General features: G+C 37.1%; 2 protein-coding genes, 1 long non-coding RNA gene, 1 other non-coding gene and 3 pseudogenes across 4 annotated transcripts; 3 read left to right on the top strand and 4 right to left on the bottom strand.

Annotated features, from left to right (window-relative positions):
- Positions 1–10,995: 10,995 nt before the first annotated feature.
- On the bottom strand, positions 10,996–39,082 carry LOC124989179 (coiled-coil-helix-coiled-coil-helix domain-containing protein 2-like; annotated as a pseudogene).
- Positions 19,550–19,656, bottom strand: LOC124989870 (U6 spliceosomal RNA). The gene has a single exon (XR_007109679.1). It is a non-coding gene; the product is annotated as a U6 spliceosomal RNA (small nuclear RNA).
- Positions 39,083–51,891: 12,809 nt separating the features above from the next.
- Positions 51,892–208,511, top strand: LOC124989572 (A-kinase anchor protein 7-like). Its single transcript, XM_047559445.1, is given in 9 exon segments — positions 51,892–52,197; positions 59,923–60,054; positions 68,794–68,933; positions 84,649–84,785; positions 87,420–87,503; positions 87,505–87,578; positions 129,553–129,665; positions 149,571–149,718; positions 207,384–208,511. Coding segments are annotated over 9 exon segments (1,278 nt in total). The 5' UTR covers positions 51,892–51,953; the 3' UTR covers positions 207,590–208,511.
- On the top strand, positions 171,231–207,390 carry LOC124989573 (A-kinase anchor protein 7). Its single transcript, XM_047559446.1, has 2 exons — positions 171,231–171,372; positions 206,516–207,390. The coding sequence occupies exons 1-2, from the start codon at positions 171,324–171,326 to the stop codon at positions 206,710–206,712; spliced, it is 246 nt and encodes an 81-aa protein (XP_047415402.1). The 5' UTR covers positions 171,231–171,323; the 3' UTR covers positions 206,713–207,390.
- On the bottom strand, positions 201,257–201,983 carry LOC124988418 (ribosome biogenesis protein NSA2 homolog; annotated as a pseudogene).
- Positions 208,512–219,816: 11,305 nt separating the features above from the next.
- Positions 219,817–229,842, top strand: LOC124989574 (uncharacterized). The gene is made up of 4 exons (XR_007109584.1): positions 219,817–219,968; positions 223,007–223,192; positions 226,378–226,616; positions 229,704–229,842. It is a non-coding gene; the product is annotated as an uncharacterized LOC124989574 (long non-coding RNA).
- A 40,565-nt stretch (positions 229,843–270,407) lies between these two features.
- LOC124989593 (40S ribosomal protein S2-like) lies at positions 270,408–271,279 on the bottom strand (annotated as a pseudogene).
- Positions 271,280–288,358: the final 17,079 nt, after the last annotated feature.

Below are 288,358 nucleotides of genomic sequence, written 5' to 3'. Positions count from 1 at the left end.
CTCAGCACCATGTGTAAATAAATAAATAAAATAAAGGTCCATCGACAACTAAAAAACTATTTAAAAGAAGAAATGAAGAAGAAATACTTTCTAAGACAAAAAAACAAAAAAATCTTGAGGAAATTCATCATCACTAGACCAGTTCAACCAAAAAAAAAATATTTAGAGAAATCCTTTGTTTAGAAGTAAAAAGATAGTAACTGCCATCATGAAATAATAAAACTATAAAACAAAGAATAAAATGCATGAATAAAAGTCACCACTAAAAGAAGATATACAAATGACAAAGAAAATCAAATCCAATCATTACAGAAAAACCACCAACACACACACACACACACACACACACATACACACCAAAAATATTGATGATGATGATGATAATAATAATAATAATTATGAGAGAAAAGAACAAAAATAGGCAACACAATTAGAAAACAATTAGCAAAATAGTAGAAGTAAATTTTTACTTAATAACAACCTCAAATGTAAATGAGTTAAATCCCCCTAAAGGATATAAAGAAGTTGAACTGAACAGCCACAACAACAAAGCCCATATGCTGCCTACTGAAATACTTCATTGGTAAAAACACAACATTGTCTAAAAGTTAAGGGTTGGAAAAAATAATTCCATGAAATGGAAATGGAAAAGTAAGAGGGACCAGCTATATTTATGTCAAATAATATGGACTTCAGGTAAAAAATGGCATAAAGAGACAAAGTAGCAGGATATAAATTTAACACCCATAAATCAATTATATTCCTATACACTGATAATGAATGAAAGAGAAATTAGGAAAACTATCCCATTCACAATAGCCTAAAAAAAAAAAATTCTTGGGAATCCATCTAACAAAAGAGGTGAAAGACCTCCACCATGAAAACTACAGAATACTAAAGAAAGATACTGAAGAAGACCTTGGAAGATGGAAAGATCTCCCATGTTCTTGGATAGGCAGAATTAATATTGTCAAATGGTCATACTACCAAAAGTGCTATACAGATTCAATGCAATTCCTCTTAAGGTTCTGATGATGTTCTTCACAGAAATAGTAAAAGCAATCATGAAATTCATTTGGAAAAATAGGAGACCCAGAATAGCCAAAGAAATCTTTAGTAAGAAGAGTGAAGCAGAAGGCATCACAATATCAGATCTAAAGTTATATTCCAGAGCCATAGTAACAAAAACAGCATGTTACTGGCACAAAAACAGACATGAAGACCAATGGTAGAGAATAGAAGACATAGAGACAAACCCACATAAATACTGTTATCTCATAGACAAAGGCACCATAATCATATGTTGGAGAAAAGATATCCTCTTCAACAAACGGTGCTGGGAAAACTGGAAATCCATATGTAGTATATGAAATTAGACCCATATCTCACCCCTGCACAAAAATCAACTCTACGTGGATTGAGGACCTAGGCATTAGACCAGAGACCCTGTACCTATTAGAAGAAACAGTCAGCTTAAGAACTGACTTCCTTAACAAGACTCCTAAAGTACAAGAAGTAAAATCAAGAATCAATAAATGGGATGGAATCAAACTAAAAAGCTGCATCTCAGCAAAGGAAACAATCAATAACATGAAGAGAAAAATTACAGAATGGGGAAAAAAAATCTTTACCACATGCACCTCAGAAAGAGCAATAATCTCCAGGGTATACAAAAAACTTAAAAAACTTAACACACAAAAACCAAACAACCCAATTGAAAAATGGGCTAAGGAACTGAACAGATACTTCACAGAAGAAGATATACAAATGGTCAACAAATATATGAAAAAATGTTCAATATCACTAGCAATTAGAGAAATGCAAATTGAAACTACACTGAGATTCCATCTCACTCCAAGTCAGAATGACAATTGTAACAATACTGGTTGGTGAGGTTTTGGGGGAAAAGATATACTCATACATGACTGGTGGGACTGCAAATTGGTGCAACCACTCTGGGAAACAGTACAGAGATTTCTCAGAAAATTTGGAATGGAACCACCATTTGACCCACCTATCCCACTCCTCGGTTTATACCCAAAGGACTTAAAATCAGCATATTACAGAGATACAGCCACGACAATGTTCATACTAAAGCAGCATGCTATAGCCACATCAATGTTTATAGCAGCTCAATTTACAATAGCTAATCTATGGAACCAACTAGGTGCCCTTCAACAGATGAATGGATAAAGAAACTGTGGTATATATACACAATGGAATATTACTCAGCCTTAAAGAAGAATGAAATTATGGCATTTGCTGGTATATGGATGGAACTGGAGACTACCATGGTAAGTGAAATAAGCCATTCCCAAAAAACCAAAGGTTGAATGTTATCTCCCATATGTGGATGCTAACATACAATAAGGAGTGTGGGGAAGGAAAGAATAGAAGTTCTTTGGATTAGAGAAAAGGGAGTGGGAGGAAGAGATGGGGCATGGAAATAGGAAAGACAGTAGTATGGACAAAGCTTTCCTATGTTCATACATGAATACACAATCAGTGAAACTCTACATCATGTACAAGAATGGGATCCTAATTAGAATAAGTTTTACTCCATGTACGTATAGTATGTCAAAATACACTCTTTTGTCATGTATATCTAAAAAGAACAAATTAAAAAAGAGCAACTTCATATAATAATAATCAATTCAATGAAGAAATTACAGTTAAATGTACCCAATACTGGATCACTCAATTATATAACATATTGGAAACAACAAAACTAGAATATTGAAATAATAGTAAGCAATAATAGCTACATAGATATTAAAAATGACCACTTGGCCCTCGTCACATCCCCTGTGGGAATTGGGAAATCAGGGCAAAATAATAAAGATAAAATTAGAAAACAAGCCAGGCATGGTGATGCATGCTTGTAATCCCAGCAGGTTTGGTAGACTGAGGCAGGAAGATCACAAGTTCAAAGCCAGCCTCAGCAACTTAATGAGGCCCTAAGCAAAGTAATGAAACCCTATCTCAAAATAAAATACAAAAAGAGTTGGAGATTTTGCTCAGTGGTGAAGCACCTCTGGGTTCAATCCCTGATACAAAAGGAAAAAAAAGTAGAAAATAGGATGGTAGAAATTAGTCCATTTATAACAAAAACTACAACCAATATAAGTGAATGATGGGTCTAGTTAAGAGGTAAAGACTGAAACATTAGTTATCAGTTAGCCTATCCTGAAAACAGAGCAATGCTAAACTAATTCATCCAAAAAGCAGGAAAAGAAAAAAACATGCCTGAGGTTTGTTATAACACCAGAAACACAACAAGAAAAGTACCACAGGGAAAATCTTCAGGTCAATCTCAACAATAGGCAGAATAACTTAAGCCCTAATCAAAACTGTTAGCAATATAAAAAATGGAATGATAAATTCTGATTGAGAAGCCGGAAGTGGTGCACACCTGTAATATCAGCAGCTTGGGAGACTGAGGCAGGAGTGTCACAAATTGGAGGCTTGGCAACTTAGCAAGACCTTGTCTCAAAAGAAAAAATAAGGGCTGTGGTTGTAGCTCAGCAGTAAAGCAACCACTTGATCCAATCCCCATTACCAAAAATAATCCGATTAAGAGTATCAGGGACATTTGATAAAGTGAATGACTTTAGAGAAGAATCACATAAGCAAAAGGCATTGAGGCTTTGAAAGGAATTTGAATTTAGAGTTTGTGGACAATTGGGTGTCAGGGCAGATTTCCTTAAGACTGTGAGATTATTAAATATCCATTCACTAATTATTATAAATAAACTTGCCCATAAAGTCTTTCTTAAGCAAAACCTCAAAGCACAATTCAATTCATTTAGCTCTAATTCAGTAAATTAAGCAAATATTTTGATTGCAATGTAGCATGAGCTAAGTAGTCTTATGAGCTAGCTCCCTCCCTCCACTCCCAATAAAAAAGTAGTGCTTGGCTTATAACTGTTTAATTCATTGCTCAATGATGCCTAAATAAATAGGGTTTTAGTTAACTGATTTTTACATGTAATAAACAATGCTGTCTTCATCTTAGAATTTTGTGTATCTTTGGTGAACTAACACTCACCTTGGGCTGGAAATATAGCTCAGTGGCACAGCACCCACCTATCCTGCTGGTGCAAGGCCCTGGGTTTGATTCCCAGCAAAAACTAAACAAAACAAACAAACAAACAAAACAACGTCAAAAACACCTTCTCATCTTAATGTATTGTTCAAGTTATTCTAAATGCCTGTCCCCTAATAAAATTGCCATCAACTAAAAGGATAGAACTAAATAGAACCCTCCAAAAAAGGATGGATGTTGGACCTTAAGCAGGTTTTGACTATTCATTTGAGCTCAATGCTATCAATTATAACCACCATGCCAAATTAGCCACAGTAGGCATTCCATCAACTGGAGCCAAGGATAGGTTCTAAAAGATGAAAATAGTGTCTAATATCTTATGCCACCAAAACAAAGCAAAACAATAAGGTTATCCAAAAGTTAACTTGGGTGGGGATGGGGAGTCAAACACATGGCAAAGCACTCAAATATAAAGAGAAGTCATCTATAATAAGCATTCGAACAGGAGGGAATGAAAACAATATCTTAATATGTGCCATTTTTAAATAGCAATGTAGTATAGTAATGTGTGTCATTCTGTATGACAGCTGTATTGTAAGGTTGTAATGTATGTCTCTTGTCGTAACAATGCATATGCGGTTAAAAATTTTTGGTTTTATAAGCAAGGGTTATAATAAAATTAGTAGTCTCACCCATATGTGTAGGAGTGAACCCAGGAGGGCTCTACCAGTCTTTTTTGTTTTTTTATTTTGAGACAGGATCTTGCAGAGGCTGGTCTTGAATTTGTGATCATCCTACCTCAACCTCCTGAGTTGCTGGAATTATAGGCATGTGATACTACACCTGGTGCTTTAGAATTTTTAAAATTATGTGTACACCTTAATTTAGATTTTAATAGCTGTTTTATGTTTGTTTGTTTTTTCACTACTGGGGAGTGAACCCAGGGGTTCTCACTTGCTGTGCAAGTGCCCTACTGCTAAGCTACATCTTCAGTACTTTTTAAATTTATTTGAGGCATGGTCTTGCTAAGTTGCTATAACTGACCTCAAACTTGCAATCTGCTTGCTTCAGTCCCCTAAGTAGCTGGGATCACAGCTGTGCATCACCACTCCCAGTTCGCTATCTCTTTTAAATGTTCAATCTGCTGGATAAAGAAAAGGAAAGATTTCATCAAAACCTAGGTAAGGCCGGGGATGTAGCTCAGAGCTCTATAGAGCACTTGCCTAGCATGTGCCAGGCCATGGTGTTCGATCTCCAGCACAAACAATAAAACCTAGATAATAGGATAGGAAATATAAAGTCAATTGTGTAATATAATAGAGATGGCATCTGTAGAACTTCAGGAGATTCAGAAAACCTTATCATGGCGACTGGTTTACCCAGTTGGGAGATAAACATTTTAGGTCAATGAAAGAAAATTAGGATGTTAGGGAGTCTTTCTTTGTTTCACACAAAAACCTCTTAAACTTCTAGAAAAAGATTCAATTAATTTTGTACCTAATTTTTTTTTTTTTTTTTTTTTTTTGGTACCAGGGATTGAACCCAGAGGTGCTTAAACACTGAGCATCCCTTTTTATTTTGAGACAGGGTCTCACTAAGATGCATAGGGTCTTGCTAAATTTCTGAGGTTGGCCTTGAACTTGTAATCCTCCTGCCTCAGTCTCACAGGTTACTGGGATTACAGGTATGTACCACCACAAATGGTTTACCTAATGGTTTAATTGGATAATAATTAGAAGAAAATATCATTAATCATTTAATTCAATAAACTCAGTTAAATGAATACACATGATTTTTCTAAATAATGTTTTATAGTTTTTCATGTATAGGTCATACATAACTTACATAATTTTATTTAGATGTATTCCCATTTTGTTTTTGTGGTAATGTGTATTGAACCCAGGGACACTTAACCATTGAGCTACATTGTCAGCTCCATTTACTTTTTATTTTGAGACAGGGTCTTGCTCAATTGCCAAGGATGCCCTCAAATTTATAATCCTCCTACCTCTGCCTTCCTAGTTGCTGGGATTACTGGTTTGCACCACCACACCTGGCCAGGTATTTGACTTTTTTAAAGGCTATTATAATAGCATCATTTTATAAATTCCATTTTCTACTTATTTGCTATTATTAAACAAATAAGACTGATTGTAGTATGTGTGCTTGTATCCAGTGATCTAAACAAATTCACTTTTTTTTTAAGTTTTTGTATTGTTAGTTTTGTAGCAATAATGAATCACAGCCTTCAAATAAATTTTTTTAAAAAATCACTGAAATCACAAGTTTGATACACTAATATACAATAAAATGAATATTTAACTATCAAATTCTCCAACCAATGTTAAAGAAGTAAAAAAAAAAAGAAAACTATTATTCCAGGTAAAGGAAGTGGACAAGACGATATTTAGAGAGCAGAGGAAATTTAGATAAGTTTGGAGAAACATATAGAATGTGTCTGTACAGAGATCAGCCAGGACAGGGATGCTGGGCTAACAAGGAGAGGATTATTTTACAAAGTATATTGGGGTGATAGTGAGTAAATCGGCTTGGCTAAGACACGAGTGTTTTGGCTTTGTTTCTTTGAAAAGTTCTAAGTCTGGAAAAAGTAATTTCGTTTTTTAAAAAAACCTACATGGAGGCTAATCCTTTCAGTTGAAAAGCTAAAAAAATATATAATATCCATCTCTTCTTTTGAGCAGAGACCAATGAATTTCTTTTCTTTTTATTTTTACAGACTGCATTTTGATTCATTGTACATAAATGGGTACAACTTTTCATTTCTATGGTTGTACATGATTTAGATTCACAGCACTCATGTAATCATACATGTACATAGGGTAATGAGTCTGTCTCATTCCACCATCTTTCATACCCCTGCCCCTCACCCCACTCATTTCCCTCTGTGTAATCCAAAGTTCCTCCATTCTTCTCTTACCCCCACACCCCCAACAAATGAATCATCATCCACTTATCAGAGAAAACATTCAGGCTTTGGATTTTGGGAATTGGTTTATTTCACTTAGCATGATATTCTCCAATTTCTTCCATTTACCTGCAAATGCCAATAATTTTATTCTTCTTTATAACTGAATAATATTCTATTGTGTATATATACCAGAGTTTTGTCATCCATTCATCTATTCATCCTCTGGGTTGGTTCCACAATCTAGCTATTGTGAATTGAGCTGCTATAAACATTGATGTGGCTGTGTCACTGTAGTATGCTGATTTTAAGTCCTTTGGGTATAAATGGAGGAGTGGGGAGACTGGGTCAAAAGGTGGTTCCATTCCGAATTTTCTGAGGAATCACCATACTGCTTTCCAGAGTGGTTGCATCAATTTGCAACTCCATCAGCAATGTACAAGTGTGCCTTTTCCCCACATCCACACCAACATCTATTATTGCTTGTGTTCTTGATAATAACCATTCTAATTAGAGTAAGATGAAATCTTAGGGTGCTTTTAATTTGCATTTCTCTAATTACTAGAGATATTGAACACTTTTTCATGTATTTGTTAATCACCTGTATATCTTCTTCTGTATAGAGTCTGCCCAGTTTCTTAGCCCATTTATTGATTGAGTTCTTAGTATTTTTGATGTAAAGTTTTTTAAGTTCTTTATAAATTTGTGAGATTAGTGCTCTGCTTGAAGTGTGTGTGGAAAAGATTTTCTCCCACTCTGTAGGCTTCTTTTCACATTATTGATTGTTTCCTTTGCTGAGAAAAAGCTTTTTAGTTTGAATTCAACCCATTTGTTGATTCTTCCTTTTATTTCTTGTGATATGGGGGTCTTGCTAAGGAAATCTGGTCCTAAGCCAACGTGATGGAGATTTGGGTCTACTTTTTCTTCTATTTGGTGAAGGGTCTTAGGTCTAATTCCTAGATCCTTGATCCATTTTGAGTTGACTTTTGTATAGGGTGCAATATAGGGGTTTAATTTCATTTTACTGCATACGGACTTCCAGTTTTGTCAGCACCATTTGTTGAAGAGGCTATCTTTTCTCCATTGTAAGTTTTTGGCACCTTTATCTAGTATGAGATAACTGTACTTACGTGAGTTTGTCTCTGTGTCTTCTATTCTGTACCATTGGTCTACCTGTTTATTTTGGCCATTTTTTTACTATTGCTCTATAGTAGAGTTCGAGGTCTGGTATTATAATACCTCCTGCATCACTCTTCCTGCCCAGGATTGCTTTGGCTATTCTGGGTCTTTTGTTCTTCCAGATGAATTTAATGATTGCTTTCTCTATTTCTTTGAGAAATGTCATTGGGATTTTAATTGGAATTGCATTAAATCTCTATAGCACCTTTGGAAGTATGGCCATTTTGATACTATTAATTCTGCCTATCCAAGAACATGGGAGATATTTTCATCTTCTAAGGTCTTCTTCAATTTCTTTCTTCAATGTTTTGTAGTTTTCTTTGTAGAGATACTTCACCTCTTTAATTAGATTGATTCCCTAGTGTTTTTTTTGAAGGTTATTGTGAACAGAGTTGCTTTCTTCATTTGCCTCTCAGATGTTTCATAGTTTATGAATAAAAATGCTTTAGATTTATGTGTGTCAATTTTATATCCTTCTATTTTGCTGAATTCATTTATTAGGTTTAGAAGTTTTCTGGTGGAGTTTTTTGGATCCTCTAAATATAGAATCCTGTCATCAGCAAATAGTGACAGTTTGAGTTCTTCTTTTCCTATTCGTATCCCTTTACTTTCTTCAGTCTGTCTAATTGCTCTGGCTAGCATTTCAAGGATGATGTTGAATAGAAGTGATGAAAGAGGGCATCCCTGTCTTCTTCCAGTTTTTAAAGGGAATGGTTTCAGTTTTTCTCCATTAAGAATGATGTTGGAGCTGGGGATATAGCTCAGTTGGTAGAGTGCTTGCCTTACAAGCACAAGGCCCTGGGTCCAATCCCCAGCACTGCAAAAAAATAAAAATAAAAAGAATGATGTTGGCTGTGGGCTTAGCATAAATAGCCTTCACAATGTGGAGGTATTGTCCCACTATCCCTATTTTTTCTAGTGTTTTGAGCATGAAGGGGTGCTGTATTTTGTTGAATGCTTTCTCTGCGTCAATGGAAATAACCATATGATTCTTAACCTTAAGTCTATTGATGTGATGAATTACATTTATTGATCTCTGGATGTTGAACCAACCTTGCATCCCTGGGATGAACTCCACTTGATCGTGGTGCACTATCTTCTTAATAAGTTTTTGTATGCGATTTGCCAGAATTTTGTTAAGGATTTTTGCGTCTATATTCATCAAAGATATTGGTCTAAAATTTTCTTTCCTTGATGTGTCTTGTCTGGTTTTGGTATCACAGTGATACTAGCTTCATAGAATGAGTTTGGAAAGGTTCCCTCCTTTTCTATTTCATGGAATACTTTTATGAGTATTGGAATGAGTTCTTTGAAAGTCTTGTACAACTCAGCTGAGAATCCATCTGGTCCTGGGCTTTTCTTGGTTAGTAGACTTTTGATGCCTTTTTTTATTTCATTGCTTGAAATTGTTCTATTTAAATTGTGTAAGTCCTCCTGGTTCAATTTGGGAGGATCATATGTCTCTAGAGATTTTCAATGTCTTCGATATTTTCTATTTGTGGGAGTATAGATTTTTAAAGTAGTTTCTAATTATGTTATGTATTTCAGTGGTGTCTGTTGTGATATTTTCTTTTTAATCACAAATTTTAGTAATTTGAGTTTTCTTTCTCCTTCTCTTTGTTAGTGTGGCTAAGGCTTTATCAATTTTGTTTACTTTTTCAAAGAACCAACTTTTTGTTTTGACAATTTTTAAAGTTATTTCTTTTGTTTAAATTTCATTGATTTCAACTCTGATTTTAATTATTTCCTGTCTTCTACTACATTTGGTGTTGATCTGTTCTTCTTTTTCTGGGGCTTTGAGATGTAATATTAGGTCATTTAGTTGTTGATTTTTTATTCTTTTAATGTGTAAGCTCAATACAATAAACTTTCCTCTTAGTACTGCTTTCATAGTGTCCCAGAGTTTTGATATGTTGTATCATTTTTCTGGTTTACCTCTAAGAATTTTATCTCCTCCCTCATGTCTTCCGTTATCATTGCATCATTAAATAGCATATTATTTAGTCTCCAGGTGTTGGAGTAGTTTCTGTTTTTTATTTTATCATTGATTTCTAATTTCATTCCATTATGATCTGATAGAATGCAAGGTAGTATCTCTATATTTTATCTTTACTAATGGCTGCTTTCTGACATAGCATATAGTCTATTTTACAAAAGAATCCATGAGCTGCTGAGAAGAAGGTGTATTTGCTCAATGATGGATGAAATACTCTATATACATCCATTAAGTCTAAATCATTGATTGTATCATTTATTCTATAGTTTCTTTGTTCAGATTTTATTTGGAGGATCTATCCAGTGGTGAGAGTGGTGTGTTAAGGTCACCCAGTATTATTCCATTGTAGTCTATTTGATTCCTGGAATTGAGAAGGTTTTGTTTGATGTACATGGATGCACAATTGTTTGGGACATAAATATTTAAAATCGTTATGTCTTACTGGTTTATTGTTCCCTTAAGTAGTATGAAATGCCCTTCTTTATCCCTTCTGACTAACTTAGGCCTAAAGTCCACTTTATCTGATATGAGGATGGAGACCCTGGCTTTTTTTTTTTTCCAGGAGAATATCACTTTATTCTAATAAACTCAAAGAACATCAGAACAACTGGCTTAAGGAGGGCACACAAACATTTGTCCAGTCCCAAGTTCTGAACCAACTCAGTGAACTTCCATACAAGTAGAACTCTCTTTTGCTGCCATTCAGAAACATTGAAGCTATTAGGTGAGACTTTACACTCCAGTTTTACATTTCATACTTTCACTATTGATTACATTTTTATGCTAAAATAACTTGGTCATCAGAGTCCATTTTCCATTTCTTCAATTTGATCTTCCTGTTTAGACTAATCAGTTAGCAATTCTGCTCTGCTTCAGCACCTCATTGAAACCCTCCCAGAGCTTAACATCACCCTGGTTCTGGACACATTCCAAAAATTGTTTTATCTCAAAAAAGCAAGGGCCACCAAGCTACTGCTGCTGTGCTGCTGTGCTGACTGGGTTCCCCGAGGCTCCTGGTAGGTGATATTGGGCTTTGAGGTTTCCACAACACTTCTTCCGCTGAAGCCCCCTGTGATGGCATGGCCCAGTGTGTGCCCCACCGCAGAGCCCACAGCCACACCCACCGCAGTGGTCACTATCTGGGCCATCAGACCTGGCTGAGAGGGTGCGGCAGCAGGTGAGCCCACTGCATCTGGCGGGGCTGCGACTGGTAGTTGAGCTGCTGGTGTGGGCCTGGGCACAACTCTCATCTGAGGGGGCGGCTGGCCGTGGGGGCGCCACACTTGAGGTGCAGCTCTGGCTTCCACGCAGCACGTGAAGTGCATGGTGACTCGGCGTCCAGAATGCCGAAACCTGGTTTTTTACCGAGTTCTTGTCCGTGTTATGTTTTCCCCCATCCTTTGGTTTTTAGTCTGTGGATATCTTTTTCTATGAGATGAATCTCTTGGAGGCAGCATATTGTTGGGTCTTTATTTTAATCCAATCTGCCAGACTATGTCTTTTGATTAATGAGTTTAGGCCATTAACATTCAGGGTTATTATTGAGCTATGATTTGTATTCCCAGTCATTTGGGCTTATTTTTGACTTTTAACTTGACTTAGTTTCCCTTTTGATTATCTTTTCCATTAGGGTAGTTCCTCTCTTTGCTGACTTTCATTGTTGTTTTTTATTTCCTCCTCATGGAATCTTTTGTTGAGAATGTTCTATAGTGCAGACTTTCTATTTTGAAATTCTTTTAACTTTTGTTTATCATGGAAGGGTTTTATTTCATCATCAAATCTGAAGGTTAGTTCTGCTGTGTATAAGATTCCTGGTTGGCATTCATGTTCTTTCAGAGCTTGAAATGTATTGTTCCAGGTCCTTCTTGCTTTTAGTGTCTGGGCTGAGAAATCTGTTGATATCTGTATTGGTTTCCCCTTATGTGTAATCTAATGCTTTTCTTCTTTAAAATCTTATCTTTATTTTGTTAGGCATTCTCATTATAACGTGACCTGGTGTGAATCTGTTGTAATTTCATGCACCTGGTGTTCTGTAAGGATCTTGTATTTGATTTTCCATTTCATCCTTCAGGTTTGGGAAATTTTCTGATATTATTTCATTGGACAGGTTGTTCAATCCTTTGGTTTTTATCTCTGTGCCTTCCTTAATCCCAATAATTCTTAAATTTGGTGTTTTTATGATATCCCATAATTCTTGGAGGATCTGTTCATGATTTCTTACCATCTTCTCAGTTTGTTGACTTTATTTTCAGGATTAAATATTTTGTCTTCATTGTCTGAGATTCTGTGAAAAACAAATGAAATCTTAAAACCAGGAATGAGATGCAAAGGTACACTATCATCACTTCTATTCAAAACTGACCTAATTAGTGTAATAAGTCAGAAAAAGTAATAAAAGAAAAAATTAAAAGAAATAAAGCTATTATTATTTGCAAATAAAACATGATAGTATGTATCCTATTTCTCTGTTGTTGCATAACAAGTTTCCCCAAAACTTAGCAATTTGAAGAAACAAATACTTATCATCCCATGGGTTTTGTGGGTCAGGAATTCAAGAGTAACTTAGTGGGTTGATTTTGTTTTAAGGGTTTTCATGATATAAATTAGGGTTACAATTACCCAAAACCTGGACCAGGGCTAGAAGAGCGTCTTCTAATACATCTTGCTCACACATTGGTTGGCATATGGACCTTCGTATAAGGCTGTTTGAGGATCCTTCTGATATAGCAACTGGCTTTCCAGAATAAATTATCTGACAGAGTGTGACAGGTTGACAGATTTGGTTCCATAGAAATGATCTGTTCTGTTGGTGATGCTTTCTATTGAGTTTTATATTTGGTTTATTGTTTCCTTTGTTTCAAGTATTTCTGTTTTTTTTTGTTTTGTTTTGTTTTGTTTTCAGAATCTCTATCTCTTTATTGAAATGAATTTCTGGTTACTGCATTTGTTCTTTTAACTGTTTATTGGAGTGATCATACATTGCCTGCAATTGCTCTCTTATCTCATCCTTTGCTTGGCAAATCATTTTAATTAGGTACATTCTAAACTCCTTTTCTGACATTTTTACTGCCATACTGTCAATGGATTCTATTAAAATAGAATCTTGGTTTGTTTGGGACATTTTCTTCTCCTGTTTTTTCATATTGTTCCTGTATCTTCCCCTCTAGTAGTGAGGATCTGAGGTATTGCAGTTTCCCCTATGGAGGCTTATTGTTACCCTGAAGGTTTTCAATACCTCTCCTTTAAGAGGGAGATTAATATTAGTAGCACCCAATACAAACAATATGCAGCCCTAAACCAGATAGCCCCTATGAGGATATTAACAGTAATATAAAAAAATAGGTAAGATGAGTTCAATTATTATCTACAGTATAGCCAATAGGCTTGCAATGAGATCTACAATTTCTAATGGCGGACAAAGAGAATGGGGAGAGGTGTAGGATGTAACTGTTAATGGGATAAGAAGTGAGTATATAGAGGTACTAGATCATGGGAAGAGTGAGAGCAGGATCAAAAGAAGTTGGTTGTTAGCATGAGAAAAAGGAGAAAGAGAATCCAAGGAAACAGGTAAATAAAAGAAAAATAGAGTGAGAAAAATGAAGAAATAAAAAATTAAAAATTAAAAAAAAACCCTAGAGTATAACAGTCATTTACTATTCAAACCTCTCAACAAATCCACTTTCAAATTGTGTTTTTCTGTAGATTCTTTTGAATTTTCAAAGTATACTCTAGTGACTTTAAAATCTACCCACATATTCTTTGATGCACCTGTCTTTGGTTGAGTCTAATTTTCTTCCATTACATGTGAATCACATTTAGTACCTTGCTTTTAACAAATAGAATGTGGCAGAAATGACAAGAGTATGACTTCCAAGGCAAGGTTATAAAATATGTTTTGGTTCTATGTAGTTCTCTTGTTATGGGATGCAGCTTAAGAACAGACCGATCACCGCTGAGAAGTCCAAATTTAAGAGTCTTTATTAAACTGACCAGCTGACTGTCTCACACAATGCCCCAAAAATGGCTATTGGGAGAACAGCCCCAACCATAAGGTTGCAGGGTTTCTTATACCAAAAATCACATCAATCGTAAGTGTCTGTTGCTGTGATTCTAAATTACAAACTAACATCATGAAATCATTAGCAGAGGGGCAAGTGGGTCAAAATGACCCTACCTAGGTACAAACTAAAGAATGGTTACTAACATCCATACAATCATTGTTGACATCACTGTTCACCTGGTGCATTGTTTAGGAGAAATAGGAATCAAAAGAGACAATTTTTCATCACAAAAGCATTGTCATTTTGTATTGCTAAATATGTCATGTTAAGTAACTGATGATGGGTACAGAGGCAGGGTGTTCCCATGGGAGAAGCATTTCCTACATAACATGGAGTATCAGAGCAAAATGGAGTCTGTTTAGTCATTGTCCATATAGCCTGGCCTGTAACATTGCTATGGAGCCAAATCTGTCAACCTGTCACACTCTGTCAGATAATTTATTCTGGAAAGTCAATTGCTATATCAGAAGGATCCTCAAACAGCCCTATACGAAGGTCCATATGCCAACCAATGTGTGAGCAAGATGTATTAGAAGACGCTCTTCTAGCCCTGGTCCAGGTTTTGGGTAATTGTAACCCTAATTTATATCATGAAAACCCTTAAAACAAAATCAACCCACTAAGTTACTCTTGAATTCCTGACCCACAAAACCCATGAGATGATAAGTATTTGTTTCTTCAAATTGCTAAGTTTTGGGGAAACTTGTTATGCGACAACAGATAAATAGGATACATAGTATCATGTTTTATTTGCAAATAATAATAGCTTTATTTCTTCTCAATCATTTTTTCTTTTATTACTTTTTCTGACTTATTACGCTAATTAGGTCAGTTTTGAATAGAAGTGATGATAGTGTACCTTTGCATCTCATTCCTGGTTTTAAGAAGATTTCATTTGTTTTTCATAGAACATAATGCTTTGATAGGCTTTTTGGGTAAATATCCTTTATTAAATCAAGAATGTTCCTTTCTATTCATAAATTATTAATCATGAATGGATGTTGAAATTAATCACATCTTTTCTTTTCCTCTGAATCTTAAGATCATCATATCTGATTTCTTTCCTTTATCTGGTCATAAGGTGAACTACATGCATTGATTTTTGAAGTGTTGTCAATTTTGCACTCCAATAAAAAACTGCACTCCTATAAAAAATATATATGGGCTGGAGATGTGGCTCATTGGTTAAGCAACCTGGGTTCAATTTCTGGTACCAAAAAATAAAATAAAATAAAAAGTTTCTTTTACCAAGTTTTGGAATGAAGGTAATGTTGGCTTTATGAAATAAGTTGAGAGTTTATATTTATTTTCTGCATTCTGAAAAGGTTTGCATGCAATTGGTTTTATTTTTCCTTAAGTGTATAAATAACTCACCAGTAAAGCTATCTGGGCTTAGAGTTTTCTTTGTTGGAAAGTTTTTAATTTTTATTTATTAATTTATTTACAGTATTGGGAGCTGAACAACATCCCTAGGCCCTTCTATTTTATTTTGAGACAGAGTCTCTTCAAGTTGCCAAGGTTGGTCTCAAACTTGTGATTCTCCTGTCTCAGCCACTGAGTCACTGGGATTAAAGGTGTGAGCTACTGTGTCTGACTTAATTTTATATTTTTATTTAATAAAGTTTCAATATAAGAATAAAAAAAAGTTTCAATAAGTTGCACTTTCAAGGAATTTTTAAAATTCTTTTGAATTTTCAAATTTTTAGGATAAATTGTTTATTTTATTACCTTTTTAATTCAAAAGAATGCTCTTATTATTTACTTATTTATTTATTTTGGTACTGGGGATTGAGCCCAGGGGGACTTAACCACTGTAATGGTTAATTTGAATTGTCAACTTGATTGGATTAAGACATGTAGGTAATTAAGAGGCTTCTGGGTGTGTCAGTGAGGGCGTGTCTAGGAATGATTGGATTATGGGATGGTGAACTAAAGTGGAGCCCCTCCCTAAGCATGGGCAGCACCGCTCAGTAGGATGGAATAAAAGCTGGAAGAACAAGGAAGCAGATGCAGATTCAACCTGAGTTCTTCTTGAACGGGATCTTGATGGCTGCTTCGATCATCTGAGGATATTGGACTCTCGCTGCTTCCTCTTCCAAAAAATATTCTATCAGAGATTCTCCAGGTAGTGTCCAGAAGCCTTGGTCTTGGACTAGGGTAGCACTGTTGATCTGTCTTGTTCTGGGGCTTCTGTGTCTTGGACTGCACAGTTGCTGGTTCTTCAAGCTCTCTAGCTGCAGACGGCCATTTTGGACTATCCAGCTTCTGGTCATGTAAGTAAATCTAATTAATCCCCTTTTTCTAATCACACTTCCTGATGATTCTATTCCTCTAGAGAACCCTAACTAATACAAGCACTGAGCCATATCCTCAGTCCTTTTGTACATTTTGTTTTGAGACAGGTTCTCACTAAGTTGCGTAGGGCCTTACTAAGTTGCTGAGGCTGGCTTGGAACTTGTGATCCTCCTGCCTCAGCTTCCTGAGCTGCTGGGATTACAGGTGTGCTCCATCATGGTTGGCCCCTTTATTCAGTGCTCTTCCTTTATTCACTCAATCCTAGTGATTGTGCTTTCTCTTTTTTCCTGATTGATTTTGCTAGAGGTTTATCAATTGTGATATCATTATAAATAACACCGTTTGACTTTCTTGATTTTTCTGCATTATACAAGTGTTTTCTATTTTGTATCTTTATTTTTTATTTGGTATAATTCTATAATCTTGAAAAAGTTACTTAGATTATCTATTTCCAATATTCTTTTTCTTTCCTTCCTTCCTTTATTGCTAGGATCAAACTCAGGCCTTACACAACTAGTCAAAAGTGCTCTACCACTGAGTTATATACCCAGATTTATTCTCTTTTAATTTATACATTTATGTCTACAAAATTATTTCTAAGCATTTCATACATTTTGATGTTCTATTCTTGCTTTCATTCAGTTAAAAATATTATTTTGGTTTGAAATCTAGGTGTATTTTACAGTGCTTGATATCCAGACTTATTGTAAAGCTATAGGATACATGATATTTTTGGAACAAAGGCAAATAGACCAACAGAACACAATAGAATGCCCCAAATCAGATCCATGCACATGTGTTCACTTAGTTTATGAGAAAGGTTTTGCAGGGAAATGGAGAAAGGACATTTTTGATATTGAGTCCATTGGATATCCATACAGGAAAAGAAATTAATCTTGATCCACACTTCCTTCCATATACAAAAACCAGTTGTAGCTGGATTGCAGACCTAATATAAATGATAAAACAATAAAGCTCCTATCTACAAAATAATAAAAAAAGATGGGGCAACAATTTCTTAGAATTAACACACTTATCCATACACACACTTACTCACTTATTCATACACACACCATCAAGAAATAGATGGATCAGTTATGTTCTTTAATATTAAAGCGTTTTCTCATCAGAAGACACCATGGAGAAAGTGAAAAAACAAGTTGTCAGGGAAAGTAAATGGAATTCATATATAACTCAAGGAATCCTTGTAAAAAACGTAAGAGATCAATTAAAAAAAAAAAAAAGAAAAATTTGCCGAAGACATGGAAATTTCACAAAAACAGGTACTCAAATGGTCAGCAAATGAACATTGTGAAAAGGTCCTCAAACATCATCAATCACTAGGGGAATACAACTTGCAATAACAGTGCTTTATTACTATATACCCACTAGAATGGTTAACAGTAAAAGAAAAATAATAAGTAATGTTAATTATGGCAAAACTAATTTGGAAAACTCTTTTGCAGTGTGTACAAAAACTGAACAAGTATACCTTATGGCCTAAAAATTCTACTCCAAGGGAAATATAAAGAAACGTGTACTGTGGGGCACGGTGGCACACACCTGTAATTCCAGCTACTTAGGAGGCTGATGCAGGAGAATCGCAGGTTTAAGACCAGCCAGGGTAGTTCACCAAGGCTCTGTCTCAAAATAAACAATAAAAAGGGCTGAGGATGTAGCTCAGTGGTAGAACGCTCTCGGTTTTAATCCCCAGTATAACAACAAAAAAAAGAAATGTATGTATAAATGCACCCAAAGATATGTAGGCAAATGTGCATAGCAGCCATTTTTTTAACATCCCAAATAACAAAATACCCACAAACAATAGAATTGTCACATATTCATATAATTTTTTTTTCAGTACTAGGGATTGAACCCAGGGATACTCTACCACTGAGTCACAGTCCCTGCCCTTATTTTTAATTTTGAGAAAGGGTCTCTCTAAGTTGCCCAGCCTGACCTCCAACTTGTCCTTCTGCTTCAGCACCACTAGTAGCTCAGATTACAGGTGTGTACCACCATACCCTACCCATATAATTATAGCAATGAAAATAAATTATTGCTACGAACATGGATTTGCCAAAAATAAATAAATAAATAAATAAAAACCAATGCTGAGTGAAAAACATCAGACACTCAAGAAGAATACAAATAGTGTGATTCTATTTACATACAACTAAAAAAAACATAATGATAATCTATGGTGACAGTAATTAAGGGTGATGGTTACCTTTGCTGGAGGAATAATGACTAAGGGGAGGTTCTTGGTGCTGGCAGTAATGTTTTTTTCTGATATGAATGGTGGTTGCACAAGTTTATCAACTTTGAAAAAATTCATTGGGTGATAAACTTATTATTTGAGCACTTTTCTGTATAAATGCTAATACTTTAATGCAAAATTTTAAGTAAAAAACAAATACTGAGAAAAAATATATTTGTATTATCTCTAATGGTAACTCTCTACTTTTACCTTAGACCTTCAAAATAAAAAGAATTCAGTAATCCCTCATTCTGTGACTGTATTTCAGATTGAGTTAAAAATATTAAAACCTGGATGGGGGTTGGGGCATAGCTCAGTGGCAGAAAGTGCTCACCTAGCATGAACAAGGCCCTGGGTTCAATCTTTAGTACCACAAAATAAAAATAAAAATATTTTTTTAAAAAGACAGGTAATTTTAAAATAGCATAGATACTGCCCTTGACATTTGCTTTTAGAATTGACCTGTCTCCTTCACTGCTACATGTTAATGACTGCTTTCTAAATGACTACCAGTTTTTATTTCCATTTGTGAAGTTTTTAAAAAGAAGCAAACTGGTTTTCAAAATTAAATATTATACATGAATAATTTAATATTTGTCAACAGCAGTTTTGCCTGGTGTTCAGGTAGAATTACTAACTTTAAAGTAAATATGTGCAGGTAATGTACATCTAAATTTCAAGTAAATATGTGCAGGTAATGTACATCTATCTGTAGGACTCCATTCCCAGTGTATTTTTTTCAAAGTAAATAATAAATAATTCATTAAAACACTGTATGATTAACTTTAAAAATATGAAACACTTCACGAAATTGCACATCATCCTTGCACAGGGGCTGTGCTAATCTTCTCTGTGTTGTTCCTGTTTGAGTATATGTGCTGCCAAAGGGACCACTCCCAGTATATTTTTATTTTTGAACAACATAACACTGTGAATAGGATGTGATTATTCTTGTGAGTAGCTGAGGGATAAAAGCAATAGCATAACTGTGCTTTTGTACCTATGCATGTGTGAAGAAATACATCCCTCATCATGTGTAGGTTCTAAAGCAAAAAACATTTTTAAAAATCTCAGAATATAGAATGCATATCCTTTGGAAGAACTTACCTAGGTCATGGCAAAAAATAATAGGCTGAGAAAAGTAAACAGGTTATTTTTTTCCAGTCTGGTGATACAATCCTTTTATTGAATCATGGAACAATTCTAATAAAGACAATTCCCAGAGGAAAAGCTGAAAAACAAGACCCAGGAAACAGTGTAATAAAAGCAGCTGAAAACCACTTCTGAATAAATATTAAACCAATTGTTTGGGATATAATGGGGTTAATTCTAAGCAGGTGGGATTTTCTATTGCAATAATATTTACAATTTTGGATTCCTTTAAATTTCTTTAAGCTGCACTTGAAAAGCCATTTTACTGTAAGAGGACTGACTGAAGCCTCCATTCTCAACAGTTCTTGTTGGCTTTGTGCTACCACTTAAGTCTTATAAAAGAAGTGTGTGTAGCTGGGCTCCCTGTGGTACCAGCTATTGGGAAGGCCCCCTTGAACCCAGGAGTTTGGGACAAGACAAAGTGTGTGTTCTTGTCTTTGCACCAGTTCAGATGGGAAGGATGGATGTTGAGGGCTAATAAAGAGAACACAAGCCCTGTAACAGAGCTGCATCCAAAGCCTGGGAAGAGTGGAAGTTCCCCACACACATGAAATGGCAATAGCTACCTCTGGGTGACACTCTCTTTTCTATATTACTTATTTAAAGTTCAAGCTATTTCATTTTCTGTTGTTATTTTCTGCTGCCCTTATATTGTCTATTTTTGAAACAGAAGGCAAAATTTTAAAAATTGTTTTTCATTTTTCTTTTAAGGTCAGATCCCTTTGTCTACCGATCAGATTCTTAGGATTTGGAGTGTAATCGTTGTCTCTAAGGGCCTCATTCACACTTCACGTTTTTTATAACACCCTCAGTGTTGGAGGTCAAACCCAGGACCTCATGTATCCTAGGCAAGGGTTCTACCACTGCCTCCAGCCCTCTCTACCCTTTAAAGTTGGTACCGCATTTCTCCTCACTTTACTATTCTTTGGACTATTAACAAATGGAACTTGACCATCCATGCCTCCAACAGAAAATCCCAGACTTTACTTCCTACTGCACAGATTGTCTTTCATTTTGTCCTGATCTCAAATCCAAGTAAGTTGTTTAACTCTGTTACCAGTGATCTGCAAGTTGACAATTAAGGTACTGCACTTGACCTTTTGTACTAAGGAAACTATTCTTTGATGTCAGCAGGGCTTTTCAGTATAGTGAGTTTATCAGCCCATTGGTAAACATTTAAAGGAAGAGCTATGAAGATGGGAAGTCATTCTGTCATGTCATTATTTCTTTTTCATTTCCTTTATAATCTTACAGAAAAGTCTATAATCCTGTATTTATTATGAGACTATAGCCATGTAAACTACTTTGAAGTTATGACTTCAAAACGTTTTCAACATCATGAACTCTAAGTGGGGAGAGAAGACTTATCATAAGTTCTATTTAATCAGCAAAGAACTTCAATAATTTTAGAAGTCTCCAAACAAAATTATCAAAACATCTGGAAGCTATTAAAGAACCGAGGAAGTGATGCCATAGTTAGATTTAGAAAGGCATTTTTATTATAAATTCCTCACGAAGGGAGTCTGTGAAAAACTAAATTATCATTACCATTTTTTATTTTTTGTTTCTGGGGATTGAACCCAGGAGTATTTTACCACTGAGTCATATCCACAATTCTTTTTAATTTTAATTTTGAGACAGGGTCTCACCAAGATGCTGAAGTCGGCCTCAAACTTGTGATCTTCCTGCCCCAGCTTCCCGAGTCACTGGGATTACAGGTATGTATTACCACTCCCAGCACCATTAATTTTACTCTAATTTTTCACTAATAAGGTATATTATAACTGAAATACACAATTACTCTTGGAGAGAACAGTGACTTAGTGCATGCCTTAGAAAGTAAAGTAGAAAATTAAGAATATAAGAATTGTGCAAATAGGTGTTAATTTTAATAACAATGTGAGATGTCTTATGTATTTTGCTTTAGGTTAAATATATTAAAATATTTTGAACTTGGAAGTCAGAGTTAAATTTTTTGTTATTTTTAGCAGAGTTAGCTTTAAGTTCAAGCTCCACCATGTACTAGTTGCAGGAACTTAGGCAAGATTCGTCAACTTGGAGCCATGATGTTCTGAGTGCAGAACAGAGATGCCCTTACCCTACAAGATGATAAGTGAAGTACAAGTTGAGAATTCCTTATCCAAAATGCTTGGGACCAAAAACACTTCAGATTTTGGCACATTTGCATGTACATAATGGGACATCTTGGGGATGGGACCTAAGCCTAACTAAATGTGACATTCATGTATGTTTTATATATACCTTATATGCATAGCCTGAAAGTGATTTTATATATATATATTTTATTGTGCCTGTGACTCATCACACAAGTTCAGATGTGGAATTTTCCACTTGTAACATCATGTTGGTGTTCAAAACTTTTGAGGTTTTGAAGCAATTCAATTTCAGATTTTCGGATTAGGAATGCTAAAACTATAATACTTGGACTCGCCTAACAGTGTCTAGCATTGTGTATATAATCAATAAACGTTTCCTTCCTTTTCTCTTTCTTCCATTTTGCTTCCTTCTCTCTTTCACCATTGCTGTCAATATATTATACTGGCTTTTCCCTTTGGGGTCTAAGGGGATGTACGTTAAAGTTTTTAAAAACTTTCCATACACTTTATATTTTCCCACTGTGACCAGTAGTTTAGCACACTAGAAATCCTAAAGAGGGTTATGTGTTTATTTCAGGGACAAGGGTATAGGAAAAAGCTGTGAGAGAACATTTTGTTTGGCAGTAGGAAAAAGATGAAGGAAGAAAACTCTATTATGCCCCACTCTGAGTCACATAATGCATCTGATTTCAAAATATTTGCTCATTTTAATCCTCAGACTACTCAGGTATGCCTGATGATAAAAGTTCATATTTTTTTACTCAAAAATTCTGCCACTGGCTTTTGTAGCTGTTCCTGAGGTACAAACAATTTTGTACAGTGTTAGTTGGAAAGTGTGTGCTAAGTTTTAAACCAGTGACTTAGAAATGGATGCAGAAAGCCAGGACAGATCTGGGTGGGGGGCTATTTAAAAACAAAAACTGAAAGGGGAGGCTTGAAGGCATATAAATAGATCAAGAACAGTGTTGCCTGAGAAACTGTTCACAGATTCCCTGAACTGTGGAAAAGAGATGAAAACAATAGCAAAGAATCAGAGTGAGGCCTAAAGCCAGGATGTAGAAAAAAACACGGCGAGGTGGCTTCACTTAGGCTGAGCTGTAAATGGACAGTGCTCTGAAAGGAGGTTGAAAATTTATCAAATAACTGGGTGTGTAGTGAATAAAGCAGGTGCCTCATGATTTAAACCCTTGGAATACATGAACCTCCCCAGATTAGGGACAGCTCTTTAAAGGCCATCAACCAGCTCCCAGTCAGCTTTGTCTCTTTTTTTTGGTATCAGGGATTGAACCCAGGGTGCCTCACCACTGAGCCCCATCCCCAGTCCTTTTTATATTTTATTTCGAGATTGATTTTTTATTTTATTTTGAGTTGCGTAGGGCCTCACTAAATTGCTGAGGTTGGCATCTGGAGTTGCTGGGATTATAGGCCACCATGCCTGGCCAGTTTTATCTTTTTGCTTTTAAAATTAATGAAGTAATTAGTTTTATAACTTTGAATCATAATTATTACTGTGTATTAGTTGTACAAAATAATAGGATTCATTGTGAAATTTTGAAATTTGCATTTATGCATATGACTTGGTTGATTGACTTGGTTGGTTTTGTTTTTTTTTTAATGCTGAGAATGGAACTCAGGTCATTGCACATGCTAGGCAAGTACTCTACCACTAAGCTATATCCCCAGCTCTTTTTTAAAGTTTTGAGACAGGGTCTTGCTAAGTTGCTGAGGCTAGCCTTGAACCTGCAATGCTCCTTCAGCATTGCAAATAGTTGGGATATAGGCTTTGATTATAATAGGGAGGATAGAAAAGATCACAGTTTTGTTTTCTCCAAGGATCTGCTGCCATTCAGGAAAGGCACGCTCTCCATCATTCACACTGCATTGGTTTTATGAGTGATGACAGAAACACAGAAACAGTATAACACATAACTCAGTATATGTAGCTTTCTTTCTTGCAGAGATGTACCTTTATAATGACTCCTACTACTTTTTGAAAATATTTATAGGTAGATAACAAAGTTAAAGATATTATTCTTTGATTTATCTTAAAAGTGTGTTATTGCCAAATGTGGCAATACACACCTATAATACACACTTGGGAGGCTGACACAGGTGAATTGCAAGTTTGAGGACAGAGTGGGCAACATAGCAAAATTCTGTCTCAAAATTAAAAATAAAAAGGGCCAGGGATGTAGCCCAGTGGTAGAACACCTCTGAGTTCAATCCCCAGTACCAGGAAAACAAACAAAACAGTGTGTTACTAAGTAATGATGATTCACACTTTTATTCTAACCAGCTACATCTGGACTGAGGCCTTTCTGCCTCCTCCTACACACTGAAAATTGCCTTAACTTCTCTGAATTTGAAGTTCCTCATCTGTAAATGGAGGCTTTATGATAATATCTATTAACTGGAGACTGACAAAACAAGACGTCAGTATCTTCTGGAACATTGCAATCAAACTGTGTCACCTTGACACTTCACTTTTCCACTCGCCTATTACCAGATCCATAAGCATTAGCTTATCCACTCTATCTTCCCAACATTTCCAGAAATATTTCCTTTCATTACTTCTAATGCTCCTGTCTTGGAGTAAACCACCATCATCTCTCACCTGGATTACTGCAATAACCTCCTAACTAGTTTCGATGTTTCTGCTTTTGCCCAAGCCCCCTTCAGAATTTTCTCAATGCTGAAGTCAGCACAAGCTATAAAATAAGAGTCAGATCATGTGGAACTCTCAGGATTTGCTCCGCCTGCACTCCTCTGTCCTCATGCCTCAACACTCTCCCACTCTCTCAATCTCCCACTCTCTTAATCCCCCCATCCGCACTGCTCTTTTTGTTCTTCCTGGAACACACATTCACAACTACCTCAGGTAGAACCTTTGCATATGCAGAAGCATCTGCCATAATGTTCTTCTCTCAGACATACCCAAGATTTGCTTTCTCTCTTCAGGTCTTATTCAAATGGGAATATTTGAATGCCTCCTCAGAGAGGCTTTCCCTCACTACTCTGACATTGTACAATCTCTCTCAAACCCCCCCCCCCCACCGCTCCTTCCACCTTCCTCCCTTCTCTGCTTTATTATTTTTCTTCTTGGCTTTTATTGTCATCTAGCATCCTATATATTTTACTTCTTAATTTTTTAAAAATCATTCCCATTAAAATGAGTTCTATGAGAGCAGTGATTCATATCTGCTTTTTACCTAGCCTGAAAGACAGTGCATGGCATATAGGAGTAATTCAATAAATAAATCAACGAATGATTAGGAAGTCGTAATATGGCTCAACCATTTATCTATGCCTATACTGTACCTCTAGGATACATCTCCTGGGATAACTTTGCTTCTTGTGAAAACTCATCTGATGTTCAACTCTGGAGAACAAGAGAAATCCCTACAATGTAGCCCTAGCTGTTGGGGTGATGACTCTGATATCAGTGGGGGTTCAGTTGGGGTCCAGGTTCTTGTTTTCCTGAACAAAGAATTAAGGAAGGCACGTGGAAGTAAACAGCAGAGCACAGATTCATTTAGGCAAAAATGAAAGTACACTCCATAAAGTAGAGGGGGTAGAGGGGGCAGAGCAGGGTGGCTCAAGACTCCATGTCCTGGTGAGTCTCTTGTATGCTGGACTGTGCCCCTCCCTTCCCTGAGGACCTGATAGAAGACCTTGGCCTATCTGTTCCCATTGGTTACTTTATTTTCATCTAATTAGAATACAGAACTTGTGGCAGGAGTTGCTATGGTGATAAACCCTCCCCAACAGGAGTTGTCATGGTAATGGGACTTAACATAAACAGGGACTTGATGACTCATCTCCCAGTCTCATATTCCCTGGCCTTTTTCTTGTACCATGCCTCGGCCATCTTGACATCTTTAAACTCCTACTTCAACTCCACAAGACCCAAAGGAAGCAGGGAAGGAAAGGGAAGCTCCTGGAAGTCCTCATTTAAATGAAAAGGCAGAGAGGAAAAGCAAGGTGCCAACCCCAACACACACACACACACACACACACACACATACACACACACTGGAGCTGCTACTGTAGGCAAAGAACATAAATTGGGGAAGGGGAGATCCTTGATGTGGATCAAACAAACATTTGGGGATTGGGAAATTTCTTTCTGAATGAAGACAGATATCTATTGCAAAAGTCTCTTCATTTTGAGGCAAGCTGTCTTTATGTGGGAGTGAAATATGGAAGGAAATTTCCCCACAGGAGAGCAAAAGGACTGTAGAACATTCTGGAAAAGTCTTGGTAAAGACATCTGAAGAGTTTAGATGATTTCTGTCTCCTTATTCATTCATTAAACTCTAAAATTTTATATCATGTCAAATCTCACTTGCTGTGAGAGTTTGGTAGCTGGTTTGGAGGCGATCTTCCCCTGTCCCTAAGAGAATGGTAAGAATTGCTCACATACACTTCACAGCCTTATCCCACAAATCTGGAACTGAAAAGTTGTTTGCAGAGAAAACAATGGAATGATGACTTACTCTATTTTTCATTCCATTCATTATACTTTCTCAGAATGTTACCAAGGAAAGACTTCATAGTAGAGGCCAGAAGGAGAGGTGTGTGTGTGTGTGTGTGTGTGTACATGAAAGAGACTAACTGGGTTAACAGAAAGAGAAAAGAGAGGCATTATCTACATTTGAAAGGACTAAAATTTTGCATTTGTTGACTGTCAGGCAGTTAAGATGCTGGTGTAGTTAATCTACAGGAAGGTCTTTTGACTTTGAATCCTTTCACAACATGGAATTTCATACTGACACTGAAAGAACTAATTATGTTCCATAAATCAATTGCATTCCTATACATCAGTGATGAATCAGCTAAAAGAAAAATTATAAAAACTATCCCATTCACAATAGCTTCAAAGAAAATAAAATATTTGGGAATCAGTCTAACAGAGGTGAAAGACCTCTATGATGAAAACTACAGAACACTAAAGGAAAGAAATTGAAGAAGACCTTTGAAGATGGAAAGATCTTCTATGTTTTTTGATAGGCAGAATTAATATTATCAAAATGGCCATACTACCAAAAGCATTATATAGATAATGCAATTCCTATTAAGGTTCACAGAAATAGTAAAAGCAGTCATGAAATTCATTTGGAAAAACAAGAGAACCAGAATAGCCAAATCGTCAGTAAGAAAAGTGAAGCAGGAGGAATCACAATACCAGAGCTTAAATTATACTACAGAGCCATAGTAACAAAAATGGTATAGTATTGGCACTAAAACAGACATGAAGACCAATGGTACAGAATGGAAGACACAGAGACAAACAGTACTCTCTTTGAGTCATTCCCAAAAGATAAGATTGCTTTTCAATAGAAGTATCCAAAGTCACTTTATAACTTCCTGTGGTTTGATATGTCAAAATATCACAACTACGCTCTTAAAAATTTCTTCTTGGTATTCAGCTAAATTCTTCATGCAGTAATACCAGAATATTTTTAAGGCCATTCATTCAATAAGAACATTTGACTAGGGCTGAGGATATAGCTCAGTTGGTAGAGTACTTGCCTTGCATGCAGAAGGCCCTGGGTTCAATCTCCAGCACCACAAAATAAAAAAGAAAACAAACAAACCAAACAAAAACAAAACAAAACATATTTGTCTACAAGTTTGATAGTTGAGACTTCTCACTAGCCATCTTATTCTGAGTTTGGGAGCAGTTTCTTGTAAATTTCTATATACGTAATACTTACCATCACCACTACCATTCCCAGGACTCACAATGGTGGGAATTAATAAAGTATGATAACAAGAACATTGGATTTTTGGTCTTAGTCCTCTTTGGCTGCTTTAACAAAATAAAATAGATTTGCCCAGTTTACAGCTGGTTATATATCTGGGTATTTTAAAGAAGAGAATTTTTTTTCCTTGCTGTGGTAGGCTGGGAAGTCCAAGATCAAGGCTCCAACAGATTTGGTGCTGTCTGGTTGGGACCTGTTTTTCATAGATGGTACAAAATCTCCTCCTAGAGATCCCGCATCACATTGGGGAACTGGTTTCAACATATGAATTTGGGACAGAGGAACACAAACATTCAGGCCAGAGTAGACTGGAAGTCTAAAAGTCAAGGTTTGATTCTGGCTCAATCAAGATGATGCCCACAATATAGTTACTGCTTGGTGGATATTTGTTCCGTTTTGGTTCTTTTCTCTGTGGAACTCCATGATTCACTGACTCTCTCTGAGCCTCAATTTTCTTATCTGAAATGTGAGAAGAAAATACTTTCTGGGTTGAATATGGATATCAAATGATATGCCTCTGAAAATACTCAGTAAACCTATGAAGCATTATATAATTACCAAACATTTTAAGGAAATGAGAATTTTAAAAAGGAAAAATGTCTTCAAGTAGCAATTCAAATTAAAAGACCAGTTAAAAGGTCCATGTCTTTTCATCCACTACTGGATAGAAGAAAGAGAGGATGTTGACTTTTTACTTGGTAAACACAGAACTCTGTATCTATACAGGCCAATATGGCTCTTCAGCAGTAATACTCAAAGAATTCCCAATGAGGGTCCTGATTGTGCTGAAACTTGTGCTGGAGACTTTTTAGAATGGACTAAGTCTTCTTAAAACTATGCTTTATCCCAGCATGGTGGTGTACACCTGTAATCTCAGCGATTTAGGAAGGAGGATCACAAGTTTGAGGCCAGCCATAGCAATTTAGTGAGAACTTGTCCAAGATAAAAATATAAAGGCCTGTGGTTGTAGTTCTGTAGTAAAGCGGCCCTGGATTCAATTCCTAGTACTGCAAAAATTAAAAATAAAATAATATGCTTTATTAGAAGTAAAAATTTATAGCTGAGCACTGTGGTGCATGACTGTAGTTTAAGCTACTAGTAAGAAAGAGGCAGGAGAATGGCAAGTTCAAGGGCAGCCTGGGCAACTTTGAGAACCATGTCTCAAAATTAAAAAAAAATAAAAAGAGCTGGGGTTGTAGCTCAGTGATAGAGGACCTTTGAGTTCAGTCCCCAGTACATAAAAAAAAGTAATGATTTATTAAGTCAATCACTATTAGAACTTACTTTCCCCAATGGTATAAGGAATTCACAGAGATTTTTCTAAACAGTTATATTTGATTAGTAGTTAAGAGAACGGTTCTGAGCTGGCTGTTTTATAGTAGAATATAAGACTTAGGAAAAAGCCCAATAACATTGGTGTGATAATTTCAAATTTCTGGAAAAAGTACTTGGTTTTTACCCAGTACTTTGTTTTTGTAAAGAGGTCACAATTTTGAAGTAAATTTAAGCCTTTGTTTCTGTTTATCTTTAATTTGAGGGCAATATTTTGGCTGGTCTTAAAGGTCCCCATCGCAACCACCCACTCTATTACATATGGTAAAAGCAGACACAAACTGTGTGTGAATGGGTCTGGCTATGTTCCAACAGACCTTTATTTGCAAAACAAATGGTAGCCCTGCAGCTCTAGTTTTCTGACTCCTGTTCTCTAAGGATAAATAAAGACCACCAGGAAACCCGTACTTTCCTGCAAAGTGTAAGCAGTAGGCCACAATTCTGTCTCAGACTTACACCAAATTTCTAGACCGCAGAGTCTTGGATAATCTCACCATTGCATAGGACTTCACTCTGACCCACTACATTCTGGACATCATGATGACTGGACTGAGAGCAATGCAAAATACTCTATATTTCTGAATACACGCTATATAGGGTGGGGAATAATCTCCCAACAAACTTCGGAGCCTGCCAACTTGGTAAGGTGCCTAGGAGTCCTGTGAATCAAAACAGGCCAAGAGGTTATCTGAGGGAAAGATTATTTCTGCAACTTGCCTCCCCAACCATCAAGAAACAATCCCAAACTCATATTACATTCAATATCAGAAAATTACCTGATAATTCCTGTGGGTAATGAGTCATACATCATTTGTTGGCACACAACACCATTGTCAAATGATGGATGAACAAGAACTACACTTTTCATGGTCCCTTGCCAGAAGGTTTCTAAATACAGTTTAGATTCTGCCCATGACGTGTACATGTACTTGAATTAGGAGGCAAAAGATAGAAGCATTCCTCTTTAGCCAGCCATGGTGGTGAATTTAGGATGAGACTTTTTGTAGCGATTTCTCTAGTTCCCTGCATCTTTCTCTCTAGGGCTTCAAGGCAACTATGATTATTGATTTTGGTCGATTTCATCTTCCTGACTTCTATTCAAAAGCAAGAAAATTCAGACTCTTTGGATTCATATGAGTATAAAAAATGGTTGTGAGATAAAAATTTGGGAATAGAGAGAGAACATTAAGTCTCAAGCCACAGGTATGCAAAACAACTTGTGAGCAATTTGATCCATGTTGGTGTACGCATGTCCTTACCCACAGCCAGTCAACTGGCTGATGCAAAGCAATAAAATCACAAGATCACTGCAAGGCATCTGGAGGAACTATTCTGTAAGGGAGCATGTGCATTAGTGACTTTGGTGACCAAGAAACAACCCTAGCCTTCTTAAAATAGTAAGCTGCATATCACTGGGTAGAGATTTAAGATGAATGAAACCCGCATTCTAGGAAGTAGCGTGGTTAGAATATGCAGGGGCAATGAGAAAACACAAGGAAAACTGTCGCAAAATCGTATTACCTGACCCTGACTCCATCTCTAGTTTAGATCCCTAACTACTGTCCCACTGTAAATGTGAAAACCCAACCAGGAAAATGTGACATACTCTCTCTCTGAGATTACCTCCATCCCCAATCTCGAATTTGTACTTTCCCTTTATAACATATAATAAATCTTTTGTTCTCATGTGTCCTTAAATTCCTTTCTGTGATATGGCCAAGAACCTGGAAGTTGGAAGTAGAGGTCTTTGCTATTCCTGGAGAAACCCTGTGGTGGCGGGGGGCCGGGGGGTGGGGGGAAGGGACAGTGGCAACTTCCCCTGAATTTAAACTTTTTTTTTTTTTTGGTACTGGGAGTTTAACTCAGGGTTGCTTTACCACTGAACCACATCCTCAGCTCTGACTATTTTTTGTTTTGAGACAGGTTCTCTCTAATGCCTCGAACTTGTGATCCTCCTGCCTCAGCCTCCAAAGTAGCTGGGGTTACAGGTGTATGCCACCATGGCTGGCTCAGACTTCTAAAGCATTTTAAGAGTACCACTGGGCACGGTGGGGCATGCCTGTAATCTAAGTAACTAGGGAGGCTGAGGCAGGAAGATGGAAAGTTTGAGGCAAACCTCAGCAACTTAGTGTAGACCCTCAAAATAAAATATAAGAAAGGGTTGGGGAGGTAGCTCAGTGGTAGAGCACCTCTAGGTTCAGTCCTCGGTATTGAAAAAAAAAAGTTATAAAGTTATAAATACTTAATCTCTGTATATCAGATGCCTTTATCTTAAAATATTAAGTTGATCTCCATTTTCTTGGCTTAGACTTGACTGCACTCAGGAAAGGGATCTAATTCATTTTTTGCATCTTTCTATCATAACCAACAAATTCTTGTTGGTGTAGTACTGCAGGGTGGTGACTATGTTTCATACATTGCATTACAGTCTCTGTCATGAAGCACTTCATGATACTATAATGTTTCATTTAAATTTTTCTTATTTTGTCTTCAGTTTTTTTAATTATTTATTTTTAAATTTTTTACAGACTGCATTGTCTTTATTTTAAAAATTGACATAAAAATTGTACACATTTATGGGGTACGATGTAATATTTTGATGCATGTCATTATACTTCTTTTAACAGTGCAGTGTTTGTATCTAAACCTCAAGTGAACTAGTCTTCCTAAAGGATTAGTACAGAGTATTATCACTCACAGCCATCTGGTTGTCTGTTATAAAGATATAAACAAAATATTAGTGGAGATAAATAATCCTTGTTGTTTTAATATCTTAGGCAATTTGATTCTATGTTCTGGGCTATCTGGGCATTAACTCTTAGAACTTCAAAAGCACAGATAATAGTAAAATGCTAAATTTAATTAGAAAGGGGCACGTTTTGAATACTCATTATTTTAAAAATTATTAGCTTATGGAGATATAATTAACATACTATACAATTCCTCCATGCAGTTCATATGTAACTCAATGATTTTTAATTTTTAATTTTAAGTTTTTGGTGCTGGGGATTTAACCAAGGGTGCTTTATCACTGAGCCACATCTCCAGTTTTTATTTTTTATTTTGAGAGAGGGTCTTGCTAAGTTGCTTAGGGCCTCACTAAATTGCTGAGGCTGGCCTCAAGCTTGTGATCCTCCTAGCCTCAGCTTCCCAGGCCACTGGGATTGCAGGCATGTGCCAGCATACCCAGCATGATTTCTAGTATATTCATAGAGTTGTGCAGCTATGCCACAATCTAATTTTATTTATTTATTTATTTTTTTATTTTATTTTATTTTTTTTTTAGTGATGTATGTTTTTTTTTGTTTTTTTTTAAATTTATTTATTTTTTTATTATTGTACACAAATGGGATACATGTTGTTTCTCTATTTGTACATGGCGTAAAGGCATACCATTTGTGTAATCATAAATTTACATAGGGTAATGTTTGATTCATTCTGTTATTTTTTTCCCTTCCCCCTACCCCTCCCACCCCTCTTTTCCCTCTATACAGTCCTTCTTTCCTCCATTCTTGCCCCACTCCCTAAACCTAACTCTAAACCTAACACTAACTCTTCCCACCCCACATTATGTGTCCTCATCCACTTATTAGCGATATCATTCTTCCTTTGGTTTTTTGAGATTGGCTTATCTCACTTAGCATGATATTCTCCAGTTTCATCCATTTGCCTGCAAATGCCATAATTTTATCATTCTTTATGGCAGAGTTCTAATTTATTTTATTTCATTTATTTTTGAGATGGGATCTTGGCACCCCACCCTGGGCTTGTACCACCTGGGTGGTCTAGATAACTTTTTGCCCCACCCTAATCTTGCTTGTCTTTGAGGACAAGATGCCTGAAGCTCAGAAGTTCCTCTTCAAGTGGGCTGGATGAAACTGACTGGACCTAAGACAGCTGCTAGAGTGACCACCAGACAACCTACAACTTCATAAGAGACATGATCAGTCCTTTATTTCTGATTCACAGCTCTATTCACAAGGAATAATTCTCTGATGGGAAGCCTAGCGGATCAGAGCACTTCCCATCTTGGTCACCAAATCTGTTATCAATTTTTGACCCTAAAAGGGTCCTTCCCCCTCCCCCATAATTGTGAAATCAATAACAAGATCAAGTACTGGGGCTGGGGTTGTGGCTCAGTGGTAGAGTGCTTGCCTAGCATGTGTGAAGCACTGGGTTAGATTCTCAGCACCACATGAAAATAAATAAATAAAGGTATTGTGTCCATCTACAACTAAAAAAAAAAAGACCAAGTACTGGTGGCCAGGCATGGTGGCAAACACCTGTAATTCCCAGAGGCAGTAGCCTGTTTACTTTTTTTTTTTTTAATTTTTACTTTTATTTTTATTTGTGTTTACTTTTCAGCTCTATGGATTTACGTATTTTGTACTTTCTGATTTCTCCATATCCTTGTTAGCACATGTTATTGTTCATCTTTATTACAGGCATTCTAGTGTGTGCAAAGTGGTATTTCTGTGGTTTTAAGTTTTGTTTTTCTGAAAATTAAGGATGTTGAGCATCTTTGCATTTCATTTTGGCGAAATGTCTATTCAAATGCTTTATCTACTTTTTTTTTCTAAAATTTCTTTTTGATTAGTCGTAGATAGATACAATATTTATTTTTATATGGTGCTGAGGGTTGAACCCAGTGCCTCACATGTACTGTGCCACATGTATGTGTAAGCGCTCTACCACTAACCTACAACCCCAGCCCATGTCTCCCTTATAAATTGGATTATGTGGATCTTCTTATAGTTGGTTTATAAGAGTTTAAAAATATATTCTAAATATAAGTTTATCAGATATATGATTTATTAATATCTTCTTCTACTATGTGCGTTGTATTTTCATTTTCATTCTGTCTGTCTGTGTGTGCTTACGTGTGTGTGTGTGCAAGCATGCGTGCGCAATGGGTATCGATCCCAGTGTACTGTGCATACTTGGATGTGCTCTATCACTAAGGTACTCCCTCAGACCCTCATTTTCATGATGATATTAAACAAGATAGGATAGATAACAAAACAGACAAACAGTTAAGGAAATACCCGCCTCCCCAAAAGAGGCTTCTCTGAATGAACAGACTACTCCTTGAAATTAACTTGTAGAAATATTGGAAATATTCCAAACATTCCAGCCAACTCCTTTGTCCTGGGGCAGTGGGAAAAGGGAGGCAGAACAGAGCTGAGTAAAGAATACAGATTCAGGGGAAAACCAATTAGAATGTTGCAGCTGAACCAATAGCCTTAACACTTTTCCAATGTCTGTTTAATATAGATTTGGATCAATAGCCTTGGTCCTTTTCCAATATCCATTTCGCATAGATATTGATATGCTCCTATCCAGCAGCTACATAAGCTCCTAGACTAGTACACTTAAGTGGGTTCCCCAACTGGGTCCCCTCTTGCTCTATAGGAGTTCTCTCTTTTCTTCTCACTTAAATAAATCCTACTCTTTTATGCTCAGTCTTCTTCACCATGGATTTCATTCTTCAAATTTGTGAGATAAGAACCCAGAAAGAAGTGGCAGGTGGTTGGGTTCTACTGCAACACTACAGTAGCAGAGGCTAAAAATCTAGTTTCAGTATCCACAGAAGCACAAAAGTTTGATTTTGAGAAGTTCAATGTAGCTATCTTTTTTCCTTTCTTCTCTCCTTCCTTTCTCTGCAGCATAGGGAATTGAACCCAGGGCCTCTCTCCTGCTAAGTAAGTGCTCTTCTACTGAGCTACATCCTTAACCTTTTCTTTGGTTATTGATACATTTGTTGTCATATTTAAGAAATTATTACCTAACCCATGCACAAAGATTGATTCCTACGCTGTCTTCTAAGAGCTTTATAGTTACTAGTGTTTTAAATATAATTTAATTATAATTTTACATAATTTAATTGTTAATAATAGCCAGTGTTAATAACCAGCTCTCAAAATTCCTGAAAGTTTAGCAGTTGGCACCAAGAATCTGGGTTGAGGCAGCTCCAACACACCACTGGTACTAAAGGTGTCTTTACAGAGCTAAAACTCAATGGGACTGCAAGGGAGGAGAAAGAACTACTCACTCACCTGCGGAGGCAGAATCAGCCAAGGGAATCTAGCCCCACTCTGATAAATTGTCTTCCTAAAGCGGGCTCTAAAGCAAATCTAAGCCTAATTCCATGAGGAGTCTCAGTTGTGGTTCTAGAAACTGCTCGTAAGACACACCAGTAAGATCAAAATTCCTGTGAACTCAGAAGACATACTGAAGTGGTGGTAACAGCAGTATCAGAGTGACCTTGTTCTGTGAAATTCCTTAAGTGGTTAAGTATAGGGAAGTGTATTCTAACCCAGGGAAATAAATGTAGTGGCCCCAAGTCATTATATTGAGCTCAAAGTCTCATACTCTTACCAATTTTTGCAGAGCATGTAAGTAAAGTCAGATTATATTAATGACTCTGAAATAGACATGTTTACTGATGAGGAACATTAAACTTTAAGGAAGCCATATATGTTGGTGCACAACTGTAATCCCAGCAACTCAGGAGGCTGAGGCAGGAGGATTACAAATTCAAGGTTAGCAATTTAACAAGGTCCTAAACAGTTAGTGAGACCCTGCTTCAAATAAAAAAATAAAAAAAGATTGGGAATGCAGCTCAGTGGATTCAATCTCTAGTACCAGAAACAAACAAAGAAGCAAAACAAAACTTTGAGGAGACACCAAGAATAGCAGACTGCAGAGTAAAAGGGAGTGAAGCACTGAAGATCTGGTTCAGGCAGAACAAAATTGGGGATACTGTGAATGACTCCTCTTTCAATGCTTCCTCCACACCTCCCACCAAAACAACTAAAAATAATGGATATACTATATAAAAATATTTTAAAATGATTCACATAGTTGGCAAGACAGAAAGGAATCTGTACAATAACAATAACAACATTCAAATAGCCTGGTGTGGTGGTGCATGCCTGTAATCTCAATGACTTGAGAAGCTGAGTCAGGAGGATTGCAAGTTTGAGGCCAGCCTCAGTAACTTAGTGATAACCTCAACAATTTAGGGAGACCCTGTCTTACAAAATAAAAAGGGAAATTGGGGTTGTAGCTCAGTGCTAGAGTGCTTGCCTGGCATGTGTGAGGCTCCAGGTTCGAGCCTTAGCACCACATAAAAATAAATAAATAAAGATATTGTGTCCATCTACAATAAAAAAATATTTATTTTAAAAAAGGGCCTGGGGATGTAGCTCAGTAGGTAAGCACTTTTCTTGCAGTATCAGGGATCAAACCTAGGACCTTTTACTGCTAGGCAAGCACTGTATCATTAAACTATCATTGAGACTTTTTAATTTTATTTTGGGACAGGGTTGCTAAGTTTTCTATGGTGACCTCAAACTTGTGATCCTCCTGCTTCAACCTCCCAAACAGCTTGGATTACAGATGACCACCAACGTACCAGGTTTGAATTTACTTTTGATATATTCTTTGAGAGAATGATACAAAAGGAAGGCAAGGGAAATCCACGGATATTTATAAGGCATTCTACTGGAAAGCATCCATGACCAAAATGATTAAAGTCAGGAACTGGTCAAACAAATGATGGTACATTAGCACAATGAAGCATACTTCAGTATGCATTATGCTATATGTAAAATGCGTGTTTGAAATAGCTACCTGAAAAATATTACATAAAAGTGGCATAAATAGTATTTTATGTTGTTTATATATAGAAATTATGTCTATATATACTACTACTATAAAGTGATAAGGATTGAAAGAGATCAGAGAAGCTGATCAGAGGAGTTTGGGTAGTTAATACTTATGATGAAGAGATGTTATATTCCAAGCCCTTTTTATTCTTATTTTGAGACAGGATCCAGCTAAGTTGACCAGGCTAGCCCCAACTTGGGATCCTCTTGCTTCAGCCTCCTGAGTCACTGGGATTACAGGCATGTGCCACAATGCCTAGCAGATTTCATTATGTAATTCCAGTTCATATGTAATAAAGTCCCAATTGCTTAACCTGACATTCAAGATCTTCTATACCTTTGGTTCCAACCTAAATTTCCAGTCATATCTCCCAGTCATTTGCCACCTGAATCAGCTGAACTAGGACGCCCACTCTCTTTTGCTTCTACTTTCACAGCCCTGCCTCTGCAACCCTGGAATGTGTTATCCCTGGTGCTTCAACTCTCTTAATCCACTCATTGTCAAATGTGGGCTCCAATATCACTTCCTTCTCCAAGCCTTTCCTGGCTCTTAGCCCATTGGAATCTTTACCCTTTGGGCCCATTATTTCATTTCTCTTGATCTGTATTTGGTTGATAACTGCTTGTGTTTGTTTGAAACTGAGGGATTTCTTGAGACATAGGACTGAAAGGTCCAGGACGAACTAGGACAGTTGGTCACTCTACCTGTTACAAATATGACGAGAGTCTCAGAGATAGGAAAGGAAAGTAGTGCTTTCTTGTGGATGTTTTCTGGGGAACTTGAAATGGCAGGTTGGCCACAAGAAATTCCAGGAAGGGAAAAAGAAGAGTGAGAATTTGTTGGACCTAATAATGAACCTGGTGCTGAAACCTTCAAATAAGCACACAGACCAAAAAAAAAAGAAAGAATCCTTTGGCAGTTTTTTTTTTTTAAAGGAATTAAGAAAAATGATGGGGAATAAAAATATATATTCCAAGCAAAGGAGCCTTAATAAGGATCTAAGTAGGTGGTAAAAGTACAGATCTTAAGACTGAGAAGAAAATTTAGACAGGTAAACAAGATTTTACTTTTATTGTTACCTTGGAAACAGAGTCAGAGCTATTCACTACTAGGAGGAATAAATTAAACCCAGAAGGTAAGGCTAAATTTTCTGGAGTGTTCTGATGCCAAGTTGAAATTCAAGATGAGTTTACAAAGGTTGGTAAAACAGAAGCAGATTAAATAAAGAATTGTATTAGAGATCTGCAATGTTCACTAACTATACTGTTATAGAATATACAAATTGGTTATTGAAGAAAAGATAAGGACAAATGAACTAAGATGTGTAATGCACTGATCTGTAACAAGTAAAGCATGGACATATTGAATATAGGTGCATATTAAAAGGATGGAAGGACCAAGAGATATCTAATAATCATGAGGCATTACAAATATGTGAGGACTTGTGGCCAGGTGTGTTAGTTAGTATTCCCTTGCTGTGGCAAAAACCTGATGTAATCAACTGAGGAAAGGTTTAATTTTGGTTCCGCGTTTTGAGATAGATGGGCTCTCAGAAAGAGAAAGAGACAATCACTAGGTAGAGACCCAGATCTATGAGCATGACAAGCCATGTTTGTCTTGTTAGCTAGATGAACAAAACCTCTAGCAAATGCTTGCACCAGATTAGTTAAAACAAAAGCATAATAAATTTAAATGTCGTCATATTCAATGTGTCTACAATGGATTTATGGCTGGACTGCTTAACCAGGAAGAAACACTGAATCCCAAATATCAAATGATTGACATGGGGTTCGGTTTTCACAAAAGCTTGCTGGGAACCTGCATTTTCCTTCCCAGGAAAACCCTATATTTAAAGAGAGAGCCCAACCCTGGATATGTCACTCTTCTCAGGTAGGTGAGGGGTGTGCTCACCTTCCTTTGGGATATATACACCTTTGCTTTGCTGTCCTTTGGCAAATCTTTTGCTTGTGCCTTGCTTTCAGGATGTCCTAAAATTCTTTTCAATAGTGTAAATCAAGAACCTACCTGGACCAAGTCGAGGATTCGCTCCTCTCTTGGAGGGACCCCCCCAGACCCCTGTCTGGTAACTGTTTCAGAGGTTTTAGTCCATGGGTAGCTGGCTGTGTTGCTTTGGGGCCCGTAGTGAGGCAGAGCATCACAGTGGGCAGCATGTGGAGGATTTGTCTTTAGATGAGGAAACTTCAGAGAAAACACTCTCCTGCTTTTGTTGCTCCTTGTATGTCCTGGTTTGAGGTTCGAAGTAGCAAATTTTTCAGGTATCATTTTCTGAGACCTAAAAAGTCAATATTCAGATTCATTAATAGCCAAAGAAATAGAAGCTAAAATAACTATTTTTACTTTATAAATGAAAAATGAAGGAAGAGCTTCTAAGTGGTAAAATTTTAAAATCTCTCAAAAATTGTTTATAAGCACGTAACTTTGCATGAATTTCTGGTGGATAATTTGGCAATATGTTTGAAAAACCTTAATGATTCATAATTTTTTACTTATCAAATCCCTTTCTGGGAATTCATTTTAAGGTAATAATAAAATATTTTCAAAGAATTACAGAAAGAATATTTATTGTATAGTTATTTTTAATAATGAAAAATAAACAGGCAAGGTGGTGCACACATGAAATTCCAGTGACTCGGGAGACTGGGAAAGGAGGATCGTAAATTCGAGGCCAGTCTCAGCAACTTAGTGAGGCCCTAAGCAACATAGTGAGACCCTGTCTCAAAAACAAAAAATAAGGGGCTGGGGTTGTGGCTCAGTGGTACAGCGCCTGCCTAGCACATGTGAGGTGCTGGGTTTGATCCTCAGCACCACGTAAAAAATAAATAAATTAAAGGTATTGTGTCCATGTACAACTAAAAAATCATTAAAAAAATACAAAGGGCTGCAGATATGGCTCAGTAGTAAAGCACCCATGGGTTCAATCCCCAGTACCAAATAAAACAGAAAAGAAAAGAAAAGAAAAAGATGAACAGATAAATTTAATTGAGATTACATAATTATAATCAATAGGCAGTCAATTAGTACATTTATATGAAGATTTGATATGCAGGATTGAAATAATGATGTAGAAGAATACTTAATGGGGTGAGAAACTTGTTGATATATCCTAAGAGAGAAAAGGTTACAATATCATATACAATATGATTCCATTTTTATAAAATGTATGCTAAAGGAGTATGTGCACGTATATATGTCTTCATATGTATCTATTGAGATATACTTTTGGTTTCTTCTAGTTGATATATTATTAATTTTGTGTGTGTGTGTGTGGGGGGGGGGGGGAGTGACAGGGATGAAACCCAGGGCCTTGCACATGCTAGGCAAATGCTCTATCACTGAGCTACATTCCCTGTCGAACGCAGATAACTTTTATCCATGAGTTTTTCTGAATTTAAAAATTTTATAAAACAACCAAGTTACTTACAAAAATAGAATTTTAGATTTGCAGGAAGAAATTTTTAAAATAATTTAAAATATTGAATCGTAGCTGGGCATTGCTGGTGCATGCTTGTAATCTCAGTAACTCAGGAGGCTGAGCAGAAGGATTGTATGTTTGGGGCCAACCTCATCAATTTAGGGAGACTCTGTAACACAAAATAAAAATAAATAAATAAATAAGGACTAGAGGTGTAGCTCAGTGGTAGAGCACTACTGGGTTTGGTCCCTAGTACAAAAAAAAAATTCTTTTGAAACATAATATGTAATAGTATTAAATCCTTCAACTGTGTTTGGCTGTTGAAATAAATCTATTACTAAATAGGTGTAGAGGCCAGGGGTGCAGCTTAGTTGTAGAGCAGATGTGTAGTAAGCATGAAGTCCTGAGTTTAACCCTCAGCACCTGCATACACACAAACACAAAAGGGTAATGGCTTCTTTAAAAATGTTATACTCACCATAGATGCTATGGCACAGGAATATAGTGTCTTCAGCTCTGATAATTAAAACTTTAAGATGAGTATTAAAATGCTATATTAAAACACTAGTTGAGAAGTATACATGTGTTAATGCTCCCTGGCCAACAAAATGAAGTTATCCAGAGTCACCCTGAATCACCAAGGGTCCTAGATAGCTTGGTACTGATATTTGACAATGTCTTATAAAACTGCATGACTTCACCTTCTTTTGAAACCATATGTAGCGTAGTTTAAATGAGGGACCAAGGAACCTCCTAGGACAAAAATGAAAACAAGGCCAACTGTTATGGTAGAAATTCACAGGATCAGTAATAGATCACAAAAGAGAAGTGAAGCGAGCTTACCCTACAGAAAGGAATCTGGCAGGAGAAATGAGTCAATTTTGCAAGAAGTCCTGAAGGTCAGAAATGGTCATGTTAAAGCAATGGTGCAGTAGCTGGAAGCTGAACCCTTCAGGTCCAGTTATCTTGGCAGTGTATATTGTCCTCTGGAGAGAAAAGGGCTGTGTATGTAAAGGTACTTACATATTTCAATGAACTTGTTTCAAAGAATTAGAATTCTCACAGGTCCGAATAACGTCCTGTGGTATCTCTCACCCAGCCCTGCTGATAGCAGAGTGTAAAGTATAGGGAGGAATTATTTTTTTTCACTTTCAAGAGCTTGTCCTAGTCTCCACTGTGGCCTGGTGAATCAGGAAGAAGATGATCTCTGGTGAGACAGAGGGCTTTCTGATGCCGAAATGGACCAGCGGCTGGGACTGGCAATGAGTGGCAGCTTTAAATGACTTATCAGTGATGCCAGGCACTGATTGGAACCCAGATGTATTTTAGAGGAATTTCACAGAGAGTGTGATTCTGACATGATGAGGTATCAAAATTTATCTATGAGGATTTAGATGCTAATGTCAGCTAATTTTTAGCTTCATGCTAGAGTTAAAAGCTTTAAGATGTTCAGATTATTCATGATTTCCTCTCTTCCCCACTTTCTTCTTTCCTTCCTTGAAATTTACTTAGGTTGCTTTCTTTTTGAACAACTCTTGAGTACTAAATAAACAGATCTGATTATTATAAATGTTTTATTAATTCATTAAACTACTCATTGAACAACTTCTATGCACTTAGGAATACAAAGAGTTTAAAATATAGTTTCTGCTTTCAAGGGGCATAAAGTATAATGTGGGGAACAGAAATGTGGTAGGGATAGTCAGGGTGGGCATAGGCATATGGAATCCCACAGGTGGGGCTCCTAATCCAGGCAGAAGGGTAAGGCCACTTCAATTTACTGATGTGTTGAACAAACTGCATTTTATTACTGGTAAGTAGTGCTAAGGATATGTTAAGGTTAGAGGAAATCAGTACTAATACAGAAGTTCAATAATCCTTATAAGATTTTTTTTAAAAAGAACTTGACATTTATTATTGAACGGTCTTCCGTTAAAACCAGCTTTCCCCGATCCCCAGCACCACAAAACAAAACAAAACAAAACAAAAAAAACAGCTTTCCCTTACTATCATTTTTCCTTAAAAGTCAAGTAATTGCTTAATTCTTTCCTTATGGTTATCAATTCTCAAAGTAAGGAGGCTAAGGAGTTGGTGTAATAGTCATGTACAGTGGTTGCCCATTTCCTCATTTTTTTTTTTTTTTTTTTTTTTTTTATTTATTTTTTTTTATTTATTTATTTTTTTTACGTTTACATAGGGTAATGATGTTTATTATATTTTTCCCCTCCCCCCCACCCCTCCCACCCCTCCCACCCCTCTTTTCCCTCTACACAGTCCTTCTTTCCTTCATTCTTACTGCTCTCCTTAGCCTAACTCTAAACCTAACCCTAAACCTAATGCTAGCCCCTCCCACCCCCCATTATATGTCCTCATCCGCTTATCAGCGAGATCATTTGTCCTTTAGTTTTTTGAGATTGGCTTATCTCACTTAGCATGATATTCTCCAATTTCGACCATTTGCCTACAAATGCCATAATTTTATCATTCTTCATTGCGGAGTAATATTCCATTGTATAAATATGCCACAGTTTCTTTATCCATTCATCAACTGAAGGGCATCTAGGTTGGTTCCACAATCTGGCTATGGTGAATTGAGCAGCAATGAACATTGATGTGGCTGTATCTCTGTAGTATGCTGATTTTAAGTCCTTTGGGTATAGGCCAAGGAGTGGGATAGCTGGGTCAAATGGTGTTTCCATTCCAAGCTTTCTGAGGAATCTCCACACTGCTTTCCAGAGTGGTTGCACTAATTTGCAACCCCACCAGCAATGTATGAGTGTTCCTTTTTCACCACATCCTCGCCAACACCTATTGTTGCTTGTATTCTTGATAATCGCCATTCTAATTGGGGTGAGATGAAATCTTAGGGTGGTTTTGATTTGCATTTCCCTTATTACTAGGGATGTTGAACATTTTTTCATATATCTGGTGATTACTTGTACATCTTCTTCTGTGAAGTGTCTGTTCATTTCCTTAGCCCATTTGTTGATTGGATTATTTGTATTCTTCGTGTAGAGTTTTTTGAGTTCTTTATAGATTCTGGAAATTAGCGCTCTATCTGAGGTATGGTTGGCAAAGATATTCTCCCACTCTGTAGGCTCTCTCTTCACATTTCTGATAGTTTCCTTTGCTGAGAGAAAGCTTTTTAGTTTGAATCTATCCCAGTTGTTTATTCTTGCTTTTATTTCTTGTGCTATGGGAGTCCTGTTAAGGAAATCTGATCCTGAGCCAACAAGTTGAAGATTTGGACCTACTTTTTCTTCTATAAGATGCAGGGTCTCTGGTCTGATTCCGAGGTCCTTGATCCATTTTGAGTTGAGTTTTGTGTAGGGTGAGAGATAGGGGTTTAGTTTCATTCTATTGCATATAGTTTTCCAGTTTTCCCAGCACCATTTGTTGAAGAGGCTATCTTTTCTCCATTGCATATTGTTGGAACCTTTGTCTAGTATGAGAAAATTGTATTTATTTGGGTTTGTGTCCATGTCCTCTATTCTGTACCATTGATCTACCTGTCTATTTTGGTACCAATACCATGCCGTTTTTGTTACTATTGCTTTGTAGTAGAGTTGAAGATCTGGTATTGCAATACCCCCTGCTTCGCTCTTGCTACTGAGGATTGCTTTAGCTATTCTAGGTTTTTTATTCTTCCAGATGAATTTCATAATTGCTTGCTCTATTTCTGCGAGGTACATCATTGGGATTTTAATTGGAATTGCATTGAATCTGTATAGAACTTTAGGTAGTATAGCCATTTTGACGATATTAATTCTGCCTATCCAGGAACATGGGAGATCTTTCCATCTTCTAAGGTTTTCTTGAATTTCTTTCTTTAGTGTTCTGTAGTTCTCATTGTAGAGGTCTTTCACCTCTTTTGTGAGATTGATTCCCAAGTATTTTATTTTTTTCGATGCTATTGTGAATGGAGTAGTTTTCCTAATTTCTCTTTCTGAAGATTCATCACTTATGTATAAAAATGCATTGGATTTATGAGCATTGATCTTGTAACCTGCTACTTTACTGAATTCACTTATGAGTTCTAAAAGTTTTCTGGTGGAATTTCCAGGTTCCTCTAAATATATAATCATGTCATCAGCGAACAGGGATAGTTTGAGTTCTTCTTTTCCTATTCGTATCCCTTTAATTTCTTTGGTTTGTCTGATTGCTCTGGCTAGAGTCTCAAGGACGATGTTGAATAGAAGTGGTGAAAGAGGGCATCCCTGCCTTGTTCCAGTTTTTAGGGGGAACGCTTTCAGTTTTTCACCATTTAGAATGATATTAGCCATGGGCTTAGCGTAGATGGCCTTTATAATGTTTAGGAATGTTCCCATTACCCCAATTTTTTCTAGTGTTTTGAGCATGAAGGGATGCTGTATTTTATCAAATGCTTTTTCTGCATCTATTGAAATAATCATGTGATTCTTAACTTTAAGTCTGTTGATATGGTGAATGACATTTATTGATTTCCGAATGTTGAACCAACCTTGCATCCCTGGGATAAAACCCACTTGATCGTGGTGCACTATCTTTTTAATATATATTTGTATGCGATTTGCTAAAATTTTGTTGAGAATTTTTGCATCGATATTCATTAACGATATTGGTCTGAAATTTTCTTTCCTTGATGTGTCTCTGTCTGGCTTAGGTATCAGGGTGATATTGGCTTCATAGAACGAGTTTGGTAGGGTTCCCTCCTCTTCTATTTCATGGAATAGTTTGAGGAGTATTGGAATGAGCTCTTCTTTAAAGGTTTTATAGAACTCGGCTGAGAACCCATCTGGTCCTGGACTTTTCTTTGTTGGTAGGCTTTTGATGACCTCTTCTATTTCATTGCTTGAAATTGGTTTATTTAAGTTGTGTATGTCCTCCTCGTTCAGTTTAGGTAGTTCATATGTCTCTAGAAATTTGTTGATGTCTTCAAGGTTTTCTGTTTTGTTGGAGTATAGATTTTCGAAATAGCTTCTAATTATGTTTTGTATTTCACTCGTGTCTGTTGTGATGTTTCCTTGTTCATTCCGAATTTTAGTAATTTGAGTTTTCTCCCTCTTTCTCTTTGTTAGTGTGGCTAAGGGTTTATCAATTTTATTTATTTTTTCAAAGAACCAACTATTTATTTTATTAATTTTTCCGATTGTTTCTTTTGTTTCGATTTCGTTGATTTCGGCTCTGATTTTAACTATTTCCTGTCTTCTACTACTTTTGGTATTGGTCTGCTCTTCTTTTTCTAGTGCTTTGAGCTGTAGTGTTAACTCGTTTATTTGTTCATTTCTACTTCTTTTTTTGAATGCACCCCATGAAATAAATCTTCCTCTAAGTACTGCTTTCATAGTGTCCCAGAGATTTTGATATGATGTGTCTTTGTTCTCGTTTACTTCTAAGAATTTTTTTATTTCCCTCCTGATGTCTTCTGTTATCCATTCATCATATAATAGTGTATTATTTAGTCTCCAGGTATTGGAGAAGTTTCTGTTTTTTATTCTGTCATTTATTTCTAATTTCAATCCATTATGATCTGATAGAGTACAAGGTAGTATCTCTATCTTCTTGTATTTACTAACAGTAGCTTTGTGGCATAAAATATGGTCTATTTTAGAGAAGGATCCATGTGCTGCTGAGAAGAAAGTGTATTCATTCTTTGTTGGATGGTATATTCTATATATGTCCGTTAAGTCTAAATTGCTGATTGTGTTGTTGAGATCTATAGTTTCTTTATTCAATTTTTGTTTGGACGATCTATCCAGTGGTGAGAGAGGTGTGTTAAAATCGCCTAGTATTATTGTGTTGTGGTCTATTTGATTTCTGGAATTGAGAAGGATTTGTTTGACGTACGTGGATGAGCCAATGTTCGGGGCATAGATATTTATGATTGTTATGTCTTGCTGATTTATGCTTCCCTTAAGCAGCATGTAATGTCCTTCTTTATCCCTTCTGACTAGTTTTGGTTTGAAGTCCACATTATCTGAGATGAGGATGGATACTCCAGCTTTTTTGCTGTGTCCGTGTGCATGGTATGTTTTTCCCCATCCTTTCACCTTTAGTCTATGGGTGTCTCTTTCTATGAGATGTGTCTCTTGCAGGCAGCATATTGTTGGATTTTTCTTTTTAATCCAATCTGCCAGTCTTTGTCTTTTGATTGATGAATTCAGGCCATTAACATTCAGGGTTATTATTGTGATATGATTTGTATTCCCAGTCAATTGACTCATATTTGTTTTTGACATGATTTGGTTTCTCCTTTATTTGGCTATTCCTTTAGGCTAGCGCCTCCTGTTGCTGATTTGCATCGTTGTTTTTCATCTCTTCCTCATGGAATATTTTGCTGAGAATGTTCTGTAATGCTGGCTTTCTTTTTGTAAATTCCTTTAGCTTTTGTTTATCATGGAAGGATCTTATTTCATCGTCAAATTTGAAGGTAAGTTTTGCTGGGTATAAGATTCTTGGTTGGCATCCGTTTTCTTTCAGGGCTTGGTATATGTTGTTCCAGGCCCTTCTAGCTTTTAGGGTCTGGATTGAAAAATCTGCTGATATTCTTATTGGTTTCCCTCTGAATGTAATTTGATTCTTTTCTCTCGCGGCCTTTAAAATTCTGTCTTTATTTTGTATGTTAGGTATTTTCATAATAATGTGCCTTGGTGTGGGTCTGTTGTAATTTTGTATGTTTGGAGTTCTATAAGCCTCTTGTACTTGGTTTTCCATTTCGTTCTTCAGATTTGGGAAATTTTCTGTTATTATTTCATTGAATAGATTGTTCATTCCTTTGGTTTGTTTCTCTAAGCCTTCCTCAATCCCAATAATTCTCAAATTTGGCCTTTTCATGATATCCCATAGTTCTTGGAGATTCTGTTCATGATTTCTTACCATCTTCTCTGTTTGTTCCACTTTGTTTTCAAGGTTAAATATTTTGTCTTCAATGTCTGAGGTTCTGTCTTCCAGGTGTTCTATCCTATTGGTTATGCTTTCTATGGAGTTTTTAACTTGGTTTATTGTTTCCTTCATTTCAAGGATTTCAGTTTGGTTTTTTTTTCAGTATCTCTAACTCTTTATTGAAATGATCTCTTGCTTCCCGTATTTGGTCTTTTAACTGTTGATTGGTGCGATCATTTAATGCCTGCATTTGCTCTTTCATCTCCTCCTTCAATGCCTGCATTTGCTCTTTCATCTCCTCATTAGCTTCCCTGATCGTTTTAATTACGTACATTCTGAACTCCCTTTCTGACATTTCTTCTGCTGTGCTGTCATTGGGTTTTATTGATGTAGTATCTAGGTTTGTTTGGGACATTTTCTTCCCTTGTTTTCTCATAATGGTCAGTTGTCAGTGGGACCCTGAGATATTGCAGTTTTCCACTATTGGCTTATAGTGTCCCAGTAGATTTCCAGTGTATCACCTCCCAGCCTTCAGTAGCCTGATGTCTTGGAGGAATCTGATAAAGCAGCTCATTCGAAGAATACTGCCCCTAGCCCCCTACTGGTTCCACGTTTTGGAACTGGCTCTGTGCGGAAATGCTCTCACTGTGGGCCTGCACCGTGCAGCTGGCCGTGTGGGAAGAGCCCACTGCCGGAGTGTGGAAGACTACCTTGGGAAGACTCAAGCTGCCCTGCCCGGCTCTGCTAAGCCACCTCTATCTGGGCCTGCCACCCGGGCTGAGCTTTACCCAGTGGGCAGACTCACCCGTGGCTCCACTTCAGTCCGAGTCTCTCAATGCCTCCCCTTCTTAACTCCTGGGTTCTGGAGCGACCAGGGGTGCAGTCTCCCTCTAGGCCGCCATCTTGGATCGCCCCGTGAAGAGAGCCCGCAGCCGGAGTGGGCAGAGCCGCCTGAAGAGGTCTCCGGCTGCCCTGTCCTTATCCCTGAGGCTGATTGCAGATCGAGGCTCTCCGCTGGTTCTTTGCAGGAGTACACTGCACTGCAGCAGCTCCGGGACTCGGAGCGTGCTCTGTTCAGACAGGCTCTCACTAGCGGGCCAGTTCCGTTCCGAGAACCAGGAGAAGCTGGCTGTGTGGGCGGGGCCCACCGCCGGAGTGCGCAGGACTGCCTGTGGATGACTCTAGCTGCCCTGCCCGGCTCCGATAAGCCACCTCTATCTGGGCCTGCCACCCGGGCCGAGCTTTACCCAGTGGGCAGACTCACCCGTGGCTCCACTTCAGTCCGAGTCTCTCAATGCCTCCCCTTCTTAACTCCTGGGTTCTGGAGCGACCAGGGGTGCAGTCTCCCTCTAGGCCGCCATCTTGGATCGCCCCGTGAAGAGAGCCCGCAGCCGGAGTGGGCAGTGCCGCCTGAAGAGGTCTCCTGCTGCCCTGCCCTTATCCCTGAGGCTGACTGCAGATCGAGGCTCTCCGCTGGTTCTTTGCAGGAGTACACTGCGCTGCAGCGGCTCCGGGACTCGGAGCCTGCTCTGTTCAGAAAGGCTCTCACTAGCGGGCCAGTTCCGTTCCGAGAACCTGGAGAAGCTGGCTGTGTGGGCGGGGCCCACCGCCGGAGTGCGCAGGACTGCCTGTGGATGACTCTAGCTGCCCTGCCCGGCTCCGATAAGCCACCTCTATCTGGGCCTGCCACCCGGGCCGAGCTTTACCCAGTGGGCAGACTCACCCGTGGCTCCACTTCAGTCCGAGTCTCTCAATGCCTCCCCTTCTTAACTCCTGGGTTCTGGAGCGACCGGGGGTGCAGTCTCCCTCTAGGCCGCCATCTTGGATCGCCTCCTCATTTTTTGAGTATCAAAAATGATACGAGGGCTGGGGAGATAGCTCAGCTGGTAGAGTGCTTGCCTCGCAAGCCCAGGGCCCTGAGTTTGATCCCCAGTACCGCAAAAAAAAAGTTAAAAATGATACAAGGGCTGGGGTTCTGGTTCAGTGGTAGAGCGCTTGCCTAGCATGTGTGAGGCACTGGTTCAATTCTCAGCACCACATATAAATAAATGAATAAAATAAAGGTTCATCAACAACTAAAAAATACGCATAATAAAAAAATGATACAAGTATGAACTCATAGATCTTATATACTGAATGTGTTATAATATTTACAGTTTTAATTACTTGGTACTAGGAATTGAATCCGGGGTGCTTAACTATTTTTAAAGAAAGTTTGAGACAGGGTCTCCCTAAGCTGCTTAGGGCCTTGCTAAATTGCTAATGCTGCTTTTGAAATTGAAATCCTCCTGCTTCAGCCTCCTAAGTCACTGGGATTATAGACATGTGTCACCATACCCCTGGCTCTATTCTTTTGAGTCAGATGGTCTCCCATTTGCTCACAAAGTGTTTCAAGCTATTTCCTGTGGTTTTGATAGTCTCCATTTGTCTGATTTTTGGCACCATAAAATGTTCAAGACTCACCTTTATTGTCCCTGCCCCAGTCATTTTTCAAAGAAGCTCTGTGAAAAACCTCTTTTTCAGGACTTGAGTAATTCAAATTTTCCTCCACATTAAAGGTAGTGGCTAAGACGCTACATTCATAAAACCATTGGTGGACAATGGGTAGCACTTGGGCTGATATTTCTGCTTAGGTAGAGAATGAAATTTTCATATTTCTCTTGGCATATCTTTTTAAAAAAATTTTTCTCGTTGTAGATGGAAAGCACATCTTTATTTTTATGCAGTGCTGAGGATCAAACCCAGTGCCTCACATATGCTAGGCAAGTGCTCTGCCACCGAGCTATAGCCCCAGCCCTCTTGGTATATCTTGTAGGGAAGGAAAAAGGAAAACACCCTCTCTCCTGCCCTCTTGGTTCAGTGGTTGGGACATATGGATTAAATGGACTCCAAAACAGGAGAAAAGGATTATTATCAATCCCTGTAAGGATATGCACAGGAAAGATGTAAAAAATTCCAAAAGACAGACCTGGAGCCGTAGGGTGAGAAAGTGAAGGGACTAAACAAAGGGAAAGGGGTTTGGAATTCTGGGGGGATGGGTCAATTTTGGGAAGGTGAGTGGGTAATGCATGGTAAATGAAAGTTTAGAAGGTTTGTTTTGCAGGTAAGGTGTTTTCTACTTCTTGCCATGGGAGAGCTGTGCACTTTTAAAAATGGAAATTTATGAATTTATGGCACCTTTGTAAAGGGAAATTTATGCTCTACTTTCAGGCAGAAAAAGTGAAGGCAGAGTTATTCCTATGTAGTTGCTTTTTTTTTTTTTTTTTTTTTTTTGGGTGATGGAATGGAACCCAGGCCCCACAGCAGGCTAGGTAAATTTTTCCACTGGGCTACATCCCCAGCACCTCAAGTTTCTTAACAATTCCTCCTACCTTAATAAATCCCGGATGGTCACTGGGATTAAAGGCTTGAGCCAATGAGCCTGGCTAGGTATGGACTTTAGGCCAACTATTGTGGTTGTGCAGGGGTCTTTGTTTCCATCCTCATTCCGGGGTGCACTCAGGACTAGTGAATATCGTTCCCTGTGCAGTGGCAGCCCAGGCCTGAAATCTCTGACAATTGTGGAAGCCGAAGCAGGAGGGTGCCATTAAGAGGCCAGCCTTGGCAATTCAGTGAGACCTAGTTTCCAAATGAAAAAATAAAAAGGGCGGAGTTTGTAGCTCAGTAGTACAGCGCCCCTAGATTCAATCCCCAGTATGAGAATGCGGGGGATGGAAGGGAGGGTATTGTTGGTAAACGGTTACCCTAATTTTCTTGTTCCCGGGTGGACTTCTTTGCCTTAAAAACTAAAAGAAGCCGGGCGGTGGTGCAGGCCTGTAATCCCAGAGGCTCCGGAGGCTGAGGCAGGAGGATAACTAGTTCAAAGCCAACCTCAGCAATTAGGCCAGGCACTTGGCCACTCAGCCAGACTCTGTCTCACAATGAAATATAAAAAAGGACTGGGGATGTGGCTGGGTGGTTGAGCGCCCCTGGGTTCAATCCCTAATACCAACAACAAACAAATAAAAAGAAACTCAGTAGGTCTGGCGCACTCCACAGGGTGCAGGCCTGCAATCCCAGCAACTCAGAAGATGAGGCAAAAGAATGACGAGTTCAAAGCCAGTCTCAGCAATTTAGGGACGCTAACTCGAAATTAAAACTTAAAAGAGGTCTGGGGATGTAGCTCCAGGGTAAAGTGCCCCCGAGGTCAATCCCTGGTACCCAAAACAAAACAAAACAAAACAAATCCAGTAGCACTAGTATCATTCTGTTGCAAGGGTTTTTTTTTCTTTAAGTGAATTTCCTTTTGTCCCATTTTACTCACATCAGTACCTTACTCTGCAAAAACTAGTGTGTTTCCATTTCATTTCTGGGTAAAGAAACGTTGTTGAAAAATTATGGTTTTGTCCCAATCTGGTTTTTTTAAAAAAAACAAAGCAAAGCGGATAAAACACCTACGACACACAGAGGTATAAGGTCTCGTTCTAGTACATCTCGCTCTTCCCAAATATTGTGCAATCGGTACTGTTTCCAAAGCTCTTTGCAAAACTAAACACAGGGGTTCTCAGGAGACACCCGGCCAAGGAAAGCTCGCCCCCGGCCAAGTCCCAGTCTCGCCCCTCCAAGCGTGGGACGGGGAAGGCCACGCCACAGGAAATAACTGAGGTTTGCCAGAGGCCGCCGCGGCCGCCGGGCTCGAGAGGGTGGGCCGGGACCAGCCTCGCAGCGCGGCGGGCCAGGAGCCGGTGGTGGCGCCGGGGTCGCGGCCCCGACCGGCTCCCCCGCCCTCGGCGAGCGCGGCCCCGGTGGCTCGTCCCAATCCGGGTACTACCGGCCCAGCGGTCCGGCCCCTTCCGGCTCGTCGCGCCGCCGGGGCTGGCGATGCGGCGTCTGCAGGTGCTGCTGCCGCGGGGGCTGCGGCTCGGGGGGCTTCGCGCCTCCGCAGGCCTGGCCGCCGCGGCCCGCGCCCTTGCCGTCCGCCCCCGCGCGCCGCCGGCCCGCCCCGGGCCCCGCCCCGGCCTCGGCCTCCGCCTGCCTCTCTGTCTCCGGCCGCTGCGCCTGCCCGGGGCCGCGGGTCCTGACGCGCCGCCCGCTCGCGCCTCGACCATGGAGCGCCCCGGAGCGGGTGAGAGCGGGCTGCCCAGCGGGCCGGGGTCGGCCGGAGCCGCGGGCGTGTGGGTCCGCGCCGCGCTCCGCCTGGGGGGTCCGGCCTCCGCGAGAGCGCGGCCCGGGGCCCCGCTGGCTCCGAGTGCCCGCGCCCCGCCTCCGGGAGACCCCCGTGGCACCGGGCGGGCAGTGCTGCTGGTCGCCCAGCGCCGCAGTGCACCCCGAGTCGGCGCCGCGGCAGGCGAGGGGCGGCCCGGTCCCTGAGTTTGGCTCGTGCGTCCCGCTTTCTGATCCTTTGACCCTCAGCTCCGAGTTCTTGCCAGCACACCCCGACCGTGCTGCTGTGCTGAGCAAAACCCAGAAAAGTCTTCCTTTTATTTTCTGCGACAGATATTAAACACCTGAACCACCTTCCGTTTCATTTGGGATTTTATTCCAGGTTTGGAAATGACCTTTTTAAAACTGGCGCCAGAATGAATTTCCAGTCTGGGGCAGCGTTGACCAGGAACTGAACTCTGGGTAGAACGATTTTGGGGTTGGACTTGTGGTGGAAAGAACCAACAACCAATTAGAGAAAAGGTGCCCTTCGCAGTATTTTAATATTACAAATGTGTAAAAATGTAAACATTAAAATGTGTTGTATACATAGGCGTTAACTAGGTGTACAACAGTTCACAGTTCTCTTGCGAAGGGAGTGGTTCACACCTTGTGGGTGGGTCCCCAGGTTGTGCAGTTTTATAGATACATTTAAAAGATGAGGAGTATGCATGAAAGAATGGAAGGAGTTTGTTGAGAAAACTCACCCACTTCCTTGTTTAAATGTGTGTCTTTGCAATTCAGGATGCTCATAGCATATACATTCCTTTTCCATGTGTGTATATATTCACACATATGAGCCAAGGGGTGCTTTACCACTAAGCTACATCCACAGTTCTTTTTATTTTTTCTTCTGAGATGGGGTCTAAGTTGCTGAGGCTGGCCTCCAATTTGCAGTCCTCCTCCCTCAGCCTTCCAAGTCACTAGGATTGCAGGCCTGTGCTACAGTGCCTGTCTTCCTTAGTCATATTAAAACTTTAAGATTTTAACTTGGTGGAAGGTATTACTTTCTTGCATTCTTTTAAAAATAGTAATCTTTTGTCTGTTTCTCCCAAGTAATTTGGATTTATTTGTTCCCTTTTTATGATGAGGAAACAGGAAACATGGTCCGGTGACTTGTAGACTGTCACACAGCTCTCAACATTTATCAAGACATAAGACTACTATTTTTAGTAGCTAAGCCAAGGCTAGAATGGATGGCATTAGCCCTTTCTGTTGGTGGTGGGTCACATACCTACTGTTTAACTAGTACAGTGGTTAGAATCAGCTTGCTTAATGCAGTTGTATTTTATTGTTCAAATAGGAAACACGTGTGTATCACAATGGGGAAATGGTCTTTCCTTTGATATCTCTGTTGGTGTTTGATGAAGTCCTTCCTTTAGCCTTTTCCCAAATCAGGGTAAGTCTTAAGAGCATATACAGTTTTATATCCACTTTTATTTATTTATTTTGCAGTGGTGGGGATTGATTCTAGGGCCTTGTGCATACTAGGCAAGTGCTGTACTTTTGAGTTACACCTCCAGCCCCTATATCTACTTTTTAAAGAGTATTTGTTGTAAATTTTTTCCTCTTTTTATTTTTTTTTTTTTTGGTGCATTGTAGTCGTACATAATGGTAGGATTCATTGTTAGGAATTTTTTGTACATGCACCCAAGATAACAAGATAATTTGTCCAATATCATTCCCTAGTATTTTCCCTGTCCTGCCCTATAAACTTTTTTTTTCTGTTTTTACTGTCTTCGTAACCATTGTTCATAATTGTCATTGGTGTGAATATACTTTAACTATTTTCTTTTCTTTTTTAAAGTACTGGGGATTGAACCCAGATGTGCTCTATCACTGATTTACATTCCCAGCCTATTTTATTTTTTATTTTGAGACAGTCTTGCTAAGTTTCCCAGGCTGGCTTCAAACTTGCCATCCTCCTGCCTCAGTGACTGAAATCAGATTCCAGCCCCTAATTCTTATAGTTTACTGTTGTGCAAGGTTACTTAATCAGCTATAATAGTAGCACCATCTTAATAGCATAGTAGTGAGAATTAAATCAGTTACTCTCTAAAGTTATTCTCCAGCCTGGCATGAAGTCCATGTTTGTTGGCTGATGTTGGTGGTGTTAGTTTACCAGCTTCACCTCATGTTTATGTTATTAATGAACTTTTTGTAACAATTACTTGGATTTTTACAAAAGAAAAAAATTTATTTTAACCATAGATCAAATGTTAGGAGACTTAAAAACTCTCAAAGCAATGAATTTATAGTTTAAATGCTTTATTTGAGAGTAGATTTTTTTAAAGGCCATTTCCACAAGCATAAGGTTCATACCTTCTGTAAAAGAAGGTGTAGTAAGGATGAATGTATTGAATTCAAATCTATCAAAGTTACTCAAACCATAGAGCTTAGTGAACAGGAGGAAGGTTCTTGATAATTGGTTTGAGAATGGTTGTTCTATAGAATGATCAGCAGTTCTTTTGAGACTTTTACATGTAAGTAGCATTCTTTTTTTTTTTTCCCACTTAATAAGTGGTATTTACAAAAATTCTTTCAATTCTTCCATAACAATAAAAGATAGTTTATATTTCAAGTTCTTGACTCCTGTTAATTTTGATAATATAATGTATTTGAACTTAATATGCTTTATTTAACAAGATGGTTAAAGATGTTGAGCAAGTCATATTATGCTTTTTTCTTTTGGTTTTTCTTTTCTTTTCTTTTTTTTTTTTTTTTTCTTAGCTTTTGCTTGTATGTCCTGTGGAATAATAGTACCTTTCCCCCATCCATTCTGTGAAAATGATAGAGTACATGATATGCTGAGACTGCTGTGAAATACTAGGAATTATTTTTCATGGGCATTGAGATAGCTGCTTTGCAGTGGAGCCTGAATGCTTTATTTACCACTCCCAAGTGAGTGGTTAATATGTATATTAATTATAATTATATATGCATGTTGATTATGTATAATAATTATAATATATGTATATTTAATATATATGCACACACGTATATGCAGTGTACATATATGCAGTGATTCAGTAAAAATTTATAGAGCACGTACTGTGAGCTATACTCTGCTAGGAGTAGAGGTATGGAAGGAGAATAAATCAGGGCACTTAGGAACTCAGATTAGGGGCACCACACTTACTGATAGGGTGGAATTATTAAAAGTTTCACCTTTCACTTTCCAGAGTACCCTGTTTTGGGTGATAAATTTTGTGTTCACTGTAGCTTAGATTCTAGTGGAGAAGGTGGACAAATGTACATGTATGATGTGCTGTGATTGGCGGAAGCCTAGGTATTTGAAAGGAGATTGAACTGCTTGCTCCTCCCTTAACAAAAGAACAATGTTTGCTGCTGTGGAACTTTTAAAAAATACCAGCTGCTGGACGGGGCTGATCTGCAGACATTCTGCTTTAATTGACCTTGGACGATTTTTAAAAGAGCTTAGGCAATTCTGGTAGTACTAGGAATTGAACCCTGGGCCTCATGCTTGCTAGGCAAGTGCTCTACCACTGAACTACAGCTCCAGTTCTTCCATAGATCATTCAAATGAATAGTTGTCAGCAATGTCACTGTGATTTTTCTCCTTGATATAGGCTGTGACCCAGTGGGCACTTGCTTTCTTACTGATGACTAATTGAACTCAAGATAAACTAAAAGTTAAGCTATTTCAAGAATATTTTCATTTAAAATAAAGACTTAATTTCATTTATCATTGTATTTAAAACTTCTTGCCTTCAAAATAACCCAGAGGTCAGTTTTCTTTACCTCACATTTTGCCAAGAAACTTATATAACTAGCTGCTCCTCAACTTATGATAGGGTTAACATCAACAACCCATCAGAAGTTGCAGCTACTGTAAGTGGAAAATGTATTTAATACACATAACCTTGACAGCAGGAACAATGTAGCGTGCTCAATGTTTCCTGTCAAGATGGGTGGGGGTGGGCTGGCTGTGAACCAAGGCTCACAGCCACTGCCCAGCATCAGGAGAGAGGATTATACCACCTATCACTAGCCCCCCAAAAGTTCAGAATTTGAAGTATGGTTTCAACTGAATGCATATTGCTTTTGCAACCTTTTGAAAAATCATGTAAATCTAGCCACCCAATCAGGGAGTTTCTATTTCTAAGTGGCACATGGACTTGGGAGCTAGTATTGAAATGCCAGTGGTAGAGGGGTCAGTTTCATGTCATTAAATGTTTACATTGAGAATAAAATAAAGAAAACAACAGTTGAGTTTACTCTATTTGGTTGTGGTTTCCCTTCAACCTTGTTTATTTTTTATTTTCATGTTATTTATCTTTGCAGTACTGGGAATTGAACCCAGGGGTGCTCTACCTCCTAGCTACATCCCTAGTCCTTTTTAGTTGAGGGCTATTCAAAATAACAAACAGGATAATAAACTGCTTATTAATCAAAAAGGGGCTGTGAGAAAATAAGAAGTAGGCCCAAACTTCTTAAAATCCCAGACTGTAAGAGCTGTGCTACTTTCTCAGGAGATAATTCTCTCAGGTCCTATGCTGTGTGCCTTTACTTTTTACCTGAGCTACTTGCTTGAAATCCTTTGTTCAGGATCACAGGGACTGAATGCTGCAGAACCCTGTGGTTGCTTCGGCTCCACAGGACCCTTCTATAACACATAGCCCTTTTTATCTTTATTCTGTGACAGGGTCTCACTATGTGCACAGGCTGTTCTAGAACTTGTGATTCTCCTACCTCAGCCTCCCGAGTAACTGGGATTACAGATGTGCACCACCATGCCCTGTTACAACTGATTTTTTGTTGCTGACTTTTCAAGAGTAAGGTACATGAGCAGTGATGATCCTTTAGTATAGCTGCCTGTGTCCAAAGTTTCAAGATATGTATTGAACTTTTAAGTTTAAACTGCATTTATGTTTTCAAAATGCAAGCTAAGACATACAATCTTGTTTTTATATTTTTAAAATATTTGTGAGTTTGTGGTAAGATTTTATAGTAAATCAACAATTGTCAAACACTGATGTGCCAGGCCATCATACTTCCTAATGTTTGAACTGTATTAATAGCATTTTTAAGAAAGTAATTCTTCTGGGAACAGTAGCACATGCCTGTAATCTCAGCAACTCAGAAGGATGATGTAGGAGGATTTCCTCAGCAACTTAGCAAGATCTTGTCTAAAAATAAAAAATAACAAGGACTGAGAATGTATCTTAGTAGCAAGTTGCCCCTGAGGTACCTCCCTAATACCAAAAAAAAAAGGTAATGCTACTATTATTTTTTGACATTGAGCATTTTTTTTTTTTTTTGGGGTGCTGGGGATAGAACCCAGGGCCTTGTGCTTACAAGGCAAGCACTCTACCAACTGAGCTATCTCCCCAGCCCCTGACATTGAGCATTTTTTAAAAAGTTCTTTTGTTTGCTTTTACTTTTATCCAGCAGACAGGTGTGTTGTATGAGTGTGTGTGTGTGTGAACAACAGTAAGAATGACTTTAACTGCAATAAAAATTTACATTTTTGTTAGACATATGATCTATTATCAGTCAATATATTATAAACCATATTTTTTTAATTAAAATATTTTTTATTTTTACAAACACATTTTGATTCATTGTACACAAATGGGGTACAACTTTTCATTTCTATCATTGTACACGATGTAGATACACACCATTCATGTAACCATACATATATATATAGGGTAATACTGTCTGTTTTATTCTACTGTTTTTCCATCCCCACCCCTTCCCACCCCTTTTTCCTCTCACCATTCAAAGTTTCTTCATTTTTCTCTTCCTCCCATCACCCACCCTTGTTATATATTGTCATGCACTTATCAGAGAAAACATTTGGCCTTTGGTTTTTTGGGGCTTGGTCTATTTCACTTAGCATGATATTTTCCAACTTCATCCATTTACCAGCAAATGCCATAATTTTATCATTCTTTATGACTGAGTAATATTTCATTGTGTATATATACCACAGTTGCTTTATCCATTCGTCTCTTGAAGGGCATCTAGGTTGGTTCCACAATCTAGCTATTGTGAATTGAGCTGCTATGAACATTGATGTGACTGCATCACTGTAGTATGCTGATTTTAAGTCCTTTGGGTATAAACCAAGGATTGGGATAGCTGGGTCAAATGGTGGGTTCATTCCAAGCTTTCTGAGGAATTTCCATACTGCTTTCCAAAGTGGATGCACCAGTTTGCAACTCCACCAGCAATGTATGAGTGTGCCTTTTTCCCCACATCCACATCAACACTTACTATTGCTTGTGTTCTTGATAAAAGCCATTCTATTTAGAGTTAGATGGAATCTTAGTATAAACCATATTCTTAATGGAAAGTGTCTTGCAGGTATTATATTTGAAAACAAGTTTTCTACAGAATGAAATAAATGATTTCTTTAACATCTCAAATGGTAAATCAGTCTTTAATAAATACATGGAGTATCCCAGGATTCTGTTCAATCTAGTCCAGGTAACATTTGTGTGTCAATAAAGTTGTAGAGAATAGTGGTACTGGGGAGACTACCAGCTGATGAAATTAATTAGCAATTAATTTTATCAGTTTAAACAGGTGACTTCTTTCCTTTAGTCTCCACCCCAGATATGTGATTGTTGTTTATGGAAAGAAAAAAGAATCTGAACACATAAGTGTCATTATTAAAAATAAATGTGAAAAGAGTGACTATTGTTAGCTTGTTTTCCAAAGATAGGTGGAAAATGTAACTTTAGAAATACAGAAGACCAGTAGAGTAGAAGAAGGGAAAAGAGGAAGGGAAAAGGGGTGGAAAAATGGAAGCACCGGATACTGAAATGGAGCAAATTATTATTCCATGCATATAGGATTATGCCAAAATGAATCCCACTATGATGTATAACTATAATGCTCTAAGAAAAATACAGAAAAGAAATAAGGAAGTATTGCTATAAAAGCTCTTGAGAATTATTAATGAACTCTGTCACTCTTTAGCCCTGAGTTGAATATTATACTTTAAAAAATGATTAAAGTTTTAAAAGCTTGTTGTTTAACATAAAAATACACATAAAAATATAGAACCTGGTATAAATGATGTTTATGTAAATAGTTGTAGGATATATATGAATACAAATAGTTCTTCTCTTAACAGATTATTATGGTTTAGATATTAGGTGTCTCCCCAAAGCTCATATGTGAGACAATGCAAGAACATTCAGAGGTGAAATGATTGGGTTATGAGAGCCTTAATGCAATCAGTGTGTTCCCTGATGGAGATTAACTGAGTGGTAACTGAAGGCAGGTAGGGTGTTGCTGGAAGAGGTGGGCATTGGGGGCATGCCTTTGGGTTATATATTTTGTATCTGAAAAGTGGAGTGTTTCTGCTTCCTGATGTGACAATTTCCTGGGCCCCTTTCCTCTGACACACTCTTCTGCCATGATATCCTGCCTCACCTTGAGCCCCAAGGAGTGGAACTGGCTATCTGTGGACTGAGACATCTGAAACTGTGAGCCCCCAAATAAACTTTTCCTTCACTAAAATTGTTCATGTCACATCTTTTAGTTATAGCAGTGAAAAAGTTAACTAAAACAGATGTTAATGTATATTTTATCCATTTAGCTGAATTGGTTTGTTTTAGGATATGAGTTTTAAAAGTAAGTTAAATAATGTATTTATCTTCTTGTGTTAAAGGAGGAATAAATTCCAATGAGTGTGAAAATACGTCAACAAAAAAGAAAATGTCAGAGGAATTTGAAGCCAGTACTGTGGATTGTCTGATAAACATGCCATTTGCTACTATAGATATTAAAGATGATTATGAAAGTAAGTACTTAATTAAATAAACATGTATTTAGAAGTAGTGAATAGTAAATATAGCTGTTTTTCTTAATAAATTATTTCACTTCAAATATTTGTCATGTTTTCGAGTTTTGGTTTTTGTTATGTGTTGTCAAGACTGTCACATAATATGAAGACATGTCTCACAAATTTTTAGAGTTTCTTTAGTTTATTAGTTACTTTGAAAATGAAATAGTTTATTTTGTGGTTTATAGTAACTTCCTTCAATTCTTCTGGACCTACTACCAATTTCAGCAGTACTTATTCATCTAACAAATGTTTACTGGTGCTGATATTGGCCAGGCACTATACTGTGCATTGGGAGGACCCATTGGTGAAGAAGAAGACAGGCGTTATTCTGCCCTCATGGAGTTTACCAGGCAAATATTGAAAATAGTTAAATTCTTCAAACAGAGAAACAAGATGTATCCCATTTGTTTACAATAAAAATGAATTAAAAAAATAGTTAAACTCTTAACTAAATATGCAGTTATTGCATCCATTCAGTCCTTGAAAGCTTCATCCACAAATGTTAGAAAATGAATGCTTACTTGATTAAAATACTACTGGAGCTACATACCTAAAATTGAATTTCTTCTAAAAATAATACGGTCCATGATGTTTGAGGGCTATCTCCACTGGGAACGTGACAGATTTGATTATCCAAGTTACTTGCAAATAGGAAAAGAAGGAAAGGTAAAAATGCATCCAACAGATATTTATTGATTACATACTTTCTGACCCTCACTGCTTGTATCATCAGGTAAAGTCTTGCTATGATTTGATACCTACCCATTAGTCGTTTAGTATGTTTTTTTCTTTTGTGCCAAGAATGTTTTTTTTTTTTTTGTACCAAGAATTGAACTCAGGGGTGTTTAGCCACTGAGCCACATCCCCAGCCCTTTTTACTTTTTATTTTTTATTTTGAGATAGGATCTCACCAAGTTGTTTAGGACCTCACTAAGTTGCTGAGGATTGCTGGCCTCCAACTTTCGATCCTCCTGCCTCAGTCTCCTTAGCCATTGGGATTACAGGCATGTGCTACCACACCCAGCTAGTAACTGTCTATCAAATGAGCTGTCAGGTTACCATAGAGCTTGTGTTCAAGGAACTCATAATAATCATCTAGTATGTTCAATTAAACATTGTTGTTTTATTGTTAATCTCTTACTAAGCCTAATTTATAAAGTAAACTTTATCATAGGTGTGTTTGTGTACACACCTATATGTATATAAAACATGGTATATAAGGATTTGTTATTATTTGTAGTTTCAGGTGTCCCCTGGGAGTCTTGAACTGTATCTCTTGAAAATAGGGGGGACTTCTGTGGTTTTTTTTATGACTGGGATTCTCTGCTAAGTCTACACAAAACATTAGCTAAGTTCAGTCTCTTCATTTTAAGAAGACAAAGTTGAGAGAGAAACTAAGCAAATTAACTGAATTCACAAAGATGAAAAAAATTAGTTTTAGAATCTTGGTTTTGAATTGATTAATAATTTCATTGATATGCATTTATCGCATGCCTACAAACACCCAGCATGGTGCTAGACGTTGGGGATATTGAAACACATGACAGTTTGACCCTCAGGAAGCTCACAGCTTCAGTGTGGAGCCAGTACATATGATCTCCTAAGATGAATGCCATCCAGGATGCCCTGGGAGTACATGGATTGGGGATGTGTGGAGGTAGAGGGTACCCAGGAAGGCTTCTTGGAGGTTTGGCCAGAAAAGAGGTTTGGGGATGAATATGAACTGTCCTTGAACTTGACTGATCATTGGATTTTTCTTCATCAGGTCAGATAATCTTTTTGTTGTTTTTGTTTTTTTAATATCGCATGTGGTTCTGATGTGCTAGTCTGAGAAATCATATTGCTCTCGATCACACTGTCTTCTGGGAACCGTGAACCTGGCTTGTATTTTGGGCAGATGTAAGGAAAGAGAAATACTTAAATGTATGAAATTTCTGGTATTTTATCAATCAGTTCTTTTCCATTCCTTACTTTATGGGAAAAGGAAGCGTGGAGATACATCTGCTTGGCCAATGCCTGTGTTTCCCCATCTTTTCCTTTACAGTTGGCCTATAGAGAAGAACAGCCTTGTGAGTTTCACCACTGTTAGTGAAACCTTCATTTGAAGAATTTGCATTCTTTTTAGAAGTAGAAGATAACTTTTGGAAGAAGGAGGCAAGAATAGCTAAAATTTGCTTAGTTCCCTACTTATTGAGCAAATGTAATATCTAAAAATATTCAGTCACTTCTTTCTTATTAGTTTGGTATAAAATAAAGAAATTTTTTCAAATAATCAGACCCCATGTGCCCACAGTGTGCCACCCATACTCTTCCCTCTGAACCTTATTCTAGTCTCTGGCTCCCTCCACCTGGAGTGTTGGATTGGAACAAGTGGCAACATATATTTAAAATATATGAATAAATGGTGTGTACTAGGGATGGAGTGCTACCTTCAGAATCCCAGCGAGCAAATGGTATTCTATAGCTTCTGTTTTCTTGTATCTCTACTGATGAGACCAATGACCACTGGGACTAGAAAGAGCAAAGGGAATGTGTTTGTGGCCTGCATTTCATTCCTGCTTTAAAAGGACATCTGCTTCTGTAGGTGAACATGGAGAAGGACAACCAGACCTTCATGCAAGCAGGATATTTTCTCTACAGGATCTAGTATATTTCTTACCAAAGCAGTGATGTCATTCACATATATTAGGGGCTCAGGTCAGTTCACTAAACATCATTTTTAACTATACAGTGCTATACTACTTTTTGATAGCTTAGGCTTTATGAGTTAAATGTTTTTGTGGGTTAGTTTAGATTCCAAACCATTATGTATAGGATTACTTTTGTGGGAAGATGGATTTCAAATTCCAAGTTCTAACTTACACATAGGCAGTGTTGTATATTGGGAAAAACAGAAAATTTGTATTTTAAGTTTTGCTTATTGAATTTTCTATTTGCATGACTTTGGACACTTAAACTGTATGCTCTAGGCTTCTTTAACTGTAAAATATGGATTTTAATCCCCTTTTGCTTACCTCATAGTGTTGCTGTACATATCAAAAGAGGAAATGTGTGAAAGAAAGTAGTTAAAAACAAAACATTGTACAAATGTTGTTTTATAAAACCTTTGAAACAGATCCCTTATTTGGGGACAACTTATTTTCTCATTTTTATAGTAGTTTTTAAAATAACACTAAGTAACAATTAGTAAAATTCTTTGCAAACCAGAAACGAATAACTAGTTTAAAAAATGTTTTTGCAGCACTGGGTATTTGAACCCAAGACTTTGCACATACTAGGCAAATGCTTTACCACTGAGCTACGTCGCTAGCCCTCTAACTCGTTTTTGTGAAGTGAGATTTTTATAGAAATGTACAAGAACTAGATTTGTTGTCAACCTTTAAACCTTAAAATAAATATAGTTATAGCTTTTGTGCCCCAAACACAGGATAATCAGTGTGTGGCTTGAGTGGACTTAATATGGCCTCTTCTTATGTTTAGTACCATGGTAATTGGATCCGTCTTCTAGCTCTGTAGTTGATAACAACCTCAAAATTCTCTGGTCACTGGTTGTTGCCTGTGGTTGCTTTGGTTTTCTTTGGCCTGTGGGAATTGTGAGTTATCTGCCAAGAGATTTTTGCTGATAGAAACTGGCAGAGCAGTGAGGAAAGTAATGCTAATGAGAACATTGTGGGAAGGAGAATCCTTGACAGTAAAAAAGCTCCTGAAATGATTAGTGTCTCAGTGTTGACCGTGTCATCTTCAGTGTGGGTACGGGGTCATGATCAGGTGGCGTGTGGGCTGTTTGACCAAAGAGGTCTTTGTATTTTTTTTTGTTGCACTTACTTATGAAGACACTATTTTACTAGAAATATATATTAGAATAGTAAATATTTAGAAAGTTCTGAATATTAAAACACAAGATACATTAGGATCATCTATTAGACTACAGAACTCTATTAGAGATAAATCATCCATATGTATGAGCAATAGAAAATTTTTCAGCATGGTGAGGAGCAGTGCAGTGTGCTGTGCTTTTGGCCTCAGGTTGTTTCCAGGGGAAGATCCAGCATCAGTGAGGAGCCGGCCTGGGCCTGCACAGCTCTCTTACCTCTAAGAAGCAGTGTGGGTGAATTGGTTAGAAACCCAGTGAACTATCAGAAAATGTTTGCTGTTGCTGTTTCCCTGCCTTTGAAAGTTGAATGGAGAAGGTCTGCAATGGAGAGCCACTCTTCTGCCAATGGGGTGGTTTATGCTTTTTTTTCCACACAGTGTGAACCTTGGAGAACTTTAATTTAATTACCTCTAGTCTCTTAAGAGAATCACAGTTCTTAACTATCAAGCCACATTTAAATCAAGATTCAAAGAATTAGTTGCATCTTTCCTAAATGTGGAATTCAGTTCTCCTTTTGTTGAAATGATTCTTATTTTACTTTGCCTAGAATTTTAATCTGGTAATTATTGGAGATTTTTGAGATGTGGGAAATTAATGTTTTGTTACTTACATATAAGTTGTTTGATTTTAAAAATACTTTAAATATTCAAAGATACCAATTGAAACTTTACATTTTTATAGAAAAATACTGCATCAAATATTGAATCTTAGTATGCATCTCATATAATAAATGATTATTCTGAGTCAGTTTGAAAAAGATAAATTATGTTCTGTTCTTTTCTGTAGTTAACAGGGGAGGCATATACCACGTACAGTCTTGCATTGCTTAATGACGGATAAGTCCTCAAAACTGCTTCAGTAAACAATCTTGTGCTTTGGTGAGCATCATGGAATGTACATGCACACACTAACATGGCTGTGATGTCACTGGGCATCATATATGTGGTCCATCATTGACCAAAATGTCATTGCTCAGCATATGACAATTCCAGATTTTATTATGAAAGACTTGAAACAAAAGTATTTGTCTCAAATAATACAAATAGTTGCTATCCTTTTTATTTTCTTGTTAAACAAACAAAAAACCAACAAGAAGACTAGCTGGGCTCAGTGGCATGCCTGTAATCCCAGCTATTTGGGCGACTGAAGCAGGAGGATCACAAGTTCAAGCCCAGCCTCAGCAACTTGGTGAGACCCTGTCTCAAAATAAAAGGGGCTGGAGATGTAGTACAATGGTAGAGAACATGCCTAGTATGCTGAGGGCCCTTGGTTCAATTCCCAACACTACAAAAAACAGAAGAACAACAACCCTCCTCCCCAAAGCAACCAAGAGATATATAAACAAGAAGTTCAACAGATAAATTAATTCAAAATATATTTATTGAGTTCTAAACTTTATTTTTGAGTTTAAAACTTTAAAAAGTTTTAATCACAAATATATGTGTCGGTCTCAGTGTTATTTAAATACTAAAAGTAGTAGGAAAAAACGATATCTGGATTTAGGAAATAGTTGATAAAGCTGTATTAGTGCTTCTAGGTTACATATTATACAATTATTTATAGTTATAAATAAATAATATTTCTGAAAATATACATACATACATACATACATACATACATATACATATGTAAAAAACATGATGCAAAATGAAAAACAGTCCGGCCAAAATTATATATGTTAATTATTTACAATTGCATACATACTGTATGTGATCTAGTATAAAAATTCATAGTGATTGTATTAAGGGAGTAAATTTATTAGCAATTTTTGGTTCCTTTCTGCTAATACTCAAATTTCGTGAATGGTCTTTATTCTTTTATAGAAAAATAAAATTAGAAATTTTAAATGTGGCTAAAAACTTTTTAAAAATGTTAGTCTTTTGTTATATTGTGTTTATGTATGAATATGTAACAATCCCATTATTTCATATAATTATAATGTACCATTAAATAAAAAGAAAAGAGACTTCCTTGATTCAGTTAACATAGGTGTAAATAAACTCATTTTTCTTCTTTCCTTTTTGGTACTGTTCATCAGGGAACATCTATGCTGTTACACTATAAATGAGAGCACTTGGAGTCAGATTGTCAGGTTGTAAAATTTACTCTTCAACTTTTTTTATTTTGTACTTTTTCCAGACTAAATTTCATTATCTGGCATATAGTGCATATAGTGGTATAATATTATCCTGGCATAATAATGGTAGTTAGCTCACAGGATTGTTGACAGATGTAATTTCTCAGTACATGTTAAGTCATTAAGAGTTTGTAGCACATAACTAGCCTCTAACTTTTTCTTAATTTTACCAATTTTTTTCCCAAATGTATTTTCTAAATTAAATGTTCATAAAAATTTATCTCTTAAAATACTACCAGCACATTGCAAAACACTGTTTTCTTAATCCCCACAGAAACACAAAGAGGGAAAGAATTTTTTTTTTTGAAGTTTTTGTAATTTGCCAAAAATTATTTGTAGTAAAGGAGAATCATTCTATGAAATATAGAAGATAATATTCTGAGTCTTATAACTAAGGAGTTTTAGGAATGATTACTTCCAAGATTTTAATGGCTTAAAAACAAGAAAAATAAAGACAATATCAAAATAAAATTTAATTCATTCTCAGACTTTTAATTAAGAACAAATGTGAAAACAAATCAACCCATAATAACAGATGGCCTACTTAATTAAATTAATTTCTCCTATAAATTACTCCTTTGTAGTTTTTGAGGGAATAAATAAAACCTGAAGGAAAATGAGATAGTTTAATAAAAATGACATGTGGTGCTTTATTTAAATAACCAAATGCATGGATTAGAGAGTTACAACCTTTGTCAACAAGACCAGATTCATTAGAGCACATTAAAATGGTGCTGAAATCATTATGAAAATTAACAAGTAGAATAAATTAAATTTATGAATTTACATGCCACTCTTCCACTGATGACTGTTTTACTAACCAATAAAGTCACTCTAAATAATACAGTGAAAGATCCAGGGCACACGGCCAAAGCTTTCTACCTTTTGTTTCTGTATCACTGATCTTTAATATTTTTATCAGTAAACTAGAATATTTTGAATGAATGAATGAGTATTTTGCTATTTATATTTTCATGCAAAGGTAAGTAAAACGAATACTAGCAAATTGTTCTTTAGAACCTAGATTATGATTTCAAAGTTGGAAGTAAAAGAAAGTTCAATAAAAAAAGCAGAGGACTTTTATACTTTGGCCATACAAATAAATTTTATGAATAAAAGAAAAAGACTGCAAATGAGAGAAAAGAGATATTGGGCTCAGTGTGTAGCAGGTTGACCTTAAATCAATAGACTCACTGAATTAAAAAAAAAAAGCTGTTATGAGAGCTAATAAAAGTGTACCATATCAACAAATATTCTTTATATTCTTTTCCTTTCCTCCAGATATCAGATAATTTTAAACTTTGTACAGTCATGACTAACACAAGGCAGTGGTAGGTCATCCAGTTGAAAGGAAAATTAAATAGTTATTGATAGGCTTATAGGAAGCTAAAGAAGCTTAAATGAACCCTGTACTGCTTCATTTTCACTAAGAAGGTATAGTCTGATTTGGGGTTTTATACTGTCATTCTCATGATATTAAAATTGTTGAGATTTCTGAATCCATTATAACCATTCTTTGAGAGAACATGATTTTCCTTTTCTGGATGTCTATAAAATAGATTTGTGGAATGTTTGAAATGATTAAAAATCAGTTGCTACAAACAGGAAGACAGTTGTATGTAAAGCAGATAAGATGGAAAACAATTTAAAATGCTAAAAGTGCCAGGGGTCTTTTAAATACTGTGTTAAGTCTGTTCCTTTTGAATTGTCTCTTGTTATGTGTATGTTTAATGTTGAAGAAATCAGGTTGTGTGGAAGTTCCCTTATCCTGGTCATTTTAACATATTTTTATGTCTCTTGTATTTCTAGTAAACTGACATCCTTCTATATTTATAAGATAGACATTTATATAGAGAAGAACTTTACCTTAGTTTGCTCTTTTATTTCCTGTAGTTATAAGGAAAGGTGTACATACTTGATTTTTTTCACTTTATCATCAGATTTTTAAAATAATGGTTCTCTGGAATCCTGCAAATTAACCAGCAAGTTAGTTTTTGGTTTTAATTTTTCTTTATAGTATCATTATGAAGTGATAGAGTTAATTATATTTGTTGTGCTTTACACCATTGAGTTTATTACTCAGTTTGATGCTCTAATTATCTCATCTTTGACCAGTGGGAAGATTTTCAGATTGACTGTAGAAAACTTCTGGCACAATCCCAGGTTCTATGGTTTGGATTTTGAATGTTGCACAAAGGCCCATGTGTAGAAGGCTTGATCCCCAGTCCGTGGCATTATTGGGAGGTGGTGGAACCTTTAGGATGTGGGGCTCAGTGGAAGGGAATTAGGCCATTGGGGACAGGTGGAAAAATGGTGTTTCCTATTATTAGAAAAACTGGATTGTGGGAGAGAACGGTTAACTATGCCTTAGGTAAGGGGTTAGTGCATTGGGGCCCACGGGTCAAATCTGGCATACCACCTGCTTTGTAAATAAAGTTTTATCATAAAACAGCTATACCCCTTCATTCTTGTTTTCTCAGAGTTGGATAGTCACTACAGAGACCATGACTTGCAAAGCCTGAGATAGTTACCATTATGTACTTTATACAAGTGTTTGCAAACTGCTTTAGATTTGAAAATTATGAATGATTGCTACTAATATTGCTTGTTTTCTTCTTTTTCTGACCATGTTCTCTGACTTAAATGTATTTAGACACATTGTTGTTTGACTTTTTTCCTCTAGTCACTGATGTACCTCCAAAAAATTCGAAGAGGAGTGTAGGAAATGAACAGATCACAAACGATCAAATCAAGAAGAGGAAAAAAAAGCACAAAGACTATCAACCCAACTATTTCCTATCCATTCCAATCACCGATAAAGAGGTACTATTTTTAAAAAAACTACTTTTATTCTGAAGTTTTAGTCTAAATTTATTTGAAGTATACTAAATGCTTATCAACCTAGCTGCTGTCAGCTTCTAAGAGCCTTTGTTGGTCTGTTACTAGGAGCATGCAGGGAAAATTCCTAGTTAAATAACATATATATTTAAACACATTTAAACAATAATTTTGCAAAAGTCACTTGAAAAAGATAGCATGTCAATTTCCTTTTCAAGGTTTTGTTCACTCTATTTTTTTTTTTTTTTTTTTTGTTCACTCTATTGGAGGAATCCTTCAAGAACAGACAGCAATGACCAGATAGGAAAAGAGGATTCTGAAATTTCTCAGAAGAAAGTAGACTGAAGTTTGTTGCTACTTAGTCCTTTTTGTGATACCGATTATTGATATGTAGTTTATTTAACAATTACTCATCATTAAATAGGTTGAGTATCACTTACCTTAAAGACTTTGGGATCATGATCATGATGCATTTTGGTTTTTTTTGGTATTTTGGAATGCATATATATAATAAGATGTCTTGGGGATGAGACCCAAGTCTAAACATGAAATTCATTTAAAGGACTGGGAATGTGTCTTAGAGATAGTGCACTTGCCTGGCACGTGTGAGGCCCTGGGTTCATTTCCTAGCACTGCAAATGAAGAAGAAGAAGAAAAGAAAACATTTATATTTTATATACACATTATCAGAGAGCCTGAAGGTCATTGTATACACCATTTTTAGTGCATCTGCATCTTAGCTGTGACTCATCACATGAGGTTTGGTGTGAAGTTTTTCATTTGTGGCTTCTTACTGGCCCTTGAAAAGTTCTGGATTTTGGAGGATTTCAGATTTTAGATTTTTGGATTTTAGGTTTTTGGGTTAGGGATGTGCAACCTATACCAACTTAATACTACATGACAGATTTACAGTAGAAATATACTTAAAAAATCTGAAAAATTAAAGTGGTTTGAATAATAGAAAATGGGAAGATGCCCATTAACTCATGTTGGGAAACTCTTAAGAGGGAAAACTACTGTATCTAACTGACACTACCAAATTGGTGAGGTGGTAATTAAACTGCCTCAGGAAAGAATACCTCACATGGAACACTTAACTATTTTTATATCTTGGCCCAGTTTTTGAGCCAGATTTGAATGAGTTTCATTTTTGGTCATAATCTCTTTGACTAGGAACATTTTCAGGTTGCCTTTCCCCTTGTCTGCTTCTTTAAGGCTTACTAATGAATTTCTAAAAATCAAACAAAATTGAACTCAAAGAATTAAATATAAAGTGGTTCTATTAGTGGCTAGGTATATAGCTCAGTTGGTAGAGTGCTTGCCCAAGTCTCTGGGTTCAGTTCCCAGCACCGCATAAGAAGAAGAAGGAAATACTGAGTCTTATGAGATACAGTTTAGCTGAGGGAAAAGATACATAAAAATAAAGAAATATTAGCCATTTTAGATTTTAGACTTGATGTAGTAAATGATCATATTTTGGTTTAACAGATACATATTTGATTTCTTTGGTGGGCAAATTAAAATTGTCCTTGAAAGTGTTTATGTTATATGAAATTTAGTGTAATCAGTAATTATTTATTAAAATATCTGCAAGTTGTTTGGATAGGTTTTCTTTAAATTTTGGATTGTGTATACAAATGGGAATTAGAAGAGGGCAGGAAGTGAGAGCTGCTTTACTGGGCAGCCAGCCAAGGTACTAAGGAAACTGAATGGAAGTTTGAGCAACTTGCATGAGGATATGATTTGAAGAGAATTCAGGCTCTTTGTTTTGATTTGTTGCTTAGAGATTGTTCTGCCATAGTCTCGCAGTGTTTGATAAGCACTTCTAGGTGTTGGTTTAGGTAGGCCATTCATTTATTCATTTCCCTTCACACCTCTGTGCTCTCAGTGCAGTCCAGCAGCAACTCTGCATCACTCTCTGCACCTGTTGCCATCTGCTAGACTGCTTCCAGTGGGGATTGGTGGGGTGATGTGGTAGGATAGCGCAGGTGGAGAAGGAGGCCACAGGGAAAAGGGGTGGAGAAATTCTTCTGTCAACCACTTAGTTCCATGGGTGATGGGAGGAAATGGGTGGAAAAACCTGCCTGCAGCTGTTCTCTGTTAGCTGCTGTGGCCTTACTTACTTGTCAGCTTCCATAAGGTGTGTAAATAGTGGAAAGGGTGTGGGCTTTGAGGTCCCACGGGCCTTGTTGGACTGCCAGGTGCATCACAAACTCCACTGTGGGAACTAATTTCTTTGAATTTCAATTTCTTCAGGTGATAATATTGACCTAAAATGATTTTGGTTTTAAACCCCAATCTGAACATGTTACTGACCTACTTATATTCTTCAGGGTTTCCCCATGCATACAGGATAAAGATAGACTCCTAGTATGTTCTGCAAGGTTTTGCCTGCTCTGGCCTTTCCATTTCAGCCCTTCCTCTTTCTGCTTGGGCTTCTCTGGTCTTCTTGGTCTTGCCAGGCTCCCTCTGCCTCAGGAAAAGCTGTCTCCAGCAGGGAGTTTTTCATTTGCCCTGTTGTTCTTCTTAGTGCCAATATCTTAGCTCAGCAGTCTCTACTGTGACCACACTGACTGGGTCAACTCTTCTTACTCCCCTTACCCCTTTCTCCCCAGGTAAAGGTTTTTCTGTTTGTCATTTGTCATCCTTGCAGTTTATCACTTGTCTCCCTCACAGGTGTATTAATTCATTCTCAGTACCCAGATTAGTGCTTTTCCAGGAGTGGATGCATTTAGAGACAAACACACACACACACACACACACACACACACACACACACACAATGCTGCCCTTTGAGGGATAAAAGTGTTTCTGCCATACGAAGTTATAGGCAGACTTCTTTTTTTTTAAATTTATTTTATTGTAAACAAATGGGATACATGTTGTTTCTGTTTGTACATGGAGTAACAGCATACCATTTGCATAACCATACATTTACATAAGGTAATGATGTTTGATTCATTCTGTTATTTTTTCCTTCCCCCCACCCCTCCCACTCCTTTTCCCTCTATACAGTCCCTCCTTCCGCAATTCTTGCCCCCCTCCCACCCCCCATTATGTTTCATCATCTGCTTATCAGTGAGGTCATTCGCCTTTTGGATAGCCAGACTTCTTCGTCCCTGTCTGTGGTGCTAGGGACGGAACCCAGGTCCTCACCTATCCTAGGCACGCACTTTGTCACTGAACCATACACCTGGCACGAGAACTCTCGAAAATAATACAGTGTTAAAAATACTTGTTTTCTAAGTTATGTTGAATAGCAGATAATTATTTTGAAGGAGGTTGGGTGGCATATAGTAGTGGGAAATGCAGGTTTGTGTTATTCCCTCAAGAGACTAATTTTGAGCTAACAGAAAGCTTATATACAAATAAGGAAAAGAAATGTAGGAATTGGATTAGGAGATACATTTTCTGTCTTTTGCATGAGCACTTTGTTTTGTTTTGTTTTAATGTATCTAATGTTAATTTTCTTTTTACCCTGCTTATGAGCTTTTGTGGGAAGGCCTGGGAAAGAAGTACCATTTATAACATTGTTTCAATGGAAGACTGTATTCCAAGTTCCAATTAAGTGACCTGCAAACAAGGCTTTTGGAAGCTGGTACATTCACAATGAGTTGCTCTACTTTGGCCTCTACTTGTTGGCATCTAGTTTTAAAGAAAAAAGCATTCAGAATAACACAGGCCTTTGATTTTAAACACATTCTTAGAAGTTTGGAATTCATTATTTATTGGAAAATCTTGATTTCATATTTCAAGAAATAGAAAAATGAATTAGAATGACTACATACATATCTTGAGAGTATATAAAATAGGTTTTCTTCATTAAATTGTTCTTATGCATTAGTTTAAAAGTAAAAGAAAAAAATTTGATAGGGTAATAATAAATCTTAAATGTTTCTTAAATGGCTGGAATTGTATAATTAGTAACCCAGCTGTTAACCATATGTTGGTTTTATATGCTTTGTTATGAGAGCTAATATGTTTGTCAGCTTTCTATCACTACACAAAATATCTGGAATAATTAACTTATAAAGAGAAGTTTTGTCCCCAGAAGTTTTTTTTTTTTTTTTGAGATTCCAGTTCCATGACTGAATGACTGTTACTTTTGGGGCTGTGGAAAGGAACATATCATGGCAGAAGTACAATAGTAGAGTGAAACTGCTCATCTTATAGCCAGGAAGCAAAAGAGAGGAAAGGACTGAGATCCCACAATCCCTTTCACATGTACTCCCTCAGTGACCCAAAGACCTCTCAGTAGGCCCCCCTCTTATGGGATTGGATGGATGATCCACCATCGCAGTAGTGCCACAGTAGGACCCACGCCTTTAACATGTGGGCCTTGGGATACTATAAGAGGCAATAATAGGTAATAAGAGGTAAGTCAGCATTGAAAAATGAAAGGAGTAATCAGAAACTGATGAAATTAGGAGGTGTTTTTTTTGTGTAAATATTTTACATGCTAATTAAAAAGATAATTTTCTTCAGGAGTTTAAAAAGCATTTAATTCTGCATTTCATCATTTTATAATGTGAAAGTTTCTGGTCTTATGAAAATATGGAAGTAAATTAGGATATTCAGTTCCTTTTTAAAAAATGTAAAAGAGTTTAACATAATTATATTTATTTTAAGTACTTGGTACATATAGAACATCCTATTTGAGGCTTTTTTACCCCCCTTTTTTCTTTTACTTCAGTTATTAATATAACATTAGTTTTTCAGATTCTTTTCATTATTTTGGACAGGCAAGAAAAATCAGAGTATTCAAATTTGAAGAAGAGTTAGGTAGCATATATATTCTTTTTCTGGTAATGGGTATTGAACCCAGGAACTGAGGCACGCTAGGCAAGTAAGTGCGCCCCATTGAGCCCCTGACCTTAGGTAGTATGTTGATGTGATCACTCTGGTAATTCTTAATGAGGCAACAAATTTAGAGGCAATATATGTAATAGCTTGGAAAAATTCCAGGAAGGATGTCAAAAGATGAGGGCAAAGACATTCTGCTGCTGTGTACTAGAAATGTAGTTCATCTCTCTCATGCAGAAAAGCACATTAACTTTATAACTTTATGTCCTTTTCTTTAAGTTCATGTAAGCTTCTAGTCAATTACAAAGCTTAAAAGATATAAAACTGAATTTTCTAATTGTATTTTTAGGCCTGTGGAATATGGCTTAGTGATGATGTTTAGCACATGGGCATCTTATTGTGTTAACTCAAATTACTCAACAAATTAAATATATAAGATTTAATGCAGTTTTCATTTTTATAAGTATCTTTCAATGTCATATTTAAATTTGACTTTATGGTATTAGGTTTTAGCCATGTACTTTTTGCCATACTGCCAATGACTGGGGATTATGGTGACAGATAAGCTTTAATTGCTTTGTAGAATTTTAAATAGTGACTAAAAATTAGTTTCCTCTGGCCCTTGATGACATTAGTGTTTTTTAAAATATGACCTATAGATAAGACTGAAGTATTTTTCTTTTCTTTTACTCTTTAAGAATGTAATTAAGGACAAAAAGCATTTTAAGAAAATCTTAAAATGATATCAAGGACTATATAAAGTAATCTAAAGCATCAAAGCATAGTTAGAAATATATTGCTTGATTAGACTGACTTTAACATTTTCATAGGTTTGAGGTTAATCCTGCACTATAAGTATATAAGTACTATGTGACTTCAGAGAAATAAGTCTTCAAAGTGTTTTACAGCTTTTTATTTCAATTTTACAAGCTGTTGGATAATTTAAAGACATTAATGGTCTAAACCTATTTTACCATGTAAGACATTTTACTATAAATTGAATATACAAATTAATGGAATTATGAACATTGTCTTGAATTTATATATAATTTTTTGAGTTTAGAATGAAGACTAAGTTATTATGAACATGTGAATGTTTTACTCACTAGATGCAGATAGCATCCTTACCCCATATTATGGTAACTGAAAAGATATCCAGGTATTGCCAAATGCCCTCTGGGAGGGAAGCTTGCTCTGGTAGAGAACCAGACTTTCATAATATTGGCAGTGTTTTATGCCATACATTAGCCAATGGTGTAGTGCTTTCAAAGTCCTTTCAGAGATTTTTTAATATGATCTTTAATATAGTCTTGTAAATATAGCAATGAAGATTTTACTATTCCTGTTTTACAGTTGAAAAGACCAAGATTTAGTAAGACTGCCTAGTCTTAGACTACCTACTTATATGGGTCACACCTTTGGTGGACCTGCAGTTAAAGTCCAGGACATCTGAGTCCAGCACCCTAAATTTTTTTTTTTGTTGTTCTAATTTGTCATAAATGACAGTAGAATGTTTTTATACATTTTGATAGGTCATATGTAAAAGCAGCACTCTTAATTTACATCAATCTGTATCATATAACAAAGTTCTTACTCTAACCCATTTTTTTTTATGATAAATCAGAGTAACTGTAGTACCAGCTAAATCTTAAGATGTAATTATATTATTTGATGGTTTGACATTTCAGAGGATCTGTGATGTGCTTGACACTGGGTTAGGCCCTTTTCATGTGTAATTGGGTCCACTTGAAGTGCTCTGTTATTCCCTTAAACCAGTCTCTGCACTTTGTTGCATCTGGAAGAAACTAAAAATTCACAGATTTAAAAAAATCATTGCAGAGTAATAATGTGAACTTAGGCTAAAGACCTTTTTAAAAGAGAGCTAATGTGTCCCACTTCATAGTGTCTTAGTCGATTTTGTACTGCTATAATGAGTACTTGAGACTGGATAATTCATTTCAAACAAATTTCTTACACTGCTGAAGGCTAGAAAATCCAGGGTTGAAGAGCTGGTGTCTGGTAAGAGCCCCTTGCTATGTCTCTCTGTCATCCCTTGACTATAGGGAGAGGGAGGGAGGGAGAGAGAGAGAAAGAGAGAGAGAGAGAGAGAGAGAAAGAAAGAGAGGGAGGGAGAGCGAGCAGGAAAGAGCCAAACTCACCCTTTTATAAAGAACCTACTCCCCCATTAATGACATTAATCCATGCATGAGGGCAGTGGCCCCATGGCCTACACACTTCTTGTCAGGCTGCACCTTCCAGCATCACCTCTTTGGGCATCAAGTTTCCAACACATAAACTTTGGGGAATGCATTCAAGCCATAGCACATGGTGTTCAGAAAGACTCTCTAAAAATCCACTTTAAATGTTCCTTTTCTCTTGATGTTTTGTTTCTTAAGTCATATCTTTGCCTTTTTCCTTGACCCCTTTCAAAAACAAAGGAGCAGGAAGGAAGAAAGGAAGAAAGAACAGACAGGAGGAGGAAGAGAGGGAGGGAGGAAGTCTTTGTGACTCCGTTGACCTTTCCCTTACTCTGTTGCTCTCTCCTGCTTCTCCTCCTCACCTCTCCTGGATCCTTTCTTCTAGGTGCCTCCCTCATCTTTTCTCATGTATTGTGTTTATCCTTCTCTGAAACTCCTTTGCTTTTTTGGTGTATAAGGTCTTGAGGAGATTTTTAAAATTGGTTATTATTCTCATATCTGCATCTGTGCATTGGCCAGTGTGGTTATGGTTTAGAATAGGAAGAATAAACATTTTATATATTTGATAAAGTAGCCTGTGCATGCCCTCACCAATATATTATGATTGATTTATTTTCCAAATATGCCCTATGTGTTGATCTATCCAATAAATAAAACTATTGTTTATGTTATATAGGGGAACTATAGAAGCATTCCATTATCTTCAAAGTTTCCATTGAACCAGTGTCTAGTTTTAGTGAGTTCTCTGATGATGTGGTTGAGGGTATCATGGTCACGTTCTGATTTTATATCTATGTCATTATATATGGGAATCTAGTCCACACAGTCTGTCAGACCACAGAGTTTGATTATAGAGAGAATCTGGAGTACTGCCTAGATTAGGCTCAGTTCCATTAAGGTTTTCTATGAATAGAGATAAGTTGCCTGTAATAAAATCAATAGTAGTTATAGAGTGTCTCTTTGATTCTCTCTTTTCTTTTTCCCAGTGTCAAATCAGTTGATCATAAATATCAGCTGACCTGCCAAGCACAGGATACCAAACCTTTTTATCAATCCAGCTTCCTGAATTCCTCACCCAAGTGTATATGGGAGCAAGTTCTGTTATTAGTTTGATTCTTTTCATTCTTATAGATGAATATATAGCCAGCAGTTGCTTTGTTTAGTGAGAGTAGCCACACTTTTGAATAGTAGATGTTCATTTAAAATTGCAAAAGTTCCTTACAAAAAAAAGTTTTAATTTTGAATGTTTTGTGTTAATGCCAAATTAAACCAAATCAGTGGATGGGTGTGGGAAGGAAAATGGAGTCTTATTCCATCATTTTGGGAAGGCTATTGACTTTTTGATATCTTCTTCTAGAGAAGGCCTAATTTTTCTTAAAAAAATTAATAAGTCTGTCTCATTCTGTCATCCTTCCCATCCCCACTGCCCCACCCCTTCCCTCACTTCCTCTGCATAATCCAGAGTTGCTTCATTCTTTCCTACCATTATGGATCAGCATCCACTTATCAGAGAAAACATTTGACATGTAGTTTTCTGGGATTTTCTTATTTCACTTAGCATGATATTATCTAGTTCCATCCATTATCTGCAAATGGGGAAGGCCTATTTTTAAGTCATTTATAGGTTGACAAACCCAAAACCTAGGGGAGCTGGTTAGTTGATAGGTATGAACTCAAGGCTCAAGATCTTCAAATTTTGCTGTGGTGTGAATACGAAGAACCTGGTATGGTTTCTTTCAATGAGGTTTGAGTGAAGTTTTTCCTCTGATGTGGTTTCCAGAGACCCAATCTATAGCTTCTAGGTCAGGGAAGATTGATCATTATCAATAGATAGTTCGTGGAAAACTTCCTTTACCTGGTAGGAATATATTGTGACACAACGCACCAAGGTCTTGCAAAATTGAGTTATATCAAAGCTAAGAAATGTAGGGGACATACAAGGAAGGTTCTACAATAATTAACTCATAATGGATCAGTTGGTGTTTTCTCATGGGAGTTGATCTGGTTACCTTTGAGGGCAGTGGTAAAATTTTGGGCAAGGTAATCCAGTTGACTTGTTAGTTTACTTTATTTCAGTTTCAAGATATCATTTGTCTCTTCATCCTTTCCAGAAGATCTAAGAACGATACGGGCAATGGTAGTGTCTTTGGGTGAATGTAAAATCTCATTTAATTGTTTGGCTACCTGTTCAGTAAGTGGGTTCTCCTTTTGCAGGAGATCTCTCCAGGGATTCCTCACAAAGGAAACACAATTTCTAATAATCTTTTTTCTATTGTTGTGGCATCAGAATTTCCACAAGGGAAAGCTTCATTCCATCCCGAGACTAGGAATCTGTCACAAGAACATATTGATGTCCTATTGTCAGTGGTAATGGAATGAAATCCATCACTACCTTTTCAAGTGGTCCAGCAGATGAGGTCTTTCTAGGCTTATGAGTTTGCCAGGAAAAATACTAGTCATAACCATTTTTCCTGCTTTAGAAAAATCACCCTGACAGTATTTTTTCACAGTTTGAAACATTTTGTCTACATTTTTTGTAGTGTGCACAGCCTTTAACATGGCAACTTTAGGGATTCAGGGAGAACCAGTGACTGGGCACCCAGTGAGTCCTTGTTTTGCATTAAATTTGTATTCTTTTTGATACCATTTTTATTGTTCCAGCTTAGGTACACAGCCATGTGTGTTGAACAAATTAGCATAAGTAATTTGATTTGGGTCAACTTTATGGAGTTCTTTCAAGTTCTAATTTTAACATTTTCAGAACTAGCAGACTGGGCAGGATAGTCTGCTAATGTGTTTCCTTGATATTCAGGCTCATTTTTATGAGTCTGAGCTTCAGTTTTAATAATAACTTATGAGGGGAGCAGAATAGCTGAAAGAAGTTCATCGACTTGGGGTCCGTTTTTGATGGGGGTACTTACTAGCACTGAGAAAACCTCTGTTTTCAAAGCTTTCTGAAGGCATTTCTATCATCTGATAGGTTGATTTGTGTGTGGCTATATAATAAGCTGTAGTAAATGCATATAATTCTACAGATTGTACTGACTTTAATTATGAAAGAATTCCCTTTTTCATTAGTTCATTTTGAGTAGTTATATCATGTCCTGCTTTGGTAGTTTTCTTCTATATTTTTGGCATAAGATTTATCAACAGAAAATACTAATTCAGGATCATCTGCCATGTTCCTGAGGCAGGACTCCCAAAGTCTGATTATCACAGTTGTGAACAATTAGTTAAAAGGTTTTGGATAATAAGGGAACCCTAAAGCCAGAGGTTATATAAGGCCCATTTTAATAGATTGAAAACCAGTGAATGATTATCTTCCCATAGCAAAGGCTCTGGAACAGAGTTTTTTCCTGAGGTCATATAAAGGAGAAACCAGCAGAGAGAAACTTGGGACAAGTCTATAGTATCTGTCAAATCCACAGAAATCTTTTTTCTTTTCTTTTCTTTTTTTTTTTTTTTTTTTTTTTTTGTGCCAGGAATTGAACCCAGAGGGGCTTTACCACTGAACCACATCCCCAGGCTTTATATTTTTTTATTTTGAGAGGATTGAAGCTTTTCCATGGACTAAACCTCTGAAACTGTGAATCCCAAGTAACCTTTTCCTCCTTTTAGTTATTTTTGTCAGGTATTTTGGGCACAGCAATGAAAAGCTGGGTAACATAGGTTTATTGGTTTTGAGGATAAAATTTGAAGGGCATAAGGTGTCTTTGTTGTTCACCAATAGTTTGTGGTTCCCTAATGATTTTGATATAGTTTACCTGTGTTTACTTAAGGGTTTTACTGGAGATAACTTACTAGAGAATCCCTTGGAGCCCCATCAGTATTGATTTTGATCTTAATAGTTAAGCCTTCAGAAGTTTTCTCTACTTTTAGCATAAAAGTCTATGCCTAAAGGAGTACATTTATTATAAGACAGATGCGAGAGTGGATGGTCTTCTCCAATGGTGGTTCTTTACAGTGGTGACAGACGTATCAAGGTACGGGGCTTCTTCGCTTAGGATCTACTTTTGGTTCTAATATGTACCAGGAGGTCCTCTTGGTTTTTGTCCCCATGGTTGTGTAGCTGTGAAGAGCCTTTGGGTTCTTTTTTTTAATATATTTTTTATTTGTTATAATTAGTCATACATGACAGTAGAATGCATTTGACACATCATACATAAATGTAGTATAACTTGTCATTCGTCTGGTTGTACATGATGTAGAGTTACACGGGTCATCTAATCATATATGCACATAGGTAATAATGTCTGATTCATTCTACTATCATTCCTACCTGCCTCATGCCTCCTCCCCTCCCTTCACTCCCCTCTGCCTAGTCCAAAATACCTCTATTCTTTTTTTTTTTTAAATTATTTATTTATTTTTTTTATTATTGTACACAAATGGGATACATGTTGTTTCTCTATTTGTACATGGTGTAAAGGCATACCATTTGTGTAATCATAAATTTACATAGGGTAATGTTTGATTCATTCTGTTATTTTTTTCCCTTCCCCCCACCCCTCCCACCCCTCTTTTCCCTCTATACAGTCCTTCCTTCCTCCATTCTTGCCCCCCTCCCTAACCCTAACTCTAACCCTAACACTAACCCCTCCCACCCCCCATTATGTGTCATCATCCACTTATTAGCAATATCATTCTTCCTTTGGTTTTTTGAGATTGGCTTATCTCACTTAGCATGATATTCTCCAGTTTCATCCATTTGCCTGCAAATGCCATAATTTTATCATTCTTTATGGCTGAGTAATATTCCATTGTATATATATACCACATTTTCTTTATCCATTCATCAATTGAAGGACATCTAGGTTGGTTCCACAATCTGGCTATTGTGAACTGAGCAGCTATGAACATTGATGTGGCTGTATCTCTGTAATATGCTGATTTTAAATCCTTTGGGTATAGGCCAAGGAGTGGGATAGCTGGGTCAAATGGTGGTTCCATTCCAGGTTTTCTAAGGAGTCTCCATACTGCTTTCCAGAGTGGCTGCACTAATTTGCAGCCCCACCAGCACTGTATGAGTGTACCTTTCTCCCCACATCCTCGCCAACACCTGTTGTTGCTTGTATTCTTGATAATCGCCATTCTAATTGGGGTGAGATGGAATCTTAGGGTAAAATACCTCTATTCTTCCCTTACCCTTATTGTGAATTAGCATCTGCACATCAGAGAAAACATCTGGACTTTAGGATTGGCTTATTTTGCTTAGCATAATATTCTTCAGTTCCATTTAGGGCTTAATAATATTCCATTGTGTATTTATACCACAGTTTCTTTATCCATTCATCTGTTGAAGGGCATCTAAGTTGGTTCCATGGTTAAGCTTTGTGAATTGAGCTGCTAAACATTGACGTAACTGTGTTATTGTAATATGCTAATTTTAAGTCCTTTGAGTATAAACCTAGGAGTGGGATGACTGAGGCAAATGGTGGGTCCATCCAAGTTTTCTGAGGAATCTCCCTACTGCTTTCCAGAGTGGCTGCACCAATTTGCAGCCCCACCAGCAATGTGTGAATGTATCTTTTTCCCCACATTCTCACCATCATTTATTGACAATTGCCATTCTGACTGGAGTGAGATGGTATCTCAGTGTGGTTTTGATTTGCATTTCTCTAACTGCTAGTGATGTTGAACACTTTTTCATATATTTGTTGATATAATTGTATTTATTCTTCTATGAAGTATCTGTTCAGTTGTTTTGCCTATGTATTGATTGAGTTATTTGTTTTTTTGGTTTTAAGTTTTCTGAGTTCTTTATATAACCTGGAGATTAATGCTCTAACTGATGTACATGTGGTAAAGATTTTCTCCCATTCTGTAGATGTCTTCACATTCTTGATTGTTTCCTTTACTGAGAAACAGCTTTTTGGTTTGATTCATCCCATTTATTGATTCTTGATTTTACTTCTTATACTTTAGGAATCTGACTGGTTAAGAAAGTCAGTGCCTAAGCTGACATGGTAGAGAACTGGGCCTACTTTTTCTTCTATTAGGCATAGAGTTTCTGTTCTAGTGCCTCAGTCTTTGATCCACTTCAAGTTGATTTTTGTGCAGGGTAAGAGGTAGGGGTTTAATTTCATTTCGCTACATATGGATTTCCAGTTTCCCATCACCATTTGTTGAATAGGCTATCTTTTCTCCAATGAATGTTTTTGGCATCTTTGTCTAGTATGAGATAACTGTATTTATGTGGGTTTGTCTCTGTCTTCTATTCTGAAGCCTTTTGATTCCTTTAGCATTTAAACTTCCTTGTTCAAAAATTTTCTCAAAAGTGTTCTGCTATTGTGATTGACTCAGCCATAGCAGTGTTTTCTTATAAGGTCACCAACTACTCTTCTAGAGCCCATTAGTGAGTAAGGTTTAAGAGTCTAGTAAGAAATATTTCCTGCTGTTTTAAGACCAGAATGTTTAACAAATGACATTTCGAATCTACTCCTATAATCAGGCTGACTCATCTTTTTTCTGTTTACATGATTGAATAATAGACTATTCTGTCTTTTATGAGGAGACAATGGGGATAGCTTTTGGAAGTTTTTCAGCTGTTTTTCTGGCGTCTTTTGGGCCATTCCAAGAAGTGACTCTTGAAGGGTTGTGGATATGTTTCTCAGGTTCATCCTATCCTGCCTGAAGGTAGTGAGCACAATGGGCTCAGTGAGTACTTTTTGCTGGGTTCCTTGAAGCTCCTGACAGTCACTAGGTGTCTCTTTTTCTCTTTTGAATACCACCACTGCCACCAAAGTATATAAGGAAAATCTGGGACACAGTAAAATTTTAACCAGCAATTCATGAATTAGGAGTGCTAGACTAAAAGAGATTTAGCGCTCCACTTTCACAGTGTTAGAGGCAAGAATTCATAGGAAATATATGGAAGCAAAATAATGAAATTATTTGATTGTGTACAGTTGCAAAATTGCCATTTTTTTGTTTATCATGTCAGAACAACCCTCATCATGTAATCATGTATTAGTTGGCTGTTATGATTGTCTGAAGTTAATTTGTTTCTGTTTAACATAAGCAGAATGAGCAGAGTGACTTAAGTGTTGCTTTTTCTTAGTTTCAGCAAGGTTAAGGCTCTTTTTAACCTTTTCAAAAAATTTTAAGGATTAACTAATGTTGTTTGCTCAGGAATTTTTCAAACTTTTCAAATTTGAATTTTACTTTAATACTTACTATCATGAAAACACCATTTTCAGATTATAAGTAATAGAGAAGGCTGAGGTTATTGTAGGTGATATGGATTTTTGTAAAGATACACGGTGTTAAAGAAAAAACTTTTCATGCCACTTGTTAAAGATGGCAAGGGAGACTTTATTCAAAGGAGCCATGGAGGTAGATACAGGGGCCTTTGCAACAGGGTCTTGCAGTTGGGGAGAGAAATTGAACTCAACTCTGACTCCAGAAAGAAAGAACAAGATGGGATTTACATCCAAAGTGCTGGGGTTGGGTCAGTAGGTAGATTACTAACGGAAACACCAAGGATAAAGTGGTTTTTGTTTCAACTGCTTTGAGGGAATGGTTGCTGCAGGCAGGCCATGGTAAGGTATTGTGGTGGTGGTGAGATAACAAATGTGGGGGATTGTCTCTAAATCAACTTCACAAGACCCATATTCACAATGGGTTCTATGAGGACAGAGAGAGATTGGGCCTAGTCAAGCAACCAACTCAGAGGAGCCTGATTAAAGTTTTGGTTGCAGGAGAGAGTCTTTGTCAATGAGAAGTCAGATTCCAGGACAGTATCTCATGATTTGCCCAGTCACATTCCATAAATAATGGGGACATTGTTTAGGATAAAACAGCTACTCTCATATCAGAACAGCCTGCTGTGCTCATGATTCAGTTCTGACTTATCTCTGCTTTTCTATGGGCTCTGCTTCCATTGCCAGTTCTGTTCTTTTCTATTTCTTTCTTAGTATTTCTGCTGTTACAGGGCTTTTGTGATACTTGCTTTTCTCTGGGTCTGCTATTTTATATTCAGACTACTCTCTAGTATGGTCACATTTGGAGGTTGACTAGAATTGAATCTAGCCTTAAGTGGAGGAGGGGTAGGTTCTAAGAGTCGGGGAGATGAATGTGCAGGTCTGTGGGGGTTTCACCTGGATGCAGGCTTTTAACTATTTCCATGGTTATGTCACTCCTCACATGTCAGGAAAAATGATAGCAGTAATTCTTATTAAAATTATTGCTATCCTAGAAATTTTTAAAGACCATGAGGAATAGGTTTTCAACACATTCACTTGGGGACAGATACTTCCAACAGAAAGAATGTTGTCTGCTCTTTTGACCTTTCTGGGACAAGAATAAAGCTTTCTTCTTAGAAAAGATCATAATTAGTGAGTCATACCCTGTATCACAGGGACAAATTTCTAAAAAGATATTTGACCATTGAGATTTTTTTTCCATTCAACCAGTGACCCAGTCTGCAAAAGAAGGATGTTGGGCCCAGTGCTCTGAAGATGGTCAAGCATTTTGTGATTTTCTAAACTTATACAGCCTATTAAACTATCCAAGTCAACTATCTAGCATATGTGAACAACTAAATATTTAAGCATTTGTTTAGTTACTAAATTTTAACATTGTTCTAATTTCGGTGGTTGCTTATATTTCCTCTTGATTTACAATTTGTCACACAAAAGTTTTGCTTACTTGGTATTTCTCTCTCTCTCTCTCTCTTTTTTTTTTTTATGTGTGATTAGATTACAGGAGGAATTAAGATCCTGCAAAATGCAATAATACAACAAGATAAGCGACTGACCAAAGCAATGGTTAGTGATGGTTCCTTTCATATAACTCTGCTAGTGATGCATCTGTTAAATGAAGATGAAGTAAACATGTGAGTAATATATTTTCTTGACTATTTTCTAAATTATTACCTTAATATGGGTAAACAGCAGAACCCAAAAAGATACTGAATTTCTAAAGTAGTATTCTTTGTTATAATTTATCACAACTAATAGTCAATGAATTAACTAAATAAATATTTCTCTTAAACTAGACTTTTTTTTTTTTTTTTTTTTTTTAAACTAGACTTTTTTCACTACTTGTTACTATTATCAAATAGTAACTCTTGGTTATGCAGGAGCTTTGCCCATGTTAGTTATGTAAGCAGTCTGGAGTCTGATTCTGGAATCTAGGTTGAGATTCTAGGTAAGGATTCTGGGACCATGACACAGCCGCCTTTTTTAGCTGCCTGACTTTGGGCAAATCATTTATTCTCTTGATAGATGGGGAAAACAATAGTACCAATGCACAAAGGAGCTCTTTGTATAGGGCCTGGCATGTAGTAGGCACTAGATATCATTGAGCATTAGAGCTGCCATTTTACTAGGTGAGTGAGCAATTTCAGTTTGACCTCAGTCATTCTTTGAGTCCTTGTACTCCATCCACTCCCATTCTGGGGGCATGCTATAAAGGTCAGATATGTGTCGTTGATTACTGCTTTCCAGTCTAGAGTGCAGAAACCGTACTCTTTCCCAGATCTGTGGGACACTGTGCTGAGGATTCTCCATTTTCATTTTAACCGTGTGTGTATCTCATTTTATGAAGCTCAAGTAAGAGCCAGAATGAATTTGCAGGTTACTTCTGCTTCCTAGCTTGACATATATGCCTCCTAAAGGAATGAGGAACAAGGCTTGAATTGGGAAGGGTGTGAGGAAAAAGGAAAGTAAATGAGAGAAAACAAAATAAATTAATAAAATATCCAGAAATATCATGAGTACTGGAGTTATGTCCTTTACACAATACAATCTCATGTCATGACTTTAGAGATCAGTCTTCTAATCTGTCACAAGCTTATTTGTGTGGCCTTGAGTACCTTGCAGGGTCTGAGAGGACAAAGATTTTTATTTGACTCAGTTGAATGATCACTTTGCTCTGATCTTTTGAAAGAGAACTCAAGAAGATATGGCACAAAAGCAGATGACTGAGACAGAGGACTAGTGCCCTCTTTGTGTTAGGTCTTCTAGGGTGTTTTTTTTTTTTTTTTTTTTTTTTTTTAAGTATGAAATCTACTGTTTCTGGAAAGTTTTAACTTTTCTCATGGCCCACTTTGGCATATAGTTTTATTTAAAATGAATGTGTTGAATTTCCCCAGTTAGTGATAGATGAGCGGGAAGTGGCTGTTCTGTTTTCACATGCCTTATCTCACAACACACAGCAAAGGACAATATTGAATTAGAAGTATGTATACTGCGTCCTTTTGAATGACCATAAATACAATTAGGTAAGATTGTATTTAGGATGTGCATTTGCTGGTACCATGAGAAATGTTGACATTTACAAAGCTGATCTAAGAAGTAATATATCATGATGTCATGACAGAGAAATGAGACCGAGTATGAAAGTCATGTGAGAAAATCAGTTAAAAATGTTCCAATGAAGACTAACTTAGAAATATGAAAGATCTAGAAAAAAACATAAATATAAATTTTTTCACACATTTGTTGAACAAATCATTGATCAAGATAATTTAATGGTTTATCCGAAGGACGTTTAAAGGCTTTTTTGTATAGTAAAAGCATGCTTATTTCTTTTTTAAGTAATTGCTGCCCTCTAGTGAGATCTTAATTTTTCTCATAATAAAGTACTATACTGAAATTCTGTTTAATATAGAAATAATTTATTCTAATTTCCAAAATATTCAAAATCTGATAATGTCTAGTTCAATAATATAGTAAATATTTATTTTTATAAAGAAAGGTAGATTTGAAACAGAATAAACTCTACAATGGACTAAACAACTATATCAAAGCATATAACTACAGTTGGGAAATATAATTAGACATTTTATTTGAATCAATCCAAGTATAATAAATTATATTATTATAGGGATTATCATATTTTAAAAATAATATGTATTAAGTTTAAGAATTCTAGAACTTTCAAGTAATCCAATATAAGTTCTGTGTTTGTTTTTCAGATATATTATTAGTAATTTTTTTGAGTTGTGTATGCACTATTTCCTTGGTCAAGTTTCTTGATTGACTATAAAATAGTATTTACTTTCATGTTTTTGATAGCAATCATAATTAGGGAAAGATTTAATTTACTTATACAGTTTTTGTTTAAAATTAATATTAGTTTTATACTGGTGCATTGGCACACACCTGTAAACTTTGCAACTTGGGAAGTTGAGGCAGGAGGAATGCAAGTTTGAGGCCAGTCTGGGTATCTAGCAAGACACTCAGGAACTTATGGAGGTGTTGTCTCAAAATAAAAAAAATAAAAAAAACCTGGGGGGTGTAGCTCAGTGATAAAGTACCTCTGGGTTTAATCTCTGGTACTTAAATAAAGTTAATGAGTTAATGGTAGTTTAATTATATAGGTTAAATTTAGAAGATATTTTGAGTTTTAAAATAATACAATATAAAAAGTAATTTATCTTTTGGAAATGAATTAGTTTGTTCCTTATTTGGTTCTGTATATTTTATTACTTCACGTTACTGAAAAAGAAATTATCTCTTACCAGTGGTATTGATGCGCTTTTGGAATTAAAGCCACTCATAGAAGAAATCCTCCAAGGCAAACATTTGACTTTGCCTTTCAAGGGATTGACACTTTGGAAATCAGGTTGGCTTTGTGAAGTTGGCAGAAGGAGATCACATAAACCCACTTTTGGAGATAGCAGGTAAAACAGAAACACCTCATCTGTTGAAGAATCAATTTTTTTTTTTTTTTCATTTTTGTAACAGAGATTGACATCTTCTAATTTTGGAGAGGCAGTAAAACTTCATTTTATAAGTGATCTGTTTTGGTATTTGCTTGTGTACATACAGAGAGAATCATATTGTCTGTGCTTTTTCAGGACATACTTGTCCACTTAGTTAGCTAATATATATTAATTATATATTACATAATAATTATATGTATATATAATTTATTTATTTTTAGTACTGAGGATTTAACCTTGGGGTGCTTTAGCACTGAGCTATATCCCTAGACCTTTACAAATTATTACTATTATTCTGTTTTTAGGTTTCATTCTTTATTTCAGAAGTTAGTTCTTACTGTTAATGGAGCACCACAAATTTGAATAGAAGCTACTGTGTGAAATGAACTCATTGAAGGATATATTAAAAAAAATTTAAACTATAATGCAAAAGCTTTGTTCACCCAAAACAGATTCTTTAATCAGTAAAAGTAGTCAACACTTAGCAAACATAATATGTAAATTAGCTCTACAAGAGATTTGGGGATCTAACTCAACTAAAAGAAAATATTAGCTAACAAACCTGTGATAACTGGCCAAAAATTTTAAATTTCGAGACAGGATCTCAATAAATTTCTGAGGCCAGCCTTGAACTTGAGATCTTCCTGCCTCAACCTCCTGAGCAGTTGAGATTACAGGCATGTACCACTTTTCCACTTGATATTACATTGTTTCTATGCAGTTTAATAATTGTTCATTTAAAAACACACCTTTAATTGAGGGAAGCATGGAGTAAAGATTAGTTTTCATTATTGGCAAGTTTTATTTTGTGCACTTAAGATACATGTGATGATGTTTTATGAATGTCAATGTTTTTATAGGGCATGATCATCAATCATACTAGTTGTTGAAATAGAATGATCAATTGTAGTATTCAGTATATGGTTTAAATTCACTTAGTTCATTATCCATTAGGGTATAGCAAACAGAGTTGTTTGGTTATCTTTTTAATAGAAGATTTCTGTTATTTCCTTGATGTGTTTTTATACACATTTCTTTTGGGTTGTGAATGTAAAATTCACTATTGATGTTACTGGTAAAACATCCATGTTAATATTACTAGGGTTTTTATAAATTTATCCCCTCTAAATTAATTTCTTTTACATAATGTTGGGCCCCAGGAATTATACTTTAGTAGGAATAAGTCATTCCTTCCATGTGGCAAGTAATTAGTATCAACTAGATGCTTGGAATAGAAAACTTAAAAAAAAAAAAGTTCCACAGCTGGTATCGCAATACCAGAACTTCAACTATACTACAAAGCAATAGTAACAAAAACGGCATGGTACTGGCACCAAGATAGACAGATAGATCAATGATACAGAATAGAGGACACAGACACAAACCCAAATAAATACAAATTTCTCATATTGGACAAAGGTGCCAAAAATATGCAATGGAGAAAAGATAACCTCTTCAACAAATGATGCTGGGAAAACTGGAAATCCATATGCAACAGAATGAAACTAAACCCCTATCTTTCACCCTGCACAAAAATCAACTCAAAATGGATCAAGGACCTTGAAATCAGACCAGAGATCCTGCATCTTATACAAGAAAAAGTAGGTCCAACTCTTCACCTTGTTGGCTTAGGATCAGACTTCCTTAACAGGACTCCCATAGCACAAGAAATAAAAGCAAGAATCAACAACTGGGATAGATTCAAACCAGATAGCTTTCTCTCAGCAAAGGAAACTATCAGCAATGTGAAGAGAGAGCCTACAGAGTGGGGAAAATCTTTGCCACTCATACTTCAGATAGAGCACTAATTTCCAGAATATATAAAGAACTAAAAAAACTCTACACGAAGAATACAAATAACCCAATGAACAAATGGGCTAAGGATATGAACAGACACTTCACAGAATAAGATGTATAAGCAATCAACAAACATATGAAAAAATGTTCACCATCTTTAGTAATAAGAGAAATGCAAATCAAAACTACACTGAGATTCCATCTCACCCCAATTAGAATGGCGATTATCAAGAATACAAGCAACAATAGGTGTTGGAGAGGATGTGGGGAAAAAGGTACACTCATACATTGCTGGTGGGGCTGCAAATTAGAAAAGCAATGTGGAAGATTCCTTAGAAAACTTGGAATAGACCCGCCATTTGACCCAGCTATCCCACTCCTCAGCCTATACCCAAAGGACTTAAAATCAGCATACTACAGAGATATAGCCACATCAATGTTCATAGCTGCTCAGTTCACAATAGCCAGACTGTGGAACCAACCTAGATGTCCTTCAATTGATGAATGGATAAAGAAACTGTGGTATATATATATATATATATATATATATAATGGAATATCACTCAGCCATAAAGAATAATAAAATTATGGCATTTGCAGGCAAATGGATGAAATTGGAGAATATCATGTTAAGTGAGATAAGCCAATCTCAAAAAAACCAAAGTAAGAATGATCTCGCTGATAAGCGGATGATGACACATAATGAGGGGTGGGAGGGGGGCAAGAATGGAGGAAGGAGGGACTGTCTAGAGGGAAAAGAGGGTTGGGAGGGGTTGGGGAAGGAAAAAATAACAATGAATCAAACATCATTACCCTATGTAAATGTATGATTACGCAAATGGTATGCTGTTACTCCATGTACAAACAGAAACAACATGTATCCCATTTGTTTACAATAAAAATAAATAAAATGAAAAAAAAATGTTCCTTGTCCTCTAAGGAACTTGCAGTATTGTGCAGAAATAATTAAGTAAGCAATTATAGTGCAACACTGCCTGTACATAGAGACAGGTATAGAGTTTTTTGGGCAAGTAGGAGAAGAGGTCTGTACTGAGGAAGGTTTCATAGGTCATGTAGAATTGAGCTGAGGTTTGATGGTAAGTAAAGTTTCTGTGGTTGGGCATATTGGAAGAAGACATTCCAGGCAGAAGGAAGAGCATGTGCAAAGAAATTCAGAGCATTTTAGGGACTCAGAAGTAATTTAGTTTTATTGGAGTATTAATTGCAAATCTAGGGGTATCAGTAAAATGAGATCCATATGTGAAGAGAAAAATGAAAGTGAAATAAGAGCTTGAGGGAAGTAGTGAAAGTTTGGAATAGTGAGCAAGGGAAATTGAAGGTGAAGATTTACTAAGCAATGTGTAGTGGGATTGCAGAACAATGCTAAATATGCGTTTGGGATAAGATTCCAAAAATTTATAATTTCTTGTTTTTTCAGGTAGTAGTCTAATATTTAGATGTGGGAGTGGAAAGGGGAAACCAAATTACCTCATACTTGAGTCCTTACATGGTAGATGTGTTAAAAGGACAAGGGATCAAGACACTGGTCAAGAGGGTGTTTGAGCATTTGATGTGTTACATTGTTGGGTATACATTAGGGAATGTAATCAAGTCTAGATGGGGCTCATGCTTAGAAGAAGACTGGAGCAATAGAACTGAAGGTTAGTGTTAGCAGGAAGTCCAGGAATGAGAGAGTTAGAAGGATTAGAAGTTGTGACCAGAGCAGTATATTGGATTTTAAGAATTTAGGAAATTTTTGATTAATAGAGGAAACTTCTTTCTTTAACTTAACAAAGAAAAAAAAATGGTATGATTAAGTTTCAAATACAAGACAAAATTTATTGAAATTCATTATAGAGTTCAGTAAGGTTTCTAGATACAAGATCAGTGTACAAAAATGATAGATAATTATATCTAATTTTCTAAGAGGCATGATTTATTATATCAGCAGAAACAATTAGAATGTATAGGAGTAATTCTACCAAAGAATATGCAAGACTTTTATGAGAAAATATTTTGGCTCTTGCATTTTTATCAGGCATAGTAGTCACAACACTTTTTTCATTTTTTCCTTTCCTTTTTCACTTGTTGCTAGATCATTTCTCTTCTTGAGAACTGCATTCCTAGACTAAACTAGACTATTACTGAAAACTTGGTCCTTGTCCCCAATGCCATTCCAACAATGAGGACACAGTTTTGAGAAAAAAGAAAAAAGAAGTTTTATTACTTTGCTAGCAAAGGATAAACACAGGGGACTTCTGTCCCAGAGGCTGTGATTCTGACCACCATGGAGAACAGAGGGCTTTTAAAGAGATGATTCAAAGGCTACATTCCAGGTGTGCTGTGTTGGGGGCGAAATTCATGTGTGGCCTTGAGAGACAGATGTTTCTTAGATCTTCTGGCACCCTCGATGAAGTCTGAATTACTTCATTCCTGTGATGTGTGTTTGCTCAAGGACAGATAACTTGGCTTAAGATGGGAAGAAGAGGATTCTTGCTCCCACCCCACCCCCATAGTTAAGGAGGGGGAGAGGGCAAAAGACAGGAAGTCAGTTCCTTTCAGTTTTAAAATGGGTCCCTGTTACTGTACTATCAGAAAATTACATATATAGTAGATAAAACCATGCCAGTATTTGTAGAATTAATATTACAGAATTGCTTTTGCCATAATTTTGGCTTATATTGATGATTTTATAAGGAAAAAGTTTGTGGAAATTTTCTGTGTTTATTTTAAGGGTGTTATTTAAAATGTAAATGCTAATTATAAATATTGTAAAATTTGATTAGAATATTTATTTATTTACTTGATACCAGAGATTGAATCCAGGGACACTTTGCCACAAAGCTATATCCACAGACCTTTTATAAAAATTTTTTTTTTTTTTTTTTTTTTTGGGTGCTGGGGATCGAACCCAGGGCCTTGTGCTTGCAAGCACTCTACCGACTGAGCTATCTCCCCAGCCCCTATAAAATTATTTTTAAGATTTGAGACAGGGTCCTGCTAGGTTGCCCAGGTTGACCTCAAACTTTCCATCTTCCTGCTTCATCCTTCCAAGTAGCTGGGATTACAGCTGTGTACCATAGTACCCTGTAGAATAGTTATTTTAAAATTTCAATATCAAGTCTTTGCCCTTGAGGAAGACTTTTTTTTTTTAATCTTATTTTAAATCTCATGAATGTTGAAAATTTAATTTGTTTTTGGAGTTAGAATTGTTGCTTGAAATCTTAGAATTTGGTTTATGGTTTGTTTCATTTTAAAATATAGGATATAATGTTCTTTTTGTGCATTTTCCTTGTACCTAACTTCATCTTGTCTTTTGAGTTTTAGTCTCCTTTTGTCTCTTTTTTCTTATTTTGAATGTATTTATCTATCTCATAGGGCACACTTCTTTGAAGTCATCTTAAACCCTATTTTTGGGGTAGGGTAGAACAAAGTATAAACAAACATGCAAACAAATAAACAATGTTTACTAGTCAAGTAGGACTTAAAAATCATTAATTGGTCAAGGAAAAGGTAACTCTTAGAGTCTTAATGGCAAATTCTTTAGGAACTGATGCTCACAGTAAAGAAACTTAATCTGTTTTTCTTGAACCTGGAGAAAATGCTAGAATTAAATCTTTTCTTTTGTCATATAAATACCACTGTACTCAAGAAACACTTCTTATTAGTCATTCATTCATTGTTCTTTTAAATAATTCAATGAATGCTTGCAACATTGAGAATTCCATCCATTCTTTGGAAATATTCTCACAAAACCATTTCCCAATATTGATGAAAGATCCATTGTGTGCTAAAGAATGTGAAATCTCACCAGCTTTTGATATGAATGTGAACCCAAGAAAATTAGTTTGTAAGTTTAGCAAAGGCCACTGCCTCTGTAATTTCTTTTCTTAATTCCAAAGGTATTAGGTACTGTTGCTTAAATATATTTATGTTTTCTAAAAATTTCAACAATGTTAACAAAAAATGAAAAACAGAATTCTGTTCCCCTTATGCAATTTGTTTGTTATACTTGCTTTTAATCTCTTAGGTGGATGTTGTACTGTAACTTTTGGTTATGGTTTTTATGCACATTCGTAAGAAATCTAAAATTTTTTTTTTGGAACTTTAGTTATACATAGTAGTTGGGATCATCCTGACAAACTCATACATACATGGAAATGGATTTCAGTTTGTGATCCCCTTTTCCCATTCATCCTTCTTCCCCTCTTTCATTCTCCTTCCTTTACTCTATTTGACTTACTTTCTCTCATCTATAAGTTTATATTTGATTGGTTCTTCATATTATCCTATCCTTCCCTCCCCCTTTACTTTGTTTTACACCTGCTTCCACATACGACAATGGACTTCTGAGTTTCTGAGTTTGACTTATTTCACTTAGCATGATATTCTACATTTCCATCTATGTAGCAGCATATGCTCCATAATTTCGTTCTTTCTTTATGGCCGAGTAGAACTCCATTGTATACATATACCACAGTTTCTTAATCATTTGTCTATTGATGGGTATCTGGGTTGATTCTAGGGAAAACTGTCATGGAATTGTATTTTACCACTTAATTGAATTGTTGCACCTGCATAATCATTGCACCCTGTTTTTTTGAGTCCAAAAATAGGTTTATAAACTTTCATCATGTAATTTTCCCTTGGTATGATTCTGTTCCTAAGGCCTCTTAGAAGGTAAACAAGGAAGCAATGTATTCACCAGTGGTATAAGGATGCATATTTGTCGTCTTGCACACTGCGAGCCGCAGCCTAGAATTCTCTGTGCATGTACATTGTCAATATTATTTCCAAAACTGATTTGTGTGGTTTGTTAGAGTGCTGTTGTACTAATCATAAACACATTTTATATGAGTGATACTGAGGATGATGTGTGAAATAATGAAACCAATGATAATAACACAGCTTTAGACGGAGAAGATTAAATTTTATAAGTCTGTACTTCTCAGCACTGTAGTAAATTTTCTCAAGTCTAATCTTTCAACTATAATACACAAATCAACAGCAACCTATGTGTTAACTTTTTTTCCAAATTGGAAATAAGTTCACTAAACTACCAAGAAGATATGATTGGTGTAGATTTGTACTACTCAACTTTAATGTATATTCACAAGTAGTCTGTGCATCCTAATCTTGTACCAAGGACAGTTTAGTAATAAGTGATTTTTTATTTATTTTTGGCACTGGGGTGAACCCTGGGGTACTTTGCCACTGAGCTATATCCCCAGCCCCTTTTAAACAATTTTTATTTTGAAATAGGGACTTGCTAAATTGCTGAGTTTGACCTTGAACTTGTGATTTTCTTTTGACAACCTCTCAAGTCACTGGGATTACAGGTATAAATCACCAGGGCTGAGAGTAGTAAGTGATTTTTAAACTATACCAGTGTAGTTCTTTTTATTAGAACATTATAGTTATACACAATAACTGGGTTCATTTTTTACAAAATCATACATGCATGGAATTTAATGTACTCCATTTCAGTTCTCAGAGCCCTCCCCACTTTCTTCTCCTCGTCCCTCCCTCTGTTCTTTCTCTATTCTGTGAACATCCTTTCACTTTTTTTTTAAATTTATTTTTGATTGGTGCTTCATCCATATGCATAAAGATGGAATTCACTGTAGTATATTTAAATATGCACATAGAATGCTTTCGTTAAATTCATTCTGCTTTTCTTCCTCTTTCTGGTTCCTCTTTTTTCTCTCTATTTCTCTCTCTTTCTTCTCCACTGATTTGATTCCCTATATCTTTATGATATCTTAACCTCCTCACCTGCTTCCCCTTATTTTGCTCTGGCATTTACGCTTGATTTTCTAAGTCTGGTTCATGATGTTCTGCAGTTATATCCATTTATTGGCAAATTCCATAATTTCATTCTTTATGACTGAGTATAACTCCACTGTGTATGTATACTACATTTTCTTGATACATTCATCTATTGACGAGCATCCAGGTTGGTTCTATAATTTGACTATTGTAAATTGTGCTGCTGTAAACATTGCTGTAGCTGTAGCAATTAATATGCTGATTTTAGTTCTTTTGGATAAATACCAAGGAGTGGGACAACTGGGTCACGTGGTGGTTCATTCCTAGTTTTTTTGAGGAATCTCCGTATTGCTTTTCAAAGTGCTTGTACTAATTTGCAGTTCCACCAACAATGTACAAGTGTACCTTTTTCTCCATATCTTCTCCAGCATTTATTGTTATTTGTAAACTTGGTGATTGCCATTCTGAGTGGGATGAGATAAAAATCTTAGTGTGGTTTTGGTTTGCATTGCCCTGATTGCTAAAGATGCTGAACATTTTTTTCTTGTATTTGTTGGCTATTTGTGTTTCTTGTTTTGAAAAATATCTGTTTAGTTCTTTTTCCCATTTATTGATTGGGTTATTTGTTTTTTTTGTGTGTGTGTGTGTGTTAAGCTTTTTGAGTTCTTTATGTATTCTGAATACTAATCCCTTGTCAGTGGAGTAGCTGGCCAATTTTTCTCCCATTTTGTAGACTTTTCACACTCTTGTTTCCTTTTTAGTACAGAAGCTTTTTAGTTGGTGGCATCCTACGTATTGATTCTTGGTTTTATTTCTTGATCTTCAGGGGTCTTGTTAATAAAGTTGATGACTGCACCAATATAATGGAGTGTTGATCCTCTTTTTTTTTTTTTTTTTAATAGCAGTTGCAAACTTTTTGGTCTAATTACTAAATTATTGATCCACCTGGATTTCACTTTTTGCAGGGTGAAAGAGAGGGATCTAGTTTCATTCTTCTATAAATGAATATCCAGTTTTCCCAGCACCATTTTTTAAAAAGGTTATCTTTTCTCCCACATATATTTTTGGCACTTTTTCAAGTATCAGATGAGTGTAAGTATGTGGGTTTGTCTCCATGTCTTCTATTCTGTTTCATTGTTTTTCATGTCTATTTTGAAGCCAATACCACAGCATAGTTCTTTAAAGCTGCACATAATGTTTGCACCCCACATTTTAGCAGAAAAATTTGGCATAAAATCTGCTCTGATTATTCAGTTAAATATGATATATAACTCTACCCTGGCTCTATTTTCTATTCAGCCCTTATTTAGCAACCATCCCTCTACAAATTTGGACACCCCTTGCCAAGGGTTGTACTCTCCCTCTTTCTAGAGATGGCCCACATTCTGCCTTGAATGCACCCCAAAGCTTCTTACTATCTCGATAGCCCACTTCTTCCTTGAATGTATCTCTCTTTTCCTAAATATACTTTTGTCTGTGTCTCTGACTAGTGTGTGCTGAAGTTCTTTTCCCTCACACATGACAAGCAGACCCCTTGTCCTGAGTTAAGGTCCCTCTCTCTGGGAGCTCCTCGGATCTCTGGTGACATAACTTTCAGAAAAATATGTTTCAATGACATGAGTACTATGTTTCTAAAAACTGTAAAATATAAGCTACAAAGGCATGTCACCAAAGAAGAGCTCTCTGGGAAGGGTGCTGAGAATTACCAGAGAAGAACAGGACTCAGGACAAGTTGGATCCTTGATCTATGAGATGGAACAGAATTTCTTCATGTGCCAATAGAGGCACAGAGATTATTTAGGAGAGTACAGAATACACAAGGAGAACATGGACCATCTGGAGATTAAGAGGTGTGTTTTCATGGTTCCCAGCTGTTCTTTTAAAGGAAACTTGGTGAGGGTGGTTTGGGAAGGTATGTGGGAATGACATCAGCCTGATAATCTCAAGATGTTTTATGGTGATCTGGTCATTCTTAGGATCCTTAGGCTGATGAAGACCTAAGGATCAATAGATAATGCTGAAAAGTCCCCCAAATTATAGGCTTCTCAAAATACTGTATCTCTTTGCCTAATCTGTTTATTGGTGGGCTAATTAACAATACACAAGGTAATTATCCTAAATAGGTGAATTTATGGCAAGTTTAAGATTTATAGAAATTTGGGAGTGACAGGCCTGGAAAAGTATGTGGAACCTCAGATTAAAATTATACTTCCTTGTCCTTCCTTTATGTCTTTTTTTTTTTTTTTTTTGGTACTAGGGTTTGAACTCAGGGGCACTCAACCACTGAGCCACATCCCCAACCATATTTTGTATTTTCTTTAGAGACAGGGTCTCACCTAGTTGCTTAGGGACTTGCTTTTGCTGAGGTTGGCTTTGAATGCTTGATCCTCTTGCCTCAGCCTCAGGAGCCACTGAGAGAGATTACAGGCGTGTACCGCTGTGCCCAACTCCTTTATGGCTTCTTAATACCTATTTTAAAATATATTTTATCCTACTTCATTTCAAAGAGAGCACACCCATCTTTGCTCCATATGCACCTGTGGGTTTTATGGTGGTAGCTGGTTGAGGAAGTAGTTCAGCTATTTGACACTCTTGTGTCTGAGCTTCCTACTGTGATCCTGAGTGATCTTGTTTTCCAGGAAAAAACAGTACCTTTTCCTTTCCTAGCATTACCTTAATTCTTAGGATTAAGAAGGTATAGAAAATTAGGCATTTACATGGCATTTCTCCACATTTAAAATGATGAAATTGCCCTGAAAAGCTTTTTCCATAGAAAAGGATATGTGATTTTATTCATTTTTTTTATAGCCAAATGCAATTTTGTTAAGAAGGTTATTAGATTGAGAGATTGCCAAAGATTTAGCCTGCTGAAATTATAATGGTCTTTGAAAATCTTGTTTCAAAATGAGAAAAGTGCCCTTGGTTAGCATGATAAAAGATTTCAAGTACATTTATCTCATAAAAGGAAAAACGAAAGATTTTTATAATGTTCATTTGAATATCATGCTTTCTCTTAGTTTAGACTGTCATTTCCCTCTAAAGATGGCAGCCCTGTTTTTCTGCTCATGGTGGAGAGTATGTTTAGTCACTGTTATCTTTGGGTCCTTATAGGCTGCTCTGTTGTTGCTACATGAAATCTTGGACTGAGTGTCCCAGCAGCCTGCTGATCCTGTACCTAAGAGCCTGGGTTAGGCTCCTATCAGAAATGTCAGAACAACCTCACCTTTAGAATTAAGCAAAGATTGGTTTCTTTTGCTAGGCTTGTCTGCATTTCCAGTCCTGCGCCAGTGAGGACCACCAGTGCCTTGGTTTCACTTCTGCCTCTGTTTGCACACCCTCCAGGCACAAGTCCTTCACACTGCCTCTCCTTTCTCACCTCTTTCTTAATCCTTTTCCTTGTCCCCTCTCTTATTTACTTGATATTCCATCAAACTCTTTAAATGAACTTACTTTGTGACAGGTGTTATTCTGGTTATTTTTTACATATTTGTTTATTTGGTCGTAGCAAATCTATAATGTAGGGACCATTATCACCACCCTCATTTAATTGAGGTACAAAGAGGTTAAAGTAATTTGTTAGTAAGCATAAAGCCAGGACTCAAATTCAGACAGTCTGAATCCAGATTCTGTACTATTCAGTTATATTGTAAAATAGCAACTGGACTCCCTAAACTTCATCTAAGAATACCCCTGTACCTTCTTGCCTTAGCTGAAAACCTAGCTATTATCTGAGATGATATGGGGGAAGGCTGTTCATTTCACCAAACTCCTCAGGCCTGGAGGCCGCAGTCTTGTTAGTTCTCAATTGCTTTGTCCCTGTTGTACTTTCACACACAGCGCTTCCCATATTGGCAGTTCATTTCATTTGGTTTTGTTATTCTCTACCTCTTCTTTTTCCGGTCACCTGAATGTTTCCTCCACTTTTTGAGGATTTTCTTTCTTAGCTTACGTTGTGGTCCTTGTTTGCTTTCACGACATGAGTGCAGCCTGTTTGGCCATCCTGGCTCAGAATGAGTTTGGGAGCCAGAATTGATTTTGCATGCTTGTGCAGCCTCTTACCAGCTGGGTGCCTTGAAGCAATTTAGTTAACCTCTCAGTCCTTTTCCCTTATTTGTGAAATAGGCATAGTAGCAACTTTCAAAATAAATGAGTGGTTAGCACAATATTTGACACGTATACAATGTTAAATAGGTGGTAGCAATTATAATTATTCATGATAAATACCCCACTTCAACACTATCAAAACTATTTCCTTTCCTTCTTCCTTCCTTTCTCCTTCCTTACTGGAATTGAAACCAGGGATGCTCTATCATTAAACTACACCCCCAGCCCTTTAAGCTTTTTTTATTTTTATTTTTATTTTTTTTTTAATTTTGGGATAGGTCTTGCTATTTCCTAGTCTGACCTCAAGCTTGCCGTCCTCCCACCTCACCCTCCCGAATCTCTGGGGTTATAGGTATTTATTGCCAACTATGAGTTTTCTTAAAGTACCTTACATCCCACACTCATCCTCCCTCTCATAGTCTGTAAGCATGGTGAAAGCTTTAACTTTTCAGCTCTGTAACTATCCTATTTCTAAGACTTTAAACTTGGACATAGTTATCTATAGCTGTGACTTCCAGCCCTTCTTGCATGTACTATGGTACCTGGCTGTCTTTGATCTTCTTGAAAGCCTCATCCATATATTCTTGGAAGTAGGCCACCAGGGCTATGTATGGGCAAATGGTGACACATAAATCTGGCCACTGACCATCACACATCACACAGGTGTGGGTGTCCCTGCCTGCAAACCAGTTCTTGCCCAGAAACAGAACAGGGTCCAGTAGCTTGCACTGCAGTGTGTGCAGCTTAATCATCTCCAGGGACCACTTATTCACCTTGATGAGGCTGTTGCCCCTTTTGAAGTGTGTCACGGCTGTGGTTGTCTTCTTGCCTCCAAAGACCTTCAGGACTGCAGTGTGTTCTTGGACCACATGGCTGCAGTGTAGACTGGTGCTCCTCATGTGCAGCCACTCAACCAGAAAAGGCTTGCTGATGGCTTTCTGCTTGTGAAATCTAGCGGGTGCTTTGAATTTATTCACACAGCAGAGCACACACTCCTTTCCTTAAATTCTCCTTCTGAGACCACTTTCTTCATTTTTCTTTTCTTTTCTTTTTTTTTCTTTCCTCTTTTTCTCTTTGGGTACTGGAGATTGAACCCAGGGGCACTTTACCACTGAGTTACATCCCCAGTCCTTCTTTTCTTTTCTTTTTCTTTTTTTAATTTTGAGACAGAATCTTGCTAAGTTCCTGAGGACCTTACTAAATTGCTGAGGCTGACCTCTAACTTGTGATCTTCCTGCCTCAGCCTCCAGAGTTGCTGGGATTACAGGCATGCACCATCTTGCCTGATTTTTATTTTTATTTTTTGCACATATTTTTTAGTTTCCATTATTAGCTTATCTCGTGGTTTCTTTTCCCCGTTTGTATTTTGGGGTTTCTGAATTCTCCTCTTCTTGGTTGTGTTTCTTTTTTTTGTGTGGACTCTCTTGTGAATCTCTCCACTAGTTTTACAGGAACTTGAACCAGAGATCTGAATGTCTTCCTAGACCCAGCTTCACTCATTCCAGAGAGTCAGTGATCAGGCACTATAGATGTGACCTCTTAAATATGTCTCCATCTGTCCCCTCTCGCTGTTCTGTTGCTGTACCTCAGCTCCACGCTGTTTGTCTCTTACTCCTTACTGCAGTGGTCTCCCTGCCTGCAGTCTGCCCCTCTGTTTTCATACTGTTTTTCTGAAGCACATAAATAATTATTTTATGCTTCCTGCTTTAAACAATTTATTGACCCTCTTTTGAATTTAACATAAAATCCATTCTTGTTACTGTGGCATTAAGATTCACAGCTATTTGACTGAGATCTGTTCATGTGATCAGAGAGCAACCACTGATTTTTTTAAGATTTCAATTTTAGTTATTATAAAATATACATAAATTTACCATCTTGGGATTGGGGTTGTGGCTCAGTGGCAGAGAGCTTGCCTAGCACATGTGAGGCACTGGATTTGACCCTTAGCACCACATAACAAATAAAATAAAGGCACTCTGTCCATCTACAACTACAAAAAATTAAAAAAAAATTTACCATCTTAATCATTTTTAAGTGTCCAGTTGAGTAGGGTTAAGTATATTCACATTATTGTGCAACCAATCTCCAGAAACATTTTCATCTTGTAAAATTAAAGATGAATGGATACAGAAAATGTGGTATATATACACAATGGAACATTACTCAGCCTTAAAGAAGAATGAAAGTAAGGCATTTGCAGGTAAATGTATTGAACTAGAGAATATCATGCTAAGTGAAATAAGCCAATCCCCAAAAAACCAAAGGGCCAAATGTTTTCTTTGATAAGTGGATGCTGATTCATAGTGGGGGGGGGTAGGGAAGAATGAAGAACTTCAGATTATGCAGAGGTGAGTGAGGGGAGCGGTGGGGTGGTGGGGATGGGAAGCACAGTAGAATGAGATGGACATTATTATACTATATACATATCTGATTACATGACCAGTGTGACTCTGCACCATGTACAGCCAGAGGAATGAGAAGTTCTGTTCCATTTGTGTACAATGTGTCAAAAGGCATACTACTGTCATGTATAACCAATTAGAACAAATAAAAAAATTTTAAAAAGTCACACATAGACAAAAACAACTGAATACCTAATAACTATCCTCCCCTATTGCTGCCCTTATCCATGGCAACTACCATTCCCAACACTGCAAAAACAAAAACAAGAACTCAATTTTTTGATATATAACTAGAAGTGAAATTGCTGAGTCATATGGTAATACTATTTTTGATTTTTTGAGAGAGATTTTATATTGTTTTCTATAGAAACTGCATCATTTTACATTCTCATCAATAGTGTGTGAGACACATGTTGTGGTTTCAATTTGCATTTTCTTGATGATTTGCAATGTTGAGCCTTTTCTCATAAGTCTTTTTGCTATTTATCTTTTTTTTGGGTAAATATCTATTTAAGTACTTTATTCAGTTTTCAATCAGGTTGTTTATTTGTTGTTAAATTTTAGGAATTATTTATATTCTGAATATTAATTCCATGTCAGACATATGATTTGCAAGTATTTTCTTTTATTCCAGAGGTTGCTTTTCATTCAAAGGACATTTGATTATGTCCTTTGATACATGGAAGATTGAAATTTTTTTCCATACTGGGGATTGAACTGAGGGCCTCATGCATGCTAGGCAAGTGCTGTAATACTGAACTACATCCCCAACCCTCTTTAAAAATTTGAGACAGGATCTTGTTAAGTTGCCCAGACTGACCTTGAATGTGTGATCCTCTTGCCTCAGCATCCTGAGTAGTTGGGATTACAGGCATGTGCCACTGTGCCCAGCACTGAAGATTTTAATTTCACTGAGGTCCAGTTTATCTATTTGTTATTTACTTTTTGGGGGGGTGGGGTGGTACCAGGGATTGAACTCAGGGGCATATGACCACTGAACCACATTCTCAGGCCTATTTCATTATAATTAGAGGAGCATTTGTATCTGTGTCTTCTTTAGTTTCTTTTAGATACATTGTGTAGTTTTTAGTATATAAATCTTTCACCTTCTTGGTGGTTTATTCATAAGGGTATTATTATTTCTAGCACTGTTGTTTACTTTACTTGTATTACTGATTTTGTGAAGACTCATTTCAAGTATTACTTCTGAAATAAAGGCTTGTTCTGGTTCTTCAAAGTAGAAATGACCAGTTATGTAAATCTCCCTATATTTTAGACAGATGACTATTATAGAAACTATCACACCTTATTGCATTTACTATTTTGAAATTATTCTCAACCAGGATTATAGTAATTTGAGGAAATCTCTAATCTTTGTGTCCAAAGAGACTGCCACTTAATAGAGAGCCAATAAATATATACAATTTAATAATTTTTATGTGGTACTGGAGATGGAACCCAGAGGCACTCTACCACTAAGCTACATCCAGCCCTTTTTTATTTTGAGACAAGGTCTTTCTAATCTGCTTATATTGAACACAAATTTATGATCTGCCTGCCTCAGCCTCCTGAGTAGCTGGGATTACAGGTGTTGGCCACTGTGCTCAGCCATAAATATATTTTAATAGATAAATAAATGAAAAAATGTGATATAAACATAAAAGTATAAGTGGGAGAACATTTAACTTTAGGCAGTCTCTCTTTCCCCATTGACATTTATGCCTAAATTTTGCTTGAGAGTTAAATTAAGTCCAGGGTTCTAGAATGGAATCCTCTGAGGATGATGTACCAGAACTCTCTTGGACAGTTCACTTGAACTCTGAGCCATATCCCAGGCTGGCCTCATTACTTTTACTGACAGTCAGTGATGTGTTAAGAACACAAGCTCAATAATAGAAGGGAGGCCAGTGTTAGGATGCACTGCCTGGCTATCTTTCTGCTTGCCTGCACTAGAGCGAATGTCATTCCTTACATCAAGGTGTGATTTTAAAGACTTGATTTTAAGAATGAAGAGTGAAGTATTTTAAAATTGTTTGACAGGTTTACCCAGTAATCAATTGGAAATATCTATTTTAAATGATGAGTATAAAATTTTTAAATCGAAGTTCATCTCAACATTGTGTCAACCTTTATTTTTAAGCATATAGTCCAAATCACTTGCTAAACTCATCTAAAATGAAATAACTAATGAAGCATGTGGAAAAAGGAATCCTTTAAATAGTAATATCATAGAACAACAAAAATGGTTTTACAGCTTTTATGTCTTTAAAGACTTAGATGACTAAAAAGTGATTCTAATTTTTTTTTTTGGTACCAGGGTTTGAACTGAGGGGCACTCAACTACTGAGCCACATCCCCAGCCCTATTTTGTATTTGATTTAGACACAGGGTCTCACTGAATTGCTTAGTGCCTTGCTTTTGCTGAGGCTCACTTTGAACTCTTGATCCTCCTGCCTCTGCCTCCTGACCCGCTAGGATTACAGGCGTGTGCCACTGTGCCCAGCTTAAGGTATATTTTTAAGATACTGTTCTTCAGATGAGTTTTGTCTTTAGCTCGGAGTTAAATTATATTATTTAGGAAGCACTCTTAGCTGATTTCTAAAGGATGTCCCATGTATTTGTTGTGTGATTTTCTCTTTAGCGCTTGAAGGAATTTCTGTGCTACTAGGAAAAAGTGAACCATCTCTTTAATTATTCATAAGATTCTCTTCTAGAACATAAGTTAACATAAATGAAAAATGACTTGTGGTTTCACATTAGCAAAAACTCATCTCAAAAGTGATATTTCTATAATCATTGCCTGGTACTCGTACTAAACAATAGATTATACTGAGATTAGAGATAATCTCAGTTAAGAAATGCTTTTCAGAAAGAAAACATTTTTCTCCTATTTGTATATACCTAGAAAATGCAGTGTACTGAGAAAACACTGTAAGAAAAATTAAATGTGCTTTGTGACAAATATTTGAAAGAGTAATGTGAATAAATATTTAACATCCAAGATTTTGGACCCAGTGAATAATGAGATCTGTTAGGTCAAAATCTGATGTAACTGAAACCAACAAATTGAAAATGTTGTTTCTTTAGACTCATGCAGTAATGAGATTATTATATCCAATAAGATAATATACAAAAATTAATGTGCATAGTGAAGAATAGTACAGATACCTACTATTTTAATTTCTTTTAACCAGAATCCTTCTCTTATGTCTGTTGTATTTTTTGATAACTCTGAACATTGAGAAGTCCTTCTCTTTGTTGGGCTGCTTCCTTTAGCAAAACAACGTGCTTGGCACATGTGCCTACTGCTCAGTAAATAACTCAGTAAATGAATTTGTGTGTCTACACCTTTATGTTGTTTCTGTTTCCTGGGGTGATAAGAATATGTTACTAGAACATGTTACTAAATTGCTATCAGAAGCTTTGCTGTGTGAAGAGCACACAGCAAATATTTGAAGACTTAGAAATTATACCTGAATCCCTTTGGTCAAATTTTAGGAATTTGGTAACTTAGTTCACCATGGTACATCTGATAATACTTCCATGTGATTTGGCCAATTATTTCAACTCTGGGTCTGTTTTGAGAATATGCTGTTATGAGAACTTTGAGAATGAAAGTTGGATATGATCATTGTAATTTATATGAGTTGTAATAGAATGAGATCTGTGCACGAAAGTTGCAGAAAGTCCTTGTGTCTGGCAATAAGAAGGACCCAGCTTCAGAAAATAAGCATGGTGCATGTCTCAGGAGATGCCACAATTGACTCAAGGTCCAGGTACTGCCTCCCCTCCTCCTACCCATCTAAGAACACTAGGACACTCCATTAACTACCTGCTCTGACATAAATACAGTCAAGGGAAAGAGGAGGGCTTCAAATGCTCCCAGACTTCAGAATATTTACTCTAGTTAGAGTATAAATGAGCATAGTAAGTTATCTTCACATATACAGTTCCCTTGCTTAAAACCCTCAAAATTCCTCACCATACTTGGAATAAAATCCAAAGATTTTACTCAGCCCCACTGGGTTCCTGCCTGCTTCTTTAAACCATTTCTTACCTCTTCTTCAAATCCCAGCTTTAGATGTTTCATTCTTTTACTGTATTTCAGACATACTTGGCTCTCTTTCCCTAAGAAGTTGTTCCTTCTGCTGTGATGCTTGTTCCTAGATACACAGTGGTTCTCTTCACCACTCACTTAGGTATCTGCTCAGTCATCAGTCTTCTGGGCAGAATTCCCAGACCATTTTATCTATATAGCAGTATTACCAGGTACTATTGCTGCATGCCTGTAATCCCAGCAACTCAGGAGGCTAAAGCAGGGGGATCACAAGTTCAAAGTCAGTCTTAGCAATTTAGCAAGGCCCTATGAAACACAGCAAGACTCTGTTGCAAAGTAAAAAAAAAAAAAATTTGGTAATTGCCATTCCAAATGACTGGAGTGAGATAAAATCTCAGTGTAGTTTTAATTTATATTTCTCTAATGGCTATAAAATCATAGTTTGTATATACAGTGGAGTATTACTCAGCCATAAAGAAGAATGATTTTATGACATCTGCTGATAAATGGATGGATCTGGAGAATATCCTGCTAAGTAAAATAAGTCAGTCTCAAAAAACCAAAGGTCAAATGTTTTCACTGATATGTGGAAGCTAAACCACAATAAAGATGGTGAGGGGAAGAAGAGAAGTTCAGTAGATCAGACAAAGGGGAATGAAAGAAAGGGAGGGGAGATAGGAATACAAAAGACAGTAGAATAGAACACAATTTTCCTATGTACACACATGACAGTACCTAAATGAATCCCACCATAGTGCCCACCCACAAGAATGGGGTCCTAATTAGAATAAGTTATATTCCATGCTTGTATAATTTTATCAAAAAGGATTCTACTGTCATGTATAACTAAGAAGAACCAATAAAAACATAAAGAAATAATAAAAAAAAAAGGGTTAGGGATGTGGCTCAGTGGTTAGGCATCCTTGGGTTCAATCCCCAGTATCAAAACATAAAATAAAATAGAAAAATTAGAAAAATATAAATAAAACAGAAGCCTTGTTTCTTCTATATTACTTTATATTACTTTCCCTAATTTAGTTTTTCTTCATTTCACTTCTCAACACCTGATCTTATTTTTATATATTCATTTGTTTGTGTCACCTAACATATATGAAAACTCCACAAAGGTGGGGAATTTGTCTTGCTCATCTTTGTATCTTCAGCACCTGGAATAGCAGGTTCTCAATAATATGTGCTGATTGAATGAATGATCAAACCTGAGTTTGTTGATTGAAATTTGTTGACTGTTCTACAAGTCTTTAACCCAGTCATCTTTTGGTTTTGTTTGAAAATATTTCTTAGAAGGGTGAAAGAAGATTTTGGATTTTTTATGTAGGAGGAAGTATGATCTTTATACTTAGATTCGGGTTCAAATTCTGTCCTTGCCAGTACCTAGCTGAGGATCTTAGTATGAACTAACACTCGAGAGTCTTAGTTTCTTAATTTTTATTATTTTATTTATTTATTTATTTTATTTTTTTATTTATAAACTCAAGAGTTTATTATTATTTGTGGAAATTCTTGCTATTGAAGATATGTGATGCTCACTGTCACAGAGACTTACTGAAATTACAGCATTAGTGACCATGATAATATGTGAGAACACAACACTACTCATCCAAACACCTACCCTACAATCTCAGAGGCATGGTTAAGGAGAATATACATCTAAGAAGAAATAAATAATAGTGTGTGGGAAAAATGGTTACTAGGAGCCAGTCACATTTTTAGTTATAGTACATCCAGTTTAAGAAATAGTATAAAACACCATGTTTAAGTTTTATATATATGCAATATGCATGTGATATTTCACATGTATATAAGCTTAGAAAAAATCTGTAGTACTTCTGAGAAAATAAATATCATCAGAAGCACATGAAAAACTCACATATCCCATGTGTAGATGATAAAACTAGTCATTACAAAGAAGACAATTTTCCCCAAATTATCCTACAATATATCCCTGTAAAATTGTTATGTATGTATATGAATACATCATAGTACTTTCTACATTTGTGTGTATCTATAAAGCAGTAATTTATAAAACTATAAATAAATAGAAGAGAGGAGGAAGGTACGAGGAGAGGGAAAGAGGAACTACTGGGTACTGAAGTGGAGCAAATTATATCCTTTGCTTGTATGATTATGTCAAAATGACATAATATATATATAACTACAATGCAATAATAAAAAATCAACATGCTATACTTACAGAGAACTAAGAAACAAAATTATAAAGTTCTAAAATTCATCCATAAAATTATATATATAATTGTAGCCAAGAAATTTTTCAATTATAAGAGCGAAAGTAGTACTTATCATCACCTGATATTCATGTATATTATGAAACTATACTATTTCAATAATCATCAAGGAATCACAATATAAACTAAATCCATATATAAATCCATGTGTATGTAAAAATTATACACTTAATTGCAATAGAAAAGTCTAGATAAACCATAATGAGGTCAATCTCACCAACTAACCTAGACACTCCCTCAAAATAAAAAGTAAAATATACTAGGGATATATCTCAGTAGAAAAGTATCCCATGGTTCAAGTTCCAGCAACACAATAAAAAGAAAAGAAAAGAAAAAAGAAAGTGAAAATGAAAATTAGCTAGCTCAGGAGGAAGCAAGGTTCCTATAGGCCTCAGCTCCTCTCCTGCTGGAAAATGGCATGTGGAGATTTGATCACGATAATGGGCCTATGTGTCAATCACCAGCTCTGAGCGGATGCTGGGCCCCAGGCACACACCTGCCACATAGTATTAGAAGTAAGAGTTGAGGATGCCCTGCAAGGATAAGGAAGAGAAAGAGGGTCTCTGCCACAGATGTGCTCCCCACCTGGATGGCCAGCAGAATGAGGGTACAGTGCCCCACAGGAGGGCTCAGGCCTGCAACTCCAGAGACTCTGGAGAGTACCGGTCTGCCAGCTCCTTTTCCTGCACAGTCAGCCCCGCCTTTCCAACAGCCTCCCTCCCCAGGCTCGTGATACCACTGCCCACTCACCATTTCCGGGTGTTCAGGAGTCAGTCCTTGTCCCTAGGGACCTTCAGCCCCTGCACAGCAGAGCAACCTGGGACTCTGAAACAGGAGAGTGGAACCTAGTGTTGAATGGCTGATATGGCGGTCTCAGGGGAAACAAGTTTCTTAATTTTTAAAAAGGAGAATACTAATAACTCTTAGGGTTCTTTTGAGGAGCAGATGAAAAAGTGCGCATTAAATGTCTGCCATAAGGGTGATGCTTCATTCAAATCCAGCAAGTCCTGAGGGACACCCAGTACACGCCAGGCAACGTGCTCCAGGCATGGGCCTGAGAAGTTATCACCAGGCTCTTTCCCAGTGTCTTGCACCCTGTAAATGCACGTTTTCTTCTTTGCTCTTTATCCACCAGGCCCATCTAGCATAGTAACTCTCACAGTAGAGGTCACTGGCAGCACTTAGAGTTATGTCTTAGTAAATAAAATGCCTCCGTGTACTTTTTGTCTGTGTGTGTGTGTGTGTGTGTGTGTGTGTGCGCGCACGCGCGCGTGTGCGTGTGCGTGCGTGTGTGCACACACGTGTGCTGGTGCAGGTATTTCCATTTTGAAACTTTGCTGTTCTTTGTGCAGCATATTCACCTTAATTTTATCATTTTCATATGGACCAATCCTACAGTAAAACCCTCATTTTCTTAGGAAAGATAATATGGTATCTTTCTTTACTTAGGTGTCTGTTTCATTTTAAGTCTCCAGGCAGAAAAACTTAAATCTTAAACTATGTAAGAAATATTCAGGCAAAATGAATATATATTGGGTTTTGTTTTCATCCAAGTACTTCTGCTTATAATTTGTGCATTATTAGTAATCTCTAGACTCCATCAGAACGGGTGGTTAAAACAAAAGCATATTTTTGACTCCATCCCTGTATTGAAAAATCACCTTTTATCTTTAAGGGTTTCAGCTCCCAGGATTGTAGAGTAACCAGGTCCAGAGTAGGAGTCAGGTCACCTTTGCTCCAGTTCCTTCCCAGCCACTAATAAGGAGCATCAACTCCATGGGTCTCAGTGTTCTCATCTTTAAAACTGAGTAGTGTACCACATCGACTTTTAATAAAGACAAAATGAAAAGTTGTTTACCAGTGGTCTTTGACAACCAATGGTGTTTGAAGAGTATGATTTTTCACATCTATGGTGAAGAGTTATATTCTTTTATTTGTAATAATACTAAATTGCTAATGTATGGTCAGCTTTCAGGTTTATATATGCAATCTAGTTAATGCTTTTTAGTGACTGTGTGATAGTCCTTAGTATGGCCATATGGTAATTTATCAACCATTTCTTTTTTTGAATTATTATTATTAGAGAGTTATGGTTTTACATAGTAGTTGGGTTCATCCTGACAAACTCATACATGCATGAAAATCAATTTTAGTTCATGATCCTTCCTTTTTCCTCCCCATTTTCCCTTCTGTCCTCCCTCCCCTCTCTTTCTCCTTCCTTTTGCTCATCTATTAATTTATACTTAATTGGTTCTTTATGTAATCTTATCCTTCCTTCCCTCTTTCCTTTATTTTACCTTGGCTACTGCATATGCAACAAAACATTTGACTTTTGAGTTTCTGAGTTTGACTTATTTCATTTATATGATCTTCTCCATTTCCTTCCATTTACCAGAAAATGCCATAATTCATTTTTTTTAATGGTTGAGTAGAACTCCATTCTGTGTGTGTGTGTGTCTCTCTCTCTCTCTCTATATATATATATATATTACAATCTCTTTTTTCTTAAATTTTTTTCTTTTTAGTTATACATGACATTAGAATGTATCTTGACATATCATATATTCATGGAGTATAACTGCTCAGTTTTGTGATTGCACCTGATGTGCAATTACACTGGTCATATATTCATATATGAACATGGAAAAGTTATGTTCAGTTAATTCTACTGTCTTTCCTATTCCCATCGCTGCTCCATTCTCCCCATTCTGTTCTGTCCAATTCAGTGATCCTTCTCTTCTACCCTTCTTGTCACTCCTATTGTGAGTAAGTATCCACATATCAGAACATTTGGCCTTTGGTTTTTTGGTATTAGATTATTTCACTGAGCATGATACTCTCCAGTTCCATCCATTTACCAGCGAAGGTCATAATTTCATTCTTCTTTATGACTGAGTTATATTCCATTGTGTATATATATCACATTTTCCATTTGTCCGTTGAAGGGCACCTAAGTTGGTTCCATAGTTTAGCTATTGTGAATCAAGCTGCTATAAACATTGATGTGGCTCCATCACTATAATACACTGATTTTAAGTCTTTTGACTGTATACTGAGTAGTGGGATAGATCGGTCAAATGGTGGTTCCATTCCAAGTTTTCTGAGGAATTCTCATACTGCTTTCCATAGTGGTTGCACCCATTTGCAGTCCCACCAGCAATGTATGAGTGTACCTTTCCCCCGCCTCCCATTCTTGCCAACATTTATTGTTACTTTTTTTTTTTTTTTTTGGTGGTGCTGGGGAATTGAACCCAGTGCCTTGTGCATGTGAAGCAAGCACTCTACCAATTGAGCTATATCCCCAGCCCCTTATAATCTTGATAATTGCCATTCTGACGGGAGTGAGATGAAATCTCAGTTCAGTTTTAATTTTCATTTCTCTAATTGCTAGAGATGATGAGGATTTTTTCATATATTTGTTGACCATTCATATTTCTTCTTCTGTGAGGTGTCTGTTCAGTTCCATGTCATTTATTGACTGGGTTATTAGTGTTTTTGATGTTAAGTGTTTTGAGTTCTTTATATATCCTGGAGATTAATGCTCTATCTGATGTGCATGTGGTAAAGATTTTCTCCCATTATGTAGGCTCTCTCTTCAAATTCTTGATTGTTTCCTTTTCTGTGAAGAAGCTTTTTGGTTTGATTTCATTCTGTTGATTGATTCTTGATTTCAGTTCTTGTGCTTTAGGAGTCTTGTTAAGGAACTTAGTTCCTAAACAGACATGATGGAGAGTTGGGCCTACATTTTCTTCTAGTAGGCACAGGGTTTCTGATCTAATGCTTAGGTCCGTGATCCACTTTGAGTTGTTTTTTGTGCATGGTGAGAGATAGGGGTCTAATTTCATTTTGCTACATATGAATTTCCAATTTTCCCAGCACCATTTGTCGAAGAGGCTATCTTTTCTCCAATGTATGTTTATGGCACCTTTGTGTAGTATGAGATAAATGTATACATATGGATTTGTCTCTGTGTCTTCTATTCTGTTCCATTTGTCTTCATGTCTGTTTTTGGTGCCAATACCATGCCATTTTTGTTACTTTAGTTTGATAGTATAATATAATGTCTGGTATTGTATGCCTGCTGCTTTACTTTTCTGGCTGAGGATTGCTTTGACTATTCTGGGGGTCTCTTATTTTTCCATGATTGCTTTTTCTAGTTCTATGAAAAATGTCATCAAAACCTTAATAGGAATTGTATTCAGTCTGTATAGTGCTTTTGGTAGACCATTTTGACAATATTAATTCTGCCTATCCAAGAACATAGAAGATCTTTCCATCTTCCAAGGTCTTCTTCAATTTCTTCCTTTATTGTTCTGTAGTTTTCATTGTAGAGGTCTTTTACCTCTTGTTAGATTGGTTCCCAAGTATTTTTTTTTTTTTTTTTGAGCTATGTGAGTGGGATAGTTTCCCTAATTTCTCTTTCAGTTGACTTATCACTGATGTATAAACATGCAATTGATTTATGAGTGTTAATTTCATATTCTGCAACTTTGCTAAATTCATTTATAAGTTCTAGAAGTTTTCTAGTGGAGTTTTTTTGGGTTTTCTCTATATAGAATCATGTTGTTGGTAAATGGGGATAGTTGAGTTCTTTTCCTATTTGTGTCCCTTTAATTTGTTTCTTATAATTGTTTCAGCTAGAGTTTCCAGGACTATGTTGAATAGAAGTGGTGAAGGAGGGCATCCCTGTCTTGTTCCATTTTTTAGAGGGAATACTTTCAATTTTTCTCTATTTAGAATGGTGTTAGCCTTGGGTTTATTAGCATGGATAGCCTTTATAATGTTGAGGTATGTTCCTACTATCCCTAGTTTTTCTAGTGTTTTGAACATGAATAGATGCTATGTTTATCCAATGCTTTTTCTGCATCTGTTGTGATAATCATGTGATTCTTGTCTTTAAGTCTATTGATGTGATGAATTACATTTATTGGTTTCTGTATGTTGAACTGGCCTTGCATCCTGGGATGAACCCCACTTGATCATGGTGTGGGATGAACCCCACTTGATCATGGTGCTTTATCTCTTTTAGTGTGTTTTTGTATGTGATTTACTAGTAGTTTACTAAGAATTTTTGGATCTAAGTTCATCAGGAATTTTGATCTGAAATTTTCTTTCCTTGCTGTGTCTTTTTTCTGATTTCGGTATCAGGGTGATGCTAGCTTCATAGAATGAGTTTGGAAGGGTTCCCTCCTTTTCCATTTCATGGAATAATTTGAGGAGGATTGGTGTTAGTTCAGAGATCTTCGAAGATCTGGTAGAACTCATCTGAAAATTCATCTGCTCTTGGGCCTTTCTTTCTTGACAGCTTTTGATGGCATCTTCAATTTCATTGCTTGAAATTGATCTGATTAAATTTTCTGTGTCCTATTGATTTAATTTGGGTAGGTCATATTTCTCTAGAAATTTTTCAATGTCTATGAGTTTCTGGTTTAATAGATATAAATTTTCAAAAGAGTTTCTGATAATTATCTGTATTTCAGTAGTGTCCTTTGTGATATATCCTTTTTCATTGTGAATTTGAGTAATTTGAGTTTTCTCTCTTTTTATTCATTAGTGTGGCTAAGTGTTTATACATTTTATTATTGTTTCAAAGAATCAACTTTTTTGATTATTTGAATTGTTTCTTTTGTTTCAATCTCATTGATTTCAGTTCTGATTTTAATTATTTCTTCTGCTTTTGGCATTGATTTGTTCTTCTTTTTCTAGGGCTTTGAGATGTAATGTTAGGTTATTTATTTGTCACCTTTGTATTCTTTTAATGAATGAGCTCAATGCAATGATCTTTCCTTAGTCCTGCCTTCATAGTGTCCCAGAGATTTTCATATGTTGTATTGCTATTTTCATTTACCTCTAAGTATTTTTTAATTTCATCCCTAATTTCTTCTGCTATCCATTGGTCATTCAGTGGTGTATTATTTAGTTTCCAGGTGTTAGAGTAGCTTCTATTTTTATTTTATTGTCGATTTCTAATTTTAGTCCATTATGATCTGAAAGAATGCAATGTATTAGCTCTGTTTTTGGTATATGCTAAGAGTTGCTTTGTGGCTTAATATATGGTCTGTTTTAGAGAAGGAACCATGAGCTGCTGAGAAAAAAGTGTATTTTCTCATTGATGGATCAAATATTCTATATATGTCTGTTAAGACTAAATTATTAATAGTATTTTTTAGTTCTATGGCTTATTTATTTAGTTTTTTTTTGAGAATCCATCAGTGGTGAGAGAGGTATGTTAAAGTCACCTAGTATTATTGTGTTGTGGTCTATTTGATTCTTGAAGTTGAGAAGGGTTTATTTGATGTTTGTAGATGTTCCATTGTTTGGGGCATAAATATTTAGGATTGTTATTTCTTTTTGATGTCTAATTTCCTTAAGCAGTATGAAGTGTCCTTCTTTGTCCCTTCTGATTAACTTTGGCTTGAATTTCACTTTATTTGACATGAGGATAGAAACCCCTTTTTGTTTATGTGATCCATGTGAATATGTTTTTTCCCATCCTTTGACCTTCAGTCTGTAGATGTTTTTGCCTATGAGGTGAGTCTCTCGGAGATAGCATATTGTTGGGTCTTGTTTTTTAATCAAATGTGTAGGTCTGTGTTTGTCTTTTGATTGATGAGTTTAGGCCGTTTACATTCAATGTTATTATTGAGATATGATCTGTATTCCTGGTCATTTTGGTTTATTTTTGGTTTTTAACTTGACTTATTTTTCTCCTTTGATTGGATTTTCCTTTAGTGTAGTTCTTCCCTTTGCTGGTTTTCACTTTCATATTTCATTTCTGCTTCATGAAATATCTTATTGAGTATGTTTTGTAGTGTGGTCTTTCTAGTTGTGAATTCTTTTAACTTTTGTTTATCATGGAAGGTTTTTATTTCATTGTCAAGTCTTAAGCCTAATTTTGCTTAATTCTTTCTCCAAGATATATTTTTGGTGCCTTTGTCAAATATCAGATGGCTATAGATATGTGGTTTGTCTCTATCTCTTCTGTTCTTTCTGTTCCTTTGGCCTTTATGCCTATTTTTATGCTAGTACCATATTGTTTTTGTTACTGCAGCTTCATAATATAATTTCACATTAGGTTTTGGGTTCATCCCACTCTGCTTTCTTGCTTAATATTACTTTGACTGTTCTGGGTCTCTTATTTTTCCAAATGAATTTAAGAATTTTTTTTTTTTTTTACAATTCTGTAAAGAATGTCATTAGTATTTTGATGTGGATTGCATTGAATCTGTATATTACTTTTAGTAGTATGGCCATTTTGACAATATTGATTCAGCCTATCCAAGAACATGGGATGTCTTTCCATCTTGTAAGGTATCTTCAATTTCTTTTTCTAATGTTCTGTAATTTTCATTGTAGAGCTATTTTACCTCCTTAGTTAGATTAATTTCCAAGTGTTTAATTTTTTTTTTTTTTTGAGGTTATTGTGAATGGTATGGTTTTCCTGATTCTTGATTGGAGGAGTCACTTTTGGAATATAGGAAAGCTATTGTTTTATGAGTGTTGATCTTGTATCCTGTACTTTGCTAAATTCATTTATAACCTCTAGAAGTCTTCTGGTGGAATTTTTTTTTGTATCTTCTAGATGTAGGATTATATTGTCCATAGAGATAGTTTGACTTCTTTTTATTGCTCTGGCTAATGTTTCGAAAACTACATTGAACTGGTGTGGTGAGAGTGGACCACCTTGTCTTGTTTCTGAATTTAATGGAAATGTTTGTTTTTTCTCCAGTTTGTATGAAGTTGGTTGTGGATTTGTCATAAATGACTTTTATAATGTTGAGGTAAGTTCTTTTGATCCCTGACTTCTCCAGTGTTTTTAACATGAATTGGTGTTGGATTTTATGAAAGACTTTTCTGCGTCTATTGAGTTGATCATGTGATTTTTGTCCTTAGTTCTGTTTAAGTGATTAATTACATTTATTGATTTGCATATGTTGAACCAACATTGCATCCCTGGAATGCAACCCGCTTGATGATGGTACATTATCTTTTTACTGTGTTATTGAATGCGGTTTGTTAATATTTTATTAAGGATCTTTAAATCTATGTCCATAAGGGATATTGGTCTATAGTTTTCTTTCCTTTATGTGTCTTTGTCTGGTTTTGATATCAGGGTTATACTGGCTTCAGAGAATGTATTTGGGAGTGTTCCCTCTTTCAATTTCATGGAATAATTTGAGAAAGACCAGTGTTAGTTCTTCTGTAAAGGACTGGTAGAACTCAACTGAGAATTCCTCGGGTCTTGAGCTTTTCTTTTTGGAAGGCTTTCATTGCTGTTTCCATTTTGTTACTTAGTTCTATTTAGGTTTTCTCTATCTTCCTGATTCAATTTTGGCAGGTCATATGTCTGTAGAAATTTATCAATGTCTTCCAGATTTTCCAGTTTCTTGGAGTATAAAGTTTCAAAATAGGTTCTGATAGTCTTTCGGATTTCAGAAGGGTCTGTGTTGATATCTCCTTTTTCATCTCTGATCTTGTTGATTTGGGTCTTCTCACTCTTTCTTTTGGTCAGTTTGGCTAAGGGTTTGTCGGTTTTATTTATCTTTCCAAAGAATGAACTCTGTTGCATTGCTCCTGTGTATTGTTTTCTTCTTCTTAATTTCATTGATTTTGACTTTGATATTAACTATTTCCTGGCTTCTACTGGGTTTGGGGTTAGTTTGTAATTTTTTTTCTAAGGCCTGAGGTGGAGAAAGCTTATTTATTTGGGATCTCTCTAATTTTTTAATGTAGATATTCAGTGCTATAAATTTACCTCTTAAAACTGCTTTCATAGTATCCCAGAGATTTTGGTATGTTGTATCTTTGTTCTCATTTGTTTGTAATAATTTCTTGATTTCTATTCTTATTTCTTCTTTGATCCATTCTTTGTTAAAGAGAGTATTGATCAATTTTCATGTGTTTATGTGGTTTCTGTACTTTTTCTTGCTGTGGATATCTGGCTTCATTCCATTATGATCTTATAGAATTCATGAGATTATATTGGATTTTTTGTATTGGCTACAGTTTGCTTTGTGGCCTAGAATATGATCTATTTTGGACAAAGTTACATGAGCATTTGAGAAGAAGGTAAGTCAGCTGTTTTGGGGTGGAATATTCTGTAGATATCTGTTAGGTCCATTTGATTTATACTGTTGTTTAGGTTAGAGATATCTTTATTGATTTATGCTTTGATGACCTGTCCATTGGTGATAGGGTGTATTGAAATCATCCAGTATTATTGTGGTGGGGTCTATATAGGATTTTATGTGATGGATTATTTTTTCCATGTAATTGTGTGTGTTGACATTTGGGGCATAAATGTCTATTATCATTATATCTTCTTGTTGAATTGTTCCCTTCACTAGGATGTAGTGGCTTTTTTTGTGTCTTTTGTTTAATTTTTGCTTGAAATCTACTCTGTCAGATATGAGAATAGCTACTCCTCCTTGTTTTCTTGGACCATATGTCTGGAATATTTTTTGCCATCCTTTTACCTTCAATCTGTGAATGTCTTTGCCTCTTATAAACAGTATATTGATGGGTCTTGTTCTTTGATCCATCCTGAAAATCTGTGTCTTTTAATTGGGGAGTTGAGACCATTAACATTCAGTGTTAGTAAGGATATGTGTGGTTTCCTGCCCATTTTTTTTTTTTTTTTTTTTGCTTTATTTTGTCCTTTCTTGATTCTTGTTTAGTGGATTATTCTTCTATTGAACTTCCTCTATGTGGAAACTTTGGGAATTTTTAAAAAATATCCTCTGTGCAGTTTATTATGTGCTCATGAATTCTTTTAGCTTATTCTTGTTGTGGAAAGTTTTTACTTGAAATACCTTTGCTAAGTATAGTAATCTTGGTTGGCAGTTGTTTTCTTTTAGGGCTTAGAATATCTCATTTTAGGCTCTCCTTGATTTTCAGGATCTGAGCTGAGAAATCATAATTTGGTTTGCCTCTAAGTGTGACCTGGTATTTCTCTCTTATGACTTTTTAAATTTTATTTTATTAAAATATTTTTTAGTTTTACAGACACATTTTGATTCATTGTACACAAATGGGGTACAACTTTTCGTTTCTATGGTTGTACACAATGTAGATTCATACCATTCATGTAATCATACATATATATAGGGTAATACTGTCTGTTTCATTCTACTATTTTCCATCCCCACCCCCTCCCACCCCTTTTTCCTCTACACCCTCCAAAGTTCCTTCATTCTTCTCTTCCCCCCCATCACCCCCCATTGTTATATATTGTCATGCACATATCAGAGAAAACATTTGACCTTGGATTTTTGAGCTTGACCTATTTCACTTAGCATGATATTTTCCAAATTTATCCATTTACCAGCAAATGCCATGATTTTACTCTCTTTATGGCTGAGTAATATTCCATTGTGTATATATACCACAGTCTCTTTATCCATTTGTCAATTGAAGGGCATCTAGGTTTTTTCCACAATGTAGCTATTGTGAATTGAGCTGCTGTAAACATTGATGTGACTGCATCACTGTAGTATGCTGATTTTAAGTCCTTTGGGTATAAACCGAGGAGTGGGATAGCTGGGTCAAATGGTGGATCCATTCCAAGCTTTCTGAGGAATCTCCATACTGCTTTCCAGAGTGGCTGTACCAATTAGCTCCAGCAGCAATGTATGAGTGTGCCTATTTCCCCACATACACACCAACACTTATTATTGCTTGTGTTCTTGATAATAGCCATTCTAATTGGAGTTAGATGAAATCTTAGGGTAGGTTTTAATTTGCATTTCTCTAATTACTATGGATGATGAGCACTTTTTCATGTATTCATTGATCACCTGTATATCTTCTTCTGTGAAGTGTCTGCCCATTTCCTGAGACCATTTATTGATTGGGTTCATTGTATTTTGGGTGTAAAGTTTTTTAAGTTCTTTATAAACTTTGGAGATGAGTGCTCTGTCTGAAGTGTGTGTTGAAAAGATTTTCTCCCACTCTGTAAGCTCTCTTTTCACATTATTGATTGTTTCCTGTGGTGAGAAAAAACTTTTTAGTTTGAATCTATCCCATTTATTGATTCTTGCTTTTATTTCTTGCACTATGGGGGTCTTGTTAAGGAAGTCTGTTCCTAAGCCAACATGATGGAGATTCAGGCCTACTTTTTCTTCTATTTGGTGCAGGGTCTCTGGTCTAATTCCTAGATCCTTGATCCATTTTGAGTTGAGTTTTGTACAGGGTGAGAGATAGGGATTTAATTTCATTTTACTGCATATAGACTTCCAGTTTTGTCAGCACCATTTGTTGAAGAGGCTATCTTTCTCCGTTGTAAGTTTTTGGCACCCTTGTCTAGTATGAGGTTGCTGTACTTATGTGGGTATGTCTCTCTGTCTTCTATCCTGTACCAGTGGTCTACCTGTCTATTTTGGTGCCAATACCATGCAATTTTTGTTACTATTGCTCTATAGTAGAGTTTAAGATCTGGTATAGTGATACCTGCTGCATCACTCTTCCTGCCCAGGATTGGCTATTCTGGATCTTTTGTTCTTCGAGATGAATTTCATGATTGCTTTTTCTGTTTCCATGAAAAATGTCATTGGTATTTTAATTGGAATTGCATTAAGTCTGTATAGCGCCTTTGGAAGTATGGCCATTTTGATACTATTAATTCTGCCTATCTAAGAGCATGGGAGATCTTTCCATCTTCTAAGGTCTTGCTTAATTTCTTTCTTCAATGTTGTAGTTTTCATTGTAGAGATCTTTTACCTCTTTGATTAGATTGATTCCCAAGTATTTTATTTTATTTTTTGAGGCTATTGCAAATGGAATTGTTTCCTTATTTCCCTTTGAGATGTTTCATTGCTTATGTATAAAAATGCTTTAGATTTGATTCTATAACCTGCTATTTTGCTGAATTCATTTATTAGGTCTAGAGGTTTTCTGGAGGAGTTTTTTGGATCCTCTAAATAGAGAATCATGTCATCAGCAAATAGTGACAGCTTAAGTTCCTTTTTTCCTATTCGTATCCCTTAATTTCTTGGTCTGTCTAAGTGCTGTGGCTCGTATTTCAAATATGATGTTCAATAGAAGTGGTGAAAAAGGGCATCCCTGTCTTGTTCCCATTTTTAAAGGGAATGGTTTCAGTTTTTCTCCATTAAGAATGAAATTGACCATGGACTTAGCATAAATAGTCTTTATAATGTTCAGGTATGTTCCTACTATCCCTATTTTTTCTAGTGTTTTGAGCATGAAGGGGTGTTGTATTTTGTCGAACGCTTTTTCTGCGTCAATTGAAATAACCATATGATTCTTTCTTATCCATAAGTCTATCGACATGATGAATTACATTTATTGATTTACGGATGTTGAACCAACCTAGCATTCCTGGGATGAACACCACTTGATCATAGTGCGCTATTTTCTTAATATGTTTTTGGATATGGTTTGCCAGTATTTTATTAAGGATCTTTGCATCTATATTCATCAAGGATATTGGTCTAAAATTTTCTTTACTTGATGTGTCTTTGCCTGGTTTGGGTATGAGGTTGATATTAGCTTCGTAGAATGAGTTTGGTAGGGTTCCCTCCTTTTCTATTTCCTGGAATACTTTGAGAAGTATTGGAATGAGTTCTTCTTTGAAGGTCTTGTAGAACTCGGCTGAGCATCCATCTGGTCCTGGGCTTTTCTTGGATGGTAGGCTTTTGATGGCTTCTTCTATTTCATTGCTTGATATTGATCTGTTTAAATTGTGTATGTCCTCCTGGTTCAACTTGGTAGGAGCATATGTCTCTAGAAATTTGTCAATGTCTTTGGTAGTTTCTATTTTGTTGGAGTACAGATTTTCAAAGTAGCATCTCATTATGTATTTCAGTGGTGTCTGTTGTGACATTTCCTTTTTCATCGTGAATTCTAGTAATTTGAGTTTTCTCTCTCTTTCTCTTTGTTATTGTGGCTAAGGGTTTGTCTATTTTGTTTACTTTTTCAAAGAACCAACTTTTTGTTTTGTCAATTTTTTGAATTGTTTCTTTTGTTTCAATTTCATTGATTTTAGCTCTGATTTTAATTATTTCTTGTCTTCTACTTTTGCTGTTATTCTATTCTTCTTTTTCTAGGGCTTTGAGCTGTAATGTTAGGTCATTTAGTTGTTGACTTTTTATTCTTTTCTTGAATGCACTCCTTGCAATGAATTTTCCTCTTAGTACTACTTTCATAGTGTCCCAGAGATTTTGATATGTTGTATCATCGTTCTCATTTAACTCTAAGAATTTTTTTATCTCCTCCCTGATGTTTTCTGTTAGCCATGTTTCACTCAATAGCATATTATTTAGTCCCCAGGTGTTGGAGTAATGTCTGTTTTTTATTTTGTCATCGATTTCTAATTTCATTCCATTATGACCTGATAGAACACAAGACAGTATCTCAATTTTTTTGCATTTCCTAAGGGCTGCTTTGTGGCATAACATATGGTCTATTTTTGAGAAGTTTCCATGTGCTGCTGAGAAGAAAGTGAATTTGCTCGTTGATGGATGGAATATTCTATATATGTCTGTTAAGTTTAGGCTATTGATTGCATTATTGAATTCAGTGGTTTCTTTGTGTAGTTTTTTTGGAAGATCTATCCATTGGTGACAGTGGTGTGTTAAAGTCACCCAGAATTATTGTGTTGTGGTCTATTTGATTCCTGGAATTGAGAAGGATTTGTTTGAAGTACAGGGATGCACTGTTGTTTGGGGCATAAATATTTACGATCATTATATCTTCCTGATTTATGGTTCCCTTAAGCAGTATGAAATGTCCTTCTTTATCCCTTCTGATTAACTTTGACTTGAAGTCCACTTTGTCTAAAATAAGGATGGAAACCCCTGCTTTTTTACTGTGTCAGTGTGCGTGGTAGATTTTTTCCCAGGCTCTCACCTGTAGTCTGTGGATGTCATTTTCTATGAAATGAGTCTCTTGAAGGCAGCATATTGTTGGGTCTTTCTTTTTAATCCATTCTGCCAGTCTGTGTCTTTTGATTGATGAGTTTAGGCCATTAACATACAGGGTTATTATTGAGATATGATTTGTATCCCCAGTCATTTGGGCTTATTTTTGGTTTTTAATTTGGCTTGGTTTCTCCTTTGAATGGATTTTTCTTTAAGGTAGTTCCTCCCTTTGCTGACCTATATTGTTGTTTTTTATTTCCTCTTCATGGAATATTTTGTTGAGTTTATTCTGTAGTGCAGGCTTTCTATTTGTAAATTCTTTTAACTTTTGTTTATCATGGAAGGATTTTATTTCAACTTCAAATCTGAAGGTTAGTTTTGCTGGGTATAGGATTCTTGGTTGGCAACCATGTTCTTCTGGAGCTTGAAATACGTTGTTTCAGGCCCTTGTAGCTTTTAGAGTTTGGGCTGAGAAATATGCTGATATCCATATTGGTTTCCCCCATATGTAATCTGATGCTTTTCTCTCATAGCCTTCAAAATCCTATCTTTATTTTGTATATTAGGCATTTTCATGATAATATGCCTTGGTGTGGATCTGTTGTGATTTTGTGCATTTGGTGTTATATTTGATTTTCCATTTCATTCTTCAGGCTTTGGAAATTTTCTGCTATTATTTCATTGAATAGGTTGTTCATTTCTTAGATTTGAATCTCTGTGCCTTCCTCAATTCTCATAATTCTTAAATTTGGTCTTTTCATTATGTCCCATAATTCTTGGAGATTCGGTTCATGATTTCTTACCATCTTCTCTGTTTGGGCAACTTTATTTTAAAGATTAAATATTTTGTTTTCATTGTCTGAGGTTCTGTCCTCCATTTGGTCTAGTCTGTTGGTGATGCTTTCCATTGGGTTTTTTATTTGGTTTATTGTTTCCTTCATTTCAAGGATTTCCATTTTTTTTTTTTTTTTGAGAATCTCTATCTCTTTGTTGAAATGATATTTTGCTTCTTGCAGTTGCTTTTTTCAACTGCTTATTGTTATGATCATTCATTGCCTGTATTTGCTGTCTTATCTTATCCTTTGCTTCACGAATCATCTTAATCATGTGTAATCTGAAGCCCTTTTCTGAGATTTCTTCTACCATACTGTCACTGGATTCTATTCATATAGAATCTAGATTTGTTTGGATCATTTTCTTCCCTTGCTTTTTCATGTTCATGTATCTTCCCCTCTAGCAGGGAAGATCTGGGGTATTGCAGTTTCCCCCCTATAGGTTTATAGTGACCCTATAGGTTTCCAAAACCTTTTCTTTAAGGGAGAGATCAATATTAGCAGTGCCCAGTTCAGATAGTATGCAACCCTAGACCAAATAGCCCCTATGAGGACATTAACAATATTGTCATAATAAACAGAATGAGTTCAGTTATTATTCAGTATAACAAATAGATTTGCAATAAGGTCTGCAGTTTCTAATGAAGGACAAAGAGGATGCGGAGGGGTGTAGGATGTTGCTGTTAATGGGATAAGAAAAGAATATATAGAAGTTCTATATGATAGAAAGAGTGAGTGTGTAATCAAAAGGAGTTGGTTGTTAGCATGTGAAAAGGGACAAAGAGACTCGAGGGAACAGGTAAACAAAAGGAAAAGAAAGCTAGAAAAGTAAAGAAATAAAATCTTAAAATTTTTATGTAAGGAGAAGAAAGAAAATCCACACTATAACAGTCATATAGTATTCAAACCTCCCAGTTTTCAGTGGCCTGATGTATGAGAGGTACCTGACAATGAGCTTCCAGTCTCTAGCAGGCATCTCAGGATGGGATTTGCACCACCTAAAGATTGGAGCTACAGCTTCCAAGATTATCCAAGATGGCCGCTCTGGCTTTCAAATGTGTTGGCAAATGGGGAGCTGCAGCTCAGGGTGTGGACGTGGTCAGCTAGAGGTCCTGGAGGCAGGATGCAGTTGGTCTGGTTGTGGGATGCTGGAGGCAGGGTGCAATCAGTCGGTCTGGGGGTCCTTGTGATAGGGCACAGTCAGTTGGTCTGGGGGTCCTGGTGGCGGGGAGCAGTTAGTCAATGTGAGGGCCCTGGAGGCAGGGAGTGATTGGTCAGGCTGAGGGATCCTGGAGACGGGGCTCAGTCAGTCTGGCCAGGGGTCCTCCGGGGCCTGGCTATTGTCTCAAAATGGTGGTAGCCATGTGTAACCAAACCTGCAGGTACTGTGACAGTGAACTTCCAGGCAACAGCAGACAGCTGGTGCTCCACTGGCTGTCTGCGGTCAGTTTGGTGACTGCTATCGGACGATGGGGAGGTGAACTTTGGGTGGTGGGTGATGGGTAGGTGAAAGGCAGGCAATGGACAGGTAAGCGGCAGGCAAATGGTGGATGATAGGCGACTGACAGTGAGCAATCTGCACTCAAAAGGGTGTCAATATGCTGGTCAACTGCAGGTATCACAGTAGACAAATGAGGTAAACAGCGGGGAATTGAGATGCTGCAAAAACTGTGTCACCAAGAAACAGATATCCTCTGCTTGAAACCTGAGCGACAAGGAATGCAGCCTCCCTCTAGTCCGCCATCTTGGATCTCCTCTTATGACTTTTATTATTCTTTTCTTATATTCTGTGTTGGGTATTTTGCTTATGATATGTCTTGGCAAGTTTCTTATTTGACTACGTCTATTTGGCGTCTTGTAAGTCTCTTGTTTATGGATATCTATCTTATTTCTGATATGGGAAAGTATTTCTGTAATTATCTCATTGAAAATGTTCTTTATGCCATATGTTTGTGTTTACATGTTCTCTTCTATCCCAGTGATTCTCAGCTTTGGTCTTTTAAAGTTGTCCCAGAGTTCTTGTATATTCTGGTCAGGTTCTATAATTCTTTTTCTTTTATTGCCTTCTATGTACTCAAGATCATATACCTTGTCTTTAATGCCTAAAAGTTCTGCCTTTAAGGGATGAAGTTCTGTTTTCTATGAAATCTAATCTGTTAGTGATGTCTTCAGTTGGGCTTTTAATTCGTCTGATTGTGTCTTTCATTTCTAGGAGTACTGCTTTGTTTCTTTTCACTATTTCTATTTCTTAATTAAAGTGGTCTTTCAATTTTTGTAATTGCTCTCTGAATTCCTTCCTTAGATCCTTTTTACTTCATGGAACACTTTAATAATCAATGTTTTATAACTTTTCTCTGGTCTTTCATCCACCTTACTCTCAGTGGGATCCTGTCAGTGGATTTTTTGGGGGGATTTGTTTGCCTACTTTCAGAGGTCTTGGACTTGTACATCAATTGACTGGATTCCTCTTTCTCTTTTTTTGCATGTGTCCTTTCATGTGTAATTATCTTATTTGTTCTGAGACTCTTTTATTGATGTATGAATAGATGCTAAGTGTTGGTTCCTGAGTTCCCTCTTTGATTGTTTTTCCTTGGATACTTTTTTGGTTTGGGCTTTCGTTTATTTCTCTCTTTGAGTTGGAGTAATGTCAGGGAATATTTAGTTCAACAGCAGAGTCTCTAATCTGTGAACTTTTAGAGTCCCTGTAGGTTCCCAGAACCTCAGAGAATGGGGTGAAATAAACAATAGCAAACATCAAATAAAGATGACTGGTGGGGTCAGCAGTTGTCAACAGTAAGAACAATAACCATGAATTAGAACTGACTTCAAAGCAAACAGCAGGTGTCAACTATATCATCTACAGTGGTAATGACTGAATTAGCATTAATGATGGGGACAGGAATTATATAGACCAATTAGTTCTGTTTTTTTTTGTTGTTGTTGTTTTTTTTTTTTGTTTTTTTTGGGTGCTGAGGATCGAACCCAGAGCCTTGTGCTTGCAAGGCAAGCACTCTACCGACTGAGCTATCTCCACAGCCCCCAGACCAATTAGTTCTGAAAGATGGTAAAAATACATATTTAAGGGAAAAGGAAATATGTTAGGAAGTTAGAATAGACTTTACAATTTCAAAAAGTGAACAGAGATGTATCAGGTGATTTTTACATGGAAGGAAGGGAAAAAAATAGAAGAAGCAAGATATTGAGAAAGAGGGAGAGAGAGCAATAGAATTTGGCCATTAGAAGGAGGAGATAAGAGGGCAGGAGAAACAAGAGAAATAAACAAATGAAAATAATACAAAATGAATGCACAATATACAGTCCAACAAATACGAACCCTCAAAACACAGTGGTAAAAGTAGAAAGAAGTAAGTGTTGCATGTATATGCTCCTGGACCAATCAGCACAGCAAGAATTCACATTCGTTCTCTCTCTCTTACACACACACACACACACACACACACACACACACACAGAGAATAAAAAATAAAATTAAAAAAAATTTAAATCTAAAATCTTGGTGAAGAATGACTCTCTTCTGAGGTGGTCAAAATAGTTGACCAGATTGCGAGGTCACTGTCCATGTATAACAGTCTTTATTTCGAATTCTTTTTGAGTTCTATGCTGATAGAACAAGGGGTGGAAGTTGTTAACCCCTTCCTGTTTTTGTGATGCTCTCTGAGCTTCCAGTTGGAGCAGCCTAAGATTGAACCTGTTTGATAGAAAACTCAGCTTTTCTTCTCATCAGTATGGGATGGGATGGGTAAGGAAGTACTGTCAGTTGGCATCTTGTCCATTTGAACCAATTCAGTGCACTCCAGGGTACAGCTTCTGCAGTATTCTTTGAGGGGAGTTCTAATAGGTTTTGCTGAGGTCTAATCATACCTCAGGAGCTTTGTTTAGTGGGGCCATCTTTGGAGAGACTAGATTGACCTGCCCTTATGTTTAGGCAGTAACTGATAACCTTTTGCGGGTCTGGTTCTGAGGAGCCTCACTGTAGGAAAGAGCAGTGTGTGTGTCGGGGGGAACTCCACTACTGCTTCCCAGGTGCACAGCCTTCTTGGGCTTAATCCTGAGTATATTGAATCCCACCCACATAAACCCTCAGCCCACTTTAGCTGGTTACATGAGCCTCCAAAGGGGAAGTGAGTGAGGCTCCCCTTTGCCCTTCCCAGTTGAATGCCCCTGGATACAGTATACTCTGTGCCTGTGTCTCTCACTTTTTTCAGACCCAGACTGAGTCCCTTGTTAGGTGCCTGCTGGGATATTGTGGCTATGTTTTTTTTTTTTTTTTTTTCTTTTCCTGATCTTCTGGGTCCCACTGTGTCTATGATGGCATGATTGCCCCAGATGGCTCCTGCCTCAGTTCTCAGTGACCTGTTGAGATACAGACATACTTTTTAAGTACTAGGGTGCACTTTTCAAGCACCAGTGCACTGTGCAGCCTCTGCATCAGTTAAGATCAGGCAGCATTTTTGATCTCAGGTTTCTCCATACCAAGACTGTGATCCCCCTCCCTTTGTGGTGAATCTGCACTGGTGGCTGCTCTGTGGGCTCCAGTGTATTCTTTCTTCTTTGTTTATTGTACCCAAATTTCTGAGTTCCTAAGCTGCTTTGAGTGTCCAATGTTAAAATTTAGTAAAATCCCTTTTTCACCTACCTTGCTGAGCGGCTGTACACTCACTGCTTTGGTTCCATATCATGGTGCAACTTGGGATGCAGCTTTCCTTTACCATGTCATCTTTCTAGAATCTAACCATTTCTTTATTGATGAAAGTTATTTCCAGGTTTTACTAATTTGGGATAATGCTTTAATAAATATTCTCTACATGAAATTTTATGTACTTGTACTTTTGTTTCTTTGCATTTTTTACATTTGGAATTGCTAGTTTAAAATGCTTGTGAACTTTTCTCAGGTACTTTCCAGATTCCTTTCCCTGGGGTTGTGGCACCCTCATTTCCCCACAGCCATTATTTCTTTAATTTTTTTCTCTGAGTCCCCCTCTCTCACTTCCTTTTGGGGAATCTCATTTATGTATTAGGCAACTATGAAGTTGCCTCACAGCTCTTTGATGTTCTGTTCTTTTTATTTTTCTTTCTTCCTTTTCTGTCTGTATTTTATTTTGGGTGGTTTCTGTTGCTGTGTCTTCAAGTTTACTGATTTTTTTGTTTAGCAATGTCTAGCCTGTTTTTATTACCAGCCACTTAATTTTTCTCAGACATTGCATTCTTCATTTCTGTAAACTTGATTTGTTTGCTTGCTTTTTATAGTTTGAATATAAAAAATACACTCTACTTGACTTTTTGAATGTTGGGAGTACAATCACAATAATGATTTTGATACCCTTTCTGCTAATTTTTTTTTTTTTTTTTTTTTTAAGAACACTGAGAAAATTTAATTGGGAATAAGCTTCCTTTAGTATACCTTATAGTTAATAACATTTTATGTAGGTTAGTTCATTTTTTAGCAATCAACTGTCTAATATAAATGTTTCAATTTCTTTTTTTTTTTTTCCTTTATTTATTTTTTTTTATTATTTTTTTTTATTTTTTTTATATTTATTTATTTTTTTTTACGTTTACATAGGGTTCTTTCTGCTAATTTTAACATCTACTCTGGGTCTCTTTTGATTAGTTGTTTCATCTCCTCATTATGGATCATATTGTTGTATTTATTTGCATGATTGATAATTTTTGATTAGATGTTACTACCCTTGGGAAATTTACCCATCATGTCACTTGGGTGCTGGATAGTTTTCTATTCCTATAGATATCTTTTGGCTTTGCTGTGGGATACAATTACTTGGAGATTGTTTTTTTTTTTTTTTTTTTTTTTTTTGAGGGGAGGGAAGGGGGTCTTGCTTCTTACATTTGTTAGGTAGTACTAGAGTAGTACTAATGAAGAGCTATTTTTCCCCCTCTCCTGAGGCAAGATCCTTCTGTTTTCCCAGTGTCCTATGAATCTTTTTTTTTTTTTTTTTTTTTTTTTTTGCAGTGCTGGGGATTGAACCCAGGGCCTTGTGCTTGTGAGGCAAGTACTCTACCAACTGAGCTACATCCCTAGCCCCTATCCTATGAATCTTGACTGACTAATAGAACGGACAGTATTTCTGACCCTGTGTAAATACTGGACAATACTAATCCTTTTGGACACCACTAATCCTTTTGATTGTGTTTTCCCTCAACTTTAGTAGTTCCTTGCAAAATGCACAGATCACCACTAAACTAGAATATTCTAGAGGATTCCGTTCCTTTATAGACCTAAAGAAGTTTTCTGCCCATGCAGGTCACAGGTCTCAAATACTCTGTTCTCTGAGCTCTAGCTGGTCTCTTCTCTCAGGTCTTTTTTCTGGCCTAGGGAGATGGCTGGGCTCCATTTGGTTTTCTCCTCCTCATAGAAGGACCTGTACTGTCAAGGATGTAAGTTGGGGAAATCGAAGGGCTCATCCTGTTTGTTTCTTTCCCAGGGAGAGTTCCTGTTATTCCATCTTGGTCAGAAGGAGAAGTTTTAGATATGAAAGGCTATAGATCAGCTAGTCCTTTATGTATATGTGAAAACTACTGAGATATTCAGTGAAAATCATCATGATGTCAGGAAAACAGTTATTTGTTAAATGTTCCCTTTTCAAATTAGCATTTTTGTATACTTTATCTCAAGTTTGAAATCATTGGAGATTTAACTATAACATTTGTTATCACACATATTATTTTTCTCTCTTTTTAAAACAATCTTTGCCATAAAATAGTTATCTTTTGAATTGGCTTTTATGTAATTAAAGAGAACTATGAGTTACAGTAGCACTTTTTTGTGTTTTCTTATTTTCTTCAGAGACTGCAAAAAAGACATTTCAAGAAAAAGGCATCCTGGCAGGAGAAAGCAGAAGTTTTAAGCCTCACCTAACTTTTATGAAATTGTCAAAAGCACCATGGCTTCGTAAGAATGTGAGTGCATGTTTATTGTCAGTCTTGTTTTACCAGGCCACATGAGCCTTCATCATGGTTGGGACATGGGTGAAATTTGTAGTGTTTTTTTTTGGACACCCTACCACTGTTGCTTGGGATTCGAGGTCAGTTTGGTTCTGATTCCCAAGGATGCTGAGGATGCTCACAGTCTCCATAGAGGCTGTTACAGCTGTGACCTCATTCGCCTTGATGGCTGTTTCGTTCACACTCTACCATCATTTACTGTTGCTGCTTCTGTTGCCACAAGTGATTCATCCCTTGAGGAGTCTTGAGCTGTGCCAGAGTTCAGTTGTGCTGCTTTCTTGCTTGTGTTTTTTGCATCCTACTGCTCTCAGAACTTCCTTGCTGGCCTGCATACACTGTGCTGCTGGTTGCAACTGGGTTCTTCAAGACAGGGAATGCTTTTCCTACCCCCTTATGTAGGTCTTTCAAGGTTTCCAAAAGACCACCTTGCTCTACCAGAAGATGCTTCCATTAAAGGCCTGGAGCAAGAATACCAGAGGCTGGGCAACCCAGTAACTGAGGGACTCTCCCTCCCTGAGGTATCTGAAAGTGTTTCTCCCTAAGGATGGCAGCAGTGACAAGCTAAGGCACATGTCTTTTGACTTCCTCTACTTGGGTGATTTCCTTGTGCCCTCTTCCTTCAGAGGTTGGAGCAACTTTTGACTTTCTTCTGGATTCGTGGGTATTTCTCCTAGAATCCTAAGGGCATCTTCCCTTGTTTTTCCCATTGCAGCCTAAGGGGTTCTTCATACAGATTCAGACATCTGATGGCCTCCTCTGATATGTCAGAGTCTTGGGGATGGGCATGCAGATTAATATCCCCTTGCTCGCCATGACCCTTGCTGCACTTAAGACTCATTTGCAGCTTTGTTAAGTGAAGGTCATGCTTATTAGTAAGTAGAATTTTTTTTCTCTAAATTTAGCACGTTTTATATTTATTGTCTGTCCTTGGAAAGTTTTTTTCTTTTTTTATCCTTTAAAACTTGAGTTTGAGTGATTCACCATCCTGCAATTATGGGTTTTCTATTAACTATTTGTTAAAGATGTCCTTAAAAAGATATCTTGCATGTTTTTTATAATTATGCTTCAAATCAATAATATCTTTTTATGTACTTTCCAGAATATGTTAGGTAAAAATAATTTGTGTAAATGATAGATTTTGAAATCTGGAATAACAGCTTACAAAACTTATAGACTGACAGTTTACCTCTTTACCCATTATCTTTCTCATTTTGCTTTCAAATGGATTGTCCTCTTCCAAGTGGTTTCACAATTAATCACAGAATGACAAATCAGTGGTGAAGGTAATATCCCCATTTCAAAATGTTTCTTTGTCTGTAAAATATTAACTTTGAAATAAGAGCATCCAAGGACATTTATCAAAGGAATGTTTACTCCAGAATCTATATTTCAGACTACACTTAAGTTATTTCTTGGCAGTTTCACAGAATTAACTCCATTACTCTATAGAGAATGGATATGACTTAGAAAGGTTAAATGCCTTAAATAAGTTCATATTCTTGTTATAGAGTCTTGTTTATGCATTTAAGAATCTATCTATCTCATGCTCAGTTATATATTCTTCCTTCCCCTTGACCAACTTCAGTTCATCCAGATTTATTTCTGTTAAGCAGAGGTCCTTAATCCAAGTCATACTTGTTTAGCAAATATTTATTGAGTGTCTACCATGTTCTAGATTCTAGGTGGTAGACATCAAGTGATGTTCAAAATGGAAACAGTTCCTGCTTGAATGCTAAATAAAAACCTAAATCAGTTTGTATTTTATTTGGATTAGAATGTATAATCTATAGAAAATAAATTACAGTGGCCTCTCCTTATCCCTGGAAGATACATTCCAAGACCCCCAGTGAATGCCTGAAACTACAGATAGTTTCATACATATGCTATGTTTTGTCCTGTTCATATATACTTGTGATAAATTTTCACCTTCTCACTTACAGGAAGCACTTTACAATTCCTTTTGATTTATCCAGAATCACTACTCTAATACTTTTGGGCCATCATTAGATAAAAAAGGGTCATTTGAATACAAGCATTGCAGTATTGTGGTGTTTGATCTGATTACTGAGATGGTTACTGAGTGATAGTAGGATGGTAGCGTGTACAGAATGGATGCGTTGGGGAAAGGGATGATGTGTGTCTTGGATGGGATGGGGAGGGACAGCACAGGATTTTATCACACTACTGAAAACAGTGTACAAGTTAAAACTTAGGGATTATCTGTTCAGTAAATTTTCATTTAATATCTTTGAACCATGGTTGACCATAGGTAACTGAAGCAGCAGAAAAAGGGGGCTACTGTGTGATTTTATCATCTCTCAGAAAGCCAAATTAGAATTTTTTGGTTTTAACTTAATGGAACAACTCTATTTCAATTACTGTTATGATCATTAGTGTTCTGAAGGGAATAGATCTTGAATTCTGGGATTCATGAGTCATCTGGAGTGCCTGTAGAAGCTTCAGAGTTCTACTTTTTACTCTTAGATTCTGTGATTCTGTGATTCTGTGATGTGATTCTGATCAAGATGGTTTGCAGAGTACTATAGCCTGAGTACACTTTGAGACCAGGCTGAAATATGTAACTAGCGATTTTTTTATTTTTGCAATGCTGAGCATTGAACCCAGGGCCTTGTGTGTGCTAGGCAAACACTCTACCACTGAACTACATCCCCAAATCCCAGCAATTTTTTTATGTAGGAATCCATTATAAAAGTTAAAACCAATAAGGAAAGGTAGCATACATACAAGTAGATTTTGTTTATTCACTTTATTATCATTTGCAGACCAGGAATGCAGATTGCTTGAAAATACATTGCTCTTCAGTCTCTTTCTTCTTAACTTTTGTACATATTCAACTGTTTTCTCTCTATATCCTAATTCTCTTCTAGGTGTTTATGTTTGGTCCACCCACTTCAAGTGAGTGCCATTAATTAAGACAGTAATGGAATTTGCATTATTCAAGGTTTTCCAGAGTAATAGGAGAGAGATAGAGAGAGAGAGAGAGAGAGAGAGAAAGAAGGAGGGAGGGAGGGAGGGAGGGAGAGAGGCAGGAGAGGGGGAGGATGAGAAAGGAATTTATTAGGGGATTTGGTTCATGTGATTATGGAGGCTGAGAAGTCTCATGACAGGTCATCTGTAAGTTGGAGACCCTGGGATGCTGGTTCTGTGACTCAGTCCAAGTCAGAAAGCCTCAGAACTAGGAAAGCTGATAGTGTGACTCCTGTCTGAGGTTTTAGGCCTGAGAAACACTGGGGGCTGCTGTGTAAGTCCTGGAGTCCATATCAGTAGATTTTTTTCTTTCTTTCAGTACTGGAGATGGGACCCAGGACCTTGAGCATTCTAAGCAAGTGCTCTGCCACTGAGTTAAATTCCTAGCCCAGTCCTGGAATCCAAAGGCTAGGGTGCCTGGAGTTCTGATGTCCATGGGCAGGAGAGGGAAAGTGTATCCCAGGTTAGGAGATAGATCAACACATTTGCTTTTCTGTTTATGTTCTTTCTGGGCCCCTGGTTGTCTGGATGGTTTCCACCTACATGGAGGGCTGATATTCCCAACCTACTTCACTCAAGCTCAAATGCAAATTACTTCTGGAAATACCCTCATATTCCCATCCCCACCCGCCCCACCAAATAATGCTTTATCAGGTTCTAGGTTATCTTTAATTCAATCAAATTGAGCCTAAAATTAACCATCACAGAATGTATTACTATCTTTCCTCAGTGTTATTTAGATTGATAATAAAATAAGAGTTGGAGGAGGTGAAATAATAGTTTTTCCCCCACTTATATATTGAATATAACTAAAGTACTTTATTTTTTATTTTAAAAGTTATTTTAATTATAAAGGTATTATCTGAACATATGCCCACTATAGAGAATTCAAATAATACAGCTCGTTAGTGTGAAAGTAATATAACTCAGCATCCTAATTTTGCTTATCATAATTTAAACATTTTCCCCTTAATGAATAATTATGTTGGTTTCTGTTTCTTTTTATACCAAAAACAATGATTTTTGTTTTTGTGGTGCTGGGGATTAAACCCAGGGTTTCATGAATGTTAGGCAAACACTTAACTACTGATTTACAGCCCTAGCCCTGAGCATCCTTGTTCACCTTTCTTTGGGTAGACATGCCACTCTTTCAAAGAACTAACTCTGTGATGTGGGAGTATGAGACTAGAGGGTATTATATATTATAACTTTTCTAAAACATCAAAAATTGCCTTTTAAAATAATGGTGCCAGTTTACACTCCCAACTGTAATGTACAAGAGTAACCTTTGTTAGGATAAAAATTTGTAGTAGAACTATCAAAGATTATGAATGGTGATTTACAGAATTGGAATAGCCTTTTGAACTGAGTTATGCTTCTGACATTGAAAAACAGTAAAAATTGTATTTTCTTTCAATAAGATATCGTTGTTCTGATATTATTTTGAAGAGGAAATTCTTTATGCATAAAGAGGTTTGCCAAAGCATTATTAACAGTATGGAAAAATTAGAAATAGCTTCTGTAACAATAACAGAATATTTAAGTCATTTATGATAAGTATGTCAATGACAAGCAGATATTAGGGACTGCAACAGTTTTTAAAAAGGTAAATAAAATGTAGAATGTATAATTAAAGTTTAAAAATTTTATATATATATTTTTTTGTAGTACTGGAGATTGAACCCAGGGTGTACTACCACTGAGCTGACTCCCCAGTTCCTTTAGCTTCTGGTATGCAGGTTTGGTACATAGTGAGAATGTCTGAAAAGGAGATCAAAGGGATCTCCCTTTAAAATGCTCCCTTTCGAAGATTGGTACCAGTTGCTTTGTTCTTTGTATTTGATTTTTCATGAGGATACCTGGAAATACTTTTGGTTATGATACTGGAGTACTCCTGAGATGCTGGTGGTACTGTTGTAGAGACAGATGTGATCTAATTATTAGTTTAAAAGCAGGGTGCTAGGCAGAGAGTGCTATGGATTAGTGTAGGCAGGTTTCCGTCCATTATTGTCTATGTACTGTTGTAGAGACAGATGTGATCTAATTATTGGTTTAAAAGCAGGGTGCTAGGGAGAGAGTGCTATGGATTAGTGTAGGCAGGTTTCCGTCCATTATTGTCTATAGGAGATGTAATGAGGTAGTTTCTATTTGTACCTCAATCGAGGTTTTTTTCCCTATCATCTAGTAATTGTTATTTTTTAATGATCTGAAGAGCTATCTTTAAAAAAACAGACTCAAAGTTGGAGCCATAATTAGTCTGTTTAAGGTAAAACATCTCATTAACCTAAAATGTGTGGAAAGAGGACTGGTGCACGCACTGTACTGTCCTCTCCTAGTAGTGGTCATAAAGATCTGGTATGAAGATTGCCAGGGTGTTCAGGATGGTTTGCAGAAGTCCCTAGGCTTCTGGGGTCCTGTCTTCTGGTAGGGAAACCTGTTTGCAGATAATAGCATGTAGTAGAAGTAACCAAAAACCTAATGGGGTAACTAATATTTCTATATATTATGTTCAGTATTTTCAAAATATAGAAACACTGCTTTGAATTTTCTGATGTGGAACTTCCTCTGCCACAGAATGGTATTCTGGTTATCTATTTTTTCTAACACCAGGAGACATTTGGTTAAAGCATGTGTCAGTTTTGTATATTCTTATGAAATTCTAGTGGGTGTGCTACATGAGATAATATTGAAAGGAGTTGTACATTTTAGAACTCTTCTGATGATCAGTGTGTTTTGTAATTTTTTAATCAAATGAATGAAGTCTCAGAAAATCTCATTAAATTACTGTGTCTCCAAAATGGTAACTAAAGTTCAAGTTATTTGTACAGATTTCTGAGAATATAGTTGTTTGGCCTAGTTAGTCTGCTACTTCTTCAGGTACATGCTCTTTGTAGTGAGTCTTTTTGGATTTATTTTTCTCATTGAATGACCTTGGGTTTCTGTGATTAATCATGGCAAAACCTGCTGAGTTAGAAGTGTGTGCTAACACTTGGTGGCAGAAGAAGACCAGTTTTAAATCAAACAAGCATCTTAATACAGATTTGGATTCTTAAAGAAATAAATGTGATCTGTTACTTAGTTGTTTTAAATATAAATCATTTTCTGGGCTTCTTAGAATATCCCCTCATTTATGACTGTTCTAATTTACTAATATAGCACTTGAACTAACAAAGATGTGGTTTATTAATTGACCCTTCCTTGCAGCAGTAGTTCATAGTCAGATATTGTCAGACTTCAGAATGAAAAAATAACATTTGAAAACTGTTAGGTACTGTTTTTACGTAGACTGTTTTTTTGAGTGCAGAAGTTGATATGTGTGCAGCATGAACTGAGGCCCATGTGGTGTGATGGTGAGCAGAAGTAGGGAGGAGGATGTGGCGTCACAGATAGGAGTGGCAATGGAAAGAGAAAAGGGGAGCATATGGATGAAAATTCTATTCTGATGGTACAATTAAGGGGAAACCCCAGTCTCTGAGTTATTTGGTGATTCAACATAGAGAACCAACATTGTAATCAATTTTTTTAACCCTGGGTTTGCTAAATTCCAGCCTTCTTCTGTACCCTTCCCCAACTGCAAGCCCCAGGTGTCATCTCTCCTCACTCATTTCCATTTACTCCTATTGTTTGGTCAGCTTTTTCATCTCTGTGACTAAAAATCCTGAGAAAAACAACATAGAGAAGTATAACTTTATTTTGCTTATGATTTCAGAGGTTCAGTCTATGATCAGCCAACTCCATACCCCTAGGCTCAAGGTGAGGCAGAATATCATGGCAGAAGGGCATGGTAGAGGAAAGCAGCTTAGGACATGACAGCCAGGAAGTAGAAAGGGAGCTCCGCTTACCAGGGACAAAAATATAAACTGCAAAGGCACACTCCCAGTGACTTAGTTCCTCTAGTCACACTCTACTTGCCTACGTTCACCGTCCAGTTAACCCATATCAGTGGGTTAATCCACTGATTAGGCTGCACCTCCCAAAATTCGATGATTTCACCTCTGAAAATTCTTGCATTGTCTCACGCATCTAAACCATAACACTTGCCCACTACTTACTCCTGTTCATTCATATATTTGTCTGTCTGTCTGTCTGTCTGTCTGTCTGTAAGTAATTGGGACCAGGGCTTACATGGGAAGCTTCCTCAGGGTTTGGAAAACTGTAGAAGAAGGAATAGCTGTATTGGTGGCATATTCCAGATTCATCAGCAGACTATCTCAGCAATATATGAAGGTGTGGAAAGTGTGGGAGGGAGCCTAGGAGGAGATGTATCTCAGGAAGCATCAACTTTAGGAAGGGAACTCTCCAACCGTAAGACAGGGACTCAGGCTGCTAGTAGAAGCCCTTCTGTAGAGTATGCAAGCTTTCAAAGGGACCCTGTATATGAAAGAATTCCCCAGCTGGGTATGGTGGGGAAGAAAAGTGTGGAGACTGCCCTGCTACTTCCTCCACATTATTTTTGAAAGAAGGCACTTCAGGTGCCTTTATCATTCCAGGAGAAAGCTTGTCTTAAAAATATCCTTGGTATAAGATAAAGCACACGGTTTCAGTAATCTGTTCCTGAGTCTCCCAAAGCCAAATAGCTTTATTACTTACAGTTATTAGTTGTCTTGGAGTCTTTTTTTAAATATATATCACCAAGTGCATTTAACAACAAATATCTTTGTTTTAATTGCTTTTTAAAGCTAAAAAATTCATTGAAATCTGATGCGAGGTGGAGTTATAATTTCTTCTGAAAAGCTTTTGGTGCCATTAGTCAACTGTATCATCTGTTGTGTGTCTAAGAGCACTATTTATAACAAGTAACCTCACTTAGGTTTTTAATGCATTTTTAAACATTGTGCTGTTGTGTTGTCCCTTTCCATATATATTGGAAAAACCCTAAATAAGTTATTTTACAATTGTTTAACAACTGAAAATAATACCTGAAAAGGTAAGCCTGCCTGAATGTCCTTGGAACCTCTCAATACTTCACATATCTTTAAAAATTGAGAAACATGGGAAACAATAAATAGAAAGCTAATTTATTTTTAGGGAGGAATTAATTACTCAGTTCTAGGAACTGACTAATTTATGTCAGGATTACAAATGATTCCTGGTTGGGCCCTGTTCTCTTAGACATTTTGAAAACCCCTAGAAGAAATGATACAATCAGCCTAATACTAAGTCTTCAGAGTGGAATGGAGATTTGAAGCAAGTATCTTCATTGGCATTTTCTGAAAGTTTTGTCTTAGAACATTGTCAGGTTTTCAAGTATTCTGTGATCAAACAGATCCTAGCAATGATGGGCTACATAAATTAATCTGATTCTTAGGATTTCTGGGACGCAACTGTTTATTCTGAATCGAGCTTAAACAACAAAGATTCATTTTTTCTGCCCCTGTTCATGGATCATGTGCAACTGCTCCATGTTGTCTTTATTTTGGACCTTGCTGAACAGCCTCCATCTGGACATTGCTGGTCTTCTGCAGAAGAAAAAGAATAGGTGACTCACAGACCGATTCTTAAAACTTTTGCTGGGAAGTGACAAATATTATGTTTAATTATATTTTTGATCATAGCAAGTCCCATGGTCCCTTCTGAGTTTAAGAGAGCAGTATATACAAGTCTGCTTGCAGATGGACACCATAGGAGGAGAAGGATATTTTGAATGATTTTATAGTCTTCCTAAGAATTGTTTCCCAAATGTGCTGGACCAACAGGTCCTTTTTTTCCACTGACCATCTTGTAACTTTACTGTTTGGTAGATAATGACTTAGAAAATACTGATCTTGATAGTTAAGGCTGAAATGATATTTTTGTGTTAATTATCTAGATTCTGGGGACATTTTTACTTATCTGTCAACATTGGAATCTATAGACAAAGTTCTGATTTAAGCATAATTTAAGAAACAGAGTTTTAGAACTTGTATTAAAAGATTCAATAACAAAGGATTCATGTTAATTAAAATTGTATGTGTTTGCTTTAACTATGTTGAATATCAGTATTTTGCCTCAACCATTACCATTAGTGATGGAAACTTTTTATTCTCAAGAAGTCATTTTCAGACATTTTGGAACCTCTTTCAGCTGGTAATTAATTTCATTTTTTCTAACCAAGTAAAGAACAGAGTATTAAGATCTTATAGGAAACTGACAAGTCCCCACAGTGAATGAATTGGTTAAAGATAGAATAGAATATATGGCTAAGAGAATTTAAATTTTATTTCAAAATTATATTGTTATAGAATTGTTTGACTTGTTTAAAATGTGACAGGAGCTAATTTCTGATGCAATAGCCTCATAAAAGGAACCAGCTGAAATAATTTGAACAATAAGACTTTCTCTACCACTGGAAAGATTTGCCAAACTCCTTGGCCAACCAGCTCTTGTTAATTACAATTAGCTGCACAATAAAGAAGGCCAAGGATTTATTTTTTTGAAAGCCTTACTTAGATTTGAGGGAAAATTAAGTTTATAGTACAAAACTATAACTAGTTTACATTGGAGTTATAGTTTCTTTCCTAAATATGAGCTGGTTTATTTTGACTGTTAATTAGAATCTTTTTCTTTTAAGGAGAGATACCTTAAAAATAAATAATACTAATTCTTTGAATTACAAAATTACTCATTTCTGTTATTTGAGGTTGGGAGTTGACTGGAGCATTGTGATTTTTTTCTTGGTCCTTGGATATAATTTGTCTGAGATCAGACAGTTAGCTGGGTGCAGATACCTAAGTATACAGTGAGGCAGAGATAGATAGCATTTAAGGCAGGTATTTTAGTCAGATTTTTTGCTTCTGTGACCAAAATACCTGACAAGAACTATTTTAGAAGAGGAAACATTTATTTTAGGGCTCACAGTTTTAGAGATCTCAGTCCATAGATGGTCAACTCCATTGCTCTGGTTCCAAAATGTGACAGAACACCATGGTGGAAGAGTGTGGTGGAGAAAAGTGACCCAGGACATGGCACAGGAAATTATATATATATATATATGATATATGAAGAGAGAGAGAGAGAGAGACACACACACACACACTCCAACCACACCCTACCTGCCTACAGTTACTACCAAGTCAATCCTTTAATTGATGTACTGATTAGATTAAAGCTCTTATAACCCAATCATTTTACCTCTAAAGTTTCTTGTATTGTATTGTCTCATACAGGAACTTTTGGAGGACACCTCATATCTAAACCATAATAGCAGGTTTATTCTTTTTTTTTTGTCTCAATGTCTTTTTTTTTTTAATTGTAAACAAATGGGATACATGTTGTTTCTCTGTACATGGAGTAAAGGCATACCATTTGTGTAATCATAAATTTATATAGGGTAATGTTGTTTGATTCATTCTGTTATTTTTCCCTTCCCCCCACCCCTCCCACCCCTCTTTTCCCTCTATACAGTCCTTCCTTCCTCCATTCTTGCCCCCCTCCCTAACCCTAACTCTAACCCTAACACTAACCCCTCCCATCCCCCATTATGTGTCATCATCCACTTATCAGCGAGATCATTTGTCCTTTGGTTTTTTGAGATTGACTTATCTCACTTAGCATGATATTCTCCAATTTCATCCATTTGCCTGCAAATGCCATAATTTTATCATTCTTTATGGCCGAGTAATATTCCATTGTGTGTGTGTGTGTGTGTATATATATATATATATATATATATATATATATACCACAGTTTCTTTATCCATTCATCAATTGAAGGACATCTAGGTTGGTTCCACAATCCGGCTATTGTGAATTGAGCAGCTATGAACATTGATGTGGCTATATCTCTGTAGTATGCTGATTTTAAGTCCTTTGGGTATAGGCCAAGGAGTGGGATAGCTGGGTCAAATGGTGGTCAGGAGAATGTTCTGTGTGACTCCTTCAGAGGGCTTGTACATTTAACAGCAGCCCCTCCCTATTCATATCCATTCCAATTGGTCCCCTTGGATTCCATCTTGCTTTCTCATCCTCCATGACCTGTCTGACAATCAGGAAGTGGTGAACAGTAATTTGTGCACTTGGACTTCCAAAAGCTGTATGTAATCTAATATTCATATATACTGGCTAACTCTGAGTATATTAGAGAACCTATGTAATTGCTTTATATCTCAAGAGTAAACAGGTAGAAATTTCAGTTTCCAAATGCTTTTTATAAATAAAATTATTTTATATAGCAATATGTGTTAGGTTAAAAAAGAAAGTCTTTGGATACATTTCTTGCTCTACCTGGAGAAAAGCATTCATTTTTAAATTCATTTAAGGGCTACATGCTTTCTTGGTCATGTTCCATATCCAACTGTTGTTTTTGTCCTACCCAAATCCCCTTTTATTTAATATCCATGGAGTGATTTCAGCCAAAAAGATGAAAAGGCTTGTGTCATAGAGCACCTTTAATTCTTTTTCCTTTTGCTAACTTGTAGGACACTCAATGTACATCTCAATCCCATCTGCCCCTTCACTCATCCAGTTCTTGTAACATTCCGTTGTTGTTGCCCTTCCTGTTAAGTAGGGGTTTCTGCAATAAGGAGTATGTGGGCAATCCTCCTGGGCGGTTAGGAGAGAATGAGTTAGTGTGAAGTAAGGTGTTCTGTTGAGGATGATTTTGTTGAAGGGCATAAAGGGGAGGGGTGGAAGAAGAAAGAATGTTGAGTGGGAGTAACTCTGGGAAATTGATTAGTTCATAGGTATGTGGGAAAAGAAGAAAGCAATTAGGAGCCAGATGAGTTGCAAAAATGCTCTAGGTCTTTCTTGTTTAAAATTATAAGGCTACAATGAATGATGCCTATGAGTATATTTAAACTATTTCACTTATGTACAGTGCCTTCTACACTAGGTATTGAACTCGCGGATGGATTGTAGCTAAGGCTTCAGTTAGATAGAAGTTCTGTCTTTAGATAATCTAAGTAGTCTAGTAGGAATGGTTCCATGGCTTGGACCTCTAAGCTACAAACATGGAATGCATTCCACCATAATAAAAGTATGTCACAATGTAGTGTTATAGAACAAGTTAAAATTGCTTGTTAGGATTTTTCTATGATTTTATTTCTGAATGGTCTTCTATAGAACAATTTTGTTCTTTTGTTCAGGTTTCACAATTTTTTTATACCAACAACTTTCTGGCATTAATTATTTAATGTTGGAAAGTAGTGACTTAGCAGGAAAAGCTGTTACATTGAAAGATGAAAACATTGGTTTTGGTTCTAAGTTTATAGACCATACATGGGGAGAAGTTTTGAGGAGGGGGATATTTTATCTTTAGTGTAGAGAAATAAATGGCTAAGTTGGTTAATTCAGGAGAGTATTTACTGAAGAGCAAAACATTAGGAAAACAGATGTGGTCGGGAGGAGGAGGCTGTAGCTTGTTTACATCTGAGTGACCACAAGACTTCTGATCCAAGAAAGCAGCCAGAGTTTGACCCAGGGGAGGAGAGAGTCCTGCTGAGATTGAGCTGTATAGGATGTCTCAGTTACAGGGCCTCTTCTTTGTTTCATAATAATGAGAAAAGCCACATGCAAACATAATAAGCAGTTATGTGGCCTGTCATACTACACTTGAGAGGCATTGAGAAAGAGGAATTGAAGTTGGCCAAGTGGACCAAGAGTGAGCACATATGAGGACAGACTGTGTTGTAAACAAAGGCATTGCAGTGTTCCAGAATTTATTGTACTGAGCCTGCAACCTTGAGGGCTTCTTGGGTGTCAGTGACCTGTTTACTCTCTGGTCAATACAGCCCCAGTTGGAATGAATGAGCCAAACACTTGTGGACTGAAGCCCAAGACCTCTGTTGTGTTTGATGCCAGCACCTCATGGCAAGAAATTCTGGGACCAGGAAGCCATACTGCTTTTTCTCTTGGTGACTTTTGTGAAGTGGCTTATGCTATTATGAGCTGTATAACATTCTCTCTGTCACTGCTTTCTTTGCCACTTGATGCCACTAAGGAGCATCTGGTTCCTCTCAAAGTGTTAGCCTAGGTAGAAGAAGGTGTAAATGGTAGATCAAAAATCTATAGCTCTAGTGGTTGTGTTTCTACTTGCTGCAAGGTGTAACACTGTAAATGTAGATAAAATGACCGGCTAAGAGGTTCTGCTTTTGCTTTCCCTGTAGCCTCAAGATTAAACAAGTCAGAAGTGCTAAAAGCAAGTTTATAAATAAAGGGATTAGAGAGATGACATGCCTAAAAAACATCGTGGTGAGCTTGTAGAGATGCTCAGGCAAAATAAAATGAATAATTGAGAAATATTATATATTCATATAAACAGTCTAGAAAACTGAGAAGTCTCTGCCAGTATTTCACTTGATTATTTGAATAATAGTGTAAAAGACATTCTTTTTACAGGCTGAGTTATTTGGATAATTTTTTTATGTTTAAGTAGTATCTATGAATTCTTATCTTCCTTTTCATTTCATAGTCAATATAAAATTCATTTATAATGGACATAAAACTATCACTTGATATATTTATATTGATGCAGACTATTAAAGTCAGGTATTTTGGAATGCTAGAGGTTTCCAAAGTAATTTTAACATTTTTTTTTTTCTTTTTTTGTGCTGGGGATTTAACCCAGGTGTGCTTTACCACTGAGCCACATCTCCAGCCCTATTTGTTTAATTTTATTTTGAGATAGGATTTCCCTAAGACACTGAGGGTCTTGCTAAGTTGCTGAGGCTAGCCTCCAACTTGCAATTCTCCTGTCTCAGCCTCCCAAGTCACTGGAATTATAGGTGTGCACCACTGCACCTGACTTGACATTGGTTTTAGAAATATGATTGTATTTAGGATTATATCTTAAGAATGGTTAATTATTTTAGAATGTTAATATTTCAAAGCAAATAGTGAAGAGCTTGAATATTATCATTCTGTTTCCTTTCAATTTATCTGAATTCTCCGCTTATCCTGAATCTGAGTCCAACTTCCATCTCTTACTAGCTGTATCCTTTGGGTAAGTGACCTAATTCTCTGTGATTCTTTTTAAGAATGATACCAATCCCACAGGGTTATTGGGATTATTAGCTGAATTAATAAAAGTTTTTAGAACAGTTTTTGTACTTAGTAAATGCTGTGCTATTATAAGATAATGGAAGGCATTTTCTCAGTTGGTCCAAAATACTGAAATACAAGTTTCTCTTCTATTTTTCATTCCTCCTTGGTTTTCCATCTGTAAACTTACTGACAGGCACTAGGCAAGATGTCAGAACCTCAACCAGGTAGGAAGTGGGAGCATTCAGTGGGGGGACCAGCCCAGAATGGCAGGAAGAAAAGGTTGCAGGCAGTTCCAGGGTGCTGGACTCTGGATCCAAGATCACCACATGACTGGTGCCATGAGGATTCAACTCTTTCTACTCCTGTCAAGAGCAAGCTTGGGTAGAACTGACTCTGCATGGGAGGGGCCTCAGTTTTCCTAACGGAAAGGAGCTGAGGAAAGATTACACCTGACCTGGAGGTAATCAGGTGTGGCATGTCAAGAGGAAGGTGGATGAAATAGTGCAAGTCACAGCAAAAGATATAGTTATGTAAAGAGGTGATGGGGTCCTGAAGAATTTTAAAGGAGAGTTGCCTTTAAGCGCCATGTCAATAGGTAATGTTTTTATGACTTTGAGTACTAATATATAAATCTTTACTATGAATAGTTATCACTAAAAATTATTATAATGTTTTAACCAATATACCACTAAAGAAATACAGCCTTTCCACTTATGAAAATAAGTGTATATGATTACTCCTCATTAGCCAGCTAATGCCCAAAGGACAAGCCGTTTGGTTTGGCTCTTAATTTACATTCTTAATTTGGATTTCTAGTCATTATCACAGGAAATGCATGCTTCTTTTATAGCTACTAGCATGACAGGAATAAACTATTGGAAAATACACTAGAGATCCAGGAATGCCAAGCTTATTATCAGTAGATGATTTCTTTATTTGATGTACCACCTATTTATATAAGTTGTGATTATTACAAGATAATAAGTAACAAAAAGAAGTTATCGTCTATAACAAAAAAACTAAATCTTCTTAAGGAAATTAGTATTTCACTGTTCGGACCACAACTTTGTCATATAAATTAAAGATGAATAATATGTATTTTATCTTTCAAAACTGTAAATAAAAGATTTTTACTTTCAGATTGTTAGCTAATGTGAATTTTTATATTTCATGGTTCTGTCTGTATTAAAAATAGAGCTGGTTGCATGGTAATATGAGTCTGAACCCTCTTTGGTACATATTAAATTATGTGCATCATTTAACTAAATGTAAATGATGTTGTGAGAGCTTCTTGAGTAAATAATTTCCATTATTTATCAGATTCAGCCATCAGATGATTCTAAAAATACTTACCATGCTCTCAATGGCATTTTTTTTTTTTTTTTTAGAAGTTGCTTGCTTGGGTGCCAAGTTACAATCAAGAATGAAATTCCATTAGAAGGGAGACCAATAGAGTAGAGGAAGGGAACCAGGGAGAGGGAAGAGGGGAGGTAAGGGGGGTACTGTGGAATGAAATTGACCAAATTTTTTAGGTGCATGTACGAATATGTCACAATGAATCCAACTATTATGTATAATTTTAATGGACTAGTAAAAATTAAATAAAAAGGTTAAAAAAATGAGTGAAATTCTTATAATTTCATGGTATATTTTATCAAAGGTTATCAAGTAGCTTTGAATATCCATGATAATTCTCCCTGTACTGTGACTAAAATAACCTCAGAGAAGTAAAACTTGAGTCGTTTCTAACAGTTAATGAAGAGTCTTGAAAACTTTCTGATGTTTCTTTCCACTAATTTATTGTTTAAAGTCTGGTATCCTGTATTTAACTTACTATTTTTTCTTTCAGTTTTATGTTTCATAATTGATGTCACTTATACTGAGTAGGTTATAAATGTGGAGCCCTTAAAACTATGCCTCGTCCCCATTGGTTTTCAGATAAAAATAATCTGAAGTACTGTATCACCCAGGATATTAAAAATTCCAGGCTTGTAAACTCTTAGCATGTGGTATTGAAGATACCACATGTATTGTTTCTCTACACTTGAAATAATCTTAACTGTCTTAGCCTTTGCAGGGCAGATTTTCCCTGGCTTTAACCATTTTTGTGATTTTTTTTTTTTGAGTTCTCCTAACATGTTAATATCTCCATCTATCTTTAAATGATAGGGTGCCTTGGAAAGGGTCTGGTCTGTGAGGAATCCAGCAGAGGATAATTTGGAGTCCTGAGTGTGAATATAATGTCATTGTCCAACTGTTTTAACTTTAATGTTTTTATCCTGAAGGAATGATGTATCTGAGACAATTATAGCAACCCAATGGATAACCCAAGAAAATAGGAACCTTCTTAGCCTTACCCTAAATGATATCTGATTTTGATGCTCTCACTTATTTTCTCAGAATGATAGTCCTTTTATTATTAAAGGTAAACACTGTCTGTAATAGCTAAATGATAAAACTGATTCAGATAGATATTATTAGAAAAGAAGCACATTGCTCAGCAAAACTTTCTCCAGAGAACAAAGATCATGCTAGTGTTATAATATATATCAGATAAAGCACATTGCTATTAATTGCTGGATTCTTTATTATTAAAGATGTTTTCTGATTAGGGAATATAACTTCAGTGCCCTTGAGGCCTTATGCCTTTTTGAACCACTGCTTTCGCTATGAGTCCTAATTCAATTTCACTTGCTAATGAAAGCTAACTCCATAAGACTCATGTTGGAAGTCATCCATGAAGAATTCTTGCAAAATAGTTCATACTTACCTTTTGCTAAAATTAATTAGCCTGGCAGATTAGAGGAATTTTTATGTTTCTACTTTTCTTCTTTAGAGAAAGGACATTTTACCAAAAAATGGAGAGTATAGTGGCTAGTTAATGTTGGCATCAGTATCTTGAAAACCAAGGCCCTTCTTTAAGCTATCACTAGTCTTCTATATGATTTAAAGGAATCATTGTCCCCTACCCCAACAAAAATGAAAAAAAGCATTTAAATGAGAAGTAAGTAGTAAGGAATGGTCAGTTTCCATTTACTGAGAACTTTTTTCGTTCCTGAAATCTTATTTTGACTGAAATGGAGAGGATAGTGGTATATTATAAATCAATTATACTTATACAGTAATCAACTATACTTTATAACTGTAAGTCCCTAAAGTTCACTAATTATAATAATGGCTCTAGGTGTGTATTTAGGTGTTTTAAAATTGTATTTCACTGTTTTAAGCACTTTCATAAATTAACTGATTTAGTTCACATAGTACTTTGAGATAAGTATTATTGTAAATTCATTTTACAGATGAGGAAACTAAAGCAAAGCTGCATAACTGATATTACGGTTTGGACCTTAAATGTTCCCCAAAGGCCCATATGCTGAAAGGCTTGATCATCATCCTAGATGGCACTGTTGGGAAGGTGGCACTGTTAGTGGAAGGAAGTTAGGTCATTAGGGGTGTCCTCTGAAGGGTGATATTTGGACTCCAGCCTTTTCCTCTCTCTTTTTTTCTTCCAAGCGGCCAAGAGGTGAGCACATGGCCTTCTCCACATGTTCCCACCATAACATTTTACCTTGCCACAGACCCAAAGCCACTTACTATGGACTGAAACATCTAAAACTATGAGCCAAAATACATCCTTTCCTCTTTTAAGTTGACTTATCTCAGGTGTTTCATCCCAGTGATGAAAATCTGACAGATAATGCTGGACAGTAGCAGAGCTAGGATTTGAACTCACACATTCTGTCTGCTCCTTGGCATTATGATGCCTGTCTCAAGGCATCCTACTTACCAAATCAGAGAAATTGATTTTATTCTTCTTGGACTTAAAGGAACAGTGTTTGATGTTGTCAACTGTCCTCTTCATCAGACTTTGTCGTCCTTTGCACTTGTGACAGTTACTGAGCATTGCTGCACGTTAAGCACTCTTCCAGGCACAGGGAGTCATATTTTAGCAAATAAACATCAGACAAAAGTCCTTCCTTGTGTGGAGCTTGTATTCTAATGGGCACACACAGTTAATGACACTGAAAAATGAATATAAGTAAATTACATAGTGTGTTAGAAGATGTAGATGGTAGAAAAGTTTGCCAACTATATGAAGAGAGAAGAGCAGAGAAGATTTAGGAGTACCTCTTGGGTGGAAATGCAAAATAAATTGGCATCCGGGAGAAGCTCTGTTGAGAAAGTAATACTTGAGTAAGGAATTAAGAGAGGCAGGATGAATTGTGAGAATGTTTGGGGCAGGAACAGGCTGCAGACAGTACCGAGACTTTGAGGTGGGCTTGGGCCTGGTATGTTCAGGGAGTGGTAGGAAGGTCAGGGAGGCAGAGGGTAGATGGTGGTGGGAGACTAGGTCCAGAAAGTGCAGGAGCAGGCAGAACAGCACTCTAGGCTGATAGGGGGACTTGGGCTCTTCTTTTGAGAGAGATGGGAATCCTTTAAAAGGTTCTAGCAGAGAAGTGAATGAATCTAATGCATGTTTTTATGGGATCACTCTGATTGTTGAGCAGGCAGTGGAAGGAAAATAGCCAGGGGGCCATTGTGAAAATCCATGTGAAAGACATAATGATCCTTTCCAAGGTAGCAATGGAGTGGTGAGGATTCAATATATTTTAAGGAAGAATCAGCACTGTTTGGAAGTGGGGTTGAGAGGAAGGGGATTCCCAAGGAGGACCGCCAAGCTATTAGCCTGTACAATTAGAATGGTTTCTGTTAACTGAAGTGGGAAAAGCTATGAGAGGAGCAGTCAAGACCAGGAGCTCAGTTTTGCATATGGAAAAAAAAATGCTTAATATTGAAAATTAAGAATGGCTGAAATGTCCAACAGCATAGAATTAGATGAATAAATTATGATAGTTGCATATGATAGGATTCTATGGAGACAAAAATATTTTACTTATCTATATTAAATATTAGCCTGGCATATTTACTGAAAAAAATAAAGCTGGTTATCAGGTTGTATTCAGGACACAACCATATTCCTATGAAAAGGAAAATATTTACTTTTTATTTACATAGGAAAATAAAATGCAGAACAAAATCCATGTTTTTGTATTCCTATTTAATTTTTTTCTGTAATGCATTATTTATTTATTTATTTATTTATTTATTTATTTATTTATTTATTTTTGCAGTGCTGGGGATCAAACCCAGGGCCCTGTGCTTGCAAGGCAAGCACTTTACCAACCGAGTTATCTCCCCAGCCCCTGTAATGCGTTTTAAACAATAAAAAGGAAAGTTATGTGTTCTAATTACCTTCATTTCACAGATTGTATTTTTGGACTCTGAGACTGAGCTGCAGGGCCATTCTAGTGTAGGGGAGATGGAAACATTATTTCCTATGATTTGGGACACTAAAGAGGTACCAAAAATATCTCTTTGCAATTTTTCAACAATTACCTGTTCCTGCTATGAAAGGACACTGAAAATAAGGAAAGAGAGAGAGAAAAGAATTTAGAAGGTCCACTTATACCCCATTCCAATTCAAATAACTTAATTTTAGGTTATTTTTATGTGAGAACTTAAAAATGATATTCATCTTATTAGAACATTTTCGCAGTATAAAATGTTAAGATCCACATTACTTTTTTCCATTGTTGTGGATGATTACTCTGTCCTTGGTATCTCAAATTTCAACATATTCTTTATTAGTTCTGAGGCCTAGAATATATGAAATACTGAATGCTGCCAAATTTAAATCAGCATTCTTAATGGATGGTTTTTAAACTACAACTCATTCTAGGTGGGGAGACTTTTAACAATTTTACAATAGTTTTGTGGTATTTATTTTTAAGTTCCGATAGGCAGTATTGTATCCCAAAATGTAATATCAGGTTCTAAGAAAGTTATAATAAATATGAACTGGCTGCCAGGATGAATTGATTGATTGATGTGATTTTGTTTTGTCATTTCAAGGGAGTGAAAAAGATAGACCCTGAATTGTATGAAAAATTTATCAGCCACAGGTTTGGAGAAGAAACATTCTCTCGCATCGATCTTTGCTCCATGCTGAAGAAGAAACAAAGTGATGGTTATTATCATTGTGAGTCTTCAATTGTGATTGGTGAGTGCCACTTAAAAATTATTGTCTTTATTTTTAACTTTAGTATTACTTTATTTGATAGATATTTAAGATCAATCATGTTTTTCCCAATGACATTTTTTTCTAAATTTATTTGGTAATAACAGTGAAAATTTTGTAGAGCATTTTTCATACTTATATCAGTCAAGATTTTACTACCTATAGTCTTTATACATCTGTGCTTTAAATATAATGAAGTCTTGAAATGTTGATTCAAAATCATTTCAGTTGATTTTTATTTCATGGCCATGAAGAAAGCATTTTCTCCAGTGAAGGCCTACGTAAACAAACCATTTCTAACCAGGCATTTTCATGTTTGCTGCTTTTAATTAGGAATAGAATGACTCAGGTAAGAAAGTTTCGCTTGGAGAAGAGAAAGTGTAGGTGGCCTGAAAAAATTGAAGACTTCAGTTTCTTCCACAAGGAAAGAAGAAGCAGCTGAAATTTATATATACATGCTTCTGTCCTCATACATAAATGTTTCTGTCAGATTGCAAGTGACGAAACAGACTCCTACATAATTGTGTTTCCAGGTGCACCAAATGAAGACCCTTTAACCAAAACAGGGCCAGACCGTTCCCCCCCACCTTTTGCAGAGTGAATGTATTTCACGGGAGCCTGCTCTGTTGTGTACTATTTCAAATCAGACACTCTTCTTATAAAATTGTGAACTTCAAGACAACCTGATTTATATACTTTTAAAGTAACATGAAAATAACTCAAAGAAGATACATAAATGTATTTAATGTCTCAAGGTCTCAGCCAAGATAATTTCCTTCCACCTCAACTTGAAGAAAACCTATGGATAAATGTACACTCTGAAAGAATCTTAGTACTGGAGTTTATCAAAGCATTTAAAAAATGTTCAAGAGACACAATTTATTTCCAAATCCTCAAGACAGATCTTCAGAGAAGTCATCATTTTACATTCCAAAGATTTTAGCTATCTTAAATAGAAGATATTCCGTATGTCATTTGAGTTTTATATTCTGAAACATTTCAAGTCTATTTTAAGGAGGATTTTCATGCTTTTGAGAGAGCTATCTTCCATCCAAATTTTGAGGAGGACTGAACATTTCCATTTAGGTTCATTGCAAAGTATCTCAATTTTTAGATTCTTCTTGTGTAGTACAGGTTTTGGCTAGCTTTCTCTTTCTCTCTGTGATTACTTTAGGTCAACCTGGACAGGGAATGTAGTACTTCATCACCCTCTCCACTCTTAGTTAAGAAAACAGGGAGGATAAGGATTTTGCCAAAGGTATTGTGAGATTGGCATTGTACAGCTCATAGCACATACCACCTAAATTGCCAGTAGGGGGTCTCTGCTCTGTTCAGCCCTCATCCTGATGTTCCAGCCTTGTAGGTTCCATCTTTCCATTTCTCTCTTCCAGTTTAGTTTTTAAAATTTCTCCTTAGGGGGCTGGGGAGATAGTTCAGTCGGTAGAGTGCTTGCCTTGCAAGCACAAGGCCCTGGGTTCGATCCCCAGCACCAAAAAAAAAAAAAAAAAAAAAATTTCTCCTTAGTGTAGCTAATTTCTGTAGGCTTCTTTGTCTCTCTTACCTTTTTATAATTTAGAGTAATACTAGATTGATCTAGTATCTTATTGTTTGCATTAATAGAGTGGAACAGATTCAGACTTTAAGGTATTTTATATTCAGAATTCTGTGGCAGAAGTTAAGCTTCAGGGACTCCAGCAGCTTCCTGGAATTGTTCATAAGACTTTGTGTACATATCATATATGTGAATTTTTAGTGAGAGAATTTAGCTTTCATCACATTTGAATATTCCTTATCTCTTAATTTATTAATGATACATTCTTAGTGCTAGATTCCAAATCACTGATATTCTTTTCAACTGCTTTTTTTTTTTTTTTCTTCAGTGCCAGGGTTGAACCCAGGGGTCTCACACATGCTAGGCAAGTGCTGTACCTCTGAGCTACACTTCCAACCCTAGGACGACGACTTCTTCTTCTTCTTCTTCTTCTTCTTCTTCTTCTTCTTCTTCTTCTTCTTCTTCTTTTTGATATGAATGACTATATGATTCATTTTTAAGATTTCCAGTTGATTCTTTTTCCTACTTCCCTGGTCTGTACTTGGCTTAATGGATTCTTTATTCATGTCTGAGTATTTCGATATAGTTAATTTTTAAAGTTCTTTTTACATAGTAAAAATCTGTAGTTCCTTGTGTATGAATTCTTGTATTTGTTGTTTTTTTGTGAACACATAGTCTCCTCTTGTGCTTTTTAAATTATTGTCGCCCCACCCGCTACCCCTCAGCCTAGAGCTCATCTTATTGTGTGTTTCCCCCTGAAAACCCCATGTGGGTTTTGCTGTTTTCTTAACCCTGGGTGATGTTATGCCTACTTTTCATTGGGCTGCAACTCCTTCCAAACCTAACTGCACTGATCAGCTAAAGTTCAAATCCTGAAAAAAGTGAAAAACCCAATTCTTTCTATTGAAAACCAGTAGTGAAATACAGTTTGGTCATGATATCCTAGGGTTATGAAAGCTGTTCTCCGTGAGCTTCTTGAGTTGGGTGAATTAGTTTTTCTCAGGCAACTGCACTGCCTCTTATTTCCTTAGGGAAAGTATTGACTAAATGACACCCTTGTAAGATTGATAAGCAGTTCAGTGCTTGCAAAGACTAGTTTACTTTTAGCCGTCAGACATGACTTATAGTGGGGAATTTGGAAAGGTTTAGAAGATGGCTTTTTGTAGGGTAGTGTACTTTTTTTTAACTTCTGAAAGCAGAGGTAGAAACAATGGTTTTCTGGGAATACCAGTACTTTTCAGCTTAATAATAATTGTTCACCCTTAACTTAGGTGAATGTTATTGAGTAAGTGCAATGTATGTACTGTGCTTTTGGGCATTATAGGATATAGAAAAGTATAAGACATAGTTCTTAAGGATGATGTAGTCACTGAAAGCTAACACTGCATATGAGAAATGGAGAGGGAGGAGGAATAGAGTAAGGGGATTTGTCTATAAAAGTAGGGACTTTGCTGGTACACAGTGGAAGAAACTTATAATTTTAGCTTCTAGAAAAGTGTAGGGATGAGGAATAGGAGAATTCAACTGAATGGGATAAGAAAGAAGAGCAGAGAGATGGAGAGTGGAGAAGAGACTTTCTAGAGCAATAGGCATGCTTTATAGTGGGAGGCGAGCAGTGGGTTGGAGGCAGGGCAGAGGCAGTAATAGTGATAAGAAGAACCTTAATTGAACCTACAGTTTGGTTAGCTGAGGAAGCTAGAGTGGGAGGTTGCTAGGTTTGTGAGTACGAGCAGTTGGTGAGCAGATGAACAGATTTACACATCCCGAGGCAGTGTATATGCACTGAGTAGTTAGATGTAGGATAGAGAGTTTAATGCTCAGCATAAGAATACAGGAATGAATCCTAAAGGAGAGACATTCACTTAATTTTAGACTGTAGCACAAGCAGCACGGAGAAGGGAAGGTTTCAGCCAACCATAGGCTCTGATAGATGCTGAGAGGTCTGTACAGACCTAGTGGTTGAACAGGAAAAGGATCACAGTCAGGTAAGTCAGACTCACCATTGTTTCTGATGCTTCAAGACTTAGGATGGGGTAGTGTCGTGATAAACCCACGGTAAACTGAAAATATCATAAATAGAAAATGCAATTAATGCACCTAACATAGCTTAGCCCAGCCTACCTTCAACATGCACATGAGCTTATACTGGGGCAAAATCATCTAACACAAAGTCAATTTTATAAAAAAAATTTGAATATCTCAGGAATTTATTGAATACATGTATCCCAAAAGTACTGGTATCACACACAGTGTTCTGTAGAGTGTCAATTGTTACCCTTGTGATCTGTTGGAGACCCTTCTGACTGAGGACCCTCGGCTGTCACGTTGGAATCCTGATTGTCAATGCCCCATACCTTGGGGGTCAGGGCAAAGCTCCAGAGTCTTGCCCCTTGTGGATCTTACCTGGTTTCAGTATGCGAGTGTGGGGATCTTTTTTATGGTGGTTTTAAAATTCTTTAAAAATATTCTTTAGGTTTACCAGTTCTTAAAAGTTGGTCCACTGATCCCTAGTGGTCCCTTAGACTCTTTACAGAGTCTATGAGGACAAAACTATTTTTTTAATAATACAAGATTCTTTTGCTTTTTCCACTGGGGTTATTAATTGTATTAAGTATGCCGAAAAATGGATAGAACTATTTTTGGTCAGTATGAATTGATTTGATTGAAATTAAAATATCATTTTCCTCCCGTGTACTGGGGATTTAACCCAGGGATGCTGTAACACTGAACTACATCTTTAACCCTTTTTAAAAATTTTTAAATTTTGAGACAGGACTTCACTAAGTTGCACAGGCTGGCCTCAGACTTAGTGCCTTCTTGCTGTAGACCCTGGAATGGTCAGGATTACAGGTGTACACCACCATCCTGGCTAAAACCCATTTTTTGCTTTATTTATTTTTACAGACTGTATTTTGATTCATTGTACACAAATGAGGTACAACTTTTCATTTCTGTGGTTGTGCATGATGTAGATTCACACCACTCATGTAATACATGTACATAGGGTAATAATATCTGTCTCAGTCCACTATTCTTCCTTCCCCCACCCCCTCTGCTCCATTTCGCTCTACACAATCCAAAGTTCCTCCATTCTCTTACCCCCATTGCCACCCCCCTGTTATGTATCATCATCCACTTATCAGGGAAAACATTCGGCCTTTGGTTTTTTGGTATTGGCTTATTTCACTTAGCATGATATTTTCCAGCTTCATCCATTTTCTTGCAAATGCCATAATTTTATTCTTCTTTATAGCTGAGTAGTGTTCCATTGTGTACATATACCACAGTTCCTTTTTCCATTCAGCTATTGACTGGCATCTAGGTTGGTTCCACAATCTAACTTTGTGAATTAAGTTGCTATAAACATTGATGTGACTGTGTTACTGTAGTATGCTGATTTTAAGTCCTTTGGGTATGAATGGAGGAGTGGGATAGCTGGGTTAAATGGTGGGTCCATTCCAGGTTTTCTGAGGAATCTCCATACTGCTTTCCAGAGTCCCGGCACAAATTTGCAACTCCTCCAGCAATGGTATGAGCATGCCTTTTCCCCCACATCCTTGCCAAAACTCATTGTTGCTTGTGTTTTTGGTAATAGCCATTCTAATTGGAGTGAGATGAAATCTTAGGGTGGTAAAACCCATTTTTTAGTGATAATTTTTTTTTTTTTTTGCAGTGCTGGGGTTTGAACCCAGGGCCTTGTGCATGCGAGGCAAGCACTCTACCAACTGAGCTATATCCCAACCATAAACCATTTTTTAAAAAGGCAGTTTCACATAAGAATGTTCTTGCTGAGTAGCAAAAATGATTAATTGCATTTCATTCTGACCTTTGAGAATGAAGATGGGAAGTATTCACAAAGCATTTCTGTAGCACACTGAAGGTTGACTTTAAGAAAGTGCTCAAGCAACTGTTAAAGCTGCAGACTGAAGTGGACACTTTCTTTCTTACAAGAGCACTTTTTCTTGAAGAACAGTTGACAGGCAAACTATGGTTTTCAAATCTGAGTATTAACAGACATTTTCTTGAAAGTAAGTGAACCTGTCACATCAACTACAACTAACATTATTTACCAGTCATGATGAAACCCTGACTTTCAAGCAAAATAAGAATTTTGGAAGACTCTCATCTATTGCCATAAACTTGGCTTAAACTAAACTGAAATAAAAGTAAAGACTTTCCCGTACTTTTTATTTTAAGAACTTTTATACATAAAGGTAAAAAGTACAGAGTGTTCCATTTTCCCAATTTGTTTTTATCTATCATACTCTCTTGTAGTAAAATGTAAACAATCATTTTTATTGAGGTATAATTTGTAAACAAACCCATACAGATTAAAGTGTAAAACATTATGAGGTTTTACATCTGAGTACACCAAGAAAACACCATCATGATCAAGATACTGACCATTTACATCACCCCCAAAGTTTACTGGTGTCCTTTACCAATTCATACTTGGAGAGTTTTCTAATGAGATGAGGATGATGCAAATGAATGTGTTTTTTGATGTTATGTAATGAAATTGTGTCAAGATTTGGAAGATCTCCATAACTCAGTGGACTAATATTTTTTAAATGACCAATGCATGTTAGAAAAGTTACACATGAAGAAAAAGATCCATCAAGAGTTCTAGACAGCTAAAAAGATTTGAATGTAGAGTATAAAAATTAATTGATAAGTTTTTAGGTTCTACATTACAACTAAACTTGAAGAGACTTCAGCTTGTCAAATTTTGTATCAAACAATTTCCATAATTTTCTGAATTTAGTAAATATTTCTAAATATAAACCATATAAATGAAAGTTCTTTGTGGGGAAGGGACTATCAGTTATTTTTAAGAGTAAAGAAGTCCTAGGGCTAAAATATTTAAAAACTTCTTTCTTAGTTCATGGGTCCAAGTAAACTATGAAAAATGTAATTTTTAGATGGTTATCTTTATTTAATTTTGATCAATATTTCCAAAATATGCTTCCAGTAAAATTAACTTACTGGAAATTAATTTTGATGGCTCTGTAGCTTTTTCTCTGTATAATACAAATGGGTTTGTGTCCTCTCTTCTTAATTTTTTTCTCTTTCCCCATGAATTTTCATTTGAGAATTCTGTGGTAGCAATGTTAAGTATAAAAATTTTCCAGACTGATCAGGAGCATATCTATATGAAATGACTCATGTCAAAATCATTTTTATGGAAAACTGATATTCTATAATATAGGAATGTCTCTTCTGTGGTGGGACAGGATCAAAAATTTTGTCTTATTTTCTTTTGCACAGGCTGACAGGGAGATTAAGAAAATTTCATCTTAGACTGATTAAGATGAAGCTATTTCAAGCATATTAGAAGAGGGCACAGGGAAAAAACAGTTTGCATCTAAAGGAACTGTATACCTTTTGTTTCTACTAAGAATTTTTAGTAGTTGGAAGTTTTCTCTGTTCAGAATTATGAAGTAGTTTAATAAGAACTGGGAACAGTGCATTTCATTATTTCCTTGATGACACAAAAATTTGGTGGCCATATAATTTATTATTCTTATAGCATATTTGTTCTAAGTGTGAAAGGGGGATCTGTTGTTATGATGCTGGGAAAAAGTAAGAAAACAAAGACTATATGGTTTAACTGAGACTTACGTCACTTTGCCTAGAAAGTATAATGTTCTTGAACAAGAAGAACCTCTGATGTGTTAAACACTATATTTTATTTGCCAGTCTTGTTCCTTTTGTAACCTATTTGCCCTCTTCTATATTTCTTTAATGAAACATGTCTTCTAAAAAGAAAATATTTGAAATTTCATTGTTATATGTCCCTAATAAAAATGAAAAGCAGCTGATAATTGGAATTCTTGGATTGTTTCTTTATATTTGCTTGAGTTAGAAGAACTTTCTGGATAAGTAACTGAGAAATTAATCTTAGTGATAGCTCAGTGTATTTTAACTGGTGTATCAGCTGTTAATCTGGATGCTAACATGAAGGGGCAGCTGTGGCCCAGGCTATTTTGAAAGTCCCTCCATTAGCCTGGTTTCAAGCCTTGTGACTTATTAGCCATCTTAGGAACCCTGCATATTAAGGGGCAGTGCTAAGTGTTAATTTTAACTGTCAGGACTAGAATGATGCAGTAATAAATTATCTCATGAGTTATATTTAGAACCTTCAGTTTAAATGCATTTTTGAAAATATGAAGATAAATATTGAATTACAAGTAAAAAAAAAATTAAACCATGTGAATGAAATTCCTGGAGTTGAAGTGTGTTTTCAAACAAAGTCATTAAGCTTCAGGAAATTAGTATTAGGACACCCTTCTAGTCGCCAGCAGTTATTGATAACTAGCCCCTCACATTGCCTAATGATCTTTTAGTAAGATTTTCGCCACAATGAGTACTATTTATTAATGCTTTTAAAGTGCTTAGCACAGTGCCTGACATACAGTGTGATAAAAATACTAGTTATTAATAGCAATACTAGTCATATTGGAATACTTATAACAATACTGATACTTCCCTAACCAGAACACCCATGTTATGTTATTAAATATTTACATTATTCCTAATGCTTCCTTAAATTGACATGTGATTAACACCCCATTTCAAAAGTAAGAGATTATGTGTGTATGTGTTTGTGTGTGTGTGTGTGTGTGTCTGTGTGTGTGCGTATATGGTGATTCTATGTATGTGGTTTTATATTGCATATACATATTTATTTGCAATTTTAAATGTATATGTAATTATGTATATAAATACTTAGTAAAGATAAAAACATGGTTCAGTTATATTTTTAACTATGAGAAAAACAAAGTTGGCAAATCTATACAATATATTTTTGTTAAATAATTTGACAGCCTGGAGATGTTGCTCAATGAAAGAGCATCTGCCTAGCATGCATGAGGCCTTGGGTTTAATTCTCGGTATCAGCCTCCCAGCCCACACATTTTTTTTTTTTTTTTTAATTGATAAAGAAATGAAATCACAAGGGACAAACTTATAAACCTTGGAAATTTCTTCTTCCTTTAAGTGAAGCATGGAGGACTTGGAAAGGATGCAAAATAGTAAAGACAGAGAAAGCACATGAGCAAGCAAACTGCAGAGTGGAAAGCACAGTGCCCCGGAGTTTCTAGAGTCAGACAGAATTGTTCTACTCACATTGACACTTCTCATTGGGCAACTTTGTGCACATTACTTAACGTCTCTCAGACCAATTACCTTATCTATAAAATGGGGTTAGTAATAGTTGCCGCAGTGACTGCTGTGCGGACTGAATGAGATCATGCGGGAGAAGCTCCTAGCTTCATGCCGGACTCACGCAGTGCTCATTCACTGGTGCTGTCATTGCTGTTTCCATGACAAAATTTTTGTAGAATTCTTAAGCGCAGGACAGAGGAGACTGAGGAGTGACTTAAGAAAGGTTTAGTGTAAGAAAGAAAATGTCAATTTCTTCTTCTTTTGTGAACAATAATCTGTATTTAATATAACTTTTTGTGTGCATAAAAACTATATGAGTGAAAAAACAAGATTTTAAAAAGTGATTATAATACAAAAAAAGAGAAAACTAGTATAGGAGTATTATATTCTGGATACACTTGCAGGTATATGGTAAAGCTGAAGAGGTCTATTAAACTGAGCAGCTGACCCACATCAGGGAAATGACTGTGTTCTCCTTCCCCACAGTCTTAGTATTTTTTAATCTTTGCTAGGAGTACAACAATCCAGGCAGTAGGAAAGACTGTGGATTCTAAAGGATCATTAAAACCCTGAAACAGGTATTAAGGGATTTGTGAAATGTCTTTCCTGACATTCTATTACAATGGAAGAGAGAGTACCAAGATCATCTGGAGATGTAAATAACCTCATGAAGTTTCTTCTAGCATTAGAACCCAAAGATTTTCTGCTTGTGTTAAATTGTTATAGTTTTTCCCAAAGCTAGACTTTATTATTGTGTCTCTGATTAATTGCAAGAGAAGTAATAAAATTCTCATTCTCCAGCTCTGTCTGAAAATCCAATTCCACTGTGTTTTTATTTGGTTATATTATTACTCTTATAATAGAAGTGGGGATGGGGAGAGAAGTATGATTGTAGTGGGCAAATGGGTCTTGGTTGTCACAGTGGCGGAATGGACTTAGAATTCATTGATACTGCCTGCAATAGCAGTTCATTCATAGCTTCCTCCAGGCAGTTGAAGCCTTGCTAACTATTGTGCACATATAGACTCTTTCTTCATTTTAAAACATCTTCAGTGTGGTTTTGGTTGATATAATTTATTTGAGCAATTTATTGAATGGATATTGTTTGAACTTACCAAGTGCCAAGCATTATGCTGTGTAGTGAAGAACAAAGATGGGCAAACATGAACCATACTCTCAAGGAGTTTGTGAGAAGTCATGCAAACCAACAATTACAATTTAAATTGATAAGGACAGTAATGAAGTTAATGGGAAAAATGAGTGAACTTCTCATTCTGCCTGGGATTATTGGAAAGGTTGTTCAGTAGAGGAAAGATGTGAACTGAAAATGACAGTGTTGGAAGGGAGGCAAGAGAAAGGAGGTGTTTTCCAGGTTGAGAAAGCAGCATCAAAAGCCTCCAGGAAGAGTCTATGTAGGGACATGGTAGTAATTCTCTCTGCACAGGAGTTACTTGTCCTTAAGGAGTTTAGATCTGATTGGTAGGGGTCAAAAGCCATAGACAATTTTGGAGCTAGAACTGACATCCTCAGATGTGTGCTTCAGAAGAGTCATTCTACCAGTCACAGAGAAGCAGAATGGTTGAGGAGAAATAGAATACTGAATCACAAGACGAGTACAAAGGTGATAGTGTTATTGAGGCAGGTCATGATAAATGCCCACACTTAACATTCGCAGTGGGGGAAGAGAAAGAAACATCTTAAGTAGGCAGGAGAATCCATATTTTTTGATATTTTTAGACTTGGGGTGAGTTGTTGGAGGCAAAGGAGAAGCCTAGGATGGTTTCCAGATTAGGGATTTAGACTGGTTCTTAGACAGCAGTGCCCCACACCAGTGTAGAGGGTACAAGAGAAAATAGTTTGGTGAGAAGAAGTGAGTTCAATATGGGGCTTATGAAAAGAACCTGTGGTCCAGTCAGTGGCATATTGAGGAGAGAGGGCTAGGAGACAGATGATATACCTGGATCCAGTGGCCTTAGATTAGTAGTTCAAACTATGGGTATGAATGAAGTAGCTGAGGGGAGAGATCTGGAACTTCTTACTTGTTTTGCAATAACTACCTGTGATAAAAATTGTAGAGGAAGGACGGAAACAAGGACTAGGATAGAGATAAAAGATTATGGAAATTATTTAAGCAAATGTGGTAAATCTTTTTATTGTTTTGTCTTTGGAACAGAAATAGAGGGAAAAAAAAGTTGTACTATTTAAGTATGTATCTTCTATAGAGAAACTTGTGCTGGTAGAAATGGGGGGTGGGTATGAAGTTTAAAGAAACACAGAGTAGACTTTATTACCTTTTTTTGAAGTTTAAATTCCCCATCTTTTTCCATTAACCTATGAAGATCCTTTGATATTTTATCTGACTTTAGTATGTTTTACATAAAATGCCTAAAGAACTAACTAGCTAACTGAAATAACAACAATCTGTCAATGCACAAATTCTGATTCTGTTTGATCTTCTGTCAACTGTGGTAATGATTCAGGTGAGTACTTTGTCTTGATTCTGGCTATGAGTAAAGAAAACTGCATTTGACCATCATAGGATTTATATTTAATTCCAGAGAACCATAGCTGTCAGATGTATTTTCATTGCTAACAACTTTGATCAAAGCAAAAGCTTTTATTTAAGCTGTCAGTCTTAGCATAGTAAGGTTTAGAGAAAGGCAGTGCATAGTTTGGCTTCTTGTTTTCCAACCATGTATTTTAGCTTGTAAGTGTGATATACATTTCTGTCTTTTCTTTTTTTATTTTTTTCAGTCCTGGTGATTAAACCCAGGAGTGCTCTACCACTGAGCTATACCCAGCCCTTTTGTATTTTATTTTGAGACAGGGTCTCACTGTATTTCCTGGGCCGGCATTGAACTTGTGATCCTCCTATCTCAACCTCCAAAGTAGCTGGGATTACATGTGTATGCCACCATACCCTGCTGGATAGGTTTTATTTTTTTATTATCATGATAGCCAGTGATTTGCTTTGGAGCTTTTTCCTTTTTTTGCTATATAAAATTATTTGTAGATCTGTATTAGTCCAATCTCTTGCTGTAATGAAATACCGAAAACTGGGTACTTTATAAAGAACATAGGCCTTCACTCACAGTTTTGGAGACTGAAGATCCAAAATCAGGTAACTACTATCTATCTACCTCCAGTGAGGGTCTTCTTGGCTGTGCCATAAACATGGTGGATAGCATCATGATGGGAGTATGTGTAGAAGAAATCACATGGTGAGAGAGGAAGCCAGAGCAATAGAGTTTAGATTTGTTCTTTTATAACAATTCACTGTCTCAGATGCTCACATCGGGACACCAGCATTAATCCCTCCCAAGGGCATACCATATATCTAAGCCATAGCAGACCCTTACAATCACTTAATTGGATAAAAAATGGAGATCACTTTTTTTTTTTTTCTTTTTTGCAGTGCTGGGGATCGAACCCAGGGCCTTGTGCATGCAAGGCAAGCACTCTACTGACTGAGCTATCTCCCCAGCCCACATTTTTTATTAGAAGGCAAATGCAAAACTCTAGCTATATCAGTGGTTTGCCTAGTGGTTTGCCAAGTCCATTCTCCTCTTCTTCTTCCCTTTCACTGTGACATGGTGACTTCAGGGTACATGGACCTGGTTTTAACTGCAGACTGTTATTTCCATTTATCTTGCTAGTGATTAGTTTAGGAGATGGTATGTGACTCAATTGTGATATGTGAAGGGACGTCTACTTGGAGCCTGTTGTGGTTTGGCTACAAGGTGTCCCCACTAGCTCCTGTGTTAATGCTGAGGTGAAATGATTAAGTTATGAGAGCTATGACCTAATCAGTGGATTCATTTATTTGATGGATTAATGACTTGAATGGACTAACTGGGTTGTAACTCTAGGCCGATGGGGTGTGACTAGATGAAGTAGAAGTAGGTCCCTGGGGGTATGCCTACATATAAGACATAGTCTGTCACTGGGGCCACTGCCCCAGATCTCTCTTTCTGCTTCCTGGCTATCATGAACTGAGCAGCTTTCTTCCACCATGCTCCTCTGCCATGATTGATGTTCTGCCTTATCTTGGACTCAGAGTGATAAGAATTGGTCAACCATGGACTGAACATGAAACTTTGAACCCAAAATGAAATTGTCCTCCTCCTCTAAGTTGTTCTTGTCAGATATTTTGCTCACTATGGTGAAAAATGGACTAAAACAGAAATTGGTATCAAGAAATGGGGTCATTGACCAGGTGATTCAGAAGCCTTTGGAACTGATTTGTGGGAAGAGTTTGGAAAAGTTTGTATATGCAGACTAGAGAAGCCATAGAATGTTGTAAGCAGAGCTCAATGGGCAGTTCTGATGGAATCTCAGGACTAGAATACTGATAGAAATGTGGACAGTAAAGACTGAGTCATGAGGCTTCAGAAAAGAATGAGGACTTTATTAGAAATTGTACTAGAGATCATTCATGTTACATTTTGGCAAAGAGTTTGTGTATGTTTTGCCCATGGCCCAAGACTTCCTGTGAGGCTAAATTTAAAGGTGATGGACTAATAAACCTGGCAGAGGAAATGTCAAGGCAACACAGCTTTCAGGCAGTGGCATGAATAGTGCTGGCAGTCATTAGTAAGTTTTACTATGAGAGGAGTAAAAAGTACAGAAGAGAGATTTTAAGACTTGCATTTTGTCCAGAAAACTGTGTGTAAATTTAGAGCAAAGGAAAATGTGGTTTTTGAAGAGATGACTGTCACTAAAAAGAGAAGCTAAATGCTTTGCACAGAGACAATGGAGTAGGGCATCTCAAGAATCATACCCATCAAATGCTCAAGGATGTAAAAGGGAAAACTCCTTTGAGAAGTGACTATGGGGCACTCTACTCACACAGGGGTACCTAGGAAGTTGTTTCTCCAGGACTTCATTTACCATGCTCAGCCTCCCAGGCACTTAGAGGCCACTGCAGCCTTGGTCAAAAACGACCCAGCTACTGCTGGAACTGGTGGCAGACTGTGGCATCATTTATGTGACATTGGTTCTGTAGGAATGCAGGATATTGAAGTTAGGGTGTCATGGAGGCTTTCACCAAGATTTCAGAGGAAGGCGTGGGGAACCAAGCAAAGTGTTGCAGAATTAAAAATTCCTGAGGGCCATGTATGAAGTTGTGAGAAGAAAGCCAAAGATGCAGTGGGAACCTCCTGGATTAAGAGATGCCAGGAACCTGAAATGTTTGCTGAGGAAAGCTGCTGGCTGCCAACTGAGCCAGACTCATAGAGAGTCCATGAGAAATGCAACCAGCAAAACCACAGGGGTAGGACTGCCAAAGCCCTTTGGAGTTCATATCTTGCCAGTGTGTTCCCTGGATGCTGGACATGAAGTTGTAGGACCTAATATTGTCTGGCTGGGTTCAATCTTGTTTTGGTTCTATTCTTTCTGGGCTTGTCTTTCTCCCTTTTGGAATAGAAATACTCTTTGTCACTATATATTCGATATATGTTCCTTGCTTTTGTTTTTTCCAAGGGATAACAGCCAAGAGTTTGCCTTAAGTCTCAGAGGAGACTCCAGACTTGGGCTTTTGGGCAGTGCCAGAACTGTTAAGACAATGGGAGCACTTGCAAATGGACTAAATGCATTTTGCATTGTGACATGAGCTTTTGGGGGACAGGAGTAGAATGTTATGGTTTGGATATAAATTGTCCCCCCAAAAGCTCCTGTGTTAATGTTCAGAAGTGAAATGATTAGATTAGTTGAGCTGCACCCTAATTGGATCAGTTCATTCTATGGATTGATAATTCATACTGACTACCTGGGTCGTATAACTGTGGGCAGGAGGTGCATGACTGGAGGAAGTGGGTCACTGGGAGTGTGCCTTTGGAGTTTATATTTTGCCCCTGGTGCCTTGCCCCCACCCCTCAATTTTTTTCATTCTGGCGTCATGGCTGAGCAGCTTTCTTCTGTCAAGCCCCTCTGATGATGTTCTGTCTTATCTTGGGCTCAGAGTGATGAAGTCAGCTGACCAAGAACTGAGCCTCTGAAACTATGAGCCCAAAATGAACTTTTCTTCCTTAATTTGTTCTTGTTGGGTATTTTGGCCACAGTAATGAAAAGAAAATAACACAGGACCTCTGAGAATATTTTTTGACTGATTTTAAAGAGGTTTGGAGGGAGTGCCATTTTTTTCTTTTAACTGAAAAATGTTGGGCATACATGTGATGCCTGGACTTTGCATCCTAACCGTGAGAATGTATGGGGTTTAAGAAAGATGTGTCTTGATGATCTTGTTAAGCCACTGAATTAACCAATCCGAGAATGATAACCCCACAGGTTATAGGATATAATGATATTTATTTTTGAATCAGGATTTGGTAGTCAAATGCATCCTAACTGATAAACATTTTAGTTGTGAATTAAGAAACTTATTAACAGAAAACAGACTCAGCCTTTTGGTTTTGGGGTATTTAATCAACAGTTCTGACAGTTACCACATGTTGTTAGAAGCGTCCATAAACAGACTAATCAGAATGAATACGTACTGACATAGTGTAGCAGATGAATTTCAGCCTGGGCCGTGGAGGACTCATGACAGATGGTGAGACCTGCCCCAAACAGCCTGATTTAATGGCATTTCATCTAATGTAAATGAATTTTCTTTTCATTTTCTTGGGGATTTACTTTAATTCTTTGTTATTCCTTTTATGTGTATAAGAGAAAAATTTTAATAATGATGTATTGAATTACTAGAACACCTTTTATTTGAGACTTGGCATACCAGGACATGTGATTGATGGTTCTCTTGCCCAAGGTCAAACAGTGGACCACTTTCAGAGCTAAATATAGATTGAGAGTATTCTGCATGAAGAATAATTAGGACCTGTGAAAACTGCCAATACACTAGAAAGTGTAGAACCAAATTTTGTGTTGTTTGTATTGTTGAATTACAAATAAAATCTACTCATTGGGTCCTATTGGCATATCTAAAATATGTTTCTTTCTTCCTGTGAAGGTTGTTGCTTTCTCCTCATAAAGGTTGGGGACATTAACAGATTAAAGGCACTTGAATAAGAGAGCAGCCATGTCTGATTATATAAGAACTAACCAGCTGATTAAATATACTTTGTGCTTATACTGTATGATTTTCCTTTTTTTTTCCAAATAATTTTTTAACATCTAAACATTTAACTTGTCCTTGAATAAGTAATTCATGTCAGCTTTTGTGATTTCATTGTCAATACCTGAAAAGGACAGACTGTAGAAAGCAGAGTTGAACATGGTCTTTCTAGAATAAATGACCATTCCTTGTCTTTGTTTTCCTGGGACTGCATTGCCTTAACAACACTTCTAACCAGAGTTTACTACTTGGGAATGCTGAGTTCCTTCTTGCTCCCTGAAAGCCATAGCTTCTACCATCCTTTGACCCTGGCTTTCTTGTCTACTGTGGCTGTACTTCTGGATTGAAGAGTTAAAGGCTTATATGATCATCTTATTAGCATACAGTATGTGTTCAATAAATTCTGGCTGGAATAAAACTAGTAAAATGGTAATGTGTGTCCACATATACACTGTGCCTGTTGTCTGAGCAGAGAAATAAATTCTCCTCCCTAATTTCTTTTTCAACTACGGAAAAGACTTTGACTACCTACATTGTTTCAAGTAGGGTGACATACAGAAAAGCACTGACTGAACAGTAACCATGGAGGAGCCATTTGAAAATTGACACCACAGAAATGCTTCAGTAGAGACCGAGGGATGGCTGCTATGAGTTGGTAAAAAATGAGGACTTCTTTGGTGGCTCTAGTTATCTACTTAATTCTTCACCTTTCCTACATGCATACATGCTGTGTACGGTATGCTATTTTCTCTCTCTGTGTTTTATAGAAAAAAAAAAAACTCTTTCCAATTATATACTAAAATTATACAGTGTATAGCAATTACAAATAAGTATAACTTTTAGAGAGGAACAAAACTACTGCAAAGAGACGTAAAAGATCTGTTGGAAATATAACTATAGTAGGAGTAATGGTGAAAAAAAATTCTTAACTCCCACATTTCACAGTTAGACTGAGATTCTTTTCCCAGGTACTTAAAACAGGACTTTAACAGTGGGATTTATAGATAATCTCTGATGTTTGTTTAGTTGTTATTCCCAGTCTCTTTCCCATATAGACAGACCTTCATAAAAACAGCTTTCAAATATCTATGTTGAATAATGTAGTTGCAGAACCTTTCCCTTCACTTCCCAAATGACTACAGAGACACAGAGTGACTCAACAGTGGAGGGGTATCTTTTGGGTCTGAGCAGTATACACATGCTTATTATGGAGTCATGATGGAGAGTTGGTTTGTTTTTTACAAGAATATACAGAAACAAAATATAGTATTGGAGATATCCTCTAACCTCCTTCAGGCCTGGAATAATTATTTATCTTTTGGCCTCCAAGTTTCCATACATTATTAAGCACTCCATGAACTTACATAGAACTGTCACATTTCTTAGCATAATAGTTTCCTTAAGTGTACTGCCTGCTGTATAATGAAACCTTCCTGAAGGGTCTCTTGTACTTTAAGGCATGTGTGTCTTCTAAGACTTGGTTCCAGAATTTGGAGGGATAAGACAGGTCTTCCCTTTCGTTACACATCATGTAATGTCCTCTTTCCCCTCATTCTTTTGAATAAAGGGACATTTACTTTTCTTTCTCATGGGTTTCTACAGGGTGTCAAGCTCATTTCTTTTAATGAAAGGCACTCTCCCAAGAATTGGTAATCTGTACAGTTTTATAGAGGCAGAATCTTACAGCAAGATTTATTTTTATTTTTAGTGAGATATTTCTGTGAGATTGCTCACAGAAATATATATATATATGTATACACACACACAAACACACACACATATATTCAGTACTGATAGAGATGTTGACTAATGGTACAGAGAATATTTTGGCTATAGTTGAGAATTATCTTTTTCCAATAAAGACAGTAATCAGGTTATGGCTCAGTGGTAAAGCGCTTGCCTAGCACTGGTGAGGCTCTGGGTTCAATCCTTAGCACCACATAAAAACAAATAAATAAAAAGTGAAGACTAAATTCTTAAAAAAAAAAAAAAACGATATTAATCAGATCTCTACCCCTCATATGCTTTAGTTTTATTCCTGCCATTTTTAACCATTTTAATGAGAATCCAAAATAATTCAGCAGATACTGGCAACTGTTCTAACAATGATTTGTCTCTAGCCAAGTTGGTGAGAAGAAAAGGTATGAAAAGGTTATGTTTTTAACTTCATGAAAATGCTAGCATGTCATACTTTTCTATATAAAGGTAGCCTTTTAAAAATCTTTTTGTTGTAGTAGACCACCGTATCTTACTGAAGAGCATGTGTTAACCACCTCATAAAACTCCAACAATATCCTAGGGGATATCGTGGTCCATGTTACTGTTTTTCCTGGAGGATGGATACTTTCAGGGCCCCTTTTGGTATCTCTAACCTCTAGACTGAGTCCTCTCTGGGGGTGACAGACATTGGGCTCCATCTCCAAAGGAGATCTCTTAGGTCCTTTGTTTTAAAATAGTATTTCTCTTCTCTATCAGTGTTAATAAATAAAGGAATTTGATGGCAAAACATGGGACACCAAGGCAGGATTTTAAACATATCAACATAAAGCTTGGTTAAATAGTTTTTCTCTACACACATCATTCTGACGTTATAGTATGTTAATTTCTAACATTTCTATCTGATAACCACACATATCTTGCTTAATAATACCAAAATCTGGATGAGTCAGAGTTTGTAGAGCCAGACAAGCCGAGTTCAAATCTTGTCATTGCCAGGTACTCTCAGAGATTTGCCCAACTTACTTTCCTGAGCTTTAGTTTTTCAATCTGTAAAATGGAGTTACTAACAGCAGTTTCTTCAAAGAGCTGTTGTAGGGATTATGTGAGTGAATAAGGCATAAGGCACTGCGCAAGTTGCCTGGCATGTCTAAGTGTCCAGGAGATGTCGGGATTTTAAATTCCTGCTTGAAGTTCTCCATTGTTTTCTTTCTTTCATTACAGTTAATTCACTGTTACTGCTTATGGAAAATAGTCTAATATTATATAGCTCCCTTCAGGTTGCAGGATATCTTGATAAATACTGTTACTTAGTTAATGATACATTTTACATATTCCTTTCTTCCTTTCTTTCTGAGTTACATCCCTATCCCTTTATAATTTTTTTTATTTTTTTAATTTTGAGACAGGATTTGAATTGCTCAGGCTGGTCTTGAACTTGCAATCTTCCTGTCTCAGCCTCCCCAGTAGCTGGGATTACAGGCATATGCCACCACTGCCTAGCTGTATTTCATTCTTAATTGTGTATTTTAAAAAGCAGTGCCAACTGGGGATAATTAATAAAGCCACATTAGTAGAGTTCATCACAGAAGTATTACCTCCCTGAACTCTCCATTTGACTTAGGGACCTTTTGTCTGGAGGCCAGATAGATAAACATTAACTCAAGCTGACAGCTAGTAGGGTAGAAAGTTGGTAGAGGAAGAGGCAAGGTTGTTAACTGTCACTAAAAAGTACGAGGTGCATTTAGATACAACCACCAGACAATCCATTTCCTTCTTTCTTTCCTCTTTTGCAAAAGGGGAAACCTTACAATGAACTTACCTGATTTACGGATGAAGATACCCAAAATGATAAAGAGGTCTTGTTTTCATAACTGTGAATGCCTGACAAATTTGGGTTTCAAACTCATAGTTTTCTGATTCTGAATATTTTATCCCACCCCAGTATTGGAGATTGGGAAGTGCCGGGCTTACTCACTTTGCTCAAAGAGGAGTGTTCATTGAAAATATTTCTTCTAATATACAAAGTAATGTTTGGGATAACTGTTCACTGACCCTTAGAATGTTATCTCCTTTGTTATTTTGATCTCAAAATGATATTGTGTTAATATTGAAGAGGATCTTATTATTTCAGCTGCCTGATTTTGAAATGAAGGAGCTGAGCTGAGGCCCAGGCAGGACTGAAGGCTTATTAAGTATTTTCTCAGCTGGTTAGTGGCAATGTTGGATCCAAAAAGGACATCCATTCTTTGTCACTTTCCCCATGTTTAAAGTATACTCTAGGTAATGATTTTACCTTTTTAGGACTGTAGGCCATTTATTTGCTTTCTAGACTGAACATTAATAAGGAACACATTGTTTTCTTGCCTTTAATGCTATTTTATATTTACATACAAAATCTTATTTTATATTTTAAAATGTATACCTGTATTCACTCATGTGTTGGCAAATTTGTGAGGGAATAATGGAAGAACTTAAAATTGCTATTTATAGGATGATAAGTTACAAAGAAACAAAGCCAGTTGAAACTGACATTCAACATAAAAATTACAGTGTTTATTATGGAAGGAATGGAGTCTTCCTTTAAATCAAGACAAAATAAGTATTATATTTACATTTTAAATAGCCTGAAAAAGTGAAAGCCATTTAAGGGTACATAACATTTTCAATGTTTAAATTACGTGGATAGACTTGCCACTTTCATTTAATCAATCAAATATTTTTACAATATTTCTAATCTTGGAATATTGAAGTACATATTAATCTACCACAGAAATAGCTTACTATAAAATGCTCTTTGATTTGTTTGTCAAACTAATTATTAACATTCTATCTTTCTGAAAAAATCCACCAAAAGTATAATCTAGTGTTTCTCAGCTTCTTAACTGTTTCTTTCTTTCTTTTTTAAGTACAACATCTAGAATTTGTAAAATGAATGATTTTTATTCTTCCAAAGAACACAGTCTCCTTGTTTGGGGGTGGGGCATGAAGGCAGACATGCAGTATCCAGAAATACTTGAGGTTTTCATATCACCCATTTTCCTCTCCTTCCAACTCCTGGCATGGACGTACATTCCCAGCTAGGAAGTAGAGGAATACAGGAAGAATTCGGATGTCATCTTGGTACTTTGAGCTGTCTTTCACTGCGATGTCATAAAGTAAGGCTTCTCCCCGTGTGAGACAACAGATGAAACAATGACATGAAATCCATTTTCTGACATCATAAATAAGTACTGTCTTAAAATTGCTTGCTAACCCTAAGTTTGTTCAATCAGCTGTGACTTCATTCAAAAAGATGCCCTTATCCTTGATCTCAGTGGTGCATATAGATTTGGAAAATTTTCTCAGCTATTGACATATTTGATGCTGTGATTCCAAAATTCATAGCATCAATTAATGCTTTAGTAGAGGAATAAGGCAGATTGAGAAAGCCTGTATTTAACTTTAAAATACATGCTGTAAAGTATAGATAATAGTTGGTACCCCACCCCCTACTTCTCTGTCATTTCTATTGTTCATGTAGTTTGTTAGGTAGTTAATGCCACTTCTTATGAGTAGCATTTCCTGTGTTCTGCTATGTTGGATTCCCTAGGCATAAAGCAAACAAAAATCTCCTGGGCATAAAAGAAAGCTCTTCCTCTTTAAATAGCAGACAGAAAATGTGGGTTTTCTTTCCCCGATTTGAATTTCCATGTGTAATTACTGCATTTGTCTGTAGGAGAAAGGACTCGTGGTTTTTCTGTTACCTTCTTAAAGACACATGCAGATAGGCGCACAGTGCACGTGGCACATAGCTACGGCTGGGGCTTATAGTTTTGTGAGAATTAGGTGAGCATATGGCTACTTCTTTCGCCGAATGCCAGTCCCAGAGCAGTTGCTTCAGCTGAAGGAGTGGGAGGAGGAGCCTCTTTCTCTCACTGCAGCGAGTTCCCTTCTTTCTCTCGGGCTGTGTGCACTGGCTCTTCTAGCTCCGTGCTGCTCCTCAGTGTGGAATAGGCAGGGTGTGCTCGCAGACCGTGGTGTAGCTGCAGTTTCTATTTGGGGTGCCCACGGAAAGGAACACCAGGAAAGAAAGCCAGTGCCATGGGCCAGCTTTGCTGCTTTCCTTTCTCAAGAGACGAGGGAAAAATCTGTAAGTGCAATTTGTACTGTGCAGGGTGTTTGGTGCTTGACAATTTTGTGTTTGATTTCTGGGGTACTTTTGATTTTTCTTATAGGGAAGATAGCAGAATAATCAGCTGTGGTTTTTAAATATGCATTTCTAGTGACAGGTGTGTAGTTATAAATTAAGTACCATAACTCGATAGGTTATGTTAATAGTCTGAAATATTGAACACTGCTTTCTGATTTTCTTCTGCTGATATTCCTACAACCCATTTTATCACACTGTCTAGAGTCAGAGTTGAGTTTTGAGTTTCTTTAAATCACTGCATTCAGTTTGATACATTGTACAAGCCAGACTTCATTTTTCTTATCTGAAACTGGCACCGTTTTCAGGGCAGTGCTCAACCTATGTAGAGAGGTAAAGCTGATTCCAAAATGACGTATTGTGTCCATTTGCAGGTATTTTCATGTATCCTCTGCTTTGTTCTTCAGGGAAGGGATTCAGGTGTAACTGTAAGACCACTCCTAACAAGTGATGCTGCTTTGCCTCCAGCAAAAACCTGAGTGAATAATTTTAAACACATGTCAGGCAGTTTCCACATCCGCTTGTGGCCCAGAAAACACAACTTAAAGTGGTGACATTTGCATTGGAGTTTTTCCTCACTGACTTATGTATATCCACTTACATTTTAGCTTCGTTAAATGGAATCCTGGCATTTTAGTTAGTGTGCTGAATACAGTTTGCCTTGCCTTGATTGCCCCAAAATATAAAATCTTTACTTCCTTGTCAATAAAATGTTTCCAGTCATACTTGCTAATTTTGCAGCTACATAACTATCACATCACTGCTTAACTCTGACTTAAATAGGTCCACAGAATTTCATGATATCTAGTTCAACTACTCAAAAATTCACATCTGGATTCTATTTCCTGCTGCTCTTTCCTTAGGAAACTGGCCAGGGACAGGATTTAAAAAATTACTACACATTCTATACCTCTTCACCCAAGAAATAAGTCAATTTTCATAAGAAGTCTTTTGGGAATGCTTAGAAATAAATGTTGGGAGAGATTGAGATATTTGATTGTTAACAGGAGTGCTCTGAATTTTGCTCATGAAAAATGATACCGTCCAACATGTGACAATCCTGATCTCAACCTGAGATGACCCTACAACAAAACCATTCACTTTCTAACAATGAGCCCTGGCATTCATTTAGCAGTCCAGAACTTCTCAGGTATTTGTCAGAATAATTTATTTGTAGTTCTTAAATATTGTGGTTGATTGATTTTTCTTTTTTTTCCCTTTTTTGGGAGGACATGACTATCTGAAAATCCTTGATTCGAAGCGAGGCAAGGATAGTGAATTCTTTCCTCACCAGTCATTACTTCCTGTTCATTGCTTCAGGTTCTCCCTTGGAGCACCTGCTTTCCTTCTGTTCTGTTTCTCTCCTGCCCCTGTCCATGAGCAATCTCATTGACCCTATCAAAAGAAGTCAAGTCTCAATGCATGAGGAATTTGCTCTTTTCTTTCTTATCTGGGACTGTTGGAGGGCAAAGTCTTCTGTTTTACACGCAGTGTGCTTCCTAATATTGATTGGCAAGAAGTGCTGTGTGTGTTTTTGGGGGTTCTCTTCCTTGAATTCTAAACTTTCACACAGAAAATGAAGAGAGGACACCACATCTGAAGTGAAGTGCCAGCTCAGAAGTGCAAATGTTGGTGGGAGCTGGCACATTCCCTCCCCTCCCCTCCCTTACCCTGCTGGTCCCTGGTCTTCCACATTGTCTCCTCATTTTTTTTTTCTGTCTTTGATATTATTATTACTTCACTGTATCTTCTTCCTCTCAGTCTGCTCCACGTTAGATTCATACACCCCTGCACGCTTGTGCCTGTTGTAGAACTGTGTGTGATTTCTCTGCTATGGGATGGTCTGAAGAGAATCTTCTATAACAGTCCTGCATGTCTGGCAGTACCTATGAAAAGAGTGTTGAAAAAAAGGGGCAGGGAAGTCATTGCCCAGTGTACCTTAAAAAAAAAAAAAAAATCAGTTATATGGCTGAGGTTGTATCTCAGTGGTAGAGCACTTGCCTAGCATATGTGAGGCACTGGTTTGATCCTTGGCACCACATAAAAATAAATAAATAAAATAAAGGTATTATGTCCATCTATAACTAAAAAATATTTTAAAAAGAGAAACCTATAAACAGTACTAATTAGAGGTAACCTGTCCATAAGTTGTGTGATAACTTGTAAAAATATCCACAAGAGAGACTTGAGAGGGCCCAGCATTATTTTGATTTTGTTATTGTATCATACAGTAACCTCCCCTCCTGGGCCTTATTCATCTTTGTGACCCAACTACATAAGAGCATTGTTAGCCTGTCTGAGCCCCCTACTCTGGAAGCATTTAACATACAAACACCCACATTTTTCTGATACTGTTGTACAGGGCAGCAGTGGCCTTGGGATGTTCCTCTGTATGGTAGCTCAGATTATGCAGAATTCAATGAGTTTTTGGTGAAAGTTTCAACTTGTGGGTGTCATTCTTAAAACACAGGTGAGTTGGAAAGCTCATCCTCTGCAGTCCTACAGAAATACAGCAAGGATATACCCAACTGGCCAAGTGGTAAGAGTCAAGTGATCCTCCCTTCTGCTGTTTTATCCTGCTTTGGCCCTTTGGTGGTGGTGGTGGTAGATAGAAAGATCTAATTTAATTGATTTATTAGTTTTACTCTTTTAATCTACTGATAACAAACGAAATGATTCTTGAGTCAACTGGTTGTGCAGGGGCCCAAGTTCATGTAGGAAGTTAAACTATCTGCATAGACAGAGATCTTGATAAGGGAGTGAACAGTGAAAATAACCAAGCTTGTCATGGTTTATATGTCTGTTCATGCAGCACAGAGCAGCATGACTCTTTTTGTTTATAAAGTCCAGCAGTTGAACATTTTTCCAAACTGTATACTATTTTTGGACTGTCATAAGTAGCATATACTGAAAATAAAATGCATGGTTCTTGGAAGACTGGATTCTTTATATAGTTATATAGGAATGTTCTTGACATTCAAAATTACTGCAAGTCTTGTAGGCTGAACAAATACTATAGATATTCTCCAATGTAGTTTTTGCTGAATTCTTTCATAGGGTTTTTTTCTTCAAATTACCTAATTTCTCATAGTGAGCTATCTGAAAGGAATGTCCCTTAGCAGAAATATCATTGCACAGGCATGCTAACCACTGACTGAGGTTTATCTACTTCAAATAAGAATTTGGTAACTAAATAGACAATAACCAGTTAGAAAACATTTTACTTGCTTTTAACTTACTGCACATTTTTTCCATTTTGAAGTACTTTGCCTTTATGTAGAATCAAGTAGGTGAATGTTCAGAGATGAACCAGACTGCCTCATGGGGCAGTCAGTCTCCTGTGGCTGGAAGTAATGAAGCACAGGATGGGGAAACCACTTGCTCCTGGGGGCGTATACAGGGGCGTGGACTAGCTGATGAATGGACATGGTGACAGCTTACTTTATGTCTCGTTCTAGTATTCTGTGATGCTGAAAACAAATATTAGGATAAATATGTATTTTAATAAGATACACAATTTAATCATATAATGAAATATATTTCAATATAGTCTTTTTAAATTTTTTTATTTTTGTTTTTTTTTCAGTATAGTCATTTTGTGTGGGACTTCTTACCAGAACCATTTATAATGTTTATTTCATAAATATGATTAAGATTGCCAGATAGTTTCTGATGTTTTGGAATTTGGTGGTGTACATTAATGTAGACAATCATGTATGCGCTATGGATTTAATCTCTGGTGAATACTTATATTTTTGAACTTTAATTACCATGGTGGTGATTATTCAGTTATACTCAAGGAGTCTATATTTAGATTTTCTTGTTCTCCAGAAAGCTTCCAGAAATCTTATAGTCTTATACTTTGCTCTTCTCTTCCTACTTAAGACATACTGACTTTGTGGTTATCTTCCACATGGCTGCTTTATCTTACCACATGAATTTCCAGCCCCATATTCAGGACACATGTGATACCTTCCTAGTTGTACCAGACCCTAACACAGTGTCTCATCCAGAGGAGGCATGTTCTGAATGCTTGTCAAAGAAGAGAATGGTACACATTGCCTGTTAGGCTGCCAGTGTGAGAGAACATCAGTATTTACCAGTGCACCTGAGGACAGAATTTTGAATGGCTCTGGTCATGAACTAAGATTTTGAAAGTTATCCACTTTCCCCCTTTGCCCCTTTGAGCAGAGTCTAGGGAATTTAAAAAAAAAAAATGAGTGCTGCAGACATGATGCGATTCTTTTATTTTTCCCCTTCTTCCTCATTCTCTACTCCTTCCTTCTTCCCTTCCCTCCGCTTCTTCCTCTTCTTTATTTATTGAATGCTTACTCTGTGCTAGGTACTCTGGCAGGATTATTTTCAGATATGCTCATGAAATACAACTGCTAGAAAATATGTGCTCTTCAGCTGTTCCATTTCACAGGGGAAATTGCTGGAAGTCAGAGAATGGGGGAATTTCTCAGTTCCAGTCCTCCAGAGGTATAATGGAGCCAAAAGCTGGCAGGAGGCCCAGATTGCAGGCTGCTCAGTCAGTAACTATTGCCCCTTCTGAGGTGTGAAGCCAGTGGTGCTGGTAACCCGAGACTACATTTTGCCCAAGATCTCTGCTGGTAACGCTGTGATGGCAGCAATAATATTGTGCAACTATGAGCCATTTAGCCATAGTGGGTAAAGATCAGATTTTACCTTTAAAAAATAATGTATACCCCAGGAGTTTTGTTTCTAAAATTAAGTACGGGAACATTAGAGCAAATGCTAGTAGTTATTCTTATTTTACCTCCCGATTCCCTCTCTTAATTCAGAGGCTATGTGTTAACTGTGTTTTCTTTTATTGTTGTTCTTAGGTGTTTGGGGAGTTTGCCTGGATTTTTTTCATGAAATGCTAAATAGGTTTCAATGGGAATACCTAGATTGTAGGATTGTTTCAATGGGAATACCTAGATTGTAGATTGTACCTCTGCTGTAACCATTGGCTGCTGTGTGTTACACCAGATGCCTTATCTTCCAACAGTGTGATGTGACCTGTCCTTGTGTCTTCTTTCCTGGGGTCATGTGAAAAAGGAGCAGGTTTCTGATAGACATAAAGGTCTGGGCTAATAAAAGAAAGCTTCATATTTGTTACTCCTTTCTGGGGTATTTGCTTTTTAACAAAATTAACATATCCCAAGAGCTTCTTGGGAAGTGTTTGTAGTAAAGTAATAAAATAGATTAAGCACTGATAATGACTTAGCCCAAAATAATGTCTTATGGAGGAATTCCAGGCATTAGGCTAAGGCTAGAAAAACTCTTTGAGGACATGTGATAAATCACTTCTTATAGATCTGCTTAATTTTGGCCTTGCTTAATATGTAGATCTTTGAGCTTTCATCCATGTACTTATTCTTCTTCACTGAGAACCTCAAAACTCTCAGTCTTGTGGTATAAAAGCACAGGTTTTGAAGACAGACTCAGTTTGTATTTTGGTTCTGACGTTTACTGTTTCACTTCCCTAAGTTTCTGTACCCTCATCTCAAGTAATATCTACCTAGCGTGAAAATTAAATAGCTAATGGTTATAAAATGCCTGACACTGTGCTTGGAATACAGTAGACTGTAAATATAGTTTCTCTGCAACAGATAGAGTATGTTAATTGCATAACTATAATCACCTTAGAAGTTAGCTTGGCAGAACTGTGGTTTTATTTCCACTTTCCCAAGATGGGAAATTAGAGACATAGAACTTTAGACCATGAATTGTTGAGTAGACTCATGGCATTGGTCTGCACAGCATCCTTTCTTTTGGGGAACTCCCTCCCCTTCTTCTTGAGGTCTGTCTATCATGATGCCTTGCTTCCTGTCCTAGGACAGACATGTTGTCCAAGCAAAGTCACCAGTCTTCCTTAAGATTTGACAGAGGGTCATTCTAAGAATGAAGTCAGTGCCAAAGAAAGAAGTCTAGTGAAGAAAAGAGGACACACTCTGATGGTAATGTTTGACCTTCTGAGTTCAGCCATGCCTGGGACCTTCTTCACTATACGAAGCTCCTCCCCTTCTTCTTTGCTTAAACTTGGTTGGGTTAAACCTTTATCACATGCATCCGGAGGCTTTGGATGTTATTCTAGGGGCTTCTCAATGCATATAAGCAGAAATAAAATCCTAACTCTGCCAGGCTGACTTCTAAGATCACTATAGATATACATTCAGTGCACTCTTATTGCTACAGAGAAATTATATTTACTGAGCTTATTATATGCCATGCTTCAGCATATATTCTAGAACAAATATTACCAGACAGAGAAAAATGAAAGCTTTCTGGGATTTCTTCTGAACCTTCATGTTACATTTTAGTTGCAGTGAAATTTAGCCTTGTATGAGGGCTGCTGTGAAGAATATTTCAGTGTACTTCAATTAATGTTGTTCAGCCTATCATGTTTGGAAAACTCTGAGCCAGGTGTTTTAGAAGAAACAATGAGGAGGAACACATGGTCCCTATTATTGGAGAGTTTTTTTTTTTAATTTTCATAACTTAAAAAGAAATGTGTTGGATCCCAAAGTTTATTGTACTCTGAAAGGAAAAAGCCAAGATAAAGGATCTTGATGCTTTTAGTCTAACAAGTGAAGCCACACCCTTTACATACCAGGGAAGTTACATAGCTAAATCATTAAAGTCCTTGAAAGTGAGTTAATTATCACCAAGACTGGAAATTACCTTCAGCTCCTATCACAAGCAGGGTTTACAACTTGGCATGAGCAAACACAGTTTCTACAGCAGACATTTTAGCAAATTAAGTGTCCTATGGTAGACATTTGTAATGGCAAGGTTACAAGTTAACAGACCTTGGAACTATTAAATCTTTCAGTTGCATAGTAAAGTTCTTTGCTCTTAGCAAATAGTCATAGATAAAACCTGAACCGTATGGTGAAAATATAAAGAATAAATGGAGTTTGAACTTAAATGCTATGCTAATAGGACATAAATGTTAATTTTATAATACCCCAAAGACATTTAGTCTTAATAATTTCCTGTTTCTGCACACTCCCCCCAAAACTTACAAATTCACTTAAGGACATTCATAAACATAAGATCTATGTACAGAAAAAGTATATTAGTAAGGGGATAATGATGTACAAACAAGATTCTTGGAGTGAAGGGAGAGAAGGTGTCACATCCTCATGAAGGATGAAGCTCACGTGTTGGTGAAGGAACCTGGTGGAAAGGGGTGATGCATTTTCCATTACCTGTCTCAGACCCCACTGCCCCTTTTTTGTGGTCATATAGTTGTTGTTGGCATTTGTCATGTGAATTACATCAAGCTTCAATTTGATGCCTCACATCTGACCATTGGAGAGCAAAAATAAAATTCACACTTTCTAAGCATTTGAAATGTTCAACTAAAGTTAGCTGTAAAGTCAACCTTTTCAGGGATTTGAGTGATGTATATGATAGCTCATAAACTGGCAAGCAGATGATTTGTTAACCTAAGACTTACCATCTAGATTTATTGTAGTCAAACGTTATTTAGAACTCTGACATGCTGGAATGTGTCCTAAGGGAGACCAGGATGGTGTGGAGCTGGAATCCAAATCACAAGAAGGGGTTGCAGGACTGGCTGCTTGGCTAGGATGAGCAAAGGCAGACGAATTAGTTGTTTAATTTAGAGGGCTCTTTAATATGGAAAGGAAAAGAGTTGTTTGGTAGGACTCCAGGGTGACGGATTCGAGACAGTAGCTATTAGTCTTAACACTTTTTTCGTGGTAGCCTTATAACTCAGATGGTATGTACATTAAACTCAGTAGCATTCTTGTTCCGTTTGCAATGAATCTTCTTTTAAGCAATGAAAATATTGAAATGGAGTCTTAAAACAGAGAAGTTAATGAAGTAAAATTTTGTATTAGTAATTCATGGCTGCCTGAATTAGTAATTACTGATAATAGTTGCCAGAAATTTTTTGTTTTTGTTTGTTTTTGTGGTACAGGGTATTAAACCTAGAGGTGCCCTACAATTGAGCCATAACCATAGCCAATTTTATTTATTTCATTATTTTTAAATTTTGAGACTCTAAGTTACCCAGGCTGGCCTTGAATTTGACCTTGTAATCTTCCTGCTCCAACCTCCCAAGTAGCTGGGATTAAGGAGTGTGCCCCCACACCCAGCTCTGAAAGAGAATTTTTAAGCTAGAATTTTCAAACTTTTTTTTCCTAAGAATTGAATACAGGTTCTCATACATACTAGGTAAACATTCTATCATGGGCAAGGTCTGAGTAAGTTGCTGAAGCTGGCCTCAAACTTGAAGTCCTCCTATCTTAGCCTCTTGAATAGCTGGAATTACAAACATGTGCCACTGTGCTCAGCAAAATTTTTACACTATTTTAAGCCACCAAGCTCTTTAAGTAGAAGATTAATTTTTTTTAAATGAAAAAGAATGCTTTTTAATATGTTCTTAATTTATAATAACTATTAAATGACTTTTTAATTAGTGCCTTTAAGATCAACAAACTTGCTTTAAAACAGAGGCATAATATTTAAGTATGGGCCCTTGTCTAGATACATTGTTGTATAACTTCTGCACAACATAAAGTCTTGGTTTTGAACTCATGATAGGAACACCTGGCAGTTAATGATCAGCCTGTTCTGGAGATGACAAGCTAAGGTGTGTTGTCTACTGTGTGGTTATTTTTATAAGTGAGAATTGTGTGAAACTCTTGTCCAAATTTAAATTTATTTTATATTAATGTTCTCTGATATGATTATGGTAATTTTAAGATAAAAAAATCATGAAAATACTGTTGTGTTCCCATTACTATAGGTACTTCACCTTCTTAACTTCCAATGTAAATTAGATTTATAAAATTTTAGTTTTTGTAGAGCCTAAAATTTATATGTAAAACTGTATGAAATTAGAATATTAAATTAAAAGCCATAATTTAAATTGTTCTATAGAGAAACAAGTTTATGAAACATACAGGTTTTTTAAAAAAAACTTTAACCTTGTAACTGCTCTTAACTTTGTACCCTTTGCTTTGTTGTTTATATCTGAATTCTTTATAATTACAACATTGTGGAGGGGGCTACAGAAACAGTTTGTATCAGAAATAGTTTGTATCATAGTCCAGTCAAAGAAATAATAGGGACCACACCAGTTATTTTAACAGAGAGCATTTAATACAGGGGATTAGCTAAATCCGTGTTGGAGGAATGATGAGTGGAAAGGCATGACTAAGGAAGAGCAGGGACACTGATTTTCAGGCTGGTTTAATCTATGGAAGGAAAGGTCCCACATAGTCAGGATTCAGATTGTTGAGGTAGGGGTGCTGCATCCAAGGAGGTGCCCTAGTGACACAAAAAAGGAACCTTCCAACCTGGTCTTCTGGCCTCTGAAGATGGCACACCACAACCAATTTTTTGCTATTATCCATGAGGACATGTAATGATGCTGATTCCAGGAGTGAGGGGAAAAAATGAAAACTGGAATCAGCTGTTACTGGAATCAGTTACTGCAGAGAGAATGGGAGAGTTCTTTTCTCCTTGGTGGGACTGTCCAGTTTCCTCTAGCACAGATGTAGCTGTTAAAAAGTCAGTTTGCTTAATCCTAGTCCTGGCATCATAAATCTGAGTGAGGAAGGGACGGGTTGGAGTTGAGAGACAGTAGTTCCATACCTGTCTTGTAGTTGTTGGCTATGTTTTAAATATATCTACTTTTTTCATTGCTCCAAGTCAAGCATTTAGTTTATGCCAATTTATGGTTCTTTGGGTACAAAAATAATAATTATATTTTAAAATGCTGTGTCTTTTTATGACAAAATTTCCCAAGTTTTTAAAAAGTATATAAAGATATGACTATTTCAAAGGAGATATAATTTAAAAAAATAGATGTGATATGGTAATTCAAATTACTTAATAAAATGGTTCTAAGGAAAACCCTCACTCAAATCAACTTAACAAACTTAAAAAGAACATATTATTTTAAGACTAATTTATCAATAACTTATAAACATTTAAAAATAATTTATTCTTTTTAAGTTCGTTGGGCATATGTTGTGTAATTCTGCTGTGTTTTTGGGGTGGGAGTGAATGTTTGTTTCTTTAAACCCATTCTGCCCTTCCATGTTAAAGATACTCATTGTCAGTTTCTGATATTGAGACAGGTCAGTGGATGCTGGGGCGTTAAACCTTCAGCCAGGTGGAGGTCAGCACTGGAGAATGATGAACTGTCTTTTACTGTCTTCAGGATAAAAGGGAACGAAAGACTCAGGTTCCAGGAGCAGAGGCAGTGGCTGGAGTACTCTGAAAGCCTCAGGAATTCTAGGGGTATCTGGGAACAGTCAAAGCAGAAGTAGAAAAGGGCAGTACAAAGAGTGGAGGTGGTGGCAGGAGAGAAGCCGGGAGGTCACAAACCTCAAGGCAAATTGATTTTTTTACCTAGAATGGAAAATGTATAGCATACAAATACAAACCAGACAGGTTTGGAAGGTGGAGCCTGACTTGTGAACGTCTTCAACCCCCACCCCTCCGCCTCTTTCCATTCTGTTCTCACCTTCTTATCCTTTACTTGGTGATGGGGGCAGGTGGCTTCTACTAGATTCTGTGTTCTCACCCTCTCTGACCTCACTTTGTGATGGGGATCAGACTTCCAGCAGCTCTGGGAAACATTCTTACTGTTCCACATTTAAGTAGAATGAGTTTTTCTCTCCTAGTTCCCATATAAAAATTAAAGGAAATATACAGACTGTGAACTCTATAACCTGCCAGTCACTATACTGTATGTATCAAAGATATTGTAATCGTGTATCATAGTGTAAAGCACCATTCTATATTAACAAAAGCAGAGTGCTATGAAAAATTTCCAAATGATGGAAATGAGGTATTTTGAGGATGGGACACTTTTTTTTTTATTTATTTTTTATTTTTTTACATTTACATAGGGTAATGATGTTTATTTTATTTTTCCCCTCCCCCCACCCCTCCCACCCCTCTTTTCCCTCTACACAGTCCTTCTTTCCTTCATTCTTGCCGCTGTCCTTAGCCTAACTCTAAACCTAACCCTAAACCTAATGCTAGCCCCTCCCACCCCCCATTATATGTCCTCATCCACTTATCAGCGAGATCATTCGACCTTTAGTTTTTTGAGATTGGCTTATCTCACTTAGCATGATATTCTCCAATTTCGACCATTTGCCTACAAATGCCATAATTTTATCATTCTTCATTGCGGAGTAATATTCCATTGTATAAATATGCCACAGTTTCTTTATCCATTCATCAACTGAAGGGCATCTAGGTTGGTTCCACAATCTGGGTATGGTGAATTGAGCAGCAATGAACATTGATGTGGCTGTATCTCTGTAGTATGCTGATTTTAAGTCCTTTGGGTATAGGCCAAGGAGTGGGATAGCTGGGTCAAATGGTGTTTCCATTCCAAGCTTTCTGAGGAATCTCCACACTGCTTTCCAGAGTGGCTGCACTAATTTGCAACCCCACCAGCAATGTATGAGTGTTCCTTTTTCCCCACATCCTCGCCAACACCTATTGTTGCTTGTATTCTTGATAATGGCCATTCTAATTGGGGTGAGATGAAATCTTAGGGTAGTTTTGATTTGCATTTCCCTTATTACTAGGGATGTTGAACATTTTTTCATATATCTGTTGATTACTTGTACATCTTCTTCTGTGAAGTGTCTGTTCATTTCCTTAGCCCATTTGTTGATTGGATTATTTGTATTCTTCGTGTAGAGTTTTTTGAGTTCTTTATAGATTCTGAAAATTAGCGCTCTATCTGAGGTATGGTTGGCAAAGATATTCTCCCACTCTATAGGCTCTCTCTTCACATTTCTGATAGTTTCCTTTGCTGAGAGAAAGCTTTTAAGTTTGAATCTATCCCAGTTGTTGATTCTTGCTTTTATTTCTTGTGCTATGGGTGTCCTGTTAAGGAAATCTGATCCTGAGCCAACAAGTTGAAGATTTGTACCTACTTTTTCTTCTATAAGTTGCAGGGTCTCTGGTCTGATTCCGAGGTCCTTGATCCATTTTGAGTTGAGTTTTGTGTAGGGTGAGAGATAGGGGTTTAATTTCATTCTATTGCATATGGTTTTCCAGTTTTCCCAGCACCATTTGTTGAAGAGGCTATCTTTTCTCCATTGCATATTGTTGGAACCTTTGTCTAGTATGAGAAAATTGTATTTATTTGGGTTTGTGTCCATGTCCTCTATTCTGTACCATTGATCTACCTGTCTATTTTGGTACCAATACCATGCCGTTTTTGTTACTATTGCTTTGTAGTAGAGTTGAAGATCTGGTATTGCAATACCCCCTGCTTCGCTCTTGCTACTGAAGATTGCTTTAGCTATTCTAGGTTTTTTATTCTTCCAGATGAATTTCATAATTGCTTGCTCTATTTCTGCAAGGTACATCATTGGGATTTTAATTGGAATTGCATTGAATCTGTATAGCACTTTAGGTAGTATAGCCATTTTGACGATATTAATTCTGCCTATCCAGGAACATGGGAGATCTTTCCATCTTCTAAGGTTTTCTTGAATTTCTTTCTTTAGTGTTCTGTAGTTCTCATTGTAGAGGTCTTTCACCTCTTTTGTGAGATTGATTCCCAAGTATTTTATTTTTTTCGATGCTATTGTGAATGGGGTAGTTTACCTAATTTCTCTTTCTGAAGATTCATCACTTATGTATAAAAATGCATTGGATTTATGAGCATTGATCTTGTAACCTGCTACTTTACTGAATTCACTTATGAGTTCTAAAAGTTTTCTGGTGGAATTTCCAGGTTCCTCTAAATATATAATCATGTCATCAGCGAACAGGGATAGTTTGAGTTCTTCTTTTCCTATTCGTATCCCTTTAATTTCTTTGGTTTGTCTGATTGCTGTGGCTAGAGTCTCAAGGACGATGTTGAATAGAAGCGGTGAAAGAGGGCATCCCTGCCTTGTTCCAGTTTTCAGGGGGAATGCTTTCAGTTTTTCACCATTTAGAATGATATTAGCCATGGGCTTAGCGTAGATTGCCTTTATAATGTTTAGGAATGTTCCCACTACCCCAATTTTTTCTAGTGTTTTGAGCATGAAGGGATGCTGTATTTTATCAAATGCTTTTTCTGCATCTATTGAAATAATCATGTGATTCTTAACTTTAAGTCTGTTGATATGGTGAATGACATTTATTGATTTCCGAATGTTGAACCAACCTTGCATCCCTGGGATAAAACCCACTTGATCGTGGTGCACTATCTTTTTAATATATATTTGTATGCGACTTGCTAAAATTTTGTTGAGAATTTTTGCATCGATATTCATTAAGGATATTGGTCTGAAATTTTCTTTCCTCGATGTGTCTCTGTCTGGTTTAGGTATCAGGGTGATATTGGCTTCATAGAACGAGTTTGGTCGGGTTCCCTCCTCTTCTATTTCATGGAATAGTTTGAGGAGTATTGGAATGAGCTCTTCTTTAAAGGTTTTGTAGAACTCGGCTGAGAACCCATCTGGTCCTGGACTTTTCTTTGTTGGTAGGCTTTTGATGACCTCTTCTATTTCATTGCTTGAAATTGGTTTATTTAAGTTGTGTATGTCCGAGGATGGGACACTTTTTAAAACGTCTCCTATGCTCAGTATCACCTTTATCAATTTATCTTTGTCTGTTATACATTGATATTTATCTTTCTTGGTAATTTTGACTTTAATTTTAATTAGGCTGTATTATTTGCATCCTTTTTTCTTATATCACATCAGAATTTCATTACACAAGAACTTGCCCTTTTTTTTCTTACCTAGTAATTTTATTAGTGTGTAATTGGCACCCATTCAAGTTGTGAAATTTAGAATTTTATGTTTGCTATAATAATATAAATTAATTTTGTGTCTAAAAAAAATAAAAGGACAACTATGCCACAGGTAAAACTGTAAAAAAAAAAAAGTTCACCTGGGTACTAGATATATGAGCCAGTGGTTGCTCTGGGCCAACAGCTCCCCCAGGGCACAGAGAATTGGGAGGAGCAGCAACCTGAAGTGGTGAAGTGAAGTGGAGTGGGTGATCTTGCTTACTTAGAAAAAAGGGTGGAAGGGAAGGAAGGGATTGGGGAAGATGTGGCCTGGAGGCCTGCGCAGCTGTGGAACAGTCACTCTGATCCAGAGATCCATGATGTGTTTTTTGGATTCTCAAAGCAGAGGACCCCTGAGCTTTCTCTTTCACTCTAAGTATTCAGAGCCCAGTTCATGGCTCTTAGGATCTGCCCCCCTGTAATCTGTTCTTCCCTCCGTTCTTCACTTTCTATTACAGTTTTTGTGTTTTGTTGGTCCTAATTTTTACTTTGATTAATAGTGTACCCTTTCTGTATTTTTAAAATTGTATCAAATCTTTTGGGGATGTGGCCAAAAAAATGAATGAAAGACTGGAAAGAAGCCCTGTGATTAAAAGTGTGTAATGCCTGCTGGGAAGGTGAGTACATAACTGAGACTGAATGATTGTGACATTACCACATGTGCCTGACACGCATTCTGAAGTAGGTTTGTTCTTGGAAGGTTGCTTATAAATTGAACTTGATATGATAATCCTTTCAGGCTACACATTTCAGTTTGGTGCTCTAGAAACCTAAAGCTATCTGTGGCGCACGGCTCTTTGTGGTGCAGTCTGTTCATATGTCTGCGAGAAGCCTTTTGCCTGTTTAATTAGTGGTAGCTCTTCTCTTTACCTGTGATCGGCCATCATTGAGTTGCAAAAGAATGTAAATGTAAGCAATATAGAACAATGCTTAAAATCCTTGTTTGCAATTATTCCAACATTGTTCCAAAAAACAGTGTTTGCTTAAAGCCAGGCACTATACTAGGTGCTTTGTATTATCTTATTTAATTTTCATGGCATCTCTGTGGTATAGAACTACCTTATTTGTAATCCCTGGTTTACAAATAAAGAAAGTGAGCCATGGAAGGGTTGAGCAACATTCACAGGGACACAGATGTGGTAAGTGGGGAAGTTAGGATTCTAGCCAGGCATTCTGACCCCGTAACTTAAGAGGAAGCATTATAAATATTTTCTGGCTTTAGGTCTCATTTTAGAGTGTAAAATATAGACGTGAAAATATAGAATATAATAATATATTTTCCACTGTTGGACACAGAGCAGCATTGCAGTATAAAGGCAAAAGTGGGGTACTTTGGAGCCACACTGATCTGCATTTGAGTCTCTACTGATTCTTAGATATTAAGAATCTGAGAAGCAAATACCAATTGATGCACCAAATGAATTTACATTTATATACCACCAGTGTATAATTCACCAAATTTAAATGCCAGTTTAATTTTCTGCAATAAGAATATTCAAAGAACTCTACTAATAGAAGACATCACACACACACACACACACACACACACACACACACACACACACAATTACCTTTAAATCTGTTTGATTTTTACTGAATGTTCTTTGAAGTATGTAGTAGGTTGACAGTCTTAGGTCATTGAGAAAAGAAAAATAGACCCTAAATAACTTTCCTTCAGTCATTTCTCTGGAAACTAAAGCAATAAATTTATGAGGTCACCAGGCTTTGGGTTTTTAGAAAATGTACTGTGTTTCTTTATACATTTTTATTATAATGCCTAGAAAAGATGGCCAAGGATGATTATTTGTCTTGATTTTGTTTTACTGATTAACCATCTTATCTTTAAAGTCTCTTTAGTATTTGTGTTCCCTATTTGACCCATTAATATTGCTTTTATAATGCCCAATGGACTTGTCCACTGATTGATCAATATTTACAAGCAAATATTCTGACAAAATTATACTTCTTTTATTTGTTCTAATTAGTTGTAAATGACAGTAGAATGCACATTGTACACAAATGGAGGATAACTTCTCATTCCTCTGGCTGTACATGGGGCCTAGTCACACCAGTAGGGTAATTATACATGTATATAGGGAAATAATGTCTCATTCTATTGTCTTTCCCATCCCCATCGCTGCATCCCTCCCCTCACTCCCCTCTGCACAATCCAAAATTCCTTCATTCTTCCCTACTCCCCCCACCTTCATCTATGGATCAGCATCTACTTATCAGAGAAAATATTTGGTCTTTGGTTTTTGGGGGGATTGGCTTATTTCACTTAGCATGATATTCTCTAGTTCCATCCATTTACCTGCAAATACCATAATTTCATTCTTCCTTAAGGCTGAGTAATATTCCATTGTATATATGTATATTTTCTTTATCCATTCATCTGTTGAAGGACATCTGGGTTGGTTTCATAGTTTAGCTATTGTGAATTGAGCAGCTATGAACATTGATGTGGCTGCATCACTGGAATATGCTGCTTTTAAGTCCTTTGGGTATAAACTGAGGAGTGAGATAACTGGGTCAAATGGTGGTTCCATTCCAAGTTTTCTGAGGAATCTCCGTACTGCTTTACAGAGTGGTTGCACCAATTTGCAGTCCCACCAACAATGCATAAGTGTACCTTTTCCCCCATATCTTTGCCAACACTTACTATTGCTGACCAAATATTTTTGTTTACCTGAATTTTCTTGTTTAGGCTTTAAAAGGTGGGTTTTAGTAACCTTTTAAAACAAACAGTGGCAGTTTAATCTATTTTTGTGTTTGTTAATGGATAATTAGAAAAATTTGTGATGCAAAACACTGTTTTCCCATGTCCAAAAAAGAGTTGTTTTAGGATTTAGATGAGTTGAAGAGAGGTAATTTTGAATGACTTTTTTAAAAGTTTATTTAAGTGATAGGGGTGTGGCTCAGTAGTAGATTGCCTGCCTAGCATGCATGATTTTCAGGGTTGAATTCCCAGCAAAATGCACACACACAATGATATTTAAAATTTGTTTAAATATTTTTTATCCTATGAATTTAAGAATATTTATGATGTTCTTGTCACCTGTAATTATGCTTATATTTTAGTCCCTCTCCCTAAGTTTAAACCATTTTGTTCCATTGTCCCAGGTACGAAAGACCTATAAAGACTTACATATACTATATAATACAATATATAATACAATTACAAGAATATAGTTAGATTATAAAATAATATGAATTGATATTAGTATTAAGTAATATAAGTCCTAAATTATTATTTCCAATCTGTTTCAATGACTGTGTCAGTTTCAATCTATTTCAATGACTGTGTCAGTTTCATTGAAATATTCACATAATTGAAAACTTGGGACATAATGGGTTAATGACTATTTCCATCAACTTAAAATGAAAATATCACATCTGATTTCTTATTAAATAATAGGTAAGTTTGTGCCCTATGCTTATATTTTAACATTAACAGTGTTCTGAAAATTGAATTTTCTTTAACATTTTACCTCATGAGTTGAAATAAGCCATTCCTTGAAGATAATTCTTAATAACTGTGCCAGTCACAGAATATGGAAGTGTAATTTGATCATAGTAGGTGCTCAGTGAAAAAACAGTGTGCACCTCCTCAGTGTGCCTTGCAGGGGACTTCAAGATCTGCTTACATTTTCAGTCTCAGTATTCTCCTTCCTCCCAGTTCATCAGTCACTTTGTACTGGAGCAAGTTCTGCCATTACCCAAAAAAAACCAAGCTTGTGTTACCTCTCTGTCATGGCATTTCTATCCTGGTCCACCTGAGAAACACCTGTTTGTTTGACAAGATCTGGCTCAAGCATCACCTCCTACATGATATATTTTTGCATATGGTAGAATCAACCAGTCTGTGTGAACCCACAATATCGCACATCTTTCCTTCAGAGCACTCATGATTTTTTTTTTTTAAAGAGCTTAGTGGTTATACATAGTAGTTGAGTTCATCCTGATAAACTCATACATGCATGGAAATCTATTTCAGTTCATAATCCCCCTCTTTTCCTTCCCACTTTCTCTTTCCATCCTCCCTGAATTCATGATATTTTATTCATATAAATATATGTTTCTACTGAATTGCAAGTTTTTTGAATCCAGCATGGGATTCATTTCTACATTCATAGCACAGAGCTTGTCTCATATAGAGGGACCTCGATGAATGTTTGTGGAAGAACACATGGTAGCATGGAAGAAGGAAAGAAAGGAAGAAAGAAAGGGATTGTATTGAATTAATCAATACCCATTATTTAGAATTGAAAATTTTAATTTGAGAATGAAGCCTGAATTTTTTTGTTTCCTGGTGAATCACTAAGTTATGTGGCTTTTTCACAGCTGTGTCTTCTTTTCCCTAGGATGAGACTACTGTAGAGTATCTGCCTAGGGGTGGGTGTTCTGGATGAACTGAAGTTCCTGATTTTAGTGACAGGATTACTGATTCCCATTACTACTGCTGTTCCGTCTTAGACAACTTATGCAACCTCTTGAGTCTCATTGTTCTTACTTGTAACAAGGGAAGGATAGCACTTATTTTACCTATGAGGTTTCAATGAGAACCAAGTGAGATGGTGTTTGGGAAAAAGTATGAAGTGTTATCTACAAAAACGGAAGGAATTAATCCTGTTATTGGTGTTAGTGACTGGGCATCCAGGGAATTTTCTCAGCCCATGGTTCCCCCTGACCTGGGTGTGCCCTGATTGCTTAAAAAGAGGGAAAGTGGCATCCACAATTTATGATTTACTTTACTTGATTGGATGGGTGGCAGCATTTTTTCTGCTGACCTGCCTTAGTGAGCAATGCCTTTAGAACAGAAAGTAACCTTTATTTCTGCTTGAATCAACTCACAGTGTAGAGTTTTAGCTGAGAAAGAAAAATGTATATTACATGAGCAGGTGTGTTGGCCAAATAAGTGAAAATCATGCCAGCTAGTCATGTTTTTAAGTTTTATGTAAAATCCTCTTAAAACAGATGATAATAATTACATGCGTGCAATGGTTTTAAGACTAAGCATTGCTTCATTTTCCAGCCTCCTTGTTTTTCTGTCTGTCAGGAGCATGATTATTTGAAAATTTATGCTGGTGACATATTTAAAGCTATATTTCTTCTTTGTCATATATTTTTTTTTCACTGATTGCTGTGCTTCTGTTGATACTCCGGTGGAGTGGGACTTGTGTTTGGAATGTCTGCCTCTTTTATCGGTACTTAGAATCACATCTTTCAATTGGTTTTGCACAAACTAACTCTGAGAGGCCTTAAGCAACCAGTCAGGAATCATGAGAAGTTCCCACATTCCAACCTGAACAAAAATAGGAACTAAAATTCAGGGAGGAAAACACCATGGTTCCTATGTAATAGAGAGAAATTTATGATACACAACAGCAGGTGGGAGCCTGCAAACAATGGCAGGCAAACAAGTGGGCAAAACCAACTGCAGTGAGCACAGTGCCCCTCTGAGAGAGATTTCAGCAATAGTGACAGTGAGCGTTTGTCAATCAGGGCACTGGGTGCCAATTTAGTTTGTATTGAGTACATTGGAGCAGACAGGATGCCTGATACACTGCAGGGGGAGAAGTAAAACAATAATTGGGTCACATTCATGCTCAGAAGTCACCTTTGTCTATTTTATGGAAATATTTTGATATTGAGCACAACAGAAATATATGATTCAGAAGGAAAGCAACGGAGAATCTGAGGCCTGTCTCTGTGAGATTTTACAGCTATTAGAGTTGAGGATGGTCTTAAAACTGAGAGGGGAGCTAAGAAGCCATCCTTATAGCCAGCCACCAACTAAGTGCAGAGTGATAAGGTATGAGTCTGTTCAGTTTTGTTGACCCCAAAAGAGGCTACATTTGTCCCTCATCACTGGGAAAAATTGTTCTTATTAGTATTTTTTAAAGTTGAGGTGCAGTTTACATACAGTAAAATTCAGTCTTACGTTTAGTTCTGTGAGTTTTAATCAACACACTGAGTCTGTAACCACCACCACAAGCAAGATAAATAGTTCCATCACCTTCCAAAATTCTCTCATGCCCTCAACCCCTGGGAACCACAGGTCTGTTTGCAGTCTGTTTTGCCACTTCTGGAATGTCATATGAAATCATATGGTTTGTAGCCCTTTGAATCTGTCTTCTTTTACATAGCATGATGTGTTTAGATTCATCCAGGCTGTTGTATGCTTCAGTATTTCCTTACCTTATAGCAGGGTTTCATTACCATTGCAGAGATGTACCATAGCTTCTTGATTCATTCACCAACGAAGGGCATTTGGATGGTTTCTAGTTGGGGATAATCATGAATAAAGTTATATAGACATTTGTGCCTAGGCATTTTTGTAAGCATATGCTTTCATTTCACCTGTTCTCAAATCTAGCTAGAAGTGAGATTGCTGGGTTGTGTGGTAATATGGTAAACTTTTATAAGAAATTTTCAAATTCTTTTTTCAAAATGGCTATGCCATTTTTGCATCACCACCAGCAAGAGGAGTTTCAGTCTCTTGGAATCCTTACCACAAAGTATTGTCTTAATCAGCAGTTGTTCTAGTGGATGAGTAGTAGCATCTCCCTGAGGACCAATAATGTTGAGCTGTCTTTTCATATGTGTGCCGGCCATCCATGTACCTTTTGTGAAGTAATTTTTCAATTCTTTTGGCCATTTTTGTATTTGATTTTTTTTTCCCTTTCTTTTTTCTTTTTCTTTTTTTTTTTTTTTTTTTTTTTTGGTACTGGGGATTAAACTCACAAATAGGGACACAAAAATCCTCGAGAAAGTCTTACCAAATCAAATATTAAACTTTATTCTGTGAATAAAGACAATTTTTCTTCTTTTTCATTCAGGAAGGGCTTAATTCTTTTTCTTGCCTAATTGCACTGAGCCACATTCCCATCCCCCCCTTTTTTTGTATTTTATTTAGACACAGTGCCTCTCTGAGTTGTTTAGTGCCTTGCTAAGTTGATGAGGCTCATCTTGAACTTGAGACTTTCCTGCCTTAGCCTCCCAAGCTGCTGGGGTTACCCATGTGAGCCACCACACCCCACTAGTTGGTTGCTTTCTTATTCAGTTGTAAGTGTTCTTTTTGTATTCTGGTTCCAAATTCTTTAATGGATATGTTTTGCAAATATTTTCTCCCAGTCTGTGGTTTGCTTTTTGTTTTCTTAACAGTATCTTGAGGAGAGAAAAAGTTTTATATTTTAATGAAGTCCAATAGTTTTTTTTTTTTTTTGTAGCTTGAGCTTTTGATGTCCTATTTAAGAAATTCAAGGTCACTAAGAAGTTCTTGGATATTTTCTTCTAGACACTTTATACTTTCAGATTTTATATTAGTCTATGCTCCATTTTGAGTTAATTTTTATATATAGCCTGTGATATGAGTTGAGTTTTTTTTTTCTTCCATCTAGATCTATAATTAGTACCATTTCTTGAGAAGATTGCTCTTTCTCTGTTGAATTGCCTCAGGACCTTTGTTGAAGATGAGTTGGTCATATGTGTTTGAGTCTGTTTTTGAATTTTGTTTTATTTCATTGATCTATGTCTGTCTTCATACCAATATCATGCTGACCCTATTCCTATAACTTCAAAAAGTCTTGAAATCAGGTAACATACCTTCTAATTTTTTCTTTTAAAAAATTGTTTTGACTGGTCTTGTCCTTTACATTTTCATGTAAGTTTTAAACTAAATTTAAGAATTTCTACAAAAAAAAAAAACTTTGTTGAGTTTTTGATTGATGCTATTTTTTATCCAAAGAACAATTGGGGATGAGTTGAGATCTTAACAATATCTAGTCTTTTGATCCAGAAGTAAAGTTTATCTCTTCATTTATTTAAATCTTAATTTCTCTCAGAAAGTTTTATAGTTGTCTGTGTATATAGGTCTTGCATACATTTTGTTGTTTACCCTATGTAATATTTTATGCTATCAAAGGTAATATTTTTAAAAACTTTAAGAGTTCAGTTGTTTGTGACTAGTACAATTGATTTTTTAAATATAGTAATTGTATCTTGTGATCTTGTTAAACACATTTTCGTAGATTTTTTTAGGATTTATAGGTAGATGATACTCTCTTCTGTGAATAAAGACAATTTTTCTTCTTTTTCATTCAGGAGGGTCATAATTCTTTTTCTTGCCTAATTGCATTGGCTAATACTTATGGCTCCATATTAAGTAGAAGTGGTGAAGGCAGATATCTTTCTCTTCCCAATTTAAAGCAAAAATCATTCAGTTTTTCACCAACAAGTATGAAGTTGGCTGGAGTTTTTCATAGATGCCCTTTGTCTCAGGGTGTTTTTTTCTATTCCTACTTTGCTACGTGTGTTTATCATGATATTGAATTGGGTAAAATTCCTTTTCTGAATGTATTGAAATGATCCTATTTGTTCATTTTGCTGTTGGTATAGAAATTATGTGGATTGATTTTCAAACATTAGCTCTATTTGTATATCTGAAATAAACCCCTCTTACTTATAATGTTTTATTCTTTTTATTTATTGCTATATTTGATTTGGTAAGACTTTCTTAAGGATTTGTCCCTATTTGTGAGGGATATTAGTCTATTCCCCCCCCCCCCCCTCCACACTGTCTGGGTTAGGTGATTTGGAAGTATTCCCTCTTCTATTTTTTTTTAAAATAATTGTGAATTGGCAAGATTTCTTCCTAAAATGTTTGATAAAATATATTAACAGTAAAGCCATTTGGGCTACTTAGTTTAAATATTTTTAACAACAGTTTTAGTAATAAGTGTAGCACTAGTCAAGTTATCTACTTTTTCTTGAACAGAACTGGGTAGTTTGAGTCTTTCAAGGACTTTGTCCATTTCTTCTAGTTTGTGACATCTACTGGCATAAAATCATTCATAACATTTTTGTATTCTTAATATCTGTATAATTGATAGTGGTGTTCCCTCTCCCATTTCTGATATTGGTAATATACATCTTCTATTTTTTGTTTCTGAATAAGCTCTGGATAGAGCTTTATTAATTTAATTATTTTTATTTTTATAAAGAATCAGTTCAGTGTTTAATCTCAGTGATTTTTCTCCATTATTTGAGATAATCAATGCAACTAAAGACTGGTTCTTTGAAAAGAATTTTGTCAAATACAACTATTATTTCCTTCTTTTCTTCTTGCTTTAGGGTTAATTTGTTTCTCCCTTCTTATGTTCTTAAGGTGGCAGCTTTGATAACTGATTTGATACTGCTCTTATTTTCTAATATAAACATTTAATGGTATAAACTTCCCTCTAAATACAACTTTTGCTTCATTCCACAAATTTGGGTATGCTTTGTTTTAATTTCCATTTAAAACTGTTTCCCTTTGATTTCATCTTTGATCCATGGGTTTTTTGAAATGTGCTATTCTAAATTATTGAAGGATACTCAAAATGTCTTTCTGTTACTAATTTCTTATTTGATTCCATTGTAGTTTGTGAGTATGCATTGGATATATTTAATACTTTTTAACTTACTGAGACTTATTTTATGGCTCAGAAAATGATCTCTTGGTAAAGGTTTTCTGTTCACTAAAAAGAATGTGTATCCTGCTATTGTTGGGTGAAGTGTTCTATAATTTTTATTTAAATGGATTTGATTACTACTGTTGTTCAAGTGTTTGGTATTTTAACTCAATTTCTCTATCAACTTTTGAGAGTGATCTTAAAATCTCAAATGATATTTGTGGATTATCTATTAACTTTTTAATTTTATCAGTTTTTGCTTAGGGTATTTTGAAGCTCTTGCTATTAGATTTATATTGCTATGGTTTGAATGTGTTTCTTCCAAAATTCAGGTCTTGTCAATGTGATAGTATTAAGAGGTGAGACCTTAAATGAATTAAATAGACACTTATAAAAAGAAGAAATACAAATGGCCAACAAATCTATGAAAAAAATTTCAACATCATTAGCAATTAAGGAAATGCAAATCAAAATTACACTGAGATTTCATCTCAAACCAGTCAGAATGGCAGTCATTAAAAATACAAATAATAATAAATGCTGAAGAGGAGTTAGAGAAAAAGGAACACTTTTACACTGTTGGTGGGATTGTAAATAAGGTAAAACCACTATAGAAATCAGTAAGGAAGTTCTTCAAAAGAATAGGCATGGAACCAATGTATGATCCAACTACACCACTCCTCAGAATTTATCCTGAAGAATTAAAAGTCAGCATACTACAGTGATACATGCATATGCATGTTTATAGCAGCACAATTCACAATAGCCAAACCATGGAATAGCCTAGGTGTCCATCAATGGATGAAAGATAAAGAAAATATGGTATATGTACACAATGGAGTTTTTTCAGCCATAAAGAATGAAATAGTGTCATTTTCTGTAAAATGGATGGAACTTGAGACCATTATGTTAAATGAAATTAGTCAAACTCAGAAGGTCAAGAGTTATGTTTTCTCTCATTGAGAGGAAAAGAGGAAAGGTGCATGGGTAGGTTTTATGAAAAACAAAGGGAGATAGTAGAATAGATGGAAAGAACTAGAAATGGGGTGGCAGGAAAGGAGGGAGGAGAAAAGTGCAAGGGAATGATATCGACCAAATTACTTGGTTATATTGTGTGCATGTTCTAGTGTGTAACAACAAATCCTACCTTTATATACTACTATAATGCATACATTTAAAAGTTTGGAAAAAAAAAAAAAGAATACAACCTTCCTCTCTCCTCCCAAAAAGAGAGGTGAGACCTTTAAGCAGTGATTAGGCCATGAGCGCTACCCGCTCATCCATAGGAATAGGTATCCTCTTAAAGGGATTTGACTGAATTGTTTGAATTGTTTCTTGCTTGCTTTTCTGCCTTCTGCCATGGTAGGACACAGCAAAAAGGCTCTCACCAGGCCAAATGCCTGTGCCTATATCTTGGTCTTCCAAGCCTCCAGAACTGTGAGAAATAAAATTCTGTTCTTTATAAGTTATGTTGTCTAAGGAATTCTCTTATAGCAGCACAAAACAGACTAAGACAGTATGCATTTAGGATATTTTTCATCATCGTGATAACTGATTCCCTTATTATTATTATATCTCCCTGAAGTAATATTCTAGTTTCTGAAATTTGCTTTGTCTAATATTGATTCTCTAGGTCTCTTTTGATTATTATTAATATAGTATATCTTTCCCCATCATTTTCCTTTAACCTTTCTGTGTCTTTATATCTTCAGTCTTTTTTTTTTTTGTGAACAATATAGCTGATTCTTATTCATTAGCTATGACTTTTAATCAGTGAGTTTAGATCATTTATTATTTTATTTGATTGTCAGTATGGGTGAGTTTAAATTCCCCACTTTGCTAATTGCTTTCTTCTTGTATTGTTGTTTCTTTTTCTTCTCTTTTTCTGCACGCCCCCCCCCCCCCCCTGTTTTTTTAAATGCTGGGATCAAACCCAGGGCCTTACATATCCTAGGCCAAGTGATCTACCAGTGAGTTACACTCCTAACACCTACTGTCTTATTTTGTATTAAGAAGCTTTATAATTTCATTTATCTCCATTATTGGCTTATTTGCAATGCCTTTAAAAATTTTTATGTTAACGACTGCTATAGGATTTTTACATACACATCCTCTACCTTCAAATAGTAATATGCTACTTCATGTTTAACATAAGAACTTGACAAATTATTTCCATTTACCCCTGCTAGTCTTTCTGTTACTGTTACTATATACTTTATTTCAATATATTTTTAAAAACCCTATTTAAGACAGTTATTTCCCTTTTAAAGAAATAAGGATGAGAAAAGGCTTTATTTTTACCTATACATGTGCTATTCTTAGTTACCTTCTTGTCTTTGAGTAGATCTAAATGTCCATCTGGTAAAACTTTCTTTCTGCCTGATATTTTTTACTTAACATTTCTTCCAGTTCTGGTAAGCTGCAGATGGATTCACTTAGCCTTTGATATCTGGGAAAGACTTATTTTCATTTCCTTCCTTCCTTCCTTCCTTTCTTCCTTCCTTCCTTCCTGCCTGCCTGCCAGGAATTGAACCCAGGGGTGCTAAACCCCCAAGCCACATCCCCAGCCCTTTTTTATATTTTATTATAGACAGGGTCTCTCTGAGTTGCTCAGGGCCTCACTAAGTTGCTGAGACTGACTTTGAACTCTTGATCCTCCTGCCTCAGCCTTCCGAGTCGCTGGGATTACAGGAGTGTGCCACCGCGTCCAGCTCATTCTCACTTTGCAAGATAATATTTCTGGGTCAAGAATTCTATAAAAAAGAATTCTTTTCTTTTTTGCTTAGTACATTAAAACGTTGTAGTATTGTTTTTGATTTGCATTGCTCCTGATGGGCATGTCTGTGGTCATTCTTCTCCTTGTTCCTCTGTATAAAATACAACCTTTTCTTTTGGCTGCTTTTTTTCTTTGGTGTGATTTTTCTTCACATTTTTTGTACCTGTGATTCTTCAGTCATCTTGATTTGAGGGTTTATAGTTTCTAATAAAATTTCAAACATTTTTAGTGATTGTTCCTTCATGTTTTTTCTTGCACTCCCCTCCTCTTTCCTTAACATCGTCCTCTAATTATATTGGTTCCACGGCTCAGGATTCCTGTTTCTTAATTCTCTCTGTAATTTGTCCCTACTTTCATACTGTGTTTATCATGTTTTAGGCCTGCATTGTTTCTATTTTTTATCTTTTGCAACAACTTGTTTCTATTTTTGCCCTTCCGGAATCTTTGGTCCACATTTCACATGGCTCCCACAGTGAATTTTCTTTTTTTTTCTTTTCTTTTCTTTCTTTTTTTTTTTTTTTGCAATAATGGGGATCGAATTCAGGGCCTTGTGCTTGCAAGGCAAGCACTCTACCATCTGAGCTATCTCCCCGGCCCCTTCAGTGAATTTTCTAAAATATGTTTTTTAAATCCTCCAATAACTGCACAGTACCTAGAGAATGAAGTCAGGCTCCATGGCATGATACACAGGGTCCTTTATTCCCTCCTGTGTCAGTCAGCTTTCTGTCACTGCGAGAGAATACCTAAGACAAACAGCCTTAAGGAGAAAATGTTTGTTTTAGTTCATAGTTTCAGAGGTTTTAGTCCATGACTGCTTGGCCATATTGCTTTGAGCTTGTGGCAACACAGTACATCATGGCAGAAGCACATGGTGGAAGAGGCTGCTCACCTGTTGGCAGCTGAGAAGCAAATAAAGAAAGGGGCTGATTCCCAATACCCTTTTCATGAGCACACCACCAGTGACCTAACTTGCTTCCTCAAGGACCTGTATCTTAAAGGTTCCACCACCTCCCAATATTGCCATGGACTGGGACCAAGAATTTAACACATAGTCTTTGGGGGACTTTTAGGATCCAAACTATAACACTTCTTTTTTTATGCCTGGAAAAACTCTTCATTCCTTCTTACTCCTGTTTTCATGGCTGGAAATTCTTACTCCCTGAACTGAAATATCTGCTCTGTGCAACCTACCTTGTCACCCTTTCCCTACTACATTGAACCTTGAACATCTTTTATTATATCACTTAACCTAATGTTTTATAATCATTATTTATTGGTCATCTTTTTATCCATTCAGAGTCTATATATAATTCATTTTGTTAAATACTTAGTAGTGGCACATAGTAGGTACCTATGAATATGTTTCTTGACCAGACGAAAGACTGATTATTTAGCAGATAATGGTTATAGTCTTAAAATAAGTTGAACTCAGACTTAATTATATCTCACATATAAAATGTACTAATAAAATAATTACCCCACTTGGAGTGCCTACTATGTTCTAGGCACAATGTTAGGCACTTTGTGGGTATTATCATTATTCACTATTATCCCCATGACAATCCACCTTACCTTTGGAGAGGGTGTAAACAAGGTTGTGCAGATAGAAAACATCAGAATTAGGTTTCAAACTCATTTTTCTTTCATGTTTTTTCCTCCTTGCAAACACATTTTGGAATTTTGTCACTTCATCATCAATATTTTCTAAGCTTTACAATAAGAAATGACAACATTGCATCAAAAGGTATTTAGGGAGCAGTGTAGATCACAATATGAGTTCAGAATTGATGTTACAGACTGAAGAAAAAATTGTCTCTAAGGGTCTGTTACATGATAACAAGAATGTGGAAGGAAGAGAGTTCTTAGGGAGGTTGGAAGTAATCAGACAGCAACTATGGCTTTTCCCATTTTTGATATAACCACATGAACCACAGTCTTAAGGGTACCACTCATAGGTTTGGGGGAGTTCCTACAGGATGTGTGGATCAGGGCTGGCTTTAGGCAGAGACTTTGGAAAGGATGGAAGGAAGTGGAGACTCTGGACGTGGCAGGATTTGTGTGTTAGCAAGAGGCATGGAGGGTTCTTGACCCTTTGTCATTGTGACAGCTTTGGCCAAGGCTGCCTGGATGGCCACCCAGTTCATTCAGACTGCAGGTCACATGCCTGTGGGGCCTCATCTCCCCTTTGTTTCCCTCGAGGCGGCTCTTGATATTCAATGTAGCTGCTTTCCATCTTAAAAATTTTGAGGGTAGGGTGGATGGAGGGACATTTAGTGTAGCAGTCTGCAGAACCCTGGGGCCTGTTCTTTTATACACATAGCATCATCCTTTTTCTGTTTATTCCTTGTTACTGAGGCCAGAATGAAACTTAAAAGACATGGTTTCTTCCCTTTTGAAATTTATATTGTAAAATGTGCTTTTAATTGTAAAATTTTCTGGTGTGGGTTGGGTTGAATTTTAGTATTTGGCAAACAGTGGGGGACTTTATAGGAACTTTTTCTAGGGCATGGCTAATACTTTTGGCAGATTAGGGTCCAAGAACAGTGTCAGTTTAATTTACACTGGAGGATGATTCCTGACCTGTCCTTCAGCACAGATTAGTTGCAGGTAGTGCACAAGGAAGCTGAGTGCCACCCCACCTCTTTGAATAGCCTACAGATCTGCGTATAGTGTTTCTGCTTTTCTGTTTCGTGTTCCTAAGTATTGAACCCAGGACCTTGTGCATGCTAGGCAAGCTCTCTGCCACTGAGTCCCCAACCTTAGTGCTTCTTTTCAACCAGATAGATGATAGAAAAGATGATCACATTTAAAAAGAAAATTCCTCTTCTGAGGAAGACATATACACGTTTCTAGTACAGGAAGTACCAAGTTGTGCAAGTGAAGGGAAGAGGCAAAGGAAGCCTTCTTCCAGATACCAAGTAAGGTTTTGGTTTTATTTTTATTTTATTTTTCCATTAATGCATTTTAAACAATTTAATAAATATTTAATAAACAATATATAATTCTCTTGAGGGTTGCAGATATGTGAGGCTATTTGGTATTATTAAAAAATGTCATAGTAGTGGTGGTTTTCCTGATTATATTTGTCCAAAATTATATGGAGTTATTTGTATGAAATTGCTCTCAAACTGACAGGTTACGGACATGAGTGGTGGGAGATGAGGCACTGGGCACATAATTCTGTGAACTAACTCCCACAAGATTCCTTTTAAGAAAACAATTCACCTGTAGTCCTGCCTGGCTTAAGTCAATAGGATGTTTGCATGCCTCAGCAAATGACCTGTTATCTACAGGAGAAATGCAGGCCCCAAATGCTGATAAAAACACAATTTACAGGGGTCGATGGGGGGGGGGGACACTTTTGTAACCCTTACACAGACCAAGTTCCAGAACTCACAAAGATAATTTCCCTTAACCATAAATTCTGTAAGAACAGGTTCCAATTAGGACTGCTTAGCATGGGCCAAAGTGACCTAGAGTTGCCCTGAACCTTTACCATGTGCAGTGGAAACTTGGAATTTTGATGCAATCCCTCTGTCAGTCAAAAGTCAAGAGGTGAACCTGGGTGGGATCCTTCAGAAACTTCCCTGAGACCCTCTAATAAAATTGAAGGGCACAGGGTAGGATGTGTGTCCTCCTCTCTGAATGGAAACACTCTCTCCCTTGAGAGTGTCCCCTTTCTTTTCTAATAAACTCACAGCTGCTACTCTGAGCAACATGTTGGACATCTTTCTGGTGTGATGGCAAGAAGCAGTGAGAAAGGACTGCCGTGGCTGCCTCAGCTCTGTGTCAGGCCCTTGTCTGTAAGAGACTCAGTAAGAATGCATTTATGCTTCCATCATTTGCAGGATCGTTGGTAACCTGCACATATGTCCCCAAGTAACCTTGCCTCCTGTGTCAGAGCCTAGCTCACTCATGTTCATCTCAGTGACAGTACCTTTGGTAAAAATACCCACAGTTGTCAACGGTGGGGATGTATCAACAGGCCAAAGGTGGCGTTCAGGTCAGCATGTATGACATGGGATCACTGAAACAAAACCCATTGGCCTAATGAATCTTTCATATTTAGGTGGTTTTATCTCCAACAAGGAGGACTTAATAACTGTCCTCGTCCATGCCTTCTTTTTTTCTTTTCTTTCTGAGTAACTTTTAATACTTCTCTTTCCCCCTGGGCAAGAGCAATGGGCAGAAGGACTTTCCATTTTCCTGCCTTTTTGTTTTGTTTTGTTTTTTTGTTTTTGTTTAACCATCTTGGAAAGCACCTTAGCTTGGGACTCTTTCTCTGTCCAGCAGATAGCCAGGTGCTGCTGCGGGTGAAGCCTTTTCTCATTCTTTGTTTGCTATTTCTCTCTTCACCCATCTTGCTCTTTTTCATTTACATTTTCTCAGCATGAAGCTACTTAAAGTAGAGCTTAGCCTTCAGATCAGTCTTTTTTTATTTGTTTGCTTTTGCCTGTTTTGAACATTTATATACCTTTTGGCTTTCCTTCTTTCTTCTTTTATCATGGAATCCAAAACATTACCCATAGCATTTATGGTACATTCATTTTGTGGTGTGGTAAAGCCACAGATGACTGGATACAGCCTCTGTGGCATGAAGAAGTTCTCAGTTTCCCCAAATAAGGTTTTTGATAGTTGGGATGTGTGCAAGTGACAACTTTTAATGTCTTAATATTTGAATGCTCTCATTTTAATGTGGTTGTACTCTCCCTGTTTTACATTGTGTTCTAAAGAATATTTTCTTTGTTCCCTTTTAAAGAACAAATGAGTGTGACTTATTCTGTCAGGACAAATAGACACCTAGATACTGGTGGTGGTAAAGGGATGGTGATGGTTTCTGGCACCCTTCATGTGACACCAGTGAAGTTGCTGTTGGGTCGACTCACACATAATACCAGCTGAGTCACATTAATGTTGATCTTAAATTATTCTAGGAGGTATAAAATATTCTTGCTACCTCCAGAGAGTTCACTCATTTTCTTTTTATGACTACAAAAATAAACTGTAGTCTTGCACTGGATTGGTATTAGAACTCTCAGGTAATAAAAACAAAAGTAGAGTGGTAGGTCCAAATCATGGGTCAATAATACCACAACTCTATGCAGAGTTATTTATTTGCTTACTTGAAGTTTGTTGAAAAGTTTCTTAAGTCTGTTCCTTTCAGAACAGTACTATGCTTGGTGGGCTTTAAATAATTTTTATTGCTTTTCTTTTATATTGTCCTAATATTGATCAAGGATATTTTTGGGAGATTACTAAAATAATGGTGTCAAAGACAAAGGTTAGTCTGTTATTTTAGGTAGGTATAATATTAAGTAAACCAAGTAGAACTAGAAAGGATATTTTTTAATCAAGATTCTGATGTTTTGGGAATATTTGATGGAATATCTAAAGATAGTTTGTGTGAAGCCAGGTGTGTGGTGTGGCGCACACCTGTAATCCCAGTGGCCCTGGAGGCTGAAGCAGGGGGATCACAAGTTCAAAATCAGCCTTAGCAACTTAGTGAGGCACAAAGCAACTCAAGGAGACCCTGTCTCTAAATAAAATTAAAAAGGGGTGGGGGCTGGGCATGTAACTCAATGGTAAAGTGCCCTGGGTTCAATCCCTGGTATCAAAAAAAAAAAAAAAAAAGATAGTTTGCATGTGTTGGAGCAGCATGTTGAGGCTTCAGTTAAAATGAAGGTAGACATTTATCTTAGAGGTCACTGTGAGAGACAGATACCCTTATTCAAGTAGTAAAGAAGAAAAACACAGCATAACTTTAATCTTAAAATGCCTCTTTTTAAAATTGTTGCATTATGATTATATGTGACAGCGGGATTCATTGTGACATATTTGTATGTGTACATAACATAATTTGATGAGTTTCATTCCCCAGTTAGCCCCCTTTTCCGCCCTCACCTCCTGCCCCTGATCCCCTTCCTCAGCTCCTTCTATTTTCATGAGTTCCCTTTTGTTTTTTTAAATGCCTCTTTTTAATTAAGTTGAATTAAATCTGCTAAAAGTGAGAAGGCAGATGCGTCCCTACTGGAATGGAGATCTACTGCACTCTTGCAGGGCTCTGCCATGGTGGGCTCTTCCCTGCCTAACGTTAATGGCCTGAGGATGAGTTGCAGACGCTCGCTGTAAGGGAGACTGGAGTCCAGGGCAGATCTGGAAGATTCATTTGTACATTTGTTTTATTTCTTTCTTGCTTTGTTAGTTAATTATTGTAGGTAATAAATATTTGTTCCATAGGTCAAAATTTTTGTCTTATTTACCTGGTTCATGAAGCAAAGTAGATGTAGATTTTTCACATGGATATATGAATCATTCTGGAATTCTCTGCCCTTGTTTTAAACTTAGTATTAAATTTAAATTTCTGGCTCTAGTATGCTATTTTTATAGGAAAATGGTAACATTTAAAAATATTGCTGCAACTTTCAAGGATGACAATCAACAATTCCCTTGACTAACATTTTTATTGAGCTTGTATTGCAATTAATAAGCTGCCCTATGTGGGCAGAGGGAAAGATAATTGTGACACCTAAAAAATAGTTTCTATATACTCAAGGCTGTGTCTTTACCAGAGCAGATGCTGGATCAATAGTTGCTGAATAAATACATCAATAAATAATGTTTATAATCTGTAAAGGAATCAAGGAAAGAAAACTAGTCCTTGATTTATCTCTGTCGGCTGGAAGAATTCTAGGCAGATGGCAGATCCCTGACACACACTGGTTGAACGAATGACCAAATGGTCATGTAGTGTGCATGCAGTTAGAGTGTTGGAATCCAAGGGAGGAGCATCACTTCCAGCTGGGACAGTCAGGAAAGGCTTCATGGATATGTGAGAGAAAGGGAGGCTTTCTAGAAATAGGGTATGTTGTAGAGGCACCCACTGATAAGTTGGAGGCTGACCACAGAAGTACAGCAGTAGTGATCTGTTAAGGCAAAGTTTAGAAAGTCTTGGGATGCAAGCTTGTTTCCCTGTTGAATGGAGAGTAAAAGTGACATTTTAGAATAATTAGCCTAGAGATATCATATCACATACATTGAAAAAGGGAGAAATCGTGAAGTACATATTGACAAGGCTCAGTAATTAACTGGGTTGATGAGGGAAAAGAAAGTGTCAGAGATAGTGACAATCTTGTTTTGAGTTTGTTTGACTTGGGTAATAGTAAAAGGATAAACAAAAAATAGGACAGTCAGAAAATTAGTATTTCATGGGAAGATTTTTGTATTTCAAATCTTTTAGTGTGAACTGACAGAAATAGAAACACATATATTAGACCTAAGGGGGATCTTGGAGATTGACTTACTAATTAGATTCAAATTACCAACAAGAAAGCTGGGTAGGTTCTGGAATAACCCTTGAGCACATAATCTCTGGCCTAGGCACAGAGCTCAAGTAGGGTGGCAAGCATAGAGTCATTTATAGTGTTTTGAAGGGTACTTAAATAGTATTCCTTCATTTGCAGGTTGATTTCCATTTTAAAATTGAAGAGCCATTATAACAAATAATTGTGGGTAATGTACTTGGAGATACTGTCTTATATAGTATAAACACTGTATTTAAGATTGAGATAAAATCCTTTAATTTTTATTCAGTGTACTCATTCATTCTCACTAGTTGAAAACAATCTGAACTTAAACTTGTACCTAAAAATCATACTAGTAGTGAATTTGTTTATATTTCTTTTCATAATATCTTGACAGATTTATGTTTAGTAGATTCTATATAGTCATCACCAAGTTGAAGTTTACTCACTTCCTGACATACTGTGCACTGCAAATGTTCTGTCTTAGACCTTTGATCATGGGTCTTGGATGTCGTATTGCCACATTTAAAGGAAGGTGATTGCTAAGGCTTCCTCCTGTGAGTGTCTCTAGATGAAGGGTCTTAACCCATCTACTCTTCTGCTTGGGTTGCCTCCAGGAAGGATGGGGGCAGTTATCAGCAGAACTGGTCTTGAACATACATTACGAAAAATAATAGGGCTCCATAGCAGGGATGGGCCAAATCTCGCTTCTGGCATATCTGTTTTTGTTCTTCAATTCCTGTTACACTGAAGGTAGAGAATAACGCCCATCTTCCAGCCCATATCCTTTGTATCTGCCTGTTCCAGATCTGAATGTGCAAGTGCAACACTGGCTTTGCCTTCTGGAGCTCGTGGGGCTTTCCAAAATTGAGCTGATCTTAATGTGTGAGCATTCTGATGACTTCTTTGCTTCTAGCTATCTGCCTTCCTGGGCTCACACCTTAGTGGAGGGGAGATAGGGTGCTAAATGGACATGGGGGAAGAGCCCTTTGTTCCTCAGTAAAAGCAAACAAGGAAGAGAGTGACTGCACAGTGCGTAGCATGGGAATAGAAAGGAACTAGCTCTTTTATAGGAAGAAGGATGGAATTCTTAAACCGGAATTGTCACTAGTAGAGAAGCAAAATAACTGTAAGATAGTAATATCCAGTGTTTTGCACCACACTCCTGACTCTTCTTTGAAGAATTTCTTGTTTCTTAAATTGCAGTGATGGCACTGAGATTTAGAAGAAAATTATTAGTCTTATTGGCTTATTTTCAATCAGTTCCTAGTGGTAATAACTGCTTTTGTCTACATGGGAGTGCTGAGAATTTAACAACCAGTCTACAGGACGACAAGCATTTTAAAATTAGTGATCCCAAGTAATGAGATGACTGGGAAGTCTTGATTACCTGAGAGGGAGAAGCAGGCAAATTCTCATGTCTGAGGCTCTCAGTGGTGGGCATATGCACTTCAGTTATAGGAGTGAGCTTTGAATGAGCCAACGAACATGCCAGCATTGCTGGTGGCATTTCTAGACTGGAGCTGATGAATTGCTTTTCACCCTGAAATCTTCAGGAATAGTCAGGCTCCTACTTCTGCAAATACCGTATGAAAAGACAACCCACTGTTCTTGGATTTTTAGACCTAATTTACCAGATTGAAGGACACTTGCTCTTTTTAACTAGCTGAACTAGCTGGCCCCTGCATGGCTGAGTTGCTATGGTGATATGAGCTCAGTGACCTCTCTTCTCTGTTGTGGAATGTAGGTGAAAAGGACGGAGGGGAGCCAGATGATGCTGAACTGGTAAGGCTCAGTAAGAGGCTGGTGGAGAACGCGGTGCTCAAGGCTGTGCAGCAGTATCTGGAAGAGACACAGAACAAAAAGCAGCCCGGGGAGGGGAGCTCTGTGAAAACTGAAGAGGCTGAGCGGAATGGCAATGACAGTGATAACAACAGGAAATGAGACCTCAGCAGGTTCCTGCTGCTCTGTGAAAAGCATCCCTGCTCCCCTCTGCCAAGTCTCGGGACTGACTTGCAATGTGCTTTTTAAGCATCTCTTATCCAATCCATGGAGGTTGCCCAACGCTTTCATGATAGATGCCTTTGCATTTCTGAAACAACAGAAGAGAAATGGAGTGCTGGGACTAGCAGAGGAAATTAATTTCTGGAAGAAAAATGACCCAAGTTTCACTTGCCCTCAGCCAGGCACAAGGGAGGGGGGGACTTTGGATGGTGCCTCCTGGACTTAGAGGCCATGGGAGAGGTCTTGCCATAGATGGAATACTGCCATTTATATTGCATAGGGCATTTGACTTCTTTATCTGAGGCCAAAACTCACACACGGCTATCAAGTGCTAAGTTTAAATTCATCACTGTTGAGATTATCATCTGTGCCATTTAATCCATAGTGTTTTATGTTGTCCTCAGAGTGCTGTCACTAGGCAGTGATCTTTCTTTACAGTAAATTATGTTTCATGTAAATGATATATTTTCAGCAAAATGCAACCTTTTCTATAAAATGTGGGCATCATTTTAAAGGGTTTTTAACCTTATTTTGATAAGTCAATATGCCATATTTAATGTATTTCACTGACATTTGTACTTTAAATGTATTATATAATTTTTTTCCCTTAGGCAAGAAACCTATTGGAATCCAAGATTTAATTAATGAAGCGTTACATCGAGAAAGGATGGGTCTGAAGGCCAAGGTGAAACAGATAAAGGAACTTTTATTAAAACCTGAGACTCAGGCCAAAATTAGGAGGGAGCTTTTTGAAGGAAGACTTATTGATAACAGTAATCAAGCAAATCATGTTGATTTCAGCGCGACTTTGACATAAGCTCTTTGTTGTTATCATGGTAACAGTTATGAAATCTTTTCAGCTTCTTAAATAGCTCTTTGGTAAATACCAAAGTATTTTGATAGGTTCCATACAACAGTGAACCAACATTTGGTAAGGAGTTTCTTGCCAAAGAAAACCAATTTTGCCCTATTATTTTTTGAGTTAATTTTTTGAGTGTTTTAGAATATTTGTTTCTGTAATATTGAGTCATTTTATAGAAATGACTTCCTAATTAGCTGTTGTGAGATGTTTCTTGGGTCCTTGCAGACAAAAAATACAGACTGTGAAAAAGTCATTTACAGGCAAAACAAAACAAAACCAACAGCAGTATTTTAAGGGTCACTTGCCTCCTGTTGACATATTACATCAAAAGAAGCATTGTCCAGCTGTCTACATTTAGTGTTACTTTTAATGAAAATTTGAATGTTTATTGAACATTATTAGTACTTGAATGAACATTTATAAATATAGTAATTGTAATCACTGGTTAAAAATGTTTTATAATATCCATATGTATTATTTTTCACTGATCAAAATGTAATTTGCTTTGTCATTTCTTAATGAATGAATGTTTCAGATTTTATTTTTTACTTTTCTGAAGATAAGTCCCAGATCTTATCATATCCCTTATAATTTGAATTTGTTTGCACTGGTTCAATTTTAAAGAGCATTCTTGAAGTATTTCTCCCCATGTGATTATTGGTAACAGCTTTTTCCTGTAGTCATTGTAAAATTGCTGCTACTCATAGATCATGATGGAAGGAGAAATGATTGGAGATCAAATATGTAATCATTCAAATATAAAATCCAGTTTGCTCATGGATTTTAGCTATTTTTTCACTGGGTAAATTATACTACATTTATTTATAAGTGAGTTTATGCATTTTCATGCCTCTTAATAAATGTATTGTTTTCCCTTGTTGCCTTTCCTTTCTTTTTCTCTTGGAAGTTGTTGGGTCTGTGGTGGTTCACTGAAGCCATGAGCAGGAGCTCCGATAGTTTCAGTGTTTGTTCACTCCACGTTCCTGTCTTCAAGCTAAAAGAGCACAGTTGTCAAAGCACCGTCAACTCTAGACTTTTAAATCATTTCAAGTAAGTCAGCTTCAGAATTAACAGCGGAACATTAAATTCAAAGAAAATCTAAAGGTGTCCAATGACGCCTTTAGATTAACCATGTATCACTAACGTGACATTAATAGCAAAGACAAAAGGACTAGCTGGACCCACCCAGGGCAGAAGCTGGAGAGCTATGTGCTGTGGACCACTTTTCAGGGATTGAAGGCCTTCTTGGCCTCCTTGAGTAGCCCTTAGGTACAAAGCAAAGATATTTTTAGTCTTGCCTTGTGTCTCAAATGAGAAAGCAGGCTGGAAGAGGTTGAGATCCTTACCCAAGGCCACACTGCTGTTAGGGATCTGGACCTAAACTACAACCCAGGTGTCCCAGCTCTGCTTTCATCCTCCCATAACCTGGTGAACAGTATTTCAGGAGAGAGAGCTCTTCTCAGCATCCATCTATAAACATATTGTTCTAGTCCATCTGAAAAGCTTGAAGGGCTCAAAAGTGTATTCTTTTTAAATCTGGCTTCCAAGTTTTACTGTTACGTTAGTTGAGAAACATGTTTCCATTTGTTAAATATCCACTAATGCTCAGGCCAAATCAGTCAGGTGATTTGGGCACAAGGTTGAATTTCTTTCCTCAGTGATCCTTTTAGGAAGTAATTAGCCCTTTTTTTCAGATTAGGAAACTGGGGCTGTACATGGTTCAATGGCCCAAGGTCATAAAGCTAATAAATGGTATGACTAAATTTAAATTTGGATCTGTTCTACTTCAAAGCTGACACTTTCTACAATATAACACTTCCCTTCTCCTCCAAGTACCATATATATCACAAATTAAGGATGTGTAACACAGGGAAAGTCACTTTCTTTTGATTAAACCGGCTCCCACGCAGCTCTGTATTTCTGTGAACACATGTGAGAGTGATCAGCTGATGTGATTTGAGGGTAAAGGATTCCAGTCCTTATCAATGAAATATTCATTTAAGCAGGTTTATAAAAAACAATGGAAGGTATAAAATAAAATTCCTTCATTTTCCTTTTTTTAAACCTAAAATGACATTAGTTCATAATCTAAGTATGGGATCTGATATGTTCAAAATAACTTTATTCCCATTAATAAGAGTGATAGACTAATTGCTGTTTAGGTCACATAGCTGGAGCATGTTGTCCTCAGTTGCTCCTGTATATGATACAGCCTTTTCTTTGACAGGGAGACTGCATGGCTGGTGACGGTGCCAGGAGATGGGGGCTAGAGCTTCCATACTTGGGTCCGCCACTGACTATGATCTAGAGCAAACCAATTCACATTCCTGAGCCTCACTTCCCAATCTGTACTTTGGAAGAGGTTGACCAGGTGATTTCAAGGATCCTAGAGCAGCAATCTTTGTAACTATGCCACAGTGCCACTCAGCTTACATTGTGTGTGGCCACCTAGATTGGGCCACACTCTCCCATCTGTTGGAATAGAGGCTTAAACTTCCAGAAGATTTTGCATTCTGTTTCACTTGGTTTGGCTGTCAGTTTTATGCAGGGAGACCCCAGTGGCATCTGTTCACATTTTTAGCCAGCTTCCAACATTTTGGGGAATCAGTCACTAGAAAAATAGCATATCGTATGTGAATAAGGATCAATAGCAGAACAAGATTTTGTCAGCTTTGAACCTGGGTCCATTTGTACAATCTTAGATAGTTTCAGTCCTCTTCTCAGCATAGATTAACTGGAGGCCCTTGAAATGTACAGGTTTGTATCCCTTATCGGAAATGCTTAGGATAAGAAGGGCCTGAGAGGTTGAATTTTTTTAGATTTTGGATTATTTGAGACATCTTAGGTAGAGGATCCATGAAATTCACTTATTCATATAGCTTAAAGGTAATTATGCAAATTTTAGTGCACCACATTTTAACTACAACCCATCACATGAGGTCAGGTATGGGATTTTCCACTTAATGGTGTCATGCCAGTGCCCCTCAAATTTTGAATTTTGAAACATTTCAGATTTCAAAGTTTTGGACTAGGGATGCTCAACCTGTACTAGATTTATATCAAGAGCATACTTAAGATTCAGATTATTTACTTCAAATCCCCAAGTGTGTCACCTCCCAGTCATCCCATGTTCCAGGAAAGGGATAATGAAAGTGATTTGACTTTATGTTCATTTCAGGACTCTGATCAATAAGATATGTTTGCCCCTTTGTTCACTCAGTTGTGGATCCATAAACCAGCTACCATGTTACATAACAAGAATTTATTTTATTATATAATCAGAGAAAATAATCCTATAGTGTCTCCAAATATAAATTAATAAATGGATAACCCAATATCACTCTTTGTTTTCAGCATTTTCAAATATCACCTATGATAATTCTTTTCTTGAAACAAAGCATAGGCGCATTCTTGAATACCTAGTTTTGCAGTTTTATGGAATTCATGTAAAAAATAAATAAACCCAGCACACTTAAAAAATACTTTCCAGGTTCCTACATGAATTTGATAGTAGGACACACACACATGCTAATAAAACAAACCTCGAGATTATTTCATTACAGTAAAAATGAATATTAGAGCAATTCACTCAGTGAATTTAAAATTGTGATACGAGCTACAGCCCTTCTTTCTTGGATCACTGTTTTGAGGATAATAAGGCTCATTTATAAGGTAATTTGAGAGCTTCAGAAGGTAGGCGCTATTATCATCTGCAGTGTAATCTGCTCAGAACCACTTACTGGTACCCATTAAATGTAACTGATAGATGCAGGTAATTTGGGATGATTTCAAGATGAAAACTGCAATATTTGTTTCTCTACATATCCCTACATTAGTCACTTATTGGAAGGCCAAGGCATTCTGTTATTCATCAAAGGTAGGAAAAATAAAACTGACAAATCAATTCATTGTTTCCAGTAAAGCAATATTGCTTTTCCCGTAATGATTCAAATTATTTCTGAAAAGCTACTATATAACACTGCCCTATATATTTATGATACACTTTTTTACTCATTTTAAGAAAGCGACAGTCCTGCTTGTTGTCCTGCCAATTTAAGCAGATACAGTGTATGCAGCTTTTGTTCTTTAGTAACCATTTTACCAAGTAGTACAGGACACCAAATTACTCCCCACAGTTCCTACTCAAAACCACTTGGGCACAGTCTATGTTGTCTTTGAACCAAAAGGCACTATAATTTCTTCACTAACTTTTTTTCAATCCCATATATTTTATCTTTTCCATAATTTCAAAAAATCTGTTTGAATACACTCACATGGGATATGTAAAGTTGTAGGCAGTGAGAAGACAAAGAAATTAAGGACCTTTACAGCTGGACAGAAATTACAGTGGTCAGGAAAGAATACATATGCACCAATCCAAAGAATATCTGATATGATAATTGAGGCAAAAAAGCACAAATATGTAATGGTAGGGAGAGACTCGGCATATCTTTTTAAGATTCTGGAAGACAAATTTACCATGTCCATGCTTGGAAAGTGTCTTTAGGGAGAGGCATATGACAAGGACTTTTGAAGGTTTAGTGCACATTTGTCACACTTAATGATGACCCAGCATCTTTCTGAGCACCTTTCCTGTTCATGCAGCTACCTACCATGTGAGCCCTACTTCCCCAGGATAGAAACCCCAGGGTGGCAGCCTGGAACTCATCATCTCAGCCTTCTATGTCACTGAGGCTCAGATGGGGAACCTGGGTTCTACCAAGAATGGGAAACCCTGCATGGAGTCTCTCTATTCTGGTGAAGATGGTGGAGAGAGATCCATCTCTAAAGAGCAGGAGTGGAAAAGTCCCTACTGTGGTATCCATGCCCTGAGTAGGCGGTAGCAACAGGGTCCCTGTGGAGCCGCTGGCAGCATAATGGCCTTGCTCCTGCCGCTGGCCCACTCAGCCTGATTCTCTTGACCTTCTGAGAATTCCATGAGCTACTGAATATCTTTTAATCAGTTCCCTTTCCACTTAAACTTACTAAAGTTGGCTCTGTTGTTTACAACTAAAAAATCGTAATACACGATTAACACATTGCACTAAATCAGAATTCAACACATGGCCCAATTTGGCAATTTGTGAGAGGTTCTGTGCATGGAAGGAAGTTCCCATTTCTGACCCTCAGGCACTGAATGCCAGCAGCAGACTCCAGTTAACATGGCAACTACATATGCCCCCCACATTTCTCAAACCCTCTGTGACTGGACAGTTGGAGGCTTACTATTAAATAGTGCTCTCCCAGGAGCTAAAACAGTTAACACTCCTTCCCATCTCTACTTTATCAAGAAGTAATTTAGTCTCAAAGAGCACATGCTTTCTGGAGCTCTGTCCACACATTATCAAGTATTCAGATGGAAAAAGAAACATGAAGGCACCTACCTGCATATTTTGTGTGACATGAATCAGAACACCTGTTACTGCACTTGAAATATGGTGGAAAGGATCCGTTGTGATGGGAGTTATGATTTCACTGTGGCATGAATTGTCTTGGTTTGTATGATTTTGGGGGTAGATGTAGAGATTAAAAACATAAAGGAAAATAAAAAGGTATTTGGAGCAGACTGTGCTCTACTCCTTACCTTCTCCATTTTAGAGAGTGTCTGCTGGGAATGCAAAAACTTTCAAAGGAATTTACCCAAACCTCTGCACCAAGAGACTTCGCCAAACTCTACCATGTCTTCTTGCTGCCAAAGGCTGTGTCTCCTTTGAGTTCCTGTCTGGGAAAGGTCAAGGTTTCACAAAGGAATTTGCCATTTGTTCCAGCCAACACTTGACCATGGGACCATAGAGCGTTCACTAAAGAAGACTGATAATTGTAAATCTGCCCTCTGCTCCTTTAAGAAGCGTATTTCCTATAACCCAGGGATGTCTCTCTGAAGTACTTGAAAGCCATTCCTTTGAAATATAATCCCTTTTTCTTTGAGAGGGTGAAAGCCTACTTCCATAAATGCCAGTCAGTGGACAAGATGTCCTGCCCCTTTTGCCTGTGCACAATAATCTTACCTGCTCTTTGTAATTTTCCCTCCCCCGACTCTCCTCCAGCTCCTGGTTGCTCCCCCACACCACTACTCCTTCATCTTCCTTTAAAACGAATGCCTGTAACCCCTGAAATTGAAATGAAGCCCAGCTCCTTCCCCTGCTACAGAAGTTACTAAGTAAAAACTGTTTAGAGGAAAAGACATGTCATTTCTTCTCATCACTAGCATCAGGGCTGAGGCACCTATAACAAAGCATGTAAATTCATTTAATGTAGGTTCTATATGTCACAGTTATACTGAGCAAGGGCTCACTGCCTGATATACATAGAAGCTGACACTCTAACACCAGATTTTGCAGAAAGAGCTTTATTGAAGGTTAAATGACAAGGAGATAGGAAATAGGCTCAAGTCTGTCTCCCAGATTGGCCAATGCAGAGGGCTTTTTAGGGTTTTTGGAGTTAATGAGTTTGATAATGTCTTAGGTCTTGATTGGACACGGTTGGCATTTTTCAAGGTTTGTACTGTGTTAGCACTCTATTGTAATTTCATGGTCAGCACCTTCACTCCTGATTTTAGTCTATGAAGCTCCCAGTCCTGAATCTAACATTCCTTTGGTCTTAGATTTTTAGTTTCATCAGCTTAGGGCCATCCTAACATCAAAATTTAAGGTGCCTCCAGGAAATGTCCTGTAGATCATACATGATAATTAGGAATGAAGAAATTATTTTAAAATGCCTACTAGTAGGGAAAAGTGCTTAACTCCATTCAGATTTGGGTGTTTTAGTGGGAGGGGGTGTACAGGGACTCAGTAGAGTCAGAAGTAAAAGGTACAGTGTACATGAGATTATGGCATGTGTTGATCGGCAATTATCAAAGTTAGGATTCTGTCCTATGGAGTCTGGGAGACAGAGGTCTTTTTTTTTTTTTTAATGCATTATATTTACACAAAATGGTAGCTGGCGATATAGCTCAATTGGTAGAGTGCTTGCCTTGCAAGCACAAGGCCCTGGGTTCAATCCCCAGTACTGCAAAAAAAAAAAAAAAAAAAAAAAAAAAAAACAAAATGGTGGAATTCATTGCTATATATTTGTATATGCAGTTACATAATTTGGCCAGTTTCATTCCCCATTTCCTCCCCTTTCCCTCCCTTCTCCCCTCCCCATCCTCTACTGGACTGGTCTCCCTTCTATACTTTCATGAAGTCTCCACCCCACTTTTTCTCTCTAGCTTCCAGATATGAGAATGAATACACTATCCTTGTCTTTCCGAGTCTATTTCACTTAATGTGATGTTCTCCCTCCCATCCATTTTTCTGCAAATGTCATAATTTTATTCTTCTTTACAGATGTGTAAAACTCCATTGTGCATCTGTGCTGTGTTTTTAATCCTTTCATCTGTTGACAAGTGCCTGGGCTGGTTCATTCTTTTGATGGTTACATTTTGGGTCCTTGAGGGATGCTCCTGAGTTGCAAAGATATATATACAATTGTAAACGTTTTTAGTAAATGCCTAGCAGAAAGTTGTGGCCAATTGAGCAAGAGCTTGGTTTCAATAGGAGCCTTCAGAAATGGAGGCCCAAATAAATAGGGAAATTGTGCATTTTTCTGCTAAATATGAAAAGTTGGTAAGTTTCAAGTGTGAACACAGGGGAGTATTTTCTGATGGTGATAAAGTGGGGAAACTTGACCAGGCTTGTTTGTGCAGATTCTTCCCTGTATCCATAATGCTTTAGAGGTCAGGATGTTTTCCTCTGCTGTAGGAGGGTATCTTTCCAATGAGAGTCTTATGATAGGAGGAAGATCAGAGTATTCCAGGGAGAAAAGTGGGAGAAGGCCAGAGAGTCCTTCCTATTTCGGCTATTTTCTCAAATGCCAGGTACCATATTTTGGAGCGGCATGTCCTGAACCCCACACCTATTTTTTTCACTTTAGCTAAAGCTCATGTGTTTTAAAATATTTGATATTGCATCCTCTCCTCAAACTTGGCTGGATAGGGATTTCTGGACTCCATTTGGGGTCACTGGAGACACCCAGGACTGGTGCATGAGACCTCGTGGAGACAACTAAAGCAGACCGTGGTGGTGGCCACACTCCCACCTGGGAGATCTTGAAGGAGAGAATGCAGCAGCTCACTCCTGGGTGGGTGCTGCTGCTTGGGGACCCACCTGTCACCAGGGTGCACACTGTTCCCCCAGGAAGGGAAGCTAGGCAGGGCTTGCAGTGTGTGGCCCAGGACTGAGAAGGTGGAAGACCTGGGGAAAGAGTTCGGCAGAGCTGCATCTTCCCGGGGCAAGGAAGGGACTTAGGGGTACTGTGGAAGAGCCCCAGGAGGAGAACACCTCTGAAAGCCAGCTGGAAACAAGTGTCAGCTCCTGAGAGCACAAAGCCACCCAGCTGAGGTGCCCCTGGTATCTTCTCCCTGCCTGAGCATGTGCTCTTATTGGGGTGAAGAGCATGAGGGAGCCATGGAGGAGGCAAGAGGGAGGTCAGACCAGCAGGACCACACCACTCTCCGCCTCCTCTGCTGAAGCAGCCCAAGCAGGGCGGGAAGAAGAGAAGCCTTCAATGGGGCGCAGTTCTATTACAGGACTGGACACTCTGAAGATGAAAAAATGATGGCACTTATGACAGGAAGTGACTGCAGTAATAAAGATAATACAAAAGAGAAACCCTAACATCCAAAGCCCTGCCAGAATGTTTATCCTGGTGGAGATCACCAACGCAGACTGGAGTTTAAAGGATGGGGGAAATAAAAACAAAGCTGTGTTTGGATAACAGTCACAGTCCTGTTGGTTCAACAAAGTGGTCACAGCAAAATGAATAGACTGAATGAAGTTTCCATTATCTCTGCCAGGCTAGATGAAGGCTCAATCCTGGGGGAGGGAAACAAGAAGCAGGGATAGGCCATGGAGCTAGAGGCAGTGGAGACTGAAGGGCCGCCCCTGACTTGCTCTGGGTAGTTGGTTGGGGGTGATGCTGGGACAGTTTCCCTCTTTTAGCCTGGGGAATCTGAGAGTAGAGAGGTCCATTGCCAAATTCCTGGTGGTAGTGAAGGAAAGGTGTCTAGCCTTACCTGGAAGTGACCCTTGCTCCTGTCCTGGAGATCAGCTGTAAGAGTGGAATGGTGGTGGGTCTTTTTAGGGCTTGAGGAGGCAGAAAAGAGCTCACACCCCCACCCTTTGATCGATTTTCTGAGGGCCTCATGTCAAAATCTCAATCAATCCTAGAAGGGGCAAAAAATATGGTTCCCAGAAAAAGATACAAATTCACCAAAATCATACATAAAGATCTGGATCTCACTTATATAAGTAGTCCCCCTAATCTAAAGTGGATATGTTCCAAAATTCCCAAAGAATACTTGAGACTATGAATAGAATAGAACCAAATATATATATCATATCTTTTCCTGTATACACATAACTATGGGAAAAGTTTAATTTTAAATTAGGTACAAGAGACCAACAACAATAAGTAATAAGGTAGAACAATTATACTATAAAAATTATTTAAAAATATACAAATTGTCCATTTCTAAAATTTTACATTTAATATTTCCAGTCTGTGATTTATCATTGGTAACTGAAGGTTGGAAAGCAGGGTTGACTCGGGGTAACTGAAACATGGTTGGCCATAGGCTACTGTTACTTAAATGAAACAACTTAAATCAATAATGAGATTTACCATTCATGGATTTAAAAAGAAATCATAGAAGTAAAGATTTAACAGTTTGATAAGACATGGGCCGGATGTAGGTATTTGAATTAGGAGCTCTCACATCCTTTGGTGGGAATATAAATTGATACCACATTTCAGGGAGGCAATTTAATGAAATCTGTGATGAAGAATAAAGAAAAAGTGTTAAGCCAGCAGTTAATTCCATTTCAAATTTTTTCAACTATTATATTTGCATCAGTCTGCAAAAATACAGAAGTGCAAAAACGTTCACTGCAGCATAGTTTACGATAACAACATCAAAAAGGAAACAACTTAAATTCAATAAATAAATGTCTGATTAGTAAGTTATGGTACATGTCAATTATGCTGCTATTAAAAGATAGTTATTTAGAAATATGGATAATATGTTTCTATTTATAAATGGGATTTACCTGTTGTATGGAGCAGACATATACAGGGAAAGCTCTGGAAGGATATCTAAGAAGTCATTGAAGATGCTTCCTTTGGAAAGTATGACTGAGGATCTGGAATTAAAATGAGGTTCACTTTCCATCAGTGCAAGATGGGAAATGTAAGCAAAGTCTCCAGAGAGAAATCTTAGAGAAGCTCAGTCAAATGTCCAGGACTAGGAAACTAGTAAACAGAGGTCAGAAGCCTTCATAGAAGCTGTTCTTGATAGAGGGGGGCAAATAGAGTCACAGTGGTAGAGAAGGATAAGATAATAGGGGATGGGGGACAAATAGGAGGAGGTAGGAGCTTACTGTTCTCAAAGGTAGAGATGCAAATATTTAGCACTAGGAGCCAGTATGGCAAATGTCCAGAGATTCCTAGTGTGAGCTCCCAAGACACTTCACGAGAGGATGGTTCTTTCCCTACTGTGTATTTGCTACTAACACAGGACTTAAAAATCTCGAAGAAGAAATGGTGTGGACACTCCCATTCCCAGCAACACAGCCTAATAGAAATGGCTTGCTTCAGACAAGGGTGTCGAGTAGAGCTTTCGAAAGGCCTGTGGATGGCTGTCTGGATCCCCAGTAACCTCCAGTGGGAAGTCTTTACTCTCTGATGTTGACGCTGAAGTTCAAGACAACACTCTGTTTCAACAGTACATGCTCAAAAATAGAATGCCACTGTAGCCTTCATTAACAACTTGAAAATGGCAAAAGGGAAGGAAACCAAAGAGAACAAGGAAAGGAGCAATCTATGTAAGTTGACTTTAGACTCTTACATCATGGCATCATCGATAACCAGTGACAAGGCAAATACTGTCTCAAAATGAGCAAATAAGGACTGGAGTTGTAGCTCAGTGATAGAGCATTTGCCTGGCACATGTGAGGCACTGGGTTTGATCCTCAGCATCACATAAAAATAAATAAATAAAATAAAGGTATTGGGACCATCTACAACTAAAATTTTTTTTGAAAATGAACAAATAATTTTTCTTACAATTTCTCATTATTATTTTAATGAAAAAATAATGAAGGAAAAATAATTTATGGTGAGTCATACCATAAATTTATGTAAGAGAAAAAAAATTTTACTATTTATGTATCTTTCTAGTTATGTATTTAAAAATAGTGGCCCCTAATGCTAGAGAGAGGGGATGAGGTCCCGGACATGGGAAGAGTGGGTGCCTCACAGCAGCCATGAATTGCTTTATTTGGGTTGTATTACTTAGGTAAGAAGCTTAGGGAGCCTAGGTGGCACTGAAGTAACAATGCTGTATTGACACTGGAAATAATAACGCTCTAATAAAGCTCTGATGATGAATGTTGTAATGATGCTGGTGATGACTGTAGATGAGATGCTGAATATCGGCATCTTTAAAACAAGTAGAATCTTACTGTCGTATTTGTACAAAATAGGCACTCAAATAATTTTTAAAGTTAACTCTTCCAGTACAGTAAAAATTCAATTTTGGGGGTATGTACAATTCTATGAGAGTGTACACATGCATAGATTCTTGTAACCAGTCCTACAGACAAGAGAAAGAACGATTTGAACATCCCACCTAATACCTTTAAACTACCCCTGTGTGTTCAGACTCTCCTCCCTCCAACCCTAGGCAACCACTTAACTGTCCTCTGTTCCTATGTTTTTGCCTTTACCTAAATGTCACATAAATGGAACTATGCAGTAGGTACTCATTTGAAGCTCAGTTCTTTCACTTAGCATAATACAAAAATAATTTTCTTATTTTTTGCTGAATACAAGATGAAGGAAGAGTGTAGGAAGGACTTCATGACTGCAGAACTTCCACAGACAGCATTTTGACATCCTGGAAGAAATGAAGTAAATAAAGCCCTGCTGAAATGCTGTTTCTCCTCATATTTAACAGGAGCTTCATCTATTTAAAGCATATGTATTCCAATTTGCCTTTTCTATTTTGGGCATGTTCAAATATATGTCCTCCAGAGGCATGGTGGAAGAAAACTCCCCTCCCTGCGGGCTTTCCTTAGTCTCTGCTTATGGAAACATAATTATTCAGTTTTTAATTAAAATTTTTTGTTTTAGGCTCTTAACCAATTCTGTTGCTAGTGAGATCATCTCAAGTAGCACAGTCCTTTGTTCCCTGGAAAACTGCTGACCTTTCAACTGTCATCGGTGTTTTCTGCACAGGATGTGCTGCACAGCACAATTCTGTGCATGACAAAATCGAGTTGGAAATCTATTCGAGGTGAGAAGAAGCATGGCTTGAATCTTACTGCCTGAGGGATATTTCTAGCTCCCATTATAAGTAATACATCCTCTTTGCTGCTGAGTTCTGCTCTTTCATATGCTGGAAACCATTATTTAGGGAGGGAATTAATATTGTGCTTTGAATTCCCACTGAGGTTAACATGTTTAGCAGATAGATCAATACCTGCTGAGTAAATCAAAGCAGCAACCTCTACTTCCAGCTGTTCATACACATGGGCACACACGCACTTACACTTATTGTATAGGGGCTGGGGAGAGGTGTTTTGTAATTTGAGATAGGGTAGATGGGGAATAGTCTACAGAGTGAAATTTTGTGTGTCTTTTCTAATAGTATACCTCCATAAAGAAGCAGATGTGTCGTGGGCCATGGAGTCTAGATGATAGCTGTGCGGAAACTTGTTCGATTTATTCAAATGACTCATATCGGGCCATTTGGATTGTTCAAGTTTGCTACTGGGTTCAATTCTGTACTTTCTAGGGTCTTATTAAAAATGTATTACAACTGCTCCTGAATTTCTTTTCTGTTTTAATTTTGTATTGAATTTCCTTTGAGGTTGACCATGTTCTCTTTTTGCTTTAAAAAACTTCACTCTTGGAATTATGAAAGATTTGTATTCAAGAAGTAGAGGAGTCCAGTAACCAGACAGAGCATTGAAATGTATCTGTATCAGCATCATTCTGCTGAGCATACTGGAAAACTCTTCATTGGTTGGTCTTTCACACTGGAAAAAGATAATGTACTGTATTAAAGATAAAAAGTAACAACAGCAACAACAGAAAACCAATTTAGTAGACTGCTATCTCTACCTCATTGGTAAAGAAAATGAACTGTATCTTTTCTGGCTGGGTAACCCCTTTGGAAGATGGTACTATTATAGTGGAAGATCTGTTTTGAATGCTATAGGTTTGTGGGCCATCCCAACAGCAGTGTTTCCTCCTTGTGCTCTCATTATACCCTGAACATACTCTTATAACCCTAGAATTAATGCAGTTAGTTGTATTACTAGGTTGCCTTGGAGGTCTTCAAGGAGAAGGACCTTTACCTTTGTTCACAAAAAATGATCAATAAATATGTTTGAATATTTTGTGTGATGAGAATTGCAGTTTTACCATTGTTGCTAGAGCTGAAACTTTGGAAGTCAGAGTTTGGGAATCTATGTAGCCTGCTAAGTCAGTCATTTGCCAGGTTTCCCCTTCCTGGTTCACAAGGCAAGAATTTATATTGAGGGTCATCCACTATTTTGTCCTCTAGCTACTATTTATTACCATTCTTCTGCTAGGCAATTGCCCAGATATCAACTTCTGAGGGTTTAATATTCCTTGATATGCCTTCCATGTTTCCCTCTGGAAAGATGCCGCCCCGAGCAGGGTGGTGTTGTCTGCTCAATCCCAAAGACGGAAAACCATTGAAGTGATAAAACTTCCCTGCAGTCCTTACTGGGTAGAGCCATAACTGTTTCTCAGAAATGGAGAGCACGGCCCTTACCTCAATAATGTGCCATACTTTATCATCTGGACCTCTTTATACATTGCCTCAACTCACAATGTCATTCATGGAAAACTATTCCAAATTTCCACTTGTAGACATGATGAAACAGAAAGAACAGACCAAACTTTTCCCTATAATGAATTAGAAAAGTGGACAAAGTGTGTAACAACCATTTTCAGATATTGAACAACAGGCCACATAAGTTGGTTATCCTCAGTGGAAGAGAAACAGATCCTAAGCTCTTAACTTTTATCCAAAAGGCAAATTCCAGACTAGGAGAGGCATCCAAAATCCCTGGTAGCCTCACTGAGTTGAAGATCAAAGCTGAAGAAAGCTGAGATTGCTGGAAGTTGTGGGACAGAGTTCTGGAAAAGGGGAAACTACACATAAGAAGGAATCTGCATAGGGATCTTTGCTAAGTCCTATGCTACATTTGTGTAGAGTGACACCCCACAAGGTGTCTCTAGGATGTTGTAAAAACAATTTCCAGAATTTTCACAGGAAAAGGCAATGTTTGAGCTTTGGCCAGGAGAAATGGAGATCCCTTAGTGATCACCCAAGGCATTCAATAGATATCTTAGTGTGGTAATGCCTTAGTAGTAGGCCTGGGCTAAATTCAACACCAGAATCATTCTAGAAAATTATTAAAATAAAGCACTAATGCTTTCTAAAACAAGGAACTTCTCTTTAAAGGAAGACAAGAAACTCTAGATACTCAACAACCTAATAATGACAAAATTCAGCATTTGATAACAATTTGCTTGTCTTACCAAGAAGTAGGAAATGTGATGCATGCCAGGGTCAAATATTTCTAAGAGAAATAGACTGTAGATAACAGAGATAATGAAATTATTAGACACGATAATTAGAAAAAGAATTGTAACTATATTTTAAGAGAAAAATAGAAACTTGATATAAGGAGAAAAGAGGAAAGCAAAAATGGAACTTCCAGAAATTAAAAATACCCTAATACTAGAAAAAAAATTCTGCTGAAGGGATTTAATAGCAGATTAGACATGGTGAAAGAAAAAATTAGTGAAATTGAAGATAGGAAAATAGAATTTGTCCAAAAGTAACTACAGAAAACAATTGGAAAAAAAAAAAAAAAAAAAAAGCACAGCCTTAATGACCTATGGAACAATATTAGAGAGTCTAACATATGGAGCCAAAGGAGGATACTATAGTTGGAAGAGGGGCAGAAAAATAATTGAAGAAATAATTGTTTCAAATTTTTCCAAATTTTATGAAAATTGTAAAATATCCCCCTCCTCAAATTCAAGAAGCTCGACAAACCTCAACAAGAATAATCATCTATATATTTGTACTTTCACACTTTCAGGCCCATAGCAAGGTATAATCAAATTCTTAAAAGCCACTACAAGATTAGTATAACTGCAGACTCTGGTCGGAAACGATGCAAACCACCTTATAGCCCTGATAGAAAAATATATCTATACAGAGTTCTTTGACCGGCAAAACATAGTCTTCAAAAACTAAAACAAGTCAAACCCCTTTTTCCCCCTCAGACACAAAAGCTAAGAAGATCAGTTGTCTGCTGTACAAACCTGCATTTCAAGAAATATTGAAGAAAATTCTTCAGGTGGAAGGAAAATTAAATGAACTGAAACTCAAAATCAGGTCCACAGAAGGAAGGAAAGAAGATATGGAACAGTAAATCCTTGGGAAAACAAAAGTTATGTTCTCCAATAAAGGTGAGTATTATTTACAAAAAATAAGACTCAATTATATTCTGTCTACAAGAAACCCATTTTAATTTAAAGATACATATTAGAGCGAAAGGATGGAAATACAGACCATGGGGATATGATGTATAAGAAAGCTGCAATGGCTACCCTAATAACAGACAAAGTGGACTTCAGAAGGAAGATTGTCAGGGATCAAATGGGTCCTTTCATAATGGTAAAGGGAAACTTCATCCAGAAGATAAAACAGTATTAAATATGAATGGACCCAATAACACTGCTTCAAAATACGTGAACCAAAACCCCAAAACTGACAGAATTGAATAATGCTCTCAAAATGATATAATTGAGGTTTATAGAACTCCACCCAAGAACAACACAATAAACTTCCTTTTCAAGTATGCATTAAATTGTCACCAAAATTAACCATAATCTGGACCATAAAACAAGAACTGATAAATTCAAATTTAAATTTGAAATATTGTGGATTACATTCTCTGACCATAGAAGAATTTAGAAAGAAAACAGAGACACTAGAAAGTGCCTACATATTTGACAATTAAACACCAAATTTACAAATAATCCATGTGTCAAAGAAACCACAGAGCAATTATAAATTAAGAACTGAATGAAAGTAAAAATTAGGGACGTTGAAAATTTGTGGTTACTGCTCCATTAATGACTAAAGGAAAATTTAGAGTTTTAAATGTTATAGTAGAAAAAAATCTCAAATCAATGATTTGTGCTTAAGAAGTTAGAAAAAGAGGAAGAAATTAAGCCCAAAGTGAACAGAAGAAAGAAATAAAGATAAGAGCATAAATAAGTGAAATAAAAAGGACACGCAATACAGAAAGTAAAATAACAACAACGAATACTCAGTCTATAAAAAAATCAATTAAATTGATAAAGCATTTTCTAGACTCATTGAGATAAGAAAAAGAAAATGCAAAATTAGCGATAGTGGTAATGAATAAGGAAAGATTTCTATAGGTCTGACAGATATTTAAAAGATAAAAAAGGGAAATTGAAGCTAGATATAGTGGTACATGCAATAATTCCAGCTATTGGGGAGGCGGAGACTGGAGAATCACAGTGTAAGCCCAGTCTGGACAACATAGGGAGACCCTGTCTCAAAAAAAATAAAAGAAAAAAGAAAATAAAAAAGTGGGGGTGGTGTGAAAAAAAAAGGGCAAATAAATTTAAAAACCTAAATATACATATATGAATACGCCACAGAGAATCTCAACATCCTGTACATCCACAAGACTGGGATCCTAATTAGAATAAGATATACTCTGTGTTTGTACAAATATGTCAAAATAGATTCTAATGTCATGGATAACTAAGAGGAACAAATTAAAAAATAAAAACCTAAATAAAATGGATAAATTCCTTGAAAGATAAATAGTATGGCCACTGACTTAGGAAAACACAGAAAACTTAATAGTAGTGCTATACTTGTTAATGAAATTCAATTTATAGTTAAAAAAATCTTCTCACAGGCTCAGATTGCTTCACTACAAAATTCAATCTTTTTTTTTTTTTTTTTTTTTTTTTTTTTTTTTTGATGCTAGGGATCAAACCTGTGGCCTCAGACATGCCAGGTAAACACTCTACCACTGAGCCATATCCCTAGCCTTTAAACAAATTTTTAATGAAGACGTCATACTAATCTTCACAAGCTCTTCCAGATAACAGAATAGAAGAATTTTTTTTTCAATTAATTTCAAGAAGCCAGCATAACTTCAATACCAAAAACAAAGACAGTGCAAGGGGAAGAAAAAACTAAAGATAATCAGTTTCAATGGATAATGTGTCTCCTATGAACAAATAACAAGAATAAATAACGAAAACTCAGCTAATAAAATCCAGCAGTGTGTGTGTGTGTGTGTGTGTGTGTGTGTGTGTGTGCGCATCCATTCATGTGTGTATATGTTTATGAAAGGTCTGAGCAAGTGTGGTTTACATTAAGACTGAAAGGTTGATTTAATATTTGGAAATCTATGTAATTTACCACATTAATAAAAGAGAAAAACCACATGATCATGTCAAGAGATGCAGAGTAAGCACTTGACAAAGTTTAACACTCCTTTACTACATTTAAAAATGCTTTCTCAATGAAGTAGGACAGGATTTTCTGATTAAGGTCACATTAAAATCCCATCACTAACAACATACTTAGTGGTGAATGCTTTCCCACAGGATCAGAAAGAAGGTAAGGATGCCCACTTTCAGCGATTTCTCTCCAGCACTGTACTGTGATTTTCAGTCAGTCCAAGGAAAGTAGAAGGAATAAAGGAAATCAAATGGGAAAGGAATAGTTATAATGGGTTTTGTGTACAGACAATGTGATCATATCCACAGAAATTCCTATAGATTATTAAAAAGTTTAGCAAGTTCAGTATATAAAGTTTAATTGTATCTTTAATGTGTTAGCAATGACAATTGGATATTAAAATCAAAAAATCATTTATAATAGCATCTTAAAATATGAAAAACAGAAAAAATATAAAATATATATATGATTTGTAGAGTGAACATTATAAAACATTGTTGAGAAATGAAAGGAGACCTAATGAAATGGGGAGATATCCCAAGTTCATGAATTAGAAGAGTCAATATTGTTCAGGTATTGATATTCCCTGAATTAACTTCTGGGTCCATTGCCTCCTTTAAGGTAGAGTTTGTGCGCACGTTAGGTAGGGGGAGTTTTCCTTACAGATGGATCATCTTTCATGAACTGAACTGAAATGCCAGCATTGAGTTTGTACTCCCTGGAGTTTATGCTGCATGCAGAACATGATATTTTTCACCTGTTCTCCAGTGAAATTTAATATTTTGAAAGCACGCTTGTATGGATGGACTGTTTGCTTTGGTAGCAAAGGTGATCTTTCAAAATCAAATTTTATAAGACTTTCTACCTTCAAATTAATTCTCCATAGAAACCATTCAAGATATAAAAAGGGTGAGTGAACTAGTAATAAGTATTTGGGCAAAGCAATTTCAAGTTAATTTGGGGTTGCTATTACCTAATTGCCAAAACATAAATTTATTCTTCCTTGTCATATAGCAGATCTGATAATTAGGGCCTCAGTTGGCAGTGGTCAAATTTATGGTAATCTAAGACTCTGGATATTGTTATTGGAAATTAAATTTATAACAATTTTCATATTCTTTATTGCCTTACTTTTCAGAGGATTATGGTTGGACCAGAAAAAATGGACAACTCAGGATACTATTAGAAATGAAGAACCTCATTCCCTATCCCAAACTAATTCAATCAAAATCTGTAGTTGAACACGATTCACAAGTGATTCCCATGTTACTTAAAATTTAGAAGTGCTACATGTTAATTCTCCTTTATAAAGACATCAGCTAATCTGGGCTGACTGATTTTGTTCTGGAGATGAATGAAATAGCAGGAATGTCACCAGTAAGTATTATGATCTCAGTACAATAATTTTTCTTCTCAAAATTAACCCATGAAGTCACCATTAAGTTTGATTCACTATTTTCCTCTGACAAGATTTAGAAGCAAAAGAATTATTCTCAATTAACATATTATTGAAGTTTCACAAACTTTACATTTTGGATTTGACATGAAATACAAAATGAAAGGCTTGTGAAATCTTAAAATTATATGTGTTCTAATGAGGCCTGTCTGCACATATAATTGGGATATAGATAATGAAAATAATGTTATGACATGCTTTCTAATTTAGTAAAGAGGCACTTAAAAATGTTTTATGTGCATCTTAAATTCCCTTCCTCCCTCATTCATTCATCCATTTGCTTACTCATTCATTCTTTATCAAGTATCTACAACGTGTGTATTAGGGGCAGGTATTAAATGTCAGGGACATAAGTGGGGATAAAACTTGGTTCCTGATTTTGGAAAGGTAACAGGAAGGAAGAAAGTGAGAATCACAGCTTCTGGAACAGTAGTCCTCTGTATTTCTCTTTTGCTAGCAAAGCAATAGAACTTTTTCCCTTTTCTCAAAACCATGTCCTTGTTATTGAATTGGCATCAGGGACAAGGATTGAGCTTTTGGTAACAAATTTGGCACCCTAGTTGGGACCTGAGAGCAGCCCCTGCTCCAGGCTTCTTGGTCAGGCCTGGCTTTCCAAGCAATCCCACTTCCATGCTGAGGAAGGAAGAAAGTGCCATAAAGCTTTGGGTTGCATGATAGAAGCACCTTCATAGAGTAGATACAGCTTGGATTGACTATCAAAAGCTGCATTTGGGAGGGGTCAAGTATAAAGGGAAGGTGACTATGTTTCTTAAAACCCCACTTATTGCTAAAGTCCATTTGTGTGAAATAATACAATTGCTTGTGCAGAGTGTGTGCAAAGGACTTTACAGGCACGTGTTCATGAAAGGATGCCCCTCAAAATGTTAATGGCACTATGTCAGGGTGGTGGGATTCCAGGGGAAATATGAGTAGCTGTAGAAGGAAACATTCTCATTAGAACTGACATATCTACAAGTTTCTTTCTATTTCTTAATAAATTACAGGTTATTTTTACCCTATTAAAGCATCTTGGACATATGACTTTTCCTGACTCTATGTCAAACCTGTGAGACTGGAGACATATATATTATTTCCCTTAGTTTACAGAAGAAGAAACAAGTAAATAAAAAAAGCTAATTAATACTTTTCCTGAAACTCAATATATATAATATTGTAAGAGAAATCCCTGAATTGGAAGCTGGCCCTAACAATATCCTATGAGAAAACAGAGTATGGGTGTGAAATAGCACGTGGATGTGCTCATTAGAATTTAAAGACTGCTCTATATACATTACAGAAATCTTGTAAAACACAGTAGTTTATTACTATCCATGTTTTTCAGAAGAAGCAACTGAAGATGTGAAAAGATTAGGTGATTTCCACAAAAGATACAAATGAAATACGCAGCAGCCCTGAGACTCAATATCAGTTTTCTCAGGCTCTTTACATTGCTCCGTGATAAAGGATTACTGTAAGGTCACATCACCAATAGGATTCAGTCCTTCCTTGAGAAGGACTGTTCATTCAGAATGAAAAGTTAATGTGAGTAGTTTTTCCTTCTTAGGATTTCCTCTCTTCTGCACTTCACTTTTCCTGCAGATCTTTGGATTATAAACTGATTTACATCCTAAAGTACCCAAATGACTTTTTCCTTTCTCATTTGTTTTACAAGTTATGATGAGGACTAAATGATATCTCACACATTATTGTCTCCTCCATAGCACCCACCACAATGTTCTGCAAATACAAAGTGCTCAAAAGAGACCTGTTAGGTGAGCAAATGAATGAAAGAATGAGTGGGTGCATGAAAACTGTGTTGAAATGCTCAACATCATGCAGAAACCAGGGAGAAGCAAAAATAGAATGAAAGCTCTTGGTTGAAGGACCTGAAGATAAACCAGTGCTGCTCAACTTAATAGCAAAATCTTGAGATAAAATTCCCAAAAAATAGTACTAAGGAACCACATGTAGACCTCTTGTTTGGCTCTTGTTTTGTAGATGAGACCTGGTTGATTGAATGTTTGGAATTCCACTTGCATCAAGAATTGAAGTTAGATTGAAGCAGCCAAAGGGAGGCAGTGAGAGTTTGGGATATGAGCTGTATTAGATAGATTCTTCTACGGATTTCTTAGATTTCAGGGTACATGTATATATATTATATTATATATATTATATATATTATAATATATATATTATATTAATATATATATTATATATTATATATATATTTTTTTTTAAATCTTATGTTACCATGTAAAACCACCATTCTCTTTTTGCTTAAAGAACACTTTTCTCAGATTTCATGTGCAGTTATGGTAGTGGATACATAAAGATAGAAGAATTGTGAACCAGGAGAGTGCTCAAAAAATAAATGCCGAATAATGACTGCTGCTAAAAGTGCTATAACTTAAAATAGTTATTCAACATGTTAAATGCTTTGGTGTGCCAAGCCCTGGGGATAGAGGAAAAACAAGATAGTTATGCATAAAAATGATTGTAATTAGCAGTAAGCCCCTTAGTAGTGGACTTAGTTCAAGGAAGAATGGCAAGTCGAAAATCCAGAACTGGGAAAACTGGAAGAAGCCAGGAGGATTAGAGCACGGAGAGTGTCCTGGAGGGATGTGGCTCAGAACTTACAACCAAGGGGACAAGCGAGGTGCAGCCTGAAAAAATTTAAAGTTTAGCAACATTACTGATGGTTCTTTGGAGGAGTGGTGGGGGTGGCAGCCTCAGCGGAGTAGATGGAGGATCATCCAGCAGATGAGGTCACAGACATGGTGAGAGTAGGTGCCATCTTGAGAGAGAGGTTATGATAAGAGAGAGTAGAGAATAGATGGAGAGTGTTATGGACTGAATATTTGAGTCCCTCTAAAATTCATATTCTGAAGTCCCAACTCACAGTGCGATGGTGTTAGGAGGTGGGGCCTTCCACAGGTAATTAGGTCCTGAGGGTGGAGCCTATAATAGGACTGGTCCCCTCACTCTCATTCTCTTTTCTGCTATGACAGGACACAGCAAGCAGACAACTGTCTATAAACCACGAAGAGGATCCTCACCAAGGACTCAAACCTGTTGGCATCCTGATCTTGAACTTTTAATCTCCAAAACTATACGAAATAAATGTTTATTTATTTATTTATTTATTTTTCCATCTATAACTAAAAAAAGTTATTTTTTTTAAAAGCACAAAAGCATATGTAAAAATATTTTCTTATTATTGTTAAGATACAACCCGAAATCTTTACCACAGTCAATGCCCTTGCCCTGGTTCACCTCCCCAAGAAATGTTCATGGTACACGTTGATTTTCCTCTCTAGTTATCAGAATCTTCCAGTTTCTCTTGGAGCCTTTGCACAGGCTGTTTCACCAACCTGGAATGCATTTTCCCTCATCCCTCAAATTTCCACTTAAATTGGAGCCTTCCCTGAGCAGTGTTTTGGGTAAATACAGAGTTCACATAGCACATGGGTCTCTACACATTGGCCTCAACACGCTTATTACCTCCTGATAAACTTCCTTTCCCAGACTGCGGACTCCCCTTGAACTGTTGTGATCATTACTGTAGCCCCAGAAACTAGTACAGAACCCAGCACACAGACGTTTCCTACTAAATACTGAATAAACAAACTTAAGCGACCGATCTGCTGTGCTGAAGTTCACCTAAGTAAAGCCCCAGAATCGGAGATTTAAGAGAATCACTTTCCGAAGAAGAAAAGTAGGACTAATATTTTTTTTTTTTTGGTACTGGGGATCGAACTCAGGGCCTTGCGCTTGCGAGACAAGCGCTCTACCAGCTGAGCTATCTCCCCAGCTCCGGACTAATATTTTTAAAAGACAATAAAACTGGCTTTAGACAGTCACCAGGATCATAAGTTATCAGGAATTGAGCCTCCAAAATGTGCGTGACTCTGTACATTAGCTTGCTTATACATTCCCCCCAAAGCCAGACCAAATGTTTATTTTTTAAACTGACCAGTTAATGGTATTTTGTTTAGCAGCCAGAGATAAGGCAGAAATGCAACGGATTGTTTTTCTTTTCTTTATTTCTCTTCTTCTTTTTTTCTTTTGTTTTTTTAAAATAGGAAAAGGCAAGTGGAGAAATTAAAGACATAAAAGTGAAAAAAAGAAGGACTTCTCAATAGTTGAGTTATGGGATATGGAAGAGGCAGAAAAATTGGCCTTATATGAAGGGGCATGCTCATCTCTGACAAGATTATGGGGGCTAGGGTGAGACTCTAAAGTTTTTTCTAGTGCGTTACTGAAGAAATGGGTTCCCGACATGCAAACACAGTGTACTGTATGAATGGTCTGCATGACTCACAAACCAACCAAGAACTTGGGAATATACCTCTGAATATGAATATTGCAAGGAATATTAAGAAATATCCACGAGATATTCTGAGAAGATGGAAGCATTTATGAACATGTTTATCTTCTGCAGATCATAATGTTTTGCTGGTAAGTAATCTTGGTTAGTCTGTAGCCTACACACTGAATAGAGACTGCAGTAAACTCTATGTAAGATGCTGTTAGTAATTATCTAGGTTCAAACCAATGTGACTGTCAAGTCTCAGTAGCTTGTACCAGAGGTCTCCAGTTTGGAGTTTACAGGTCTGTGTCCTGTGATGCGGTAAAGATGGTATCCTGAGTTTCAACAATCAACCCTCTACGATTTTCTCTATTTCTACCTGATGTGCACTTCTTACCCAGCCTCTCTCATTTTCCTTTTCAGGGTTGCCCTTTCCTGCTACGTTGGGGTGTAGGTTTCAGGGGACAGGGGCTGCTTGTCCATATCCTTCTTGGATCACTAAGTTTGGTCTCAGTTCATCTTCTCAGATCTAGCCAAGCCTGTGTGCAAGGTATAAAAGACTCTTCAGTGAATTGAAGAAACTCGTTTGCTTTTGCCTTTAATTTTAAAATGTTATATAAATAGTTATAAAATGTCTAGTGAGGTAGAATTTATTTATTTAAATTTTTTTTGAATATATATTTTTTAGTTGTAGATGAACACAATACCTATATTTTATTTGTTTATTTTTTTATATGGTGCTAAGGATCGAGCCCAGAGCCTCACATGTGCTTGGCAAGTGCTCTACCATTGAGCTACAATCCCAGCCCAAGAATTTATTTTTTAACAACAGAGAAACTTCCACCTGATATCAGAAAGTTCTGGAAACATCTATGTCTGTTCTGAAATATATGCATTCTATAATGATACAGTTACCAAGACTGAATCTGCAGCAAGAGTTAGTTCCCCAGCAGCTGAGTGAGGCTGAAGATCACCTCTGACCAATATTCAGAAGACCCTTGAAGGGGTCTTAATGCTTGTTTTTGGCTCCTTCAATCATGGTGAGGCCTAGATTCTATTAGATTAAGCAGAGACTGCAACTGAAATCCAATACCAGGCACATAATTGATATAATTTCTTTTATTTAGAATTCTGCTATCTGTCCAATCTATTTATCATTTCTCTTTTTCATGATTTGGCATCAAGAATGAAAATAACAAGTTTAGACATTTCTCTTCTCTGAGTAAATCACAGCACGTGTACCAATGAAACATCATTTTCCCTCATTTTCTTTGACAGTCTTCTGAATATTTTGACTAGAGATTCCTCAATAGGACATCAAAAATTATGTGAATAAATGAATAAAATTAACAATCTGTGAACATATACCATATACTTTAACATAATATTCCTTAGCACAAACTCAAAAGAATTAGCATTATGACTTGGCGCTAAATTTAGAATTTCTTCCATGTTTTAGTAATTACCAAGTAACAGGAAGTCTGGCCTCTGTATAGTCCAGACACTATACTGTTTTCACGAGCACAGTGCAAAACAATATTGGCTTTTATAGCGAAAAATTAGTATGATCACTTTATTTATATTTTAAAATATTTTTTTAGTTGTAGATGGACACAATAACTTTATTATATTTTTTTATGGTGCTGAGGATCAAACCCAGTGCCTGATAGATGCAAGGTGAGCACTCTACCAGTGAGCTACAACCCCAGCCCAAGTATAATCACTTTAAATAGTAGTCTTTCTTATAATCAGAGAGGGTAAGTGAAATATCCATAAATACTATCAGATCACATTTAAATGAAAAGACTTAAAATATTTAAGTATTAAGAAATCTAAAGGAATTCTGATTTTTCCTTCTATATCTTCTCCCTAAGATGCACTTTTTAAATTGAAATATAATTTATATATTATAACATTTGCCTATTTTAAGGGCATAAAGTTTTTATATTTTAGCAAAAATGTTAAGAAAGCAAAACAATGTATCAAATTTTTCTTAAAAAATTGCACAAACATGAAAATGGAACAAATTGAGAAAGCTACCAGCAATTCCTTCAAAGATAGGAAATGATAGGATACATGATAATCACACCACAAATCAACTGATGTGCCAGAAATGAATTTAAATATAATGAAAATAACAGTGGCACTCACAATTACAATAACTGCTTAAATTTTCTACCAAAAACTTCATGAAAAAAGGATCCACGATGAGATTCATGGTACTTATTAGATTCCTCCAAAGAAAGTGTTCAGTAGTGTGAGCCCCAGGAAGGTGGGGCAGGACGGCGTATGTAACATCCTCAATATGAATGTTTAAGAGGTACAAACGCAATTTTGTTTCCCTAGGGGTCACTTTGAATATTTATCAGGACATCTGGAACTTATAATCAAGCCTAAGTATAATTTGTTGAGAGCTGTCTGTCTAGCAGTATAATAAATATCTCTCAGATGTATGGTAATTTGATGACATAGCTTGATTTAAGGACAGACTTAATAAGATAAAGGGAACAGGGAATTGGCATGGGACCAATGGCTGTGGAGGTTGGGTGATGCACACCTGAAGGTTCATTATACCATTCAGTCTATTCTTGTGTGTGTTTGAAATTCTCCATAATAAAAGGTTGAGTAAACAAGACCAAAACAGCAGTTCTTGTGGAGGGATTTCAGTGGCCCAGTAGTAATCCTCCTGGCTTTGCAAAATGTTGTATATATAAGCATATGTGCACTTTTCTTCTGAAGAGGAGGTTTAAAATGCTAATCAGATTCTTCACAGACTATTTTGCTAAAATGTTAAGAACAATTGGAGTAAATACTCTGCTTAACCTTTAGCCAAACTTCTCTGAGGATTATTTCTTGTAACTAATGTTTACAATGGAAATTGAGAAATAGAGATTGTAAGCCTATAATCTCTTACAAAGTACAAACCAAGGGGGTTCTTGAAATGATTGCAGTAAAGGAACAAAAGACTCTAAAACCTATGAGAAAAGAGAGATCGGAGGACTGAGGATGCTGGGGTTACAGCTTTGAACTTGAATTTTCCATTGCCTGGACTATTTTGCAACTCTAGATGCAGGGGTTAACTTAAAGATATGTCAAGATGCAGATAATTGCTATTGGGTGGGAGGGTTAGGTGGTGTGTGTGTGTAGAGGGGGAGAGAGTGGGGGGAAGAGAGAGGACTGTTTTAATGTGCTGTAAATTTATTAAAATAACATAATGGGAGCAATACATTAAATAAAACAAGTGAAAGTGACATCTTATAAATCCTAAAAGAGTAATTATGAGCCTTATACAATTAATTTCCATTTTCCATTTCTAACTATGGAGAAACTTATTCATCATCCCCCATTGAGCTCCTTTCAAATTCATTTGCTTTGCTGCTGTTAATAAGCATTCTAAAAAGCTCTCCACCTCCCTGCTTCCTGCTGCTGCCTGGTGGGTCTCAGTCTTGCCTCAAATGTTCAAGACCTTTTAAATTTTGTCACTAGAAGTTGTTGATTCTTACCTCCCAAGCCCACGATGTTCTAAGACAAACAGAATGAAATGACAAAAATACTTCAATACCCTGTGTTAGAAAAGTCTCGGACCTGTGATGATTTTTTTTTTTTCACAACTTCTAATGTATTTCATATGGCTGCATCTGGAAACTAGCTTTCCCCGCTATTCACTTTGTCTCCTTTCCTTCTGTAAGTATCTAGTTTTTAATTCATAAACAAAAATAAAAAATACAGCTATATGATGATGATGATGATGATGATGATAATGGCGGTGGCTAATAACTACTCTGTGCTAAGTACTTTTCTATGTGCTTTGTATGTTTTAACACATGCAATGCATGGATCATTGCCAGGAGGTAGTGTCAGAAAAATTATCTGACACCTAGAAATTAGCAAGAGAGACAACGGGCTGGGGTTACAGCTTTGAACTTGGATTTTCCATTGTGTGGACTATTTTAGAACTCTAGATAGAGAGGCTAACTCAGAGACAAGTCAAGACGCAGATAATTCCTGTTGGGTGGGAGGTTTAGGTGGTGTGTGTGTGTGTGTGTGTGTGTGTGGTGTGTGTGTGGTGATAATCCCAAAGGTTGCAGTTCATTGCTTTTTTGAATATTTTCCAATTTTGTTTCTAATACAGCAATTTACTCTAACATTCATGTATTAAATTGCCTATAGGGGCTGGGGAGATAGCTCAGTTGGTAGAGTGCTTGTCTTGTAAGCACAAGGCCCTGGGTTCAATCCCCAGCACCCCAAAAAATAAAAAAATAAAAAATAAATAAATAAATAAATTGCCTATAAATGTCTGGTTCCCAAATGCTCTTTGGACTGTTTTAAACATCATACTGTTCTCTCATTAATGAATGATTAAATAAAACCTTTGACACATGTTCATTTTGTTAACCTTTCGAAAATCATTCTCTAACATTAGATATGTTACATTATAACTTTTTAATGATTGTATATTATTCAATTTTGTGAACTACAAGCAATTTACTAAACTTATTCCCCCATTGTAGGATGTTGAGTTTGCTTTCAATATTTTTTCTTTTAAGAAAACATGATGTGTTAAATATTTTGTGGCCGAACATTTGCATTTGTTTAATTACAACAGCACAAATGGAATTTCTGAGTCATAATTCTTCACATTTTTAATATTTTACATAGGATTTCCTCAGTTGCCATCCCAAAAGTTTGTGCCAATTTATATTTTAGCAGAATATGAGAATATCCAGTTTCATTTGTCAAATCCCTTTTGTTCCTGATTATTCCCAGAAAGGGTGACTCATATATGTAATAAAAAAGAGGGAATTTTGAAAAAGTATAAGTGAACTTGAGGAAAGAGAACAGTTGGGGACAATGGCTGTATTATGTTTTAAAGGCTGTATTATATGATTTGAGTCAATTTAGCAGGTTTGGCAATATCTAAACTGTTAGGAAATCTAACTAATGGGCCTGGATGTGGATGCTTACCTTTGCTTTGTGTGAAGATAGGGCCATGGGTTATTCTTAGAGCAGAACACTTCTTCTATTCTTTCTTTTTTTCCCCAGAAAACAAAATTAGAGGTCTCCAAAACATAAATGGGTGATTAAAGCTGCAAATTATTGTTATAAAGTATGACAACATTAATTTCACTTTGGAAACTATTCGTAATATTTATTCTGAACACCCAACTATGACCTTGCACAAATAATGCAGAGGACATCTAATTTTAAGTAATATTATTCCCTTCATATATCTATTATCTATTTTTATTAAGAAAGTTAAAACTTATTTTCTGAAGTTAAGTGGAAAAAAAGCTGAGTGGATTTTGAAAGATTTTTAGTAACTTTGTGTTTATTTCATTCATTATAGAATTTAATTTTATTTTCAAGGCATTGAAAATCTAAATTCTTTAAATTTTTGTAATTTCTTAAAGTTAACTGCAAAGAATACCCACAATGTTCTTCTTACTAGTACTGAGCTCACACACTTTCAGTATTTTATGAGTATTTGTTTAAATGTGTAATGAGAGGTGTCAGGCCAGGGAGGGGAAGAGGTAGTCGCTGGAAGAGGATCTACTGCTTCCCAAATAAGTTAGGTGTATTTTCTTCTTGCTCCCAAGAATATCTAAGGTGTCAGAAAGCATTGAAAACTTGTTTTGAGCACCTCACAGCTTCTCATTTAGATCCAAAGTGATCTCCAATTGGGAGGAAAATACAAACATATTAGCAGACTAAACACATTCGTATTTCAAGCACAAATATAAACAAACGCATTCGGAGGAATGAAAGATTCTAATGGTAAATTAAGCAGCACTGACCCATCTATCTCTGGGATTCCTGAGGGAAGGGAGAAGCAAGAAAAAAAGAAAAGCCTAAACGAGTGGTGGCCAAAGAATCCAGGGAGCATCCTCTCAGTTTGCCACATCCCTAACATGATTCCAGACTTGGGTTTGCAAAGACCCACCCTCATTAAGCCATCCCAGAAACTGCTTTTTCTTTTGTTAGTTATGTAATTTCCACTCAAAGTACTTAGTTCTTTCTAGTCCTTAGACGTGTTCCAGGTTTTCATCACTATTAAGGTGGACAACAACAAAAGGGCTGCCAGACTCATTAACCTCAGTGCTCACATATCCAGATGTAAGGGGGATGTTTACCAGAACATTACTCTAATGAGCCAGATCACTTTGGCACAGGGTGTCCTTAAAGAAGTTTTCTTGGAAATGAGTTCAAGAATATCATCCTCATCAAACATGTCAGACTTCTGGCAATGGTGAGACATTACAGATTTATTTCTAATTGAAGTATTTTAAGACAAAAGTCTTAGAAAGTCAGAATTTAAAAATTGAGTCCAGAGCAAGATTTCAATGGCAAAGTGAATTTGAGGGGTTGAGCTTTCTGTCTACTAGAGAATAGAGTTTGGGAACACACAAGGGTAATTTTAATGATGTGAACAGGTTAGGTCAGTGAGCAAATGTGTTTTGAACTTTAAAATCCACCATGGTGCACACCTGTAATTCCAGTGGTTCAGGAGGCTGAAGCAGGAAAATTGCAAGTTTGAGGCCAACCTCAGCAACTTAACCAGGCCCTGTTTCAAAATAAAAGATAAAAAGGGCTGTGACTGTAGCTCAGTGATAGAGAAGCCTGTATTCAATCCCCAGTACCAAAATAACTAACTAAATAAATAAAATGCAGACTTTCCCTAACCAACTCTAATTTTAAGTCCTCTGCATACCCAAATTCCCACGGAAAACTGCAATTTGCCCAGACTTCTCTGTCTGATTTCCTCGAGGAAATTCTTTTCCAAGTTCAATGTTCACAGGAATCTGCCTACGTGCCTCACTTCTAAAGATCAGCCAGTATTCTAGCCCAGTACCTGGGGACACTCTCAGACACAACAGGCCCTAGGAGCCCATACAATTCCTGCAGCTGTGTAGGGTGACCTGGGTGTTCGTATTGCAGGGTTTGCCTGAAATGAAATTGTAGATAATCACAAGAAGACTGAGGGAAGATGCTGGGCTAACCCAGATTCCTGAAGGCTTTTTCTGAATGAAATTAATATAGAATAACTTGTTCCCTGGAGGTTTTGAAATAGTCATTTGTTTTAGGATTAGGTCAGAGTGGGATTTGCCTCTCTGAGAGAGGTGACAAAAGTTGAGATAACTTATCTCACAAGGTTCTATGCTTTCTTCCAGGTCGACATCAGATTTAACTTTAGTTTTAGACAGTTGCTTACTCTCATGGATGCCTTATACTATATTGTCTTTCCTGTCAAATAGAAAACAAGTGTGAAGAATGCAAAATGGAAGTTAATTGGTTTTCTTTCGGATTGCAGTGGTGGAGTGGAGGACTGTGACTGGGAGTCACAGGAAAGCCACTGGTAGGTCAGTGAGGACAGCGGGCAGCCCTGTTCACACCTCATGGAGGCAGTGAAGAATCCTGGGTAATACAAGTGTGAGGCAGAACATTGTGTCCAGGCCTTTCTCGTCTGCTTTTAAGATCTGATGCAAAACTGGAAGAAAATGCTGAAGATGGGTTCTTATGAGTGGAAGATTTGAATCAGAAGACAGTCAGGGAACTTTTGAGAAAACTATAATATTATAAAGGTTGGAGACCCATTGTTTCCAAATCATGTTATTTCGGATATTGCAAGTTGTGGTTCTGAAATAACAAGGCACAGGATAGGCCTGGCTTTCTGAATAGAAGTTCCCTGTCTTTTGAAAAGCTCATAACCAAGTCTAATTTGATTTTTTCTCCATGTTCCCTGTGTTCTTTTCATTTCTCAGAAACCAATTTCAGAGGTAAACAGTTATCCATCAAATTTGCTAGACTTAACAAATGGAATATAATTGTATAATTCTTCACTATTTCCCAATTACTCTCCTGCTCATGCCTCAAATTGCTGATGGAGCACATTACTTATGCCATTAACGGGTTGATCTAAATCCTAGGCAATTTAGTTTCCAAAGAAACTGACATTTATAATCTTTTAATGTGATACTGCAAATGTAAGGCAAATATTTACTGTGGGAATAAGTATTTTAAGCACATGGATTTATTTTCAATTTCCTTTCTTCTCTTTGCTTCTTAGGCTATTTTACTGTGATTGTTCTCAGATTATTGGATACTCTAGAAAAACTTTACAAATTTAAGTGTATTCTATGATCATTCTTTAATTCTGGTCAGAAATATCAGATGATGAAATGTAACTTTTAGGCAGATATCAGACACTAATAAAGTTAGTGTTAAAAAGTGTATATTATTAACTTAAACTTGTAAGGCATGAAAAATAGCTGTTAAAATTGGTGAATTGTACCACTGAATAATACTAACAATAATAACAGTTCTGTGTCAAGAGTTGAAATCATCTCTTTGTGTGCATTTTATTGAATTCTTTCACCACACTGGGAGATGGATATCAATGACGAATCAGACTCCGAGGTTTAAAAATGTACCTAAACTGCACAGCTTGCGAGAGGAAGATCCACGGTTTAAATCTAGGTTTCTGATACCAATGCCTTATACACCCAGAAAGCGTCTTAGCCCGATTTACAATAATAAGATGAAAACCCGTGAAAGGGAATACATTTTTGCCAAATGGTGGCAGGTCACCTCCAGGGTCTGGGTTTTTTAGGGTTTAGCAGAGCCAGATCATGGGAGGAGTTTAGGGTGGGACGGGAGGACAGGTAGGTAATCATGTTTTTCAAAAGACATAAACGCAGTCATTCTTTTCCTTGACATCCATTATATCTCTTTCATTTCAAAGTTTTCAGATTTGTTAATTTAAATTCGTCTCTATGAAGTACCACATATGGAGTAGCAACTTCATATCGATATCCATATTTACTCAAAATTGATATCCATAACTTTTTAAAGAAGGCCATAAACTTGTCTTTGTAATATATCTAATTTCTAATTTGTAGTTATGAAAACACGATTACACTTGTGTCTATATGCCACTGAATTATTTTATTGTAAATTTCTAGTGCTTCTGGATGGTGTATGCTTCTTTTGTTACATCAGACTTCTTCCTAGGTAATTTCATACAAAGGATGAGGAACTTCTTTGTCTATTAAATCAAATGTAGGTCAAAGTACCCCTGATCTTGATGGTTTATTCCCTGAACGATGCTCCTTAACCACTGGAGGAAACATCCCCTCTGGGTAACATGTCCCCTGGAGTTACTGTTAGCACAACTGTTGACGATAACCTGAAGTTCTTATTCTTTTATTTACACCTCATCTTATTGTTCCATCCTGGCTATCTTTGTATCTTTTTTGATATTAAAAAGTTAGTTGTGCAATTATTTATCAGCAAGTATTTGGATTCTGAATGATTTCATTTATGATGATTTAGTTAATGAGAAAGTACCAGATTCTAGATGTATATATTTTTATTCCTAATTTCAGGCCAGAAATAGAACTTCACGTTTATATTCGGAAGAAAAAAATTACCTCAGCCAATGTTCAGTGCACAACACAATCACCAGTGTTGTTTCTTTTGCTGCTTTGATGTTCTCTGAATTTGTACATATTTGATTTAGTTTTCAAGTCTCCCACCAAGGCCTTTTCTCCTACAATTGGATCAAGTAACCACTGAAGACATTTAAAAGCTGACCCTCTGACTTTTAAAATTTTATTTTATTTTATTGTCTTGCATTGGAACATATTTAAAAGAAAAACTCATAGAGCAAAGAAAACCCACAGGGGAGTCTGTAAGAATTTTCATGTTCTCTTCAACTTCCTCAAGGCCAGTTTTCAACCTACACTGTATTCACAATAAAGCCGCTGATCATCTGTCGCCATGGTGACGATAGGACAATAGTAGCTGGAAAAACTAACAGTGCTTTTTCTAACTTGTCTTCTGGAATGTGTAGCCTAGCTGACGTGGAAACAGCAAAGCAATTAGTAAAGGGAGAGGTCAGTGAGCTCTTCCGGTGAGGGGCTGTCTGTTTTCTAAGTGAGGAAGGATGATGGTCTTTGCCAACTCCCAGCCTTTTCAGGAGTCAAACCTAGTCGTCCAGTCTGTCACTGGAAAGAGGAGTCAACAGACTAATAATAAAATTTGCTAGGAAGAACGTGGTGGAAGGATGGGAAGAGGGATAGAGACAGAAACATAGCTAGCAATGTTGGGGCTTCAGATGATCCAAGTTGAAGTAAGCCCCATAGAGGCAGATGAGGGATGGATTGCACAGAGGCACAAACGGGGAGGAAGAGAAGGCGGCATGGGGGCAGTGGGTGGCAGCCTGTGCGATAAACAAGTTTAAGTTAGAAGCATTAGCTTTTTGTATAGTAATGTACAGGCATCTCACGCCACATAGGATTATATGAATGCAGATAAAACTACAAAGGATACAGGTAAGGTGGATTATCTTGAAGATGGAAACAAGGCAGGAGAGGGCAAGTGGGAATCCCAAAAAATAAGATGAAGCGTCTCTGTGATCACCATTATGCGTGTCTTCAAGATTATAAAAATTTGTAAAGACACAAATTCCCCTTCAGAATTCTGAGGGGCTGACATAACATGGATGACCCTTGGGACTCCCTGAAAATCCCATGGCTTGATGGCCCATGACCACTTGCTGCTCATGGCAAATGTAGGACTGAAATGGATCAAAAGCCAGCATATATAGCAATATTCAGGTTGTTCCATATTGCTGTAGTAATCAGTTCTAGGTCTTTCCCCACAGTTTTCCTGTGCTTTTTGGGGGAAGGAGGAACATGGAAGGAGAGTGGTAGTAATGCATAGAATAATTTTCTGAAAAGGTAGCAAAGCCAGTATTATATTCAAGGGTTAAAAAAAATCCTTGAGTAGTGATTTGAGAAGTCCATAAAAGACGCATAAAAGCATCTTACTTATAGGTGCTTAAAATTTCATCTGTAATTGAGCAAGACAAGGTAAATAGCTTTCAACCCATGGACAATTCCATTCTATTGCTTGTTACTATCTAATGTGCCATTCTAATTATTTTTACTGTCTAAACCATCCCAAAACTTAGTGACTTAAAACAACAATAAAATTTTTATTGTCACTCTTGGTTTCTACAGGTTAGGAATTTAGGAGGACTTCGCTGGGCAATTCTGGTTTAATGTCTCTTAAACAGTACAAAAAGTGGTTTGGGTCTGGAGCAGCTGGGTTCTGACTGGGTCTCTCACTCTTTGAACCTCGACACACACAAACATTATCATATAGATATACACACATACATGATTCGGTATTCATGGATACTCATGCACACACATATAAGACACACATGTGTACATATGGTAGCCATACATATGTGTGTGTGTATATGTATGTCTGCAAGGCTAGTTTAGCCTTCCTTATAGTTTGAAGACCTGAGAGTAATTGAAATGCTTACCTGGCAGCTAAAGACTCCAAGGGTGTGCAATTCAGCTTTAGGAATAAGCATTTTAGTTAATAAGATAGAGTAAGCTGCCTCATGTTCTAAAACTTGAGCTTGGGCGGCCAGTGGAACACTGTGTCCATTTGGTCACAAGTAAACCTCAAATCTGCCTAGACTCAGCGGGGATTAGATTCCCCAATGAAGGAGCTGCAAAGTTCTAGAATGCCTGCGACGTCTGTGGACCTCTCTGAGGAGTGCAATCTGTGACAGGTACTATACTGAGAAGCATTTAAAGGCCATGGCCACGGGATAGAGGAATAAGTGGGCGTTGGACGTCCAGGAGGCAGAGTAACAGCTCTTGTGCCACGTGTTTGCTGTCCCTGCATTATGTACTTTCTTCTCCCTTGACCTTTTAAAAAATGAAGGTGTTCTCTGCTGAAAATTCCCATATTATTTTCTTCTCGAACAGAACAAATCAAGTCTGTAAAAAGAACAATAAGAAATGACACCCCGCTATAAAATATAAGGTGACCTCAGGATGGTGCAGAGGAAGAGAGTATGCAGAAGTGTATTAAAAAAAGTTCTGGAAAAAACCAGGTGGAGACAGATTCTGAAAGGTATCATAGGAATCCACAGTTGTGAAGGCTTTGGAATGCAGAAATCTTTGGGGTGGAGATTGTAGGGGGAGCTAGACTTCTTCTGTAAGATAGAAAAATACCATAAATAATACTAATAGAAAGATTTTTTAATCCAGTGACTAAAAGCTTCAGCATGAAAAAAGAAAATATTAAAAAATCAGAAGACAAACAATGAAATAGGCTGAGAGAAAATGTGTACAATACACATAATGAAGGATTATATTTCAAAGAGCGTCCAGTAAATGTGCAGGCAAATTATAAACATGGAAAATGAGAAATCTTCTCAATAATTTAATGATTGATTTTTAAAAAAAATTCTGTGATGGTAGACTATGTAAGTAAAAAGTTAAGTTAAATATTATGTAGTAAGTAAAATAATGAGGTATATATGTTGTCTTAGACACATATCAGTATATAATAAAGTAAAAAGATTACAAGATAATATGTATATATTTTCTGTATTTTGTAATTATATAGTATAAAGAAAGTGAAAAATATATGTGTGTATGATTATTTAAGTAAAAAATGAAGCATTGATTAATTTGAAATTGTTGGTGGAATTAACAAAAGATTGGCATCCACTTGGGGTTAGATTGGAGGAGAAACTGTTTTACTTTATAAACATGTTTCTGCAACATGTATTAATAGTATTTGATCCAAAAGACTAAAGAAAAGAAACAGCCTTGACGTGTTGGCTAGCCCAGTTTTTGGTACAAATATCTGTTGAATGAATAGATGACTATCTCAGATCCATTGTCACACTGATAGATGTCTGTTTCCTACATATAGGGAACCTGGGATTTCTACAATTAAATCCTTAAAAAACCATAAGGATAATACCTTTGAAGAAGGTTGTTTGGTAAATTGTGATTCGACTTTGAGAATCAGTCCTACTGTAGCATTTATTGTCAAAATACCTCTGGTTAAAATCAACAAAAGTGAACGCAAGGAACTCTACTGGCTCTTTATTCAGCTGAAGGACCCAAGATTTGCAGCACAGGTTTTCCAACTTGATTCGGTTCCCTGCCCAAATTGACTAGAAAATTCTCATTTCATGCAATTATAGATCTTTATTGCCTTTCATTATAGAATGCTTTCCTTAAGGAACAGATGATTTTTGAGAAAGACTAATTTTCTGGAGTGATTAAAAAAATTGTAGTGCCTCGTTCTTTTGAAAATTGAATTTGGACAAAATCCAAGAACAGTTTAAAATTCAACTCCTACTTTAGAGGACTTCATTATAAACCCATCAATACCTCCAAAGCACCAAGTAAGATTCTATACTTCTGTTCATTCTGTTATTTTCATCATTTGATTTCAACTATGGCTTAATTTTTGATGAAAATACTAGTTCTTCCTTCCCACTTATTATCCATCTTTGAACCTGCCTGGGCACTGATGGTACTTGTACCCAAGGGAGAAGGATTGAAGAGTCCTCTTCAAGTTTACTGACTTCCTAATGCACCAAAACTCTTAATATGAATGTCCCTAGATTCTGAGTTCATTATCCTTCATGCAGCAGAAAGGAGCAGCAGCATCTCTCAAAATAAGAATATCTCTGCATGTAACATGAACCACATGCATGAACCTATGTCTTAACTCCCATGCTGTTAAGGCTGTGAAGGCAGAATACCCACTAGACAAAGAAGTTTCTGTGAACTTATGTTTTTCCAAATTTCTGTGAACCTGTCATCATCTGGATGTACTACAGAAAGCCAGGCCCCTTCAGGAAGGGAGAGTTCACTTTATTTTCCTGCCTGCAGACAGATTGGAAGGGCCATGCAGATCAGGGTGGTGTTGCCTTACATGACACAATCAGGAAGACCCCAGGAGAATTTCATAGATTTGGGGGATTGAATTTTTGTTTTTGCATGCTGGGGATGGAACCCAGGGTCTTGTGCATGCTAGGCGAGTTTTGCCACTGAGCTATACTCCCAGCCCAAAAGTGTTTGATAATTGGAAGTATGATAAAATGCAAGGGTTTTTGTTGATAGAAAGGTTTTCCAAGGGAGGAGGAGGTCTCAACCTTGATGTCTTCTCACCTACCATGATGACCACGCAGACCTCTTGTGAGAGTAACAGGCAGTCATAAGAGCCAAGGGTGTGATTGAGCCCTGCACATATTTTCTCTGGGAACAGACATTTTCAGAAAGATTGGGACTCTGTGGGAACTACTTTAATTCTGTGTAATTAGTGAGATAGAGCACAGAGACCCACATAATGTAATCTCAGTGTGGAAGACCCAGACTTTGAATAATCAGAGGAGCCTGGGAATGTGGTATGCTAGTATTAAGTGTCACTGAATGAGAAAAAGACTGTTCCCACAGAGACTCATCTAAACTAGAGAGGAGCAGGGCAAATGCCAGTGCAGGAAAAAGAAAGAAAATCAAGAGCAGATCTGGGAAAAGATAATTTCTCTAACTGTATCTGGCTAATGATTTTACTAATTCCCAATGAGGGTGGATTGAAAGTTAATAGAAAAACTCACAGGATATTCAATTTGTAATTTCAGTACATTAACATATGGATATATATGTGTGTGTGTATACATGTATACTATATATGCATATATCACCATGCTTCAGTTACTTTTTAAATATATTCATGCTTAAATGACTTAAATTGCTTTTTATAATTCTCATTTCTTTGTGTGGCATTATGCATTCTTAGCTCCCTCCTTGGGTGCCGACAAAGGGAGGTCATTCCAGTCTTGAATACTATAGATTACTGAATCCATTATGGAGACATCCCAGAATCATGCATCTTGGTGCTACAATAGACTGTTCATTCCATCCAACCTGGGACCTCAGCATCCCCCAGGGCTTCCCTCAGAGTTGGCCACTACATGACTCCATGGCCCATCCTTGGCCTAGATACATGGGTATATATTGACAACCCAGTTTTGCTAGATATAGGGCAGGCCCCAAATGGCTATATTTAGGCTCCCTTGCTGAGGCTTCCAGCAGGCTATGTTTTTAGTGTGTTGCCAAGGTCATAAACACCCTGGTTCAGTATATGTATTCAAGGTCATAAACATCTGCTTGTGAGCATGTGATACTTATGTAACCTGTTTGCAAGGTGCCTTTGCTTGGTCTGCACATAAAAAGGCCTGTGAAATGACTTGGGCACTGACGGCTGGGACTAGGGTGGTGGTGGTGGTTATGGGCTGCTGCCACCTCTGAATAAAGTATGTCTACTCTCCCAACTGTGCCTCACCTCTTCCACCTGCCAGGATCCTGACTCTATTTCTCAGGGTCTGAGCCTCCACCTGACCCTAGGGCAGTGGGATAGGTTTCTGAGAGACTAAGGAAGACACTCAATGGCAGCGTGAAAGACATAAAGTTTATTGAAAATTGCTTATGAGGAAGGTTTTGTGACAGGCCAGACAAATTACATGTCCATACTTCACCATGCTTTGCAAGTAGCACCTCTGGCCCTTGTGGTGCCTTGCCCTGTGGTGGACAGCTGCTCGAGCACTCATCTTCCTTACAGGGCTCTGTCCCATGCCAGTTACCACAGGGAGAGAGGTTCATAGGTTAGGCTACATAAGCAGTGACATCATTAGCTTTCTTTGTTCCATTGCAAGGCCAGTATTTCAAGGGAGCAGTTGCCTTGGCATACGTGTAAGGGAGCAGCTTCTACAGATAACAGTAGAATGCATTCATTTCCAATGAGCAAGAGAAAGTCAGTATTCTTTAAGATAATACTTATTTGACATGCTGGTTAGGGCCACTCTCATTATCTCTTGACTTGGCTAGGTTCTTGGAGAGGGAAAGGGATGCTTCAGGGGCATTACTGTCCTCTTTTCTTTTAAGGTTGATACAGTGGGCCAGAGAATGTAGCAAAGTGTTGGTTTTAGAGGTGGCTGTTAACTAGGCCATACTATCTGATCAATTAAGGAACCGAGTCAAAAATTTCAACTAGAATAACACTTAAAATACATTCTCCTGAAACTATTTAGCAATACAAAGGATCAAAATGATACATACAACCTCAATGAACCTCCAGAGAACTATGTTGAGTGGAAAAAGACAATTTCAAAATGTTACTCTTAAAATGACAAAATTATAGTGATTCAGAGTGAATTAGGTAGTGTTTTTCAGGGTTTAGAGATGGAGGGGCATGAGACAAATGGGTGTGGCTATAAAAGAGCAACATGGAAGGTGAGGGAAGTGTGCTGCATCTTGACAGTATCATTGTCAATATCCTGGTGTTGATATTGTACTGTAAATTTACAAGTTATTACTATTAGGGGAATGTGGTTATGGGTATATAGGATATCTCTATATTTTGTGAATGTATAACTATGTCAAAATACAAAGTTAATTTTTAAAAGAAGTAATACATTCTCCAAGGCAAGGTTTTAAAAACTCTTTTTTTTTTTTTTTTTTTTTTAATATTACAGATTCTGGTTCAGCAAGAGGCCTGGATTGGGGCGCAGAGGTTTACTTTTTCTTTAAGAATCCCTGATGCAGGTGATCCACTGTCTACACTGAGAAATGTTGCTTTAAAGAAATTTGATTGCTGAGTTGAGGAATTTTCTCAATTGAAATTTCATGGCAGATTTTCAGTCCATGAGTATAAAAATGTGCTGAGACACAGGTGCTGTATGTAAGCAGTTTCTTTGGCCTTGTTGGTCTGATTCTCCTTGGGTTACTGCAAATATTTTTCTTCTCAAGGAGATGTTAACTCAGACTGTAATAAACATGGAAGGGGTTAAAGGGGAGCATTTTTCATGAGGATTAAAAAATAATGCCACCAAATTCATTTGCTTCATCAAACCATGAAAATAAAATCTACAACAGGCAGAAAAATGCACCATTGCAAGGGTAAAGAGAGGAAGTGGGGATAGTTATGAAGAAGTCAGCAAAATTCACTGTAGAGAAAGCAGGGAGAGCCTTCTAGGGGCAGGGATAACCTGAAGGCCCTCAGGACTCCTTTTTCAGGGAACAGTTCTTGTTTTATCTATGTTGGTTGTCCTTACACAAACTCTAAGTACTAATGTGCTCATTTTTTAGAACAGAAGTAAGGAATTCGATTTTTTCTGAAGAGACCATAAAATGATCCATAACAGGACACCCTCTGTAGATCATGCTTCTGAGGTTTGCCTGCTCTAGGAATTCTAGTGACTTGTCCTTCTTGAACTCCATATTGGTGGCACATTCTTCTTAGCTGACTTGTACCCACAGGAAGGTAACTCAAAGCTAATTCTCAAGTGCTTTTCCCACCTCCTTCTTATTTTCTTATTGATAAGGTCACATTATCAATGGATAGTCTAACGTTGACCTGGCTTAGTGAAATCTTGCAGATAACCTAAAACTCACTGGTAGTGATTTATCAACAGGCAATACTTGGTTTGAATTTTTTCTCTTCCCTTCTCTCTCTGATGAAGGTGCTAATGAGCTATGAGGAAAAAGAGAAATAGAAAACAAGAGAATATTCTGGTTCCTGACTTCAAGCTTCTAAATGCTCCCTCTGAGGTGTCTCCCTGTTCTCTTACTTCACTTCTCCACCAGGAAAACTTACTGAGTATGCACAGTAGATGTTCATTAAATATTGCCTGAAGGATAACACATACTCTATGAGTATTATATAATAATAGAATGCATATTCATCTTTATTTATTCACCTTGTCTCAATCCATGTGTATAAAGTTGGCTCTCTTGTTGGGAGTGAGGAGGGTCCATCGTAGCCATAGCAGTTCCATGCCAACCCTTTTTCTGTTCATGCCTATAGACCCTTTATGAAACACCTATGTTTAGGTGGCTTCAGTAAGTGCTTTGTGGTTGGGATGAAGGTAAAGAGAGAAAAGTAATAGAGGTTATTTGGGGGCATGGGAGACCTTGGTTAAAAATGAAACAAGCAAGTTCTACCTAACCTAATGTGCTTGGGATTATTTCATATCACTTACTTTTTCTAAGCATATTCATCTGTAAAATGGGAACAATATCTACTTTAATGGTGTCATAGGATCAAATGAAATAATTACAGTTCCCAGATATAGCAAATAAAAAGTGTGTTAGTATAAATTATATTTTATTCAATATGTGGAATATACTAATACTAAAGCATCTGCGGTTTATCTGAAATTGGAATTTTACTGATATTCTGTATTTTACTTGATATTCTCAAAAATAATGTGTGATAATACTAGCCGCTTTCTGAGTGTTTACTGCATGTGCCAGGCACCACTGGGTACTGCAGTTTCTTTGGTCATAACTTTAACAGCTGCTGGAGGCAGTTATTACTAACTCCCATTTGCATCTAGGAAGTGGAAGTTTTCCAACACCAAATAGCCAGTAAATGGCATGGGTAAGATTCAAATCCACTATATTATGTTGCCTCTTCAGGAGATGAAAGCACTTTGACACTGGAAAGTACCCAAGTGTTTATGGTCTCTCTGTTCATTACTTCAATCCTGAGTACAGCAAAGGGACTGTGTAATGGAAATGGGGATAAAGAGTTGTCATCGAGTGTGGAAACAGCCTGCATTTACTTCTCAATCTCCAGGATGTCTGTGTTTCTAGGTACCAAGGCGAGGTCAGTAGGGACTGTAAAACAACACCAGAGTGTGCAACGTAACACAGGGGTCCTCTACCCAACACCCATGGTAGAGCTTTATTGATTAACTGGGCCTTAAAGTAAATTAGTTCTGTAAGCAATCACATGCACATATTCACCTTTTCAGTAATATTTCAAATAACCAGAATGGTACTATTTCCTATTACAACTGATAACTAAACAAAAGTGCTGTTATAATTTGGATCTCAAATGTGCCCCAAAAGCTCACGTGTTGAAGACAATGCAGCAATGTCCAGAGGTGGGCTTATAGGAAATGATTGGGTCCTGCAGGCTGTAACCCCATCAGTGGATTAGCCTTTTGATGGATGCATAATTTGAATGCACTACTGGGTGGTAACTGTAGGCAGTCAGGGCATGTTCAGAGAAAGTAGGTCACAGGCGGCAATGCCCATGGGTGCTGTATCTTGTTCCTGGCCCATTCCTTTGTCTCTCTCTTTCTGTTTCTCAGCTGTCATGAACTGAGTAGATTTTCTCTGCCATGCCTTTCTGCCATGATGTTCTGCCCCACCTCAGGTCCAGAGCAATGGAGCCAGTTGACCATGGACTGAAACCTCTGAAACAAAAACCCAAAAGAAATCTTTCCTCCTCTAAGTTGTTCTTGTCACAGCAATGGAAGGCTTATACAAGTGCTGTCAAATTTTTATACCCCCTATCTCTCAATATTGTCAATAAATAACAAAAAGATATCGCTTTAATCATGTGTACCAGATATGGTCAGAACTTTGTTGATTAATTCAACAAGCACCTATGTAGCATTTTTTTAGACACTGTTCTAAATACCTAACAAATATTAACTCATTTAATTCTCAATAAGGTAGGTGTTTTTATCACCTCTGTTAAAAATTGGAATGGTTACCTCTTGGTGGCTAATGGTCCAATAAAGATGTCTATCTCCTAATCCTTGAAACCTGTTAAATTCCAGAATAAAGGAACTTTGTAGATGTAATTAAGCTTATAGACCATAAAACAGGAGTTTATTTTGGATGTTGGTGATGGCTCCATTCTAATCCATCAGCCCTTAAAAAAAGAGAACTTTCTTTGACTGGAAGCAGAAACAATGTGCAGACAGTGAAGTTGGGGAGAGTAGAAGCAGGAGAGGGACTCCATGTACTGCTGGCTTGAAGAGGAAGGTGCAGCAGGAAGGAGGGGCAGGGGCCTTAGGAGGCCGAGAGGGGCTCCTGGCTGATGACCAGTGAGGAGATGGGAACACAGCCCTGTGGCTGTGAGGAACATGATTCTGTCAACAACCTGAGCCAGCTGTGGGCATTCTACCTCAGAGCTGTTAGGCAAGAGCCTGGGCCAGCTGACATCTTGATTTTAACCTTCTGAAACCCGGAACAGAGCAATCAGCTAAGCTCATGTGAATTTCTGGCCTCAGAAATGGTGGGATACTACATTTGTATTGCTTTAAATGACTAAATTTTCAGTAACTTTTATAGTAGCAGTAGAAAAGTAATACAGACTGCATTGCTTTACCTTTCAATATGATAGTCATATAAATTCTCAGAATATTTAGTTAAGCAGAATTTTTTCTGTAGTGATTGTGCTGAGCAAGAGCATTTTGTATTGTACAGTTGAATTCTGGAACTCAGTCCCTACATTATTGATTTTCCTGGAAGAGGAATCAGGTTTGGTAGACATTGCAGAATGGACAAGGAATAGGATCTTGAAATGTGGACTAGGGAAAAGCAGCAGAGGTTAGGAGACCAGACTTTAGGTCTGAGCCAGGATTGAAACTCTGACTCTATTACCAACTAGCTAAGTGGCTTTGGGTAAGCCACTTAACATCTCTATGCCCTGGTTTATCTTCAAAATGCAGATGATGAGAAGAACAGTACTCAGTATTGCCATCAGGAATTACTGAGTTAACATGTAAAAAGCTCTTGGAGTACCACCTGAGTATTGGAAGGATGACCTGATGTTAGCTGTTATGATCAGTTTCTGTTGCAGAAGGGTTTCACAGAGAGGTCACGATGGAAGCACACCAAATAAAGAAAAACTCAAGAGGACTTGAAATCTGAGGGAAATGAAACAATAGTGCGATATCACTTTAAACCGATTAGATGGGCACATTGGGAAAGCTGGATATTGCTAGTGTTGGGAGGGTGTGGGCTGCAGGTCCTAACTACCCTCACTACTGCTGTCAGGAGGGTGATTTTTTCAGTCAGTCACTCATTGAGCAAACTGATATCACTTTGTCAAGGTGAATAGGTACTCTTCCTGTGTCTTAGTAGGGGTTCTCTGGAAACAGACCTGGAGACAAGGAATGGAATGTGTAGAAGATGATACCAGGAGGCACAGGTAGGAGAGAAAGACGCTCAATAAAGGGTGCATATTAAAGCAAGTTACCGCTGTGTATTACTGGAACTTAACTGGAGACTTTCAGGAGCTAGTATAGAACAAGAATCTCACAGTGTAGAACACAGCCTCCCCATTCAAGCAGCGAAAGAGCTGGGGCTTTTATATATGATGATCACCATGCATTGGTGGAGGCAATCAGCCAACTCACAGGCAAAGGGCTAGAGATGTTGACAGCTGGCAGTGAGAGGCTGCACCACGAGGAATCCAATGGCAGGTGGGTGCAGCACAGTCGGCACCCATGGTGGTCTGGGAATTCCATTCCTGGTGTAAACCTAAAGAAATGTCACAACATTCCTTATGGGACATGCATTAGGATATTCTTTGTAGCATTATTTTTTAAAAAATATTTTTAGTTATAGAAGGACACAGTACCTTTATTTTGTTTATTTAGTTTTTTATGTGGTGCTGGGGATTGAACCCAATGCCTCATGCATGCTAGGCAAGTGCTTTACCACTAAGCCACAACCCCACAATAACCCTATAGCATTATTTTTGATGCCAGGAGTTCTAGTTGGGCTGAGTGAGCATCACTAGAGAGTGGACAAAATCCATGGGGTACGTGGACAAGGAATACTGCCCAGAAGTTAAAAGTAGTGGATTGGGTTATTCATAATGATCTTAAAAATAATTCTGACTAGCTGGGCACGGTGGCTCATGCCTGTAATCCCAGTGGCTCAGGAGACTGAGATAGGGATTGCAAGTTCAAAGCCGGCCTTAGCAGAAATGAGAGACTAAGCAACTCAGTGAGATTCTGTCTCTAAATATCTAAGCCGCTTAGGGCCTCACTAAGTTGCTGAGGCTGGCTTTGACCTTGTGATCCTCCCACCTCAGCCTCCCTGGAATTACAGGTGTGGGGCACTGTGTCTAGCTAATAATCCAATTTTTAAAACAATACAAGAAGAACTCTTGTGAATCTTGTGTAGGTCATTGAAGATTATGTGCCATGAACTGAGGAGTATGAATAATTCAACGATCTGCAAATTGTGTCCAAGAGAAAAAGGTTATGCCAGTGATTTCTGGTGTTCTCAGTTGTCAGCTTCTCAATGGTAGGTCCATGGCGTGAGGATGACGACCGAGGACAGTGGATGCCAGAGCCCTGCATGCAGCTTACTCCAAGGGAAGAGGATGGGAATTCACATAGGAAGCACCATCAAGGTGGGGTGGGGTGATTGCCTGGATATCACCACCTGAAGAGGGCTCCAGAATCTACCAGGTTAAGCCTAAACCAAGTCAGCAGAGAGGACGGGGGATAGCAAACCAAAGAGGGAGCTGGAAAAAGCACAGAGTAAAATGTAGATTATTTTCTCCCATAATGAAACTATTGGTAGTATTAAAACTTATGTAAAATACTAGATGCAGTTTGAAGATCTTGTACTGAAAGATGGATCCAATTTTGATTCTGCTATAGTTTGTATCTGAACAGTGGGCTTGAGATCCAAAGGAGGGATCATTTTTTTTCCCTATCAGTCTCTTTAATTCTTCAATTTTATTTAAAAAGTCTTTTTTGTACCAGTCAAGAACAATAACCTTGCCTTTTGTGACTTCCAGTAAGTGTGGTGCAAATATTTAACAAACAAGTATCATGGAGTTGATTGTCTTGTGCAGCATGCATGAGAAATGGGTCAATTTAAATTTAATTTGAAAAACATAATGAATTTGAGGTACTATTCCCAGTGTAGTTGTGCAGATAAAGATTAAAAAGTCATAGTCTATAAATTTGATATGTCTTATGGGGATATGATGCTGTTGGAAGTCAGAAAGCATCCCAGAAATAGCCTGACCATGGCAAAGAATTTGCAACAAGATTTTTTACATATATATCACATTTCCAGAAGAAATTTAGAAATCAGTCTTTTGTTCTAGGACCAATATGATTTGACCAAGGTGTCACAAAAAATCATCAGCATTTGTGTTTGTTGACAAGAGGTCCACTTTCTATCACAGCCTGTTAGGTCCCTTGGGTTGTATTTAGAAAGCATTCTGGCAGATCTACTTAATTAGATGGATGGTAAGATTATTTTTGCCTTCTTGGCCATGTGATCCTGGACTCTGATCCGGTGAAATGGTTCACTGTGGTAGGATGCCTTCTCTGTCATGCAAACAATCCTATTAAGTGGCAAATTGTAAAATCTCTGGGTGGCTTCCAGCTGAAATATTTTGTTTGTATTCTCCATAATAGATCCTTCCTTTGAAGTAGTTCCTATTTCAAAGGAGATTGTAGGCATTTAAAAATCTGGGTCACTTCTCACACATTCCAGAAAGAAGTCTGTGATAGACAAAAGCCTGAGGACCCATCTGTAGCTATGTGGGAACTGTATGAGCTTGTAAATAAAACCGGCGGGGAGCCCAGAGCAGCTTCAAACCCTGACCCCAGCACTCAGATTGCCAAATACCGAAAACCGTGAATGGGGGAAAAAAAAAACAAAAACAGAATCTTTATGTAAGTACATCATTAGAATGCCTATCATATTCACATTAAAAAATAAGGATTCTAATATAGAGGAAAGAATGACAAAGGAACTGGGTCACATCCAGGACCACTGAAATGCAGCACATAACTGTTTTGCCAGCAACTGACCATCCTTAAAAGCAAGTCACATCGATCTCTTGTTGGTTAATAAAGTTAAAATGATATCTTGTAGGACAAAAGATTGTTAATTCTTACCTCTGATTGGTTAATGATTTGAATGGCAGAGTGTGGGAGGTTTATTTTCCAGTGTGTTAGTGTCACACACACTCACACGCAGACTCAGAGACTTTCTTGGTACTCTTTACTCTCTTTGTTCTTTCATATTTTTGTAATAAACACTTTGTATGATGAGTCAATAGAGATGTGGTCAGAGTGCAGATGCTAGAGAAAGCTATCAGTTTTCAACCTTGACGGACAGTTATTGCCTGTGTGACCTTGAGAAAATTGCTTCTCTCTGTCTCACCTGTTCATCTGTGCAAGGGGATTTATGTATAAGTAGCATACTAATCATATAGTCACAAAAGAATTTTAATATCCATAGGGTTTTCATGCACATTAAATGAGTTAATGCCTCAAAGTAATTACCATGTTAAGGCTGTTGCTATTATAATTTTTTTTTTCTGGTTGTGCTGGGGATTGAACCTAGGACCTCTTGTGTACTAAGTTCACTTTCTACCACTGAGCTATACCCACAGCCCTGCTTATGAATTTTTGCTTAAGGATTTTTTAGGACTCCTCAGTATTTGTAATTATCAGTGAGGAGGAACATTGCCAAATTCATTTCTACAAGTTAACCATCCTGGAAGATTAAATTTCCTTGAATTGACATGCACCAATATGGGTAACTAATGCCTCCAGGGTTTCCTGAACTCCTTCCCTCTGCCTCCTATCTTTACAGGCCAGATACAGTCTGGACACATGGATGAGGCTCTGAACTTTGATGATGCTATTTGGAGTTTGCTAAGTGTTTTAGTCAGGGTTTTCTTTGTTTTGTTTTAGTCAGGTTTTTTATTTTTAATTTTTTTAACCATTATAAACAAAAGACCTGACAAGAAGAGTTAGAGGAGGAAAAGTTTATTTTTGGGCTCATAATTTCCAAGGTAGGTTTTAGTCCTTATATCCCAGACTCTCTTCCTCTGGGTCTGAGGTGAGGCAGATCATAGTGGCAGAAGGTGTGGAGGAGGAAATAGACTCAGGACACGGTACCAGGAATCAGAGAGAGGGACTCTCCTCACCAGGGATAAAATATAAACCCCAAGGGCACAGTTCCCATGACCCACCTCCTCCAGCCATACCTTACTGCCTACAGTTACCACCCAGTTAATCCCTATCAGTGGATTAACACACTGATAAGGTTAAGGCTCTCATAGTCCAATCATTTTCCCTCTACACTTTCTTGCTTTGTTTTACACATGAGCTTTTGGGAGATACCTCATATCTAAACCATAACACTAAGGCTGCATAATACAGTACCACATGTGGGGAGGTTTAAACATCAGAAATTTATTTCCTCACAGTCTGGGTGCTAGAAGTTGAAGACAAAGGCTCCCAGAGTTGGTTTCCTTTGAGGACCTCTTCTTGGCTTTTCTGGGGTCTTCACAGTTTTCCCTGTTTGTGTCTGTCTTGATTTCTTCCTCTTGAAAAGATGCAGTCATATTGGATTATGACCCACTTATCAATCATATCACCTCATTTTTTGTTAATCTCTTTAGAAACCTTCAAATACAGTCACATTCTAAGGTTCTGGGAGTTAGAACCTTTAACATGTTCTAATGGCGTGGGGACACAATTTAACCCATAAGAGGGGGTGTTGTTTTCTGCGTGGGAGGCGGAAGAGAAGGGTAAAAGAACCGCTCCCAGCAGAACCGGGACATCTGATTCAGCCTCAGCCTTGCCTCAGGGTTTGGCAACAATCCAAATGCTGAGAGGCATTTACAAAGTTCTAGTTCAATAGCTCAAGTGATTACTCACATCATTTCCCTTTTGCTATAAGACTTTCTCTGACTTTTTTAGCCAGTTATGAAAATAACAGTAACTAACATGCATAGAACACTTACTATGTGCCAGGTACTGTGCTAAGGGTTTTACTTATATTTTTATTTCCTTCTTAATGATTCCATGATCTACTGGGTTCAGTTTTAAGGTACTGTTACCTAAAAGAATATAGTTTTAAAAAATAAATATTCAAAAAAATTTTAAATGACTATATTCATTGTTAGCATTTCTCAGTACCATGAAAGAAGAGTTTTTACATACTCTTTTAGGGAAATTTTCTTAAAAGCTTCTTTTTTCTCCTATCTACTTTCTAGTGTCACCAGATTTTCTAAACCCTAAGAATAGCTTTGGCAATATTGAAGGATTCTTTGGAGGGTAAGGGAGCAAATTAAACTGAACAGCTGCTATCAGAATTTTCTTTAGCAGTCAGGAAGAGGGAAAAGTGGACATCCTCGGGGTACTAAGTTGATTCTCCACAGCACAACGCCTCCCTAATCCCACTGCCATGTTCTGGGAAAGGTTCTCTTCTTATCCATTTTTTAGAGGAGCAAAATGAAACATAGAGAAATTAAAGAGTAAGGAAGCATTAGCCCCCACTCTGAGCCACTGCCCCAAGAGCTTTAAAGTGTTGCTGTATTTGCCATTATTTTTAGCCACTCATCATTTGAATGTCTTTCTTAGATTTGAGCATATTCCACATTAGTTCCCAGAACTCACGTCATGATAGAAGGTGAGAGTTTCTGGTATATATTCACTTTCTTGGGCTTCCTAGGAGCTTGGGCATGGGCACATGAGCTTGGCTTTCCTGGTCATTCTCCTCCTGCCCCAGCCTGCCAAATGCCCTGCCTCACATAACACTTTGCTTTGGAAGGCTAGTGACATAAAGCAGAGGCCATGCCCAAAACATTTTGGTGAGGGTGGCAGCTACACCTGTTATTCAGAGTGAATAGGCTAAGGGGGCAAGCCATGTTTGGCATTGTCACTGAACCTATGGTGTGACTTGACATGTGACCCTGACTGGGTGTCCCCCAAGCCTGACCCTGGACTACCCTAAAAGTCTGCAAGTTATCCAGTACCATGAATAAAATCCCCTTTCTGCTTAAATTAGCAAGATATAGATTCCATTGCTTGTAAATGTGAACTTAAACTAATTGGACTGCTCACTGGGCTTCTTTTTGTTTCTACCAAGCTTCTACATTATTTCCCACATTCTCCCAAGACTATCCCTTGCCTTATTCTCAAAAGCCTTCCCTTTCACTTTTGCTCCCCAGGAACTAACATTTTGTCCCTGAGATCCCCCCTATCCTCAGCCAGTCTTGCTACCTACCACCCGACAGTGGATGTCATGATTTCCCTGTTGCCTGCTCCATTGCATCCATGCATCAGTGGCTGCTGCAGATATGACTGCAGAGAGGAAGAATATTAAGGAATTTAAAGCTTGGAGTTCACCCTCTAATGGGTACGGAGAGGTTGGCCTTTTTCAATGATTCTGTTATACCAATTGAATTCCACAGCTTCTCCCTTCCTCTGTTGTTAATTTTAATTAATTAATTAACTAATTAATTAATTAATTATTTTGTGATGCTGGGGAACAAATCCAGGACCCCACACATACTAGACAAGCATTCTACCACTGAGTGACATACTCAGCCCAAAATCTGTGAAATTTCTTTTCATAGATGTTAGATATGTCAAAATATAAATCTCACTGTTTCATGTTATAATCCCTGTGAAAATATTTATGATAAAGTCAATGCTTTTGACTGACAATGACTGAAATTCAGATCATGTTAATTTAAGAATCCCAGAAACCCTCAGGAAAGTTCTTTCTTCAGGCAAGGCTAAAACTGGGTAATCCAACAGTATACTCAGGGCTGTGTCCGTACCTTCCATAGTGTATCTGTCCACTGGCCAGGAAAATGGTTGTCTCTGTAACTCCAGACTACTATCCCACTAGCTTAACAACACGTAGAAAGAGACCCAGGAATACACCTTTCCAGGGAAGATTCTGATTTTCCACCCATGTCTGAGGTGGAAAAATGTAGGTTAATGGAGAGATTAACTAGGTCCATATATTGTTTGATGTGAAACTCAAGGAAACAGCAGGATGCCACTACCAAAGAAGAGGTACTGGGTGATCAAAGCCAGCAAGTGCCTGTATAGAGACTTTAGAAGCTAACATATATATATATATATATTTTTTTTTTTTTTTCTTTTTTTTTCTTTTTTTCTTTTTTTTTCTTTTAGGCCAGAGTGGCAAGCAGGGTGAAACCCCACTGCTCCAAATGAGCTTGCTGTAGGTGCGTGTGTTCATGTCTCCATCCTTGTCGGCTCAGCCTCATTCAGCACATGGGAATTCTATCATTTTTGAAACACTTTCACCTGTGACTTCTGTCACCTGGTTTTCCTCCTACCTCATTCATCCCTCCTTCTCATTCTTCTTTGATAGGCTTTTCTCTTCTAAATGTGAAGTGCTGTCAGCCCTGAACTTTCATCTGTTCTTTGTTGACATTCTTGAATGAGGGATATAGACAACCTCAAATAATGAAATAGTAGTAATAGTGGTAATGCTAACAATGGTAGCAAATACTTTTCTAGCACTATGTGCTAGGTTCTGTCTTAAGTATTAGGTTCTGTCTTCAGTATCTGTAAGTATTAAGTGCCAATCTATCAAAGCCTTTAGGATATAGACGAGGAAACTCAGAAAGGTCACATAGCTAGGAAGTGCAAGGCTAAGCTGGATACGAGAGCACATTGTTCAACTTTCATGTCTTAAAGGATGCTGCAGATTTGCCAGCAACCTTTCTACATTCCTTGGGCCTTTCGTGAACCTAGGCCAACTCCCAACTACCAGTATCTTTGGCTCTCAGCCTTGTATCATGGAAGCCTATTCTGCTTTAATGTGAAGCAGGCCCTGAAGATATCTTTGACTAATGACCTTAGGAAGTTAGCATTAGACATCCTCCAGGTGGGGTAATGCTGGGCATTGTGTTTTGTTCTTTTCCCCTGAATTCCCTGGTTATTACCCACTTTGGTAACTGGCTTAACCAAGCCCCTTTAAAAGCCTTCCTTTCCTGAACCACTTCTCCTTTCCCTATTGATGTTTCCCACATACCCCAAATAATCTATCTGCATCCAATTCTTTGTGTCAGTGTCTATATCTGGGAGAACCCAAACTGAGACAAATAGCGACTCTACGTGGAGGTCCCCAACCAGCCCTCTCGCCTGCGCTGCAGAGTCATGCACCCAACTTGCTGATAGACTCTCCATCTAAATGCTTACCAACCGTTCAGACTCAAGAGGGGACTCCAGACCTCAGGTCTCGTCCACCTATTTCCATGTTCTTCCCAGTGGATTTCCACTGTATGCAATGCAGATTCCAAAGTCCTCTCTGTGGTTTGAAGAGTCACAGTGGTCTCACTGTTCGTCATTCTGGAACCATTGCTTGCAATTCCTGCCTTTCTCCTTGGCTGGACACATTGGTGCCTGTCAGGTTCCCAAACATATCACATTCATTACCTTCCGAAGTTCTCATACCTGCTTCTGCTTCTGCCTGGGAGATGTCACCGCTTTTAAGTCCCAGTTTGGGAGCTGCCTCCTCCAAGAGACCTTCCCTGGACACCCCATCTGCAAGGAGCTTCTCCTCTGCTCTTAGTCTCCTCCAAAACATTATTCCCTTTTATTTCCTCTGTAGTGCTTAGCACCCCCAAAAGTCATCTTACCTATGTTTATAATCCTTCCCCATTACTACGCAAAATAGGAACTGTGCCTGTCTTGTCACCAGGGGCTTCCCAGTGTGAGACTGCTGGTAATGAGTAGGTGGCCCATGGATATTTGTTTGCATTTGCTGGAATAAAAATTTTAAACATCTTGTATAACATCCAAAATTTCTGTAAGCATAGTTCCAATCTCATTGCATTCCCCTCTTTATAAATTGATGCATCTGTATGGGAAATTTAATTGTAATGTGTTATATTTTTACCTCTCCAATTATTTTGGCTATGTACTGTCGTAGTCAGCTTTTTGTTAAACTACCTGAAAAGAGCAATTAGAGGAGGAAAGTTTATTTTAGCTCATGGTACCAGAGGTCTCAACCACAGATGGCCAACTCCATAGCTCTGCGTCTGAGGTAAAACAGAACATCCTGTCAGGAAAGCAGTTCAGGACATGGCAGCCAGGAAACAGAGCTTTCCTCACCAGGGACAAACTATAACCCCAGAGGCAGGCCCCCAGTGACCTATCTCCTGTGGCCACACACTACTTGCCTAGAGTTACCACCTAGTTAATCCATTCAGTTATATTAGTGTGCTGACTAGGTTAAGGCTCTTATAACCCAATCATTTCACCTCTCAACTTTCTGCATTATCTCACACATGAGCTTTTGGGAGACACCTAACATCTAAACTATAACATAAATCCAGTTATGGGATTGCTGAATCATATGGTAGTTCTGTTTCTAATGTTTTGAGGGATTACTATATGGTTTTCCATAGTGACTGCACCATTTTATAATCTCAGCAATAGAGTTGCAGGTTTTCTGTTTTTCCACTTTAATTTTTGACAACAGTTTTCTTAACAGGTATGTGATGATATCTTATTAGGGTTTTGCTTCACATTTCCCTCAGGATTAGTAATGTCAAATAACTTTAACTGTTGGTCATTTGTATGATTTCTTTGGGGAAAAGTCTTTTTTAAAATTGAGTTATTTGTTTTGAATATTGAGTTGTGGTGTTCCTTATTTATCTTGGAAACTAAACCTTTATCAATATGTGGCTTACACATATTTTCTCCCATTTTCATGGGTTTCCTTTCCACAGTATTGATTGTTTCTTTTACTGTGCATGAGCTTTTTATTTTGATGTAGTTGTCCATTTTTACTTTTCTTAATTATGCTTTTGGTGTTATATCTAAGAAATCATTGCTTAGTCTAAGGTCACAAATTCTTTCCCACATGTTTTCTTCTAAGAGTTTTATAGTTTCAGGTCTTACATTTAAGTCTTTAGTCCATTTTGAATTGAGCTTTTATCTTAAGATAGGGTTCAATTTTATTCTTATGCATGTGCATATCTAGTTTTCCCACCCGATTTGTTGAAGAGTTTGTCCTTTACCCATGTGTATTCTTGGCACGCCTGTGTAATATCACATGATTATATTTACATGAGTTTACTGCTAGGTTCATTTCTGTTCCATTCTATGTTTGCTTTTATGTCAGTAATATACTGTTTTTATTACTGCAGGTTTGTAATGTGTTTTGAAATCAGGAAGTATACTGCCTCCAGTTTTGTTCTTCTTGATCAAGATTGCTTTGGCTATTTGGGATCTTTTGTGCTTCCATTTGCATTTTAGGAATTTTTTACTATTTTATAAAAGATGTTGTTATGGCTTGGATGTGAGGTGTTGCCCAAAAGCTTATGCATGAGACAATTCAAGAAGGTTTAGAGGAGAAATTATTGGGTTATGATAGCCTTAACCCAATCAGTGATTTAATCCCCTAATGGGGATTAACTGGGTGGCAACTAAAGGCAGGTAGGGTGTAGCTAGAGGAAGTGGGCATTGGGGCATGCCTTTGGATATATATTTTGTATCTGGTGAGTAGAGTCTCTCTGCTTTATGATCATCATGTGAGCCATGTCCTTCCACCACACTCTTCTGCCATGATGTTCAGCCTCACCTTTAGCCCAGAGGAATGGAGCTGGATATCTATGGACACACCTCTGAAACTGTGAGCCCCCAAATAAACTTTTCATGCTCTAGAATTATTCTTGTATGGTCTTTTAGTTACAGCAGCAAAAAGGCTGATTTAAACAGATGTCATTGTAATTTGGATAGAGATTGCATTGAGCAATAAACTCTGTGTAGGACTTTCAATTCTATCTTGAATAGAAGCAGTGAGAATGGACATTCCTGTCTTACTTCTAATCTTAGAGGAAAAGCTTTCAATTTTCATTGTTGAATATGATGTTAGCTGTGGGTTTGGTATACATTCTTTATTATGTTGATATATAGTCCTTCTATACATAATATTGAATGCTTTTTTAAAAAAAATTAGGATAGAATGTTGAATTTTGTCAAATATTTTTTCTACATTTATTGAGATAATCATCTGGATTCCCTCCCCCTTTATTCTGTTAATGTGTGACATTAACTGCTTTGTGTATGTTGAATCATTCTTTCATTCCAGGGTTTAATTCCACTTGGTCATTGAATTTGGTGTGCTAATATTTTGTTGAGGATTTTAGGTGTATTGGTTTATAGTTTTTATTTTCTTGGTAATATCTTGAGTTTTGGTACTGAGGCAATTTTGGTCTCATAAAATGAGCTTGGAAGTGTTTCCTCTTCTCAAATTTCTTTTGGTGAGTTTAAGAAGGATTAATGCTATATTCTTTAAGTGTCTGGTAGAACCCACCAGTGAGGCCATCTTATCCTGGACTTTTATTCATTTGCAGGATTGATTATTGATTCAATTTTAGTATTTGTTACAGGACTGTTGAAGTCAGTTGTTTCTTCATTATCCAATTCTGATAGGTTGTATGTTTTAGGAATTTACCCATTCCTCCTAGGTTATCTGGTTTGTTGATGTATCATTGTTCATACTAGTCTCTTATAATCATTCTTATTTCTGTGGTATCCCTAATAATGTCTCCTATTCCATGTCTCCTTTCATTTATTGAATTTTCTGTAAATTTTTCTTAGTTCACTATGAGTTTGTTAATTTTGCTTATCATCTAAAATGGCTCTTAGTTTCACTGATTTTTAAATCATTTTTACTTTTATTTTAACTAATTTATTATTTCCTTCCATCTGCTAACTTTGGGCATAGTGTGTTTGTTTAGTTCTTTGAGATGCAAAGTTAGATTGTTTGAGATCTTGCTTCTTTGTAACTATAGGTGTTTACCCTAAAAACTTCCTTCTGATTTCTACTTTCTCTGCATCCCACAAGTTTTGGTATGTGGCATTTTTGTTTCTGTTTGTCTTTTTTTTTTTTTTTTTTTTTGGTGGTGTTGGGAATTGAACCCAGGGCTTTGTGCTTGCAAGGCAAGCACTCTACCAACTGAACTATATCCCCAGCCCTCTGTTTGTCTTGAGATATTTTCTAATTTCCCTTTTGGTTTCTTCTCTGACTCATTAGTCTTTCAAGAGTGTGTCATTTAACTTGCGAATTTTCCAGTTTTCCTTCTGTTACAGATTTCTAGTTTCATCTGATTGTGGTTGGAAAAGATATTTGGCACAATTTCTATCTTCTTACATTTGAAAAGATGGATTTTATGATCTAACAAGTGATCTAGCCAAGAGAATATTCTGTGCATACTTAAGAAGAATGTATATCCTGTTGCTTTTGAATGGACTATTTTGTATGTGTGTTAGATTTATTTATTCTATAGAATGGTTAAAATCCACTGTTTTCTTTTGCTTTTCTGTTTCAATGTTCTATCCATTATTGAAAGTGGAGAATTGGAGTCTCCTATTATTATTGTTATATCACTGACTACTTCTCCCTTCAGATCTATCAATGTTTGCTTCATATTAAGATGGTCCCCAGCTTACAGTAGATCAACTTATGACTATTAAACTTTATGATTGTTCAAAGTACATATAACTATTCTGTTTTTCAGTTTTTGTACAACACTCAACAAATAAAATGTTATTCAACACTTTATTATAAAATTAGTTTCATGTTAGATAATTTTGGCCAACTATAAGGTAATGTGAGGAATCTGAGCATGTTTAAAGTAGGCTAGACTGAGCTAAGATGTTTGGTAGATGAGGCATATTGAATGCATTTTCACCTTTTGATATTTTCAACTTAAAATTGGTATATTGGGTTACATACCCATTATAAGTCAAAGAAGTATCTCTAGGTGCTCTGATGTTGGGTGCATATATAATTGTTTTATCTTTCTACTGAATTAACCCTTTTATCATTATATAATGACCTTCTTTATCTCATGTGTCAGTTTTTTATTTTTTTAATTAAATTCTATTTTTCCTGATTTAAATAAAGCCACTCCTGTAATCTTTTGTTATTATTTACATGGAATGTCCTTTTCCAGGTATCTTAATCAGTTCAGGTTATTATAACAAATTGCTATAAACTAGGTAGCTTATAAACAACAGTAATATATTTCTTACAGTTCTGGAGACTTGAAGTCCAAGATCAGCATGGTAGAGTTCTGGGGTGGGCTTTCTTGTTAGGTGTAGACTGACAACTTCTTGCTGTGTTCTCACATGGAGAAAAGGAGGGCACTAGAACCCTTGGGAATTTTATAAGGATGAAAATTCCATTTTGGGCTCCCCTCTTATGACTTTGGCTATTCCTAACTAGCACCCACGATACAACTTCTTAACACCATCACATTAGGGGATAGAGTTTCAACATTTGAATTTTTGGAGAACACATGTATTCAAGCACTTCATTTTTAGCCTATACTTGCCTTTAAATCTCAAATGAGTCTGTTATAGATAGCATATAATTGACTCTTTAAAATTATCCATTCAGCCACCAGAATATCTTTTTTTTCTTCCCACATAGTTATTTCCTTAAAATGTTATCAGACTACATTCAGCTTTTTTTTTTTATTGTATGCCTTTACTCCAAAATATCTTTTGATTGAGGAGTTTAATTCATTTGTATTTAAAGTGATCTTTGATAAATAAGGACTTATTATTGCCCTTCCATTAATTGTTTTCTGCATTTTTTATAATCCTTTTTTAACCTATTTTCCTCAAATGCTGCATTTCTTTGTAATTTGTCAATTGTTCCAAAGTGATATGCTTTTATTTCTCTCTCTCTCTCTCTCTCTCTCTCTCTCTCTCTCTCTCTCTCTCTCACACACACACACACACACACACACATACACACATCCCTTTTATGAATATTTTCTTCATAGTTATCATGAGGCCAACATAAAACACATTGTAGTTATAAAGTCTATTTTAGGCTGATAACAATTTAATTTTATATACAAACTGTACACTTTTTCTTTTTCCTCATCCAACATTTTGTGTTATGTCATAATTTGCATCTTTTATATTGTTTATCCCATTAAATAAATTTTTAAAGTTACAGTTATACTTAGTATTTTTAACTTAAATACTAGGATTAAAAGTGATTTACACAGTGAAGGAAACTATCAGCAATGTGAAGACAGAGACTACAGAGTGGGAGAATATCTTTGCCACTCATACTTCAGATAGAGCACTAATTTCCAGAATATAGAAAGAACTCAAAAAAATTTATACCAAGAATACAAATAACCCAATCAACAAATGGGCTAAGGAAATGAACAGATACTTCACAGAAGATCTACAAGCAATCAACAGATATATGAAAAAATGTTCAACATCTCTAGTAATAAGAGAAATGCAAATCAAAACCACCCTAAGATTCCATCTCACCCCAATTAGAATGGTAATTATCAAGAATACAAGCAACAATAGGTGTTGGCGAGGATGTGGGGGAAAAGGTACACTCATACATTGCTGGTGGGGCTGCAAATTAGTGCAGCCACTCTGGAAAGCAGTGTGGAGATTCCTTAGAAAACTTGGAATGGACCCACCATTTGACCCAGCTATCCCACTCCTTGGCCTATACCCAAAGGACTTAAAATCAGCATACTACAGTGATGCAGCCACATCAATGTTCATAGCTGCTCAATTCACAATAGCCAGATTGTGGAACCAACCTAGATGCCCTTCTATTGATGAATGGATAAAGAAACTGTGGTATATATATGTGTGTATATATATATACACACATACACAATGGAATATTACTCAGCTATAAAGAATAATAAAATTATGGCATTTGCAGGCAAATGGATGAAATTAGAGAATATCACGTTAAATGAGATAAGCCATTCTCAAAAAACCAAAGGGCAAATGATCTCGCTGATAAGTGGATGATGATACATAATGGAGGGTGGTAGGGGGCAAGAATGGAGGAAGGAGGGACTGTATAGAGGGAAAAGAGGGGTGGAAGGGGTGGGAAGGGTGGGGGGGTAGGAAAAAATAACAGAATAAATCAAATAGCATTGCCCTATGTAAATGTATCATTACACAAATGGTATGTACCATTCTACTTCATGTACAACCAGAGAAACAAGTTGTACCCCATTTGTTTACAATAATAAAATAAATAAAGATATGCCTTGCAAAAAAAATTTAGACAGAATACATACCAAATAAATTTCAGAAACTCTAAGATGAACTAAGTTAATTTTTGTTAATTGTACAAACTTGGGTCATCTTCAAGCACTGTGAACTGTGGACCAATTTATATTTAATATTTCCCAAACAATCCGATTACAACTCTTTTTTCCTTTAAGGTTTATCTCAAGAGATATGCTGCTTTGTTTAAAAAGAAAAGTGATTTACATACCACCATTGCATTATTACAGTGTTCTCTATGTATAATTACATTTCCAGTAGGTTTCAGACTTTCATATTCCTTCATGCTACTGTTTAAGATTCTTTTATTTCAATCCAAAGAACTGCTGTTAGCATTTTTTGTAAGGCAAGTGTGGTTAATGATAAGCCTCTCCACTTTTGTTTGGGAAAGTCTTTATCTCTGTTCATTTTCAAACAACGGTTTTGCTCATTATAGTATTCTAGATTGGCAGTTTTTTTCATTTTAGTACTTTGAATATATTCTCCCACTTCCTGATGTTGTATAAAGCTTCTACTGAGAGATTCACTAAGTCTTACGGAGTTTCCCTTGTATACAATAAAGTGCATTGTCCTTTTGCTTTCCAAATTCTCCGTTTTTGACTTTTGACAATTTGATTATAATCTGCCCTCAGTGTATACTTCTTTGGGGGTTCTTTAGAATTCATGAATTTGGAGGTTCACATCCCTCCCTAGATTTGGGAAGCTTTTAGTCATTATTTCTTTAAGTGAACTTTCTTCTTTCTTTATCTCCTTCTGAGATTACATAATGTGTATATTTTTCACTTGATGATGTTCCGTAGTTCCTTAAGCCTTTAAATATTTTTTTCCCTTTTGGCTCCACTGTATGGTTCCTATTGACCTGTTTTTGAATTACTGATTCTTCTGCTTGATGAAGTCTATTGAAGCCCTCTGCTGCATTTTCAGTTCATTTATTATATTCTTTAGCTCACAAATTTCCATTTGGTTCTTTTTAGTAGTTTCTATCTCTGTTAATATTTTCATTTTGCTCATGTCCTGTGTTCTTGATTTCATTTTTCTGTGCTCTCTTGCATTCCACTGAGGTTCTTTAAGATTATTACTTTCAAATTATTAATCAGAGAAGGGATATATCTGTATTTTGTTAGGGGTATTAATTTGGTCCCTTGGTTATGTCATGTTTCCCTGATTTGTGGACCTCATAGATTTTCATTAGTGTCTGCACATTTAAAATTATATCCGCTTCCACCATCTTTGTGAACTTGCTTCAACAGGGGAAGATTTTCGCCAATTAGTCGGAGAGACTCTTTGAAGACTGTAGACTCTTTGTATGGATGTGTCTTCTCTGGAAATGTGATTGTATATTTCTACATTCAGGGACTTACTGCTTTCATTTCTTTTCTTTTCTTTCTTTTTAATTTTATGACTCTGTAATTTCTTTCTTCTTCTTTTGTCTGACTTCTGTTCTGTGAGCTGGGCTGTTAAAGTCATGCTCTACTCCTCTCTCTTTTCTTGTGGAGAAACCACAGATGAGTTCTACCCCTTCTCCCAGAGCCATGTTGAGCTCAGCAAGCATTCCCCCATTTGCTTCATTCTTAACTGCCCCCAGGTATCCAAACTGTCAGTTCCACTAGTGCTTGGTGTGAGGTGGAATAGAAACTGGCCCCTCAGGCAGTTCACTCAAAGGACAGGAACACTGAATGTGTGCTGTCCTCTCTTTTCTTCCTCTAAGTGAGAAGTTGTGGACTGAGGCAGTATCTGTGCTGTGGGGGATAAGCTAACGTGGGTAAAGTGAAACGGCTCCTCTTATCCATTTTAAGGCAGCTGTTCTCAATTTTGTGCTTGTCTGGAATATCACAATTTCTTTACTAGATTGTACACTTCTCAATAAAGGCCCAAGAAATAAGACTTCGTATTTCTCCATCTTGATGATTAGATTCTCTAATTGTTTCAAAGGAAAAAAATATATTAAATGTATTCCAAAAGATTTTAAAGGTACTAATAGTCATTTTCAGTATCAAGATATATTCTGAAGATTTCAAAGGTGATCCATTATTTTAATTATATCATTTAAAAAAGGCAATGAGAACAAATCTGAAGCCATTTTATCTCATTATGTTGCTTCTGTTCTAAAGATGATTTTGTGTTGATAGTCTTAGAGCACAGTGACTTCTTCTAAAATGGAAATATTTTAGGAGATCATCTGAAATAAGTCTGAAATAATCATTATCTGTTTCTAAATCATTAATTTGGAAACTAGTTAGAGCCACTTAATGAACAGCAGGATAATTTTTTCCCCCAGAAGCTTCCCCTCAGTACAGGGAAAAGGAAAATATTAGGTAGACACATGCTGCAGAGATAGGCATATGGCAGACATTTGACAAACTTCATTAAGATTTCAGTTAGGGAGGGTATGTTTTTTCCTTAACAGGTAATGGAAGGCCAGTAAAATGAAAAGGGAAAGGGAATGGGAAATCAGAAAAGAGGGTGACAGACTAGGACTAGATTAGATGAAAATGCCCACCAGGATGGGTTGAAAAACATCTTAAGACCAGCATCCTTTCCACCTCCAGACCCCTTCCTTCCCCTCATTTCCCTCTGCCCGATTCAAAGTTCCTTCATTCTTCCCTAGCCTCCACCCCCAACATTTTGGATCAGCATTCACATATCAGAGAAAACATTTGGCCTTTGTTTTGGGGGGATTGATTTATTTCACTTAGCATGATATTCTCTAGTTCCATCCATTCACCTACAAATGCCATAATTTCATTCTTCTTTAAGGCTGAGTAATATTCCATTGTGTATATATATGTCAGTTTCTTTATTCATCTGTTGAAGGGCATCTAGGTTGGTTCCATAATTTAGCTATTGTGAATTGAGCAGCTATAAACACCGATGTGACTAAATCACTGTAGTATGCTGATTTCAAGTCCTTTGAGTATAAACTGAGGAATGGGATAGCTGAGTCAAATGATAGTTCCATTCCAAGTTTTCTAAGGAATCTCCATACTGCTTTCCAGAGTGGCCGCACCAATTTGTAGTCCCTTTTCCCCACATCCTTGTCAACACTTATTGTTGCTTGTATTCTTAATAATTGCCCTTCAGACTGGAGTGAGATGAGTAGTTTTGATTTGCATTTCTCTAATTGCTAGAGATGATGAACATTTTTTCATGTATTTGTTGACCATTCATATTTCTTCTGTGAAGTGCCTGTTCAGTCCCTTTGCCCACTTATTGATTAGGTTATTTGTGTTTTTGGTGTTAAGTTTTCTGAGTTCTTTATATATCCTGGAGATTAATGCTCTATCTGATGTGCATGTGGTAAAGATTTTCTCCCATTCTGTAGGCTCTCTCTTCACTTTATTGATTGCTTCCTTTGCTGAGAACTTTATAGATTGAATTCATATCATTTATTGATTCTTAATTTTATTTCTTGGGCTTTAGGAGTCTTGTTAAGGAAGTCAGGTATTAAGCCAACATGATGAAGATTTGGGCCTACTTTTCCTTCTTGTTAAGGAAGTCAGGTATTAAGCCAACATGATGAAGATTTGGGCCTACTTTTCCTTCTTCTTAGGTTCAGGTCTCTGGTCTAATTCCTAGGTCTTTGATCCACTTTGAGTTGAGTTTTGTGCAGGGTGAGAGAGAGGTTTAATTTCTATCATATTGCTACATATGGATTTCCAGTTTTCCCAGCATCATTTGTTGAAGAGGCTATCTTTCATTCAATGTATGTTTTTGGTACCTTTGGTATGAGATAAATGTATTTATGTGGGTTTTTTCTACATGTCAATTTTTGTGCCAATACCATGCTGTTTTTGTTACTATAGTTCTATAGTATAGTTTGTTTAAAGTTTCATTAACCTTATTTATTTATTTATTTATTGTATGAAAGCCCTATGTTGTAGCCACAGCTGGAACCTGGATCCTCTGTACAGAGACTCTGGTGTGGATTTTCACAAGATGGTCAGTGAATTCCTGATAGGAAAACTTGGTGAACATAGTCTTTTTCCAGAGATCAGGAGTCAAATAGCTGTATGTCCTGGAGATGGCGTCAAAGGTGGCCTTAGTGAAATCACCCAAGGTGGCAGTGCAGCCCCTGGCAGAAGTGTAGCAGTCACAGTATCAGCCATCAGCAGCAGCTTCTTGGGCATGGGGACTGAGACAATGCCAGTACCTCTGGGGGCAGGGATGAGCTGCACCAGCACAGAACCACAATGTCCTGTCACCTTGCGAGGGACAATGTGGGGCTTTCCAATCTTGTTCCCCCAGTAGCCTCTCTGCACAGGAACAATGCAGAGCTTGGCCAGGATGATGGCCTCTTGGATCTCAGTGGCTACCTCCTTGGAGCACTTTGCTCCCAGTCGAACGTGACCATTGCCATCCCTGATAGCTACAAATGGCTTGAACCTGTCTGCTGGCCAGCATGGTCTGCTTCTGAACAGGCATGATCTTCAAAACCTCATCCTTGAGTGATGCCCCCAGGAGAAAGGCAGGGATCTTCAGACTCCTTGATGGGCAAAGAGAAGAGATAGAGCTCCTCCAAGGACTTGATCTTCATATCCTTGACCAGGCGGCCCAGCTTGGTGACTGGTATCCACTCCTTCTGTCTTTTCTCCACATGCCCCGTGGCCCCAGCCCAGCTTGGCCCCAACCATGACCTCAGCTGGGAGACTGCTGCTGAAACCTCCATGGGGGCTGCCACTGCCACTCATTCTGGGGCCCCTTGGTCCTCTGGGATCTCCCACTGTGCCAGCATCATCTGCCATTTGGTGTTTTCCCAGAGAAGAAGCAGTACTATAGTTTAAGTTCTGGTATTGTGATGCCTCCTGCTTCACTCTTCTTGCTAAGGATTGCTTTGGCTATTCTGGGTCTCTTATTTTTCCATATGAATTTCATGACTGCTTGCTCTATTTCTATGAAAAGCAACATTGGAATTTTAATAGGCATTGTCTTAAATCTGTATAACAATTTTGGTAGTGTGGTCATTTTGAAATATTAATTCTGCCTGTCCAAGAACATGGGAGATCTTTCCATCTTCTAAGGTTTTCTTCAATTTCTTTCTTTAGTGTTCTGTAGTTTCCATTGTAGTGGTCTTTCACCTCTTTTATTAGGTTGATTCCCAAGTATTTTATTTTATTTTATTTTATTTATTATTATTATTTTTTGAGTCTATTGTGAATGGGGTAGTCTTCCTAATTTCTCTTTCAGAGGATTCATCACTGATGTGTAGAAATGCATTTGATTTATGGGTATTGATTTTATATCCTGTTACTTTGCTAAATTCATTTACTACCTCTAGAAGTTTCCTAGTGAATTTTTTTGATCTTCTATATATAGAATCATGTCATGGGCAAATAGGGATAGTTTGAGTTCTTCTTTTCCTATTCATATCCCTTTAATTTCTTTCGTCTGTCTGATTGCTCTGGCTAGAGTTTCAAGGACTATGTTGAATAGAAGTGGTGAAAGAGGGGGATCCCTGTCTTATTTGTTTTTAGAGAAAATGCTTTTAATGTTTCTCCATTTAGAATGATGTTGGCCTTGGGCTTGTCATAGATAGCTTTTACAATGTTGAGGTATGTTCCTATTATCCCTACATGAAGGGGGGCTGTATTTTATCCAATGCTTTTTGTGCATCTATTGAGATGATCATGATTCCTGTCTTTAAGTCTATTAGTGTGACACATTATGTTAATTGATTTCCAGATGTTGAACCAACCTTGCCTCCCTGGGATGAACCCCACTTGATCATGGTGCACTATCTTTTAAGTGTGTTTTTGTATGTGATTTGCCAGAATTTTATTATAATTTTTGCATTTATATTCATGAAGGATATTGGTTGAAGTTTTCTTTCCTTGATGTGTCTTTGTTTGGTTTTGATATCAGGGTGATACTAGCCTCATAGGATGAGTTTGGAAGGGTTCCCTCCTCTTCTATTTCATGAAATAATTTGAGCAGTGCTGTTATTAATTCTTCTTTTAAGATCTTGCTGAGGATCCATCTGGTTCCTGACTTTTCTTAGTTGTTAGACTTTTGATGGCTTCTTCTATTTTGTTGCTTGAAATTGATCAGTTTAAATTGTGTATGTCCTCCTGATTCAGTTTGGGTGCATCATATGTCTCTAGAAATTTGTCAATATTTTTGAGGTTTTTCTATTCTATTTGCATATAAATTTTCAAAATAGTTTCTAATTATCTTCTGCATTTCAGTAGTGTCCTTTGTGATATTTCCCTTTTCATCATGAATTTTAGTAATTTGAGTTTTCTCTCTCTCTTTGTTAGCATAGCTAAGGGTTTAGCATTTTTATTTATTTTTTGAAGGAACCAACTTTTCATTTTGTCAATTTTTTCCCCATTGTTTCTTTTGTTTCAATTTCCTTGATTTCAGTTCTGATTTTAATTATTTCTTGTCTTCTACCACTCTTGGTGTTGATTCATTTTTCTTTTTCTAGAGCTTTGAGATATAATGTTATGACATTTATTTGTTGACTTTTTATTCTTTTAATGAATGAGCTCAATACAATGGACTTTCCTCCTAGCACTGCCTTCATAGTGTACCTGAGATTTTGGTATGTTGTATCAGTGTTCTCATTTACCTCTAAGACTTTTTTTATTCCTTCCCTGATTTCTTCTGCTATCCATTGGTCATTCAATACCATATTGCTTAGTCTCTAGGTGTTGGAGTAGCTTCTATTTTTTATTTTATTGTTGATTTCTAGATTCATTTCTTTATGATCTGATAGAATGCAGGGTAGTATCTCTAATTTTTTTTATTTGCTAAGAGTTGCTTGGTGGCATAACATGGTGTCTATTTTAAAGAAAGAGCCATGTGCTACTAAGAAGAAAGGGTATTCACTCATTGATGGATTATATATTCTAAATACATCCATTAAGTATACATTATTAATTATATTATTTAATTCTATAGTTTCTTTGTTTAGTTTTTATTTGGAAGATCTATCCAGTGGTGAGAGAGGTGTGTAAAATCACCTAGTGTTATTGTGTTGTAGTCTATTTGAGTCCTGAAATTGAGAAGGATTTGTTTGATGTATGTAGATGTTTCATTGTTTGGGGCATAAATATTTATGATTGTTATGTCTTGTTGATGTATGATTTCCTTAAGCAGTATGAAATGTCCTTCTTTATCACTTCTGACTAATTTTGGCTTGAAGTCCAATTTATCTTATATGAAGATGGAAACCCTTTCTTGTTTATGCAGTCCACGTGAGTGATATGTTTTTCTCAACCTTTCACCTTCAGTCTGTGAATGTCTTTTCCTATTAGAGGAGTCTCTTGAAGGCAGCAGATTGTTGGGTCTCTCTCTCTTTTTTTTTTTTTTTTTTTCAATCCAATGTGTCAATCTATGTTTTTTGATTGATGAGTTTAGGTCATTTACATTCAATAGTTCCTGTCATTTTGGTTTATTTTTGGTTTTTAGCTTGACTTGGTTTCACCTTTGAATGGATTTTCCTTTAGTGTTGTTCCTCCCTTTGCTGATTTTCATTGTTTTTCTTTTTTCATTTCCTCCTCATGGAATATTTTGCTGAGAATGTTCTGTAGTATAGGCTTTCCAGTTTTAAATTCCTTTAACTTTTGTTTATCATGGAAGGTTTTTATTTCATCATCAAGTCTGGAACTTAATTTTACTGGATATGAGGGTCTGGGTTGAGAAAGCACTGAGATCTGTATTGGTTTCCTCCTGTATGTAATCTGATACTTTTCTCTTGTGGTCTTTACAATTTTATTTTTATTCTATATGCAAGGCATTTTCATTATAATGTGCCTTGGTGTGGGTCTTTTGTAATTTTGTACAGTTGGGGTTCTGCAAGTGTCTTGTATTTGATTTTCCATTTTATTCTTTAGTTTTGGAAAATTTTCTGACATTATTTCATTGAAAAGATTGTGCATTTCTTTGGTTTGTATTTCCATGCCTTCCTCTATTCTGATAAATCTTAAATTTGGTCTTTTCACGTTACCCCATAATTCTTGAAACTTCTGTTTATGTCCTCTTACCATCTTCACTGGGTGGTAAACTTTATTTTCAAGAGTATATATTTTTTTCTTCATTGCCTGACATTCTGTCTTCCAAGTGATCTAGTCTCTTGGTGATGCTTTCTATTGCCTTTTTTACTTGGCTTATTGTTTCCTTCATTTCAAGAATTTTTTTTTTCAGAATATTTTTGGTTTTTTTATGTCTTTATTGTAGTGATGTTTTGTTATATGTATTTGTTCTCTTATATCTTCCTTTACTTCATAGATCAGTTTAACTATGTACATTCTGAACTCCTTCTCTGATGTTTCTTCTACTGTGTTATCAATGGATTCTATTATTGTACCATCTTGGTTTGTTTGGGGAACATTCTTCCATTGCTTTTCCATGTTGTTCATTTGTCTTCCCAACAGTGTGGATCTGAGGTATTACAGTTTCTACTCTATGGACTTATACTGCTCCTTCAGGTTTCCAATACTTCATCTTTAAGGGGGAGATCAATAATTACAGCACCCAATGCAAATGATATACAGCCTTAAAACAAACTGCTCCTATTAAGATGTTTACAGTTTTGTCACAATAAACAGAAATGATGTGTTCAATTACTGTCTGCAATATAAACAATAGGTTTGCAAAAGGGCCCCAAATTTCTAATGGTAGACAAAGAGAACAGGGGTGGTGTAGGATGTGATATTTATGAGGTAGTGGGGGAGAAGATAAAAGTATTAGGTCATAGGCAGAATGAAAGAGGAATCAATAGAATTTGGCTGTTAGCAGAAGAAAAGGGAGAAATAGAATCTGGGAAACAGATTAGTGAGAGGAAAATATAGAGAAACAATGAAAAAAAAAAACCCCAAAATTAAAATAAGGAAAAAATTAAAAAGAAAAAAATGTAAAAATAAAAGACTATACAGCAAAACTATAATATACTATTCAGACATCCCAGTCCTCAATAGCCTGATGCATGAAAAGTTCTTGGTTTCAAAAGCGGTGGGGATGTGAGAGCAGGAAAAGAAAAAAAAAATCTGGAAAGGAAATTGAACAATTGTTTCTGTTGGCATTCAATAGTTTCTCTTCTTCCTATCTCATCTGATAGGTGGGGTTGCCTGGAGTTTGCTGGTGAAAGTTACTAGGGTGGGAGGGTTAGGCTTGGAGGCAGAACTACTGGAGATGGGGTATAGCAATTGCCAGTCTCTGTTGGAAGCCTGCACCCCAGGAATCTCCATTGGGGTTCACTCGTGTGATGCAGGAGCCTGATCTTAGCTCCCTTATGTTTCTCGCAGACCCCCACAATTCCTGGTCTCTAATTTAGCCTCTACACTGTATCTCTCCTGCTCCCACCCTTTCAACTTCCCAATCAGGCACGTCTCTCTCCCGAGGTCCTGAGTGTTGAGCTCTGGGACCTGTGTGCCTGCCGTGGAGCACCGTTCTGTACTGTGTAAATCAGGACCAGGTGTTGAGAGCTGTGGGCTGGCCACATAGCTGAAAGTGCTGGGCCAGGTTGGTGGCTAGGTTGGGGTTGGGAGACTGGGGATTAGGGAGCTGGAGGGCCCCATTGCTTGTCAAACCAGCAGGACCAGGTGATCAGTGGATGCCAGATTGTGGAGGGAGTTGGGGACCAGACTGGTATCAGATCCCAGAAAGTGCTGGCCCGAGTTGGCCCTGGGAAACCCAGTTGGTGCCAGACTGGCAAGCCGAGAGCAAGATGCACTCATACCCTTTTCCAATGTACCAACCCCATGCAAGGCTCTCTGCCTGTGCAACAGGATGGTGGCTATTAGCACACCTAGCAGGGAGACCTCAGGTGTTACCAAACCTGCATCATGGTCTTCCAGGCCCTGACTGGAGTACCTAGATGGAAGTGTCCACTTCCTTAGATGTGGTGGCAGTGGTGGCAAACCTGTAGGTACCTTGATGTTGGGCTTCCAGTCACTGACCAGTGTCCCAAGATGGAGGCTGCTGCAACTCAAGATGGCGATGGCAGTAGAGGAGGTAACCCAAGATCTCAGGTTTCCTTTTTGCTTCATGTATCCCAGATGAGGAACTGAGGAAGGTGAACCCCAGATATACATGTGCACAAAATAGTACAATAAAATTTACTTTATCTAGACAAGGAACCAAGAAAAGAGTAGCCTGACTTGGTATGTTTACTTTTTTTTCTTTCCTTCCCCAAAATGATTTAAAAAAATAAATTGAGAGAATAATTGTACATATTTATGGGATGCAGTGTGATATTTTGATGCATGTATACAATGTCTTAGTCTGATACAATGATTTAGTATGTAGAATAATGCTAACTGGGTAATTTATAAGCAGTAGATATTCATTTGCTTCACTTTTAGAGGCTGGAAAGTTCGAGACTGAGATGCTGCATTGTTGAGGGCCTTCTTGCTGTGACAACAAAGCAGAAGGCATAACATGGTTAGGGATCTGCCATGTGAGAGAGGGAAAGGGGCGGAACTCATCTTTCATTGGGAGTCCACTTCCATCATAACCAACCCACTTCTGAGATAATGGCATTCATTCATTGATGAGGACAGAGACCTGGTGATCTACTCACCTCTCAACACTGTTGTGTTTGAGATTAAGGTTCTAACATATTAACTTTGGGGGACACAATTCAAACTGTAGCACTGGCAAAATAGAAAAATTTTAGACAATGACCACCCTACTTTAGCCAAACGCCTCAGAAAAAAATTCAGCCCCACCTCCACCTCTGCCAGCAAGGGCTGAAGGGGTCCCGCCGACTTCCACCCTAATCAGGCTATAAAGCTCTAATACTCCACCAAGGTGGTGTTGGTGAATGTTTAGTAGGAAACAAGGCTGTCGATCCCACTGTGTGATTATGAAACCCTCACCTCTGTGGCGACATTGAAGAACACAGGAAGAACCTAGACCTCCATCTCAACCCAGCAGCAAAGGGATGCTGCGTGCCTTTCCTGCCGGCTCTAGATGTTGAATGAAAAACTTGCTCCTTCATATGTTTAAAGAGTTTCTTGCAGAGACCTCATTTAGAACAGTGTAGAAGGATAGGCAATAGTTTGTCAGGCAAGGGAAGGAGAGACCTTCAAAGCATAGGGAAGGAGGTGTTCAGAACATAGCTGGGTCAGGAAACAGGAAAAAGTCAAGGTTGGAAAAGAGGGTGGATATGGGGTTTGAGGCCAGCCTGGGACAGGTGTTGGTCTGTATGCTGAGGAGCGCATTTATCATGCAGCATTTTACCACAGAGGTAAAGATATGTGTAATGCAGGGTTCCAGACGGAACCCTTCAAACGGAGAGGATAAAGTCTGACATAGTCATATTCGTTTTTCTAACAGATGATGTTGATCCTGATACTTCACTTAGGAGCATAGGCCGGCTAGGACATTTGTTTTTCATATAGTTTCACATAGTTATGTGGAAGTGGCTAGTAAATTATACAGCAAAGTGCATATGTGAAATATTTATTAAAGTGTTTGATAATAAAATTGGATGGTGAAGTTTTTGTGAGAATGAATGTCTGGGAAACAGCATATTTCTGAGCATCCATAGCAGTTTGAGATTTAATCCCAAAGATACTTCTACCAGATTTTCAAAGTACATAACAAAAAAACACATCATTGATGCTTCTCTCGGAAGTGTTTTAAATTGCACACCAATGTTCCACACTTCAGTGATTTCTGCGTTCACTATGAAACCCTTTTCAAGTACTATGTCAACTTTTTCCCCTAAGAATAATTATTTATAATGAATTCTAACTAAGGAAATAAGAGAGGATGCCCACAAAGATTTATACACTAGTATGCTCATTAGAGTGTTATATTTAGTAAGGAAAAATAAGAAATGACCTGTCTCTTGATGGTAGTTCTATTAACTAAATTATGGTTTGTTCACATGGAATATTTTGCAATTCTTAATAATCATGATTTTCAAAGAGTATTTAATTGATTTGGAAGACTTTTCACAAAAATAAATGAAAAATTATGGGGCATAACATTTGCTCTCAATTTAGGGATCAAAATAGGTCCTCCCTGAAAAACAGAAAATAGTAAATCAATTTTTAAATTAAATTTTCTGCATAAAATTATTAAACAAGATTTTTTTCTTTGTAAAATTTTCAAACCTTAAAAATTAATGTTATTCATTCTATAATCAGGAAAAATGAATGAATTTTAAAAAGAATTGCATTAAGTAATCTTGTGCTAAGAAGTTATTATCCCTGATAATCCTTCTGTGGCTTAAGCTTTTATACTTTCAGCAGGGTCTCTGCTTCAGCTATTAGTGCCAGTCTGGGAAATTTTAGTCTAATAATTGTTGGGTTTTGAGTTCCTCAACCCCCTTTTTCTGAGAGAAATGAAAGACTGTTTATTTCATCAGTTGACTCTATGTCAGTTGATTTTTTAATTTAATAAACTTTATTTCAAAAACATTTTAATCTGGTCAACAAAAATATTCTGAAAAATGTAAAGCCACATGTGCTGAGGACACAAAAGAAATCTAAAGTGTTATTTTTGCACATGAAAAGTTCAAGATTCGTGTGGGAAGATGAGACAAATGCAGGAACAGTTAGGACACAAGAATTATCGTGATTTCATAAACTTAACAGTGATTTTCCATAACTGGTCTATCATTTTTGTTTGATAGATATAAAACATGAAGTCAAGTGAGCATGTTTCTTTTCAATATCACACAAATAAGTGGTAATAAGGATCCAGGGCTCCTGGTTCCAGTGAGCTGTAAAAATGCAGGATAATACACAAAATCCAAAAAGAAACCGAGATCAGCCTCCATGAAGGAGTAAAAGGGAGAAGGGACGAGGAGCTGTTTAACAGCGACCCTGTGGAGAGCGGCTCTTCTGCACACTGAGCCAGTGGAGCCCCGCAACCAGTGGCCCCTTCTCCCTGATGCCATGCCACTGACCACAGCTACATCAGTGACGTTGGAAGCGGGATTTGCTCACATCACTTTTACAGAGACAAAAGCCAAATTTTCAATTGGGCTGTGAATTTCAATTGCATTTTCAGTTGCAAATGACAGACATACAACTCCAACCATAACAAAATAAACAAATTAAAAGTAGGAGAGGAATTTATTAATACATAACTAGGAAGGGTCGGGCCAGCCAGAATGGCAGGTTGGAGGAGCTCTGACCTTGATACCAGAGCTCTGGCTCTGTCTTTCTCTCTCATTTGCCTCTGCTTCTTCTTTACTCGTTGGACAAGTTTTCCCCAGGTACTTGGCAAGGTGGCTACCACAAAGTAAAGGCTCACAGCCTACTTCTTGGGAACTCACCGAATATGTTTTCCTCGAAAGTTCTAACAGAAAAGTCTCTGGAAAGACCCTTATTTCTCAGGCTGTGTCACGTTCCTGTACTATGGGAGGGGGATCTGGTTCTTTGGTGCTCCAGCCCCTTCCTAACCGAGTGGTAAGGAGTCCTCTTCTTAAGGAGGTGTCTTGTTAACAGAAGGCATGCTGGGGAAGGGAAGGCATCTATTTCATCAGGTGACTCTGGAACATGGTGCCAATGACCTAGGTATTAACCATGCAACCGAGAAAATAAATACAAAAGGAGTGAAAGGTCTAATAATGGAACTGCTATCACAATTCTCCAGTGAAGGAGGGTGATGTGATGACACACGCTAGGGTAATGTAAAATTCTGTTAATAATAGACCAAATAAAGCCTAATTATAAACCAAGTCTCCTCTTAAGAAAACTCACACTCTTCTTACAGAGATTAATTTTTTATGACATTTGCTTTTAGTGATAATTGCAGTGACTAGACCAGTCCAACTTGCAGCTATTTGGAATGAAATTTTTTTTTTTTTTTAATTTGAACAAATAGACTGAAGTTTAAAAGGCAAAGTTGTAATGGCAATATCTCTTTAGATAATGACTCCAGAGGCTAATCATTCATATGTAGTTAATGTAAATTTTAATTAGGCAGTATAATTTCTGCAAACAAAGGAGGGAAAAAGAAAACCCTACAAAACCCCAGCATCACCTGTATGTGAGAGTGAGCTCTGTCATTGCCGACGTGGTGGGTGTGAGTTTCCCACCCCGGTCATTCCTCCTGACAGTTGCACCAGTCTCTCACATTGTCATATGTCGACACACTTGATCTCTGTATCAACCCCAGGCAGCATTAGAGGCATCCACATTTTATAGATGAGAACACTGAGACGCAAAGAAGTCACGCAGCCAATGAGAGGTGAACTCTAATTCTCCCACTTGTGTTTTTCCACAGAACACTCGTTGAGAAGAGAAAGAGAACTGGGTTTGAATCCTGCCTCCACCACATTCTTGCTCCATACTTCAGTCTTTCTGACTCTGGCTTCCTAAATGTAAAAACATGGTAATCGTACCTGAGATAATGAGCGTAACATTACAAAGGGCCTCTCATTGCAGGTCTTCTTGTGGTTCTCTCTCCTACCTCTCAGTATGTTAGGATGGAGCAAGGAAAAAGAAGAAGGATGAAGCCTTCCTCCTGGCCTGGATCTAGTAGAGAAGTTCATGGAAAGGCAGGAAAACACAGCCTGCTGTTCTGGCCTGGAGGGTAAGAACAGGAAGCGGAAGTGGAGGGAAGGAGCAGAAGGAGAGTTCTAGTTTTCTCTTTGCACTTTTTCAGGCATCCATTCAAGGGGAAGGGAGCTCTAACATAAAAGGTTTTCTGCTTCTATTCATGTTCAGACTCTGGAAGGAAATTCACCACCCCACCCAACCCACTGCAGGCTGGTCTAGCCCTGTGCTGAGCATCCACATCACAGAAACCTCTATGAACAGTGTAATTTTGCAGGGAGAGGGAGTCAGTTCTTCCTCCCCAGATCCTCTTGACTGCCCAGGACAAGGTGAGTCCTGGTCATGCCTCTGTGACTGAGGTTTCCAGGTGGACCCAAGGACTTGGATATGAAGGGATCAGAGTTGGAAATTTAGATTTAGAGTTGTCTGTCTGCTTTTACTCTTCCCTTTAAAAATGAATTTGTTTTTATTAAAGTTTTGCAGCTGAGATTCTCTTTTATAGATTTGTTTTGTTGCCCTTATCACTTCACTCTCAAAGCAAATGACTCCATAAAGTCCTTCAGAAACTTTACCTAGCAGTAGATTACAAGCCAGTATAAAGAAGACAGGTTCTTTCTGGCCAACTCTAATGTTTATTTCCCATGAAAGGGAAAATGTTGCTGTTTTCAAAAAAATGAGTTGCAATACTACTACTTGCTTGCTCACCTGGCCCTATGTTCTGCCCCAAGAGCTAATGAGGTGCTCAAGTCCTTGTGGGAATGGTCAGCAATGAGACTGTCAGAGTTACCATTCAGCCATCCACACAGTTACCAGGGGCTTTAATCTGCAACACGATGTAAACAAGAGCTCATAGAATATATTTTAAATTTAAATATTGCATTCAATATTTCTTTCTAAATTTCATCTTGACAAAATGTGGTCTCTCTGGCCAGAAACAGAAGTGCTAGATAATATTTATGTAACAAAGATTTTGTAAAAATAATATTACTCTTTAAGAAAATGTTAATTACTTTGTAACTGTATGACTTAACCTGGTAATAAAACAGTTATTGAAGCCTATCTTTATTTAAAAAAAGTTAATTGACTACTATCTTTCCAGGACTGGGGACTGCTCAGTTCCACTAGACCTTGACCCAGCCTCAGCCCTCAACCAGCTTTAATCAGTTAATTCAGGGGAACTTGACTAGTGGGCAGTTAAGGGTGAGATGCCTGAGAGGTAGTGGGTGGGGACCAGGATAAAGTCCGAGCTTTGGCAAAGTCCATATTTGCCTCATTCTCTACATAATTCACTTAATTACCAGTATAATTACCATGATAATTAAGGCCTTTCTGCCCCCCCCCCAGTTAACCCTTAAAAAACTATTCCATCTGTTTTTGTTTTCAGTGTGTAGTGCAAAGGTTATTATTTTATATTTTTTAATTGAAAAGTTAAAACTGTCTATATGTATATATTGTGGAAAGATTACACCAAAAATTAGCATATTCATTATCTCTGGTATGGATTTTGGTGTATGTGGTGAGAACACTTAAAAATCTATTCCCTTAGCCATGGTGAAGTATAAACTACATTGTTATTAACATGGTCACCTTGAAATTATTGAAATCATTCCTCCTGTCTAACTGAAATTCTGTATCCTTTGAACAACATCTCCCCAATCCCCTGCACCATCAACCAGCAAAAACTATCATTTTGAGTGTGTGGCCAGGACATGAAGTTTTGGAAGCATTTTGATAGCTATTTAGAAGGACTTCCTTGGCACTCAACTGGACACATACTTATTTAAAATGCAGAGTTCTGGCTTTCAGACTGGACGCACTATATCAAAATCTTGTGACAGGAGACCTGGGAATCTGAATCTCAGTGAACCATTAAGTAACGATTTTCCTTATTTTGAATTTTTTTTTTTTTTAAACTTTCCTTTGTGGTCCAGAGACCCAAATTGGAAAACTCAAGAGAGTAATGAGCAGAGAGGTCCCCTCTAGGGCTTCTGTACATCCAGTTTCTAATGGACCACTGGCTCACAAAAAGCAGCAAAATCATTTCCTATTCCCTTCTCAGTTCGGCTGGAAGGCTCCATTACTTTCCATTAAAATCCGAAAAGATGGAAAATCTTACCCAACAATGACATTTTAGTTATTTTTCTGAATTCTGTCCCCCCCAACATCAGAATCCTTTGCTGTAGAGATCTGCAGCCCCTTTCATTTTATTTTTCTGAAAATCAGTGTATGTGGCTCAACTAGTTAAAAAATGAGAACCGAAACAAACAGCTGGATTCATTTAAGACATTTCCTTTTCATTTCAACTTGAAATAAACTTTTCAGCAGATCGCCTTTGTGGCAGTTGAAGGCCAACATAAATCTAAACAGCGGGTTGCTTGCCTTTAAGAAACCAAGACTTCCTGGTGCTTGTACCCACAAAGCCTTCCTCAGGAGTTGGCATGAGCTCTGCAAAGCTCCAGGCTGTCAGCTTGTGCACAGAAGGGGGACGCCTGCTTTCGGAGAAGATGTGACCAATTCCAACATAGCCTGGCAGGGGGACTCTGAGGACATGGCTCACAATTATTAACTGCCACCATACCCTGAACCACCAGGACCCCCTACCCAGCACCTCTCCGTCGTTTCTCTCTGTTGCGTAACTCCTGCTTGGGCAATGGCAGAGAGCTAATTTTCCAAAGGGGGGGAAAAAGTGATAGCATGCTGTGAAAATCTCTGTTGACTGCAAAAGCAGTGTTTGTCCCTGTTTCTCAAACCTCAGCTTTTGTTCAGGTTTATCATTTTCTCAGTGAGAACAAAGCTGCCTGGATTACTAAAGGATTCTTGCCACCGAGTCCAATTCATGATTGTCCATGGCTGTAGCTATGGATACTGCACAACCAAGTGATTTGAGAAAGTGCAGATAAGCCAAGCGATAATTTCGTTGTTAACGAATGTGTATAATGAATATCAGTTATGCCTCAGGCTCTGTGTTGGATCCTGGAGATGCTGTGGAAAACAAAAATAGACTGGGTGCCCAGCCTCCCTGGGTTCAATGACATTAATCAGATAATCACTCAAATAGACATCAAAACAAAACTGTGAGGGGGGATGCAAGAAACTGAGCGCCTTTGTGAGGGTTTGTCCTGCACAGGAGGCACAGGCAGACCTCCCAAGGAGCCAGGACTGAGTTGAGCGTTGTAAGGCAGGAAAGGGGAACAGAAATAGAGGGTTGCAATTTTTTTTTGAGAGAGAGAAAGAAAAATTAGTGTTCTTATGGAACACTAAGTTAGTGTTCTCCATTGGAGAAACAAGGTACATGTGACTGGGGTACAGAAAGCCAGTGAAGATGTGATGAGAAATGAGACCAGGGCTAGACCCGGGATGGATCCCATGGGCCCATGTTTAAAGTAGATCTTTGCCCTACACACAGTGAGCACATATCCTCAATGGGTTTAGCAGGGATGTTGTAGAAACCGATTTATTTTAGATCAGGTAGGAGAAGCAAAATTGAAAATTTTAAATTCTTAGGGAATTTGGCTGGGCCAGTAAACTGACATAAGATGGGTAAACAGGAGAAACACACACACATTTATTTAATGAAATTTTTATGTAACATGGAAGTCCTTCACAAAGAAATGAAAATCCAAAGAAGGGGCAAACCTGGGTGCTTCCAAATTAGGTTGAACAGAGAGACCACTGAGGAAAAAAAGAACTAGACTACGTGAGGAAGCTAAAAAAAAATGATTTTAACAGTCTGCTTTCCAGAATTTTCTCAGTATCATCTTCCCATCTTGAAAAGAATATTGCTTTCCTTCTAATACAGGGAAGAGGTCCTCCTTTGGGGGGTTTACCTCCTATTTTTTTAGGAGGAAAAAGGGGAGTGACTTTTTGTCCTTGCTGGGGGAGGGGTATTTGTTTTTACTTCTCTTTTTTTACTTTAGCTCAAAATAATCTTCATGTTAAAGTGCATCTTGGTAGCTCTTAAGGTTTTTCTAGGAAGTGTCCTCCAAAAGCTCCTGTGTTAGTAAATATTCAGAGGAAAATGATTGGATTTTGAGAGATGGAACTAATCAGGTTTGAATGGACTACCTACTGTAGTCACTGTAGGTAGGTGGGGTGTGACTGGAGAGGTAGGTCCCTGGGGGCGTGTCCTGGAAAAGTACATTTTTCCTGTGGTCCCCTTCCCCTTTCTTTGCTTCCTGGTCACCAAGAGTGGAGCAGCGCTCCTCCACAGAACCCTTCCACCATGATGTTCTGCCCCACCTTGGGCCTGGACAATGGAGTTGGCTGACCATGGGCTGAACCTCTGAAACCATGAGCCAAAATAAGATTTTCCTTCTCCAAGTTGTTCTTGTCAGGTATTTTGGTCACAATGATGAAAAGATGACTAACCCAGTGGCCTTCTGCCTTCCTCGGTCACCATGCTTAGGAACTAAACTCTCACTCCCTGGTATGTGATTCAATGCCTATTTGAAGGTATTGATGTGAAAGCAATTGGAATGTGTCCTCCCTCCACCCCTCTTTGAAGTAAATAGTATCTATGAACCAAAGGTAATGAAGAAGGAGCAAAGTAGGGAGGAAAAGTGCTTTCTTTACTCCCTTTTGCCACCTAAGATTTATTCTGTTAGTTTACACCCACATATTTGTCCTCCTGGTTCCCCACCCTCAGAAGCCTGCAACTGCTTTCCTGTGTCCTGTCATTTCTCTACAAATGTGTTGTTATTTGTTGAAGATGCTGAATACTTGGAGTTTCAAGCCGCCATTTTCGATTACTTTCCACTGAGGGGTCTTCTATGATGTGAACTACGTTCATTGATAAACTTTTTGTTTTCCTCTTGTCACTCTGTCCTTTGTTACAGGGCTCAATCCCAACTAAGAACTAAGATGATTAGAGGGAAAGTTTATCCTCTCCATACACTTGGTAAAACGATAATTACTGACTTTTTCTGGATTTGGCCAAAGTAAGATAAAATAATGTCCCTTTAAAAATAAAAATAAAAAAGTTACTGATAGTCAATGTGCTGAATGCTCTTCTTGACCTCAGCAGATAAAATGAACTGAATGTGTGAACTCATTCAGGAAATTCCTTGATCTCAGTGTAGGTTTATTAATATATATGCAGTATTATCTAGATGCTGAGAGCTGATGAAATTCATTCATAGCTTGTCCTGGTTGGTGAATGCCCCTCCAAAATTCATGTCTACCAGGACCTCAGAATGTGACTTTATTTGAAAATAGGGTCTTTGTAGATATCATTAGTTAATCTTGAGATGAATTATTCTGGATTTAGGGTAATCCCTAAATCCACACTGGTGTCTCTAAAAGAGGAGAGGAAGCTTTAAACAGGAGGTGTCCATTTGAAAAAAGGCAGAGATTTGAGCTGTGCAGCCACCAGTCAAGGAATATCAGAAGGTACCAGAAGCTAAATAGGCAAGGAAAGATTCTCCCCTAGTACCTTTGGAGGGAGCCCTGCTGACACCTTGATTTTGGATTTCTGGCCTCTAGAACTATAAAAGAAAGGGAGTTGTCATAAGGCACAGAGGTGGTTATTTGTTATGGTGGTAATTAGTTATGGAAACTAATACACAGATACAGAGAGGCTCCCACTTTCTGGACTACACGATAATTATTGAAAATTTTAAAGCTAGCACTGAAAATTACAAAATGGCTTAATTGCATCAATTGTTAAGCTTTTACATATTTTGCTTTTCAAAATAAAGCAAAAGTAAATTTCTCATGTTTCTTTGCCTGCTTCAACAGTTTTTGAGAGAGGATTTCTACACATTTGTAATAGATTAAAAAAAAAAAAAACTCCATCCTGTTTTGTTTATTTTAAATCTAAACTCTGGACAACTCTTGATTCAAACTGCAGAGGATAAGATAAAATAAATTGTATTACATTAACCAACATGAAAGTCTTTCTGAAAACAAGTAATATTGATGCAAGTCTTACAAAAGAGTAATTGAACAAAGAGAACCAATGTCTGGCTGTAACAGGGAAAACAGATTGGAAGGAGTCAAGACTTGAGACAATACTCTGCACTGGAAGGGGGTCTGGGATTTTAGTGTGTTTTCAAGTCAGGGAACTCAGTTTTTGAACGTAGGAAGAACTCCAGATGTGGGGGCCTGGTCCTGAACACTCATTGCTGAGGCTGTGAATTTGAACAAGATCCAAGGCCCGGAGGGAGCAAGCTACTGCTGTAAATGGACCAAGGTGGCTAGGACAAAGAGCATCCCTATGGTAGCCTGGGGAGGTGTATGACTTTGCTCTATGATGTTAAATATATGCTAGTGACAATATTTAATTTTTAAAATTAAATTAAACATTGAGCCCAATGTGATTTGAACATACCTCACAAATGTAAAGCAAAATCACACTGGCTATGTAGCCTCTTTTTGACCTGTCTACTTTTGAGATTAGTCACTGAACTGAGCAAAACACACACTTCAGAGTCAAGTCACTTGTTTAGGTTCAGGAACGTTCTTCACTACCTCCTCCAGATTTATTTCTGCTTTCTCCCACTTGATTTTTTTCAGGCTTTCCCGAGTGCAGCTTTGTGTCCTTTCTGCCCTGTTTTATTGCTAATCAGTTCTTCCTCCAGATGGTCAACTCCCTAAGGGTAAGTTGTAGGAGAGCTGGTCAATGTCCTTCCAGTCACCTTTTTGAACCCATAGCAAGCCAGCTAACAAGTTAAATCTAGTTAGGTGCTTGTAATCACATTGTGCATCCTTGGAAGCATAGAGGAGATACTGACAGGTTTGCCACTGTGGGGTGGGATAGAACTGGCTGGAGATTGAGTGAAAAGATGGTTTTCTTCATATGTTTTTCTAAATATTTATTTGTGTGTATGCATATGTATTGCAATTACTCCAAAAAAGTAAATGGATACTCAGCAAATAGCAGATATACCATTTAAATATAGACATTTATTCCATGCTTCAACAGGGCGACCCAAATGCATATAACTTCTCCATACAGTAGCATCGCCCGAGCATTTTATATGCATGTCCTCATTCAGTCCTTATAGCAACCCAACCCATTTTACAGAAGAAGAAACAACAGAGGCACAGAAAGATTGGACAACTTGCTGGAGGTTGTAGAGCTACCAAAGGGCAGTATCAGGACCAGAACTCAGCCCAGAATGAGGTGCTGTGCTCCTAGTCACTGCACACTGCCCCACCTATGCCTGCTCTGGAAGGCCAAGCAATTGCTTGGTGGCTTTCCTTTGCTCCCGTGAATCCATGTCTGGGACTACCTATATAATCCTGTTGGAGTAAATCTCTAGGAGTGTATTCTATTGGAGGGACCAAACATACTCTTGAGAAAGAACACACAGTAGGGAAAGAATGAGCCGAGCTGGTTAATAGACAACTCGTGCCTATCTC

Source organism: Sciurus carolinensis, chromosome 7 (assembly GCF_902686445.1).
Source record: "Sciurus carolinensis chromosome 7, mSciCar1.2, whole genome shotgun sequence".
Classification (NCBI taxonomy): Eukaryota; Metazoa; Chordata; class Mammalia; order Rodentia; family Sciuridae; genus Sciurus; species Sciurus carolinensis.
This window is presented reverse-complemented; position numbering and strand designations above follow the sequence as displayed.

Bases quoted from the DNA above. Each gene is read 5' to 3' on its own strand.
- LOC124989573 (XM_047559446.1), top strand. From the start codon at position 171,324: ATGGGCCAGCTTTGCTGCTTTCCTTTCTCAAGAGACGAGGGAAAAATC. The intron at 171,373-206,515 runs GTAAGTGCAATT...TGTGGAATGTAG, and splicing joins AAGAGACGAGGGAAAAATCT to GTGAAAAGGACGGAGGGGAG.